Source organism: Strix uralensis, chromosome 3, assembly GCF_047716275.1.
Source record: "Strix uralensis isolate ZFMK-TIS-50842 chromosome 3, bStrUra1, whole genome shotgun sequence".
NCBI lineage: Eukaryota > Metazoa > Chordata > Aves > Strigiformes > Strigidae > Strix > Strix uralensis.
In genome coordinates, this window is record NC_133974.1 from 66,550,457 (window position 1) to 66,838,814 (window position 288,358).

A 288,358-nucleotide genomic window follows, 5' to 3' on the forward strand; every position below is an offset into this window, starting at 1 on the left:
AATTTGTACCCAGCATGGGCCAAAAGACTCCCTCCTTGTCCAGAAATGGAATCTTGTGTCTATTCTTTTAAAACTAATAGCAGGACTTTTCTGATGATGACAGGCATTTCTCTGACACAGGTTGCTTACAAAGTCCTATTTCCCTGGACATTCATCATTTCAGACTTCTGTCAGTCCAAAGGTCTCCTTGCCTGGCTTATTCCTGGGTCATGCACCTGCTTGAAGCCTGGAGCTGAGCTCCCTTTTCTATTTAGTTCTGTAATATTTTTGCTAATTTTCTTCACCATGATACCTTCACCATTAAACAAAGGCAGCAGTGTAACTCGAACACCTTCATCCCTGTTATTCAAAGTACTTGGCAGATATATCCACACTTTCATAGTAGATGAGTTTAATATTTTCTTGAGCAGTATCTTAAAGGTTAGTGGTTAGTGGCACCAGTCCCAGTCATTTTTCTGTCCCTGCTATCTTTTCTCAGTCCCAACAGTAAGCTAAAACTTATTCTTCAAGTCTCTCCAGCTTGTGGTTTAGACCTTGGGTTGTTCTGCTAGCTGGCCCCTGAGCTTTTCAGAGCTACGGAGCTCTGCATATCTACACAACTGCAAGAGTCAGCACACTAGGTTCTGCCAGCTTAGAATCTCTCAAACCCTTTCTTATTTTTCTATCTTCACACAGTTGTCTTTGGATAAAAGCCATGCTAGCAATGGTGCAATGGAATAATCAAAGCTAACTGCAGTAGGAATGACATTGTGGAGGAAGCGGTAGTTGTGATGGCCTAAGGATATGATTCAACAACACACCAACCAGGCGTAACAGCTCTTTGCCACTAAAAGAGGAGCTCTTCCACCCCTGCTTCCTTCCTTCCATTCCTGCTCACAGATGCATGGTCTGTAGTTTGCTCTGCAATCATCTGAAGTCCTCAGTGTAGAAGCAGCTCTGCTGCATGAAATGAGGCAGCTGACGTGCTGTGAAGAAATTGCAGGAAGATGTACTCTCTGCACTTCAAGACACAGCAGTATGTTGGATCATTCTCAGGGGAGCAGAACAGTGAGAGAAAAATCTAGGCTGTAAATAGAAACACATGTGAGAGATCATAGAGTCTATGACAACATGACCATAGCATTACAGCCCCCTCCCAGCTCAAAGCACATAGTGATCATCAGAGACTTTTGGTCCTTGTGTTCAGTGGACTACAGTGCAAAGAGAAGGCTGCCAGTCACCAGGGCAGTGTAGGACTGAGAGACAACATCTCAATGGATCAGTAATACTACTCCTGGAGCTGCCATACCATACCAATTTTCTTCATTTGGTTGAGGCGTTTCTGCATCTTTAACAAAGTGCATTCCTCACTTGCACTTTTTCTGTGGCAGAAAAAACTTCTGCTACATTCTTTTTCTAGTTGATAAAGTAGGTTTCTGCTTCACAAGGTCTTAAGCCATCTAAATATCATGGAATCACAGAATCACAGAATGGTTTGGGTTGGAAGGGGCTTTTAAAGTTCATCTAGTTTCAACCTCCCTGCCATGGGCAGGGACACCTTCTGCTAGATCAGGTCACTCAAAGCCCTGTCCAACCTGGCCTGGAACACTTCCAGGGAGGGGGCATCCACCACTTCTCTGAGCAACTTGTTCCACTGCCTCACCACCCTCACAGTGAAGAATTTCTTCCTTATATCAAATATAAAACTAATCTAATTATTCATTGTTACTGAGTTCCATAGCTACAGGTATGCATACAGCAAGAGACTGTAGGACAGGAATATGGGTGTCATTATTTGTGAAAGAAAACCTTCATCTGGAAAAACAAAGGTTGGAAGAATTATCAGCTGAAAATCAGACTCAACATATGGAGACTTCATAAATGCTGAGCAAAGTCTTTTGTTGCTGTCCCTAGCTTTAATGAGAACAGTTTGTGTTGAAAGCTTTTGTAAATTCCATATGAAATTTTTATTTATCTAAGACACCGACCACATTTATGTCTTCTCTAATTGTGTTATATGTGGTCTCCTTTGAAGTAATTACACAGTTTACATTTTGATTCATTAACTAAATATTGTAACAAAAAAACCCTGAAACAGTTTGAAAAACAATTCAGTTAAGACTTGAAATTGTATTCTCTTCATAAGGCTGATTATCTTCTCAAATGAATGCCTCAAGACTTGGGGCAAATAATACATCCAATGGATGGGAGCCTCTTAAATTGCTTCCCAAATGTGCAGACTGTGCTGGTCACTAAAGCAGAGCTCAGCTTCTCCCTAGGTGTTAGCTTCCCACCATCAGTCACTACAGCTACAGCAAGGTACTTGTTTAAACTGTATATGTAACACTTTTTAAAAAATATGCCACCCTGGTTTGTTTCAGTTGATGCACGCAGATGGATGGCACGCCAATCAGTCACAAATGATTTTTGATACCTTGCGGCAGCTTCTGCCTCATAATAAATAAAATACAGGCTTTGGTCACTGAAAAAACGCAGAGCGTGATAAACCATCTATCAACCAATGCAGATTTCCCCATTCTCTTCCTCGCGAGTGAGCATGGTTTGTCACTGTGATCTCCACCATGGATGAACCAGTTGCTGGTGAAATTATACAGTGGTGGTGTACAGCAATCTGCAGCTGACTCCACCACTGTCTAAACTCACCTCTCCATTTTTGTAGAGAAATTTTCAGATTTCAATAAAAGACAAAATATTTCCTAAATATATTTAGTATGCTATCTGTGTTTTGGGTATTTACAGAATGCCAGAAAAAATTCCTTTGGCTTTAAGCTGACTTAAAAATATTCATTTCGGAAAAATCTACCACTGTGGTAGGTCATTAAAGGTCTCTGGCTGCCTTGTTTATGTTCCTCTGCATAATTTCATCTACCTGATGATGTGTTGGGATGAGAACCAATGTGTTCATCCTACAAAGCTCAGTGATTGTGTTTATATACCCAGTCAGTCTCAGAGACTGGCGTATTGTTAATAAATAAAGTCTAATAAAATATTTTCAAGTTCCAAAATAACAATTTGGAAGGCTGACAGTAAGGGAAAAGCTTTTTTATGGCTATCTAGAAAGTCTGCACTACATGGAGTAACAGTTGAGGATCTATATACACCCCCAAATTAGGAAACTCAAAGCGATACCTGTGACAGCTGGCACATTTGTAGTTTCTGAGACCTGCAGTGGTGGCACCACTGCTTTACAACCAGTGTAGATGATTTGAATTACTGGTGTTGCAGAAACATCACTGTTAAAATTTCTAACTTACACAAACAAAACCTTTTATGAAATTTTAAATAAACTGAGAATGATATTAGAGAAAGTAAAGGAAATTAGGATTTTTAGCACATACTGCTCTCTGAATATTCCCAAAAGTTTGTGGGCACCAAATATGTGATTATGCAATCACTGTAATAAATGCAGCTGTGTTTATGTCATTGCATAGATCAGACAAACTGTACAAGTTAAGCATCAGCGTCTTGTTCATAAATCAGTAAAAAAAATGTAGCACAGTGTGCAAGATTTACTCAGACCTTCTTTCCGTTCCAAGTGTTTTCAGACTTGGCAGAGTACGGATTCCTTAGAGGACTATGAATATGCCGAGTTTTAAGCATTTCTAGCAAAATCAGTTTTTAGTTAGTTCAAGAAAAAAGCATATAAACATTTTGCTTAATAGCATAGGAATCAACTATTAACTACAGTGAAATACAGCTAAAAAAGTTCTGTTTAGTTTTTCTTAAAATTAGGGTGAAAGAAAGTGTAAAGAATTTCAGCCTATTTCCTATTTCAGGAAGAGCTTATTTAGAAGAAAAAAAAAGCACTAACTATATTTGAGACTCCTTATTGTCTGTTTCCAAAAGTTTGCAAATTTAATCTGCCATTGTGCATATACAGGAAAAACAAAAACAAAACACCAAGCAAAACCAAAAAACAGTCACACAGTGATGCCACTTTGCTTCTTTAATGTGTTGATTTTTCTGTGCTTTGTATTTAATGACAGTTATAACTGCAGTTTTGAATTAATATAGTTATTGTGATCCACACAAAACTTGTAAATGCATATAGTCAGTTATTTTCCACCGAAGTCTATAACTTTTTACTATGCTTTCCCTGTAGTTGCTTTTTAAATATACTTTGATAAGGGGGTCTCATTTAAACCTGTTATTCTATTAAGATTAATGTAAGAAAATCTTAAAATAGAAGTCTTCTCACTAATACCTACTGTACCAGACTATAATTAACTATTAGGTTATATACAATTGCCTTCTGTGAAACAGTGCTACTCACATGCCACTGTATTCCATCATATATTTAAGTCTTAAACATTTTGCTACAAAGGTCCTCTTTATTCTACAGGAACACGATGCACACAGTCACAGGTGTCCTGTTTGGACCTGAGACCTCTTGCTGCTATTTCTTTTTAGTATATCCAATGCAAAGGAAAATACTTCAAATATTTAACTTTTCCTTTGCTAATTAGAGTTACTAGGGTAAAATCATATTAAAAAGAAAACTCTAGTATACCGTTTAGCATATGCATTGCTTACAAACAGTTTTCTGTATATATATTTCTGTGTACGTTTATTCTCTTTAGGGAATGGATTTTTGTTTGGTTTTAGTTCTCCATTTGTATATATCTAACAAAACAGAGTCTGAAATTACAAACACGCTTTCCAATGTCTGTTTAGGAGAACAGACACGTAGTCAGTGGAACTTCTCAGCAATATATGTTCTAGCCTGGAAGAAACCAGTCACTTGATGCTTTTAAAACATCGTAGCAGTTGTATTTATACTGAGCCACCAAGCTATAGAAGGGGAAGGGAATTAAATTTCCCAAGCAACAGAAAGAAGTGACTTAAGGCCAACTACAAATGTGACCAGGAAAAATTGCAGACTGCAAATAACTCACTGTCCTATTTTGATATTAAGATAACAATATGAGTTATATTTCTAGGATATAACTATGTATTTCTATAATATAATTTTATTTCTATAACTGTAACTATCAGAGCTATATTTCATGCTCTTAGCACATTCAATAAAAGAAGTCTACCTGCTTGCCTTCACAGTTCTTTGCAGGCATAATCTTCACAAATCTTTTTACTTTAGGAAAATTACTGGATTTTCTCGAGTTGAATCAAAGTTTCCAAATGAGGCCTATAATTTTGCATATGGAGTTTGCCATTAAAAAAAATTATATTCAAGTTAGTTTTGTATTGTGTGGCTCAAGAAGAAAATTCTAAGTTTGCTTGGTTTTCTTTTAAGCCAAAGGATCCATCAACAAAATTCACCTACAGATTCTTTTCTGTAAGCTACAAATTCATGATGCCAACAGAATCTTTGACAAAAATTAGGTTGCTGCTGTGCTTAAATCATGGTTGTTCATGTAGATCCATATTGTCCAGTTATTTCCTTTGTTTCTTTTCCTCTTTTGTCTTGTATCCATCTGTTGTGTGATCTTTGTGGTAGGAATTGACTTTATTTGCTCCCTGAGTTTGTAGAGTTTTGCACCACTGGGATTCTTAACCATGACTGAAAATTCAGAGGTGTGTGCAGGTGATTATGTCCACAAGCCCATGTTTGTGCACACTAGAGGTGAGGCTGAAATTGCTTTGAAAAGTTAAACTGTATTTACTGGAACTTCCCTGGCATGCCTGGGTTACTCTGTACTAGGAATACTGTTCAGTGGCATTTCATAGAGAGAATGTGAATAGTGACATTAAGTGTAAACACTGGCAAAGAAAATAAAACAATTTTTGTAGGCATTTAGCCAAACTAGTAAAACAACTGAGCAAGTATTTTATTTCAATTGCTACCTTAAGACTTTTTTTTTTTTTTTTTGCAAGGTCTTCCTCCATTATGGTCCTCTAGTGATAAATTACTGAGCAGTTTAAAAAGCAGGCTACAGAAAACAAAAGATGCACCTTGGTTCTTTGTGACATGAGCTGCATGTTCTATCTTGTTGTACTAAATTAATCATAAACATTATTCAATATTTAAATATTTAAAAGGAGAAAAGAGCAGGTGCCTGCCAAGAACAGGTGTTACAAATTTAAGGTTAAATAAAATGCAACAATCCTTTCCACATATTATTTCCATAATATCCATCAGAAACCATACTCTGCATTAAAACATCCCCAGATGTGCAGAAGAAAAGTCTTTTGTCGTGTGATTTCTGATCTGGTCTTGTTTCTAGAATTTACTTCCCACTTTGGTTCACAAGGGTTCAGTTTTGCTGACCTTGATGGAATTCTGCAAATATCATGTTAGATATTTACAGAATTCCATCATAGAGTGATTCTTAGAGTGATTGTAAACATCGTTACATTTACAGTGAGTAGCTCAATGAGTACCTGCAAAAATAATTCAGCAGGCTTCCCAAGGATGAAGGATTTGCGCAAGGTTTATTTTGATTTATTTTAAAAGCAACATATGAAATTAATCATTGCCTACCATTGAACATGCATGTGAGCATTTGAAGGAGCAGTGCCATATGATCCAACCCTTTTCTCAAGTCTATCAATAGGTCATATGATGGTGAGAAAGGTTATTTATGATAAAATTAGTAAAACAGTTTGGTAGATGGAATAATGTTATTATAATGTATTTTATCATATGAACAAGCACTATCCAAGCAAGACAATGGTAAGAGATCGAGATTAGCAGTTGTGCTGGGTTTGTGTGGCGGGGTTTTTGGTAGCGGGGGAGGGGGGCTACAGCAGTAATTCCGTCTAAGAAGCTTCTTGAAAGCTCCTCCGGCTCCAAGTCGGACCCGCCTCTGGCCAAGGCCGAGCCAATTAGCGACGGGGTTGGGGGAACGGTGAGGAGGAGTTACGAGACGGACACTGATGCGAACACCGAGGTCAGTGGAAGGAAAGAGGAGGAAGGGTGGGAGGTGCACCAGAGCAGAGACCCCCCCGGTATCTCATGGTGAGATGGCAGGGCCGCCCTCCTGCCGCCCATGGGAGTCACCGGAGGAGCAGAGATTTGCCTGTGGCCTATGGAGGACCCCTGGGACTCTGCGGGAAGAAGCCCCCACTGTTATAGTTCAGCGCTGGGAGGAGTGCAACACGTGGGGGTGACCCACACCGGAGCATTTTGAGAAGAATGCAGAAAAAGTTTGTGCAGGGCTGTCTCCTGTGAGAGGGACGCCACGTGGAGCCAGGGGAAGAATGCAGAAGAGTGCTTCCCCCCACCCGCTACCTTGCAGGAAGAAGCTGCGGACTGACTGCACCCCCTGCTCCCCTGCCCCTGTGCCACAGGAGGAGGAGGTAGAGATATTGAAAACAAAAGCTGAGCCTGGGGAAGAAGGGAGGGGTGGGGAGAGGTGTTTTTAAGATATGGTAACGCTTCTCACTGTCGCATTCTGCCTATTAAGTGTTGTTGTTAGTGTTTGAATTAAAGTGATGTCCTTTTTCTTCCCTTAACGAGCCTGTCTTTTGCCTGTGACCGTTAATGGGTGAGCGACCCCTCCCTGGTCTTATCTCCATTCCTGAGCCTTTTGATTCATTTTTTCTCCTTCCCAGCGTGGGATGGGGGAAGGGGGGAGTGAACAGCTGCCTGGTGCTCAGTTGCCCTCTGGCCTTAAACCAGACAAATCATCCTGCGTAAAGTCTCTTCCCTCCTTGCTTTCCCTCCACAACATTTCCTTTAAGTGACGTGACTCACAGCCTTATCCTTCAGAAAACTCTGCTCTTTTTACAACATGCCAGCATCTAAAACCATGGAAAATGTTTTGAAATAATTCTGAAGGTGAATGCATTATACACTAGTGAACTACCAATGCATTTCTCGCTAATCTTAGCTTTCCATCCCTGACAGAATCTGAAAAATTCTATTAGGTTTGGGACTATACCCGAAATACTGAGTGTCCTGGCAGAGCCCATGATAGACTTTTTCCTCTTCCAGCTGGAGTATCAGGGTTATCAAAACAACTCATGTGCAGCTCCAAAGTGCTTTTTCCTTGGAGGATCTTAATGCATGTTACAAATATTTAAAACAAATATTTAGAGGAAAGCAGATGTAACTGTACAATAGCCTCTATATCTGTTGAACACATATAGAATATTAGCATGTTTTTATATAACTAAAAATTGTATAAGGAAAAACTTCATCACTAGGACTGTAATGCAGTACTGGAACAAGTTATCTGTAGGGGTGGTGGAATCTCCATTCTTGATGGTTTCAAGGCCTGGCCAGACAAAGCTACAGCTGAGCTGATGTGGCAGCAGCCCTGCTCTGAGCGGGAGGTTGTGCTATGGGACATTTGTGCTGTCTTCATCCTTGAAGGTTTTCAAGATAGGCTGGATAAAGCCCTGGGCAACCTGATCTGAGCACACAGTTGACCCTACTTCTTTCACTTGGAGACCTCATGATGCCCCTTCCAACCTGAACTATCTCATGATGCTATGACCTCAAGAGGTGCTTTCCAACCACTATTATTTCCATGATACTGTGAATATGAAATCCAGACTAACTAGTGGACATGTTAATAATATTATTTCAACAGTTTTCCAGGCATACAAAGAAATCAGGTGGCTTTTTTTTTTTCCTTGAGCCAACAGCATACATCCCAGAGGTCCATCCATGAGCTGAAGAGAGAGCTGGAGACCCTTACCTTAGGCAGGGATTGAAAGCCCAGGCTGAGCTAAAATGGGGCTCCTGCGCCTATGGGTAGCAGGGTAGTGGGGTCCCAGGTGGGACTGGTCAGGGCTATTCAGGCCCTAGAGGCCTAGTTCTTGGGGTGACTGCAACATAACATTGCTGTGTGCACAGAAACTGCATCTGAACTACAAACGTGTCCGAGACTGGAAAGTATTCAGAAGTGGCATCCCATTTGCCAGCTTCTTACAGTTTTTTTGAGGCATCTGCAATTGACTGCTTTGGAGTTAGGACACTGGGCTGTATGGATGTTCGCTCTGACCAGCAGAGATGTCTTTATAGTTGGTAGAATTCATCAAAGCTCCCATGATAGGAAGAATCAGCCTTCATCCCCAGGGATCTCCTAGGTCCTAGGGAGACCATCTCAGTCTTTCAGGGACCATAAAAGCAAGGGGCCAAAGCAGGGCTGGAGAGGAGAACCAAAGATATACTTAGACAAAGAGAAGGAACTGGGGCATGACGAGAGTAGACACCTCCAGAAGTGAGGAAGGCTGTAACAAAACTGGCCAAGAAAGTCCCAGGAGGACATTAGCAAGGAGCTAAAGAGGTTTGTGTACGGTAGGAAACTGAGGCAAACCGAAGGGAAAAGCTTTGAGCAGCCTTCCTACTTCAGAGGCAGGCTTAGGTGTAACCGAAAAGATTATGCTTTTCGGGTGATTCAGCAAGTCCCTTCTGCTCTCCTTCTTCCCCTCAATCACCATGCTGCTGGCCTGAGGAGGAAGTTTATTCAACATCCACTTTCTGGCAAAAGATTTGTTTTGGTTTTGAGCAGGTCACATATTTAATGTTTTGGTAGCTAACCAAGAATTGATCTTTTGCAGTAAGCCGACACTGGATGCACACATAATACCGGTGGAGGTTTTAAACTGCTTGCCTTCATGTGTAATAGTGCTGACTTCAATGGACTACTCATGCTAGAGACACAGAAACTGATCATTAATAATATAGAAGTTTAAATATTTATATATGCTTCTATTCCTTCACTTAGATAGCCAAATCATAGTCTGTGTATATATACAGTGAGAAATACAATCTAAGAATACATGTTGACACGTTTTCAGGGACATTTCTTGAGGGCATATCTGTCATCATTCGTAAAGCAGAATACACACGTGCCTAACCCACACAATTCTACATCCATATTAATCCAATGTTAATTAATTTTCGTTATATCATCTCAACTTTGCTGCACTGTTCTGCACATTTAGCTGGCTGATAGATACACACGCACCTTGTTATGCTGCTAGTCATAAACCAGATATAAGTACTTTACTTCATATGAACTGGTATGTCCCACACTACGCTCTTTTTCAGAAGGTGATGCTGCAGCAATGTCATGCTTCCATGAGTACAAGGTGCCACCCTGTGAAATACATGTGAGATTAATTATAGAAGCTAAAGAATAAGATGCTTTCATCACTGTCTTGGAAGCCTTTAGAATAGACTTGCCATCTCACATTAACTGAATAGGGTTTTCAGAAAGAAGAATCTGATTTTATTTGCATGCATATCTCAATACAAAGTACAGACTAGCTTCTTTGAAGTTCTTCTTCAAAGCATCTTCAAAGGTGGGCCTCTAGTTTGTAAGGAGATATACATGTAAATAAAATCAGATTGAATTAACTTTTAAATTTGCTTCTTTAATAATATTGTTACTACTAAAACACTGTTACCCTTGGAGCAACAAGTATACACAAATGCTACCACTGTCATGCTTGATGGTGTTGTCAGAAAAAAGCCTTACAAAGGAAGAAAAAAGCATTTTCTGAACTGTGAATCATTACCACAATACAAAATTATGCAAAAGCTCACTAAATGGAGATAATCCAAGACACACTTTTTTTTTTTTTTTTTCCCCTGGTGACTGTATGATAGCTTTATTTGATTATAGGCAACGGTGTTACCTGCAATAGGATTTGTAGTATCAAATCAAGATGATGCTACCTTTGATTCTTTGCTCTTAACTTACTATTATCTTTTATAAGAAATTAATTACTCACTACAAAATTACTTTCACTGTGAAAACATACAATAAAGTCTGATGCTTTCACAATTATCTGCCCTTGTAGGCACTGCTAAATCAGATATAGAAGTAATAGAGACATTTTCATAATAATTCTAATGCCATGTAGTGTACAATGATAAGAAATGTACTTGGAGCAAAACATTACCTGCATGCTAGAATTGATTGTACGACTTTTCTGGGGTGTCCCAGGGAAATCACACACTGCTTTTATGAGTAACTAAGTTAGTGTACTTGATCCCTCATACTGAGAGACCAAACTGAAGCAGGGTTGACTGTGGAATCCAACTGATTTCTGAATATAAAAGTAATTTTATTTTAAAAATGCTTATATTAATGATAGAAAGATTTCCCCTTTATTTAAAAACAGCCCATAAGACATTCTATTTCAACTGCTTTGGTAGAAACAAAGGATACCTAGCCACCTTCTGTCCTAACTGTCAAACCTCTTTGCTTTATTCTGCACGCACAGAACACCATTAATCACAGGGGAAAAAACAAACCACACCTCTATATACAAACTGCAAGGTGGGTACATTTACTTGCTTGTATAGCATGTGAGAACTGAGCAGAATGAACATGAACATTTCTGAACTTACCCTGCAGAAACAGTATTTATCTCATAAAAATCTCCTAAATATCTATCCAAATCTGTCTGTAAATCTTATCTTTCCAGTTTTTGTAGGCCCCCCCATATATATATATATATATACACATACACACATACACGTATGTATGTGTGTGAATGAGGATTCTACTTGGGCAGCCCTATGGCTGAAAATTTGTGACTGGCTTACAGCCTGTGTGAATTTTGCTAGCTCTTGTTTCCCTGGAATGCATGCCAAACTAGGTATCAGAAGTCTTTTGTATTAAAGAATCAAAAAGTTGGTAAACAACTGATTCTGCTTCTCTACCTGTCCCTTAAGTCTTGCAACACCACCTTTTTGTTTAATGTATCTCCAATGTTACAGAGTTTGCTTTCTTACTGGCGTGTTTTTGCTGTGAGACTTGTAGCTGCCCTTAGATTGTTTATTCCCCTAAGTGAACTGTCAGTGTATCACTGGTACAGATCTCTTGTAACACTACTGTTCGCAATGTATCAGAACTGATCCAGCTCCTCAGACCCAAGCTCTGTCCTGCTGCAAGGAATTACTTTCAACGCAGAGTGACCTTCAGTGGACGTTCAGTCCCTGTCCTTCACCTGGGAGTCATGCAAATGCAATCTCCCTTTGACAGCACCCCTTTTTGGACACAAAGTGGCCACCGAGTCTCACAACTGCAATGTCCCACGGAAATCTTGATGAGGTACTGTTACAGCTAACAGTCCCTTGGGTCTAATTCAAGATCCATGAGAATGTTCGGGATCATGGTACAACTGGAGAACCAGGGGTTTTGGTATCATGTAAGGTCTAGACAGAGGTAGGGGTGCATCCTAGCTGCACACCTGTTAGGACAATGCGATAGCTTTATATTAAGACATACCCTTGCAAACACCAGTAAAGCTTTTGGCTGATGTTTTTGCTCTGGGTGATGTGGATTATACTACCCTTCACAGCTGGTGTGTAAATAATGTCTGAGAGTTTTAATCAGAAAACATACAGTTATGAACATGTTTCTCAGGTAAAAACTAAGATCTCATTGCAAGTAGAAGAAATTCAAGCTGGCAGACAAATTGTACAGATAGTGCACAAGTTCATCTCTCTAGACAACAAACTACTGTCACATGGGGGAAAATCGCCTTGAGCTACCAGCCATAGCTAGGAAAGATGTGCCAAGCATTCAAGTCCACAAAGCCATCAGTGACAGGGAGCACTGAAGAGACAAGTGATGACCAGAAATGCAATTGTTTGAGTTCCTCTACAATAGCGAGGAAATAGACTGGGAGCGGGGGCTGAACTTATTAATTACTAAGATTAGGTAGGTACACCCTGCTAATATTGCCTGCCTTGAAAATTAAGTTCCTGCAAGGCTGGAATCAAGGTTGGAAAAGACAGCTGCATCAAACAACATGGCAGCAGGGTCCCCCTCATTTAACTTGGATCAATAACCCCCCCGGAAGATCTGTCACGGGGATGAAGCTGTATGACACAGAAGTGGGTCCCCCCTGTCTGCCGGACCTGTTACCCCTACTACTTCTGAATAGCGAGCCCAACGGCCGGGAAGGGAAAGATAAAGAGCTGCCGAGACTTAAAGATCTCCAGAGGGCGAAGTGATGCTGCCACCTGGAGTACACGGGCTGCCATTGGCGAGAAGCTGTCTCGCACCAAACTAAAGCTTCAAACCTGCAAAACCCGCTCACGTCCGAGCTTCTGCAGCTCTGTAGGTGACGAAGACAGAACTCCAGAAGTCCCCCTACTGACGAGGAGGCACAACGCCTTCTCTAACCATGCTGCTCTCCTTCCGTTTTCCACATTTTAGAGCTTTGGAATTCGTTGTTTCACCGGCATTTCTAGCAGGGCCAGCAACGCCTCCGTGACGAGCCTGACACGCATGCACGAACTGGAGGGCCCGCAGCAGAGGGCTCCTGCCCTGTCAGACACCGCGGCCAACGCCAGCTGCCCGCCTCGGAGGCAGCTGTGATAACAGAGGCCCCCGCCGGTCCCTCAGGGCGCCGCAGGAGGCAGCCCCGCCCCTTTCAGCCGTTAACGGCTGCTCCGGCTCCGCCCGGGAAGGCGCGCGCGGGGCGGGGCGGGGCGGAGGGCGGGAGGACGTGCGGATCTCGCGCATGCGCAGGGAAGGGCCCCGCGCGCGTTCCCAGCCGGCCGCCCTCTTGCCGCGGGGGATTCTGGGAACGGTAGTCGCCCTGCCAGTCAGGGGAGTACGGCCGCCGGCAGGGGGCGGGGCTCCCACAATGCATCTCGCAGGGCAGCCGGGCCGCTCCGCCCCAAATCGCAGTCACGTGACCCGCGCGCCGGGCCGGGCCCGCCGCTTCCCTGGGGGAGGGGTGAGAGCCGGCGAGGCCGGGGGGGTCCGCGCGCGGCTCCGGGGGCGGGGCCTCCCCACAGGTAGCGGGCGGCCGGGGGCGGGGCCGGCGGGGGCGGGGCCTGCGCGCCGCGGCCGTTTAACGTACGCCGGGGGGGAGGGGACGGCGGTTGGTGAGGGGTCGGGGGGAGGGTGGTTTGCCTTCTCCTCCTCCTCCTCCACCACCTCCTGTCCCCGGAGTGACGGGCGGCGTCCCAAGTCTCCGTGCTAATAAAATGGCGACACGTAGCAGGGGCTGCCTGTGCCCAAGGGCAGGGGTCGTTGCTCCGGGAGGTGGCGGGCAGCGGCCCTCAGTGGGTCAGCGATGGCGCCCTGGGGATTACATCCCTGTGCCCACAGGACCCTCCACCGCCGCCGCGGGGTGGTGGATTTCGGAGGAGGCGTTTCCCCAGGCGAGATTATTAGGTAGCACCCAACATCATGTATAATAGCAGCAATCTAGCGTATATATTATTGGATAGTACCCATCAACAGCATATATAATAGCAATAATAACTCGGCATTAGCTGAGTTTTGACAAGGCCGTTGCCACTCCCTTTAGAGGAGGTTGTTTGGCAAGGACGATCACAGCATCCTCATGCCACCATTGTTTCTCAGTATTTTGATTGGTGTGGACTTGAGTAGTCATGGTGTGGTGTTTTCTAGCAATAATCCATGGGATGCAAAGCTTGAGATCATTTTGAGGTACCTCTTGACTGAAACTGATGCAGATCTTAATTCCTCCTTGTTCTGCTGCTCAGGCAGGCCCAGGCAGCTTCTCCTGAAAACTGGATTCTCTTGTTTGAAGAAATGAGTGACAGCTCATCTTTGAAGAAGCTATACAGCTGTATTTCCATGCACTGTGACCTGTTTTTTCCCTTGCTTTTATTGTAAATGCCAATTTTACTGAATGTCTCTTACTTTTTCTTCTTCCCTTTGGAGGACAATTAGTCTAGATGCAGTAAATAGGAAGAAATGGAAGAAAGGAAAATCAAGAGGAGGAGCCCCAAATCATCTACCAGCCACCCTGCTCAGGTTGCTAACTCCAAGAAGAACTCTGTGCCAGTCAGTAAAAGTACAGCCTTTTCAAATCCTGCACCACAGCCTGCAGTACAGAAACCAAAGTTAAAACGGTAAGCTTGGGAGTGTCTAGCAAGCTCAATGGAAGTGAGAGCCAGAAACCTGCCAATGCTCGGAAAGTCTAAAGGTTGTTTAAACTGGTTGGGACAGAATGAAAAGAAAGGGCTTCAGTCTTGTGAAAATTCTTGATGATGTCTTATTTAGCAAAGCGGTTTGTGTTTCATGCAATATGATGGTTATTTTACAGAAAAGGGAGGTGCTCGATACTCTTTTTATAAGCTTTATAAAATGTTACACAATGCTGTAGACTCATACTGGTAACAATTTAGCTGAAGTGATGATAGTCTGATGTGACTGGTGAAGGACTAGAGTTGGGTGATATGACAAATATGGCAAATGTGGGCATCGTATGGGAGATAGCAGAGCCTTAGATGTACAGCTGTGAGGAACAAATAAAATATTCCATGACTGCAAGGTTGGAACTGATAAGTAGGGCAGGAAATGAAGGACATAAATTGCACAGGATGAGCTAGAACTGGAATTTCCGGGTGTTTTTTGTTTGGGAACCTATCAGTGGGGGCAGCAGTAGCTCCCAGGCCATACTTATGCGCAGAGAGAGGCATTCGGCTCTTCAGAAAGTACCATTTTGGAGTAGTTTGTGGTTATTGATGATACATCTATTTCAGTTTGACAATGTTAATTTTCCTGCATGTTAGAAAATATATTCCTTGGCCATGGCAGGTACAGTAGATAAATGAGTGAAGAGGGATATTAAAGTGAAATGTTAGCTAGAGAGAGGCAGCTGAGTTTATTGACGTGTAACTATTAGCTCAAGATTCAATACTGAACTGTCATCATTAGCACAGACAGTCTGTTTGAAGGATTCAGTACTGACCTGATAAATAATGAATTGCTGCTGTGTGAAGTCTATACATTATTTTTCAGGGAAAATGTGTTTTTTCTGAGGGATTTGAGATTTTGAGGGAAATAATAATAAATACTAACGTGCTAGAAATCGGTGGTTTCTGCAGCTGACTGTACAGTTTACTTCAGTCTCAACACTATTCTGGAATGTGCTAGAAATTAATTTCTTGTAGCCCACAATATTGGCTAGAGAGGAAAATGTCCTTTTTTGCTTTAAGTTTTGGAAAAGGAAATTCTTGCTCAATTGTTAAGTCAAGCTTACCAAACAGTGATAATACAGACAATTTCTCAAACTTTCCAAGCAGGAGTGGTAATTGACATGACAATGTGAGGATGAACTGCTGTTAAGGATAGTGGAGTAGGAATATTTAATTAATTTCATCACTTCATCTGCAAGAATCTAATGAAGTAAGTTTTCCAGGAGTGATAATATAGTGTATTAAACTTCAGATACAGGTAGAAAAAGTTGATGACTTTTCTGGCATATAAACCTTTCTTTAAGTCTGAAATTGAAGCAGAAATAGCTAAAAGTTAAACCTAAATTGAGACGTTTTCCTCTGAGTTGAACCAGATATGATAATTGTTGGATTGTTAGTTGTTCCAGCCTGTAGACTATGTAGTCTGTACGATGTTTATAGGCTACAGAAGCTGTTAGGCTGTAAAAATAATGATTATTTCACATACGAAAGAGAATTTATGACTTGCAGAACATGGGAGTATTCAAGGGAAGGGTGGGGCTTACTGTGCTGTAAACCTTTTATTATCTTCACTAATTAAATAAAGCCTCTTTACTAAGGCTGTGATTTTTTAAAATATCCCATAGTATGCTAAATTTTAATTTTTAGGCTCAAAATTTTTCACTGAATCAGGTTCTGAACAGACTCACCATGAGGCTGCAGAAGCAGCCATGCCAGTGTGGGAGAAAGGCTGCGTGCACGCATGGATGGGCAAATCAGGGATGAAAACAGGCCCTTAGCTGAGTTGTATTAGGTTAGGATGCAGTCTGTCTGTCTCTGGGTCAGAGATGGAATATGCTGCTTCGCACTGGTAATTGTGTGTTTAGCTTCCCTATCGATTGCATGTTCATTTGGATTTATGATTATTCATTTTCATCCATGTAGTTTCTATGGGCACATGGTGCTCTCAATAAATTTTATGTCCAGAGAAAAATGTATGGGATCCAGGAATTTTGGTGGTTTTGTTGCAGAGGGGGCTATAGAGAACTTTTAGCACATTTAACGTTTGTTTGGGCACAGACTAGTTCCATTTGGTATGTGTTAGAGTACTGGGAGATTGCTTTTGAGAGTGAATTTTACAAAATTGGGATGTTAGTTGAAGGTGGGAAGGAAGAGCTCTAGCAAAATTTACCTGGAGACAAGATCACCTTCCTGCATAGGTTATAACAAGTTCTTTTCCAGACTGGCTGCAGTCTGTCGGTGTTTGTGACAACAGGAGTGTTTGATTATTGAGGATTTTTCTTTCTGGTTTAAAGAGTTTGCAGATGCTTTTTTATGTAGATAATGCCCCATGTGTCATTGCTGGGTAATGGTCCTCTTTAGATTATGAAGATGGCCGCTACATATGTGTGCACCACTGATGTTTCCCAGTATTAGTAGGAAAACAGATTGTTGGAATCCTTCATTTTGCAGTATCAAACTGTCAAGACAGTGATGATGTTCTTTATTCTTAAGACAAATCGGTGGTCCATTTTTTAACTTAAAAAGAGCAATTGAAATTTTCCATTTAATTTTCAAAGCCCAGAGGTACATTTCTCTTACATTTCGGATTCTCAGTGAAAGTGAAAGCAAGAAGTAATCTTTTTATTTTTTTTTTTCCAGTGTAATAAAAGAGAAAGCCAAACCTCCAGGGGGTGAAGCAAAAGGGGCACAGGCAGCACCAATCCAGCATTCTTTTCTCACAGATGTATCTGACGTGCAGGAAATGGAAAGGGGACTTCTGAGTCTCCTGAATGACTTCCACTCTGGCAAACTTCAAGCATTTGGTAAGTGCATCAATTGTCTGTATACAATAGTTATTATAGCTATATGATGGTAACATTTGCCAACCAGTGCGCTGTATGGACAGACTGCCAGTTTGTCATACTGGACTCTGCCATATGAAATGAAGTTTAATGTAATTAATCCCTCTTACTGCATTTTTACATTATAGTCCTACTGTAAAGTTGTCTTTGGTGGGAGATGATTCAAGTGCCGTTTCATTGTTCCTTCCAGCATGGCTTACCAAAGGCAGTACCTTGGCTTATGGATTTAAGATACCAAGTTTAAAGCCACTTATTGATGACAGTATAGGAATAAGAAGAAGTAACTGTATTTAGCACCTGATTTTGCTTTAGTAACACTTTAGACCATTAGTAACAACTTTTATGGAATCCAATGCAAGTTGCATTTTACCCAGCTTACTGTCCTGTCTTAGCATTTTACTATTCTTCACCATTGATGGAAGTTTCAGAAAAAACATGACACTCTTCTGTTTCCTTTTTTTTCTCTGTACTAAGTAAAAAGGTGCATGTGTGCTTTTGCAAGCTTACTGTTAGGTCAGCATGTCACATTAATTCCACACTGATTTTACAAGAGAACCTGAAAAGTCTGTCCTATATAAAGCATCAGTTACGAGAAAGAAACCCACAAGATTAAATAAAATTAGAAAGAAGGTTTATTGTGATCATATTTAAAGTTAAAAACAAGGGTCATCTTCAATCGGAGAGAAATTCAGGAGTATAGAAAAAAAGAAAAAGTATATTCTAAAAACCAGTTAAGACATTCAGTAGTTATTGTAAGTTCAGCACAACATAGCACCAGATAGGATGACAGAAACTTCAGTAGTGAAACAGGGAGAAATCATTGAGAAAGCAAATTAACTTGTAAATTTGATGTTTAAATGCCTCTTCTCTGATGTAAAAAGCTGCATCTTCACACCTTTATTTGCTGGCTGGTTTCTTTATCTAGAACTGTTGCTCATCGTTTTAGGAAATGAGTGTTCCATAGAGCAGATGGAGCATGTGCGGAGCATGCAGGAGAAACTTGCTCGCCTCAATCTGGAGCTCTATGGCGAGCTGGAAGAACTCCCTGAAGATAAAAGAAAACTAGCCAGTGACTCCAACCTGGATAGGCTGCTCTCAGATGTAAGTACGGGGAAGGCAGAACACACGGAACTTTGCCCACAGCTCAGGAAAACACCACTACTGGGCAGGCAGAGATTTACAGTTGAGAACATAGTTGTGTAATGACCCGAGACGTAAGCCCTGCCCTCATCTCAGTTTTGAGAATACACAGTAGCTTGGTTTCTTTTTTTTATAGGCTGCTACTACTTGTTCGGGTGCGTGCAGCAGTCTAGCTGTAAACTGTCCAAGGATGTAGGCCTGCGGTCCATCCTCCTACATCTGGGGAAGACCACACATAACAAGGAATTTAGATCGGTGTATTCTACATTTCCAAATTTCTCCTTCCTCTAGTGTATTTCTATAAAAAAACAAAACTGTTCAAATTTCTTTAAATTTCCTGAGATCAGGAGATTTAAACTTAATTTGGGACTTAGCTCTGTTGGTGTAGAATTCAGTGCAGGTTTGCTTTGCTTTTTGTAATGACATCATACATTTCAGCCCAAACTGTTAAGTGATTTCTTCCATTGTTTTAATGGATTTATTTCATCACATCAGCACAACTGTTGCATTTATTTGACTGAAATGCCATTTCTGATACTTTCTGCATTTATATTACAGCTAGAAGAACTGAACTCATCCATGTATCCTTTTCCTTAAATGTCTATTTTGCATTATTATTAACTGTAATCAAATTACAGTGTATTTCCCCAGTAACTGGTGTCTTTACAGGAGTCAAATCGCTTCAGTAATGCCCTTCCTTTTAAATTAGTATTGTAATACAGCGTGAACTGTAAGTTCTTTAAATACATAAATGACTGGATCTCAACACTTTTAATTGCAGGCTGTTTTTTCATACAGTGATGTGTTTAGCTAGCATGTTCTGCTTCAGACAACGTGGTGACAGTCAGTGGCAAAGCCCCGCAGAAGCAGGGTCTTCCTGCATGCATCTTGCTGAGACGTTCTGGAACAAACGTACATAGGAATATTCCTTCTATAGCATTCAGAAGTGTTCTGTCCCATTGATAAGTGAATCCTATTACCTTTTAGTTTTTTCTAGAAATATGTGCAGCTGTTTATCACTGATTTTACTGTGAACAGAGGACTGACCTAATTTTTTATTTCTAGGGTCAGACTATGGTTGAGTCAAATACTTCAGCTTTGGTAACTGAACAAATGTGTGCTCTTAGTCCCCAGAAGAAGATAAAGCTGAATGTCTTAGCTTGTCTTTTACATCATTAAAAGCTAAGGACACAGTTGAGGAGTGTTGCATTCAGTTTAGACTGCAGTCTAGTTATCTCTGATGTTACACATCATTTGTGTGCATTGAGGAAGGTGGGACTGGTTTGGGACTTCAGATACCGCGCTGGTACATACATTCTCTGTGTCTGGGGAAAGCTGTTGAAGGTTCAGGCTCATAAAAAACACAAACAGAATATGGTAATAATATCACATAATAGTGATAAAAATAATCTACCATCCCCCTTGATCTGCCAGCTAGTTCTGGAGGTGTGTAATGCTTAAGTCTCATCAAGGAAGAGTAATTGACCAGTTGAGAACTAGCATAGGACTTCATAGACCTGAATTCGTCTGGCTGGGTGCGTATCCATCACTGGACTAAGCACAGGTTCATGTAACACTGCTATCTTGTGTATACTTACCTATATGTGAAAATAATATTCCTTAATCGTTTGCTTCAGTCAAAAACTACATTTAGCAGATGCTCAAGATATTCCAAATGGTGCCACAGGCTGAAAGAACAGCTTTGTCAATTTGGATTCTCCCAGAAGCTTTTCTTTTGTTTTTCCTGACAGTGGAATCTGGAACAGTTGCGGTTTTGTGGTGTTTGGTTTGTTGAGGTTTTTTTAATTTCACACAATGAAGAATCAAAGTGCAAATCCAAGTGTTTATTTTTGCACATTCCTCTTTGAGCACTGCATTATGTCAGGACTCAGTATCTAGAGTTTGAAGTAGGCTATTATGTTGCTATTCTTTTATTATTGCCTTATTTAAAAGAAAAACTGGGGAAGCTTGGAAGTACATTTCTTCCACTCAGTGTTGTTCATGTGGTTGAGAAAACGATATATGTATGTAAGGTCATTAGCACTTCTCCAGTTTTTATGAAGGTAGCAATGATGTTGCCTTTCTGATCAGTATACAGACAATCTGCACACAATATCTTCACTATTTTGTTGATCAGTGATGCCACAGACTAATTTATTGTTAATAAAGTATTTTAAATATATGTTTCATTTAGAGAAGTTGCTATCTGTTCAGCTGTGTTAAGAAGATAAGAGTTCTTGCATGGTCTGAATGTTTGCAGAGTTTACTTTTTTCCATCACCATGAATAATTATGAAATTCACTAAATTAGAACTAGCCTGCATGGTAGCATCCACATAATTTGATTAAGTATTGTGAAATTCCAAAACTGGGTAAATAGTTGTTGTTCAATAAATCCGGTATATGCAATTGTGTAGTCATCCCTATGTTATAAATAGTCTGGTATTAATTGGTATCATCTTTGTGTTCACAGTCAGAGAAAAAAAATTCTATATTAGTGTAACGTCAGGCTGGGTTTAGATCCAAAATTTCTATCCTGGTCCATCAAACTATGCCTTTGGTTCTAGATTTATTTTATATTCAGTTTTTAGGTAATACATTCAGATTCTGTATTGTGTATACTTGCTGCACAAGGAATAAAATCTTTATCCTCCTACTTGAGCATGAAGCTTTCATCTGCCCGGAGTGGGCACGTGCCTGGGGAACAGGAGCAGCCAGTTGTTCAGCAGCTTTGGAGAAGATGCTTCTCCAGCCGCAAGGCGCAGTTGTGGATTCCGTTAGCTCGGGCTCCTTTTGGAATCACACACAGCGCCAAGCCTGCACACTGCTGCTGGGGACACCAAGGTCCCTTAAACACCACCCTGTGCTCTGGCTACAAATTCCACCTCAAAACACCTTATTCCCTGCCTCACCTACAGGGCAAGTCTCAGGGATTAATGAACCAGTAGGGATCCCAGCTGGGCTTTTCCTTTAGGATGTTCTTGTTCCTTACATGATTTATCTCCTTCATCGTTGAGATTTCCTAGAAGTTTTGCAAGCTGGTAAAAGGACCTCGAGGTCCCAGTCTGGTGCTGGGTACATACCTGTCACGTTGTGAGATCCAAAGACAACTTCAGAGATCTAGAATACAACGTGCTCCTCACAAAATGAAGCCAAGGTGGTTGGGTTTTTCTCACTCTTTAGCCAATAACTGGGGAATTACCCTTTTCTGCACAGTAACCTCTCACTGTCAGCACTATGGCCTTGTTTCTGTGCACACTTGTGAACATCAAGCAAAAAAGCACGTTTCAGCTTCATGCCTCAAGGTGTCTAAAGGTGTGAGGCAAGTTATGGTGTCAAGAGTCACTAGTAGAGCTGTATTTATACAGGCAAAATGACATTCTGGCAGCTCACCGTGATTCGGGAGAGCGATACCCTCCCTGTCCCCTTACTGCCAGTGCAGTGCTGTAAAGCAACCTGCTCCCAAAACACACTTTTAACCAGTAGTTTTCACAGTTTACGTGATTCAACAATAGAATTCTTTCTTCCTTTTTGGGCTCTGTTATCTAACTGCTTAGGCTTATGACTTCAAACACAATTCAAGTAACTTACAAATGCGTGGTCTGTTGGAGGTCTTGATCTCTTACATTTCTGTAGCAATTTATGCAAGTACGTAACGCATAATTCAAGATACAGAAATACCTTTCTGAAGCAGCTGTTTAGAATTATACAAGAATTAGCACCTTTTTCTTCAACCACCTTAAGCCCACAGGCAATCACAAGTCACAAAGAATGCATTAATTGCAAATAATTAAGACATTAAAATTATATCCTTCTGGATAAATATTTGCATCTTTCACACAATCCCTTAATTGCAAATAATTAAGAAATTAAAATTATCTCCTGCTAGATAAATATTTGCATCTCTCACCTAATCCATTAATGGCATATGCTCATTATCTTTTGGATTTATACAAGAAAATTTTGTAGCAAGATCTTTGAGAGACCGAGCTTCTTTATGTGGTATTAAACTAATCACATTTCTGGGCTCTCGCAGGAAGAGAAGAAAAATCTATTGTATTTTGTAATTCTAAAAGTACGTTAAGTGGCTGCAGAAAATGAGCTCCTTCTCTGTTATCTTGTTTCCCGAAGAGTTGTTTATGGAGATAAAAGTGTATTAACATTGAATGCTTCCTGGCCTAAACTCACACTGATAAATGGATACAGGGTTTGAAAGAAGATGCTCTTTCCTGTGTCACTGATCTAGATTACCTCACTCCAAGAGGCATCTGTGGAACTGCAATGAACTAAAAAAGAAAATCAGGAACAAAAGCTAATAGGAAAGGAAAGCATCTAAGAAAAGAGGATTTGGAAGAGATGAGAATCAGTAGTATCAAACTAACTGCCCCTTTCCTCAAAAACAGCAAGACAAATTATTAAAGGCAGACATCTTTTGTTTAGAAAATATACTGAACTCTAAAAATAAGTTTCAACATAAATAGGTAAGGACTGATTTTTTTTTTCCCAGTAAGGTTATTAAAAGTGACTGATGTATACAAATACTGACAAACATGCTGAGTTGTGTCTTGAAATTCTCATTTGTGTAAAAACAGAAACATAAATTTATCAAGGCCTACTGACCTGATTCTGTTAGTGATCAGCAGGTTGTGTTTTACAACCAAAATTTGGATCATGACCTGTAAATTCAGTTCAATCTGTAAGAAACCAGGAGTGTTTGCTGTGGAGTTCAGTGGCACGTTAGAGTCTTACAAACCACATACAACATACTGAGACTTCACAACTACATCACATTCTTTGTATTTTGTAGTGGATATTGATTGTTAATGCCTATTCAGTACCCCCATTAACCCAAGTTCATCATGGTTACATTGCCATTCAAAGTATTTCACCTTTAACATGGCGTATATAGGGATTCTGAAGCATCAGTGTGTGATGCTTAGCCATTTTTCATATGCTTCAACTCTTGAAACATTAGGTATTTTTACTTTTAGTTCTAATAATTACAGAAATTTAAAAATGCTACCTCACTCTCCTCACCTTCCCAAAGCAGGTAGAGAACTGAGTGTCTGTCTTTCATTTCTTCAAACACAGGTTCATGATTTTTGCATCTTTCACATAAAAATGAATTACATATTTCCCATAAAAGGCAATAAGCCCAACAGGCAGATGTGGGAATGCTTTGTCCACATAAAGGCTGCTTATGAGAAATCAACACTCCTGTTTTCATGTGGATAATCTCCCCAACTATTCCCTTGTGTTAATACCAACTACTGTAACAGGTGCTTTGAGGGTATGTTCTTCTAGAAAGGAGTTCGTTTATCACAGGAAAGCTGGGCACAGAGCTCACTTCTTAAAAATGAAGATGGCAGCCAAATTTGGCCTAGACTACACCAAAGCACATGAGGATACCAGCAGGCTTACTGTGTGTTAGGGTTGTTCTAACTGTACTTGCATTTCATCACTCCTCATGCGATCGAATCTGGCGCTTCATGTCAGATGTCACATACACAAATCAGTTCTTTCTGTATGCAGACACCAAGTTCTGAGTTAAGAGGCTGTTCAGGATTACTAACACAGAAAAGGAATACATTCCTTTTTAATTACAAATAATTGAAGTCACTGTCAGTGATCTATGCCTTGGGCATCTCACTATTGTCATCACAAAACATGGGCTTTATCACAGCCCTCTCCACTCACTATAAAAACCATATATTTAATATGGAGTACATACCAAATCCTTGATTGACTGCCCAGAAGCACCAACCAGCATGCAGCATAAAACATCCAATAGCAGGAACAAGACATCAGAGCAGGCCCCACGTAACAACTGCACTGTAAATGGAGAGAAGATGTTTTTGTTAGACCAGTATCAATAAAGCAGAACAATCTAAACACAGTTATAGGCTTCAGCAGGCTCACAGCGAGTTGTGACAGGCTACTGATTGTTACAGTGGATGCGAACAAGCTGCATCAGCTGGCATGTTTAAATTTGTAGGTGCCAACCTAGAAAGACTTCACACTGGTTGCATGTTTGCTTCTTTGCTCTTAAGAATGTGCTGCTATTGCTATACCTTATAATTTCTTTAAAACTGTTGAAAGTTTGCAGGAAAAAAATACTACTGTAAATCACACCCTTTCAGCTTTGCTTTTGAAAAAGCAGGATTTTTTTTTTTTTAACTTGGCAGCAGAAAAACTGATTGTGTAACTCTTTAAAGAACAATGCTCTAGACGTTCAAACTACTGGAGATAATTTCAACACAAAATATAAATCAACTCTCAGAATGCAATGATTGATAAGGGTTACAGAGTATATGGCACATAAGAAACAGCATCAAAAATGCAAATATATGTGCTCACATGATTTGAATTTTGGTGCACAAACACCTTGGTAGAGGAGCTCAACTTCTCTCTTTATTCTAATTAACCAGCTGAAACATCTTTGCCTTCTGATGCAGCAGTGATTGTTGCCTCCTGCACCAGAAGCACTTGCAGCAGATGCACTGTAAATTCAATGTCTTTAATTTAGCGGGAACCATGAGGGTTTTATCCTAAGAATGTGACTAAAATTTAAAATTGGCAGGAGACTTGGTTTCTAAGGCAAGGCAATGCCTTTTAAGTTCCAGATTGTCCTGAAAAAATTGTTCTCAGAAGCTCATGAAACCACCTCAGCAGATGTAATTTAAACCTACAGCCATGGATTCAAAAAGGCATACAAACAAAAGACAGTGGTCCCCTCGAAGCAGCCTAGCACTCAAGAGGTTGCTAGTCTGAAATGGAAAACTTGATAGCCATTTCTTAATTTTTGTCACACACATTTCAAAGTTGTAGCCCCTTGGGCTAAATCTACCTTGAGAGAAGATAAAAGTATGCCAAGCGTGGATTTGCAAGAAAAATGATTACCAGTAATTTGTACTCTACAAACATCAAAAGTGTGGTTTTAAACTCCCTGCTCCCCATATGACAACAGCACTTGGAAAAGGCTTTCTCTGCCATCAAGCCCACTAAAACATGGTATAAAAATAAACAGAGTGGCTGAACTGCCTAAATTCATAAATCTGCAATCCCACATTATTAGGTAATGAAGTTAGGTTTTCTGCCAGAAAAGCTGGGTCTTCAATAGCAAATGAAAAACATGTTAGAACAGAACACATTATTACTTCTGTAAATGTATTTAGCCAAAGAACCACTGGTGAGCTGGATCAGGAGTAGAACCAACACTCCATAAGCTCTCTTTGGGTAGGGTTTCAGAAATATTTTCAAGCCTCCAAAATTGTGCGTGCTGGAAAAAAATCCAGCCTGGCAGAGCTGTAACCCTGCACATTAGGGCGCTACTGACTCTTCACTCACTCTTCCTAGTGGAAAAGTCTAACAAATAGCAGCAGGCTGTGACATTAGAAGACTTTTAAAGCATGAAATATGTGGTGTCTTGGAACTATCCAACACTTCAACATGATCATCACATCTCTTTTGCATGGATATATGTTTAGGCTGGCAGGCACTGTCTACACAGAGTTTGAAAAATACTGAAAAGATGCAACTAACACAGCTCCCTCTCTAGCAGGACAGTATCAGGGAAATAATTTTTTGTCTCTAATCTCCAGCTCACTTCAGATTTAACTCCATAAAATAAATGCTTTTGCAACAACATGAGTATGCCAGAAGGAAGGAACCCAACAATGCCATCACTAGAGTCCCTTGCAGAGCCTGTACATGCTATGGTGTCACCCACTCTAGATTTTGCATTGCATTGCTGTAGTGGCACCACTTCACATCACTGGTGTAGAGTCACCACGTCCTTGTAAATGTGCACATGGTTTCTGCATCTGCAGTAGTGAAGTGATGCCACTACAGCAATGCAACGGAAAATCTAGAGGTGACAGAGACTCCCCCCAATCCGAGTAGGCTGGGGTTGGGCAAAAGGCTGGGAGAGGACACAGCCAGGAGAGCTGACCCGAACCGACCAAAGGGATATTCCCAAGCTGAGCAATAAAAGCTTACAGAAAGGAGGAGAGGGGGATGTTTGTGGTTATGGCATTCGTCTTCTCAAGCAACTGCTATATAGTGTGCCGAGTCCTCACTTCCCTGGAAATGGCTGAACACCTGCCTGCTGATGGGAAGTCATGAATGACACCAAACAAGAGGTGGAACAGATTTTAGGTGAGGGGTCAGTTGAACTTGGTCCAATAAAACTGATGCAAGTAAAACAGTATTTCTTAATACCTAGAGGAAAAAATAGCTTAGTTATTTCAGTATCTGGTCTCACTTTAACAACTTTGTTGTGCTATATGTATTTACACAATGTTTAGTTAGATGGTTGTCCCTGGCTCTGATATCAAGGCATTCCTCTCTTCTCCCTAGACTGGAACCCTTATTAGCAGTGTCTTATGATAAGTAACTGCTGAATACAGAAATTGCAGAGACTGCCTGCTACTGCTTACAAAGTTTTTTCTTCTGGTCAGTAGTAAAGCGATCAACATTCCAACCAGAGTAGCTCTAGAACTTATATTGCCAAGCTGGGAGACAAGAAGAGAGCAAGGGATTCTCAACTGGCAATTCTCACCATTTTTCTCTGTACAAAAGGCCTTAAGTAAAACTGAGCCTGAATTCCTGTGCCAGCTAACTCGTATTTTTCCTTTTAAAGCTACCAACATGATTAAATATTCAAAAAGGCATCTGCCTGCTCCCCAATGAATGGCATACTCCAGGTGTATCCTGTGACTGATGGTCTTGTTCTCAGACTAAGTACATGATGTCAGGATCCTGAAGAACAATAAAAATGAAAGCTGCACTTCATTACCTACAGCCAAGAAAATCAGTTTTAAATTAATACTTCTCCTAATGATCCTTCTCAGCTAGGTTTTGAAAAACAGTGACACACTTTGCTAACACTTACTAAGGGATTAAGGCCAACCATATTTAATGCAATAAATATTAGTTTTCTGTAATAACACTGTACTTTACAATTTGTTTAAGCAGGTCTCGGATTCTGGAATAACTGCAGATCTCTCTAATGCTATATCTGGTTTGCTAGAGTCAGTTACGATAATTTCTAGCTTGATTTTTAATTTTCTCCTAAAACAACGTTTATAAAACAGTTCTCACATTGTCTGTTTTTGACTAGTCAAACAATTGCTTGAAAAGCTTTAGTTTTCCAATTCCTGAAATAAACAGTTTGACTATAAATATGGAACATTTTTTGAAAAGAATAGTGTTACTAGCTTAGCTCTTACAATTTAGCTCATTTCCTTTTAGTTTTGACTAGGAATCTGCAAGTTGTTAAAGCCTCATCAACCACTTTTAACACATGCAAATAGATACAGTGGATAAGCACAGCTGTTTTATGAATTCTTCAACATAAACAACGTGTAGGAGTCACTATGTACAGTGCTGGGATAAGGACTACATTAATTCAAATATGTATCACATTGACTCATTCATAGATAAAGCAGTCACCTTATTGTTGGTTAATAAACAAAACCAATTGGTATTTGTTTTTTTTCCCCACTACACAAATTATATACACAGAGCTCAGAAATGATTCCTTCATGGAGTGTGACTTGGTTCATGCTTTCAAGTGTACCGCTCTCTCTGTAGAGGCTAGCGGGTCAGTTAATCCACTTACCTGCCAGTTATTGGGGTTTAGCTTCAATGTCTGTTTTGGGTCAAATTGATGTTTCATGGCTCACCATACCCTCTTAACGGACATTCAAACCTCTGTCAGAAAAACACTGCTCAGACCGCAGCAGTGCTGCAAAGAAACACAGATTGCCATTGGGCTCTTACAAGAAAAGGAGGCATGAAGACAGATGAGCCAAGTTTGCTTCTCGTAACTAAAGTCTGTCACGCAGGATGAATTCACACTTACAGCTCAGGATGCAGAGCCTTTAAAAGCATTTTCGCAGGAGTTTGTTACTGCAGTAAGTTTGGTTGCATTGCTAACGCTAACTTTAAAAGCTTTTAACAGAATAGTTATAACCATTGTAACACATATATAATTAAGACTTCTGCCAGTCAAAGAAGTTGAAACTATAGTAGCTAGATCAGTGAATAATTTTAAAAGCTTAATGCAAGTAAATAAACAATATATTTCCTACTCAAATGCAAAAAGGTTTCTATTTAATTCTCAAACATATCACAGAAAAGGTATCTGTGAATCACAGGATGAGTGAGAACAACATGTAAATCACTAGATATAGTCTACAAGCAGTGAAATTATTTTACATTGTTTTCTGTATATTTTTAAGCTACAGTTTACTAAATAAATGCTAGAAGATGGGAATGACCAGGAAAATAGATGTACAAATGCACATACCAGTATTTCTGTAGCAAGTGCTACTTTTTGCTAAGCAGGTGCCTAGAGATCATTTTTATTTTGGCATTTGTGAGCAGAATTCAGAGCTGAATGCCTCAAGGAATGCATAATTTTGATTTGTGTAATTTTAACAACAAATAATCCTTGCCATGAATTCAATTATCTGTTGTTCTTGTCCTCTGATCAAAATAATCTACAGATATTACAGAGCAGAAAAAATGTTTTAAAAATAATTTTGTTGTTTAAACCATCATCATCAGAACTAAGTGAAACTTGAGGTGGTGCTGCATTTCAGATGTTAGTCCCTAACACTACAGAAATTTAATACTACTCAGTTAACAGCACCAAAATTTTTTTCTGCCTTACAGTGAAAAGTCCTGCTCCATGCAGGAATACAGAAAATACATTTTTCTTCAAACAACATTAACATGACATTTTCACTACAACTTCTGATCTATCCTAGAATAAAAGTTAAAATGTTTTAATAAAAATCACTGAAGGCCAGGGCTGCTGATACAGCTTTAAACTCAAGTTTAGGTTGTTGATTTGACACTGTAATAACTTAGTAAAGAACACAAGCTTTTTTCAGGATCTCTGAATTGAAAGGGTTAATTGTATCTGAATAAGTGCAGGACAACTTTTCAATTATGAGGCCATCACCCTTCTGTTTTACAATTATGCAAGTGTTAAAAAAAAATCTGTTTCTTCTCAAAGCATGTAAAGAAATTATGTTTTATCACCTTAGTGTATTGTTCTAAACCTCCACCAATCACAGATCTTCTATTTTAAAAGTTCTTCTATTTCAAAAGTCAGAAACAACTAATTTGGATTTTAGGGTGAAGACACAGCAGACACATGAACCAAGATTGCCAGGGAGCTGCTCACAAGTAAGAAGATCTATGTACAAACACTGGAAATTGTGAAGAAGGTTTATTTTATTTCATGGAAAGCAGCAACCCAAGTCCTCTTAATGTTCAAGCGATCTTCTCTGACACCGCGATCTTACAACTGACTAAGTGTGCCCTACCAACTAAGACAGGCAAGCAAGAATCTGCTCAAAGAGCTGCTGAGATGGCATCCATTATGTCAAGTGTCTGGAAGCTACAATGCTCCCTGGGTTACTGGACTGAGAGGGAAGCTGTTACTCCAATTTTGCTCATACTGCTGGCTTTTCACAGCCCTTTCCCTGGAAGATGGTTGTTTTTCTTTTCTTCAATGATAATCTGTAGCAGCAAAAGATAACACAAGTCAAGAGCTCCAATATACCAGAAATGACTGCAGCTCTGATTCTGCAATGAGACCTGACATAGTAGATTTCCATATTAGCACTGAACTTTGCTGAAGTAAGGCTTTATACAGAGACTTGTGGCACATTTCCATGAAAGCTGTAAATCTCTGTAGTCTAAGTTAAAAAAAAAAAAATCCACGTGATATTTCTAATGGCTGATGTTAGATAGAAGTTCTGAATCTTAAAAAGTGAATCACTGTAATAGATCATAATTTCTTATCACCTATTTGGAAATACTAAGTTTAGTATGAAACCTCCAACATTAAAACAAAAAACCCAGAACATGAAACAACTGAGAACAACTAAGTTTTCACAAACTGGAAGACTGAGACCAGAGCGAATGAAAGAAAAAAAAGAGTAGTTTGCAAATAATCTGACCACCCTGATCAGTGCAATATTGCAGCACTAAGTCAAAGGCCAAAATAATGAAAAGACTGTTCTAGTATTTTGAAATTTTCAGTTGAACAGTGAAGCATGTGCAGATACAGGAAACATTTGTAGGGAACTCTAAAAATTGCAATGCATCTGTGAAAGAAAACAGGGGTATGTTAGAAGGAAATGAAAATCAGCGTTCCAGGTTAAAACCATTCAGACTACCATTGCAACAAATAAAAATGGTTTCCATTTCTGTGTCAGGATTTTCAATTTAATTTAATGTAAAGTAAAACCCAGAGAAACTACAAGTACGCATTTCTTAAGTTTTGAAAGTTGGCAATTCAGCTGGTTCAACACGTAACCTTGGCAGACCTACTTTAACATTTACTGGTTTTACAATAAAGCATATGCAACCTAGTTGAGAAAAAGTCTACAGGCTAAAGTTATAAGCATCTTAATACTTTCAGAGCAATAGTAAGGGGCTGAATAGGCTACCAAATCAAACAAGGTCTGAGATCAAAGCTGTACTTTTATAAGGTGTCTTGAATTCACAGAGATCCTGATGATCTTAAGAGCAAAACCAGAAACCTCTCACTGAGTTACCTCCTAACTCAAGAATGAAAGAGAGTAAGTCTTAATACTACAAACATATGCTAAGCACCAGTCTAGAAAAAAAAAGTAGGCTGGAAATGTTTTTAAATTAGTAAAATTAGTTTTGAAAAGCCCAACTGACTTGGCTTATATTTTACAGGACAACAATTTCTTTTGTTCTCATTTGAAACCTAGGCAGATCTTAAGATATTCTGACAGAAACATTTTCAGAGTAAAGTCAGCCCAGACCTTAAGCAAATTAAGTTCAGTCTACCCCTTCAAACATGTACAAACTTCTTCAGCAGCATGCTTTATCCTGCAGACTCAGCAGTTTGCAGGGTAAAGTTGAGATCAACAACAGAAGTCCACATTTCTTGTGCTGGAAATTAAAAGGAACTTCTCCCAGCTTGTTTGATATGAGTTAGTTTGAACGAAGGTTTGATTCCACAGGATCCCAAGTCAGGACTGAAATTTTCTGAAGACAACTATGAGCAGATTGTAAAACCACATGAAACAAGAATGAATTTTGTATTAAGACTGTTAATTTTATGCAACTTCACTGCAATGAGATGTACTGTACTACTACAAGTTTGCATCAGGCTGTACTTTCACCTTAAGGTTTCAGGAACGCACTTAAAATACAGACTTGCTTGGAAAGAAAGCTGCATTCATGCACAATTTCACATGTCTATTGGTAAATCTATATGCCCAAGTGAGGAGTACACAGAAATTCACATAATTCACTGAAAGTCTCACTCAGTAAATTCATTTCAAAGTTACCAGCTTGATCATCCAAACATGGATGCAGCATAAAAACTGCAAATCTCAATCCTATTCCTACCTAATTTAAACAGACTAGGCAAATGTGTATTCAGGTTTACAATTAAGCATATGGTATCAAGTACTCCAGGTGGACAATAGCACTATGTCTACAGATACCGCTACACAGAGTTGCACAAGCTTCCTTAGGATCCAGCATTCAACCTGTTTTCCCCCCATTTTTCTCTTATCCTTACTGATAGTTATTTAAAGTGTGAGGACATGAATATAAAACAATACATTATAATGTCATCTTCATCAAAGTTTTAAACCCAAAATTCTAGCTTGGAATCAACATCATATCTATTTTCAGTTCAGTTTTTGGCAGTACTCACTTTGTATTAATTCAGATCAGGACAGCCTTGAGTTGTGACAGTTGAAATGCAACCCTACTTAAATCAATAGATAAAATTGTTTTCCACAGCAGAACAAAAATTTTCCTACTATTCTACATGCACAGCTATTTGCAAAAAGGGAGTTTTAAAACTTCAAAGGATTCCATTGTTTGAAAAAGCTACAGGAAAAAAGGATAAAAAATCATTCACAAAACATTTGATACTTTCAGCATGACAAGTTCTAAGAGATTATAAACTCTAGTGTTTCTTAGTGCACCTATGGAAGCAATTTGGCAGAAACCATAAAATCCATCAAAATGACAAGCCTCTTAATTTTGATAAAATTACATGTGAATTAATACCGCTTTTCCACAGGAATTGTCTTACTTCAACACTACTTTATCTCCAAAGTGCAGACCAAACCAAGGAATATATTCAAGTGCCCTTCTACAGCAAAAGGACCTCTTGATTATTCTATAACCTCTTGGTTCCTTCAGAAGAGAAAGCAGGTGACCAAGGTCCTTCATGAGGGCAGTGAAAGACAATGGGATTGAAGCTCTAGGAGAAAGGTTTGTTGTAAATCGCAGCACTTTTTCCAAAGGCAGATATACATAACAGAAATTAAATTTGGAGGCACATGACTTCTGCATTTTCTGATAGAATACATTGGATTACAACTTCCTATAAATTCCTTTCATAATCTTTTTCTTGAAATACACACTGTATTTTCATACTTAGACTGAACTCAAGCTCCGTATCAGTTCAAGAAAATCTGCAAAATAAGGCATCACTTCGTACAGGGTGCTGTGTTTCACAGCAGTTTAATGAAACACACTCCTAAGATACCATAAGGGTTCCCAAAGTATTTCCTTCAACTTCTGCTGAAAAATCATGTGTTGCTGAAGCTACCTACTATCCATACCTTTCTACTAAGTCTGACACAGTCAGTCATGTACATTACACCTTCACAAGTGTTCCCATACACAAGTGTTTACAGCAACTGCAGTAATGCTTATTCCACTCCCCACTCCCCCAGCTGCATGTCAGGGCAAATAATTAATTTTAGCGCCTCCTTTCTCAATACGCAACTGTTCTTTTGAACGCTAGTCTTTCATATTTGCCTTTTGAATGGATACTAAAGACAACAGGCTCCATGCCGAAGACATTCCCAATTCAAAGTGCTGTTTCTTACATTTAACTTGTTCCACCCCATGGGCCATACCCTCTTCTGTCAGTTTAAATGCAGAGTCTTATTTGAGCTCAAGAGAGAAATACAGTTAGACCTCCGAAGTTAGATGACAGAAAGCAAAACCCACCATTGCTGCTATAGGGGATATATCAGTTTACATACATTGTAGAGCAGGAGATACCTCTCTCTGTGAGCTCCTCAGTAGAGTGGGAAACAAATACTCCAGTCATGTAAGGTTCAACAGCAGTATTGCTAGAATTTGGGTTTTCATCAATATACCACTTAATGTCAGTTTAAATTGATTTCACTATTTATGATGTTTTGTTCACTTTCTAGGTTGCTCATAATTAAGACCAGTCAAAACAACAGAGTAATTCCAACTGCTTCCAGATAAGATGCATTTGTAGCATCTGCAAGAGTGAAAGTGTCAAGAGCATATTCCACCAGAGATGGAAAAGATTTCATGTAGCTTTCTGTTCTACAGTATGCTGTTGAAGTGTGATAAATAGTACTAATAGTCACCTTAAAACTTTGGATATAAGCTGTGAGATGACAAATTTAGTATTTTGTAGTTACAACTCTAAATCTTTGAGTATTATAAGGAAACAATGTTGTTTCTGACAATAACTTAAATGCAAGGCGCTGAATACCTATGTATCAGTAAGCTGGAAAAAAGCTACTGTAAAATCACTTTGGAATACACTAGCAGTGTACAACCAGGTACAATTAGTGTGCAAACAGCCCCGTACAGTTTAGGTAGAATTAGTGCACAACCTAACCTTAAAGCAGGAATTGCAACTTTAAAACCCATGTTGCCAATTTAAAGAAATATTACTGAAAGGAAATTACAGAGTATTAAACCCTCCCCCCAAACACATAACTGAATTGTGAAAAGCAATCAATTCAAGGACTTGGGTACTAATTATCAGGACAACACTGTATAGTCTCATTTGGTTATTAGTATATAGACATTTTTAACATTGTTCTTATGCAACTGCTAGTTAGTTGTTTTCAAAGACTATTACGAGAACATAACATTTAATTTTTTTGGTTATTTAAGAATGAAGTCCTCAGTTTTCATGCGTTTTATTCTAGAGAGCTGTATTATAAATGGTTAATACATCAATATGCATGGCAAAACAAGCTGTAATTCTGCTTATGAAATTAAGTTGTATGTCTCAAAAAATGGAACTTTGGGGAGTTCCATGAATACTCAACTGCACACGAACTACTTTGTAAAACATTTAAGCAACTTAAGCATGCAAATATGTTTAAAATACATAAGTTATTTTTTAATCTTCCACGCAGAGTAAAATTGAATTGTTATTACTCACTTGGGAGTAACATGTTTTTGTAACATATTACCATTTCATGAAACTACATTCTATTAGAAACTAAGACTAGAAGGAGTCAGGAGACAGTGATTTTTTATTTTATTTTTTTCTTTTAGGAAAAAGTCATTCAGACTAGGTCATCCATAAAGTTGCATTTAGAGACAAACTCTATGCACAGCTAAACCCAGGGGAGAAACTCAACTTTGCCCTAAATGCAGAGTGGAAACACAGCACACCCCATCCATAAGGGACAGAGACACCTCACACAAGAAACAATGCTGCAAATTTATTTTCTTTAGTTTTAAGTTTTTATAACCTCAACTTTGTTTATCCCACATAAGACATTTTCAGTAATAAGAGATCCTCTAGTTCATGTACTATACAATTGCAAGTAAAATGAGGGGCATGTGAAGTACAAAAAAAATTGAAAATACTAGCTTACATTGGGTAGACTTAAATACTGCTCAAAAAAAGTAGCTTTTCAGCTTTTTTAACTTTGCATTTTGGAAATCTTATCTACAGTCCAAAGATAGGCAATGAATGGAGAAAAAAGCAACTCCAAAGCAGGTGGAATGAAGAAAGAGGTACTAGTAGGAGAAACAAAGGAAATGTAAATCAAACGAGAAAAGAGACACTCCTCGAATCACAAAGTCCAAAGAAAAACATTTTGCAGGTGTTTCAGAAATGCATGCTGCTGTCTATCCATCCTAGCTTTAGTAGTCTACGTTTATACTTGCACATAGAGAGCACACCTCTTGTACGGTACATAATTCCTTGCCCCAAAGAGCTTACAATCTAAGTTCATATAAAAGAATGCATCAAGTAGCTGGATGAAGATCAAACAGATGGAGAGGGAAATAATTTTATAAGGGATTAAAGTTGGGTTACATTACTAAGTGAGGTAACTTCTGAACATCATTGGCAGTGATGTTCTTAAGACATAAGTAATTTTTCAGTTAGAAGCTCTTCCGATCATGAAAAACTGGTTTAAAATGCACTGAATGATGCATTAAAAGTAATTCACAAAAATTCTGAAAAATAGACTTTTTGGCAAGACACAAAAATGTTCAGATTGCCTAAATTCTTCATGAGACACTATCATTCTACTAGAAAGATATGGATGTTACAGAAATTCATATGTACATGTCACATTTGAATGTAAAAGGCTTTTTACATTTAAGCTTAAAATGTTAAATTCTGATTTAAGATTCCTGCTGCTATAAATATGGGCTTAACGCTTAAATATTAATATGAAAATAGTATATTTTAAAAATGTATTTTTACCTTTAAAATAAACTATGGACAAGATACAGCTGGTTTGAAATCAACTTTAACTACAGTAAGTGATCCACTTTTTCCACTTTTTCAAACACTGTTTTTGTTACTTGACAGCTATAATAAAGTGATTAGTTCATCAACTTCAAAGGTTTTTTTTTTTTTAAATTTCCCTAGTTATATCTTATTTTTTGAAGTCGAAGTCTTGGACTTTATCTACTAATTGGCAAGACATAGTTGAAATGTAATTTGTATGTAACCTTTGTGCCCATTTAGCTATCATTTCTTAATCCCTTTACATGCAAATAGAAAGTACCATCTTTCATGCAACTATGACACCCGTTTCTTTCATTCCAGGAAATCTTGCTTTGGATTATATATGTAAGCCACCTGCAACACTACCATAACATTTGAAAAAATGTTGAAATAGTTATAGTAATAAAAATTAACCATAATTACCCAGTCTGTATACGTTAACCAAAAAGAGAAATACTTTTTCACTGTAACAAACAGCATATCCAGCAGAAAAATCTGACTTGAGCTGTCCGTTTGAAAGGGAAGCAGATGTTAAGAGAATTTCATTTAAGCACCGAAGAGAAACAGTGAGGATAAGGACTGCTAACAGGAGAACCATTTAGTTTTAATTTTGAAAGGTACTCTGAAGAAAATCAAACCAGAAATGAAAACTAAAGAACTATACATTTGTTTGACCCAAGTCAGTACTAGCATTTACTATTTAGAAGTTACAACTGTATTAAATTTGCTTATAGGAAGATATAAAAGGAGTATAGCCACAGATTACCAAGAGAATTTGATCATTTCTGACCAACAGCTAAAAAATGAGGCAAGAAAATGGTCAAGGGATTATGATCAACTGTTTCCCATACATGCCACAAAATCACAAAAAATTCCCTGCAGACCTGTAATAAAACCCTCCCCCCTATTTGAATGAGTTTCAATTCCCAGGTAAAGATGAATCAACAAAATTAAAATATTGTGCTGTTTTATTGGTGTAAAAATCACACAATTGCTAGTTCTGATTCTGCAGAGATACATCCATGCAGTTAAACATCTATGATCCCACAGCCAGAAGAAGCCATTAAATAGAATATCTGCTGTTAGTCAGCAATTAATGCAAATTTACATATGAGATCAAAAGGTGTGTATCGTACAATATACAACAAATCCTAATACAGTACATCAACCTGAATAGCAGGATACACTCAGGGAACTCTGTTAATAGTGAAGCCTGTCTAAATGCCAGAGAAATAAGGCCTGGAAACAAGATGACAGAAGGTACCCCAGAATTCCTAAGAAGCAAACTCTTCATTTTTTGTTTTATTTTTTTTTTTTTTGCTGGGAATTAGAAGTTCGTAGAGGTATTGACACATTACTTGACAATACAATTTGTTATAGTGAAGACTGGTGGATGTGATCTGTTATTAAAAGGTAATGTGTGAAACATGCAATTACAGGTGGTGCTTAGGTAACGTGTAATTAATATGTTGGGGATTTACACCCAACTCTTTTCACAAAAGGAAGGACTGAAAAAGGTCTGTTTGATAGACTACCAATTATACCATAAATCTTTATACGCATGCGGCTGAATCAGGATCATGAATGGATAAAATGTGAACACCTGGCAATCTGTGGTTACATACTCTATAATGTATGCAACAAAAACACAAAACCAAATCCAGTTGATATGGCAAACAGCCTGCAAGAACTCTGTCAACCTGATTAGGTTGGTTTATTGCAAAAAGGCAGGCTTTCCAGAATTGTGAACAACTTTCCAATTGTGAAAGGCAGCTTAGGCAGTAACATCGGCTGATGACAGATTACTAGTTTTTCCTCTTTTCTGGCACAATAAAATAAATGCCATAGTGAAAGAAGAGTTTATGTGCTTAAAGTTTAAAGTCAACTGATTAGCAATCCTCTTCTGCAAAGATGTTTCAACGGGAAAAAAGAAACCACTAAAGAATTCCAGTTGGAAATTTTGGCGACAAACTCTGCAAACTCAAGTCCAACAAAGATCACGGATGCCCACAGAAAGGTATGTGAGAGGCAGTGTCACATTCAAGAAAAAAGTTTTTTTTTCTCTGTACTGAAATTAAAATACTTAAATACAAAAGTGGACAAATTGACAAAACAGAACCACAACATTTAATGTAGAATAGAGTGCACTGAGCTAGATGAATGGATCTTTAAATAGGCTTTGAAACCAATACCCCTTTCAAAATTAGTAAATTCACAGTTAACGGCAGTAGGCTTAGAGGTGAGAGAAAGGTCGAAGTTGTTCCAGTTGGACTTCCAGGGAGATTCTCTCTTCAAGAACATCCTACAAAAGAAAGATTTTCTACTGACTTTCCGCAGAGAATGAATATTAAAAACTTCCTCATGCAATCAAAACTGGTAAATGTCAGCTTCAGTTTTGAGAACTAATGTCTTTTGTAGAATCTGGAGAGCTCTTTCCATAATCTGAATAGAAGACTGGCTAGCTAGTAATTATTCATAAATGAAAAATCAATACTTCCCTCAAAGGTGAAGCCATCTAGTATTTTTTTCATTTCTTTCAAATCACCCAAAACCACAAAGCTGTAACAGCTGCAAACCCAACTATATTTTCAAATGAAATCTAAAATGTTAAGGGGGTAAGCTCTGATCTCAGTTAAAGGATCGGAAACTCACAATTTCCACCCCCACCCCCTAAGTTTTTCCTCTTTCCTGTTATGTGAATTTTACCATTTATGAGAGTCAAGGTGTGTAGTAAGTGAAATTCAGGCTTGACAGTTGTTAAAATGGCCTATCTTCCAGTCTAGAGAGTATCACATTAATTCATGTTTACATTTGAGATTTTTTTAACTTGATAATTAAAATTAGATATCTTAGGGTAAGAAAGATGTCAAGGGAAAGATGTTAAAATGGTGCCTACAGATAAATCCAAAACGATAATAGCTGACCTAGATAAACAGATGACTACTAAGTTGTTCTTAAACTGCAAGTGTTGTATTGCAGATTATTGTATTTGTTTAAAAATATTCATAATTTTATTAAGAATTTAAGGTTTGCCTTTTCCTTCATAAGAAAGCAAGCCACTTCAGCTGCTCTTCTCTATACTGCTTTTAAAAAAAGTATCTGATGACCACAACAGTTACCTCGAATTATTAATACTGAGTTGAGATCTCTGCTTTTTTATTTTTAGTGTAGCTGAAAGCAAATCAATAACTGAAAAATGCGTTTTGTAGTAGTAAAAGTGCCCTTGTAATTTCATGAAGCTTGTCACAATTAGGTATATTCTATGATCTACAAAACCAGCTAAATATTTTATATCAATATCCTCTACTATGTGTATCATTGCTTTGCAGAGATGCCTGTTACTGTGCGTCACTAACAGCTTGCCCTCTCAGGCTCTTCACAAATAGACAAAGACTATGGAATTACCTTTAGTTGCTGCTGTAGTTCACTATTCAATCTGGCCAGAACAGTGTTGGTTTCCTTGTTACGTCTGATTGATGCCTGAATTGCCTTCTTGTCTTTCCCCACTGATCTGAGAATATATTAGAAGTATTGTAGTAAGTCATTTCATCACTTAGCTGTATATCTCATTTACAGTCCCTCTTTTTTAAATGAGCAGAAGCCTATTTTCAATTTTTTTTTAACTTGTTACACTGCTAATTTTCCCTCTTCTGCCTGTCTCAACCTTGTTTGTTTGCATACTTGGATTCAATGAAACAGCAAGCAGCACATTTTAAAAACTTGTTATAATCAATTTTCTGAAGTCCAAACACACCATACCACATTCCTTTACCTCAAGGCAACTAATGTAATAGTCTACTTTCACACTAGGACAAGACAACTGCACATTTTGGACTGTTCATAGCAACCATTATTTAAAATTAAATACTACCATGTTAATACTTCCACCACTTATTTCCAACATACTTGCAGAAGTTAAAAAGAGAAAAAGTCAAGATCTGTAAAAGGTCTTCCAGTAGTAAGAGGCTTCGGGATGATCTTGTTTAAAAAACAAAAACCTTTAAACTGTTAAATTAATCTAATTCAAACACACTGAAATTGTTTGCAACTCCTGGAACAGAAAGCGTGTATGCTGTTTACATCAAAACTTTCCAGTAACAGATGTATTTATACACTTCTTGGGTTACCTAGGAATAGATGGCTGTGAAGCAAGAACAGCAGCTATGACACCTGTTTTCTGTGTATGTTCCTCAGCTTCAGGTCTTAGCTCATCTTCTGATTTTAATCTTCTGCGAATAGGCTTTGGTGGTGGAGCAAGTGGGGTAGTGCCTTTACTCTGAAGAGGAAAACAGAGCCTGTTAATTCTCTTGGATTATAAACTGGTAACTTGTTTGTGTTACATCTTAAAACCAGTTACTGAGCTAACTGAATTTACAACCCATCATGTATTTTCTGATGGACGTCTAGCTGCATTCTCATATGGTCTAGAAAAAAACTTAAGTGCTAAATCCTACCTCCTAGTGAAAGGGCAGTAAATTGCTGCACACTGACAACTGTGCAAGCAGAAACACCACGGTACAACTGACAATTGCAAATATGCAACATCTCAGAGCCTGCTTCCCCCCCAGTAATTATATGTCTGTAACAAAAAAAAAAGCTACTGTTAACCAAGTTCTGCACTAAAAGTTTTGCTCTGTTTCAAAAATTTGAAAACTTACAAGTATCTTAATTTTCTGCTACCTTGAGAATAAAGCTAATCGTGATTATCTTCTGATGCAAAAATTCACCATACACATGCCTATTTCAAGGACATATTGGACCTAAGAAAGCTGGGTTCAAGTGGAAGCATATGAAGTTGCTGTTGCAAATCAAAACAGACATATAATTTCATATACATCAGACAACTGCGCTCTCCTTCCAAGTGTACTTTGCATACCACACTAGTGGGGACATTAGCAGGTGCTTTGTCTTCAACTCTTCCATCTGCTTTGGCAACTCTAAGAGAACTTGCAGAATCAGAGGGCTTTTCAACCTAAAGGGATATAAACTATATTTAGAAAACTACTTCTTAACAAATATTTCATTCAGCGACAGTTGGAATAAATACAAATATGTTGTGTTTCTGACACATAAATACAGTTAACACCTAAAATCCCAGTTCAAGTCTTCTTTAGAAGCACAAGCTGGAATACAACAATACCTGCTTCGGAGCAAAACCATCTAAAACTATTTTGGTCACAAACACTGTTTTGGTGTGGGAATGGCTTACAGAAGAGGCACAGCTTACAGAAGAGGCATACATAAAAAGCTGTACTTCCAGAATCAACAGTCAGACCTGTCTTTTGATACAGAAATTAAGATATAGAATCTGAAATCACTATGAAAAGAAAGACAAAATAGTTACTTCAAAGTACTCTGTTCTCAAGCACTGTACTCCGGATGTTAGAAGAGCTCTGAATACAGTCAAATCCCCAATGTTATGAGGCACTGTATAGTACAAAAGAGGCTGTGGCCTGATGATAAAATGCTACAGCTGTTTCTGCTATTACATTACCACCATTATCTATGTGTTGCTGCCAAAGGTTAATCCCTCCAATGGAACACACTGTAACTGTTCCCCATGCACCTCAGTGCAAAACAAAGCTTAATTTAAGCAGTTTTCAGTAGCAGATTAAGCTAACACAGCTGATTTTGCAATGAGGTATGCAGGGAATGCTCAAATGGTTCTACGTCATTGAACCTCCTAATTAAGGGAAGCAAGAACATGCTGCTGATAGTTGGGAGAACTTTAAAGCACCACAGGTACTTTTACTACTGAGGATGCAGAAGGGCCCCAGAGAACTTACCGCCTGGATGAAGGCTACGAATTATGAAAGGAAAACATGAAGTAATTCATGCAATAGCAGTAAACTATTATGACATTAATAGGAATAAACCCTGAGGCTTCCAAACTTTTAAGTCCTGTATCTGTAGTAGGAAACAAGGTTTTGCAAACATCTCCAACAATCTGTTATAGAAGGATGCCAGAGCTCTGTTCACTTCAGCTGTTTGACCAACGGCTTTGAACAAAACCAATTTAATGGGATTTTAGCAGATGTTTATGATACTTGACAGTCATCTCATTTATTAAGACAGACTGCTTTAAAACTTACCAGTAAGTCATTTGGAAGGCTGGCAAGAGTGAGCAGAAGAAAAGTTTTGCCTGTGCTAAGTCTTAAATGCATCAACACAATTACGTTTGTGTACATATATGCTAGTAAGTACAAAATCTTTTGAATTACAAACAAGAACTGAGAGGAAAAGAACTTCTGCCTAGGTGTTTGGCAATTATCAAGTAAGTGTGTAATGTAATTGTTTTCTAACAATGGATTGGAACACCATGAAAAAACCCCATTGAGTTCAAACAGCAGAAGTAGGTTTTAACAAAGTCTCATTACTATTGGTGGTATTAAGCAGTTGACCAAGATCTTAACTTCTGCTCACCTGCAAGACTTCTGAGTGTGTTTCAATTTCATCTTCTTCGTCTTTGTTTACACCTGAAACAGCAAACGCCTCAAACTGGCTGAAGTCTGCAAAATTTGGCTGTTCTGGTATTTGTTGAGGTGAGGTACTGGTGTGAGCTATTAGACCTTCAGCATCTACTGGGCGATGCACATGAGGACCTGCACCCTGCAATTAAAAAAAAAAGTTTAGTGACATTGTTCTTAACATGGTTATCTAATGCAAAGAATTTTGCCAAACAACAGTTCGTGACAGAATGTTAAAGATTATTTGCCTTTGTAGTTTTTTGTAGTAGACAAACTTATGTTCTGTCAGTAGGACAAAGTGCATCTCATCTAAGACACAACCAAACCACTCTGTGTTTATAACAATAAATATTTAAGAGAAAAGGAAGTTCAAAATCAGATTGCTATTATCCAGAGAATGAGACCAAAGATGGATTCACTGTAGGACTAGCTAGACTCATTGGACAGTAGACGTTTTTACTGTAACACAGTCCAGCTTGGCTCTGTCAGGCTTGATACAGATTTTTAGTCAGTTCCATAGGGAAACATATGATCACACTGTATGGAATATGTCTGTCACTGTACCCTCTCTCCTTGCATATGATTTCTGAATCCATTGGCTGACTTCAATTGCTGGTAATTCAGATTCTAACAAGTAGCTGCTGCTGAAAAACAACTGACAACAACTGATGACCAAGTCTATGACAAAGGAAGAAGTGGGATCACTCCTTTTTGGGAGCAGGCATGTTATGTTAAAGTACACCCTGTGCCAGACAGATAGAAGACAAACACTTATTTTTCAAAACTTGAAAAGACTGCTGTCACAGTCTGTGTTATGGCCTATTAGCTACACAAGGACGGGTGAAGAAATTTGAAAAGTGTAACATTCCTCCCTTTCCTACAACTCGGAGCTCCAGAACCACTCATTCTTCCTCAATTTCTACTTTAATCCCTTCCCATGGTTCCACCAGAAGCAATTTTTTATTCAGGAAAGGCTAACATTCGGCTATTATCTAGGTTTTACCATCATTCACATCCTGGTGGTTTCAAAAAATACCAAGCAATGCTACTCATTTTAGAGATAAATTAAAACTCAGAGTTAGATAAAAATGATGCACCAAGTTAGAGTATGATTTTTCAAAAGTGACAACATCACCTGTGAAGGCTGTGGTCTTGGAGGCACTGCAGGGGGATAGGCAACAACTCCAGCCTGTTGCTGTCCTGTAAAAGAGGGATCGTGTTTGCCAAGATTGTTACTCTTCACATTACAGTGCTATCTAATTTTTTGACTTGTCAACATGAAGAAATCCTGCATTCTGCCTACATACTAACCTGTCATATTGAGGACTATAACTGTACTGTCATCTCCTTTCAAATTTGCACACAGACAAAACAAGGAATCAGAACATGGATCTTGTCCTTTGTCACAGCTCAAAGTACAGACACGGTCACACTTTTCTGATCTTAAGTCTTTTCTTTCTTTTACCCTCATTCTACACTCTTAATATTTCCTCAATGTCATCCTGAATTGAAAAGTACTGACAAGTCAGAAGTACAATAAAAACCCTTAAGCAGAGCATCAGAAGTGAACTTTAATAATTTCCCCTGAAGTGAAATACTTAACACCCATTTCTAATACATCTGATATGAAAAGAACTCTTGAAAATTTACTGGCAGATCCAGCACATGGCCTGTGGGTGCACTACCAAAATGTTATTTCCTGTCTTTGGTTCCCACATTCATCCAAAGGACTATAATGACACAGCATCCAGAATTTCCTTCTAAATTCTCTGTTTAAGCAAAGTGGAGTACAAATTTTAATACAAACAGGAAGAGCGACAACATTTTCAGCGTTTTCATCAGAAGCAGTGTGTTAAAACACACTCTAAATCTTTCTTCAGAAGAAAAAAACCTGTCTGCTTCAGGAATATATGGGCTGAAAAATAATATACACTAGGAACACAGTATACCTACCCGGGGTAACTGAAAAGGATCTGTTCATATCTAAAGATGATGATCGAGAATGAGAAGGATGAGGTCTTGGAGGGGGTGGCGGTGGTGCAGCGTTATCTGGAGATGTTCCTGAATGAGATCTGCAAAACATACAAGCTTCTGTACTGATTTTAGGCAGCTACAACAGAACTAAAATTCAAAAGTTCTTCAAAGTACCCAATTAAAAAATACAGTTTAACAGATAGAAAAGAGCCCGATTGCCACTGATTCTGAACATTGCCAAATCAGTTTTAAACTTCTGGTATTCTTTGATTTCACAATTTTTTTTATATTTCTATTTACTCAAATCTCATTATAGTAGTCACTATAATTTGCAAAGTATGTAAGATATAGTCAACGTCCTGATTAGGTTTTAAACAGGTTAATTTCAATGTCATTGAAGGAGAATATTAAGTTTCTGTTGGATCTGCCTCCATGTATATCGAGCTTATAGAGTATCTCAGTGTACAAGATAGCTATTTAATTCTCTGCCTGAAATTTTTCAAAACTATATACTTGGTAGTATCTTCAGAAATTTTAACTCATTCTTAGGCAGGATCACCATCTAGCGGATACCAGTTGTAAGTTCATCGAGCACACATGCAGAAAAGATAGGATGAAGTACTGCACTAAGTGCCACTTAAGTGGGATTTACTGTATACAGAATTTCCATACAGCTTCCATTTAAAAACAGCCTGCAGAAACCTCCTAGACCAATTTGAGGAAGACAGGTTTACTGAATTCCCGACATGAATACAGCTACTCTTTCATTCAACTCATAAATAAGCGATAAAATATTTTCTACGACTGTTTCTCTAACATTCTTCTGTAACTATCTTAAGATATAAAACTAAGAGAGGTAAAAGGTACCTAAGTTTCACGCAAAACCTGAAATTCCTGAATGTTTAAGTCCAGAATGAAAACTGAGTTATAGCAATAGAAAAATCTGCTTTCTTAATATACTCTCCAGGACAACGCTTCTGTAACACTGCATAACCCTCCAGCTGATGAAATGCAAATCTAATTACACTGACTCCTAGAGTCATCCCTCTAGCTAGTCTAGTATACAAGGCACAAGTAGGATTAAAAAAAGAGAAAGTGGTTTAAGGACATTCCTGAAGTATCATTATCTGACATAGCCTTGTCAGTTTTTGCTTCTTGAAAATATAAAAAGTAGTCTGGACTAATGGTAAGGTTAAGAACAACATCATCTCTATAAAGTCACAATTGGTAGAAGAGATATCAGTGGAAGTAAAAGAGGAAGTGGGAGAAAAATTTCCTGGGTGGACACTGCCAGAACTGTCAGATCTGGACAGAAGCTACATGTGCCATAAAGTGGCAACTCATCAGAAAGCTTCACTCATCTACACAAGTTCATTAAGAAAACCCAACCCAAAATCTGAGATGAAAAGAACACGCTGAAACCATCGTGTTGACAGTGCAAAAACATACACAGAAGCAGGACAGACAATCAAACTTGCCATTAAGTAAAAATGGAGGAAAGAAGTTTTGAAGCTGCAGTACTGAGAGGCAACTGCAAATCTTTCTTTGCTATTGAAGTCACCCTAATTATTTTTGGTTTGAAACTTACCTCCGAAACCAATTGTAAGACGGTTAATGGCGTAGCTGGTTTTTAATCCTATTCAGGCAGATTTAATGGGAACAATTAGCACCAGCTAGTACAGCACACTCTCTTATGTCAAGCTATGTAGTTGTTGGTTATGTGCGTGCATAGCTTTCTCCAATCCCTTAATTTATGTTGGGCCTAAGACTGCCCTTCATTTTATAAAAGCTCATTATTAAAAGAGTTACTTCCGTGATATTTCTAATTTAAGTTTTATCCTTCTTTCATGCTATAAAGTCACAAGGTCATCTCCATTAATGCCTAATGGATATTTTAAAAAGTCAAAAAATTGGTTTCAAGTAACGTCACGATCTCCTGTGCTTACATACCCTTGTGTTTAAGGAGAAAATCTTTATCAAGATTTCTGACTGAAAGTAGTTTCCTTTGATTGGCCAATCCCAAACAACTTTTCAGACTACATTTTTTCTGAATTTTCACTTTGCATGTTAACAGGAACAGCATACACTGTTAATGCATTAGAAAACAGACTGCCTCTTGATTCCTGAGTGTTAAAGCTATGAATCTATTTAGCCGTCATTTTACAAGCTAGTTGTCAACCAACCAGAGGCTCAGAACAGGCTTCTTTAAACACCTTCCATTTATTTTTTTCAGTTGCTACTCTACTGACCGTTGCCGTGTTACAGTGCTTCCAATTTGCTCTGGATCTGAAGTATAGGAGTCCGAACTGCTGTAACCATCTGCTGGTAGAAGAAAGTACAAAGTTTCATATTTGTTTTACATCATTAATATACCCTAACAGATATAGGTAATATATAATTTCAAATATCCAATTTTTATTTTTGAAAAGTTTATGTCCTTGTATTACTTTCCTGAAAGGTATCATCTGGGCAGGATTCAAAATTCTTGAGTCTGAATAATTGAAGGATCCAAGACAAACCAACTCCCCTTGCCCAATACTATGAGTTGATTGGTTACTACTGGGATGTACTGAAGAATAAACAATGACAATAATGTTGTATTTAAAATACAAGAAGTTTCATAAGCATAAGTTTTAAACGCTTGACATTCTATCACTTCAACAATATAACCAGCAAGATTAAGGCATATCCAAGGAAAAAAAAAGAAAAAAAAAAAGGAGTAGGACATGCTTGATTTTAGAAGTGCTCAAGGATTGTCACAAACCTTAGAAGTCAGAGAAAGGAAAAGATATGTACAGCACACAGATTAACTCAGCAGCTTTGCTACTACTGTAACTTCTGTACCTCCAAGGGTGATAGTCAACTCTGTTTTGGACTAAATCTTTTTAAAAGCTTTCAGCTTCTGGTTAAGGCAACCTATGAAAATGAAAGATGCTATTACAGCATCACATAGACAGCTTCCTTAAGGACACCCTCACCCTTAAAAGCTGTGCAAAGCTTGAGAATTTTTCCCCAGAAACGAGGAGTCTCACCAAAAACCACATGATTTGTATGGAATGAATGTAGACAGAAAAATTGATCTCAGAACAATTTATCACAAGGGATGATTCCAGGCACCTGGTAAAGCACAATTCAAGGTGGAAAGTCAATGAGACTCACGTGACTAGTTATCAGTAAAGAGGAAAATTCTACTCAAGAATATCAAGGTTCTTCTGAATTACCCAGTCTCAAAGGATTACTTTAACCTCCTAGGACACTAAAGTTTACAAAAGCTTTAAGACACATCAAACAGGACTCAGAGACAAGAATCCTGCAGAGATGACTTTCCTGTTCAGGAAGGCACATTCTTACCCATTACTTTTTTTTTTTCCCCTTAAAACTGCAGGTACATTAATCTAGTGAAGTTGGCTTGAGACCTTTACCATGCACAGCCAGCTGAGGAATACCTTATTTCAAGTTCATTTCAGATTATAAGTTATTTTGCAGGTTTACACATGTGTCCTTATACAATGACAGCTACAGAGAATTAAGAAATGAGATCTATATACACTTCTTTAAAAAAAAGAAATAGAAATGCCTATCATGAGATGACATTTAAATTTTTGATGATCAAGTGAGAAAATTAAGTTTTAAGCAGAAACTGGTTATGTGGTAAATGACATTATCTCTCTCCAAACCAAACATCTCTAATACTGCATATATTTCTCAAGGCATTCAGAATGTAATATAACCTAGTCAAACAAGAATTAATGTAATTAGACTTCTAAAGAAGAAAAAGTAAGCCTTTCTGGATCAAGAAGTTTTACACCATTTCAGTACAAAACTACTGGGTTTACACTGATAATAGAAGGATTTCTAAACTAATTTCAAAGACATTTTGACAGTAAACAATTTTAATGGTTACATAAGGCAAATCATGGTCACTTAGCAAATGTAATCTTCATACTGCAGCAATATTGGCTAATCCAATCTCATGAGTTTAAACACAATCTTAAATCTAATAGAATCCTTTTCCAGTATTGCCAGTAATGTAAGCATGATAGTCAGGTAAAGTTCCTGTTATGAAGGATATAGAGACTTCTGCAATTTATTTTTGTCCTCAAGGGAAGTTTCTACTTTTTAATGTCAGTAATACAAGTTAGTTCCCAGCTTTGTTTGTATTTCATTATGAAGGAAGGTGATTCAGATTATCCTTCCCTTCTGATTGTAGTATTCACGATCTTGTTTATATCATTTAGCAGAAGTTTAAAATAACATATTCACAAAATTGTCTTTCATGACATACTGAAGTAGCATGTTGCTTTAAAGTTAATACAATTTGGGAAAACAGCAGTAGTTTTTACTGATTTTTACTTGTATAATAACAGTTTCAACACTTTGGGTGTCCAGCAATCAGAAGAATTATTGACAAACCTCTCTAGTTATCACTTTCTGAGGTTACAGATCCTCTCTCCTTTGTTCCAAATCACACAGTTTACACAGAAAGACAACTGTGCAGTGCCTATGCCTAGTGACTTCTTTCTTATCTCATGCAATGGAAAAGTTTGTCCCTGCTTCCTGGCTTAGGTCTGAGCTGCTATTTACAAATTCTGAACTTCCAAGCTGAATTACAGTTGATGTAACGCATGGAAAATAAGGACAAAATGCTAGTTTCTCAAGATCAAGATGATGCTTATAAATCTCCACTGGTTCTCAGTTCAAATACTATTTTAATATATTGAACCATGAACAGTAGACTATGAGAAGTAAAATAATTAACCTGCACCTGAATTTTGATCAATAAAACACTAAGAAATCTGTACTCTTCTGTATAATGCAGGAAAAAAGCATATGAACCTATGAACAGAATATCCTAGAATAAACGTTCTGAAGAATAACCGTTTATGAAACACTTCCAAAACAGCTATGTATTTAAAAAAAACAAAACTAATTTAGAAAAGTACTTGCTTAAATAAAGATTGAGACTCCCTATTCTCAAATGAATTCTGGTACAGATAAACAAAATCAAGCAACTAAAGCAAACACTGAAAATGAGCCCAGCTCAAGGAAGTGTACTACAGACATTGTCACTGATTTAGCATAGAAGGTGCTCAGATATACTATAAAGTATTACACCAAAGAACGTTAAGTAACGTAATTACCAAAGACAGCAAGTCTGCACAAAAAAAATCCTGTTAGATTTACAGTGTTAAGCATCAGAAATTCATTTTCTAGAGTTAGCTTGTATTGAATGATTTCTTCAGGATTCACCTGAAAGGTGTTAACCATCCAATTTCTTACAATATTGACAAGACCCATTTCTTCAGATAAAGGATGGGCATCCCATGATAACTGCAGTCTGAGGTACTGCAGGGTAACATAAAGCTGCCTTGTAATGCGGTTTGTTTTATTTCACTACATTCTTCCTCTGAGGGAAGAATACTTCTTGGTATAATTACAGGCCCTTTATCAAAGTTTAAGCTATATTCAGATAAGGAAAAGGGAGTACAGAAGGGCTCTCAGAACTTAGATCCTGCATATAGTAGTAGTTTCCCCACTAAAAGATCATTTTTGCTCATTGTTTCTTTTGCATCAGAAGACTACCTAGTGAAAACAGAACTCTGCTTGAAAAGAAAAAGACAGACAGGCTCAAGACATCGCTCAGAACAAAGACTGCCACTGAAACAGAGTTCATGAGGAAAGCAAAACATATTGCAAAAAGGCACTTTCTGAATTACTCCTGTATTACAAACCAATCAAAATATTTCTGTCTTAATAATGCAAAGGACTCAAAGTAATGAGTTCTTCAGACCTTATTCTTACTGAACAGAAGTTCACAGCTCAAAGAAAACAAATCTCAGAAACAGACTACAGAGATTCGTTCAGGCTATGTATAATTTGGGATCTCCCTCAATATTAGAGAAGTGGACTAATCAAATTGAAGTAATGCAAAGTGTTTTGGACACAAGAGATACTAAAAATCAAAAAGGCAAATAAACAGTTGAAAAGCTGTACCTAAAAAAGAAATCTAGAAGTCTATCACATTTTCTTAGTAGCTAAACCAGATGAGAATCGCCTGAAAATTTTGTGGTCAACAGATTTTCGCTCTTCAGAAACCATGTTGTTAGATGGTTCTGAGTGAAGTAGAATCAAATGCTACTTAGTCTATTTCACTTTCTATACATTTCAATTTCTCATCCTAAAATTAAGAGAAAACAGAAAGATGGAAAAGAGCTGATGAAAATGAACTTTTTTGAACACATACAGCAGGAAAACATCTCCAGTAACATCAGTAGAACATTCTTAATTACTACTTCTAATACATACTTTGTATGAGAAATGTCTCTATTCTTAGGATTAGTTTATCTCATTTTACAGCTTCTGCTATCTAGCAAGTTTTCATTCACTGAAGAATATATCAGATCTACATTTTGTGTAATGTAAAAAATGAGATCAGAAAGTACTTTGATACTTACTAACTGTATTTCCAGCTGTAAATTTTACAGATGAACTAATTTTGTTTTCTTCTGGGAGATCAGGTGGTTTCACAAGTAGTGGGCTAGTAGGGTTAGCATGATCTAGATGGAAAAACAAGTCTAAATAAACAAATGTATTCAAACTAGCCTTTACTTCTCATGCCAAACCTTTACATTAGTTTTCTGCCCGTATCTGAAGTGCTGCACTCAAGACTAAAATTTCTGTATTTTAACACTTTTGGTGTATGAATTATTTTAACTTTAAAGTTTTACATTGTAATAGCTTTACTTCTATTTCTCAGTGTTAAGAATCATAAGGAATCTTTTACCTTTTTACAAGGTTAAGCTAAGGAAATTTTAAAAGAAATGTGTTGTGGATATCTGTTTATGCTCATATGCTGAAGATTGTGCATGAGTTACATGGCTTTAGGAAATACTGGCATATTGGGACACAACTATAAATGGAGACTCCACTGTTCCTCAAGGAAAATTATCAACACCCATCTTGCTGCTTATTGACAGGAGTATTAAAAAGAAGCCTGCCAATACTCCCAAATGTTGTCAGGTTTCAAAATAAACTTGGTATTTCTGACCACAGTAGAACAAGCTTTATCAATGCAGGCTATGTTCTTCATCTTCACAGTCTCCTTCAGTATTTCATAAGGGAACCTAGACAAACTGCTGGAGGCCCAAATCAAACCTACATCATGATGCTCCTGAACTATTCCAAGAAAGGCTCTCCTATAGATGGTGAAATCCCCACTGTAGCAATTGGCCAATTCAAACCCTGCACCTATTTGAACAGTACTCTTAATTCTTAACTCAGAGAATCTGATTATGCTGGTTATAACTCCAGATATATTCATCTAAGGAGAACAAAAAAAGTCATTGTGTTTAAGGAAGCAAAGCCAACTCTTAATTGTACAAAACTTTCCTCATTAGCAAGAGAAAATATCCTACCACTTCCAGTTCTTTTAAGCTCCATTTCCTGCATGTGGATTTTGCTTGGAGTCATTCTTATGGGAACTGGGTGCACAATTGCAGTGTCCTGCGGAGATCAGAGTCAATGATGTTAATCTAGTTTTAAATTGTTCTGTTTATCTGACACCATGCGAAATGTCATTTCTAAACAAAATTTCATAAATTTTATTTTTTACACAGGTCCAGGGAATTGAATATACCCATAAAACTAAAGCTCTATAAGCTAAAGTTTCTCTAACATTTTATAAGGTGTAACCTAGCATACTACTTTAACAGGGCACTAGAAATGTTTCTATAGATAACCACATTGTAAACAGGACCTGAATTTTACCAGCTTTCCACTATTTTTGGCATCCCAGATATGTTACTCCAAGTACATATTCCAAAAAGCCTCAAAACAATCAAAACCCAGAATTTCAAACCTCCACTCTTCTGCTTTACTTACGATACCTTAGAAACTTATGGGCTCTTTAAACAGTATGAGTAATTCTTGACAAAATAGGTACTTCGTAGTATTTTAAGACAAATAGTTTCAGGAGTCTATATAGTAAATAGTATATTATATATACTTGGTATATTATACTATACTATATATATTATATACTACACTATATAGTAAAATCTTCTAAACTTTAGGATGATAAACCCTATGGAATATAACTCTAGGTAGGCATTGACATTACATTTAGGCACCTTCTTTGTAGTTCAGACAAGGACTCCATTTTAATGTACTTTATAGACAGCCCTTTCCATTTGGTTTGGAGACTGACTGTAGATAGCTTAAAAAAATCTCAAAACTTTTCATGTTTGTTCACAAGTAACCTAAAAATATGGACATAGCTGTCTGAGGTGTTTTTTTACTGTCATCTATATTCAGAATGTATGAGTGGGACAATGACAGCACAAAAAAAATCCCAGATTAAGTCTGTCCCTAGAAGTAACAAGAAGTTTCAAAACTACCCTTGCATCAGAAACTTAGTATGTTCTGACTATTCAAGTTGATCATTTTCACCAAGCATAATACATTTACATTAATAATTTCTAAAACTGTTTACATTTACATTAATAATTTCTAAAACTGTTTAAACTGACTTGCACTACTCTTGTTGCAAATACAAACTTTTAAAACCACTTTCTAGTCACAGCTAGAACACTCTTGTTGCACCAGTTTTTTAGGAATAGTTATCACTTTAAAATATATTGCCTTCCCCCCCCTCCCCGTAATGGGATTATCATGCAAAGATCACTCTTGCTGTAACTACTTCAATCCTCTTCTGTAATCTAATGTGCAGCTACTACAAAAATCATGTCTCAAATAATTAAATGGATTTTTATATAATGTATTAATTCGGATCATTAATCTCATTCTACACAGAATAACTTAACATGTTACCAACTTTCATTTACAACTGGCAAATTAGGTTCCCATACCAGGGGATGAATGTACCGTTTTACTCTTTCCACTTATCTTTTACCTTCAAAGTAGCTGCTTCTCCAACAAAGAGAGAAAACAACAAGTTTGTGAATTTACTCTTTAGTTAGTTATTAACTGCTTGAGAAAGCCAGTTCTCTCCTTTGGGAAAGCAGGAGTTGTTCAGTAAATCAGTCCCATCCATCCCTGTTGAGACTGCTAAAATAAGAGGTCTGCACACTACTACTGAAAATTTCCTTGTTCTTATTTTCATATGAAGATAAAGACTCTAAAGTTCTATTCCCAAAGTCTGTTACCTTAGCAAGCATCGAAGATGCTTACCGTTCTTTAAAATTCTTCTCACTACAAGCATTGCATGAAAACAACTCAAGAATGTGATCTCCCAGTGTATTTTTTGTATTTCTACTGGATTTCTGTTTATACACACACACACAAACATATATATGGCTATATATGAGTTTTCCATGTGTCATCACTCTTCTACTTTTTAAATTATCAATGTATGGGAAAAAATTCCAATATCAGATTTGTCATTTATTTACATGTAAAAATAAATTACTATCTCATTGTGGAAATGAGACAGTGATAGGTTTTTACTGTGAAGTAATTGTACAGAGTAAGAAACAACCACGAACTGATTCCCATCATGCTCACTTCATTGACACATAAAAATACAGTACATTTAAGCCAAAAAAGTGTGTGTCAGATGAAAAAGAGGTGTGTTTCGCTTTAAGGATGACATTTTCATTTGTTTTGAATGTTTACTAAGGGCAATTCTGAGCACAAGGAACAGTGCAGTTTGAATTCTAGCTTCCAGCATCCAGAAATACTATTTCCATATAAATATCAGTGTTAACAGAGTGAAGCACTGATGTATTTAAAATATATGTATGTTTATGTATTACATCTTTTCAGAAGTGACCTGTTTAATACTAAAAGCAGTTAAATGTGTATTATGTACATCTATTCTATTTTGTCAAATGGACACTAACACCATAATTAAATTAAAATGGACACTAACAATGGTAATTAAATCTGTAAGAAAAGCAGGATGAAAGCAGCAGCCAAATATTGAAGTAGTTTTAATGCATTTCAGTACTGTTTCAAGGTCACAGGCTGTGAAGTTTAAAACCAGCAGAACTTGAAACACTGTAGCGAGTATCTGGAACCCAAACTTGGCAAGATATTTAACTACATAATCCTTCAGAGCACTCCTCACTGAGTAAAGCATTAGAACAGCGCAGGTTTAGCTGGAGAAATACTAATTAATAAGTAACTTGGTGAAAACATTAGGAATATGAAATACCACACCCATTAAGCCCAGTAGTTTTTTCAGTGAAGTTGGCATGGTCAACTCCTAAGAGTTTGTGCAAATCAAGCTCTGCAACTTGAAAAAAATAGAACACTGAAGACAATCTAAAACAGGACTGGTTTCTCACCGAGTGGCCTTTGCATTGACTTATAAACATTTTCAAAAAAACATTATGTTTAAATACTTTGTGTAATACAGGTTTTGATAGCAGTGTTGTATTACATCAAAATCAAGGGGAAAAAAGCATTCTTTGCACTCAGATATTAAACATGAGCAGTACTAGAAAATTTATATTTCTAAAATAAGCAAAAAAATTAAGAAGCCTGCCACCATTCCCCAAAAAGCAGTCTATGAAATCATGCATAACAGCTAAATACAATGAATGGAAATTCAGTGTTAATAAAATTAATTTCAAACAAGCAAGCTAAGTGATTGACTTACAGGATCAGCTGGTGCAATGTTAGAATCAAATTGGGTCAGAGTTTGTGAGCTTGAAGAGCGTTCGCTAAATGTCTCCCACTGCTGAACAGACAGAGGAGAGAAGTCAGCATGATAAGAAAGATGGGAGTAAAAGATCACTGAGGAGATTTAGCACAGTAGTTTGGAGGTTGCACTGGAAAGTCCTTGACTTGGAAAGCACACTAATACACATTAAGTATTTCTATTTCAGTCTGAGGTTGTTGTGCAACCAAGTTTGTTATCTGTCAGTATATTGATCTTTACATTCACATTTCATAATGAAGATACAGGTGCACAGTCAACACAGAAGTACCTTCAGAGTTCATGTTTGCCAATGAAAATCACTCAAGTAAAAAACTAGTTAAGCCATTCAAATACCGTAAAGATAAAATCAGTGACATATGTATATTTGTAATTATAAAATCGAGAGAAAGGTTCCTCAGCTTTGTAGCTGCCAAGTTTCAACTGTATTTCATAAATGCTGATTTTCTTACAAAATCCCAGACAGAAGAACACTGAGCAGAGTACTCCAATTACACCAGTTCGGCTTGCCAGTGCAACCCCGAGAAGTGATTCTATGGCGTAAAAGAGCATTTTTACAAGTCTAAATCACTGACAAGGCAAAGAAATAAATTTAAACATATTGTTGATTGCTAAAAACAAATAAGTCAACCTCTGAACAATTTTATAAAATATAGGCATGCTGAATCAACACATGGTTGTCAAAATTCCTCATGCTTACTAAGTCAAGCTACAGCCACAACTGGACCAACAAAGTACTAAAGTACATAAAATTAGTCTGTGATCCAGAAACCAGATTACAAAACACAACAGGAATGCTAAACTTGTTCTATTTTGGTAAAATAACATGTAAATATTAACCAAGTTTCAAACGCTACAAGAAAAAAACCAAAAAATTTTTAGTGCTCAGAAAATCTGACAAAAATGTTAGTATAGTTGTGAAAACAAATCAATATTCTTGTCCCATCTCTACACACAAATCAATGTAAATGATTCCAAAAGATACAGGACAAACTATATGGTGTTAGTCAACCTAATCTCATGTGCTCCTCTACACTGAACTATATTTGGTGAATGGCCTGCACGTGAACCTAGCCTAACCCAGTTATTTTAGAAATAATTCTTTATGGAAATTCCTAAATAATTGTTTTCAAGCAGCTGAAATTAAATTCAGAAGAAGATTAACTAAAGTTGTAAGTGCTTTCATATATGGCGCCATTTTGTTGTAGGGACAGCCTTATCTCCTCATTTCAAACTTTAAACTGAGGCAAAAATTATGGGATACTGTTCATACGGTGTTTTTTGGGGGGGTGGGGGTATGTGTTTCCTTCCTTGTTTTGTTGTTGTTGTTTTTATTTGATTTGTTTTTGTGGGGGTTTAAACACAAAACTATGCCCTTCATAGACAGAATCTAACAAAACCTTTTTAGCAAGGACATAAGGTTTTCCTTCCTAACTGTTCTCACTCCCCATATTAAACAGTTCATCCGTGTGTCACTCCACCCCTTCATGAAAAGGCAGCATTGCAAGTAGTTTGGAGCTATACAAACCTGTTGAGTGAGACAGTATTTACTAAGTCAGAAACTCAATGGCCAAGTTCTGCAAGCCTTTCCCCTGGTTTGGCCTCTTGTGTTTACACAGCTGCTCATTTTCATGAAACATGCATTAATACTTCCTTCAGGACCACCACCCTTTTAAACTTGACTTGACCAGTGGCTTCAAAGTTACCAGTGAGACTGGCAAACAGATCACGTGAATACAGAAATACTGTTTCTTAATTTTTCAAAACTTCCATGAAGGCATACAGCATCTATGCTATATTCTACTCCTCTGAAGCCAAACTGCAGGACACTCATTACTTGTCCTCAGGCTCCCTAGCTGGGCACAAATGAACACCAACACCTCCTGACTGCTCTGGGGAATATGGTATTGTGCTCCATGCTGAAATACTACCAGAAGCTAGTTACTGCTAATTCCCTCGTTAATAGAAAGCTACATATATTAAGAATCTACTGGACTGCATCTCAAACTCCATGCAAGGTTTAAGAGTGTTGACAATACAACTGATTTGCTAGGATAAAACTCCTACTAGCTTAAACTAACTTATCCTCTAAATTGGCAAAAATGTTTCAAAAATACTTTGAAAAGGTTAACTATTAGAAACTAAAACTCACACCCTGAACTGTTACTAGTAGAACACCAAGATATTTGAAACAAGGTGTAACAGTTGTGGACTCAAAAGCAAATCTCTGTATCTGTGTCAAAGTTAATATGGCCATATGACACTAGACTCTTTTCAACAAAAATTTATTAGACTTTTCAAGTTTTTTTAAGCTCTCAGAACTAGCACATAGACTTCAAACTGGATGGAAAAGATGTCTGAAGCGAGAAAAGTGATGAGTGAAGAGATGAGAACATGAAGCATGTAGTATCCAGACTTAGGTGGATTTTCATAGTGCTCTTTATTTCAAAGTTTGAGATTGATGCCTTGGTCCACATGTGTAAGCTTACACTAACTGAGCCTGGCAACTGGAGTCTAAAAATCAACTATGAACTAAAAAGAACAGGGTAACCGACAGTTTTGAAACTAATGGGGATGAAACTGCCTGGAAAGGCACACGATCTAAAGATGCATAGGTTTTTCAAGCAATTCATTTGTTGATGACAGTTATAAGAGGTTCAAAGAGGAAACAGAGTGGTGCCTGCAGTAATACCAGAAATTTTTTCATGGCATTAAAACCTCGAGGACTTTGACCTGAGTCATGCTGAAAAGAAAATGCTGAGGAGCAAGAAGCATGCACAGCAATATAGCTGAAAAATCAGAAGTTCCTTTGTGTTAGAACAAAAAACTCTTAAGTTTTCAACTCTTATTTTAGTACAGTTAGTATTTGGTAATATATTTAGTGTGAGAACTTTCTCATGCTTCTTAAAGTTTTAGTAGACTTTCAGAAAGAAAATATCACATTATCTATCTGAATGGACAAAGTCAGTTTTGTAAGACAAAATTTTGACTGATGGAGAATCATCATTAACTTTGTTCCACTAGTGCAATTATGCTATTTAATTGGTTTGAGTTGCATGGGACACTGAAGGAGTCTGTTCAATTACAATGCATCTTACCAAATGATTAGCTTATTAAATCTTTATTGCAAACATGAGGGAATGTATCAATGCAAGTTTTAATACAGTTGCAGACATTTACAGCCTTTTAGCAACAACTGAGTATCTGCTCACCTCCCTCCTAAAACACTGCTTCCTATCAGCAGTCTAAGAGTCATGCTCTCAAATAGAACAACTAAGAATCACTAAATGATTTCCTACATTTTTTATTTAGTAAGGACATCACTGTGAGGCTAGCATTTGCCCTTAAGAGGAACAGCAGACTTTACAAAGTCCTTGCTTCCTGAGAGAGGAAGAAAATCTCTGCTCCTAACTGTAATCATAAAAAATGTACTTATGTTCTGTTTCATACTAACTCTGATTTGTCTTTTACTACCACTTGAAGTCTAAAGAAGACAGACAAAAAGCTCTTTCAATAAGAGAAGCAGGTAAGATAATGCTCAGCTACTGACAGAACTATCTTGAATGTTAAAACAAGCTGAGAGTCTCAGATTCTTAAAAAGTTTTCAAAAAATCATTTCAGTACTTTTCCCTCCCCCCCCCCAAACGAAAAATAAGCCTCCATCATCCTTGTAGTATGGTTGCAGTCAGGAACTCATTTGAGTTGCTGAAGTAGCTCTTAGAACAGAACAGTGGTTTATTCTAAGTCGAAGGCAAAAATGTTAAAACAGAGCAACAAGAAAAACTCTAGGAATCAATCCCTTAAAGGCTTTTCAGAAAATGGACATTGGGGGAGGGGAGATTAAAAAAATCCTTTTTGGTAACTTCAGTTTCAAATTCTGACAAAATACAGCTTTACTACGTAAGACTGCTTATAGAGCAAATATGTATGGTAAAGGATGATAAAGCAGCAGCACGTAACAGTAAAAATTTAAAATTTAAATGCTATGACTTCTCTAGATTACTGGTGAGAATCACCTCCAGAAATAAGTCTCGATGTCTGGATCTGTCAGAAATTTATTTTAATGCTTTGCAAAAGTGTTGGCTGTAAAAGCCCTTCTGAGGTAACAAAAAAACCCAACCAAAACCCCTAAATTAAAAAATCAGGAATTAACTTTTCCAATAAATCCTATGACAAAATTCTGTGATTAATATAAAGCTTAATTAACATTAATGACATTTTAAATAGTAGCTTATCTCACAATGAGACAGAAAAATCAGAAGGAAACATTACCTTTTTTACAATTTAACACGTGTAGAACAACTTCCTATGTCTATTGTCCTGCTAACTTTTTCAGTTTGTAATCAACAATCCTCTTATGATGAATTATGGATGCAGACGCAGTTTAGTTATTGACTGGCAATGAAATAACTCTTAAATAAAAGTGCTAACCTCACTGCTCTGATTCAATTCTGGCCAGGTCTGGTTTAGGGATGGCATTGATGGAGACTTGCTTGGAGGTGCTTCTGCTGGAGAGCTGGAGTAACCTACCTCACCAGTCTGTTCTCCAACTTCTGAAATGACAGGAATCACTATAAACCAAAATCATGAATTGCATTCAGTTTATTCTCAGAAGACCTGCTCACATCTCATGGAAAGTGCAAAGTGCTTTTGGTTTAATCTTTTCTGAGTAAATACTTAGCAGCAGACAAAAAACCCATTCATTCAAGTCAAATATACTATTTATCAGGTGCTATTCTTATTTTGAGGATCTTTCTGAAAACTGAAGATTACTCTGTACCATACTATCTTCCTGTACTTTGACTTTTAAATAGCAATTTTAGATTTTTACTCCATGTAGAAATAAATATAATTCTTTCCTACATTGTAAGAAAATAACTTCACATTAATGTTTATTACAACAAATCCACCACTGAGAAGTTTATCTTACAGTAAAATACTTCCTTATATGAAAGGTTAAAGCAAAACTGGTTTATCAATGCACCACAAACCAAAAACATGAAAACTGAGAGGAAGAAAACCATTCCCTTAGATTATTCCCTCAAAAATATTTTAAGTTTTAAGCCTCCTTACTAAAACAATGGTGTTTCCATTCACTACATTTTGCAAATTGAGGAAGTCTAGTAGCTGTCACAGTGCAACTGTACATTCTTACTGTTATTTCAGTTTTCTCTGAGCTTTCAGCAAGTACAGTCCCTTGCAGAAACACTCCTTCAGAGTTGTACAAATTTTCATGATGCAGCATGCTTATTTTTGCTCTGTTCAAGCTATAAGAGAATTGGGTAAGGTAAATCTGAGCAGCAGATTAAGCATTCTGCAAAATACAGTAAAATCCTGCTTCTACAGCTTCTATTTTGCTAGATACCACAATACAAGCTAATGCAATGCATTGAAAGCCTCACAAAACTGAAACTCAGGCTATAACTGTATAACTGGATAAAGTAACGGGAACAGTTGAAAGAGTGACTGGTAAGTAGCTAGACATATTAAGATGTTTGAGGCCCAAAGAATTAAAACTGCACAAGAGAAAGATGGCTTAATTAAATTACCATTTTAAAGGACTGCTCGATAGATAGGTGATTGAAGACAACTGCCACAAGACTGTGTGATGCACTGTACCAAAAACTAAGATTTATAAAAGGGACTGGTTTCAGGCTCCTGAAGAGCTGAACTCTGCAGCCTGCTATTCTGCTATGACAGCTCAATATTCTGTCTGCTGTATTCCATTCAGAAGAAACTCATAACAAATCCAGTGTCAAATTGAACTGGAAACAGTGGAACAGTCAATAGTGATCAACTGCACCTTTGAAAACTAGCAACAACCCACTATCGTCTCCAAAGTGCTGCTGGAGTCAGCAAGAGGCACAGCCTGAAAAACCAGACAAAACACTGAAGTCCAGAAAGAAATTAATTGTCCCATCTTGAGGCCAGGGGAGACTGAGGTGCTACTGACATGAAAAAAAACCACACACAGAAACCAGTAACTCACCAAAATTTCAAAGGGCTTGTAAACTTCTGTAAATAGCCAAACATCAGGTTGTGCCCAGCACCTAGTAGTATCTTGTACTACTGTCCTTTAGGGAAAATGGCTTTACAAATTATTCCAGATAGAAACTGCATCTAATACCTGCTTCAGGCAAAAAGCATCTGGCAATAAAAAATAGGCTACATCAAGCTAGTATTTACAGGTGCAATGATGTCACATGATACGCTGTGGTTACTGCACACAAAACAATATGCCAGTGGTAATGTTTTGGGAATGCATACTGCATGTCAATTGCTCTGAAATGTAATATAAATAAAATTTTTCTAATGAGTTAACACTTAAAATTCTCATTTCAACAGTGATGCACTAGATAACTAACTACTAGTGTAAAAGACAAGGTCAAAAGGCTGAAAACTGCTGTGGATAGGCTACACAGCCACCTGTAATTCAAGGAATTTTGCAAATATCCAAACAAAACATGCATAAGACACCTACGGAAAACTTCAGGCATTAAAGTAATTAAATCGTGTAAGACACAAAGCATGGCAGATTTCTTTCGTACAAAGAAATGTCATTGTTACAGCAGCCCAAACAAAAAAATAATCACAGAAAAGCAAAACTTGCTTTGAGTTTTGTAAAGGGTGGTTTTTACTAACCAAGATAAAACTGAGTTTAAGGGAAACTATTCACATTTATTTACATAACAGGAAGTGAGACTAGTACTTTTTTCAGCCGCAGATCATAAATTCTGCCAAGACAGATGCAGATGCTATCAACAGTATTCAATTCATAAAACAAACGTATAAACACTTAGAGAAGTATTTGTACAACTGCCTAACTTCATGCTCCAATTTTCATTCACTGCATTTTTCTTCGAAAGGCTGTTCTTACACAGAGATATCTTGCTCATTCTGAAGAGCTGACATTATCTACAGATACCACAACACAATGTTAAATCTTAAGCAGAGCTGCTGCAATCCAAATAATTCTTTGAAGTATACGATCCAGTTCAAAATACGAAAACCATTCAAATGTATTGTAGAATTACCACATTATTCTAAGAACTTAAAACACCTAATTTCTCTCTCTAGTCAGCAGGAAGATACCAGCACTTCATTTAACATTTTTTTTTCTGTTAAAATTCTATACAGGTGCAGTGCTACACCAGAAAAATGACTAACTATATAAATGCTTTATTATACAATAGCTCTGTGTCTTGTGAGAGAAATACATATCCCCGGTCATGAAATCAGATGTAAGACAAGACCAATACATTAATGGGTGTGAGACATCTGCAGTTTGTCACATAATAGATTCACAGGGGCTGATGAGGGAGAGTCTGTCAGAGCAGACCACAAGAGTTCTTCCCTCCCTCTGTCTGAACAGAGACATAGGGTGCAGGGAGTCCTCTGTGACTTTTCTTTCTGCTGGCCACTGATTCAAAAGTCAAAATGGAAAGAGACAGCAAGTTTCAAGTGCAGAAGCATGGAAGATCAAGGGGAAAGTTTCCAATAAAAGGACAGAATTAATAACGGTACTGTTAACACTTTTGAAATAAAGTTTACCATCTTGCACATTCGTTTAAAAAGACATTCAAGCAATTCACCTTCTTGAACAGTTTGAAAGCAGTTATTCACACTGAGGCTTCAGTCAGTCAAACTGAACAATTTCTTTGAGAAAGTTGTATCCTATGAAAAAAAGAGCCCTCAAAGACACTCTAGTGCCATACTTTATAGTTTCTATTTCTGAGAAGGATGTTGAAAGCAAGCTTTATTGAAATACAGCTTTTATGGGAACTAAAAAGAAAAAATCATGACAGAAATTTAAGTGGTTGATCTTTCTAGGCTGATTTACAACTCTTAAGTTGAAGCCTTGTAATTTAACATGCATACTAGGCTGCACATAGACCTCTGAGTAACTTCTAATTTATATTAAAATAGTAAATGTATACTGGAGATTTGGACTGTTGTAACTACAAATAAAACTACAGCCATATCAGTAACTTCTCCTAAAGTCTTTATTCAACATACAAGTTCTGGTGATAAATCATGTTAGGTGCTAGAAAATATTAGCTATTTCCAATAGTGGTGGCCCACATTTAAAAAAATTAAATCTAGTTAATTGAATAAAATTCAACAGGTTTGGAAGATCACTTTTCATTGTAGCTATTAATAACAGCAGAATGAAGTACCAATCAGAACTTTTTTTTTTAAGCACAGCTTAGACAGCAATGGTAGCCTTTTAATATTCACTAGAACACGACAACTTTCCTTTAATACCAGTGGGAAAAACATTTTTTTTTCTACTTTTAAAAGTAGCTTTTCCTCAAATTTAAAGACCGCTTTGTACCTCATGAAAATAAGTCAAAGTTTTATATTAACAAAGTTGCCTGTAAAGTAAGACCAATAAACATACAACACTTTCTGGTTTAATGTCCAACTTACAAAGTTTCCAGACAACTTCAGTTAAATGATAGAAGCCCTGAGATCTATAACCAATAAAGGCAGTAGAAGATCAGGTATAGTTTGGTTTTGTTGTTTTTTTAAAAAAACAACAATGGTTTATACAAGTAAGTGTTACTCTATTTCTTATCAAGATTTTTGCTTTGCCATCACCTTAACTCAAAAGTAGACAGAATGGGTAGGTTTCACACTTGCTAGGTATTCAGCCAATTAATTATATGTATTTTTCATGAACGTCTTTCAACATAGCAAAATATTTACTCATATGAAAACACTTGAGTTGCAGCTGACTGCTGCTGGAAAGGTTTTTTGAGGTGCCAAACTACTCCCACAAAAAATGGTTTAATTATTAAAGCAGAGGTGGTAAGAGCCACTGTATCTAGTTTAAGAACTCATCAATAATTGTCAGATGAAAGTCTTTGACATGCTACAAACACAGTATGAAGAGACTCCCTTTGAAGTATTCATAAAAAGAAATAAAATTCTAGGAAATCATAGTACCTGTGCACCCACAGTATAACCTGGCTTCCCAAGCAAAGACCGCTGTTAAAAAGTAATCTAAAGCAGTTTTGAAATATTCAGTTTCCTTTATCTGTTCTAAAATAAAAAAAGGAAGATGGCCAAAACCATCTTGTTTTTAAACACCACTTTTACATAGAACAGTAGTCTGCTTTTCAGTTATGGGACTGAGTTTTTGGCACATATTAACAAGCAGAACTCACACTAATGCATTATGCTCATACAAACCTATCAATATCTGCTGATATGCTGTAACAACTATACCATCATTTGAAAACATTGAAATTGTGTTGATGCATGTCTTACCCGTCGAGTCTTCCAAATCAATCAGTTTAGGCATTAAACTTTCAGGTAACTTTTCTGGCAAATCATACCCATTCTTCCTAGCAACTACCAGATGAAATGCAGCACAGAACTCGTCCAATGTCAGTGCACCATCTTTATCAAAATCTGACAGTTCCCTAAAAAGAAAAACTTAGTATGAATAAAATTTCTTAAGGTTATTTTATTTCTAAGTCATACTTCTGTTGTGCTACTTGGAAAGTCAAAGAATGCAGTCTATAGTTAATTTTACCATATTAAACACTTCATATTAGCACTACATGCTTTACTCTTCAAAGAAAATGAGCCTTCATTAATAACATTTCTTAAAGCTTAAAAATCATTTAACCCATTTTTATCTCTCTGGGTTTTTAACTCATTTAAGACAGTACTACACAATATTATTGGCCTCAGATTTTTGGCAAACTATATTAAAGAAATCATAGTGCTGAGGCAACATGATTTATTTTAAATGGGAAAATACCTGAATTAGAAATCATTACCTTGAAAGAAACATCAAATCTGTCAAGGTAAGCCATTTAATTATAGCATGTAATGATACAGTACAAATACAATGAAATACAAGCTTTGCACCAAGTCAAAGCTGAATTTGTCATCAAGTCCCACTAAGTGCATTTAAAAATATTTTCATCTGTACATTTCATTTAAATTTACTTAGCCTTGAATAAATATAGATAAGGAATTATTTAATTTTAAATGCATCCTTAATAAAAACCTCAAATAAATTACTTCTTACTCTGAATGCTTGAAATTTCTTCAAAAGCTCAAAATGCCTTGTAAATAGTGACAGCCTAGACCCATTAAAGCTCACTAAAGTAATATAATATGTAACATAAACGTGAGTAGGACTGAACATACTATAGTAGTAGTGAAGTTTCACTTAATACCTTCTAGTAAGTAGATTATTAAATGACTGCCAGATAGCTATCACCTTTCTCAATAATTATCCTGAATAAAGACACATCACACTTACCAAATATGAGAAAGTTCAAGAATAGGTAGTTTTGACTTAGTGAAAAATTCTTTAGCTGCAGATCCTGAAAAATTACAACAAACATTTTTAATATTTGAAGGAAGTTGAATCATTAGAAGACTTAGTTATGGTAAAGGAGATGAGTTCTTTTAGCAAAGGTTTTTGGAAAACTGGCACTAATTACTAGGGTTAAACAAAGGAAAAAGGCAAGTCCCTTCTTGAATTACACTGGAGTTTACTAGAACATTATCAGTAAAATGCAGAACTTTCTTCAAAATGGTATGCAAACCTAAGTACACAACAAAGTCTTTGTAACAGAACTGCTGCACCCACAATTACATTTTTTAAAGAGTAACTTACCTGGTATAAATCCATTCAGATCAGGTTGAATGGTTTTAAACTGATTAACATAATACTGCCTTTGTTCATCAGTTATTTTCCAGGGGTCATCATAACTACTTGATTGCCTACGAATTTCATTTGTTGTTGTAGCTGATGCTACAGTTCGTACTGTTGTCTGGTCCTGAAATGAAATATTTTTCCTCAGTATTATCTACCTAAAATGCGTCTATGAATTCTCAACTTCTTGCCTTCAAGAAATAAAGCATAGTTAAATCTCACAGTAGTTTAAAAACTGCAGGAAGCCATCAGATTGCATCTACAGGGTGACAGGGTATTTTTGCACACTGATACATATGGATAGGAATGACTGCAGGTATGTAAGCAGAAAAAAAAAGTATGGCACATATGCAAAAAAGCTAAACAAATGTTTTGAAGTCATAATTCTTGACATATTTTAAATTAGTAGCTTCCAGTTAATCATTCCAAATGAAGTCTACTCAATGAAACAAGTATCTGCTGGGTAAATAGCACTGAACAGACTACAGCACAGATACACAGTAAACATCTACAATGAAAATTATAAAAAAAAAAAAAGAAAAAGATTGCAACATCAATCTGAATGAAGCAAATCAAATACCAATAAAGTGTCACACCTGGACAGAAGCAGGATGCATGGCTAAAAGAGCACTGGTTGGTGGGGTATCTGCAAAACTGACCCAATTTTCTTGATGGGGTGGTGGTGAATGGCCAGACCATATGGGATCACTAGAAGTAGATGAGCCTGAAAGTAGAAGAAACATTTCCTTTTCAAAAGACAACCTTGAAAACTGAGTAAGAACTATGGAAATGGAAAGCAGTCAAAAAAAAAAAATCCTGAAACACATATTCCTGCCAGGAAGATAGCAGTTGTAGAATGGTGAAGAAAATGAAAATCAAATTCTACCAAGGTGACTAAAGTTCACCTCCTGATAACTCACTCCTGTAGATATTTACATCAGGTCAGCTTAAATCTGCACTAAAAAGACAGAAGCGAGGAACAAGTTTATTGCAACATGTGTAAAATGTAAATTGGGTTTTATCCATTTAATGGATTTTGAATGAGTTAATACTCCAAATTTCCACTTAACTGAAATGAGCAACACTTGTATGGACAAGCAGCTATTTAAAAGTGACATACAATATTAGCATGCAACTTTGTTATTATAAACTTTTTTAGGTTTTATTTTGCCATTCAAAGAACACAGCCTTAGAAATTCCTCTTAGGAATCAGTCTTTTTGGCACAGATACTTTTTTTTCCTAAATTATTTCTAGACTAACTTAACTCAGTTGCTTAAAAACAGGCCAAGAATAATAAAAGGCATCCATATAGAGTGCTGACATCTGCTATGTATTAACTATCTGGAACACAATAATTGAGATTCACCCAGTGCCTTGTTATAATCTACTTCTGAAGTACTGCTGATTGTCAATGTCTTAATATTAAAATAACAATAAAGCAAGTATAGAAAGATTTGACCACCCACTGCTCTATGTACAAAACCCTCCAAATTCTTTTAAATTGCAGTTACAAATTAAAATTTAAGGAACTCCAATCAGAGGGAAAACAAACCATCTAGAACAAATCTGGAAGAAACCAAGGACTCCATTCTACTCCCTGATTCCTAAAAGAAATGCTGAACTCCTTAAATCTGAACAGCAGTGGTGAAACTGATTAACCTACTCTTCTTGCACAACTAAATGCTTTCTCTTGGAAGATGTTAAATGAAGTCATACTTCAATAGGAACTTCTGCCTCATATGTAGAAGCAGATTTCCTTCTACAAGGCAGATCAATTTCTTGAGAGTTTCTGTAAGCCCTCCACACAACCCATAAACAAGAAACATGACATTAATGTAATAATTTTAATCTTGCCAATTTAATCTATATTGAAGCAATAAACCCCAAGAATTTATTGCCAAGATGCTGACTAAAAAATATTGCTACAAGAAGTCCATTTATATATGAAGTAATCTGTTCATGAAGCTGACAAATATCAACAATTTCAGGTTCTTGGAGACTCATGAGACTACTAGCACACAATCTGCAGTAAAGAGAGTAAAGGAAATCCAAGAAACAGTGAGGCACAGAGGGCTAACATCTAAAGTGACAGTAACATTGTTAGCATACAAAATTGCTACTTAATATCTGGAAGTATGCAATTACTCTTTCATTCCATAAATGGTCTTTTTCCTAGGAGAAAGGTCATGACAAATGCTTTGTTTATGGTTTATCTTTGCTCTTCCCCTACATACAATAGCCATAATTGTGCACAATGTATTTAATCTTGCATTACATAGAGTAAAGATTGAGATTTCCAGGGGGAGAAAGATTTTTTGGAGGAGATAAGTCAAATATACAAAATTGAGAGGTTACATTATTTCTGAATTTCATCAAAATATGAGAATACCACCAACTTTTTTTGTGTGTGTTTGTTTGTTTTTTTAAAGTTAGCTTTACTAGGATAAAAAGCCACTATTAACTATTCCTTTTGTTCCCAGATTTGTTCTCCACTTCTAGAAGCTCCTGATGTAGCCTGGAGCTTTTAGTGACTTTATCCAGAATTGCTGAGAATAAAGACAATGAGTTTGAAAATGCTTTTGGCCTTGGGATTCTTCAGTAGCTGTGAAACACTAGAAAGAAACGTGCAGAAAAGCTCAGTCTCTTTCAGCACTGGGCTAGCAGACAGTAAGATTCAGACAAGTCCTTCCTGTCTTTCCTATGGATATGCCACACTCAAATTTTACTTCTGATACAATGGCTCTCTGGCTCTCAGACACTGACATTGTTACCACTAACCTCATATATTTTTACTCCACCTTTACTTCTCCCAACAACTTGTCTTAGTACAGTTCAATTTGTACCCACTTAGCACAGCCCCTCTTCCAAAGCAGTGCTTTGACAGCAATGGAGATGCCAGTAGCCCACACTGTCATCCCTTCTGAGTACTCTCCAAGTATTATAAGAACTGTTGCCTTTCTCCTCTATTCAAATAATCCCAACAAGAATACTCTTGCTTCACTGTTCCTGTTACTCACTCTGCAATGCAATGTTTTAGGACGCAGGATGGGAAGGCTGGAGAACACTGAAGAAAGATTACTAGTAACTGTGAACACCTGGATCTACACACATACTCATGGACTGCCACCAGTCATTAACTCAATTCTCAATCATTAAAACTACATCCCTTTGACATTTGAATTGGAGATAGTCACTCCTCACTTTATTCTCAAACTACAAAACCAGACTGGAAACACTGATGTAGAAGGGAAGGTGGAAGAAAACCGGGTTACAGAGAAGAGTCAGAACAATCACTGGACTTTTATTTTATGATTTGTAACCCAATGAAGAAACAACCTTTAACGGTCTCTGTGCATTTTCATCAGTGAGAATGCCATTAACAGCACTATGAATGGAGAGTAGACCTAAGACCAATTATTAGATTTGAACTAGCTGGTGAAGTCTAATGCACTATATATAGTATGAAGACCTAACTTGAATTCCTGTGGCTGCTCTATACTCTTCTCTAGCTTGAATATCTTACCAACATATTGATAACTTAGGAAAAATGATCCCATTTCCTGTGGGAGAAAAGTTACCCCCTCACTTTAAGCTACAAATGTTGGTGTAAGAAATGGTCTATCTAGATAACATCTGAGTAGCTTGTAGTTTTCAGTAACTATACAAATGTGGGTTTACTCACAGAGAACTAGATTTTCAACTTCGTAAACTAGCAAGAACTCTCCTTACCACCAATCTGTGATGAAACAAAACCAGAAGGCTGGTTTTGTCCATAAAGTAAACAGGAACAATTTTGGCAATAAGCCAAAATGCTATAGAGCTCTTCCCTCCCTGAATCACATACAGGTAAGAATAATCCTTAACTTGTAACAAGGCCAATTATCAACAATTATTGAAGCAGTAACCAGGAAACAAAGAAGTATTGTCCCCTGTAAGCACAGCAAATAACTTAGGACTCAAGTTGCAAGTGAACTGTTCACACAGCAGACATATTCCACTTCTGTTCATGAAGTTTTCCAGTTCTTGATTTCATGAACTGCAGCAAAATCTCTCCCAACAAGAAAGAAGCGTGGCTTAGGGCTGCAAGTTCTCATACATATTCAGACATCAGAACAGAACTTTGATGTAATGCCAAAGAAAGCTAACAGAGGGTCCTATGACTGAATAGAAGACCTCAGATTTATTTTTTTTTTTTACTAATTTGAAATAATTATTTGGATAGTACAAACATAAATGCCCTGTTTTGCTTCCAGTCCAAACAGACTATAAGGTAATGAAAAATAATTTCTAGTCCCTATTCTGACTAACATTTGAAGTGAGGAAGGGGCTCTTTCTCATAAGTTTGTCACCGTCAGCATTCTTCTAGCAGCTGACGCTGTAGTGCAAAGTGAGCTGAAAAGGTAAAAGTAAGAAATTTGGTGCTGTCGTCCCCCCCCCCCGCCCCCCCCTTTTAGCTACAGGAACAGAAAGCTCTCATCTCATATACAATTCTATCTCCTACAAGGGGTTCAGTCATCCACTGTATTATTCTCTGAAGACTGATCCAGATCAGAGATGCAAGCCAGAACTGGGACATAACAACATGATTTTTGAACAGCTTTATCTTAAACTGTTAAATCAAAGACACCTGGAAGACTTGAGAGACTCAGGTTTGAACAGAATTGACTCCAGCATTTAAGGATGAGACCTGAACTAACTATAAACCTAATTCTACGCAGGTGATCAACGTCTATCATTGAAGTTTTAATTCCTGATATTAAAGTAAAATACATGCATCCTTTGGGGCACTCTGCAAAAAGGCTTGAAGAAAGATGGTAACAAGCCTTGGCTTCTGATTTCATATGTGAGCTATTCATGACAGTGCCTCAGAGTCCAGCTACTTATAAAGCATCACTAATACTATCCTAACTGAATTACTGGACAACACAATGACAATGTTTTGCTCTGTTGAGATGAGAACACTACAGCTGTAAGTTATACTTAAGACTTCCGATACAAGGTAAGGTGTAAGGTTTTTTTAAAAACAATTGAGTCATTATCTAATAATTATTCTACAGCCCAATTTGATACAGAAAGCACTATTTAATTTTGTTCGTGGTGGGAGTATGATGACGCAGTGGAGTGTCTTTACTATGCATAAGTCAGAATCTTCCTGTTTAAACACATCTTTCTCCAAACAAAAAAAAAAGTTTTGATTTTTGTCCTTCTGGTTTAAGGCAGCATGCTGCTTATTATTAGACCCATCAAACATTTTCACACTTTAGGTTCCATGTTTTCAGTTGACAACCCCATTACCTTCAATGTTTCACATAATGTGAAATACAAGCAGAGAGACCTGGGTTCTTATTTTTCTTGGATCACAAGTGAAATGGCATAGTCATGCCTTAAATCCTACTGAAATAGTATCATGCACTTGCAAATTACCTGATTTCTCAAGAACATCTTGCATTGGAATCAAGATGAGCTTGCAGTGCTGATTTTAAGAAAAGTAACCAACAGTCTATCTGGTTCTACCTAGATGCCAGCAGAACATCATTTTTCTACAAAATATTGTCCTTCAAAATGATGAACTCTCTACAACAGCTGAAATTCAAAGGAATAATTAATCATCTGCAGTGCAAAAGAATTACCCACAGTCAATCAGGTTAACAATTTTTGTTGACCTAATATATGAAAATCCACTCTATATGTAGCACTGGCAGAACAGACAATCCTTCCATAACAGTATCTCTGAAATACTTTAAACACACTACGTGTTTCAGTATGGAATATGAAAATGGTGAATATTAAGCTAGTTCAGAAATATTTTCAGATTGCTACTGAAAAATTTATCCATTAGACATCACAGGGAAAGCATTGTCAAACTGAAATATTAACATGGTATTACAACTTTATTTTTAAGAGGACAAGATTGAACTCTTTAACAGTAGGACTAGTTTGCATACTTCCCTGGAGTCCTTGACTTCATAAGTTGGAAAAACTTCGCAAGTTAGAAATCAGCTACCAGACAAACTTGTATTTCAGCTTGCAAGAAATGCAAATCAACTAAACTATGCAAGAAAAAAAGTCAAGAAACTTAATGCTGAAAAAAATCACAATGCCTGGATTGAACCCCTTAGAAGTGATTATATATGCAATGAGCAGACTAATAATGTTGGGGTTTTTTTTTTAATTCTAAATTGACTGACACTATCAAAGAACATTCATTCAGGACACTGGCATAAACCTCTACATACAATCCATTTCACTTCTAAAATAAGTTTTATTTCCTTATCCAACCAATTCTAAAAACAGAACCCCTGGTCCTCCACGGATGCTTATAACTACAGAATAACAATAAATTGAAAGGTAATAGATCAATTTTGGAATATCACAACTGAAATAAACCAACCAACCACAGTTCCATCTGAAACTACAGCCTACAAAATGCAACATATTAGAACCTGAATTTGAATTGCTCCATGGTTCCCAAGTTTAAGTCTATCAGACATCAGAAAACAGAACTTTTTGAAATATGAGATATTAAGAGGGAAAGCTTTTTAAACCTTGAGCACAGCAATACAACAACAGGGAGGGTCTTCATGTTAAATGAAGAACAATAAAGGATGAAAAGCTTCATTGAAACAAGAGGTTCTACCTTGACAGATTGGAGATACAGCAGCTTCAGTTATGTTTACATAAACTTTAAAGAAAGCAAAAAAAAAAGGTAAAAGAATTAGTTGTTCTGACAATTCATCTAATCTACCAAAAACACAATTCAAACAAACAATACGTTATCTGCTGCTTTCCCTTGAGATCCCCATGTTTTTGGGTATACTGACAGTTCCTGCACAATTTCAACAGGATGTCAGTTTTGTATTGGAAAACTTTCCACTGGGAAACTTCCATACTTTCTTTCCCTCCCTCCAAACTCTAAGCATTTCCCATACCACCCTAAGGAATGGATCCACCATATGCAAGACCACAGATTCCACAGTGTTGCCATCAACATGAACGTTTGAATCTGCAAGAAAGTTTCCAGGATTGGAAAATACAAAGATATACTGCCCTGAACTCATTTAAGATACTTATTTAAGAATTCCACAACTTTGGGTTACAGCTGAAGCATAACAGAAGACATTTATACCTGGTTGTGCTTCACTAAATGGAGCCCAAAAAGGCCCAGGTCCAGCAAGAGGTCGTTCATTATTCCCTCCGCTGGGATGGCGGTTGTGCTTCCTCCATGTATGTGGAGAGGTTGGTGGGGATTGCTGTGGTGAAACAACTGGAGATGTGGACTCCTAATAAAACAAAGGAACCTTTTAAGTTTTTTACTAAATACATAAAAGCCTATCTAAAACCATTATTTCTAGGAACAACCATCACTGCAGTTAAAGTCTCATTTTAGAGTGAAAACTTTAGTACTTATTAAAATGAGGGAACAGGAGAAGTACAGTATGACTGGGACTGGACGCGTTCACTTCAAGCAATGTTTCCTAATGTATTTTTAACTTGGCATTCTTAAGACAACAGCAATGCCGAGTTAATGACCTAGCTACAAAGGAAACTAGATTACAAGATTCACTTTCACTTGTGATAAAAGTTGCATTTGAACCCAGGTCTCAAAAGAAAAGATTACTTACTGTACAACTTACCATACCTAATTTTCATCCAGTGATTCACAATCAGTTACTTTCATTTAAAAAACAAACCAGAATTAAACATTGAAAAAAGTCACCAGACAGGCCACATTGGTTTTTTTAATATGCAAAAACATAGATATAATTTTTTCAAAGAATGATGCCATCTAGGATATACTTCTCTGCTGTACAAATTACAAGGTAGTTTTGCCCTCATGTTAAGGCTTCTCTTTAATCACATATTGTACTATATTCTCCCTGAACAGGTAGGAAAAAAAGAGAATCATATGTGGAATTTCTACCTGGAATCAGTTCTCATGAGACATTCAGATTACCAGTTATTCCATTTCAAGTAAAATACAAAGGAAAAATAATTTATATTGTACCATGTGAAGTATTTATATAGTAGAAAGTAATCTCCTCCCTACATCTAGATCTTTTGAAATTCCTGTTTGCCAGATCTCCCAATTTGAACTAAACTGTATTAGTGAAAACAAGTACGACAAGAAAGCAAAGCTTGAACTCCGAGTTTCCTGAAAAGTAAAAACAAAGCTAAAAATCTGTTTCAGTAGTAGGCAAAAAAAAGCATTCGGTAGTCTGTCAAAAACTGTTAATATACTATCAAGTACCAACAGCCAGACTGGCTGTAGGCTTCCAAATGATTCTTAAAACTGAACTGGTTTACTCTGCTGAATATTCAAAGGTCATTATGCTTTTTAATCAGTATTACGCCTGCAAAAGTCTAAAAGTCAGTGAGAAAGTGCCATAAACATGCTTTTCTCCAAGTGAGGTACTACTAAAACTACAAGCATCCTAGCAAGAAAGTTTGAGGGCCACGATGACTGGTTACTTTCTAATGATCTCAACTGTCACCATTTTTTGCGTCTGATTTTCCTATTTCCTGGGATACAGGGCCAGCCTGGTTGATTCTGCAACTGAGGTATGTCCTAAAGTTCTGACCATTGAGTCAGATTTTCTTAAATAAATTCCTAGGCCACGTGATTTTGAACTTTCCATTCAAAGCATTTAAATGATGCCCATATGTATTGGCAAAGAACATCACAAAGTGGCTGGTAGCAGTACTAATTCACTTCAACTTTTAATTCAGGGACCAGCTGACTGCACAAAGTCACTGTTTTTCCACAGTACCTCCACCAGTTCAAGATTTTGTTGCAGTTACATGCCTGTCTGAAATTTGCCTGAAAATTCCTTCTCTTAGCATCTTACTTGACAAGAAATTTAGTTTAGATGGCAGTACATTCTCACCCTTACAGGTACATGAGGGCAAGAGGAGGAGTCAGGGCATCCAGAGAGACGCTTGCAGGCTGGAAGCTAGACTGGGGTTGAATGGCGAGTCTGCTTAGCACAGTGCAAGAGGTGCTAGGAGAATCATGATGATGCATCACTGAAATCAATTAAAAGCTTCCTCTTCCATTGGCTTTTATACAAGCCATCCTTTATCAAACAAGATTTGAATGATATTTGATTTTTTAGACAAAATACCATGAGTAAACCTAAGGAAAGCTATGCTTGTTCACAGACACTATTCATCTACTTCAGTACTCTTACTCTGGTACGTCAGACGGTCCAGAAAGATACAGAAGAAAACCCGAGGCAGACAAACGTATGATAGTCTACCTAAAAGGAAACCACTCACTACTTCTAGTAACTCCATGTAAACACTGGAACTCTTGACACATAACCCTCATGAAGCAGCCTGCCCTAGTGAAGCCGACAACTGCGACTATTCAGTAAGCCTCCATCTAACATTTGGCCTTATACTCAAGGCCAAATAGAAAGATATTGTAAATATGATTCTCAACTTCAATTCTTCTAAATGTGGTTCAAGTGGTTCTGTAAATCATATAATAATGGTTATCAGATCATCAGAAGTACAAGCATAATAAATAATTAACTTTGTTCTCAACGTTCCACTCAACATTATATCAGAATTCTGAACATTTACAAATTTCCCACAATTGATTTGGAGCTTCAGCTTGCACTCCAAAATTATTAAACAGCAAAAGCATGTCACCAACTCTGAAGTCAAAAAGGTTCTGGAAGAAGGACAAGCCACATCTTCAGCTTTACCGTCATTACAAGACACATTCCCAAAACAGTTTAAACCAAATTTAGATGGCATTACTGTGGCACCATCCTTCCCTTGTGCAATCCCAGTCACTCACATATACCACTCATGGCATTCATTGATCTAGTTTACTAGAAGCTTAGGAGAGCTAACCCCCTTTTTTTTAAAAAAAAAAAAATGTGTGTATATATATATTTATATATACACAAATATAAGTGTTTGTCTGTGTGTTTGTGTGTGTGTGTGTATATATATATATAAAAATAAAATATGGCTTAGACAAAATACTGATGGCTCAATGCAAGTGTAAAGGAAGATGCAAGCCAGAAAAGACTGGGGAGGAGGCAGGACTGTAGAAACATTGACTCTCATTCAAAAGCAGCCATGGCAAAACACAGTGAGTAGGGATTTATTGAAACTGCAATTACATACAGGTTCATTCACCCCTTATATAGAGGTTAACATCAACTTTGTATGTTTTTGCAGTGGGTAAGAAGTCATTTTCATATACTCATGCCCAGAAAACATCGTTTATTGTACAGTTTCCACTTCAATTTTGTACTGGGCTTCACACTTCAGTATGTTCATTAGAACCACCTCTGTTCAACTGCAAGATACACTCTCAAACTCTCAAAACACTCTCAGTTTATGAGTGTATGTTGCAGCTGAGGAAGTAGGGTTGTTCACTTTGATCTGTCTAATCTATTACTAAAAGAAACTAATTTTGAAAGCCTGAAATATCCAGGATCAGATTTTTCTGAGAGTTTTAGTGTACAGAACCTAACTTCATTGCTCTTCAAAATCCTAACATGTCACAGCTACACCAGTTTGCCTAATGTGGGTTACTGATAACGCAGTGATTTTTTTTCACCAATTTTAACAGAAGTTACCCACCTAATCTCTTTGGGAACTTTGACAATTTTGCTTACCATCTGCATACTGTAGTTGATGTATCATTTATGAGATCAGCTACTACTAAAATCTTATTTTGATAAACTGTTTTAGCACTTTCAATGCAATTATATTTAAACATTTAAAACACTAACTTTTAATTTCTCTCCAAACAACCCTCAGTAAAAAAATCAAAGCAATTACAACATTCTGGTTTTTACTATCTTAAGACATTTATTTTTTCTCTTTACATTATTACAGAAAACAGATGTAAATGAAAGCATGCTGACATAAATAGTTAACTATTTCGCATTTTCATGTGAAATCAAATTGCTAAAAACATTCTTCTCGATTAATCAAAAAATAAGGTTATAGCTAGGAGGCAAAAATTAAGTAATCCATCTTGATTTAAAAAAAATCACATTAAAGTTGTAAAAAAGCATGATTTTTGTCAAAATGGAATTATGAAACCAAGACACTATGAAGGACTCAGAACTTGGACTTTTTTTGACTGACAAGCAGTTACTAAAATTAACATGTTAATTAAAAAAAGGTGATATAATATATATGGCTCTAAAAAAAGAACCTTAGTGAAGATAAGTCAAACAAACTGGCATTAGGCAACACAATACTGTGCTAAAGCAACTCTGGAGGGATCTCAACCTCAAAAGGGCATTGCAAGCATACATGAGTCAAATGAGATTATAAACCTTTTCCTGGATCTCACACCTCAGGCCAGAAGAAAGCCTCCTAAGGAGAATTCCAGAGACAATGAAGCCAGACATGGTATCCGAAGGGTAGCTCTAAGGGTGTTGTGATCCAGGTCCTGATACCACACAGCCTGCATAAGAGTCAGGGAACAGATCCATCATGAAGAAAGATTATGCTAGAGATGGTAATTGCATTGCAGAACCCATGTTTTTGTAATCAACTAGCATTCATACTGAAGAACAAAGTAGTCCAAGGTTCAATGTGAACTTCTCCACATGCATCATGACACAATTTTAGAGAGGGGGTGTGTGGTTCAGCCAATTACAAACTTGTTAGTCTGATCTCAACGGTTTGAAAGGTTTTAGACTAGGTTTTAAAGAAAGTAATAATTAAAAACACAGAGACAAATGGAAAAGAGATCAACTGCAGCATGGGAAATTTTACTTAAGTTGGCTGATACTATTTTTGTGATTTTCTGGACAACGGAATGGCACTACATTTAACCTGAACCTCAGCATACTTCAGTGGGGTGCTAAACAAGATAATTCCAACAATGTGGAGATTAATACAAGAATCTAAGGTGCAAAAGAAACGGCTACAGAAGGAGCAAAGGTGGATTGTATTAGAATGGGAACTATGAGATTGAAGGGAACTTTCTAATAATGCTCCTGAATGACTGATTTGGGTCTTAACACTTTAAGTAACTGATTATGCACACTAAACAGCATGCTGGTGAATTCTGACAACAAATGTAAGGAGACACATGGAGGATTCCTTTCAAGACACAGGTCACAGTAAACTATTACGTTTTAAAATATAAAATAGAGTTTCTTGCATAGTGTAAATTAATACAATAGTGCATAACGAGAAACAATCAGCTGAAAACAGAAGACTGGAAGCACAGGTCAACTATCAGACCATTACAATACGTCAAATTTATAGATTTGCTTTATTCACAGCTGCTAAAGTATATGAGATGAGATATATCAAGAAGAAGTAGGAAAATACCCTAGAAAATAGTATTAATACTGGTGAGATCTTATTTGGAACAAGAAATACAAATCTAGTAAAATATTTTCAATAAGAACAAATTCAAATTGGATCAAAGGCAGAGGAGTATTATGAGGATTACTGGTAACTACTTTATGAGATGAAACTGAGACTATGGATTGCTTTGTCAAGCAAAACAAAGCTAAGGGGGAATACAGTGGTTTTCTAGTAAATACTGGTGGTGTTCTGCAGCAAATACTAAGGACAAAGCTGTTAAAAGAACAGGTATTACCTGATCTGCACAAATTTAAGTGAGAATTCCGATCATATCCCCACAAATATTCCGCTATATTCCTACTAAGGCTCTGGACTAGTTTTCCCCAACGTAACCATTGTGGATAAAAGGTTACAAGATTTCAAGAGAGAACCCTGATTATTTTTAAAAAAACTCATTATCACAGAACCGTCTAGGTTGGAAAAGACCTTGAAGATCATCTAGTCCAACCATTAGCCTAATACTGACAGTTCTCAACTACACCATATCCCTAAACGCTATGTCAACACGACTCTTAAATACCTCCAGGGATGGGGACTCCACCACCTCCCTGGGCAGCCTATTCCAACGCCTGACTACCTGTTCTGTAAAGAAATGCTTCCTAATATCCAGTCTAAACCTTCCCTGGTGCAGCTTGAGGCCGTTACCTCTTGTCCTATCACTTATTACTTGGTTAAAGAGACTCATCCCCAGTTCTCTGCAGCCTCCTTTCAGGATTATCTAACACAAATTCTCATGATAATAGAGGGTTATACTCAATGACATGAGGTTTTTTCCAGTTTTGTGCTCCTAAACAATTTACTTAATACCAGATATATTTTACCTGGAATTACCTGTTCAATCTACAAAATGGAAGTGAACAGAAATGGACTACTGGCAAAACCCTAAAAGAAAGTCACACAACCTCTTACATAGTTAAAAAAGTTGAAATTATCAAATTTTGACTGCTACAGGTGCCAAATTTGAGCTGTCCCCTCCTAAGGCTGCACTGATATAGCAATAAATCAATATATAATCTAGAGTGCCAGTATTATACTTAATGCACTCATAGGTAGACAAGCACCATCAGCTTTACCTTTCATGTGAACCAGGATATAGCAAGGTTCAGCCTATGAGCATTTGCCAGATACATGTTCTTTAGCTGTTAGAGCCTCAACATCTATTGAAACTAGCTACCCCCCCTTTCCTTGAAAAGGTGGCAAGCCTAAAGTAGTACCTGATCAATACCTGGATCACACTTAAAGACACTGGAAAAAGCATTTGCTTTTTGACTTTAACCACAAGATACAAAACATCCAAAGACAGTATCTAACAGACTGATAGTGAGAACATTTATTCACTTGTAAGCTACTTTCAGAAGACAGAAACTACTTCCTAATCTCTAAATGGCTGCTTCTTCTAAGAAACTGTTTTCAATACATTTGTCTTATTCCTTTTAAAAAAACAAACAAAAAAAAGCTTCCGTCTACAATGACAACTCCTAACTCTACTAAGAGAATTTATTTTAAAAAAAGCACAAGAACTCAACAGAATCTAGATTCTCAAGACTGTCCTAAATTAACATTTTTAGTCGTACAGTTACTACTACTGCCAAGGTATAAAGGTATGTATATACACCATGGTTAATGTACCTATGTCAACAAAAGCGCTCATATAGATGTCACACACTGTCAGAAGTGTTCAAATCTACTTAGCCTCTGTTATGTAGGAAGAAGAAATTATGCCAGCAGAAAAAAAAAAAAGATTTTCCTCCAATATCTTATCTACACTAAGATGTGCAATCAACATGCTGTCTAATGAGTAAAGGCATCTTTCTTTATTTGGCTTGACTCCTAGAATCAGTTCTGCAGCTTCCATGACAGCCAGGCATGACTTCAGTCATTTTCTATTAACACTAACAATATTAAAAAGATACAAACTTCTGGCCAGTGCTGTATTTACATAATACTTAGCCATTATAAACTAAAAATACCGCCACAAAAATGGCTCGAGATAAAAAAAGGATGTTATGGAACTTAGCTCACACTTACTTTAAAAGATGACCTCATTTATAGCTATTCTTTGGAAACACACACTGACTGTCATTTCCTGATGCCCTGTCCCACAAGTGAAGCTCATTGAGGGAAACTGCCAAAATAATGCATTGATAAAGAAATAGCTTTAGCTAGGACATTTCAGTAGCCAATACTCTAAGTGAAATTCTTCTACATAAATTATTTGTAATTATATAATATTAACTTACGCATGACAAATCTCTCCAATATAGAAAGCTACACATGAATGAATCCAGTTTTTAAAGGTGAAGATTAAGATATTTTATGATTTCATACAAAAAATGTTTCAGCCAGAGTATTTTATGAAATCAATCTATTTTGAAATGCCAGGCATATTAAAGCCAGTAAACAATAAGAAAAAAAAACCAACAAACCCAAATTCACTAATGGAGTACCTGATAGCTACATGACAAACTCTGAGTGAAGTATCCAAGCTTAACTTTGACACTTAAAATTCCTCCTGAAAGAACAATGATCCCTAGGAAAATGACATGCTGTAATTTACTTCTCAGACTTCAGCTCTTCTCATCCTCATCACTGAAAGAGGTGGCACATAATGAGAACTCACAGTCTGAACGTCTTTCTAGATTTTATAAATCTGAGTGGTATCTCCAGGTGAAGACAACTGGATCAGCAATTTCTACAAAAACATGGATAAAAGTTGTAACCATCTTTTGGAAAATAACCCAATTAGAGTATTTATATGGTTAAGTAAGAAATCTAGGCTCAAGCCCCTTTCTCAGCTTGTTTCTAACATGCTGTCCAAATCAATAAATATTAGACTGGGACAAGAAGTCTGCTTGAATGAATTCATTGTACAGTCAGAAATGTAGAATCAGCCACAGAAAATGCAGTTTTACAATAGGATGCAAAATCAGACAATACTTTCCTGATGTTCTAAACCATGAATGCAATTTAAAACTGCTGGACTCAATGCTGTGTTGTCCATTACATTTGCTCCACGTTTGTTTTCTGGGCCAGCCCTCTCAAAGGACTTGCACACAGAGTTTCCTTATTCTGATGATCCCATACAGACTTGTGCAAAAGAAAGATACCCAGCTGCTTCTATCAGCCAAGATGAAGAAATTAAATTTGGATGCTTATACACCTTTTTGAATATGTGACTTCTTTATCTGGAACCTGAAGACCTCAAACACCAGATTATTTTTTTTCATTTTCAATTTACACCAGTACAGATTCCTGTAACAAATTACAGCTGTTCACTAAAACTCAAAACCATGATGGAAGCATACAAAACAGTATTTCAACCAAACCAAAACCCCATCATCAGATCAAGAAGATCTGTGACTGTTGATTTCTTCATGAAGTGCTTGGAAGTTCTCAAACACAACTACCCAAAACTAGACAACAAGAAGCTATCTTCAATCTACTGCCAGACTTTCTTTCATTACCATCCCCATCTCCAGTTTGGGAGAGAGGAGGAAGTGATAGCCAAACATTGACTATAGATGGCCTCTGCTAATTTGATTTTTCTTTACATCGATCAGTCTGGGCTATATGTTCATGAGTGATTTCTTGATTCCCAGAAAGATTAAGGGATGTTTGCAAGTTCCTCGATTCTTTACAAAACATGTCCAGAAAAAGAGCGTACCATGGGGAAGAAAACAGGTCATTCAACAGTTATGCACAGACACACATACACCCAGCAAAATTTAGTATTTGTACTCAGTGTTCTTGCTTGTAGAAGAGACAATCAGAAAATATTTCCCCATGCAAAGAAAGTGTAAAGACTATCAAATCTAAGGAATTATGAGGAGGCACAGAATTGCGAGCGTTTACAATTTTCATTTATTCAGATATCCCGTAGCTGAAGATGAAAGAACCAGTGAGCAAAACGAGATCAGTTTTCTCATTATTAGAACACAATAAAAATCTATGTGAAAACTTCTAGCTTATTTCTGGTTCTCATTGCGTCTACTTAACAATTAAATAGATAAACAACAAAATGTAAGGCAGAGAAAAGTAACTAATATTTTAAAAAAAATTTTAAATAAAGTATTTCAGATTTAAAGGTACTGAAGCATGTTGAAGGACTAGAATCCAGTCTTCCATGGCATTCAGCACCACTGTTCCAATAAGCAAGAAGCCAATATAATCTAACAAACACGGTATTAATATCATGATGATTACCAACTTGATATTTACTATTGTATCTAACACATTGATTTTCTTTTCTGTCTTAATTCTGTCCATTACCACCAATATTTTAAACACAGATTATAAGACTTCATTAAAAAAAGTCTCCTATGTGCAACTATTTCAGAAGCGTATGTGGTCTTCACGTGTAATACAAATCAGTAGGATTTATTTTTTTTGAAAGAAACTATATTGAAAGCAACAAAGCTTAGAAGCCCTATCAAACTGACATCTATGCAGCAAAGTAGTGGTTAAGAGTCCCATTTAATCTTTTAAGTTAACTTACCTGTTGCTCAGTTGATGTACGTTGCTGAACTGCATCATGGCTCACAGAGCCTTTTTTGACTTGTATCCTGCCAGGTGGAGGAGGAATCACACCTGAATATGAAGCTGGGTTATCAGCATCTGAAGAATACAAGGCTGTGTGTCTTGATTCTTGTTCATTCTTTGACACAACAAATCTGGGAAGAGGGAGGTCCTTTACTGTTAAAAAAAACAGAGCAGGCCATTTACCATACAGAAGTATGATGCTTAAAAATAAAAATGCAGTTCTATTTTGTAGGTAAAATTTCACATGTGCCTCAATTATTTAAACACCAACACTGCTGCTACAGTCAAGCCAACATCTGCCAGTGGGAAAAAAGCAAATACCCTTTCTGCATTATACTTAACAATTCAGCTACCCAAGTCTCGGTATACAAAGAGGACTTCATATAGCTCCATAACAGTTTTGCACTACAACTTTGCATTAAATGCAGTAGCAATCAGATAATCTGGATTTAGCTCATTTTTTTCTTAGTTTTGCCAACATTTCATTATTGAAGTGTGATTTTCAAAATTTATCTACCATTTCTAGCACATATATAAAATGATAAAGCCTTCATACAAAATGGTTCATCAGGAAAACAAATGCTAAAATACTGCAGTATATTCAACATCCTCTTTCAGCGAGGTCGTGTCATGTTTATGTTTACAATGGATCATATAATCTAGTTTTACTGCAAAAATTGCAACTATTGCTTAAACACATCTGTGCACACCTTTCAAAAATAGAAGCTAAATTAGCTGTTTTACTGGGATACAACTGGGAAAATTCCAGTATCACCTCACTTTGTTATGAACACATATAAAGCGAAGTTTCTACAAAATGCTAGGTCCTTCACTTTACATACCACGGTTCAGAGTAGTTTGATATAAAAATGCAAGATTTCTACCATTCTTCTGAATCCCAACCACAACTTTCTTACTGGTCCACTGTGGATGAAAATAAACTGCGAATTTGCTATACAGCTTACTTGGAAACTATTTTTCCAACACAAAACAAACTTACAGGCATGGCTCAAGTTTAATTTCTCTTGCTGACTGCTTACATCAATTACTTTTGGTATTGAGAATGAGTCAGTAGTACCACCAACTGTATTAAAATATGAGATGAAATTGCATACAGTTTATTACATAAAAATTAAACATTAAACTGATTTGTATTTGAAGAGTGTCATTCGAATCCATAGTATTCAACAACTATGTATCCATAGAAATCTTTATTTACCCAGTGTTAAAGAACAATGCTCCTGTAAGAACATAAATTCTTGATTTAAGTCTCTGTCACTAAGCACAAGTCAACAAGCCAAACAGCTTTCATCACAGGGAAGGGGCATGCAAGGGTCTCTTAGCTAAATTTGTGGTTACCTATCATGTGGAAACACTGTTAAAGCAATTCCTGATGCCTTCCTCATTCCTCGATGCCAGTTTTCACATTAGCATTGTACCCCATGCTGCACTAGGAAAGTTACTGACACAGCTAAACAGTGAACTATAGCCAGTCAAAAACTGAAAAGCTCATTGCATACAAGTGAAAATTCATATGCTTGCAAAATGGGACAATACAGACACTAGAACATCCAACTGACAGAGGGAAAGTCTATGCAATCAGTTGTTCCAACACGAGGCTTTGACATGAGATATCTAGCACTATTTCACAAATTAATATAGAGGGCTCAGAAGGAAAATCCTCTATTGTCTGCTTTAAAAAAATGTAGGTTTGTTTTGCTGTACTAAGTTTTTACATGGCGAATTAACATCTGCCATTTTTACCTTTCTCCTGTCTTTTCCCCGTAACAGCTGAAAAACCTCACTTCAACACTACAACATGTTACCTTTAAGAAATCCCTCAATTATAAATGCAATAGCTATTATGAATGGAATTAAAACTTGAATAAATTAGAAAGTTCTCTGTACTTTTTATACCCACATCCTTGTTAACATCTTTTTCCACACTTTGAAAATAAACATTACTTTGAAATAGACACTGCTCAATTTCTCAATTTTTACCTTCCTAGAAGGAAAATTTTCTAGAACAGCAAAGGAACAACAGATTTAGAGGCTTGTAGTATAATAACTAAAGCCAGTATTTTTACTACACTGCAGATGTGAGTAATCAAAGAAGCACTTAGTTAACTGAGAATCAATTGGATGACATTTGTGTAGGATGGACTTAATACTCAAAATTTGACTGTAGTCTCCACTCAGCAACTCACATAAAGCAAGCTTCCTGTTTACTGAAGAGACACATAGTGAACAAAAGAAAAAAGAGGAGAGAAAATACCAAGAGTGAATAACCTTAAGAAAATAATTGAATAGAACATGCATAGAAAGCAGAGCTAAAAAGTAGATGTCCTAAAAACACTTAACCAGTTTTAAATGTTTTACTTTGAAGAGAGAAAGAGTTATATGGTTTAGTTTGGGATGGCTCTAACAGTTCCTCTTCAAGACCTCTTGGAGATGGACTGCGGGCAGAACCCAGCTGGCAAGGCTGCTGGACCCCAGTTTTCAAAGGCAGGCAACCCTAGCTCAGAATCATTTTATAAGTCTTCAGCCTTCTGTATTTTAGCTGTTTAGTAGCTGCTACAACACTTGAATCATCCTACGAGCAGGAACTTCATAGACAGGACTGGAACCACTGCAACCAAGGCAACAGACAACCAAAGCTAAAAACAGTTAGGGTAAAAATAAATGTTCCGTCAATTGTACTTGTATTTAGTAAGTTTGGAACCAGTTACAGAAAATTATTCCTAGAAGTCCAGAAATTATTACAAGTATTTCTAGTATTGTCATGAATCAAGGAAATGTATTCCATTATAAAAGTTCCAATGGCTGCTAATTTTACAGCAATATGTTTTATATTTTGAAATTAATTCTGTACCTTCACTTCAATTTCTTCCTTCAAATTTATTCTGATTTTTTTTTTTTTTAAATAGAAAAGCTCCTTCCAATTAAGGTATCTTGCATTAAAATAAAACCAAGCACATAAAAACTCCGGAGAAAGCTAGAAACACAGATTTTAGTCTTTGCCTTCTTCAATGGGCATGTGATGAGAAATCCCAAAATTGTTGTATCAAGTCTCAGTTCCATCAGATATTAAGAGTCCAAGGTCCCTTTTCCAACTTTCTGATTCTAGGGCATTCTGCTATAACTTGCCGAAGCTTTAGATTTGGAAACACTCACCAGGAAAACTGTTTATAAACACAGGATGGCTTATGAAGTGGCATATGAAGTGACTCGAATAGTAGCAAAATGTTGACTGAAACCATGCACTTTTCCAAAAAACTACACAAAACCATGAAAGCAGTACATACTGTTTGTACAAGCCTAGAATAAACATAACTAAAAACATACACAATGATTCCTTTCTTTTTTTATAGCTTTGTCAAATACTTCAGCCCTATCAGATTGTTTTTAACATAGTCTCCTTAACTACTCTGTTTAATCTATATCCTTTAGACACAAAAAACTCCTAAGCTTTCTTTTAATTATTGGCATATATAAATTATACCATAACATGTATTCTACAGACATAAAATCTACTAGGGAAGTCACCTTAATGCAAAGCTGTGCTCCAAAAGATATTTTTAAGTTGTGAGCCGTGTACTATGCTGCCAAGGGCTACAGTGGCTTAAAACTCATTATTTCATCTTCCTAAGTCTCTTTTCATCTTACAGAGCAACACTGATGTGGACTCACTTATGTCACTCAGAAGGCTACAGTAGAGCCTTGTATGAAAGCTCTTTCTGGTGTTCTGAACCATCTTTCTAGAGCGAGTCTTTCTCCTGTTCCTATTTCACTACCCACACCGCAGCTGACCTTTGAAAAGTAGGATAACGTGTTCTGGCTGATAACCAACTTCAAAGATCTTTTACAGGTCAGGTTTTTTCACTGAAATCTTAAACCACTAATCTTCATATTTGCACTAAGAAAGGAGAAAACTGTCAAGCCAAGTGCGAAGGAATGTGACTTTAAAAAAGGTGACCTTTCATTTGTTGCAATCAAGGCTTCATAAAACTCAGCAACTACAAAAGCCTGCAAATGTTGCATTCTTCTTTTCCTTCCAATTCACACTAGTCCTATTAGTACTTTATTTAGAGCATACAGCACACAAGTTCTCACATTAGTAATCTATAGAATGAACTTGTGCCTACACAAGTCAGTAGTAGTTGTTCATTTACCCCATGAAGAACACAATACTTGTTCAACAGAGTAAGGTATTTCACCTCATATTTATTGCATAGTAAGAATACACTCATAGCCTCTCCACAACTTTTTTTAAAGTTAGCAACATGTATAAAAAGACATATCACACTAATTTATACAAGGTTACTCTACAAGAATCCGTGAGCCAAGTACAATAATTCTGCTTAGCAACTCAATTCTGCCCGAATCCTGTGATTTACCTGTATTTAAGCTTTCCACTCTTAGAGGGAGACCAGATTGGGCAACAGCAACAAGTTTCAAAGCAATGTAAAATTGACTTCTTCCAAAATAGCCAAGTCTCGTTGCACCACAGAGCTCCATAATCTGAAACAAAACACAGTTACTTGTACAAAGAAACTTAAAACACGAACTGCTCTACAGAGGCAATTTCATACATTTAAGAGCGGCATGGCTTGCACTCAATGCTCGTAACAATTTCCTATATACAATCTTTCAGTAACAACTTCACTGCAATCTCTAAATGTGACATGAGTCAGAGTATGTGATTTCTCACAACCAGAATAAACACCAAGTCAAAAATTTAAGTTTTTCCCAATTATCCACCTATTCTTTCACCTAGGTGTTAGAGGCTCTACAGAGTTGATATGAGATAGACTAAGAGAGAGTAAGTGGGGTCACATTCCTTTTTTTAAGAAAAAAGAAACAAACAAAACAACCCTCCACAAAAACCCCCAAAAAGCAAAAACACCAAGAAAGCACATAATAAACATCCTGTGTCACTATTAGCCATTCCATTAGCAGCTATATGCTATATCTGTCTTCAGTAACTGCAACAGAAAAGGACCAGCATTCAACATTCTTAGTATTATAGTCATATGTAAAACAGAAACACAAAATGAAGACTTTCAAATAATTCTCAGACAAGACTGAACAATGTTACTGATCAAGTTAGAGAAATGGTTGCCCCTCAAACTTCTCCATGAAGAATTTCAATAACAAGGTTAGAATTTATAAAAAGTGAAAAAGCTAGACAACTGTAAATGATACCTTCCAGACTTTTCTGATATGTTTGCTATAGCTCAATTTTTAACTTATAAAGCAAACACAAAGTGTTCATTCAGAACACAAAGAAGTATCCACACATATGCATGGATTTCAGCATTGCAAGAGAATGCAGAACTTCAGGTTCTCCAAAAACGCCACAGATGCTGTTTCATTTAAGAAATACAACAAAGAAGTGGGGTTATCTTACTTCCTTTTCTTCCCCTGGTGTTCTAGATAAGGGAAAGGTGGTTTTGCCTTTCATTATGAATTTTGAGAAATTTTGGTCCCTCCAGACAACAGCCATATATACAAACATACTGACTGCACACCCCTCCACATCGAAGACCTGCAAACTTGCTGAGGGTGCATTCCTGCTTATGCCAAGTCACTGATAAGATACTAAGCATGACACGTCCCAAATCAGACTCTCCGAGCTCTATGACCCAGACCGCCTTTTTACCTACTAGCAGTCTCATTTAGACTGTAGTGTTCCAAGGAAGACACAAGGATGCTCTTGGACACGATAGTGAAAGCCTTGTTGAAGTGAAGGTAGATGACATCACTGCTCTTCTCTCCTCAACCACAGTTCAGTCTTTCCATGACAGCAGACAATCTGGTTGACAAGTACCCTTGGTAAACCCACGCTTGGTAATCCTAATTACTGTTTTCACCTTCATATGCCTAGAAATGGCTTCCAAGCAGACTTGCTCCACAATTTCTCAGGGACTGAAGTGCAGCTGACCAACCTGCAGTTCCCCATATCAACCTTCCTGGCCTTCCTGAAGATGGCTGCAACATGTCTTTCTCCACTTGTTGAGGCCCACCCCTGAACTCCACAACTATTCAAAGAGAAAGCTGGCTTGCAATGACCTTAGCTAGCTCTCTCAGCACCCTCAGAAGCATTTAACCTAATACCATCAACTTTAGATTTCTTGAGAGATCCACCAATCTTCTTGTAGTACTACTAGTTTCTCTCCTCCTACAATCTCATCTCCAGGCACAAAGGCATATGAGACCTCATCTGTGAAGATCAATGCAGAGAAGCACAGAGAATCTCAGTCTCATCTACATCCATGGATGCTAATTTCTGTCCTCACCCTTCCCACCAGAGCTCAATTTTAAGTTCCCTGTTTGGCAAATCTGGTCTCTTGAAACATCTGCTCATTTTCCTAACTAATGGGATGGACTCTTACTGAACTTAGAGCAAGCTGTCCTGAAAGATTTCCCAGCTTTCAGAGGGCACAGTTCTGAAGGGCAGAGGAGCCCTGCTCGCAGGCAAGTTCTAACTGAAAAAAGTCAACTACATTTTCACCTAGCAGCAACTGAACCACATGATCCATGTATGGTAACTCCATAGAATCAGATAAACAGATGGGTTTATTAACTACAGCTGAGCTAGATATGGCTCAACAAAAACCTGCTCAGGTATTTCCTTACTGTGCACCAGGATTCTAGGACCTCATGAAAATAAGCTGTCGTAAAACCTGCCACAGGAAGGTGTGGGAAGTTGACAAACACTTAGTTCAAAAGAAGTCCCAAGAGGATCAGCAGGTCTAGGGCTGTGCATGCAGCTCAAATCCTGCTGGACAGAAGCTAGCTGCATTAAATCATTTGGTTATATCTGCATTACACTTCCCACATTGTGCTACAGCACCTGTGTTATCTGCATTTTCCCATTACAATATTTCTGCAGCATGATGTCTGGACAGAAGTCGGGATAACAGGGCATTTTCTAAAGTTCAGTAACTACAAGAAGAGAATTAAATACAGCCAAATACAATACATTTGTTTCAATAGGTTAGTTGGACTACAAGAAGTGCCATGAGGAAAAAAGTGACAATGTACACTGGCAGGTGACAATTCAAACAATAAAAACTTTGCTACATCAACATCTAAAATAACTTGCCTGTACCCAACTTAATGCCAAAAATAACTACACTAAGTTTAAATAATAGGCAGAACTAAAGCAGTGAAAATTTAAGAGACAGCTAGCGATCAAAACCAGTGCAACAGCAAGAGCAATTCCTTTTTTTAAAGCATTGTATCCTGGAAGACTGATGAACATCCACATACTTGACTACACCCAACACAGAAAAAGCTTGTAGAGCTAGTGGCCTAGCACTGACAGATGAATAACTGAGGAGACTCTGGAAAAGTTTCTTATGAAAGGAAGCAATGACGCAGGCATTTGAAGCCTATGGAATCATTAGGCAGTAATGGCTTTGAGCAATTTCAAAGCCAGTGCTGGACTAGAAATTACCTTGTTTGGAACTAGTCAGTACTGCCAGACTGAAAAAAACAAACAGTTAAAAACAAAATTAATAATTAAGCTACCATGGTAGATAAGTATTAGAAAGGAAAGACAAACATGGATTCAAAGTAAATAAATATAAATGTAGAAAATACACTAATGTAAGTATCAAGAAAAGGAAAAAACTAAGGATAAAAAAAAACCACAACAAAAAAGAATGCCCTTATGCTACTGAACAAGTAGCTGTGAAGCTACAGAACACAGAACATAACCCAATCAGAAACATGACGGAAGGTTGAGTAAAATGATTAAATGCAGATATCTAGTGAAGACTCATCTGCTGACTGACAGCATGCTTAAACATACTTAAAACAGCCTACCTATAATCTCCTTGAAGGAGGATTTAAACATTCAACAGATAATAAGCTATAGTGATGGGGGGCAGGGGGGAAAATAATAACAACAAAATAATCAAGGGATTGCTTCTCTGAGATTTAAGTTTAGGGCTTTCAACTTCTTAGGAAGAGAGAGGATAAGGAATTTCCTTAAACTCTTCAAGGAATGCAGAGCCATCTTCAAGACAAAATGCTCCATGACTGTCCTCATATCCTCAGATACGAAGATCCTGAAGTCACACTACTGCAGTTAACTGGATTAAGGTCAACAACTCTGAAGCTTCAGAATTACTGGAAGTTGTTGATACAAAAGAAGAACAACTCAGTGCAGTAGCTGTAAATTATGAAATTGCACATTCAGTCATCATACTGCAAAGAAGCAAAGCAGCATCAACAGTATCAGGAGTTGGCACAGATCGGATATGCACAGGAAGCAGTATGTTGACAAAGGGCACCGTTTGAAGCACATACCTTCTAGAACTCTTACAGGTTTCAAATAAGAGGTCCTTGAACTTAGAAAGGTTTGTGAACCAAAAAAACCTAAGACTTGAGAACCTTTAAAATTCCAGGTGAAGGGGAACAAATTGCAGCTCTATCAAAAGTGCTGAAACTCACTTTCCAGAACTCAGAAAACCTCTCTGGGAGAGTCTTCCAGAATATCACAGTTCCCCTACCCCTAGGTTCTTCTACAAGGCAAATCAAGCCCATTATCTGTAAACATTACCCATGCAAAAGTACAACAACGTATTTAGGCAGGGATGACTTCAATGGTAAAACAGTAAATGAAGCAACATGCATGCCACCTACATAGTAAAGATAAAATATATCATCTGCTTAGAGTTACTAAAGTACCTGCTGTTCCATACCAGAGGGTGGTAAGAGGCAAGACTTTAAAGGCAACTTTTGAAGGCTGGAAGTTACAACACGCATGGTGACTGCTGGCAGGAATGGGGAGTGAAGAAACTCAAAGAAGGACCTTTTGTATCACCTCATCCAAACTAGGACAGTAACACAAGTTTATTCACTAACACAACCACCACCCCACCACTCCTCCAAATCACATATTGATATGAAGCCAGAAAGAAGAACTGGGATTCAGAATACACATTTTGGTCCTGATTTTATTAACACATCCTTAACTTGAGGTATCCTAGTAGTCCTACTGTGACTTGGCAGGAATTTTCCTGTTTGTATTGTCAGTGTAAGACTTTAATTAATAAACGCAAAGAAACCCTATGTACAATCACAGAATAGTTGACCTGGTAAAGGTCCTCTGGAGATCATCATGTCCAGTTGGATTTCAAGTATATCCAATGAGGGAAATGCTACAACCTCTCTGAGCAACCTCTTCCAGTGTTTGATCACCCTCACAGTAAGAAGGTTTTCTCTTATGTTTAAATGAAACAATCACCATGAACAATATCATATAAACCATGCACTAGAGGTACAAAACAAGTTTTCACATTCATTTTACAATATTTGATACAAACTTGATTTAAACCAGGCCATATGAATATACTTGTGCTTCAGAATTTAGTACATGACTTTTGAGTTTTACTGTGCATACTGAAAATAACCTTTTAATGAAAAGCAAGCAATACATTTTTTAAAAAGCTAATGGTTTACTTCAGATAAAAAAAAGCTAAAAAATTAAAAAGAATAGCCTGCATTCAGTCTTAGGTTATTTAATAAAAATGTAACTGATTACAGATTGATTTTGTTTCACAGTTTAAAATGAAAAACATTATAATGTCAATGACATTATTTCTGTATCCCATATGCAGCAATTCATTGATGATAATTCTAAAGCTCTTTGCAAACTTAAGCACTAAACAGATATGACAGGATGTTTTCAAAATCAAAAGTTTATTGGAATACAGCCTCAAATTGGGTACTAGAAAATGCTGTCCTACAGAAGTCCTCTCCTGAAGTCATGTAATCCACTCACCTCAGTTACAACAAAAATTAACCATATCTCTACAGTGTAATGTAATCTGGGGATGTATAAGAGAAATTGAAAAAATCTTTGCTATTGTAGCAGAAAAAAAACCCCTGACCATCACTACACACTGAAGACCTATGAAGAACTCCTTCGTGCTTTTTTTCTAGATTGAATACATTTCTTTCCTCACAATTTGTTACCTTCTAATCTTGTTATTCCACAACCACTGTTCATTCAATAGATCATTCCCGTCACTTCATTTATCTCAATCTGCCTCACTAATTGCAGACCACAGCCTGACACAGTTTAGTAACTGCAGTCTCTCACTTATCATCAAGTGGACAAAGCAATACTGATTAGTTATTAAAAAATAATTTTTAACTTTTCTTCAGAAAAATCTCACTTGACAGGTAGCTTCTCAGATGCAACAGTTGTTGACAACACTGTGTAGCAGGAACAAGACAGAAAACTGACAAAGATCCTTCCTTTGATGAGTTATTTTTAACCAAGTCATGTCTCTGACCCAGTTCTCCGCAAAGCTCCACAAACCTTGGCACATGGTGGCACACAAGAAAAAATAATTGGAGACAGGACAAAAAAACACCACTAAAAGAAGCAGTCCAAGTATTGCTCTGATTTCTATGTTTCAGTAGTAATAGCAGTATATGACAAACATTTAAAAGTCTTACACCTATGCAAAGATCATTTGCAAAACGCATTTGTGAAGGGTATCAAGAACTGCTGTATTTAATCCAGTAAGTGTGAAGTAGAAGTTCATGTGCTAAACAGCAAGTCTAACATTACCTCTAACACATACATTTATCTTATTAGATATTTAAGCACAGTAGTAAATGTAGTTAATACTAAAATTTCCCAGGCACAGGGTATATTTGGGACTTTGTTGTACTTTATTGCATAATGAATAGTAAGGTCTTCCTTTTAAGTCTTACTGACTGTTCCATGAAGATGGATCTCAGTCAATGCCACAAACCTGGCTTCAGAACACAGGCCTTTAAAGAAATAAAACCAATAGTACTGGAGGACTTCCAAGATGACACACGCTCTCTGGCAATGAACTATTTAGAGTCTCCTACTGTTTGAGTCTCTCCTAATACTTCTCCACCCTCCTGATTTTCACACTGCGTGTATCCACAGTGGAAGCAGACTGCTAAAATACCAACAGGAAGAAAAAGCTTCTCATCAGCTCTGATCATTAATTCCCTATAGATACTTAAAACTAAACTTTCCCATTCCACAGGTCATTTCAGGTTCAAACATAAGTTTCAATCAAATGAAATTTCAGAATTAATCACATCAGATAAAGCATTAGCTGTTCCAAAAATGACCCAGTATTTTAAGCCTCAGAGGAATGATTCTGCCCCTGTACTTTGGGATCTGTTTTACAAGGTTGTTCACTCCCTGAGTAAGGGTTGGCAGATTTGGAGTCATGCTTTCATTCTGTTTATAGAAAAGCAGCAGATAAACACCAAAAATTTAAAACTCTGATTTATGACAGATGCACATAATAAATACATAGCTTAACAAGTGAGTATGTTGAACACCACACACAGAGAAAACAGGATTTTCACCTACTGTAGTACTTTTTGAACCAGTTACATTTTAGGTCACTCCTGACCTCAAACCATTCCGAAAGTGGTCTGCAGCACCTCCTGTTGTTCCTGGTGGCACATATGTTCACAGTGGATTAGTTTCACGTATCAAAGACACTTCCTAATGCAGTAGCTTCGAGTTTTCCATTTGCAGTCAAAGTTCACAGTCTTGCTAACAGCTCCTGCAAAAGCTGTTACAAGCCATACACGTGAATCTTACCTGCAGAGCCTCTTATGCAGAGCTCCACAGCTCTCTAGAGGTCAGTGGTTCCCTTCTTGAGTTGGTAGTACATGGTAACCACCATCAATCAATCCACAAAGATGAGGCAGATGCAGCCTACATGCAACTACAAAAAAGTTCAAGATACTGATTTAGAGGGGCCATTTCTCCAAAGATGCACCACCACAGACTGTCCTACTTGACTATAACTCATCAATAAATTATTGCCAAATACCCTCAAAAGAGAGGACAGAATAAAGAAGCATGTTCCTTTCTGACATGCTCAATAGCACCAACAAAGGAAAATCCAGACAGCCGGATGGACAGTCACTTAGAAAGCAACTACTATCTTCCCAAGTAAAAAGTCATACCTGGAAGACCTCAAGGCAGAGTTGCTCTTTGCTTGCATTAAGATTCTCTCTACTGCTGTTCTTCTGGCAGAGTAGGTGCTCATGAGAAAGGTATCTTACAAGCAGTAATGGTAATAAAGCAGCAAGAAGAACTGGAAATAAAAAAAAATCTGAAACAGCATAAGACAGCCTGGGGACCTACACAAACTATTTCTAATTCTTGATGCATAAAGAGATGTTCTTTTAAAAGGAGATATTCCACATACCTGTCTTCTCTTCCGAGGCAATTTTACATTATTGCTTAACCTAAATAGCTCCTCCCTCCTCTGCTCTCAGCTGTACAGTTCCCCATTCCCGAGCACTAACTGTTGCTCATCTATCTGATCACACAGTAAGATTACGCCACTCAGCCAGCAGAAAGTTACTGTGTTAGTTATCTGCTCATTTATTAAACTGAATCTGACTACTGTACAACCAACAAACACCTCAGCAGCTACAAGGCACATGGGAACACACGGCTGGTAGCCATAGTTTGTTCATTTGACTGTAAACTTCTTGTAAGGCTGCAGCCTCAAGAAAGCTGTGTGCTTTGCATTTAAGAGGGGCAGAAAAGGTACAAGGTAACTGAACAGAATGTCACATCAAGAGCACTTCCAACTCCAACTTCTTTGCCTTGCCCAAAGAATCCCTCCTTAGAAAGGAAAGATATATTCACGTATCAGGCTGCTAAGAACTGCCCTCAGAACAAGGGTGTCTCCTTTTTACTGGTCGTAGCATGAAGAGTTCAAGCAATAGGAGATGAAGAAGCACACTTCAGCAAGAACTCTCAATGCCTGAGCCAGTGTGATGATTTGAGACTCCAGCATGATTCTGTAACACGCAAGTGATTGTATCTTCTGGAACAAATAGTACCAGCCAAAGTGTCCATATAAGCACCAAGAAAGCATCTAGCTTCAGCAGGCACCAGAGAGAGATTTTACAGCAGTAATGTATGTAGCATTTCAAATTATTACGCCAGTAACAAATAGTACAAGGGACGTCACATGGATGTTCTAATTGTGGATGCTCTTGCCATGCAGCATTAAATTGAGTATTTTTCCTGCAAAATTTCTACTTCAGTGCTAAATGCTAAAGAGAGCTGCATTTATATAGACATTTTGATTCCTTTCAGACCTCCTTTGTAATTGAAGCATTCCAGTGATTGATATGCCTTGCTAATAATTATTTTCTTACTTTTTTGATTTTAATATTTCTCCACACATTGCCTTCCATCACTGTGCGAGAACAAACCTAAGACAGAAAAGCCTCAAAGAATGAACAGAAGCTTCTGGCTTTTTGCTAATGTAAAATTAAGATTAAGGCATTCTCTGATCCCAGAATTAGTGGTTGTGCTGTGGCCTAGCCAAATAGGACTGCTCAGATCTGGTCTTGTTATTCCTGAGCTACTTCCATACAAGTTTACCTGAAGCTACTGTGCCCACTACTTTAAGCTGCTTTCCCATCTCATTCTGTTTTCATCTGAGCATCAATCTGACCAGTGTTAATAAGTTACTTAGCTTTGCACTGCTCTCCTCCTCCCAATAAGGTCCAGAAGTCTTAACAATGTCTATCAAAGTTTAAACAAACCTCAGTTAAAGTTCTAAAAACTGCATGTTTAAAGAGTTACATTTGAGACTCAGAATAGAGCTGCTAACACCAGGTCTTAAATGATTTAAGAGATTTTAATTCAGAAAAAACAAGTCATACACCCTCTTGCAGTAAGAACAGACTTTTCTACAAAATTCATGACTAACAGTCTCAAGCAGGAGTAAGTTATCACCTAATGCTAAATTTTACACAGCTCAGTCTTGGTCACCCTTTTCTGGGATTACTGATGTTGAAAGATGTATTTGAAATTGAGTCTACTCATTGCTCTGTTACCATACTTCAGTAGCATTTTAGATGTCAGAAGTCAATCATTCTAGAAATTCAGGTCAGACTGTCACCTTTTCCAAGTCCTTTAACCTATCAAAACACAGTTCCTATACACAGACAGGCATGCCTAAGTTAAAATGTATTTTTGTATAACAAGTGCAGGGGATAATTTAACTCTTTAGACATCAACTCCAGTTGGAAAAATAAGCAAGTCACAAACATGCTCACCAGCTCAGTACGTTAGCTTAGAAAGAATAACACCACTGGCTTAATAATATGCCTGTGGTCAAAAGAAATGATAAAGGAAAAAGAACAAGTGGGAAATACATTCTTACACTAATCGTTACTGGAACTCCAATGAGAAAAATCTTAAGTCAACATATTGCTCCCACACTCACTTCTGACTCATTTAAACGAACAGCAGAACTCCAATTTGAAGTCTAGGAATTCTACAAGGACTAATCTAAACATCAAATATTTTATGACCTAATAGGTGTGAAACTCGTCTGTAAGAACTAATATTTTGAAAGCTAGCAAATATAATTGAAAAGTCATAGAGGCAGCCAGCAAAGTTCTATAATTTCACAGTATCTGCAGCAATATTTATTGAAGATTAGACTAAGATGAAGGCACATTTGCTATTTTTCACAGACAGTGGGTGAAGTGCTCAAAACTTCTAATACAAAAGAATCATCTTTACAGGAAAAAGATCAAGTTTACAATCCACAATTTTATACAGCTAATGTGATTCTAAGACAGCTGCATTTGCCAAGGACCCTGGTATTTCCAAAAAGATTTCAGAAGTCTATCCAGTCATGTCAGAATGGGTATTAATCATCCCTGCTGTCATCTGACAGCACATTTAAAAAGAAAAAAATTAACTGTTTTCAAACAAAGCTGAGCTGTGATACTTGAAATTAGCTGAGTGCTGCACTGGCATACAAAATTATGAAGGAATTATTTACTATATAAGTGACTATACAGTATGAATGCCAGTCAATTTCAAAGGCTCAAAAACAATTGAACTGAGAAATCTGCTGAAAACAAATATAAGTCTAATAGACCTAATCTACGCTCCTAAAGTTTTTCCATTAACTTCCTGCCTTCTGTTTCAAAAACAATGATTATTCTCTGACTAAATGCTGTTGAGATATGAGACTATTCAAACTAATTAACTGTAAAGAAAAAACAATTTGCAGCCCACTACAGTCTCTGTGAAGGTAACATCATTAAAGTAAACATTTTTACCAGAATTCTGCAGAAAACTCAAAAGCACAGTACATAGGATAAAAACCAGACTAAGAGCCATTTCTGGCACTAACAGAAAGTAGACTGCTTATATATCTCATAATTGCAGAGAAACAAAACTAACCTACTGCTCAGCTGAGAGGAAAGAAAAATACTCTATTACAGTAACATTTGAGGGAGAAAAAAAGAACAACCTATTTGTCAAGTACATACTAACTATGGATCCAGGCACTGTTTGTATTTACAACAGATTTCTAATAACTCTTATTTCCTAAATGAGAACTGATATACAGCATAATGTATGCACAAACATCCTTTAAATATATAAACATTACATATAAATTATGCATTATTACAATCATAAAAGGCTACAGACTAACCAACTTCATGACACTCAGGCTAACAAAGTATTATGAATAAGTAAGAAAAATGCTATAGTTATACATTTCTACACTGGAAGAATGCCTTAATAATGACCTGTTACGAATACTGCCTCAGAAAAAATCTAAACTAATTTTATTTTTAAATGTTATGTAGAAAAGCTGTAAGCTTTAAAATAAAAAATTCAATTTATTTTTAAAATTTGGGCTTATTTGCAGATTAGGTAAAGGTCAGTATTAGGAGAGGAAGGCTTTTTACACAGCATACTTTTTTTTTAAAGATCTGAAAGTGCTATGGTTTTTTAAACATACTCCAAATCGCTGAAAGGAAGGCATGGGATTTGCTGTGTATAAGGAATTCTAACTTCTTGTCCCATCAGTTCTGAAAAGATAAAAAATTCAGCAAATTAACCAGAAAGAGATTGAGTCTTCTGCATGTCTCTACCACGCAGATAATCAATCCTAAGCATGACCTGGCTCAGCTTCCATTTGCAGTTGGCATTTAGTAAATTCTACTGATTCAATAAAGTTAGTCTTGAGTAGGAAACTTCCCTGAAACACTAACTGCAGCAATAAAATCACTGTGAACAAGTTTTTATTTTCTTAGATCCCTTTCTCTCTACATCCCTTCAACAAAGAGACCAACATTTTAAATCAAGAAGCTGCATTTCATTTTGCCATGTTCTGCCTATGGATTATAATTCCAATTATAACGGCACCGCATGCCAGCAGATGAATTCTAGCACCTGAGAAAACCACCTTTCCATGTTCTCTGTTCCCTATGTTTGCCAAAACCTATCACCCCAACAACAGAAGGCAGCATATGCCTGCACCTTAGTTTTTTTTTCTGCACAGTGCAGAAATTGTAGCCGATGAATGAGGCTTTACACCAGAGTCTGGACTTCACAATGAAGCAGTTGCATCACAGGTATGCACTTTCTTATAACTTCTGATGTGAAGGCAGCAAACTCTAACAGAGAGTTGAGGTAGACAACCACAGACAGTAATTTTTTCCATCAAGGACACAAAAAAACAATCAAAACTAATCTGTAAAGACTCCTTCAAAATGAAAAAAAAAAAGCTGGAAATTGGCTAAAAGCAGCGAAAAGCAGGCTTTACACCAGGTTTTTAATGGACTGATGCAAGCATATTGTAATTGAAGAAACTGGGCATAATTGTACAATTCATCTGTCACTTCAAAGACTTTCTAACACTAAATTAGAAGTCAGGTGATGCTGCTGTACAGTGCCAACACTGAAAATGACAATTCATTCATTTTAGAGAAAGTACATGTAAATACTCATATTTTTGTTGTTTTATAATAACGTTGCATTTTAAAGCAAGATGCCTTGACTCATTCCTTTCAGATGAGTACCATACGCACAACTGATTTGCTTCTTGTCTTGTGAAGTTTGTATGATTCATAATCAAAGAGTGCAAGTTCATAAAACATTCTGTGATTAAATCACCTAAATAAGAATTCTACAAATTGAACAAATGGGGCAGCTATTATATTAATCCAATGCACAAGTAATGAACTTCACAATACTTTTTTTTGGCTGTCTGTATGTACCTTTTACAAGCAACTTCACCATCAGTACATGGGTACCAAGAACTGACTTTAACAGCATACACACATTAGCATTTTAGGTCAGACATGAAATGTGTTTTTGAAGCCAATTTCCAGATCGCCCTTACTGCTCTCGTTCATACTGTGCAGCCACTCCAGAACAGGCAACTTCTTTTGTATGAAACTAACCTAGAAGATACACTCCAGAAGCGCACCTAATGAATCGCAGGTAACATTCAGTCCACAGGACCAGGCCAGAACTTTACCAAAGGAAATCTTCTGAAATACATATACAAGGTGGATGGCAGCTCCTCAGCATCGCTTGTGTTGTGTCATACTACTTGCTAATACAAACACCAATGCACGTGCAACTGAGCCATGAGCTCATGCAGCTGAGTCAGGTGAAAAATAACTTGACAAAACCCCCTAACTTTTGGCTGAACAAGCTCCCTGGAACCAGCTCGCTGTCTGTTCAAATGAATGTCAGTGCCAGCATAAGGCAGCTCCAGCTTCTAGTGGTTTAAGCTACCATGAAACCATGCTGGATCACAATGGGCATACCCAATCACTCTAGGAAAAGGAAAGCTCTTCTCTTCCCCTCCATCAGCAAACGGTTTTCCTGCCTCCTTCTCTGTGCCAGCACTGACATTCATTCAACCCCACTGTTAGCTGATACAGAGTTAAAATCAACAAAAACTTGTGATTAATCTTCTGCCTGCATAGCCCCCAGTGCCAGTGTACAAGAGCATCGGAGAGGCACTAGCTTCTTTGCAAGAAGCAGCAGCGGGAGCACATGGCTGGGGGAAGGGGGAAGACTGAACCACCTCCTTCAGCGGCAACTCACAATTAGATTGGTTTAGCCGCAACGTGAAACCACACCCTCAAAGCAATTTGAAGACTCATGCAACTGTTGTCAAGTAGCTGGACTTGTTACCCCAATACACACACTTTTATTCACTGTTTTATGCAAATCTTCTACCTTAACGCTAATTTTTAAAATGTGCACAAAGAAGGCAGAAATATGGATTAATAAAGACTGGTGTTCTCACACACACAGTTAAGACTGTAACACCTCTGGTGAGATATTTTTGTTCTGGTAATAAGGCTGTCCTTTTGCAGATGTGTACTAAGTGAACATACAGCTTTTCTTTTCCAGGGTTTTACCTGATGCAAGACTGGTATCTCACACAAACATAACACTTTGCAGGAAAGGCTGCATGTATATCCAGCCTTTAAACAACAGATTTGCAAGCAAAACAAGTTACGAGTCTAAAAATGCATCTGTCACACATTTTTATTTCCAACAGAATCAATTCTGAATTATTGAAAAGTATCTACAGACCTGTACTACTGAAGAGGAAAAACTTCAAGGTAGTTCCTCAGGACTACTTGGTCCCCATGAGTTTGAAAAGCGGTAATTTTGTACTACATTTTGCACACCTACAAAGGTACTTAGCATTCACATGACTAGTGCTACGCTTGCATGCCAGGATTATGTAAGAATTGGGTAACTGAATCAAGCTCCTTTCCCCACAAGCATCAGGTGCTTCAAATGAACAGGTAAGAACACAGCACCATGTGGTCAAAAGAAAATTCCCTTCACAGGGTTCCCTTATTTCTTAAGCTGTATCATCCTTGAGGTTTCAGTTACATAGGTACAGCTTCCGAAGCATCACATGCATTTTCCCTTCAAAGAATCCCCATCCAATGCCTGTGTTAACCTGAGGTACAGCATACTCCCAAGGAGAACATAAAATAACTAGACAACTGGATTCTCTCCCTCAGAAGTACAACATACTTTACAGGTAACCAAAAGTGATTGCACAAGATATTCGTAATGGTCAAACTGCTAAGGGCATTTTGACTTTCTTTGTATTATTTACAGTCTCATTCCTCAGGCAATCTAATACCTTGTTTGCCATTTTAACTGCAAGGTTTTCCTTGAGATCACTACAGTGATAAGCCAGATCTGCTTCTTGAGTTAATTTATTTAGAACCCATGGAATGATGCCCGAGTAGTTTTTCTTCTTGATGCGATCTACTTTGCAAGAAAATAGCTGACCTCCTCTGCAACAGATAAGGATATAATCTGTGGCCACTTGTTTTCAAAATTCCAAGTACTTCCAAGTCTTTCCAGGTTCTTGCACTAAATCCCTGCACAAAAAAAACCTCTAGCACTAGCCTGTTTTGCCTATACAGTGATCCAGACAAGTTTTATGGAAAAGAAATTTTAAATGCAAACAAACATGTAAATATTCACTTTCCTGGGATGATTCTTCTGAAATTGGTTGGCCACACACAAAAAGAAGCAGTGGGTGGCCCTTGAGAAACCTCACTCATAATACTGAGCATGCAGACTCTCTTACCATTAAGTCCAGTCTAGCAAGTCATCAAATAAGAGATTACTAGTTTTACCAGTAAGAAGCACTTCTTATTCAGCTCTCCTCCACTTTTTTGCTTCTTTAACTAACCAAGTTGCTCTTAGGAGCCCAAAACACATGAACAGTAACCCTAGTCAAGCGTAAGTACTCCAAAATCTGGTACTAAATTGCAGAACACTGAAATTTGTGTACTGTGTTTCCGGCTACAGTAACTTTAATGCTTTGTTAAAAGGCCTGCTTATCTCACTAGGCTGAGGATGAAACTGCATAAAAGGCAGCATGCCCTTTTAGATACAGTTTTACCCACAGCAGCTCAAAACACTAAAACTTTAAAGCATTGAACAACGACAGAGGGAACTGCAGAAGCAGCAAATTATTACAAATAGCTGTTCATAACAACGGTTCACTGGAAATACTTTCCTCAAATAGTTACACAATGCACATTAGAGCAGATTTTCCCTTTTTGTATGTCACTAGCTCTGCAATACTGCTACACCTTTTAGACATAACCTGGCCAAGGAAGTAAGTGCTAAAAACTGTGCACATACATATTGCAAGTATGGACCCATGTCGTTCTTAACGCTGCATTTTTCATTGTTGGAAATGTTTTGATGACTACAGGTAAGTTAATACCTGCTGGGAACCGATGTCCAAAAAAGCCTGCATGGCTTAGGTGAAGCGGACCACTGTCAGTAGCACTCAACGACACAAACCCCAGGTTTCCTTCTGTGTTGCTCTTCGTCAGCAGACTGTGGGATGAATCTCCCCCGCATCCCCAAAATGCTTTGGGGTTCTCATGTTTTGGATGGCCTCTGCCGACACGAAGCAAACAAGGCACTTTCCTACCAGTTGCTGGACACCGCCAGCACAGATTAGCCACAGCCCCTTCCCAGCCGCGTAGTCAGAGGCCCCACAAGTACACGGCGGGGGGGGCCTGCTGCAGGCGTGCTCAGCGCAGCAACTCCTGCACCCCCCGCCCTTCCCTCTCCGCTGGAGAGGCTCAGCCTTCCCCGCCTGCCCGGGCTCAGGTGGCCGGTTCCCGGACCGGACAATAGCTCCCGGCGGGTCCCACTCCGGCCTGGCCCGCCACCGCCGGCAGGACGACCCCCGCCACAGGGCTACCGGGCGGGCAAGGGGGCGAGGGCCGGGCCGAGCGCGGCGGAGGTGAGGGGAGGGGCGGCAGCCCGGGACGGGGCCGTCCCCCCCTTGGGCGGCAGCGGCGGGGCGGTGCCGGGGCCCGCCGCCCCCCCGGGGGCCCCGCGACGGCTACCTGCATGACCACGTCGTTGGGCAGCTGCGCGGCGCGGAAGAGCTCCAGGACGCGCCCGTTGGACGCCACCTTCTTGGTGCTCTCGGTGTCGCAGTAGGAGAAGAGGTCGCAGTAGTAGCGCTGCTCCGCCTCGCTCAGCGTCAGGCCCTCCATCTTACACCCCGGCTCCGCGCGGCGCTGCTGTTGCCGCCGCCACTCCGCATCCAACGGCGGCGGCCCGGCCGGCGGGCGGGAGGGGGGGGCGGGGAGCGCGCGGGGCTGCCTCGCGCCGCCCGGTCCGTCGCGGTTGGTGGGGACACGGGAACGACACGGGACGACGACGCCGCCGCCGCCGCCGCGCGCCTCAGCCGGCCGCCGCGCGCGAGCAGCTGTTCGCACCTTCCCCCACCAACCGCCCGCCCGCACGGCGGCGCGCCTGCGCGCCTTCCCGCGCGCCTGCGCCCGCCGAGCGCGCGCCCCGGAAAGGGCGGCGGGGGAGAGCGCCCGAGCGCCACCGTCCCCTCCGCGCGAGCGGCGGCGGAAGCGCCAGGCTCTGGGGGAGGGAGGGGGGCGGGGTTTAGCAGGGAAAAGGGCCAACAGCGTTCCCCGCCGCCTGCGGGCCCGCCCCCTCCCCTCCCCGCGTCGCGATGCCGACGCCATCGGCGGCGCCTCCGAGGTGGGGGGTGACGGTCTGGGCACACCGCCCGTTTCCTGGGGCCCGGATGTGCAGCGCGGCCGTGCGCGGCAGCGCCCCCTATGGGAGCGGCGGGCCGAGCCGCGGCGGAGGCGTCTCCGCGTGGGGAGCTCCCCTCAGGGAGCCCTTGAGCTGCCGGCGGGGCGCCAGCCCTCGGCTCCCAGCGGGGGACCCCCCGCTGGCCTTGAGACAGCGGCGTTGGCGGCTCGCTCGCTCGCTGGCCTGGCCGTGGCTGCCGCCAGATGGTCGGTGCCCCGAGGGGGAGCTCCACAGTCACTGACGCGGGGGTGCGCGGTCGCGCTGCTCAGGCAGCCCATCCCGGTCCCGCGAGGCGCTGCGGGTCGCCCGCCCCCTGCCCTGCAAGCTCCACAGCGTTCACCTGTGGCGGCCCAGCCTGGAAAGCAGGCGAGAGGTAACCCCTCGCCGCGGCGGCACCAGCGTGAGGGGCTGGGGCAGGGCTGCGCGGCTTCCTGCGCCTGCACTGCAAGGGGCTTGGGGCAGGGCCGCCACTAGTGCAGGTGATCCTGGTAACTGGTGAAGAATTACCCGTTCTCTGTAAATTGCTACTTTCCTCAGTATGCTGTCTGCACCATCAATACCTCGTGCAGCAACACCACATAACACACAACAGTAAGTGTCCTAGATAATAACTCAGTACGTAAGTCTTCCGAGAAAGAACAGGCAAGAGCTCACTCACCTCTTCAGTCAGCTCTTGCTCTGCATCTCTTGGCTGTGTTTTCCTGGATTTTGCGTGTTTCTCCGGGTAAATCCATGCTCTTGCTGCAGTACGCTGACGGAGTTAGTTCCCTCGAAGCCACTTTGCTTTCTGGAGGGAATCTAACATCCCTGAAAGAGTAAAGGCTCTATGCAGGATGCGGTGGTCTCCTGCTAGACCCTTTTGACTAACTGATCTGATTTAAATCTCGCTAAGGTACCAGTCCAGTACTTCATACTCAGAGGCATCCTCTCAGCTTTATCCTTCTTCCCTTTTTGCACTTCACCTTCCTTTACAGCTCCTCCAATTTTTCTCTTTCCAGGTTGCTGTTGCCAACCGCTCTACTTCTCTTAAGCACCTCTTCCTTTCTGCCTCTTAAGATGGGTATGTTCGGAACTTAAAGCAGAGATTCATCTTCCTTGACATTTGAAATACATGGTATATCCTTTTGCTGCTAACTAAAGTTTCAGAAAACCTCTGATACATTAGCTTATAATTAAAATGACAGAACGATCTTCACAGAAATCTACCACCATTATCAAGCTTTTGCAACCCCAAAGGGTATTAATGATGAAACCATATAGATTGATCGCATTTCTTCGTTGGTTAAAATTCGTTAAAATAGGCTATACTGAAGAAATAATTAACTTTTTTATATTATATCTAATTATTATGATTTTATAGGCTTTGATAAGGCCAACTTAGGGCACTTAATTGGAGCTATTGTCACATCGTATCTCTGCAAGTAAAACGAATGTAATCTTTCCTCTACAGCTAAATCCCATACTGCAATTCTATTAGTTATACAGAGTCATTTGTAGAGAGGTTTTTAAATCATTTATTAGCAGATGATGGGGTTCAAGTGCCTTTGCTTCTTATAGGTTCAGTGACTGTATGCTAGTCTGGGCACTGGAGTTTGAAAGATTAATATATGTGTGTAGCTATAAAGTTCTTCATAAGTTAGTGTAAGGACCCCAAAATACTTTTATTGTCAAAATAATGTTGAGGCTCATATCTAAAAGTAATCTGAACATCTTATTATTTTAACTGAGTTGCTATTTTATTATTTGCGTTTTTGCAGAGGGTGCACTCTTTTGACATTAATGGGGATCACTTGGCTGCAACAGTTCATACAAGACACAAAGAACAATACAGGGAAGAGGTTCCCTAGAATGGACTATTCCCACATGTCCAAATGCCAAAGAATTCTGAAGTATGTTTAACAGCTGTATATTTCACTAAAACCATGATGTGTCATGTGAAAATGTCACGTCATTGCTTACTGGAGAATTGTATGCTTTGGGGGAATATGCCAGGCTTTTCACTGTGTACAGCACTACTCTGAAGCCGCCTAGGTAGCTATTTTGGAAAACAGGTGGTTGAGTCTCATTTCCAACTCCTGTACCATAAACTTACCTTCTTGCTTTGTGCTAGTTCGAAGACTGAGCAGAAAGAATAGGAATGACATGACGTGTACCAAGTTCATTTCTAATTCCCAAAATCTACATGTGGGGGAAGCATCTTTGCCTCAGAGAGTCCCAGTACAATGTTTCTGTGTTTGGCTCTGGGATCTCCCTTCCCCCTAACAGGCCCCTTGCAAACCTCCAGGCTGAGGAGGGATCTGCTGTTCAGAACATTACCTGTTCCCATCAGGCCAGACTTAGCATCTACTGAGATTAAAAAAAATAAATCTTTTCAGTGGTTGCTCAATGAAGATTTGTTTCATTTGGCTGGAGAATGTGCTGTTTGCTACAGGATGAACTGAGGAAAAGAGTATTCCTGCATGTTTGTAAGATGTATTAACTTCTCCATATTTGTACTTTTCAGTGTGACTGACCCAAACAATGAAACCATATTTCTATTTTTAGTTCTTCTGGTTTGGAAAGATCTGTATCACAGCATTTCCCAGAACTCATATCAAATAGGCAAAGGAGAAGATTTATGGCAAAATACCCACTAAAATATATCATTAGTGATACATTTTCGATACAGTAGCTTCAGCCTTTGGTACATGAAAAACTTAACTGCCTTGAATTATGGTTTAAACAGAGCAAGAAGAGGAACCTTTCTTGGATTTTTAGGTATTGTACCTTTTATTCTCTTTTTAATGTATCTTCTTAGAATTCAGAGCTCTGAATAGCTAAGAGTTAAGTTATTCTCCACATGGTGCCTACTTTTACTGTATTTTATTTTCTGTGAAGCAACTCTTAGATGACATATATTGATATCAAAGCAGTTATCCTTTTAAGAGATCAAAGTCAGAGAAAATCATCATTGTCATAGGAAGGCCGAGTCTAATGACCCAGATGGAAGGAAGTGCAAGGTTGTTTTGCTGCCATAACAACTCTTAGAATCAGTGCTAAATTATGCATCAATAAAACATTATATTTTTTAGAGAAGGAATACTTTTACAACTTGATATATGACCAGAAATATGTATGTCTATTGCTACTAAAAAAAAAAAAAAAAAGTAATGGTTTATTCATTTAAGGGAAATGCCAGTTAAAACACTGCTCAGGTTTCAGTGTCTTTTATCAGCTGTGAAATTAATGTTGGTTTCTAAAAACTAGTTACACATGCTGAGACTCAATTCTAAATATAAACATAACTCATATACATATGCAGGGTCTAGTCTTCATCAAGTCTAGTGGGAGTGCCATGTCTAGGGTCTACCTGATTTCGATGGGTCTCCGAACCTCTGAGTTCTTATTATAGTTAGGGGGTCTCATGTATGACCTTATTTACACTGAAGTAAGCTATATGCTCCGTTTCTTATTTTTTTTACATTAGAACACCTTCAAATCACTTTGAACCTTACTAAGTATGTATTTGGGTCCACTTTCCATCTTGCACCTGGTTCCCCAAGTTTAGAAAAATGGCCCGAGGTTATTTGCCATTGTCTTTCTAAATTCTTCCGCATACATAATGCTGTGGAGCAGGTTTTACAATCTCTGTCAATATACTCCTTTACCTGCAGCTCATCAGGAGTTACGGGAACTTGTTCTATCCTGATTCTTTAGTGGAAAGACAAGTAGATTAAGGGTAGAAATGAATGGGAGAGGTTTTAAAAAAACCTGCTGTCTCAGATTTTAGAGATGTTTTATTGTTACTGCCTGATCTTTTCAAAAAAGATACCTCTGGAGGTAGGGTACTCTATTCCCAGACAGAAGAATATTTTGAGAATTGTGTTAACACAAATGAAAGAAGTCCCTGTTCTGCTTTCCTATAAAGCATCCTTATTTCGTTTGTACGGAAGCAACATTTTAATGCAAATATAGCCACTGTACAGGTGTTTGTACCCATATTTTTGTAAATTTCTGCATGTATGTTCTGTGTGTTACAGTTTAGAACCTCCTTCCAACCTTGATGTTTACATTTTTGCAATTTTGAAAAACATCAGTTTTGTCATGTGGTCAGGTTTCACCTGCTGCTGATTTTACCTTCTACGAAGTGGCATCCATGTTTCAGAGAACCTACCCTCTGTTCTACCAGTCCTGCTGGGATTGTTTCACCATCAAAAAGGGCATCCCACATTTAAGGCTATGACATTTTCCATGGTGGGTGAAAAAATCCTTTCCACACAGCCATGTAGCCAATGGTAAGAACAAGGAGGGTGTCGTTTTTTCCTTCTGTACCAGGAGAGTGTCTTTGCAAGGAGCATTCAGCAAGCAAGCAGTGGATCTAAAGCGATGTTGTTACTCACCACAATGTGGTCATTCTGGTCCCTCCTGCACCTCAGTGCAGGCACGTCCCGGAAGGGAAAATAATAACTTCTTTCTCAGCAGCCTCCCTAGCGTGTTGTGTCACTGCTGAAATATGTATGGGAACCTGGCTGGAGACATCGACTATCTATGGAGTATTTAACAATATTTCTCTGTGTAAATTTCCTCAATGGAGGATGAATAATACCTTTTCCATATCATTCACCATTGCACCTCCTCAGTTTTCCTCAGTCTCTCCATTAAGCTTTTAATTTGTATATATCTGTCATGGTCCTTGTAAAAGTTGCACATATTTCAAAAATGGCCCCCTTTTCTCTTTCATCCAAATACATCAATTGGTTGAAAGGAGTAAGCTGTCAAATGAAAGCCTCTAAAGGAAAACTTTTTTGATTAAAAAAATCAAAGTGGAAGATACTGGAAAGGAGAAACCTTTACTCCTTTATGATTTTGGCAGATTTCTACATGAGATTTCATCTCTGCACCAAAAAAGGTGGGGGGCACCTACCCTTACCCCAGCACAGCTATATGTGTTTGGTAGGTTCCAGAGAGGAAGTCCTTTAGAGAATGAGTTGAAGGGAGAGTGACTTTTCATATTTACCTCAGCACCTCAAAAGCCTGAGCAGCTGGTCAAATCCCACCTCTCTTTAGAGTTTAAAACTATCCTTGTTTCTTCCAAAAGGCAAGGATGTCTCCTGCTTGCGTGATGCTATCAAATAAGTCTCTGCTTATAGAAATTAGAACTTCATTTAGAGACTTTCAATATTTAACTATAAATCCATCTGGTCTTGCTGCCGTATTTACAGCAGATTATTCATGACAGTGTCTACATCCTCTTTATAAATATATTCTCTATAATTCACAGAGTCAGGAGGGGTAAGAGAAAAGTTAAACTATCTAACATACATAATTCTTCATAAAATTATTTATATATTGATAACAGCTGCCTTGAAGCATGATGAGGTTGTATTCAAATTACTTTTTCTTAATGATTTGGGTTACCTGTGTAGTCCAATATCTTTCTTTGTTCTGAAGCTCTAAAATGTACATTACTGAAGCCCCAGCTAGTCTGAGAACAGTCTTACACCTCCTTCACGGCCTTTATTTACTTAGCTTCCATCTCCCTGGATTCTTGAGCGGTTCTCATTGTTGTTGTACTTCTTACTCTTTCCTCTTGCTCCCTGAATGTGGAAGTGCACTGTAACTTGCTGATGGAAGAGGATGTTATCCCTTCCTAATGGATATGGATTCCACTGAATAATGATCTCCATCTGGGAGGGTTGTTAATGGCTACTTCAGGAAACTGAATTTGTCAGAAATTGGTTACGAGGTGGGAAGAAGTCCTGAAAGCAAAATGTCACATCTCTGTTTCCCATATTACACACATACTCGCCCCCCTTCCTTTTCCTCCTCTCCTCTTTTGGCTGTATGTATAAATGCATCTTTCCTTTTCCATTTCACTTATAATTAGTTTCCATCTTGCTATTTTTTCCTTAAGAGTTTTCAGTTATAATCAGTTACTCAAGGATTTTAATTCTGTCCTTTAACCTTTCTTTCTACATATTTCTTCCTCACACTAGCAATACAATCCTCACAATATTGATAGTCTTGAGATTTGTTCTCCAATTTGCCTTTTCCTTGGGCTTTGATACTTTCTCTATCCTGGATTCACCAGTTTGTTATTTCACAGTGTGATTCTGCCTCTTGGTCAGAATTTGACTCAGCCTGTTCTTGTAGCTGTTTTCCATTAAGATCAGTTTCCTAAGGATTTTAATCACTTCCTTTTTCTCTGTGGTGATGTGGGCTGCTCTTGATGTGTTAAGATAAATAAAATGTAAAACTCCCTCTGTGTCTTATATTTGTTTAAGATAGCAATAATCTAGTTTATTTCTTTTTCTTAAAGTCCTCTAGATCAAAAACACCCCAGTGTGTTTTCAAATCTGCTGTTTTTGTTAAAAACAACACTGTTATGACATTTCTCTGATGTTTGAGTCAGGTATAGCAGGGATATTAAGAATGCTGTATGCTCCATCTGTGGTGGCTATAGGAAGGAGTCTAATAATTAAAGCTCTCTCTATATATAGCTTTGCTTTAATATGTTTTACAGACTCTCATTTCTTCACGCTTTCTAATTTTTACATTATTTTTTTTCTGCCCCTGTCTTTTTTTCTTTTTTTTTTCTTCCGAACATCTTCACTTATTTTGAAGATCTATATCCAATTACATCTCTTTACCCACAGGTATTGTCAGGGATTAGCAAGGGAAGCCGGCAGCCGAGCATGATGACAAGACGGGCAGTGGCCATCTTTGCTGACAAAAGTCCCACCCCGCCACCCCCAGCCAGGGCACCGGGCAGGGCCGGGAGGTCTGGACTGGCGGCCCATGGCCAGGGACAGGCAGGGCTGTGCTGCGGTGGGGCTGCTGCTCTGGCCAGGCCCCATGGCAGAGCCTCAGATGAAGGCAGCTCCCATGGGACGAGGTCAGCCCTGGCTATGGCTGCCCTTCCAGCAGCTGGCTCACAGCTGGCCCTGACCCCCACAGCCAAATCCCCGCTTACCTTTAGGTCATTGACCTCAGCTCCACGTCCCTAACTTACATGTATTGTTGTGAAAGCTAGAATAATTCCATCACGTTGAAGAGTCTAGCTTTGCATTTACATTAGTGTACTTGGGAGCAGAAACTGATTTTGAAATATGGTAGCATTTTCATTGCACTACCATTCATATTTACAGAAACCCCATTTTTTGAGTTCAACAGTAAGATATATACAACATACACAGAACTGAAACTTCTTCTGTTTGCATTAAGAGACTCAAGATGTCAAAGAAGAAAGATGTAGTTTTCCTGTTAGTGTATAAATAATTCCTGAAGCAAGGCTCTTACCATCATAACTTCCTGCTAAACTTGACTCAGTTAGCAAATGCTAATGACAGTCCTGCAATGTAAAATCAATAAATGTTATTTGAACTAAATCTATTATTTGAACAGAGTGGAAATATATTTAATTAACACACATTCAGATGTTCTAAAGAAATTACATTTCTTTTTTTTTGAAACATCATGTTCTATTCCAGTCATTTTAGAGGGACTATATTTGGTAGAATTGGGGCTAAGCCTACATAGTGCTACAGTTCTCTGAAATTAAGTGGAATCGTTGCCAAGTACTTTATTTCTCCCTGTTCCTTCTAGAAAAAGGTTCAGAACTTACAGTTCTTCTAATTAATCATCAATGAGCATATTAGAAACTGGCAGGATGGAATGAATATATGTGCAGACAGAGAGACAATTGCATCTTTTGCTATCCACGTGTTTTTTCATGTAACTGTTAACTTGTGTGTGCCCTTGTATGTGCTTCCCATGAAAGTTGTTTGCTAGGATTTGTGTCTGTGACAGGAGAGAGAATACTCTGAGCACATGAAGCACATATCTCTCTTTTACTGGAGGGTGAAATAAAAGGTGAAGAAAAGCAGCTCTTTACATCATTACTCTTCTCATGCACCTTTTTTTCCAGGCTAAGAGCAGTTTGGCTCTCTTAATTTCATTAGGAAGGGATTAGAATGTATAGTCACCCCTCTGAGTGAAAGGTTGTGTCCCAAATTGGTATCACCTCTGTACTCCTGATAGATCAAATAATGGTGGTGATAAAAGGCAACGCTGATTCTTTGCAGGAATCCAAGCACTGCTGTTATTTGGCTAACGCAGCAGCCTAGATCTCCTAGCTTGAACAGGTGCTAGAACGTAGCAGACCATCTCATCCTCCTCTGCCTCTCCCAACCCAGAGAGAGAGCTACTAGTAGGTTTCTTCATGGCCAGCTTTGGGAGATATCTGAGTAGTGCTTGTTTTTATAGGTGTCTTACAAATACCTGAGAGACAGAAAGGACAAGCCTCGGGCACGAGCTCTGCAATTCCTTTGCGGAGGATCTAGTACAGATGGAAGAAACAGCACCGGACAGCAAAGCGAAGCTTGCTGGGAGTATACAGTGGGCTCATGCTTGCTTCCCCACATTTCTAGTTGCAGGTTGTCACTGAATGAGAGCAGAAACTTATTGTACCACTTCCCAGTTCATTCCAGTGAGAATTGTTGCAACCCTGGCAAGTAGCCTGGGACTTGGGTAGCCAAGGGTGGGCCAAATGTACTTCATAACTCAAACCTTTCTCTTGTTTATATTTGATCGTCATACTCCAGCCATTCAAATGACTTAAGACTTAGGAAAAACAGCTGAGAAAAAGAAACCCAGAAATGGTTTATTGAGATTTTGTGGGCAGGTTATTTATTTGTATAGTTTGATCTTATTACCTGGGAAGAGAGAGAACAATTTGAATGAAGAGCTACTATATTTTATATGAAAGAAAAACAGAGGCAGGAGCTACCTTTGACATACAACCTTTTTATCAGTAAAGGCTTTTCTGCTATTGTCTGTGTAATACAGGAGCCATTTATATATTATTAGATATCCAAATACACTAAATAGAGATGATGCACTCAAAGTGGCAGACCCTTGCTTTTTTGAATGAGGCATAGTGAAAAAGGAGGCAGGAAACTGTAAGAACAATAGGTCTGGTTCCATTTTCCTCTTCTCTTTATACAGAGATTTTGAAGGAAGTGAAATGGCTCTGTTTCCTCACATCTGACCTGTGAGAAAAATAGCCTGTGCAGTCAGATTTTAGCTTGGGAACACATACAAGCTCTATTTCCCAGTAATGAAATAAAGGATGTGTATTCCTTAGAAAGTAAGTGAACGAAAAAACGCCTGCATTTCTTCTGGTGTGAAATACTAGTCTGTCCACCTTCTGTTTGCCTCTGCGATAGAAACATTCTGATCTGTAGTAACCAGTTAACTGACATACTAAGTCTTTATTGGTGACTATTTGCTATTGGGAGAAACTGTTAATACTGAGGATAATTTGTGTGTTTGCTTAGAGAACCTTTGGTAATTGGTGTCAACAATACAGTCTTGGTACTTTATATGTCTCTTAGCCTACAGCTGTGACCAAAGAACTATTATTTGTTCCATGTGTCTTTAGCTATCTAAAAGTTAGTAGTGATCTCTGATCTACATATTAAGAGCTGTCTCTGTAGTGGTGCTTTTTGGAAGGTGAGGTATTCATCTCCTCTACTATAGAGACATAACTATGTGTATATGCAGAGACTTAGTCAAGTAACTAACTTAAAATAGACACCTTACTTTCAGGTAGCTAAAGTCTGGTGAGATGAATACTGATGTAAGGTGTATGCATAGGTAATACAATTTAAAAGCCTGGCTGAAAATTAGGGATCTTTCAACTCCTAACCCAAAATCTTAGCCACTGCACTTTACCCAATGATTTCTTAAATGCCTGCTGACTTTTCAGGGAGATTGTTAATTGTTCTCTGTGCAGTTCATGGCAGTCCTACTTTGCTAGCATCTGCAGATAGAGAGTTCCCCGTGGCTGATGTACATCCTAGTGCAACACCAGCTATTTTAAACAGTGAGCATCATGGGCAGCCTTTCTTCTGAAAAGTGCACTGAGAAAACCAGCTGAGGTCAAGGGAATTCTTCTAAAGGATTACAGCATGAAAGGTCACAACCCACCCTTTTAAGAAACAACAAGAGCTTAGGCTCTCACTACATTTTCCCATCAGATCTCCTCCTTTACTTCCACTGGCAAGTGAAATAATTCAATAAGAGGAAAGTGGGAAAGTTGGCTGGCTGGAGTCTTTGGCTTTGCATGCATCCCCAGAACTAGACAGAACTGATCCACTGAATGACCTTATGATCAGTTGTCTGTGTTTTAGAGACTTTCTCCAGTTTCCCTCCACCCAGAGGACTTCCATCAACTGTCCTCTTAGGGCGCCAGCTATGTGACTCTGGAAAATAACTTAGAGTAATTCCCTGTTCTGCTTTTTATTTCCATTTTAACACCCCACCTCTCCTGAATGTACTCCTGAGGAAGATGGCTAGTATTTCTTCTGTACCTTATCCTACATACTGGACCCGGGCCCACATGTACCTTGTCCCTCTGATGGACAGGCATACCTTGTTTATGTAGCTGGGAAGCTCCTCATCCTACACTGCTTAGTCTATGATGCAACTGATTGTCTAAAGAAAAAATAAAACCATCCTCCCCCCCCCCCCCCCTTCTGTTTCCTGTTAGCACTGTAATTACAGTTATTTATGTTTTCTAGAGCAGAAATACATATATAAATTCTGGAATCATCAGAGCCCCCCCCCATTGTTTCTGCCAAATCTGCAGATCATCAGAAGCATAGTTTCATCTCACCTGATATTATTTTGTAAGCTTCCATTAAATTCAAAATGGAGATGAACTTTTTAAAATGGAGTAATATGCTGGTTCCTAATAGCAGAAGGAAGTTGAAGCTGGTCTAAACTTACGTAAGGAAGACTTGGATTCAGAGGAAGTGCATTGGGAAGTTTCTGTAACACTTCACAAAGAAAACACTTGTCTGTGTGCAAGACAGCTTTTGTGCTTCCTTCAGCAAACGTAAGGGAAGTGAGATTCATTTGTGCTATTCGTGTGACAGAGAACAAATAATGTTTGCTTCAAAATATAACATCACAACACCTTGAGAAGCAAGTATTATTTATATACATGTAAGATAATTATATAGGATAACTATGAACCAAACAAGAAGATGGTTATACTTAATTTTCTTAACTATGGTTTTAAATCTAAGCTTCTCCAACACGTCAGAGATGATGCTTGGACAAAATTTCCTCAGGGAAAAATAAAAAAAGGTAAGACTTATCCCAGAAGCTCAGGATTCACAATTACAATTAACTTTGCAGATGAAAAATTCATGAAAATTCATAAAACTTAGGTGTTAGGTGAACGAGAAAACTGGCACATCATTTGTAATCAAACTGTATGGTGTGTTTAAAAGCGTAAATTAATTTTGTGTTCTCATAGTACTTCCCTGGTAGATATTTGTCTACTATTTGAAATCAGCATACAGTTTGACCTTCTACATGGTGACAGAAATTCCTCCAAGGCTATTAGGTCAATAGGTGAGACCATTAGCAGTGCTCTATGGGAAGCTGCGATGGGAATCTGGTTGTTCTGTGTTGCAGTTTCAAACACCATGAAATCAAATTATTTAGGATCAAAAGACTTGTGGCTTCAGTGCCAGTGAAATTAGTAAAGTTTTATCAGTTAGTAATTTGAACCTCATTTAGATTTCAGAGCTGGCATTGTATCTTGAAACCAGAAAAGAATTCTTAAAAGGCAGTTTATATATAAATTTTACCCTAAAAATACGCTTCCCCATATGCAGGAACCAAAAAAGTGCTCCTGTACTTGACTTAAAAATATAGCATAAATTCAGCGTAATTGCAAAGATTATCAGATTCAGATGATCCAATGTGCACCTTAAGCACAGTTTTTGAACTAAGAATCTGGAATCTAGGCTAGCAAAATTACAGGTTTATCCCTAAAAGTGCTTATAAACAGATTTTTGCATTAAATTATTATTAACTGTCATTAACCCAGTGATAAAGAAGGTTTTCTTATGTTTTTTAGCCAACTCTAACTTCTGTGAACCATGCTTGCATGGCCAGCAGGAGGTCTTGACATTTCACTAAAAAAAAAATTTAATGTAATGACTTCTGCCATGACAAGATTTCATATGTTAAGTAAATGCATTCTGACAAATGTCAATCCACAGTTCCATTTCAGTAAGATTTCCTTCAGGAAAAGATTTTATGTACTTCTGTTGTGAGTCATTATAAATGCCTGAGCTTTTGGAAGGAAATTTATATGAAACTAATAAATGAAGATATTACACCTAGAGCTGTATTTGATGTGGATGTGAACAGTAATTCTATATTAATGTATCTGTCATCTCTGCTACCATTATTTGACATCTTTATGCAAAGCCAGTATTTTTGGTTTTCTGGAAAAGTCCCCAGAATGTCAGTATGTGTATATATGTCTGTGAAGGGAAAGGGAGAAGGGGAGATGATGTTTTTTCGTGATGCATACCAAATAAGAGGACAGAGGGGCTGGGTGATTCAGCTGTGACCATGCTGTCTGGAGATCAGGAGATGCACTGCTGTTTCCTTGCTAGAAGAGATTTTTTGATACCAGGAATCTGAGAAAGTAGTTAGTTTTCATGTTCCTCTCTCTCAAATATTCATCTGTTATAGCAAAGAACACCATAAAACACATTAAATACAATCAGCTATTTATATATTTCTTTTTCCTCTTTATAAACTGTCTCCAAACACTTTTTGATACTCTGCCCCCTCAAGACATTACTGCATATCCTCTTTACTTCCCATCCTCTTGTGCAGAAAAGCATCACCCAAGCTCAAAATAAACCCCCTACGAATTCTGACTTTGTGCATATTTAGGGAGGTTTTGAGTTCAGTCTTACAGTTTTCAAGTAACTCCTCTCAGACTCATGATTAGGGTCATCCCATAGTTCTTTTTACAGTGTGTGCTGTAGGACTAACATCATGGGCCCAGGCTTTTAGCCTGTACTGATACAGCATCTTTCTGTCATTCCATATAGAGGTTTTATTCTTGGGTTAGGTGTAGAGCAAGTAATTGTGGTGATTTATGCCAAGGTTTTAAATACTCCTTCTCTTTTCTATTCAACTGTATTAAAGATTTACATGCTTAATTTAGGAGGAAGCAGCATTACATTGTTTGAAGCACCTAGTGCATAACAAGAAGGTATGGTGTCCTGAGGCCCTTTCTGAAGTAAGTCCTCTCTCCTGGACAGACACAAGTGAGTAACAGCGTCAGTGAATCACTCATGTACCTCAGTGGAAGTGCTCATCGAGTGCCAAGACTGTCAGCAGTCACTATGTCTGTATTTGGAGTCTCTTGTTCTGAGGCTGGTCTGTTGTGTTTGCTTTTACATTAAAAGAAATGCTTATGTTTTGCTAGGTTACTTCTGGAACTCACTGAGAGAGAAAAAGGGGAAAGTGGGTTTTTTTGTTCTGTTTTGGTTTTGGTGTGGGCTTTTTTGGCTGTTATAGGAAAAGTGAAGCTAAGAGCCCATACAATTAATATTTTAAAACATGGCTTTACAGAAAAAATCTTGGAAAGTTTTCCAGAGCATCACTATGCTTTTCATTTTGGTAAAATAATTTTCTCCTTGAAACAACTGCTGACTTAAGACAGAGAGAATAGCCAAGTAAGACTAATGATTGGAGCAAAAATGATGGAGATGCTTTGTGTGTGGAGTTCATAAGAAAACAGTGCTACTTTCCTGGTTGATTGGTTTGTCTCAAACAATATAGTTGTTCTTCTGATTATCTCTAACAACCATACTTTCTGAATATTGCTTATTCCCCTCAGATTTCTATAACAGCATTGACTTGCTGTGGTTTTTAATTTCACATTGTAGCCAAAGGCACTCTCTTGTTCTAAGAAAAACTACCTTACTTTTTCTGTGGTGTTACAAAGCCCACAGGAATAAGGAATGTAGTAGATCCTCTACCACTTGAAATCTTCACATCAGGTGAAGACATATATTTTAAGGACCTGTTTTAGCCTGGGCTGAAGTGGCTTTACAGCTTCATGTTGAGTCATAACCCTACAGTGGGTTGCATAATACGGCACACCCATGTTGAGAAGTGACTCATGGCTCATACGTGATGGGGCTGGGCTAAGACAAGACACATACACACATTCCTGGTTGAATCACCGTACTGTAGTTTCTGTCCAGCTTTGGAGACAGTAAGGAGAATCTCTGGCACTTTGGACAGGTGTAAGTTGCTGGCGTTAAAGCAAAGGGATGGGACACAGGCACATGTGGCAGGAACTCATGTCTCTACCAAATCAACAAGTCAAACAAAAATGTGTTGAAAGAACAAAGTAACACCCAGACTATGTAAGAAGACAAATAAGATAATCTCTTCCAGCAGTGAAATCTGCAAATCATGGTGGCAGTTCTAATGGTTTTTAGCTGGGGAGGATCTCAACCGCAAACTGTGTGTATGTATGTGTGGTGCGTAAGTCTGCCTATTCACGAGCACATATAATGCAACAAAAATTCAAGAGAACAGTATTGTACAAAACAAGAACAGCATGAGTTATCAAGAAATGCTAGTTAAGTGAGAATATTTAGTTAATATATGCTGGAAAACAGAAAAAATGGCCATTACCTAGCAAATGACCATGTAAGTTTCTCCTACATTTTTCAGTCTTGGCACATGCTGCTACTCACCTGTCTCTGGAGAAACCTGTTGCAACAGATACGTTTACAACATGTATACTGTAAACATTAAAATCTTTTATAAAACTGATTTCTATTGGGGTAGGAAGACAAGGTCCATTCAGAAGCAATAAACAGCTGAAAGGTGGGACGAGACAAAGAGGTAGAGCTGATGGTCAAATTTCATGAGGGAGAGAGGTTACTAGTGCGCACTTAGTACCATCTCTGTCTGGACCTGTGTTATTCAAAGCTGTCATTGATGACATGGGAAAAGAAGTGACAAAGTTTGTGTGATCCTATTTCAAATCACAAAGTAAAACAGCCAATGGTACTGAAAAATGCAAAATAATATACTGGAGGGAAATATTCCTAATTATCTGTAACAGAACAACTAATTACTAGCACTTTGGAAACAGTTTTTGAAACCAGTGTGGATAGGGCTCAGCACTGTTCAAAAAGGCAAGTAAAACGTTGGGAATTATTAGGAGTAAGAACAAAATCATTATGTTGTCATATATACTATACCCATGTGCTGAATAATGCTGACAGTTCTACTAATTCAATCCCCATAAAGGACGTGGAATTATTTGAAAAATTATAAAGAACAACAAGAAGGATCAGCAACATGAAAAGACATTCATTTCACATGAATTTAAATAAAGCTAGGGCTCTTCAGCTTGAAAGTAAGATGAGCCATGGGAGAGCTATAGGCATGAATGTGGTGGAGAAAGGAGAAGATGGAATAATTACTTGCTCCAATAAGTGCCAGAAGCCAGGAGAGAAACCAGGGGATCAACTGATAGTTTTCATTGATTATACTGTTTTCCAAATGCCTGCTCTTGGTCACTGCTGGAGGCAAAATGCTGGGTTAAATTGATTGTTTGATCAGATCCAGTATGTCTACTGTGGTGTTCTCAACCTACGTTTTCTAAATTTTGTGTTGCATAATTCCTCTGGCTGCCTTGATGTAAAACTGTGCCTCTGGGGGGACAGTAACAGTACAGTGAGATGCCAAGGAAGGTCAAATTAGAATAGTATTTTTGAAGGCAGAATCGCATGACTTTTGGGGAGCACTCTTAATAAATGCAGAAAGGGGGATATGAATTATGAGTCCGACCATGAGCTTAACCAGTGATATGAAATATGTACGAGCAATATTTCCATGTCCATCCTGTGTGCTTGTAAAGGACTATTTTGCACTTTTTTTTTTTTAAAGTATCATTTTGTGGAAGCAGAATGACAAAAAATCACCATCTCCATAATTCTCATGTTTCTTGCTCTCTGCTGCTGCCCCTGTAAAGGACATAATCAGTCACTTAGTCCTGATGCTGCTCGGTTCATTTTCATACTTTGGCAGCATCACTGTTCCCTTAATTGTCATGGTAACAGATGGTTTTGAGTACTGATTTACCTAGAAGTATTTTAACATTACATGACAAGGAAGGGCCACAAAAGAAATAGTAATGAAAGCATACTGTGTTTTGATAATCTCCTGATGTGTTCCTGGGGACCAGTACTTGGGTACATGACACTTTCTTCTCAAATGACAGAATTAAAAAAAATAATAATTTGTAGTTCCTCAAAAAAAAAGGATTAAAAGAAAATAAGATAAGGAATTACAGGTTTTTGTTCATCTTTCTCAGATGTATAGTTGATCTCTTCTTATAAATTAGGGGCTACGATTCAAAGCAGACCTAGAAAAGAATTCCTAATATAGGTTTCATCATCATCATAATACTTTTGGTCTGAAAAGTCCCAAACTGTTACTCAATCAAACATAAATTATCCAATTATCCATAATAACCATCAGATTATGCAAAGGCCTACATTATTTGTGCAAATGTAATGGTGTTCTGATGATTAAGAAATCTAGAGTACTTGTGTGATAGAATTGAAAGCATGTTCTTAACAATAAAAACAGAAAATAAGCACTTTTATTCTATACTGCTAAATCACTGGAATATTTGCCATGTTTGCTAACATACTAATTAGATTCTCTTTTGAAAGGTTTATCTCAGATTTTCCTTAAAAGTCTATCCTTTTTGCTATTGTGTTGGCCAACAAAATGGAAGATCTTAGGAAAAGTAGTATGCCTTAGTATAAACACATATGCCAACATATCCACAGAGCATCAGTGCTTTTCAGATACTACATTTTTCTGAGAATTCTCCAGTGTCTTTTGATTCAGTTGAGTCAGATTTAAATTTCATTAATTTCATTATCAATTTAGGAATCTAGCCCTTTCCATCTTAACTTGTTTTCCTAACTATCAGGGTTTGTTTTGAAAAGAGCACCCCTTACTGATGTTAAATACCGCTAATCTGTTTGGGAAAATGTTTTGACGTGCTATCATCCGCTGAATATATAGCTCCTTGAGCAGAAAGCAGTACGGGGTTTTTTTTGACTAACCAAAGATTCTGTACTAATAAATAGTGATTATTCTAAGGAAAAGTTAACCTTTTAATAACACCAACATCCCTTGGAAAAGCAAAGGGCTTGGACTGCAGTTACCTGTTCCAGATAAAAATGTGATCTCTTGGTGTAATTTCCACTGTGCAAACCAATTTATCTAGCTGCAGGTTCCACCAAACGAGCCCTAGCAGAGCTTGCTGTAGTGGTTTAAGGTGCTGTTAGCTATTTATTCATCCTTACACCAGGGATGGGGGAATGTGGTGAGGGACCAGACCTCACTGGTACAGCCCACAGTCTGAGAAAGTATCTCAGCCTCACCCTCAGAAGCTAATGGATGAAAATGTGAATTGCAAGGGCTAGAAATAGCTTCTCATACCAACGCTGCTTCAGGGGCAGTCATGCCTGCTAAGGAGGTGGGAGAGACAGCCAGGAATGGCAATGCCTTGAGCTGTGCCGGTGAGAATTTTCTGGAGACATTTGGTGTGAGCCTTGCCTCTGACTAGCGGGTTGGCAGCAGCCTCGTTGCTTTGTGGGAGTTAATGCAGCTGTCGGGTTTAGTGCCTGTGTCCTTGAGAGAAGATGTAAACATTTCTGTGAGGTGAGGAGGAAGCAAGAGAGACAAGAGCAGTAGCTAATACTAAGATACAAGACGGAAGAAATTAAGTTGCCTTCTCTCCACAGTGTAGAGTGCAAAGACCTGGCGGTGAATGAAAAAGTAGATAAACTGCAACATAACTTTATTGAAGTTAAATAATACTGATGTAGCACATTCACTTTCTCTGGAGAGAGAGCTGTTTTTCTAGGAGAAAACCAATGTGGGGGGCATAAGAAAAGAATGTGGCATAACGTCACCCCGGGGAAGCCAGTGGAGATGGAGAGTACGAGGCAGGGGATGGGGACAGTGACAGTGACCGAAGCAACACAGTGTACTGCGTTGCGAGCAGGCCTGGAAGAGAGGGAGTTACTGGAGGCCTTGGGAGGCATTTTACCACGCGCACTTTGTCACGAAAAGAACGACGTGCGCTGATCAAATCCGCAGATGGCACGAAGTCGGGAGCCGCTGACGCGGAAAGGGGCGAGGTTGCGGACGGGGGCAGAACGACACGGTCCTTCCACTGGGAAGGCAGGGCCAGGCCCTCGCCCTCGCCCGCGGCCTGGCGGCAGAGGGGGGGCACTGCCGCCCGCAGCCCTCGCACGCCCCGGGGAGCGGGACCCCGGTAGGGCCAGCAACGGCAGAGCCCAACGTGGCCGAGGGCGCCGCACCCGGTCGGCGGGGAGCTCAGCGCCGGGAGGGGGCGCGAGGGGGCGCGGCCCCCCGGGCGCCGGGCGGGGCGGGGCGAGGCGAGGCCCCGGCGGAGGCCGCGTAACCGCCGCCCGCCCCTCGCCCTGCCCCCGCCTTCCGCCACCCCCGCGGTGCCTCACGCGGCTCCCGCCGGCGGCGGCCCCTCGCGGTGAGAGCGGCGACGGCAGCGGGTGAGTGGCGGCGGCGGCGGGAGCGGGTCGGGGGTGCCTCGCCGGGGGGAGCCGCCCTGCTCTGTCCTGCCCTGCCCTGCCCTGCCCTTCCAGCCGCTCCGGGGAGAGGGAGGCGCTGCCCGCGCAGCCGCCGGCAGCGGCGGGCGGCTGCCCCTCGCCCGGGCGGGGCCCGTTTCTCGGTGCGCCCCGCGCAGGCGGCGGCAGAGCCCGGGGAGGCGAGGGAGGGGGGATGGGGATGTGTGTCCTGGCGGGGGGTGCCTCGGTGGGAAGGGGACCGCGCGCTGCCTCCAAACGCGGGCCCGCCGAGGAGCCATCTTCTGCGGTGACTGCAGGTTCTGCAACGGGAGGGGCCGGTGCGGTGGGTCACAAGGATGTGTTTGTGATAATAACCGTTAGGAGAATTTCCAGCAAATAAAGAGAAGTTTAGTTTTCGTACTACGTACTGAGAAATCATGCTGGCTTCCAGCAGTGTGTTGGCATCAGAAACAGTAGAGTTTAACAGTTGGCGTGCGCTTCTGATAGTTGGTGTGTCAAGTATATGACAATATAAATTACCTTAAAATACCTAGAATCCCCTCTTCCTTACACAGCCTCGGTTCTCTGATCTCAAAAGTGTGGGGCAGTAATGTAGAATATATGTTTTTCTTTTAATTCTAAATGTTGCTACTTAAATTGTCAGTGTATGTGTATGAGGGAGAAGAATTTTAAATTAACGTGAATTTAAAGAGTTAAAAGTTAAAGTAAAAAGGCCTTTAAGGTTAAAAGAACTTTAAAGAGAAGCTAATTATGCCATTGTAATGACCAATATTAAAATTGGCAGTTTGATAAATTAGTAGTGATAGTGTGAGCTTCTTGGTAGATGGGTCATATTTTCCTCGGTGAGTTGTGGCAGTGTATTTAGTGCGCAGTTGAACAAAATCTGAAAGTTTGTAGAATTCATCTGAGGCAGTGCCACTCCCGCAGCCCTGCTGCCGCGCCCTTTTAAGGCAGCTTTGCAGAGCGAGTACCACGGCGGCGCATCCTGCTGCGATGTTCCTGTTAGTATGTTCATGTCCACTTGAGCGTTTGTTCTCATCATGCGTGAGGGATGGAACTGGGGTTTGGATGGGGCTTTGCCTGAAACCCACGCTGATGCTCAGCTTGCTCAATTTTGCATGTTAAAAAGACAGGGGTTTGGGATCTGAAAATCAGACTCTGTTACAAAAGTTCTTTTGCTTCTCGGATGAAACATGAGGGGTCAGGAGGTGAAACTATGTCACTCTTACCTATTTTAACTCAATAAAAAAAGAAGGAAGGGGACGCTTTTCTCTTAGGAAGAGTTTGTGATGCATCCAGATGTCAATTTTTTTAAGCCCGATTACTCACCAGATCTGTGCAGAAATCCTGTTTTCCTGAACAATAGAGGGTCTCAGTGCTCAGTAAGCCCCTTTCGGACAGCGCTCAGCTCCAGAAGCTCGCTCTGTAGCCTTTGTTCCAGACTGCATTGTTAGCACCTGTGGAGGCTGCATTTGAGGCTTTGCTTTGTCTGTGGGGCCCAGTTTCTTGTGCTTACCTTGATGCCAGTTTTTTTCTTAAGGAGTTCCACATCTAACAGTTTCATTGTGTTGACGCCACTTTGTGCAGCATAGATCCCAAAACACCTTTCAGGTGCCCTCAGTTATTAATCGTGGACACTTTGTAGCCAAATAGTGTTTTGTGTGACTATAGCGTTGCCATCTACTAAGTTGCATTCGGCAAGGCATTGATGCACATTGGTGAAAATTGCCCCGTTTTACAGCAGAGAGGTGCACAGGATATGTTTGGCGATACGTTCCTTGGGATCACTATGAATGGAAATAAATTTTGGCTGCCTTAGGATGTGCCTTGCATAGTTTGTCTCTGGCTCAGTTCTGCTCTCAGTAGCCATTGTGCGGTAGCTGCTGTCCATTCAGGCACTGTGTGCACGCGTAGGTCTGCTGTAATCAGCTGGATGTCTTTGATACCATGCCAGGGTAAGTGGAAAGCTGTGGTGTGGTTTAAAAAAACAAATCTATTGTATATTCCATATGCCAGAGAGGAATTCAAAGGAAGATGTTCCATTTTTATCAATGCCCTCAATAGAAAGTTGCAAAGCCCCTGAAGGCCTGTGACATTGCCAGGATGCTCTGATTCTGTGGCAGCCTATGCTCATTCTTTAAAACAAACACCCCCACCCCCCCTGCCCGCCCCGACCTTCCCACATTTTTCATATTTTGAGATTAGCTTCTTATATTTGTGTTTAGAATGTACCAAGGTTCCAGTTTCTGTTCACTTCCGCTCAGATGTGGAGGTGTGGAGGCTCTTTATCCGTTCAAGACTGAAATCTCAGATTATCCTGTAGCCATGTGTCTCCAGGCTACTGGGATTTACAAAGTGCTGTGACATTCCTGACGAACTGAGAACAGGCCAGGATGGCGCAAAGGATTTGCAGGTCTCCTAATAACTTTGTCAAAATTTATTTTACTTTTTAGACCACAATGAATGTGGAACATGAAATTAGCCTCTTGGTTGAGGAGATTCGGCGGTTGGGAACCAAAAGTAAGTACTGTAGTATCTCTGACCGTACAGATATAGTCATGTTATGCCTGTGTGTATGTATATGACGTGTCATACAGATGTAGTCATGGTATATCAAACTATGAACTTGGCAAATTTAATTAACCTGAAAACTTGCATATATACTTAATGTTGGACTGTATGGTATTTCCTACGTTCCATCCTTTGAAGTAGTTCTTAATTAAATTAAGTTAAATGTTGAGCCTCTGCAGCACAGAGGATGTAGGCCTGAAATCCTGCTCCCACTAAAATCCACTGCAAAATTACCCTTTTCTTTAGACTTCCAATACTTGCTGTGGCCATCAAAGAAGAAAGTTACACCTTTTCCTTCCATTTCCTTCCTTGGTAGCTTCTGAACTTCAGAATTCATACACTTCAATTCTGTTCATCATAGTATTATTTGGAAGAAATTGGTGTGTATGCCTAAAACTAATCCAGAAGTTACAGGTGTAGTCCCAACCTTCCTACAACTTGCTTAGAAGGTAGCCTTTTCTCTTAAGATTGTTTTTTCATTGTTAAAACTTCCTTTTCTTTACAAATATTTGTACAATTTGTGGTTGTGCTACCTGCTCATATATTTTGGTTTTAATGCAATTTCGTTCAGTTTCCTTTGTTTTTCAAAACCTAAGTGGATATGTATGTCTTGCATTTGGATTGACTGCATCTGCCCTTTAGGAATAACCTAGCTAATCTTAACTTTTATTTTAAAATTCATTCTTTCTTTGTTGAGAAATGAATTCACACCGTAGCTTTTTCAATGTGAACCTTAAACATTAATAAATTTTTAAAAAATTTTGAAAAATTAACATTTTTATTATTTAAAACCAATTTCCTCCTTATGCTTTGAAGAGGTTCAATAGCCTGTGCAGTAAAAATAAACATAGCAGATATGTGGGTTTTGATATGAGTCTCTGGAAAAAAGGGAAAGTCATGCCAGGCAGGAGTTCTGCCTACTATATATTGTCAGCATTCATAACATGTTCCCCAATAAATCGGGAAACACCATGGGGTTTATTTTCAATATTCTGACTGTGTGTCACTTTGTTTCCCCAGTAATCTCCTAAATGAAAGAAAATCTGCATGTGTTTTCACGTTATATCTTTGGTTTAGATGCCGATGGACAAGTGAGCGTGAAATTTGGTGTCCTCTTCGCTGATGAAAAGTGTGCCAACCTCTTTGAAGCTCTAGTGGGAACTCTTAAGGCTGCAAAGCGACGGAAGATTGTCACTTACCAAGGGGAGCTACTTTTACAAGGTGTTCATGACAACGTTGATATCATGCTGCTGCAGGACTGATGCAATGTTTCAGCTATGCATTAGTGGAATTGTTTGAGACGGTGACTTTCAACATCCTCTCAATAAGGCTGATCATTCTAAGGAGTTTTGATGTATTTTCTATATCTTTATAGTCAAAAGGAAACTGTCCTATTTTGGAAAACATTCCCTTTTGTAATTCTCCCTAAAATGGTACTGTATGTGAGTAAGATAAAAGATGCCAGATATCTCTTTTTTTAAAAAAAAAAAAAATCTCAGGTAATGCTCTCAAATTCTGGTGGTTATTTTCAACATATGAAGAAGGGGACTGGTAATTTAATGTTTACAAATCAAAATGTGCCATGAAAGTATAAAATAAAAGCACATACTTAAATTTATGTAATTCTTATTGCTGTTGTTTCTCTTTTTTATTTGCAATCTGAAATGAAAGCAAACTGAATTCCTATAAGGAACGTAGTTAAGTAACTCTACAGAAAGCATGAGTGACAGTGAGATAGAAATAATTTTGCAGCATGATTCAATTGAAGAATGACCATCCTTCAGAGGGACTAGATTGTGCACAAAAAGCCATGAATGATAGATGTACCTCATTCATCTCTGGCAGTGTAATATGCTTTCATTTTTTTGGCCTCTAGACTTTTGAAGGCAGTGAATGAGGAGCTCCCTGAACACTTTCATGCAGTGTTAACCAAATAATGGTACAGCAGTTTCAGGTTGTGATTATTTTCCTCACAGAAATCATACTTTCTCTAAACCACTCCAGGTAGAAAGTGGGAAGGGAGGGGGTAAAAAGGCCTTTCGATATTTTTCTAGCTTACTGCTAATTCTTCTTAGTAGGTAAAAATTCTCCCTCCAGCAGGGAGAAAGAGGTGCTACATGAAGAAGGCAGCAGTGGGTAAGCAAACTGCTTACTGCTCTATGCTTCTACTCTGCAGCCGCAGCTCTTAAAGTTGCAGGATGGGTGAATTTCCCTTTACTTAGCAGCCTTTTACAAGTGCAAAATGCTTGGAAAGTGTCTCCTTATTTCCAGATACAGGAAATGCATGCGTGATTATGGAATCCCTACAAAGCTGTGTAATTCCAGCTGCTGCGCCTTTCATCTTTGTTTGCTCTGGTTCACACAACAGGAAAACAACTTAAATCCTGTGTGCAAACAGATCTGGGCTGCTTCTGCCTGTGCGGGCCCCAGAATCTGGAGAGCAGGGAAGTGATACACAGAGAAACTTGAGCTGTCTGGGTCCAAGCCAGCTGGAGCGGACAAGCAGAGCAGGAGCTCATCACTGCTTACTGGCTCCAGTGCCCTGGCACTCCAGTGCAGCTCTTCCGCTTCCAGACCTGAGCTGACAAGTGCCTGCACCCCTGTGCTCCTCAGGTGGAAAGACAGGGGACTGAGACCCAGGCCTTCTGCATTAGGGGTGAGACCAGGCAGCTCTGCATTACCAGATAACCACAGCTGTTTTTTCCTCTGCCTCTATGTTGTTGAAAGCCTGAGTCAGTGTCTGGGTTCACAGGATAGCCTGAGTGCGCTGACAGATTGCGAGTGCTTTGTGATTGAGATGCCAGTTTTGGTACAGGAGGGCACCAGCCTGCCTCAGCCAGGATGCAGTTCTCCGTGCATGTTCACGACAGCTCTTTAAGCACTGAAGGGGCCTCAGCTTTGCACATTTAATCAAAAAAACCCCAGGAAACAGTAAATTTAAGGCTCAAGGCTGAGTTGGAGCTGAGATGGGACTATGAAGAGACCTTTATGTCTCTCATTTTGTTTATCCTCTTAACAATGCAAATAAATGTATCCAGGGCTTCTGGGAACACCATGTAGAAAGAGACAGCAAAACTTGGCACTAAAACAAATGTGTAACAACCAGAGGAGAATGTGACTGTGTACTGCCCCGGGGGAGTTGAGATTCGTTTTCCCTCTGTTTCTGAAAGCAGAGGAGGAACAACGTGAACAAGGATGTATATCCAGGAACTTGCACTCAGCACAACGCTTAATGTCTGCTGGCCCCAGAATTGCGTAAACTGCTTCACTTCAGGTTATATATGACCACTGTTGACTTAGTTTCTAAATTTTTTTTTGCAGAGAAAATCAAATACTAACATTGCTTCACATGCATGGGACCACACCTCTGTTAAGGAAATAATTACCACAGCAAATGACCTGGACACAAGATGTAGTTCCTGGAGCACTTGACACAATAATAGAAAAGCTAACTGTGGGGAAGGCATGACCAGTTTTTGTAAACAGTAGGACAATCAGCATTCCCCTGTGATGGATTCATGACCTTGCCAGCCATGGGTCTGAAGGAAGTTTGTAGGTCAGCCAGGAGCACCAGTGATTCCAAAATAGCAAGTGATTCTCCTGAATGCTGGGAAGTAGGAAGATACAGAGATCTTTGACAACAGCATAAAAGAGTTGTCAGTAGGGCTGTTACCTGCCTGTGATAATGCTGGGATATTAGCGAAAAAGTAGCTTAGCTAATTCAGTCTCCATCTGTGTAAGATCTGAAAGCATGGCAGAACCTTAAAGGGAGGTTAGATGAGGTCCAGGCAAATCTAGCTGGTACAGTTTAAGATGTTACCAGTGTATGTCTTCAGGAGGGACTGTTAGAGTAACTGATGGAGTCGAGTGTATGCACTCACCTCAGTTTTTTCCATGCAAAAGTCCAGTGACTGGAGAGAAATGTGCTTTCCAAAGCAGTTTTGACTAAGCTGTGGAGGCACAGAGGTGCAGTTTTGTGTAACCTCTGGCAAGGGGTGGTATCATCTTAAAGTTTTCAGCTCTTTCTCTTGTGAGCATAGGTTTTTGCTGGGAAGTTGAGCAAAGGAAGGGTCAAAATAGATACAATCTTATCTTTTACGTGCCCCTTTCATGTTGGAATGAATTTTGAAAATGCAAGTTGTGTTTTGCTCGTTTCTCTTCTCCCCTCCAAAGCTTTGCTGTAGGTGTTCTTTCCACTTCAAGGAATTTCTCTCAGTGACAGCAATGTTACTTTTGCCATTCATATCAGTGTAAATTTGGTTATTTTACTTACTTTCTTTGCCACAAAAAACACTTGAAGGAAAGAACAAGAGTAGCAGGAAGTTCTTACACACTGAAAACTGGTTATATTGCCACTGATACTTAGCAGTTTTATTTAAAAATAGTTGGATGTTTCAGAAATAGGCTGAGATTCTTTACTCCAGCAGCACAAAGTGACTATTAAGCATGTTTAAACAGTTGCAGGGCCTTTGCTAAGATGACACAGTACGCACTAATGAATGCCAGAGGACTGGCCTTGGGGCTCCATATCAAAACACTAACCGTTAATGATATCTTTGTATCACCTCCACTTGGTATAAAAGAACAGTTCTAAATGTTTGGTCTACACCCTGCAGCGTAATTCATGTTTGGTATTGCCTGAAAATCCTCTGTCTAATAATTGTATGATGGGAATCGTGGTTTCAAGGACTTAAAAAAAGCAAAAAAGCCCAACATGCATTTCTTCTGGAAGCTGGCAAAGTCAGTATTTTTTCAAAATTCATGTTCATGTCCTTTTCAAGGAAATATGGAACATTTGGTCTGTAATGGGTCTTTTTTTCTGATTTTTAAGAAAGTGATTCATTCCAAAGCCAGCCACAAAGGGTAGAACGAAATATGAACAAAGCAGTTTCAAGGAAAATGAATCCCTAGACCAAAAACTATGTTGCAGTGCTCTGACAGCTATTTGGGACAGGTGATCTGGCTAGGTTGAAGAATATGAGTTTGTTGGTTGACTCAGTGACATATTTAAGCCTGAATACCTTTCAGGACAAAAGGCAGTATGACATACTTTGTTTTGCAAACCAAAAGTTGATGATATATGCCAGAATACTCTTGTTTTTTTCTGCTTTCCTACAGACCAGTCCATTTTTTACTTTAGAAACTGTCCATTAGGCTTATGAAAAAGACCCAAACTATCCCATTTGGTGCATTTATTGCATACCAGAGAAAAAGACAAAGACAAGAGAACTGCTTAGTGCTCTCCAATACCTGCAGACAGGATCCAGGTCAAGACTGTTAATGTTACATGTGACGCTAAAAACCAATGGTCTGCCTTTGCTCAAAGGTCTAGCACCCATATGAACCTAGATCTCCTAAGGATTTGATTTTCAGGGCAAGATATCTTCAGCATTCTGTTCTGAAATGGCATTCTCAAAGAAAATCAATAGTAGGTTGAAGAATTGCTCCAGTGCAGTGATTTCAAGGAATCTGTATGGTCTATATTTCCAGGTACTCCTCTAAAAAAAAAGCTGACCAGGTTAGTTAAGGATAAGTGCTTGACAGTGTTTTTAGAAAACTGGTGTATTTAAGATCTAGTTACGTAAACTGCTTAAAGTGAAATTGTTCTAATAAAGTTTTCCTGAGGGTGGCAGTTCAGTTTAGTTCTGCCACTCTTGAGTACAGCTTTAGCCACAAATATATTGTAGATGCATATCTAAGCAGCTGAAGCCAGTCTCCTGGCAAGTATTTTGAATTAATGCACCAGAAGAAGCATAATCTTGTGGTGTAGCCTAGATGTCATCACAAATTATGCTTATCTCCACCAGAGCACCTGAGCGACTCGAGGAGGTTAAATACCAGCCTGGTACCTGGGGAGGGAGTAGTGCAATCTACAAGCACCCTCCAGAGCCTTGTCAGATCAGATCCAGATCAAACTTCCTTTCAGAGAAATGCTTGCAGTCAGACCTGAGCATTTTCCCATACGGCATTTTCACACATATAGCAGCATTGTCCATGACCTTGCTCCTTTTTGGAGCTTATTCCTGCATAACCACTGCAAGCTGAGTGACACTAAAGTCTTACGGCCCTCTTGCCATGCTTAAAGCTGTTGTCCAGGGAGGATGATAGTATGTACCTATGCGTGTTATGCATATGTATTGGTACAACATGTACTTAAAACCTGACTATTTTTCCTCAGTGGGGAAACACTCAATAAATGACAGTTATGTTTGAATGGGAATATAGTGTTCTGCATTTTCTCGTCTTTGCTAAGTCTGCTAAATGCCACGAAAGATCACATTAGAATAATTGGAGTTTGTATCTTGCAGAATTAGGTCTTTTGTGAAGCTTTGGTGATAAAAGACATATTATTGCTGGGTCTTTATTAGTCTAGAGGCCTTGGTCTGTCTCTGCAGCTAATGTTCTAAAAAGCTTCTTTTATACAGTTGTATTTTGGAGCACAGTATGATTTTCTTGGAAATCTGCTTTCATTTTTCTTAAGAAAAAAAGAGACATAAAGGCAACAGCAGTCGAAGACACCACCATTCAGCAGGAGTTCATCACTATGCAGCAGTTGACACAGAAGTCAAGATCCAAACATGGAAATAATTGCATTATAGGTACCTTCAATGGCATTGGAGTACTTAAATTCAAGTATGTGACATCTGCAAGGTACTCTGGTAGCTCCAAGTCCACAGGCATCTAAGGTTTGACTGGAGAGCTGCTGGGAACCTAAAATCATGCAAGCCTCCATACACCCAGAGGCATTGCCACCTTGTCTGTGCTGAACACCAAAGTGCCTGTCTCAGATTTATGTCCGCAGTGGATCAGCACACACTCATGCCTAAATTCCCCCAGGATCTGTGCTGGGAAGCATGAACACCAAGTAGTCCTCAGCCCTGTACAGAAATGTCTGTAATTTTCTTCTTAAGAGTCCACTAAGAGACCTTTCATTACCTTGGCAAATGGTTCTGGCTTGAATGGGGGTGGGAGCACCTGCAGCGGGTGGGCATAGGCTGCTGCTAGGCCCTGTGTGCTTACCCCCTGCGTGGAACATGGTGCGCTAAAAAACATATCAGCAGGTGAAGAGAAATTGCTGTGTAAAAAACTGTGCCTCAGGTTCCTTGGGAAGTTGGTCTGTGCTGCTGTGTTAGCAACACGGAGGTTGAACGGTCTGCTCAGAGCCAAGAGTGGGATTCCCTAACCTGTGTTGTGGAAGACAATGCTGCTCTGTGTGCTTACATTCATATTGTATGACACTCAAGCAAGCCAGCCAGCTGGCCTGATAGCAGGGAACTGCTGTAGTGGGACTTCTCAGGATTATTTTCTTCTCTATAAACACATTGGGCAGTTTATAGAATCACAGAATATCTCACGTTGGAAGGGACCCATAAGTTTGTAGCACACATCAGCTTGATTCCCTCTCAAATGTGTTGCACAGTGAGAAAAAGAGCTCCCAATCATGCTTGGGACCCCATTTGTAGATATGTGCCATAGTAAGGGTCTCAACAGCTATGTTGACATTACTGAACACATCTCGTCTTAAAAGTATAACAGTATGCGGCCCAGAAAACTAAGGGTTAAAAAATAGCAATACCACAGTCCCACTGTCATCACTAAGTTTAGGCCTGTACCCAATATGCTTCCCTTACATTTTTAAAACAGCCAAAGACAGCAGGCTTTGCATTTGAATGTAAAAGTCCAACCTTCCCCTCTGCGGTCTGCAGCCTGAGCGCTGGCAGGATGTGGCGGTGGGTGACAGCCAGGGGTGAAATGTGCCCCAGGCTTCTGCAAAAGGGAAAACGAAACCAGTTCACTTCAGCAGAAGCAAGAGGAAGTAAATGGTATAAACAGTGCAAAGTAAATGATACTGCAAATTTTTGTTTTATTGCAATCCAGACTGCTAGTGATCATGCAAGCACGTATTCTAAATTGCTATGTTGATAATCTCCATTTTAAACCAAAAAAAATCACTGATTTGAGCCATACCTTGCAAGCTGCACGTATTGCTGTCAAGTCTTATGACACTTTCCTTTAAATTTAAGAAACAAAACTAATCATCTTTACATTATTAGTTATAGATGATGGCAATAATCTTGGCCAATTAATGATGTCTCAAGGGTAAAATGCAGACAGTTGGCATTTTATCTATTTATAATAGTTTTTAAAATGGCAGTGCCATCCCTTCACTCCCACTCAACCTCTCCCACACACACTCAGCATTTTATGAGTCAGCCTGCGAAAATATCGAGAGGCTGATGTAAAGATGAGGTTTTGGAAAGTTCTTTTGTAAAGAATGCTTGAGGTGCTTTTTCTTTGCCTTCCTTTTTTCTGGCTGTGAATGGGTCATATTTCCAAGCCACTGCCTGCAGCCTGCAGTACAAGGGCAAGGTTTGCCCTAAATCTAAAATCTGAGCGTATTCTATGGTTAAGGTGAGGCTACAACAGAAATATTTTTTTGCATCAAATTTCTAAGAATGTTTCTGGATTTCATAGGACCTTTATTTTTGTAAATGTTTAGGAGTCAATAGGACAGTTCACACACAATCAAGGCATGTACGTGGCTGTGGCTATAGAAGCAAGGGGGCAATCAGTGCGAAAATCACAGGTCTCATCACTGCACTCACTATTTATGCACTTTCCCATCCCCAACAGAGGTAGTCTGTGAGCCATTCAAGCATAAAGGTCATGGTCTTGTGGCTTCATGATCACAGTAGTGATTCCATACCATTGACCAGATGGTACCAAGGCTACAGCTTGGACATGCAATCATAGTCTACATACATTTGTCTCATGAGAGAGGTTTATATTACCATTTTAACTCATTAACATTACTGTTTAAAAAAAAATACGCTTGACATGAGATGTGTTTCTGGTTTAAAGGTTTACTGGGGTAGTACAGGTGGGAAGGCTGATGGGCGACATGGTCTCCCGGCTGCAGGAAGGCAGCAATCATGACAAGCCCTGAGTGAGCCTCAGGTCCTGCTGGGTGCTCAGCCCAGTCCTGCCCATGGTTGTGAGATGGGGTTCCACTCCGGGGACACTGCTGACTCTACCTGGGAAACAACCGCCTAGATCCTCCTCACTCAGCGGTCCATGGTATGGGGGCTGGGCATGCTGCCTCCACCTCCCACCACTCTCAGATGTGGCTCTTTGGGTGACTATCCAAAAAGGTAACTATCTCTGCCCTCGTTGGAGAAAGTAAAGTGTGAGTTTGTGTCTCTGTAACAACAGCAGTCCATTTAACAGGTCTCTATTTTTTTGGTTTAGTTTATATCTCCAGGGTATATCTAGGGTACATCCCTCCTTGCTCTCTTCCACCCCCTAAAGCCCAAGCAGCATAACTCTACCTGTTATGCTGCAAAATACCTCCATCTTTGCATAACGAGTAGACAAAATAACCTTCTGAGAGATCTTAGCCCATAAATCTTAGAAGAAGCTCTTGTAAAGGCATCTGATCACAGACGCCATCCATGTGGCTTTCCAGGTAGCACCAGGGCTTTTTGGTGGAAATTTTGCAGAGGAAGTATTGTTTCTCTGAATTTGTTCATGCATGTTACGCACCACTAACCTAGTCCTGACTGGAACTTCTCCTTCACTGATATAATGGTGCAAATGACAGTATCATCTACAATTACATTTAGTAGCTTTCCAAATATTTTTTTTCTTGTCAGAGTTTGTTTCCTACAAACACAGCAAAAAGTTTTAAAAAAAATCCATATAAGACATGGTTTTGCACTGGGAGTGGTGGTGAGGTGAGAGAGAGAGAGAGATGGAGAGAGAGAAAGGTCCTGCAGGGCTCTTTCTGGGTCTCAGTAAGAAAGGCCCAACAACAAATGTATTAATAAAATAGCCATTTTAATAAGACAGAATAAAGAGAGAAACATAGATGGTGAGTAATTCTTATGTCCCTTCTGGGGAGCTGGGCACTCTGCTTTTGCACAGCATCGGACAGGCCCCAGATAAATTTTCCTATGTCAGATCCCTCCAAAGAGAGGTTCCTTCTTTTTGGTCCTACAAGCTATTAAATTTCCTTACAAGAAAACAACTCTATTCCTAAAGGATGTTTGCATGAGAACTTCTTGCTGCACTTTTAAATAAGGGCAAGACCAGGCAGGTGGCGTAATCACTGGTACCAAGTGGGAGCTGCCCGCAGGCTCCTCTGTTATAACGAGGTGGCTGCATTTCTCCCGTGGCCAAGGGATCCTGTGGCCAACGCAGGCAGAAGGCCACACTGGACGTGCGTCACGGCACAGCACAGGCCTGGGACTGCTCAGGTTCACTGTGATGTGGATGACCTATTCCTCAATGTACAGCGGTCTTCTGGTCAGAATTACTACACAGATGCTCTCAAATCTTCAGCTTATTCCTTCTAACAAGCTGCTAAACTACTTCTTGGCTCATCTCTGAAATGAAGTCATTTAATGGTGGTAACGGGAAAAAAAATGGGGAAGTACCTTCTGTTGTTGTTTTCAAGTAGAGTAACTGGTCTTTTGGAAGACTTGGGTGTTTCACATGTTGGAGCGGAGCCTAAAAACTGTCCCAAGGGGAATTTTGCTAAATGCAAATTTTCTGTTATGGAAGAACTATATCATATCACATAGAGTTAGGATATTAATAGGTACCTAATCCTACTGGGTGTCATGTCCTGTTTCTGTGCCTTCCTATTCTTACAAAGACATAGTCATTTTCCAATTTTCAAAGCTGCCAGGCACTCTAATGTCGGCCCACGTTATACTGACTTGTGCACTTCTTTTCCACCCTGTCAAGTCTAAACTGTTGATTCACTGTCCGTGAAGCAGACTGAAGAAACTGTGGTTACTGTCGGGGAGGAAGTCTCTAGCAGTGGCAGGGACACAACTGAGTTTTATTTTGTAATATTCACTTGCTTTAGTCCAAAAGAAGACATGCTCTCTCCTACAGTGTCCTGCCTTTGCTCTGCAGAAATTTCATTTCCTACATGGTAGAGCAAATGAAGCAAAGAGTCTAATTCCCAATCTTGCTTCTTTTTCTTATCACTGTTCTCACCATATGACAAGATCCTTGTGAAAAAAACCCAAAGAACATTTAATTAAAGGTTATCTTCCACTTCACATACATACACAAGGAACCAAATTAAGGCTGCATGGAAGGTGTCATTTATAATTCTAGAGTGTTTAACATCAGTCTAGAGCATGTTATGTAAGTGCTGTATGTACGAGCTTTTACACATATTGATAAGCATTATCTCCATATCAATAAGCATTTATACATACAAGTCCTCTGTGAGGAAGATGGATAAGGAGAGTCTCACTCCGGATCCATGTATGAGTTGTTCCTGGTAGCACACTCCATCCTCCCTCTTTGAAATGGCTTGTGCTCAGTTATTTTGGCAGGATCTTGGTGGTGCAAATGCAGATGGCAGAAGGACAGCAGCAACCTGAAAAACACTGTTGTCCAAGCTTGTATAGAGCTCCATGGAAGGCAGGCAGAGCACTTGTCACCACTCCTCTCCAGACTTGCAAAGGCTTGCTACAAGACAGAGGTAGCAACTGAGCTCCTCCAAAAAAAGTAAGATATCTTTTGCAATAGCAAATATTTATCAAGCTAAATATGTAACTCCTCACAACCTGCACATACAAGTCCAGTTTGATTCATATCATCCTTATAGCTGAACTAAGTCATGGCAAAAGGCAGGGAAAATTCTTCAGAAGAAGAATGATTTTGGTATGCTTAGAAAACTGGTAAACTTAGAAATGCATTTAATTCTTTTCTCTGTGGATACACAACGGCTTTTAGAAGCAAGTGTAATGTTTAAACACATCCCGTCTGATCCAGTGTCACTAATTGCATCTTACTGAGCATCACCAATTGACAGCTGTTTGCTCCTAAATCCTTTTTAGAGCTTTCCATTCTTAACATTTTCTTTTAGCACAGTACTTAGGCCTCAGACAGTGCAGGTCCAGCATAAATAATATGTAAACTGGATGCAAGCTGTGTTTTCCTTCCAGTCCTCAAGGTTTAGAGGACAAGATGATAAAGAGGATAATGTTTTCCTACTTTCCAGTTGAAGTTGCTCGTAGGGATAAAGCTGCTGCACTTCGATTATTTTTCTACTTCCATTTTATGTAACTTCCACAATTTTGTAGGTGTCCTTCATCTTTCTATCTTTTTCTGCTTATTATAGCCTGGTAATCTTGTGGAAGCAAGAAAACGGTCTCTCCAACTTCTTTCTCCTTGCAGAACAAAGCATTTGTTCACCGTGGCTTTGCACCTCACAAAGATGGCAAAATGATGTACAATTATTGCTAGATCAGAAAAGGTGTTTGTGCTTGATTTGCACAATAACAGGTGATTACACCAAGTGCAAACTGCTGTACAATTAAGCCCAGTGTTCCTAAATATATGCAGAGCTAGAAAGGGTAAGTTTTACTGGAAGTTTTCCAGCAGAAAGTTTGTTGAATGTCTCAATCAGAGCTGTAGGATTGGGCTCAGCATATTCAAAGCAGTTTGAATCTTTCAAGATCACATCTTTTTTCCATTTCCAAACCCGATGGTTTCAAATCATCACATTCCACCATAGCTGAAGTGATTTATATGTCTTAGCAGTGCTGCAAACTGCAGTCTTCTAACCTGGAACTTTCCCTGCAAGGTATTAATGCTCCCCAATGATTTCAAATCACTTCACACACTGTAAAAAGGGCTATGTGATCAACACCCTTAAAAGCTTCTTATGTTTGGCAAAGATTTACATTTAAATCCTAGGCATGTAGAAAGCTAGGCTGATACAAACCACAAGTTGTATTATTTTGTAAATTCGAATGTGAAAGGTATTTCCCAAGCTTTTTGCTCTATCATTCGGCTAAACGTGTCAGAGTCTGTAAAATTACTCTCTGCTGCTTCACTTCAGCAAGTTCTAGTAAAAAAGTCAAGAAAACTAGTGGGATTTTTTTGGCATAAAATGCAAATTCTTCCACTATTATATTACACTTCCCTAAACTATATACTGTCTCTGTTTCTCACCTCTGCTTTTTCATCTCCATGGGCTGTACGGAATTGCCTGTTCAGCACAAGGTATTGTTTATATAGACAAAGGGGTGGCTCTGAGACCATACAAAGCAGATCCAAAGCTGCATTCAGGGATTAGAGTAAATCCGCTGTATTTCTGCCTCCTCCTCCCTTTCTATGATCTGGTAAAATGAGGGGACATAGACTAAAAGCATGTAAGGTTGAAACAGTGGGTGTTGGTTTGTTGGTTGGAAGCAGATGGACCCTCCAGATTTGTTGCCAATGGATACAAAGGCATTTGCACAGGTGGAGTTAGAACAGTCCAGTGTGGAAATTCTCCTGTTCTGCTTTTGTTTTGAAATGCAGAACAGGCTATCCTTTTACTTTCTGGAAAGAAAAGGGCAGAGCTTATTGCCTTCCCTAACCAGTTGCAAGCACAAAACCTGTCCTCTCTATCCTTGTGCACATGAACACCACCTTCACTCATGTTGGGTCTGTCTGGAGATGGACTCCTTCAGCCACCATCAAATCCTTGTCTCTTCCTCATATTCCTTCTGGTCTACCACACTTTTGTTTCCCCATACAGCTGGAGTCCCCACTGGTATATGTAACCTTAGAACTATGGTAAGCTCTAATTGCTGGACCAGCGACTTCAGCCTCTGAACCCTTCTTTCCTTTTCTCCCAGCATCCTAATACAATGTCCTCCTTGAGACTATGTCTTGATTTCGACCAGGATGGATTGGAGTATTTCATACCATGTGATGTCATGCCCAGGGATTTAGACGGGCGGGCTCTCCTCTCTCGAGCACGCGGTCTGCTCGTCGGGTCTTGTTGTTGCTGTGGGGGGGCAGTCGCCGCGCTCGGTAAGGCACTGCTGCATTTTACCCATTTTCTTTTTGGACTCACTATTGTTACTGTTGTTCTCTTGTTATATTTAGTAAATTCTTTCTTTTTATTCAACCTACGAATTCTCTTCTTTTGTCCCTCCCCTATTTTCACCAGAGGGGAGAGGGGGAGGTGAATGGCTGGCCACGTGGTGTCTGGCTGCCGGCTGAGCTCAAACCTCCACAGACTAGTATCTTGAATTTGGATCAGCAGAGTTTTGCCTCTGAGCTAGTAATGTCCGCAGGGACCTACTCCTTGGTATTAGCCCTCCTTAATGTAATGCCAAATCTGTGTGTTTGCCTTGTCCCATCAAACTGGGGCTGAATTCTGCTGTCAGCACATCACTGCCACATCACTATCAATCCCTTTCAAGGGTATAATGGAACGGCAATATCAGCTACGTACAATATTTGTGGTGCAAAGAGCAAAGCTTTTTTGTTAAAAGGATCCCTTCCTGAGTATGTGGCTAGGGGATTTCAGCGCCATCCCTGAGAGCAAACAAGCTGAACCACTCTTTCGTAGCACAGAGAATTACTGCTGTGTTAGTAGGATAAATCAACTGTCAGCCCCCCCAGAGAGCTAGGTTTGGCCAAGCATCTTGTTTTCTCTGCTAAGTTTTATGCTGGGGGTTATTTATTTATTATATTTCCTTTCTTTGTTCTGTTGAGAGAGGAAAGGGCTGCAGGCTGAACAATACCTGTGTGCTTATTTCAAGACTGGCAGTCTCATGGGCCTACAAGCTGTGAGTCTATAGGATGAACTGAGTTACAACAAGAGGAGCAAGAAGTTTGTGTTGGTCTGCCTTTGAAAAGGACAGTCAGCTATGGGACCTGTGAGGCATCTATTGTGATGCCTCTGACTTTAAGGAAAGTCCAGGCTATTGGTTTTATTTTTTAATGAGAAGCTTTTAATCTGCACCTGTGTTTCTATGCACACATATGAAATGTGGAACACTAAATGGAAATGAACCACTGGCTGATCTTCAAAGCTTGTCACTGTTGTTTTTAGTGCCTGCTATTTTGCTACTATAGAAGCAACCAGAAGTCCCTAGAACTACCGCATGGGGATCCTTGAGACCCCAAATCCTCTCAACAAACAAAGAATAAGTTACAAGAAGCCAAAAGTTAGGAAATGCAACGTGCTCCTGGCAAAGAGCAGGGTCCTGCTGCCCATGGTGGTCCATGGGACATCAGAACAGGTTGGCTGCTGCTTTCCCCTGTTCCAGAGGAGCCAGCTTGAGCGGGAAATAAGTTTTGTTGCCCGAGAGAAGCAGGGTGAAAGTAAAGTGGAGTGTTTGGATACCTGTTTCCTGGTCTGTGCACTGGCCTCAGCTCTTTCTGTGATAGCTTGATGACTCGTTTTTCCTGTAAGTAAGATAAGGGTAGTAGTATTTACTTTCTTGGCAAGGTGAAATGATGATTAATTGGTCTTTGTTTTTACAGTCTGATGTACAAAGTGTGATTAGTTGCAGTGTGTGCACGCATCCGCTGGGGCAGGCCATCTTCGGGCTGCTCTCAGCAGAAGCAGCTGCTTTCAACCCTTCCTGAACCAGGGAGGGAGGTGCCTGGATTTTTCCTTCTTCAGTCCCACACAAAGGTGGTTGGTTGTCTTTTACCTGGAGACTTAGTGCAGATGTGGGTGTTTTGAAACCACCTTGTTAACTGTTGCCCAGATTCTGGGCTGGCTCTGTGCATCGTGATGAAGATCCAGTGGACGTGAGCTGGCAGGTGTAGGTGGCAAATTGTATTACAGGTTGCCCAGGAACATCATGCTTGTCCTTCAGTGAGGACAATGCTTCCTATGAAGGCAAATTTCAATCTAACTGTAACAATATTCTTTGAATATAATGAAACATATTACAAAAAGATTGCAATGACAACAAAATAAATCAGCACAGCAGTTAATGAGAAAACCCTACAGGCCGTTCATGCATACACTCCCATTAACTGGTCTTCATTTTGTAAGTTCATTTTTTTTCCTGTTTCACTGCAAAGGATTTACAGGACTAGACATTAAATCTGTTTGACTTTTGTAACAGAGTAGTGAACAACACTGCAGTCTAAATCTAAACTCAATACCTGACAGAAGTACTCTTGCTCATTAGAGATGAGGGAACTTAGGAAAAGAAAAAGCTCAGTTCTTCCAAGAAACTTCAGCTATTCTCAGTGTTTCCAAAGACTGAACATCACCTTCACTCTCTCTGCTCTTTTGATCATGTGCCTGGGGCTATCCTCCATAAATTCTCTATGGATTTGCTAGAATTGCTAGAGTTCATGACATCCTTACAGGTTCCAATGGCAGCTTCTCTTTTCTGTAGTGCAGAGTTCTGTACTATAGAAAAGAGGGAAGGAGCCTTAATGATCTACCCCAGAGCCCACAGCCTCACTGGAGAAATCAAGGAATGATGGTAAATTAGATAATGAAAAAGACCTCTCAATTTTTTTTCTAGTTCCTCCTTCCTGAATGGTAGCAGATTTTTTGCTGCTAGAAATTACATATATACTACAGTTTCATTATTATTGTTTACACAGAGTTCATGCATGTTTCCTGGTGTGAGAGTTTGTGATACACGATCCACTTTTTGTTTGGGAGTTGAAAAAAATACTTCTACTTCTTACAGCAAGAGAGACCTTTTAGCCTGTGACAGGAATGGCGAGGGGGTCGAGTCTGGCAGTAATGGCTGTGCCAAGCAGAGATGCTGTTGGCATCTGTGTACCACCTTTGTGTTAAGCTATTTATCACCTCTACTCATCCCCATCTTGCCCACATCATCCTGAATGTTTCTTGTGGCAGAAGTGTACTGAATTGTTGCCTAATGGAGTCTGCTCCTGAAAATCACCAACCTCAGATGCTCAAAGCAGCAGCCAGGCTCAGAGTAACAAATGCCCTCATGTTAATGGTATTTTTTTACGGTGAAGAAAGTACATTGGGGGTTGTATTATCTTCTCCTTTTTGAGCTTTCAGATTGCCCTGAGAGGTTTTTTTTCAACTTTTCTCTGAAATTATCCGAGGCGGACTCTGTTAATTTGATGTTGTGCCCGGCAGTGGAGACTTTGAGAGAGACCTCAAGGTGCAACACTCATTGCCTGGAGGGTGCCTCTGTGCAAGCAGCCCAGGAGGACCAGCGTATCTGAGAGGGTGGAGATAAAGCCAAGCATAAGTTACAGTGTGAATAAGCACAGGGAAGGTGGTGCTGGGAAAATCTCCTGGGATCCTGATGAGCTGAGCGCTGGCAGCTGGCCATGCCAGACCCCCTTCTGAGAAGCTGTCTCCAACTTGCTGGTTTCTGCCTTGTTCAAGGAAACAAGATTTTGTACATTATTTGTAAACAAGTGGAGCTGTGTCAAAGACACCCACCTCTCTTATAATTAATTTCTCTTTCTAACAGAAAATTACTACAGAAACTTGAATTTTGCCTAAGCATTAGGGTTAAAATACAAAAAGAAGAGGAACAGTAATTTAAATACACAAGGTGTGACTGGTTCTCTTCAGGCATCCTGCAAGACTAATTTTCTTTTCCTCCTTACCCCCTACCTGAGGCACCCATTGTCTATAATGCAGGATTCACTCAGGAAATTAATTTCTTTTGGAAGTCATCCTTCCTTGGTATTTCTAATTATTTTAATTTTTTCCCTTGGAACTTTCCATTTGCAGGAAATATTAATAATTTCTGAGTTTGGTATGATTAGAGTCAAAACTGAATTAAAAAAAAGGCTACTTGTCCATGAAGTGGGAATATGGCCTTTTCAGACAAGTTTATCTAACTAGAGTACTCCTGAATTACTGCATGCATTTTTGTATAATTTCAGGATAGCATTCTGAGGCTCTTAGAAGTTACTCTGTAATGCATACTGCTGGTGATTTTTCAGTGTAAAGCTTGACTTCATCCATGGATTTCAAAGCATTTTACAAAGGAGACAGCCATATCATGGTCCTTCTTCTAATGAATGGGAAATTTTAAACTAGAGAGAGAGGATGATTTGCTCAACATCACACTGTAAGCATGTGCTATGGCTGGGAAGAGAAGGCGGATCACCTGGAGGGAAAGTCAATATTCACAAAAAATAGGCATCAGTCTCCATCTCTGTATCTCAGCATGAACTATCAGTTAATTGGCTGTGTACATGATTTCGAGTCACTAATACAGGGTCTATTGGAATTGAAGCTATTTCTGAGTGACCTCTCTCAAAGTTTCATTTATTCGGGGGTTTTATGACTGTATTTACAGCATCCCATTTGTCTTGTTTTGTTGGTCTGTAGAAGAACAGAATGTACTATTCTGCAGACACCTGAGTCTATACAAAGAATGACAATCGGCAGATAAAACTAGAAAAATATGAAATAACTAAGCTACCTTTGGCATCTACTGACTCAAGTTAGATTAGTAGAGAGAGAAAGGTCAAAGTACTGGCAAATTCCTCCTCTTAGCTGGAGGGAAGTGAGCAGAAATCTCAGAGGCAGAAGTACATTCTTCAGTGGGGAATTTTGACTGACAATATAATAGACTGAGCTGGGAGAAGAAAGAGGGGAAGGACAATCTCCATTGATGCAAGCTAAATGTAACTGCCATAGCTATAAGAAGTCAGTTTTGTCTCTGTTTAATATTATTGAAAAAGGTTTGGAAGTAAACCAGTTGGTTGAAAAATTAATTTAGAAACAAATAGTTGAAAGAGATCTGTGAATGACATCATAGAGGCTAAGAAAATATTTTCCGAGTTTAATTTCTCATTTTTTTGCATTGCTTTCATACAGCTGCAAATGAAATACTCCTGAAAGCAAATGACTAAGGCCTTGATCCTCAGTCTTGGCTTCAAAGGCCTAGTGACATTTAGTAAGCAAATTTTCTGTTCTTTCCTGTGCCATCAATTCATTATGAACTCAACAGCAACACCCTCTCCTCTCCTCTCCTCTCCTCTCCTCTCCTCTCCTCTCCTCTCCTCTCCTCTCCTCTCCTCTCCTCTCCTCTCCTCTCCTCTCCTCTCCTCTCCTCTCCTCTCCTCTCCTCTCCTCTCCTCTCCTCTCCTCTCCTCTCCTCTCCTCTCCTCTCCTCTCCTCTCCTCTCCTCTCCTCTCCTCTCCTCTCCTCTCCTCTCCTCTCCTCTCCTCTCCTCTCCTCTCCTCTCCCTTCCCCTCCCCTCCCCTCCCCTCCCCTCCCCTCCCCTGTGGTCACAGCAAAGCCAAGGAACAGGCTCTGCTGGCTTCAGTGTCTTTGTGGGGCTGAGATGTACAGCAGGCTCTTCTTTGGCATCCACTCGTTTTTATCAGGCATATCTGACCCATATGCTAAAGCACAAAATTCAGTGGGTGTCAATAGCACGGTAGCAATTCACTACCTGGTGTTATCTAATCATACCAGTCCACATCTCCTGTGAGTCTGCAGAAAAAAACCCCAAAAGCTCACACAGACCTATAAGCTATTCTGTAAGAAATTTAAAGCCTGGAATATGCTTTTCTGTAAAATATACTTACCCCTTGCCATAGTTATACATGCTCTCAGAATGATCAGTGTGGATTAGCTCTTAAAATTAAACTCGCAGCAGCAGCAGCCATAACAGGGCTGTCATCAGCAGGACCCAGACTTGGTGCATGCTGAGGGGAACAGCTGGTGCAGAGAAATGAATAGCCAGCTATTGTCCTTGCACCTGGCCGGTACCGGCTCCTGCCGCCGGAGATGATAAACAGGGCGACCATGGAGATGACTGGTGTATTTTTCTGGAGAGGCATAAATTAAATGATAATTGTGGAAGAAGTATATGATGTATAAGAATTATGTATAAAGGAGATGTGTTGAACATCATTTTACCCCCACCCATCAATGAAAGCTTTTTAGCTCTCTTGTCTTAGGGACAGAAAGATGTATGGGGAGGTCCTTTCACAAAGTGGAAAGATGGGGAATAGCCAGATGAGGGAATGCAAATGAGTCTCCCAGCACACTGGACGAGACTCTAATCCTCATTATGCTTTGTGGACACAGCAGTGATTTTGATTGTTGCTTTTGTTAGCTAAATGCAACTGAGACATGACTTGTACATGAGGCCCATCTGTTTGTAAGAGCAAGGACGGTGGGAGAACAGCAAGTGCTGAACTCAGCCTGCCCTGCTACTACAGCGGAGAGCATATGCAATTAATACAAACATCAGCGATGTCTTCAGACATGAAATATGGAATAACCAACCATTATCACCATGCATGGCTTTACCTTGTGACTGGGAAGGGGCAGGTAAGCCTGCTGCACTGGCTGTGCTCAGGAGGCTGGAGAAACCCTGTGCCTGTGCTACAGCCGCAACTGCCCTGGTCCCAGTACTGGTCTGGGGTGGCGGGAATGGTTTTCAGCACAAGCTGAGCATCATGCTCATGCTTTGCTGGAGTCAGGGCCTTCATTTTTGATCATTAGTGCTCAAACTCACTTGAAAACAAGGGATTGCACACACCACTTTCCTTAATTTTGTGTACAGCTCTGCAGTGCTTTGCAGTTTCACTATCACAGATGTCTAAACCAATCTTCCCATTCAAATGAGTAATAGCAATTAGTAATAGCAAAACCTGTCTCCTGAGATCTCATTATAAATTCCCAGACCCAGGCGTTTACACTTAGTGATAACGGGAGACCGATCGCTCCCCTCAACGAAGGAGACAGATCCCAGGGACGGAAAATGCTTCCCCACTGGATGTTTGGAAACTCAATCCAGTTTTTCAAAAGTAAACACCACAAAAGTGATATGAAGACTTCTGCATGCCTTCTCCTTCGACAACTGTTGCTATACCACCTTCCTACAGGCGCCGAGAAAACTTGCCCGTGTGTTGCTTGGGGCCTTTGCAAAAAATAGCATCCATTATTCAAAGAGTGAGTAACAGCTCACAGATTACATGTTGTGTTTCCTTTTTTTGTTAGGAAATGCCTGGAAGAAATGCTAACAACTTCTTTGCAGTAAACACTCATAGAGAACTGAAAAAATTTCCAGGTTGTGGATAATTTTGTGTTTTGCAACTTCCCACAAAACAGAAATTTTTCACAAACGCATGATATTTCCTTTGAAAATCTGTGTACTGCCTGTCATCTCAGCAATAACTATGTGCAATTGATATAACTTCCTTTAACTTCATCACCTACTCACTTCTGAACAGCAGCAGTGAAGGTAACAAATGCCACCAATTTTCTCTCAGTAGCTGCAAAAGCTTCGAATGTGCTGCTCGGGAACCAAAGCTCCCAGGACTTGAAAAATCCTTGGGGCTTTGCAAGGATCTGCATTCAGCCAGTTGCCACAAATAATTTCTGTGCTGAGGTGCTCACGTTTTCTGATTAAACCACTTTTCCCTGGCAAACTTCACTGACCAACTGTGACAAGAACAGCCTGCTTGCCATTATTCCACATTAAGGACAGAGAAAGATGCGTCGGGAAACCCAGCTTTTATTGCCTTAAGAATGGGAAGGATTCATGTAACACTACTTAGGAAAAATTATAAAAGTGACTTGTAGGACCAAAACTACTTAGAGTGAGTGCGCTGAAGAACCAAAGTCCCTTCATCTCCTGCTTTCTGAGTTTCAGCCAAAGCCATTGAGGAGAGGGGAGCTGTGGCGCAGATGTTCTCGGGCACTCAGCTAGGGGCTTTAATAACAGGGAATAGGAGTCGAAAGACCACTGTGGCACCAGTGGAAACCACAGATGGGGACCACAGAGGGAGAGGACAAGGGACTCATCTCTCTTCTGAGAGAGGATTTTTGAAAGATAACTGGAGCCCAGAGGTGAGTTTAATCATCTTAAGTAGCTGAGTGAGCAGCAACCTGTTATCTGGGTGACAGTAATAACTAGCAATAAAATAAACCACTCAAAGTAGTCTATTTTGTCTCCCACAAAATATATATTATTTCTCGGTTATGGGTAGTTTTATTTGATCAGCTTGAACTTGGATTTGAATAACATTTTAAAGTTGTGCAGGAGAACTGCAGAGGTCTGAGTTTGAGTTTTCACTGTTTTAATCTCATTCTTTCTTTTTAACCCTATGCTTCCATAAAAGTACCTAAATAGAAAGTTTATAATATAGGATATTTTTATTAGGTATTTCAGATGGGAAGATCCCAAAAGGATTCACAACCTCTTCCCATTAGCTCGCTCTCATGCTTTTTGACAGCCATGGAGTGGAACATGGCGCACTCTCTCTCTGCCAGCAATTTAAGTAAAATGGCACTGTTTTATCTACTCCCATTTCTTCCCAATTGAGTCTCTTTTCAGAGTATGACCCTGATTTCAAGTGTCTAGTCTGTATCCATTGAGAAAATGTTGTTTGCTCCTATACCATCATACTGATTAGGTGCAGTCATTTATTTCTCTTATTGATGCTTTCAGCTCATTTTTTAACATCAAAGGAGATTACACCAAGAATGAAATACTGGCCAATACCCATAAAACCAAAATATAGTGCTTATGGGAATTTTTCTTCTCTGTAGAAAACGGTCTTAGTACATTTTCTCAAAGTCTCTTGATGCTTCCCACATGTATCTCTTTTGAAGTATACAAATGAGGTGTCTTTTATGTTTGAAATAAAAATTTAGTGAGACTGATCAATTTGTGAACATCTGCAAATTAAGTAAGCTAAGGTCAGCTTACTGGCACCAGTGCTAGCCCTTTGTATAGGGAAAGAAATAAAATATATATATAAAAAAAGAAAACATAATAATAAAAAGCTGAGAAAGGTGGCTTGTTTTGCTAAAACCTTCCTTGTTTATTTATTAAAGGAGGAGATCATCTATTCTTATAAAGGAGCTCCTGAGAAAGTATGGTCAATGGAAAAGATCTAGGTGTGAACAGAAATCTGATGAAGTTTTTCAAAATTTGTGTGAATAATGTAACTACTCACCTGGCTTTTAAAATAACTCATTTCAGAGAGGAATGGTCACAACTACTCTGTGAGCAATACCTAGAAAGAAAAAGAGATGCTTATTTCTGAGTTACAAAAAACAAGGCTTCTACAAAGGACTGGACCATGGAGAGAGAAATTGCAGTACTGGTTGGCGTGGACTAATCGCACTTGTCAGAAAGATGCATCTCCAGGACAAGTCCTGGCTGATGATGTGCAGTAAGGACCTTGCAGACCCAAGCAGAGCCATCTTGCTTCCATGGGACAGGGAATGAGAGGGCCTTCGTGGAGAGGCTGGTGGAGGCCCCTCACCCTCACGTGGAGGGATCCTCATGACCCCACAATCGACCAGGAAAGTGCTTGCACCAGGGGACTGTGGCAGTCTTGTTCCCCTGCCAGATCAGGCAAGGGAAATTAGGCAGCATACATGGTAGCATCAAGACAGTTGAGATGAGTTTCCCCTGTCCAAAACTAGTATCTACCTTGAGACTTCTTCTGCCCAACATGCCTGCTCCTAATCACTACTCTGCCAGAAGCTTGTCCTAGGTCACCAACCTGGCTCATGGATGGCTCACAGGTGTGGGAATCCCTGCATTGCCTAGACATAGGCCACTGTCTGTGCTACTCCCTTTCTGAGGCCATAGGGGTTTTTGTGGTGCTGACCACAGACACACCCTTAATGATGCCCAGTTTGTCTTTACCAAGTCAGCTTAGAGACATCATAGCACTTCAGAGAGGAAATTTCACCTAGGACCTCTCTTCAGTCCTCCTGCTCCTACCTTGGCAATGTTAACAAGAGGCCTTTCGTTTGGATATACATTTAGTAACGGTGCTTTGTACCCATAGAAGGCTTGCCACTACTTCTTTAAGTAGATCTGAACAAGGAAAGCCCGAGAGGCAGACTACTCCTCTGTGTGAGCCAGTAGGCAGTTGTCACACTTGTGGAAGATTTTTTTCCCCCCCAGAACATTATGGCAGATCTCCATGACTACTGAAACTGCCATTAATTACTTGATCTCTGCATGTATTTCTATGATTTCACCGTGAGAAGGTCTCACTTAAACATGGCACAACCCTCGCAGAGAGTAAAGGCTGACTGGACATCACCAAGACTTGACCTTGCAAACCAGGAAGCTTAAATTTTGCAAAACTGATGTTTGAGATGTTACACTTTTGTACCCAGCCACGGTAATAAGCAGTTACTCCTCCAACTCCTCTGATGCATGGTAAGCATCTACTTTCTTGCTCATCTGGACCAACACTCCACACCTACTCCAGACATAAGAATCAGGCAGCCATGGGGTTTTCACTATTTTATAGGAACATGAAGACTTGAAAATATTTCCTCTGGAGGTCTGACCCCATGTTACTGCAGGCAAGCACATTTATGAGCCTGTAAGCATGGTAGTGGAAGGGATCTTTTTTTTTTTTTTGTCTTGGAAACCTAAAGAACTGGGGATGAAATCTGATCTTGTCAAAATAAATGGAAATTCTGGGATCAGGATTTGCCCAAACTTGTGGCCTCAGAAATTGGCCCCACTTTCTCTGTTCCTCTGGTTTCTAGACAGAAATGTGATTTTGAAGATTCAAAGCTCTGAAATAAGGTAGGCAGGACATTTAGCTACGGGAATGCTGACGTACTAAAAAGTACATAATTTCAGAAGGTTTCCACCAACACGAGAAACTGTTTTAAAATCTCTCTACAATGTCGATGTCTGCAGACAAAGAAACTAGGCCATGTGACCCCAAACTTCTTGTGATAGCTGCTTCATGAGTATTTGAAAATACAGTGGCTAATTTTCCTGGAAAACTAAGGCCCCAGCTACAGGTACAAGACAATACAGGATGTATGTTGTTTCTAATAGGAAGAAATTTGGGAACTGTTCCAGGCAAACAATTTGGCCAGTCACTGTAGATAAATTGTAACTTACAAAATGTGGCACCTTCCCCTCAGACAGGCCTCACTTACTGCAGGTTTTCAGCTATCCACTTTGACTTGATCTCTAGAACCCAGACAGCTCATACAACCTCTTGTCCTCCCAGCCTGGCTCAGCCACAGAGCGCTGTAACCGCTCTATGAAGGCACATTCTTGCACGCCTGTGTGCTTCTTCTGTAAGGAAATCACGGAAACCTAATCTGCAGGATCTGGGTCAGAAGGATAAAAAGTTAATTTACGTGCAAGGAAAAGCTTGACAGACTCAGAGTAACTGCTCAGCCCGGGAGTTGGCACGCCGTTCTTTCAGCAGGTTGTACTTTTTATTCTCAAGTTGGATAAAGTTGTAGGTACCATCCTGAGTGCACCGGCAGGCGACACTTTGGAGCCGGGACCCGCTGCTCGTCGGCCAGGCGAAGGCATGTCGCGAGTGCTACTGTGCTGCAGCTGACTGGCAGCATCTCTCCTCCCCGGCTGCGGGAATCCCGGGAATATTCGTTCCCTGTTTTCCGCAGTGCCTCCCGCCGAGGCCGGACTCCTGCAGAAGCCCAGGCAGCTGCCCCTCCACAACGCCTCTGTCGAGGCGCGGCGGCTTCCAGCTCAGCCCCAGGCGGGCGCCAAGGTCTGACAGCGTTCACCTAACTCCTGTCCTGAAGGTTCACCCCCGCTACCGCTCACCCACGGAGCCACCCCTACCAGGAACCACACGAGATGAAAAAAACTCACGTCCGGGCTGTAACGTTGTAAGGCTTTTCGCTCCTTAACCCGCCCCCCCAAACACGAGAATGCATTATTTTTATTTCCTCCCCCCCCTCCCCTTTTATTTCTGCACCTTCAGGTGACATTTTCCAGCCGTTCCCCGCTGTTTGGACATTCACACCGCCTGGGATGCCGAGGGGGGAGCCCAGCCCCGACCGCTCCGTCCGGGGCTCCGGCGAGAAGGGGGCTCCCGCCGGGCCCCCCGCTGCCGCCCGCCTCCCCCCCTCGCCCCCGTCCCACCTCCCCGCCGCTGCGCTGTCCCCGGGGCGCGGTACGGCCCACGGCGGCAGCTCCCCGGCGCGGCCGCTCGCCCCGCCCCGGCTGCGGGGGGGCCGGCTCCGGTTCCCGCTCCGGCTCCTGACGGCGGGGCGCGCTCTGTCCCCTCCCGGGAGGCGCTGCCGCCCTCCCGCCCCCGTGCCACCGGCGGGAGCGGGGCTTTCCCTTTCCCGATAAGCCCCTCCCGCTTCCCCCGCCTGGCTCAGCCTCAGCCCCAGCCCCCCCCGCTCCAACGCGCTCCGCTTCCCGCTGCCGCCCGCGCCTGCTCCGGGAGGAAGCGGGGCGGCGGCGGCGGCCGAGCGGGACACGCCTCTCGCCCTCCCCGTCCCGGCCCTCCCGGGCCCCGCCGCCCACCGCGGGCGCGGCGCAGCGCAGCGCGGCCCCGCCATGAGCCGGAGGTAGCGGCGGCGGCGCCTTCCGCAGCCGCCGCCGCCCGCCCGCCCCGCCGCGGCGGCGGCCGGGCCCGCGATGCCGAACCAGAAGGGCGGCAAGGGCAAGAAGAACAAGCGCGCCAACAGCAGCGGCGACGAGCAGGAGAACGGGGCGGCGGCGGGCGGCGGAGCCGCGGCAGCGGCGGGCGGCGGCGCCGCGGCGGGCGGCGGAGCCGGAGCGGCGGCGGCGGGCGGCGGCGGCGGGGCGGGCGGCGGAGCGGGCGGCGCGGCGGCAGCGGGCGGCGCGGCGCCCGGAGACGTCAAGAGCGGTGAGCGGCGGGGCCGGGCCCGCGGCCTCCCGCGGCCCGCGGTGGCGCAGGCGGCAGCGGGGGGGCCCGGCGGGGCAGGGGGGCCCCGGCGGGCGGGGATGTGCGGGCGTGTGCCCGGGGGCGGCGGCGGGACCGGGGGGGGGGCGGTGGGGGGGCGCGGGCGCCGCCCCGGGGCCCTGCGCGGCGGCGGTGGCTGCTGCCGCCGGCGGGATCTCCCCGAAATGCGCGGCGGGGCGGGGGGCTGCTCGCCGGGGTGTCCCCGGCCGGTGACCCGCCGGAGGGCGGCGGCGGAGGGCTGCCGGCCTGCCCCGCCGCGCCGCGCAGCGCCCGCCGGCCGTGGCCGCGGGCAGGCGGGGGAGCGGCCCGGCCGGCCGGCCCGCGGGGCAGAGCGCATCCCCGGCAGCGGCTCCGGCCGCGTCCCGGCTCGTTCAGCCCTTCCTTGAAAAATCCCGACTTTTATTTCGGTACAATTAAAAATGGAGTCCTACTTTTCGGTCCGTTTTATTTGTCGCTTTACAGCAGTTGGGTTCGCCAGGGTGATACACTCACTTTTCATCATCCATTTTATGCTGCCTTTGGTTGGTGGGTTGGTTTTTGGTTCGGAGCAGTTTTGGTAAGGTGTTTTCTTGCAGAAACTTGCATTGCTGTCCGTGTTTGGAAATAGTCTTGCTGCAAAATGATACTTCATGCTAAAACTAAAGGTGGGCTAGGATTTTATTACACTTTTTGCTAAGCCAAAAAACTCCCACATCTCAGGTCTGCTGCTAGATTTACAAACTGCGGCACAGAGTCCCTACTGTTGACTTTCCTCCCCTCCCGAGTTGGACTTCAGCTTTTTACTCTCGATGCTTTGGAAAAAGTGGGAGGGTAGCTACAACTGGTTTTATACTTTGTGGCGGTAGTTTTGCCTGGCTGCTGTTAGACAAAGGTAGTTCCAAGAATCTTACTTCGGTTTTCAAGATGTCTGATTCCCGTGGATTATTTAATGGAAACTTTTCCTTAGAAATATTAGCAATTAATTACTAATCACTGTAGTGCACAAGGAATTTGCCAGACTGCTTTTATAAGAGTATTACTTACTCCAGAGAATCATGGAGAATGCTTAGAATTTCCTTTTTGGGTTTGGGGTTTTTTTTTGGGTTGTTTTTGACTATTTGTTCTGAGTGAATAAGGCGTGGGGGGGGGGGGGGGGGGAGAAAGATTAGCAGGAGTTAGAGAATTTCTCGAGCATTTTTATCATGACTTCAGGCCGGTGATGTAATATGTGCGACACCCGCTTTGCAGGTGGTGTGTCTCATATGCGACACTGTTGGCTTTTATTTAGTTTTTCAGGTGGGGAGAAACAGTGTTTCCAAATTTTTTTGCTGAAGCACAAGGGAAAGCAGAGTTGCATTTCTGGTGCGGCTGTTTTGCATGGGGATAATGAAGAGGTGTTCCTTGTGCAGATGCCACTGAAGGTGATGTCAGTGAACACTGGTAGCGGCACAGCTTGTTGGGTGGACAGGTTGTCAGTCTTCTTCAGCTGTAAGACTGAGTGTCCCAGGTTACCTCACGTATCCTTCCCCTGTGCTGGCCAGCTTCCTCCGAAGTTGAGGCTGCCTTTCTGAGAGCTAACCTGAGATGTTCCTTTATTCTCTCTCTCCCTGTTTCCATATGACTTCAGTGGTCAGAAACATCCTTGTCTCTTTTGTCAAATTCCCCCCCTCCCCCTTTTTTTTTCCCCCCTCACAACAGAGACACGACACTGGCTTTGGCATTTGCTGTAAGTGCCTGGTCAGCACACCTCATCTTTGCCTTGACAGGATCATTGCATCTAGTCATATCTTTCATCTCAGGTAATCGTAAAGGCTGGAGGAGTAGATGTGGTTGCTGGCTTTATTTTACATCGGCTACTGCCCATCAGATAATCCTGAGCTGAAATTTCGTAAATTGTGTTCTCACTGATAAGTCCAAAGCTTTCAACAGTTTTGGTTCAGGAGATGAAAGGAGAAACTGCTCCTGTCATGCTACAGAAGTGGGAATCTGACTCTCATGTGCAAGGAAAAAATTAGATGATGATAACAGATTCCCGCAAGTCTTCAAAACCGATGAATCTGAAATGAAGCTATGTAGTATAGCCAGGGCCTTGGAGTCTAGCTAGACTGAAGATGTTTGTAAGAGGCCATGCACTTACAGTTACTTGATCACTAAGCAGTTTATGGAGGACGCAGCCTGCTGCAGTGAGTTGTGAGGTTAATAGGGTTCTGCTGTACACAGTCAACTCTCGATTATTCATGGGAGACTATCTGGGCTGCGGATTAAGCATGCTGGGTGCAGGGAAGCTCTTCGCTGTGCTGCTTTTGGACCATGCAGCTGCATGCTGTGACTCGTGCTGCCCAGGCTGCCCACCGGTCCGGTGGGTCCCTCGTCCCTGGGCTCGCTCTTCTCTCCTGCATTGTCACCATATGTTGTTCTAGAGTAATTTGCATGTGTCTGGTATTATCGCTCTCCTACTCTTATCTTTACCCTGGAAAAGCGGTAGATGATCATAATAACATAACCTGTTTTCTTTCATTAACGTGACAGGACAGAAGTATGCAGAGATGAAAGCGGCAGATTTAATAATTGCAAAATTAAGATCGTCTGTGCAAACCTTGGCTTGGCATCATGATGTCAGTATGACAGTCTAATTACACAGTCCCATCAGGACCCTGCTTCACTCAGGGAAGGGATAGTGGTTCGGATGGGTTTTTTTAAGTCGTTGCAGTTCATTATGTGGTCCATGTATTTTTTCTGCCCCCCATCCACGTGTCGTAATGAAACAGAATTTTTGATTTCCTCTGGGCTTCTCCATGCAGCTCTGACTAGCAGTGCCGTGTAATACGGAACTGCCATTATAGCACCCCTTTACAGTGGAAAGGTGTTCCCGTTTTCATTTTGGCAAATTTAGCCTTCAATCCCTGCACCATTTTCCCTCTAAGTGTCAGTCAATTTTTGACACGATGATTGAGAAATGTAGGCTGATTTTTCCCATGCCCCAAGAGGGCATCTGTTTAGGCTTTCTTTTGGTCGTGGTTTAATTTTTGCATGTTCAGAGCTCAGACTGTGATTGAAGGGTTCTAGACTCCCACATGGGAATCGGGAAGGTGGAGAGCGTAACTACTGACCAGATGGGATGGCTTTTCTCCATCTTGCACTGTAACTTCTCAGCAGGTATTGGGATGATGTCTACAAGGAGGATTCACGTTCTGTAGCTGTGCCTTCCATTCCTATCTCTTCCATCAGACCAAGCAGGAATTCTGTATATGATTGATAGATTAATCTTTCTTGACCAAAGTGCATCCATTTTCTGCATTGAATGAGGCACAGGTCATGGGTGGGAGGAATAGACTAATTTAACAGTATCACAGTGCACAGGGAAACTGAAGTGCGATGTCAGAGAGAGCCCAATTTCTTAGATTCCTGGTCTTCAGAGTGGTTGAATGATTGCCTTATACATTTTTAGTTTCCTAGCTAATTTTCTGGGTTACTTTTCTTAACCAAACTGGAAAATCTGAGCTATAATCTTGTAAAATTATACCAGCAGCTTCATGGGATTGTGCACTTACCCCACTGACTCCAGCCTGGTGGGTTATCAGTGTTCCCAATGGCAATAGTTGGTTACTTTCATCTGCAGACATTAGTGAGTGTGAGGGGGCAAGACATTTTGTGGATACTTTGCCCTGGGCAGCAGAAGAGGAAAATCCAAAGGGTTTACATCAGATCTGAGGGCTCTGAGTGGCAAATTCCTTCTCTGTTTCTGCCTCGCTGAGCCTGGGCACTTTTACACTGTCAGCTCAAAACGTTTTATCCCTTTATCCTATAAACTTCTTGCTCTGGTCTCCACATATAGTTGCATCTGACCCTAAAATTCTTTCTTCCATCCATTTTCTTTGTCTTATTTCCATTCTTGGTCTTGTTGTCCAGTAGACCCGAGTCTTCTTCCTCCTCTTGATGGTCAATATCTTAGCATCTTGCTGCTTTATCCCCTTGTCCTTGTCACTCCTAGTCTCTCCAGCATTGGTGCTATGAGAAGATGAGAGAAAAGGAAAAGCTGGCTCTTCTTATCTGTGCTTTTCCTCTTAAATATGTGGTTCATTATAACCAGTTAAATTAAACCAAAAAAATATGGCAGCTGTCTCTAAATCACTGTCTTACAGTGTATTTGCCACCTGTTTTAAGACTGTAGTTTCCCCCCTCTGGCACAGGTGAGCTCTTTGTGCTGGTTTTGGCTGGGATAGAGTTAATTTTCTTCACAGTAGCTAGTATTGGGGCTATCTCTTAGATTTGTGCTGAAAACAGTGTTGATAATGCAGAGATGTTTTCGTTATGGCTGAGCAGTGCTTACACAGAGTCAAGGCCTTTTCTGCTTCTCACCCCACCCCACCAGCAAGTGGGCTGGGGGTGCACAAGAAGCTGGGAGGGAACACAGCTGGGACAGCTGACCCCAACTGACCAAAGGGATATTCCATACCATATGACGTCATGCTCAGCGTATAGAGCTGGGGGAAGACGAAGGAAGGGGGGGACATTTGGGTGATGGTGTTTGTCTTCCCAAGTAACTGTTACGTGTGATGTAGCCCTGCTTTCCTGGGGATGGCTGAGCACCTGCATACCGATGAGGAGTGGTGACTGAATTCCTTGTTTTGCTTTGCTTGTGTGTGCGGCTTTTGCTTTACCTATTAAACTGTCTTTATCTCAACCCACATGTTTTCTCACTTTTACTCTTCCGATTCTTAACCCTATCCCATGAGGGGGGAGTGAGCGAGTGGCTTTGGGGGGCTTAGGTGCTGGCTGGGTTAAACCACGACACCCTTAAACTGCAAAAGTGTCAGAGCTGGTGAGTCGGTGGGTTGTCAGGCAGAGTTGCCAGCAGTCAGATCTGTACAGGATCCCCGGGCATGAGAGTCCTTCAGGGGAAAAAAGACTGTGAGGGAGCTGGTGTAGGTGGTGGTTGCTGGAGGTCTCACTGGAGCATGGTTTCCCAGGGGTGGAGTTCCTCTGTGGCAGCAGAGGGGTCGTGTGAGCAGTGCCCACTGCACAGGCCAGGCTCTGGACTTTTCTGTAGTTACCTGGGTTTGAAATGGCCAGCTGTGCTTTCGCCCATTCTTCACCTGGGTTTCACAAATCTGTAAGACTGGTTTACTTTCGAATAAAAATGCTAATGCAGGACAAGGGTATGAAGAAGAAAATCAGTCAGCACAACAGTGACTAATGTATTGAAAGCTGGCCAACAATTAAAATTTACAAAAAAAAAAAAGATTATATCCTGGAGGTGGGATAGTTAAAGAGGGCCAGAAAATTTGTCGGTGCAATATTTAAATTAAAAATGCATTTTTAGAACATGAATTGCCGTAGTATTTAAGCATGGATTAATATTTGCTGTCAAATGTTCCCTGCTGCATGTAATATCCAGTTCCAGTTTGGCACTCTAGCGATGCTCAGTACTGGCACCTTCTTATACACCCACTTAGCTTGAGGGAGTCCCATTGACGTTGGTGAGACCACCTAGAAAATTAAGTTTCTGTTCTGTTGCAGTGACTACAAAATTTAATACCTATTAATTTTCTAAAGGAAAACCATTTTGCTTTGTAATTCCATTAAGTTCTTCTAACTACAGAAATCAATTGAATGCAAATTTCACTGTCTCTCAAAGCAAATTGGGTTTGAAAGGACTTTCATGTTAGTTTTAGGATTTTTAGAATTATGCATTTACATGCTTTTGTAGCAAATGCATTTCATGTTCTTCAAATCTTTGCAAATCGAATCATGTCTATGGTATTACTGAATAAAATAAATACTATCCTTTCATGCAATCAAGTACACACCCATTTATTTTTTTTTAACAGTTATTTGCTATCAAAATGGTTATTGGTGCCCTGACAGCATTCTGTGTTCATGTGATTAGTCATTTGCTCAAGTGTAGCGCTTGCATGAGTAAGGGTTAGGCTAGATGTTTGTTAGGTTTCATATGAGGAAATACAGTTTTTGAACTGTTTGCTTTACTTTGTACTTGTCCTGTATCTTCCTCCCAGTGATCTAACAAGTAGTGACAAAACAATTTCTAGTCCTTGGAGACATTTGTAAGTTTTTTTCAGCCTTTCTTACAGCAGTGCGTATCAAGACATCCTTTGATATTAAGTACCATGATGACTGGCAGACATCCATCCTTCTCTGCTTTTCTTCCTGCAGCATATGCAAGGGGGAAAAAAATAGAGGTTAACCTTGCATCCAGCTTGGGGTAAAATACTCCAGCTAATCTTCAAGGTGTCAAAATTACAATAGCGTTAGTAGATCATGGGCTTTCTCTTAAACAGTTTTGATAGAAATTCAAATGATTTCAATGAGGCCTCTTGAAGCAGTAATCTAGTCACTGGAGTGGGTAATTCCGTTTTGAAAGCTTGTGGGATTTTGAGTGGAGCACTGGCATTTCCCAGTAGACTTCAGTGACATTTATCTTGAGAGCATTCCCTTTAACCTTTATCTCTTTCTCTCTGCTTCTCCTACTATGTAGAGTCTATCAGTCCTCCTTCCAGGGCTTGAGAGGGATATTGCTGTTGTTCCTGTCCTGAATGCCTGCTGGGAGAGGAGGTAGCTTCAATCAGAGCCTGGCTATTGAGTGTGCCTGGCACTCCCTGTCTCCACTCCTGTTCTACCGATACCCATGTTGGGAGCCATGTACAGTCGAGGTCTCTGTGTACCGCACAGATGCCAGAGATGGCACATGGGCAGGGCTGGGAGCCAGCCCAGCATCGTGAAGGAGAGGGCTATTGGAACTGACAGCTCCAAACTCAGGAGCTGCTGTCTTGCAGAGATGCTGGGTACTGCAGCTAGGGTGACTGTGTCTCCTGTTTCCCACTGAGTTTCTAACAGCTTCTTTAGCCTTTAGCATGGGAAATAAAAATACTTGTCTGTCATATTGAAACTTGGGAAGGATAGACCAATGACACAAACATCCCTAGACCAATGACACAAATATCCCTAGACTTGAAACTAAAAGAGGTGCTGATACCACTTGATTCAACCTTTTCTCCTTTTTATCTTCCCTTCTTGTGCTTTTGGACTGGGTCTAGTAGCTGGTTGACTCTGAATCTGGGCAAGTCCAGCCTGTGGTGTTTACATCTGTGCTTAGTATTAGGGCATCTCCTGCTTGCCAGAGTTACCTCTTTATTCCCAGCGTGAGTTGGAATTTGTTGCTGAAAACTGGCAAGGGCAGGTGCATTAGTCTGCTTTACTTATTAGGATGTCTGTTTCTTGAGGCACCAGGGTTAGTTTTCTGTAACATTTCAAGGTATTAAAATCTATTGGAAGGCTACAGTAAGAGAATTTTAATGATGGAAATGCTTTTCTGTGAGGATGATTCATGTGCAGACAAAGCAACAGCCAGTGTTCAAAACATCTTTGCATTCACCATGATAGAGGTCACCAGAAAAATCCACCCTAAACTGAGGAGCGCAAGGAGTCTTCCTGGCCCGGGCATGATTGCTTGTGACATGTAGGACCAATTGTCACCTGACCTGGTTAAGCCAACTCAGAATTCACATAGGAGTATCAGGACTGCATTGGCATTAGTTGTCTCAGTGCTGATACAGGTAGAGGCTCAGGCTTGTTCTCTTCGATATATTGAACTGGTGATATTTTCAGTTGGATTGAAGGTATGACAGCCCAAGCCAGAGCAAGATTTCTTCTATGCAGAGAGAGTCTGCATATCCTAGGCAAAAGGCAAAGCTGGTGACTTGAATTGTTCTCTGTGTTTGGATAATAACAGGTATTAAATGGAAATAAGTTGGCTAAGTTGTCTAGATGATAACTGTACAGATTATGGTGATTTCTACCAGACCATGTGAATTCTCATGATGGGTTTCAGCAGTGTAGGCAGTTAGTTGGTCCAGCTTGGAGCACAGATGGTTGTGTAAGCAAACTGCAAAACTATTGTGCACACGTTAAGTGCCTATCCTCCTTAGTTTGTACAGTTTTGCTCTTGACTTTCTGACTGACTTTGGTGAGGTGATGGCTGAGCTGGGAGTGGGTGGTTGAATAAGAGCCACAGATAACTGACTTTGTATCATGTGCTAATTGCTGATTTCATAAACAGGCACTAGCTCTGACTGTGCTGTGTGTTAGAAGGTGTTAAAGTAGCAGACATGAGTTAAGCTTTCATGATTTCCATGGCATCTTCCCACTGCTGTGTAGTTGCTAGGCCTTTCTCAGTTTTGATTTATTTATTTTTTGTGAATAGACTCCCTTGGAGGCCAAGCATGGAGTCAGCGTAGAGTGAAGTGCATGGAGATGGTTCTAGCACCTACTGAGCCCTCCAGGAGTACTGTCATTTGAATTCCCAGGTGAACTAGGGTTTAGCAGCTCCAAATTACCTGAAATCTTTTCTAGGGGAATGTAATCACTTCACGTGGCTCCTCACCTAATACAACTAGTGACATCTTGCACAAGTTGTAAGTGTGCCAAGGAATGCCAGGCTGCTTACAGCTTTGTTCTCTTTAAGTCCCTCTGAGCATAAATATTGACTGCAGCTACTTGGCCCTTGAGGGTAGGACTGACCTCCAGATTGTAAGTGTCAATATGTAGGTGCTTACATGTGGAAAGCTATCAGCCAGTCTCCCATTGTGATGAGGGGTTGTCTGGAGTCAGTGGCGCTCAGAGGGTGATTCAGAGGGGGTCTGTGCGGGTGTCAGGCCAGCCTGAGCTCTGTCTATTGCTCACTGAAGATGCACTGCTGGTGTTGACTTCTCTTTCCAAGAACCTAAGAGGGAATCTCATGACACAGACAAAAGCCTGTATTTTAGGAGGCTTACCAGGTATCGCTGTCTTGTTTTTGCCTCCTCCCCCCTGGAGAATGACTGGAAACTTTCATCTTGATCAGTCTGCAAAGATTGCTTAAGAAGTTCTAGAGAGACATCGGTCATCATCAGTGAGTGTTATCAATATAAGCCACGAGCTGAGCTGTTCTGAAAGACTTCTCTTACTGTTTGACGGCTGTTACTTCTTGTTGCTGCACTGAAGATCCAAACTTGCCTTTTGTATCCACTTGTGAAACATTTTTTCCCATTGCATTCTTCCTGCTGCATTCAGGCTCTGAGGAAGATGGCTAACTATTTCTGTATTCCCATACTATTTGCAGTGTTTAACCAGTTATGCCTATGGCAATACCATTTTGTCACATCTTGGTAATCGTTTGAATATTAAATGGTATTCCAAGGTTCACCAGAGCAAACACATTGGACAATTAATACAAGTTTTCTGTTCAGTCTGTTTTGTTGTTGTGGTGGTTTATTTTCTACAGCTGCAGTATAGTATTAGCACAATAATATTGTATGACTTCAATTAAAATAAAGCTATGCTGATGGCAGAGGAAATTCAGAAGATTCATGCAAATGGTTGGTAGGGAGTAGCCTTCCACAGAAATGACTCAGCTCTGGTTCAAGCTGTCAGAGTGAACAATTCCTAGCTGTGTAGGGTTGTGAAGAGAGCACTGTTCATGGGAAGGTGCTGGTAGAGGTTAAAGTGCTTGATTCGCAAAGTGTGTGTCCCACAGGTACCCTTCTGGCCTAAGTAATGTGCTGGCAAGTAAAGTGTCCTTGGCATAGATGGTGAGATGCTAGAGTAACAGTGGACCAAAAGCAAGCCATAGTAATCTAGATCTTGCAGCCGATCCAGTGCCAAGACCTTAGCTTTTTTTTTTTTTTTGATAATTTCTTTTTCCAGATCCATAACAACTTACTGTTGCCTGACAGTTGTTTTAAGATGACAGTAGGGCTGCCTCTTCCAACAGCCGCTGTGCTTCTCTCTCCTCTGCCCCCAGCCTCACATGTTTAACACCTCCCTTGAGTTTTACCAGCGATTGCAAGTCTGCGGTGAGCTGAAACCTACGCTGACGAGTACAGGAAATAATTATCTGTTTCTGTCCACTGACTGAAGAACTCTGGTGCTTAACACAATGGATAATGTGGGAATGTGGCAGGGGAAGAGCAAATTTTGCTTGAGGCGTCCGCACTGAGGACTTGGAACAAATGAGAGCAGTCATGAAACTGAAGCTGTGGAGTCATTGCATTTGGCTTGCTGGGTGCATCTCTGGTTTTATGATGGGTGTGTAAACAGAAGTAAACAACATTCTCCTCCATTTACTTCACCAGAGGGAAGTTCCTCAGGCAGCTGTTGTTCTGCTGCTTTCGTTTGGGTCATAAAACAGGAAGGGTCGTCTTCATATACCCTATTTCTTTTCTATTAAAAGGTAGAAACCAGTTAATGTGGTTTTTTTTGTTGAAGATTTATCTGAACTGTCTTTTTCTATTCCTGACTTTTATTGATATTTATAAACCTGAACAGAAAAACAGAAAAAGGCAAACACCCAAGCCATCTTCCTTGTAGTCTTCTGTCATGTACTCATTTTTGAAAGAAAAGTTAATTTTATGGTAGTTCTGTCAAACATAAAACACAACCTTGTTTAAACAATGAACTATCTTTGCTCCAGTGTATGTTTGTTTGGCATATTGTATGCTATTTCTGTTTTAGAGGACATTTATGTGCTGCCCCTTGCACTATTTTAAGAATTACTGATCAAATTCACTACAGTGGAATATGAGAAATCATTTCCTTTTTTTAATGTGGAAACTTAATTTCTTGAAAGAAGCAGCATGCAATTGTAGTTGCAACTTGGCAGCCTGTCTGTTACAAGTAAACCTTGAAGCCGTTCTGCTACACGAAACTTCACGCTGTCTTGTTTTGTTCTCTTGTGCTGTGAAAACCGTCTTGAAACTGAGAGGAAAAATAGAGGTACTTTTATGGCCATTTAGAAGTTCTTTCAAAGGGTCTGCTGGGAGGATGGATGCTGCCCTGATACCTGTTAATCTTTAATTTTTCTTGAAGTTCAATTTCACAACTTTGGAAACCAGAAATCTGTGGAGCTATTAGATACTTGAAAGCAAATTTTATTTAGGTGACAAGCCAGCTTGGGCCTGCAGGTGTGCATGGGCAGCTTGGCCATGTGAATTTCTATTTACTCATCTTTACTGTCTCTCTTGACAGCAATCGTTGCGCTGTTATCATAAAACATTAAGACGATGATTCTAGCTCTGACTTTTTGAAGAATAACCTCAAAATGCATTTCTAATTAATGGGAAATAGAAGGGCTTGATAACAAGAATTTTTAAAGGTTTGTAATTCTGTAATAAGTGCTTTGTCTCGTTTATAAAATGATGATTAAATAACCCAGAACACTTTCAAGGGTGTGAAGTGATGGGAAGAGCTCTTCACATTTGCTAATGTGGCTCCCATACTAAGTGATCTGAATGTTGTCTCTTTCGCTCCTAAGGCATATCTGTTGCTGTGATCTGGGAAAGTTGCACAAAAAATTGCTTTGTTTTCTATTTCTTATTTATTCTTTATGTAGGAACATGTGGCATGATTATGTTTGGCAGGAGACATGAATGGAGAGAAGTCCGCAAGGGATGTTCAGTCCTGCGCAGTCTGTTTTGTACAGATAGACCTGCTGGAATTTGAAATATTAGGCAGAACCAAATGCTGGCTTGAGGTTTCTGTACGCTTTTCAGGTAGTGGAGTTTTCTGCTTTCTTAAATAGGGAGCTACTACAGAAGTGGTAGAACTTTCCACTGAGACAACTTTAATTAGCTGTGCTAAATTTCTATGTGGAAATACTGCAGCGGTTTTATCAAGGCCATCTCCAGATCAGCAGACTTCGTAATAACAAACAGTAAAAGCAGGTGCTTTGACTAGCATGGCATTAACCGTGCTGTGGAGCATGGCAACATGGCAGAGAGACCCGTTGATTTCTTATGCTGCTACAGTGACAGTAGTGAAATGTCAGGTGAGTCCCCAGAAGGGGTGAGTAGGCACCAGCTTCTCCTCTTAGCAATGATGTTTTCCAAAGTGATCTCAGTGCCACCATTTAACAATTCAGTGGTGTCTTTTGCGTGGGGAAAGGCTCTTGTTCACTCCGTTGCTTTCTTCCAGCTGCTCTAGATCTGCTTTTGCGTTGGTGATTGTCTGACCAGCTAATTCACACTGAGTAGATAGAAGATCAGATGAGGGAATGTCTGAAAACTTAGTCATCTAGTTAACTTAAATGTTGAAAAAGACATTACTGTCCAAGACCTGAAGCTTTTTCTTGCTCATAGTTATGCTGTGTGGGAAGTTCCTCACATAATCTGGCATCTGTAAATTCTCAAGGAGAAGCTGGAGAAAGTCCCACAGTCCTTCCATTGACCAACCAGGGAAAAGGGGAAAATAAACTGTTGAAAGTCACCTTTACAATAGCCTCTAGACACCCAGTACATGATCATAATCAAATAATTGTGGACATGTTCTGTGGAATACACAGGCTGTAGTGGTTTTTTCTGTATTTCCAGGCACTTATTTTATTAATTTCATTTTTTTGTTCAAATAGTGAAGAGGCTCTAAACTTCTTAGGGGGCTAGAGATCGTATGTTTTTGCATCCAAAACCAAAAACATGTTCAAAGGCTAGTCAAGGAAACACTTTTTCAGTCAGTTAACTATGCCAGTATGGATGAACAAGTATAAGGTCTTGTGGAGATCTCTAGACTTGTCTGTATAGTAACTTTCTCGGCTGTCAGCTATAATTATACCTGCGACTGTTAGAACATTTACACTTCGAAACACAGGGGGAGCATAAGTGGATTTTTGGCATGTTCTTTCTTCCTGCCTACTGGCAGTGGTGGAAAGGAATATGTACCAAAATAGATGAATACAGGAAATGCATAAGTGAGAACTCTTCTTATTGGTACCTCCGGTATCTTGCTACACATCTGACTTCTGACGATTTGCCTTTAATGGTTTCAGTTTAACTGGCTTCTCTGAGAGAAGCTGCATAAGGATGCTGTCATTGCAAACTATACTTTCAGACCCTAAATATGATGAAAGAATGACTGACAATGAAGAAAAGCTTTGCAGAGATGCTGCCATAGTGTAACTTGAATCGAAGTCTGGGGGAATGGGTGGGAGAACTCTGTGAACTGGTAAACAGATTTTATTTCAGAGCAGATAAGTTATCGTTCATTTTTGCTCTTGGTCGCAATGTTATACTCAATAATACACAGTAAAAAACGTGGAGAAAAATTAGACATTGGTAGCTGATAAAATTCATACTTCTCAATGACATCTCAAAACCTGCATGTTTTTAGTGAGCTTTTCAGAGACCTGAGACAACTAGTAAGAACATAGGTGTCACATGTATAGAAGGAACTTCCAAAGAGTCCCTAGGGAAAGCTGCTCTTATCTCTGTTCTCTCCAATTTGGTAATTTGTTTTTAAGTCATATTTTGAAATGAAATAGGCTTTTTTTGCTCTAAGAGAATGTTTTGGGAATGTGCGTTGCTTGCAGTTTATAGGCCAGTCCCTGAAGGAAAGGTATTGCAGAAAATTCTCTTTGCAACTGTGCTGCTTCTGGCATTAGCAATGGAGGCAGAGAAATGAGGTGAAGGATGTGGCATCTTCCAGGCAATGGCTCAGGAAGATTTTCTCGTGCTCTTTGTACCCGTCTCTTCTGAGTAAATGAGTCTTCAGAGCTACTGTAATTTTGAATTTACTGAAGGTAACTTTGAAGATTTTGTTTGTTTGTTTATAGCCTTTTAACGAAAACTTGTTGGGAAGGGGCGAAACCACTAGAGCGGCAAAAATCTGTTGTTGTAAAGCATCTGGTTTGTGTATTGCTGCTGTAGGACACGTGATGATGGGTAGTGTGTGTATTCCTGAGAGCCTGAGTAAAATCAAATGGAGCAGCATAAAACCTATCATCCCACTGCAAATTATTTATATTATTTGTGCTAGCAGTGAGAAGAACAGGATTAAAAGCAATGCAACCGAGTGGTGGGTTTTTTTCCTGCTTATCAGCTAGAAATTTGAAGTCCTGAGGAAAAAAACCCTGGATCACAGCAGCCTCTCTTTCGCAAGGCTCGGTGTACCTCTTTTTGAGTTCCGGAGCTCTGGCTGAGACTGGGGAACTGCAGGGAGCTGGTTTGCTCTGTTTCACATAGGGTGAGACAGCACTTGACCATGGAAGACCCTGAAGAAGCCTGCTAGTATTTGAATGCAGCAATACAGAGGTTAAAAGGCAGCCAGCCAGCCCTGTTGGAGCAGTATTTTTTGGTGAAGTGGAGGAAGTAGGAAGTCAGAAATACAGAGGAGAAATATTTGTAATACTTGAGTAAGCATCTAAAAACTTCATAATTAGAAACTCTTAAGATCCAACAGAAACTCCAGCTGAAAATTTCCTGTCCTTTCTGTGCCTCCCAGCTGCAATGGAGCAGCCAGAAATGGGACTCATATGTAGTCCGTGGTACTTTAGTGAAGGAGGGGAAAACATCATTGGTCCATAAATGCAGAACATTTTAGTAGAGCATTTTTGTGTAGAAGCTGATAGTGTTGCAGGGAGAGAATTGAAATAAACTCTTCTTTGCTCAAGCATATAGCAAAGGCTGCTGCTTTGCTGATAAAAGACCAAGTGGCATTTCGTTCTTTTAAACTGTCGGTGTTGCAGAACTATTTGGTTTGTGAAATTTAGCTATCCAGGAGGTCAGTGATGGCAGTATGATCTATATTTGCCTGAGCAATGTAATGAAGGCTCTCCTTTCTGTACTAGGAACATAAGCGGTTTGTCTTGCTTTTCAGAGTCCTCTGTTTCCTCCTTCTCTCCCTAGCTGTTGTCTCTTGCTTAGTCCCAAAGAAAAGATCAATTTCTGCCTCTCCCTGTGATTGCAAAGCCAGACTGTATTGCCTACTTGTTTTTCAAACAAACATCTCTGTGTGTTCTCCCCCTGTTGCCTCTCAGGCTTCAAAGCAACCCTCCAGAAACATCCACAAAGCTTTCTCCTTACTTCTTAAGGCCTTGCAACGGTATCTACAAACCCTTGCGGTGGGCTGATTCTTCTGAGATGCTTTGGCTTTGAATATTAAACAAAACTGTAATGTCATTTTGTCCTTTATTCCCTCACTTTTGTATTTTCTTTCACATACTTAATTTTTTTTTGGCAAAGACTGCTTTTTGCCCTGACCCAGAGCTAGTGCTTGTGGGCCCTTCGGTAATACGGATCATGAGTAAGAGCTCATGTGTGTATTTGGCATGGTGTTTAAAGAAGTATTGCGATAAGCAGGCCATTAAGTTATTAATGTATCTGTTTTATCTTCCACAGAAGCCCCTTGTGCTACTCCACTGATCTGTAGCTTTGGAAGGCCGGTGGACCTGGAGAAGGATGACTACCAGAAGGTTATATGCAACAATGAGCATTGTCCGTACAGCACTTGGATGCACCTTCAGTGCTTCTACGAGTGGGAAAGCAGCATTCTTGTCCAGTTCAATTGCATTGGCAGAGCCAGGAGCTGGAATGAAAAGCAGTGTCGCCAAAACATGTGGACAAAGAAGGGATATGACCTGGCTTTTCGCTTTTGTTCCTGTCGGTGTGGGCAAGGTCATTTGAAGAAGGACACTGACTGGTACCAGGTGAAGCGAATGCAGGATGATAAGAAGAAAAAATCAGTGTTGGAGAAGAGTACGGGAAGGTCAATGGCAGAGTCAGCAGAGGAGGCCAAAAAGGGCAGGCCGACCAACAAGCCGCAGAAGGGCTTGAGCAATGACCTCCAGCGAAGGCACTCGATGGACAGGCAGAACTCCCAGGAGAAGGGCGTCATTGGCAGCAGCTACGCCGTCCGTTCGCCTTGTGTCTCCCCTGGCCAGTCTCCACCCACCGGCTACTCTATTCTTGCCCCCACACATTTCAGTGGCCCTCGTTCTTCGCGATACTTAGGAGAGTTTTTGAAGAATGCCATTCACCTGGAGCCCCATAAGAAGAGCATGGCGGGTGGGGGCATGTTCAGGAACGCGCATTTTGATTACGGGGCAGCTGGCTTGCAAGCACATAGATCAGGACACTTCGATGCCCCTGTGCAGTTTTTGAGAAGGCTTGATCTATCTGAGCTGCTTACTCACATCCCCAGGCATAAATTGAATACTTTCCATGTGCGGATGGAAGACGATGCCCAGGTGGGCCAAGGGGAGGACCTTCGGAAGTTCATCCTTGCTGCTCTTAGTGCCAGCCACAGGAACGTTGTAAACTGTGCGCTGTGCCACAGGGCGCTGCCAGTGTTTGAACAGTTTCCGCTGGTGGACGGGACCCTGTTCCTTAGCCCATCGAGACACGATGAGATTGAATATGATGTTCCCTGTCACCTTCAAGGTACAGGTTGTCTGTCAGTCATGCTAGGTTTTATTAAATGATGGAACTACCTTTTGTGCCTTGTACCCCCCATTATAGATTTTCATCCTGATTCTGCATTTTTAAGCAGTTCTGTAGAGCTTGAAGTTGTGTCCAAATTAATCACATGGATCAGATTGAAACACTTAGAAGGAATTACGAAAAGGAAATGCTGTGTAGAAAGGTCCATGTCTTGTGTTTGGGTTTACAACTAAGAGATTTCTCATCTGCTTTCTAGGTAGACCACGGAAAGGTTTTCCAGCCAATCTGTTCTGCAGTGTGTGCCTGCTGATTTATCTGTTGTGAGCTTTACTTCCAAGATATACATCAACCTTTTAAACAACCTTTTAAATTTAAGCATGCTGTGCTGCAGCATGGGTGAAAGTTGTATTTGTACCACCAGTGAGATGAGATGCTTCTCATCTGCTTTCAGACTAGAGAATATCAGTTTTGGTTTATAGCAAACTACTATTTTTCTTTTATGTGGAAAGGACTGTAGTCTGGCCTATGTTAACACCAGCCTGGAGAGGCTGGATGTAGTAGAAGTAAGCTTTTATATGGTGGGTTGAAGCAGCAATGGTGTAGTGAGGGTTTTAGACTTATTTCCAAACTTCTGCCTGTTTGGACTCTATCCTGATCACGTCCCAGCTCCGAGCTGAGTTGAGACCAAGGCATGTATTACTTTTCTCCTCCTAGAGAAATAAATGGATGTGGGCTAGGATGAGCTTCAGCTCATCCTGAAAGCTGTGCCCCAGACCAAGTGATCGGGGTGGTACATGGCAAAACATGCCTGTTCTGCAGCCTGCTGGCAGCCAACATGGCTAAAATAAATCAGAAAATATTTGTAGTTTGGTGTTCAAAACCACAGAATTATATGTTGAAAAGTGTGTTGAGAAGACATTAATGAGGGGTATTTTTAATATTTAAGTTTCTCTCCTTTCAATAAAATTTGTTATATCCCATGCATGATCATAATATGTGTTATGTAACATTCCTTTGCTCAACAAACTTTGTATTTTTTTTTTCTTTCCTTAAATCACTGTGCACTAAGTCACTAAACTGTATTCATGCTAACATTATTGTTTTGTCTTGCCTAATGTACTTTAAGGAGGAAAAGTGGTAGGCAAATATACAAGCTAAAAAAGCTACAGGATAAACAGAATATATGTATGTGAGATAACAATGCTTATTTGCTTTGGTGGGGAGGCATGCACAACGTGCTTGTGATTTTATCAATGCTAATAGCTGGTTTAGTAATAGTGAAACTCATCACTTGTTAACATTTGCCACTAAGAATGAAACTCTGCAAATTAATTTCTTTAATTAATTGCTCCATACCCATTGGATGATATGTCTGAAAAACTTGCTTGGACAAGATACTGTGAATAATTAATTGTTAAAATTTCTACCTCCTTGTCCTGGGTAAAATGGTTTATTATCAGAAGTACACTTTGAAATGAAATTAAGCTGGCAAGGTGCTGTTCCAGGGTGTTACTTTCTCTTCAGTAAAGAAAATAACAAATTTTATTTCAGGCATGTTTAAGGTATCAGGTGCCTCGTTTCCTACATAACAAGGATCCTGAAAATTAAGCAGTGGGGCCGTACAGTATTTTAATGTGCGGGAGCAGTGCAGACTTCAGATGAGGAAAAATATTATTTTCCTGCACAGAACACAAAACTTCTGCGCATGGAGTTATTTGAAAGCCTCCAATCTCGAGTGTTCACTTTAGGAATGGAGTTTATTATATTTGCACATCATGTTTTCTACAGCTGAACACTCCAGTGTGGAATAACTCAATTTCTATCAGCTCATACTAGCAAGTTTATTTTGTATATATATTTCAAGAAGAATCTGATTTGTCTTCTAATTTTTCTAAGAGTTGGCTTAAAAAACAGAACAAGTTAAAAAATCAAACCATTAGCTTTAAAGTATCTGGTATGGACTAGTCACAAATGGTTAATATTTTACTCCCTTTTATCTAGAATGAGTACAAAATGTCTATGTTCTTTAAATTACAGATTGTGATGTGTTCAATACTTTCATGCTAAAGAGCACAAATTGCAATCCAAAATAAATGCATATTATATGCAGGCCTATTTTTGTAGCTGATCTGTAACTGCATTACTTTTTAACTTTGTCTTGTATAGCAGTGCAAAATGTGGTATATTACAGAATCAGTACTCTCTGTCAGCCCATTTTTAATAACCAACTATTAAACTACAAATCGATTCAATCACTACAAGTCAGGCTTAATGTAGATGCCAGATCTTTGTGATTTGTAATTAGGGCTTTTTGTTTTGTGTGAAATTCGCATCTTGGATTTTGCATTGGTGAGTTTAGTCACCTTTATGTAAAGAAAATATTTAATTTTCAAATCTGAAATGCTTGATTTTTATGGAAGTCAATATAACTCTGTTTTTGAAAGTCATTGTGTGTACAGAGCCTAAGGTCATGATAGAGTTCCATAGATTTGAAGTTCTGAATGACTGAATGTTAAAGTCTGTGTATGTGTAATGTATAATGCTTTTAAATATACTTACTGTAAATGAATGGTCAGGAAAAAGTATATGAAAGAAAATTGCTCTGCTGGCTGTTGCTTTTTTCCATGAGGAATATTAGGTCCTTAGTTCCCTCTTTGCTGGAATATTTTGGCAAGTTGTTAAATGAATCTGTACCCAGCTTGCTAATAAGCTTCAACACTTCTCCACTTGTTCTGTCAGGTGGGGATGAAGCTAGGGCACAATCCTGGTTTTGGAAACACTGCAGCTGATCATGTAGCTTAACCTTGCATCTGTTCATGGAGCTTAAGCATCTCCTTTTATAAAATATTTTGCTAAGGTCTACCAGCAAATGGAGGAAGGGAGGGTGGGAAGGGTGATGACTAATTCCTGAGTTTTGCATTCATGGAAAGTAGCTTCAGTCAAGCCCTATGTGTTTCCCATAGAGAAACATTTTTTACTTTATAATTCACCCTTTTTAAAAAAAAAATAATAAGGTTGTGATTTGTATCACTGAAGAGCAGATAATACATTGCGGGAAATGTCTGTTTTAATCTTCTGTTCTCATCTCCTTAAGAAGTGTCTTTCCTGTCCACAGGAAGGCTTATGCACCTCTATGCTGTTTGTGTAGACTGCTTAGAAGGGGTTCACAAAATTATCTGCATTAAGTGCAAGTCCCGATGGGATGGAAGCTGGCATCAGCTGGGAACTATGTATACCTACGATATTCTGGCAGCATCTCCCTGTTGTCAGGTTAGTACCGTACATAAATAAGACTCCTAAGGTGAAATTCCAACAGATGATAAGTAAAGCCAAGGTTTGTGTTGCTCTTCTCCCTTCCCTTCTTTCATCCTTCTTTTCTAGCCTATAAGTGCAATACAAGAAAGCTGACCATGTCCCTGTCCCTTTGTCTTATGAGGCACAAAGGCCGATAGCTAGACAAAAACCAGTGCAATGGTCAGTGGTTATTACTTAAGTTTTTTAATAAAGCCCCTTTAAATGCATCCACAATTCAGTCTAATGCTTAGGATGATCCCTAGCAAGTATCTTTGGCATCATATGTAATTTCAGTAGTATTTTAATAACAATTGCGCATTTTTAGCTGATGTTTCATGTGTTCAAGTTTCTTTTAGTTGCTTGAATTGTGTTTTATCATAAGATACTTGTAGCAAAAAAGCCGAGGGAATGGAAAGGTCTAAAGAATCTCTGTGCTCGTGCTTTCCTTAATCTTTTCTACGACTGAGTCTGGTGATGGTACTCCACCACAGCTTGAAGCAGCTTAGTTTTCATTAAATGTTCACCTCATCTGTACCTTGGGTGAGAAAGATCCAAGACCTGAGGTTACTCCAGAGTGGACATCGGCCTGAGGCAGTAGGGTTGTCAGCGTCCAAGAGAATTGTCCATGTGATGGGCAGAGCACTTTTATTGTGTAGGTAGGGGTAGACAGACATGGAAAAAGCATTTATCTGGGAATGGCTCAGTGATCTGCTTGGGATGCTCAGGAGTGGGCCGTTGCCTTTGGACACACAGGTTTTGTTACTGGGTGAGAACAGAAGCCTTGGCAGAGATGCATTCATTCAAAGTACAATCACTTCATGGTATTGTGTGTGCTTAAAAGCACTATGAAATACAGTTTTGTCAATATGTGAAATGCCATTTTATTTTAAATTTAACATATTTACCAAAATGGGTTGCTGAAAAGACAAGTGGAGTTGCTGCTACTGGATAAAATGATACTGATAACAATTATAACTAAAGACAGATATTACCTCCAAATTTAGTGCCTCTTGAGGTTGTAACTTTTTTTTTTTAACATAGGGAGTTTTAAAGGTAAAACACTGATGCTGACTTGCTACCTCTGTAAAAGCCAGGAAATTTAAATCTGAATTGCTTCTGTTGAATGTACAAGACAAGAATTAAGGTCTCGTTATACAAGAGCCTTAATTATATGATTAATGGACAGTGTGACAGTACATGCTAAGTAATAGAACTGACTGTGAAATCATTAGCTGCAGTGACTGTGATTGCCAGATAATACGCTTTATTGTTTCACTGTGATTGTTATAGCTGATTCTGTGCATACAGAGGGATGACATTTAAATATGGTATATAATTTAACTCTGAATTGCCTTGCTAATTTCTATTTTGAATAATTCCATACCTTATTTCAAAATATTTAATTATACATCACAAATGTGCATGTAGGATAATGAACTGCAGCCGCTGTCAGGTTACTAGCAGGTAGCTGATGTGCTGGACAGTAGCAAGGGGGAAAACAACACTGGTTAAGAAAATCACACAAATTCACATCCTACTAAATTGTACTACTTAAAATTTCTGCTTTTCAAGCAGAGCAGATGGCTGTGGAGCTGATGGCTTGTTTCTTTTTGAGTCTTGTCTCAACAGTAATAGTACTTAAATAATTTCTTCCTTTCCTCATCCCAGGAAACTTCCTTAAATCAAGGTTGCTATAGAAAAGTTTTTGTTCTTTTCAGTGAGGAGCTGAAGCTTTCATTAGCGTATTGGGCTGCGAGGTTAAGCTATGATACAGCTCATGCCCTTGCTGCTTATTTGCCACCTTTACTCTTAAACTTCTTTACGGTCTCAAATCCCTTCTGCTTCTCTTGAGTATTTCAAATGGCCTGCTGAGCTTTCACACCACCTGTTGCTTTCTTTGCATCAAATGGGCCAGGTTTCTCAGCTAGATCTCTTCAGAAGACTTACTTTTTGTTATTGCTGAACATTAATAGCTCTGTCTGCCCTCACCCTTGACCTTTAATTATTTCTCATATCCACCCAGTTAATATTGGTCCTTTCTCAGTTGAATTTTCTAGAATGGTTTGTGTGCTTGAAGTGATGTTTAGTTTGTATAAACTGATACGTATTATAAATGTTTAAATAGATACTTAAAGTGATACAATACCATGCCATGCTGATAGATTGAGTTATAAATTTGTTAAGCCAAAAGATTAAAACGCTGATATATTTCATAGACAGATCATGTTCAAACGTCAACCTAAACGGTTCAGCTGCATGGCACAAATGTAAGGTTTCTCTCTTTGCTTTGGGGCTTCATTAATGATGTATTGAGACTGCACTACTTGTGCTGGGGATTGAGGAATTGGTTCAGAGATTAAGCAACACAATGCAATTGTTTGCATATATAAACTTTGAAGTTCTCTACCTCCTGTCAGTCAGAGTGGGAGGTAACCTACTCTCCAGAATTTGGTGGCAGTATTTCATGTGAAAAGCATTGTGTATGCCTGTGAGTTATCAGTCCAGGTGAGGAACGTCCTTACTAGCAGATCCCATTACTGCCAGTTTCCTGACTTACCCCTTCTCCTGCCAGGGAGGGCAGGGCAAGGGGCTGTGTGTGATGCGCTCTCTTTCAGAGGCAAGGAGCGGAGGTGAGTTTGATTATTTCAAAAGGGTTTGTTTCTTTGTTTCTTTGTTTTTTTACAGGCTCGACTGAACTGTAAGCACTGTGGGAAGCCAGTAATAGATGTACGGATTGGCATGCAGTATTTCTCTGAATACAGCAACGTCCAGCAGTGTCCTCACTGTGGAAATCTAGACTACCATTTCGTGAAGCCATTTTCTTCATTTAAAGTTTTGGAGGCTTATTGACGAAAGCTTTGCTTTAGTAATAGCTATTTTATGGGTATTTCAACTTTATTACATATCTTTTTATAGGATTCATTCTGTGATGAAATTTAATTTCTTTTCTAACTGAAAGAGCAGCTTCTTTGTCTGTGTACATATTAATATGTATATATACATGTTGTTAAAACCAGAATCCTCCTGACAAGGTCTCTGTGAAGATTGAAGGCAAGCCAATTTAATGGCCTTTGAATATATCCCAAGTATGGGGTAAAGTTCAGCTAAAAATGATTTGTTTTTATTTTTTTGTATAATTGTAATACAGTTTATAGGAAGGATATGGAGAGACATACAGGACAGAAATATGTTCAGTTGGAAAGTGGATAATTGTGTAGGGTTGTTGTCCCTTCAGCTTGGTGTAAATGGGAAATCCTTGAAAAGAAACTGTCCTGTTACTGTTGAATTCATTCAGCCTTTTGCATCGGTTCCCACGGGTGCAGGAGCTGGCCCTGCACTGCCAGTCACCTCAGCAGGCTTTCTTTCAGATTTCCTGAGTCGGGGTAAACTAAGGTATCGTGACAAGTGAATGTAAGTGTATGCCAGAAAATGCAATCTTGAAATGAATTTTTTTTTTTGGCATAGTGTCTTCCTGCCATGTGCGTTTGATGTGCGTTGCCCTCACTGATGGACCATACGACAATAGTGCTGCTTCCACCGGGGCTGTCATGTGCCCAGCTGGGTCATCTGTTCATACCAAAACAAGCTGGAAATCTTAAAATGCTTTATTTAAAGGTGTTTCTTCATAGACATTTTTGGGAAGGAACAGGCTGAGCTGAAAGGGGATGTGTTTGTATGTGTCTGCTGTGGCTGAGGCTTTGCTGCCTACTGCGAACTGGTGTGACTGGTGTGGCAGGAGGACCATGGAGTGGGATCTGGGCCGTCAGACCTGTAAGAGCTGAGAGATACTGAGTACAAAATATGGCATCACTTTTTAAAACAATTAATTGCTGCACCTTTGTCTTTCAAAATTACATTAAGTCCAGGATCTAAAAACTTGGAGATGTTTTAAGAAAGCAAACTTAGAATATTTACTTTCTACATGCCTCTGTGCTGTACATAATAGACTATGCATTAGGCAGTGAATTTGTATCAGAGGCCTTGGCCCTGTAGTCTCTGCAGTTGTTTCTTTGTTCCCATTTTTCCCTTCCTTAAATAAAATTTTAAAAATAGGTCATTAATCTTTTGCTTGGTTTCTCAAGCCAGTTGAGATTTAGGGAAGTTTGGGTTTTTTTGCTTTTCTCCATAGTGTATTTATGGAGTGTTTGTCCACTCAAGAGGTGTGGGTTTTGTTTCTGTTTACAAGGTTTCTTCTGAAGTTTTTTTGTTTTTCCAAATTAGAATCTTTTTAAAGAGTGTATCTGTTGAAATCATGATCTTGAAAATGACCCTGATACTCTGCCGCCCTGGGAAAGAAAATAAAAATGTTAGAAGACAAAAAGGTGTTTCATTTGCTGGACTGAGAATTATGCTTTCTGCTAAGTTAAAAAATTAATGTGCACATAAAACTCGAACTGAATATCCATGTTTCTTTGTGCATAAAAATGCCAAGTTCACAGTTTTGTTTCCTGGCTCTCTTCACTGCAGAATTAGCTCCTTTTAGCATTAGCCACTTTTCAAGTAATACTCAAGCTGCACAGAGGGCTTTGTTGGCACAGATGACTTGCTGCTAACTTGAGTGGTAATGTCCTTAGAAGCCAGCCAGCTCACTTCAATGGTTTTCACATCTGGACTATCTCATACAGTTACACTGGTGATCTGCTGCTGGTCTGAACAACGATGTTAGAAGGCTGTGGTAGCCTTTATCACTGGTGTTCCCCTCTTTCTGTCCTCACTCCTGGGCTTGGTTTTGGGTCTGGAGCACACCCTTGGGGTTTTGTGCAGATGATCCCTTTTTGTGACAGTTCTGGGAAAATTTGTTTACTTTTTAAGGAGAACTATGGAAGGGACTTTGAGAGACTCCTAGCACTGTCCCGGTGTGGCTACCACAAACCAAGTTAGACCAAGCCCAGTTGCAGTGGGACCAGCACTGTAACCATTGCCCATAGGAGCAGGAGCTGGACTAGGCATACCTGGGCTGGAAGAAGGTGTCTAGCAGATAAAACCTGGTTAGCTGTGCAGTGTGGACTTCCCTTATGGGTGACAATCAAATTATAATTTGAATTAAGTCCTCAGGGAGGATGAGCCCTTCAGCTTTGATGGTGCATTGAACAACCTGATGGTGTTAGGGTGGCTAACAAGGTTGGAGTTGCGTTGCCTGGCAGTACTGCGAGAACCAGAGCAGATAGACAGTGGCTAGACTGTTCCAGCAGTCTGAAATCACACAGCAAAGACAAAGCTCCTGTAATGAGAAAAATTAAAGGATACATCTGTTATTGTAGTGTTGTCTTGAGTGCCAGTCCCTCATGCTGTGAGTCTAGGGTGTTAATTCCCACATAGGCTACATGGCATTGTGTACCCACTTTTTCATGCACTTGGCGAGGGGAGGTGTCACTGTACAACGCACATGGTAGGGGAGAAGTGGGATCCAGAATCCTTCTAAATACTCGTTTATTTGCGTTCCTTAGAGTAGCTTAATTTATAATTCTGTTCTTAAGTACTTAGGTGCCTCTCCAGACATGTACATATGACAATCGAGAATGAGTAAACATGGAAAAAGGGAATTTGGCCAGCTTTAAAAACACAAGTGTATGAAAGGTTGTACAGTATATTCAAGTCAAAACCAAGAATGCAGCAGACAAAGAAAATGGGAAGGGAAAAGCATATTTAAAGTCTTAACAGTGACAAGGAGTTATGTACAAAACTATCCAAGAAAACAATTTAGTTTTCCATCAGCTTTTTCTTTTAATTCTGCTGTTAAGTGAGTCTTATCTACTGTTTGAAGAAATACCTATTTTCTTTCAAAACACATCTCTCAACTGGAGGCTAGCAGCACTTGTAGCACTGTAAAAATGATCCTCAATGGAAACCAGCTGAGATACAGAAGGATTCCTCTGAACTTTAACTCCAAAGTAAATTGTCCCTAATTTGTAAAGAATGCTTTACCTGTTTCTTGCTGGTACTGAAAACTGGTCTTGGTTTACTGTAAGATATGTATTTTCTGTAACATGCATCAGATTCCAGTCAAGCAGTCAGGCCCACCCTTCAGCCTTGAGAGTTTCAGCTGGGCTTTGCATAAGTAGGAAGGCAGAAGTAACTTCTTCGGGACCTAATGGCTACTTCAGAGGTTAAACTAGACCACAGTTGGTTTGCTTTCTGTCTTGACAAGCACTGGAAGTAGTCATGAGCTTTTAAATGTGTCAAAAGGGAAATTATTTCCCTAGCTAGGGAGCTGCTTGCTTTGCTTGTTTGGCTAAAGTTTATTCTTCATTACCTTTCGTTTTTCTGATGCTGTGTGTTGTTTTTAATCTGGCCTGTGTTCAGATTAAATTGTGCCTGAAATATGTTTTGTAAACGAGAATACAGTCCTCTGGATTTGGAAGTTCATTCTATTCCTCTGAAGTGCACGATACTCCTTGTGATAGTAATGGGAGTTGCATGTGCAAATGCTTTTCCTTCCAGTAGTTAACTCCATTTTCCATAGCAGAGGCTTGCATTTAGATAGACTTTGTATTTTGGATGTGTAAAAATGAATTCATCCATCAGTAGGATGTTTAAAACTAAATTTTGATAACTGTAACTAACACAATGGACATCTCTTACGTGCTGATGTGTAGTTTGGCATCTATTAAGGTGAACAACCTGAAATTCTTGTTCTGTCTAATGCTGCAGAGTCATTAAAACTACAGTGTTCTATAGCCAGCCCATAGACTATCCTATAGTCTATTTGCTTTAACATCTCCAGTAGTTAGCTGTGTATTCATAATGAATTTAGTTGGGAAAATAGGGAATATTTGTACAACGGAGGCATCTAACTCAATTTCTTTCTTTTTTCTTTTTTCTTTTTTTCTTTCTTTCTTTCTCATATACTCTTCGTTTTGCTGTACCAGGTAACCAAGGACAAATGTTGTTGTAAGGCCACTGGTGAGAGAACCCCTCAAAAATATACTTGTCCGTAAAGGTTTCTTGAGGCATTCTTGGATTGCACTTTTGCAGATGGAAGAATATGTACATAGCAAATGAATGTTGATGAAATTAAAATAATTAGTTATGATATCATTTGCGTGTGTTGTTAGAGAATATTTTGTTGTGACTTCTCTGTATTAAAAAGTAATAAATACCAGACAGCTAACAGCGTGGGTTCTTCTTTCCCCCTTCTCTTGACTAGTTTCTTACACCTGCTCTTTATAGAGAGACTTAGCCTGGTTGCCTTAAATATTAAAGGACACAGTGAAAACAGATTTTCAGTGCCAATTAAAATGTAGTCATTTTGAAGACCTCTGTACTAAAAGAAGGAGGGGGGTCTGACATGTCCCCTTGCAAAACAGAAGTCCTGTTCACTTTGTTGACATTGGAAATGCGCCTCCTGTAGCATAGCATGTCCTGCGGGAGCTGCTTTGGGAACGCCTGTGTGCTGCACTGGCTCTTGCCAGTGGGGATGAATAGAGGACGGAGTGCTGAATCCTTCACTTCTTGTTGAGTCTGTTAATAGAAATATGCCCTCTGGGGCCTGAGAAATATCAGAAGGGCTTCTGTAGGGACGGATGCAACACAGTAGCACCAGGCAAAAGGATTTCCCACTTTAGGACAGAACACTTCACCTCTGAAACACTGTTGCAAGGGAGGGAGCCTCAAATCCCTGCTTCTTGTGTAAGGCTTTCAGCAGTCCGACTAATCATCTAATCATGCATTTTAGCAAGCCTTGCTCCACATGCTTACAGCATGATTTTTTTTCAGCCTTTTTGTGTTACCACAGAGAAGTTCAGGAAGGATGTAAATGATCATGACAGTCCAGCCTTTCAAAAGGTAAAGCAAATACTGCTGTGGGGGAAGGAGGTCCGTGGCTCAAGAGAGATGAGATGTGATTTGGAGATTGGAAACACTCTCTAAAGAGCCAGCCGTAGCTGTTCGGGTTTAATTTTGGAAGCAGATACTGTGGCTGGCTTGAATAACCTTGAAGCTGAAAAACTGTGTGTTGATTGTGAAAAGCACTCTGGATAGCTGCCTCTTAAAATATGAAGATCTGTTTATGAGGTGGAAATGTAAATAAGCTATCATCAAGTAATTGCAAGTGAATGCAATGATTCCATATTGATATTTTGCTGAAGGGATCTTAGGTCATGATTTAAACCTTAAGCCTATGTGGGGAAAATGAGAAACTAAATGAGAAAACTAAATTGGTTCTGAGCACTAAACTGCAGAACTTCAGGTTTGGTCTGCTGTGGTAATTACTGTGTTGCTAAAAAGAACTGAATAGCATTGTGAGGATGTGGAGGAAAGAAAAAGTCACTGAAAAGAAGCTTTTCAAGCTGTTACATGATACAGTATATAGTTAAAATAGGGGTGGCACAGGCAAATTGGGTTAGGAGCATGCCTGGGCTCGTGTTCCTGCTGGAGGCATCCATGATTGTATTAGAGAAAGGGAATGAACTATTCAGGCTGCATATGTGTGTGGGTGTGTGCACCTAAAAATACATGTCCAGGTTTCACACAGCTATATTCGTATTTGATTTCTATTCTGACAGTATTCTGTGAAACAACTTCTGTTCATTCTGATGCAAGTAAAACCTGGCCATATAAAACAAAACCTGCTTTCCTGTTAAGGCTGCAGCTGCTGTGCTTTGTCATTGACTTGGTACATTAGTAGTTTTTGGCCTTAAATGCGTGTATTAGTCACTGGGTTTCCTGCACATTTGCTTTTCATTCAGTGATGTCCAACATCAGTGGGATGTGCAGAGAAACTACAGTGACTAGTATAGCCCCTTAACCCACAGGTCCCCTGATGTGATGCTCACATGAGCAAAGCTTGCAGGACTGAACAAGCCGTGATGGCATCTAGGAGTAGCTCTCAAGACATGTTCCAAGAAGAAATCTGCTCCTTCCTTCCATGAAGAAAAAGGTTTCCTTTTTGTAATGTACCTGCCCAGAGTGCTGTATATTCAAGAGTTGACATCTGGCTCCATTATATAATGTAACCCTGAAGTTACTCCCTTTTGTAAACATGCATTTGTTTTCTTGTGAGAAAAAACACGTGTGCAGATCACATCCATCTTACTGCTTCTGTGTCCCATTTTCTTGGCTACATGCTCCTTTAACAAGCAGTTGAAAAAAATAAAAAGCCCCAGCAGAATCTTTTCAAAATAAAAATCTCCCTGGTTAACCAGATAGAGTTACAGAATAACAAATCAATGCTGCCTTTGTGTGATGCCTGCGTGACTCTTACTAATACAAGAGTCATAACTCTGAAATGGAGTCTTTGGAGATAGAAGGTAATCCAGCCATAAAATCAAGGAGACTTAAACAATATAAATTGCAATTGCCAAATTCTTACACCTTTTATTTTTTATTCTTCTTTTTTTTTTTTTTTTTCCTAGTGCCTGAGCTTTTAAATGAGTTTGGCTCAAACCTAAGTAATACCTTGTGTTTGGAATGTGATTAATAGTAGGCTCAGGTTAATTGCTTGGGACTTGTTCTAAGAAACATCTCTGCTAGCTGATTACTTGTATAATGTTCATAAACCTCCCAATCCCCACGTGACAAACTGATCCTTTCGTATTCATATGTTTAGGAAGCATAATTCTATTGGCACAAGACACAAATACTAGTTAAGGCTCTGAGCTGAGCTTTTCCTTTAATGTGTCTTCTATAAGACCTGGAGGCAAACAGCACCTTGGAGTTAAGAGACAAGAAGATCAAGAAACTGAATCAGAATTTTAATAATGAGAGAATATTTTCTTTAAAGCTTTGTTTAAATGATTGCTATGGTTACAAGCTCTGTAACCAGGATACTCCAGTTACACAAATAGTAGTTGAGTTTAGCCTGCATTTTATTCTCAATTTTCTGCCAAAGAATATATTGAACTGCGTGGGTGTCTTTCCTCACCATCAGGCAGCCTTTCCCTTCGGTGCAGTCAGTGCTAGATTGGCTGGCCGGGCCGATGGTGGAACAGGAGCTGGCTGCAGACCTTGGCGGACAGCCGGGGAGGACAAGGGAACCGAATGGTCGGTAGCAAAATACTGCGTAGGCTACAATTCACTGCTGAAGGCGGTGCAGCAGCCAGGTTGGTTGGAGTAGAAGTCAAGTGCGGAGTAAGGGGCGTTTCCTCTCAAAGTTTTATTGAAGTTTTTCCTGATGTTTTTGTAAGCAGTCCTCGCTTAAAAATTGGCAGTGCTTGTACCTTGTTGAAATTAACTTCCTGTGGCTCTGACTGGAAGAGTCCCTGTTCCGCTTCTTCACCTCTTCCCTTCCCCAGCACTGGGGCTGAAGAGTTACTTGCAGCGGGGGGGGCGGGCATGAACCTGGCTCCTTCCAGACCCACCAAGCTGACTCCACACCTCTGCTTGCAGGTACAAGATGCAATGCAGAGAGGCTGAAGCCAGCCCTGGAGAGGGCCAGCATGGGTATGACTAAGCTGAATTATTTTGCCTCTGTGTTCTGCCTCCTTCATCTGTAATATGCTTGTGACCTGCTTCAGAGGACTATTTTGCATGGAAAAGGAAGCAAAAAAGGAACAATGCTTAACTGCCCCTGCTGCTGCATGTCAATGGCATAATATCTGTTGCCCAAGGGGAACATAAAACATTGTGAGCTGGCTCAAGTTCCCTGCACCACACAGATGTCTCATGCGGGTCCTTACTCCATTACTTGTGCGCTGGAAGATCGGCAGGGGCATACTGTTACTCCTGTGATGTGACTGCTTAATGCAAGGCATCATGCCTGTGGAGGTGGAGCAGCTATGCAGCAGGTGGAGCAGGATCACCCAGCCATCTTTCTGCTCTTTGGGAAGAATAAAAGTAATAGAAGTAGCTTTCAGGAGCTGCCTGTCTGTGTCTGGAACAAATGAGAAGGGAGTAGCTTGCAGGAGAGCTGGGAAGCCAAGCCAGGATTTTGGCAATGTAGCTGTCCTCTGTCTCCTGAAGTCTATGGAGATGGTGGTGTGCCTGTTTATGCCAGAAGAGGGTTTGTACTAGTGCTTCAGATAATTGCTGGACATCAGAAATTCAGTGTACAGGTACTGCTGAGAACAAGTACTGTATAAATTAGTCTAGTCATGTGTTTGGCGATCTCTCATTAACAAGGAATTCTTAATAAGAATTATAATATTCCTATTAATGAGGATTATCCTCTAAATCCCTTTCACAGGAAGAAAAGAATCAGAAATCTGACTTGTACAGTAAGGTGAGGACATTTTTCTGAAGGCTGAAGGCATGAGAGAGGTGATGCGAGAATTAACATTTTACTTCCTCTCTGGAGAGTGTACAGCAGGGCATTGTTGGAGGGAGGGATGTCCTGACACAACAGGCTGGGAGAAGGACGGAATTAGCATTTTGGTGAAGACGGGGAGAGCTTCCATCAAGGTGTTTGATGACTAGTTTAGTTGACTTGCAATATAAATTTTGGCTTGGGAGAAACTCTTGTCAAGTACAAAGGGCTTTGTTTGGTGTGTCTTGTCATTACCGTTGCTAGGGCCAGTAGGAGTTAGTGCCCGTAGCACTGGGCACAGCCCAATGCAAGAACGCCTTGAGAGGGGAGTCTGTGGGTTGCACTCAGCTTTTGCTGAGGATCGTGTCTGTGTGCTGGCACTCTTCTCCGCAGGGACGGCAGTGTTGTGGCGGCCGCACTGGAGGTTTGTATTTGTCTGGATTTTGGCATGCTCCATGTCTGACCTTCTCTGATGAAAATGTGCTGGCAGGAGAGGAGCGCTGGAGAGCCCAGCCCCGTTCTGCTCCTGGGCTGAGAGCACGGCTGCCTGGTTGTCCCTTCGCTGCTCAGCTGCTACCTCTGTGCAAACACACACCTACACCTAAAGCAGCTGGACTTTCCATGACAGATTATTATTGAATCCTCTCTCCCCTCTGTGCTCAGTTTCTGATTAGTGGGAATGTTGTTTTGTGAGCCAAGCCAGAGAGAGTGGGCCAAATTTTAAAGTGGATGTGTATAATCTTCAGAAAAAATACAGTAAAACTGTGAACTCTCATTTTCTTCTGATTGTTTGGATGGAGGTCAGGGCACGACAAAAGTGCATGAGAGAACTTTCAGTGGTTTAACTGCATCAATTTGAAAATGGAAAGGCATGAACAAGACCCAGAAACAGAATCACACAGAATCACAGAATCGTCTAGGTTGGAAAAGACCTTGAAGATCATCCAGTCCAACTATTAGCCTAACACTGACAGTTCCCAACTACACCATATCCCTCAGCGCTATGTCGACCCTACTCTTAAACACCTCCAGGGATGGGGACTCCACCACCTCCCTGGGCAGCCCATTCCAACGCCTAACAACCCGTTCTATAAAGAAATGCTTCCTAATATCCAGTTTAAACCTTCCCTGGTGCAACTTGAGGCCATTATCTCTTGTCCTGTCGGTTATTACTTGGTTAAAGAGACTCATCCCCAGTTCTCTGCAACCATCTGTATTGCACTTTTGAAAACCTGTGGTGTGGTAGTGAGGACCCCAAAATAAGCCTGACTTTCCTCCATAGTACTGTTGCTCCCTCTGACTGCCATAGCTGGACACTGCACCAGCACAGTGGAAGACACTTCAGACAGACTTTTGAGTCCTGGAGTTAATAGTATGAGGGCACAAACCATGTGAACTTCATCATAGTGTCTTAACCTTGCCCCTGGCTTTTGGGACCAAGTAGTAGGCACCTCACAACTCTTAGCAGTTAAGTAGTTAACCATCAGCTGTGACTGTGACTCTTTGCTGAGTTGTTTTGGCAGAAGTTTTTAAAACAAAAATACATATCCAACAGGCTTCAAAATAGTAGTCACACATTTATTGGTCAGACTTTGCTGGTTGGAGTACCCCTGGGAGATGCCCTGTAGGGTATGTTTCTGTTCAATATATTTATCAATGATCTGAATGCAGGAGTTGAATGCACCTGTAGCAAGTTTGTTGATAATACCAAACTGGGAGGTGCTGTTGACTCTATTGAGGGATGAGAGGCCTTGCAGAGGGATCTAGATAGATTGGAGCACTGGGCAATGATTAATGGGGTAAAATTCAACAAGTCCTAATGCTGGATCCTGCACCTAGGATGGAGTAATGCTGGGCACAAGTATAAACTGGGAGAGGAGCGGCTGGAGAGCAGCCCTGCAGAAAGGGATCTGGGGGTGCTGGTTGGCAGCAGGCTCAATGTGAGTCAGCAGTGAGCCCTGGCAGCCAAGAGGGCAAACCTCTGCATCCTGGGGTGCATCCAACACAGCATAACCAGTCAGTCAAGTAAGGTCATTATCCAGCTGTATTCAGCGTTGGTGTGGCCTCACCTTGAGTACTCTGTGCAGTTCTGGGTCCCACAATTTAAGGATGTGAAGGTCCTTGAATGCCTCCAGAGGAGGGCAATAGAGCTGGTGAAGGGGCTGGAAGGAATGTCCTGTGAGGAGTGGTTGAGGACTCTGGGCTTGTCTAGTTTGGAGAGAAGGAGGCTGAGGGGTGACCTCATTGCTCTCTACAGCTTCCTGAAGAGGGGACGTGAAGAGGGAGATGCTGATCTCTTCTCCCTGGCATCCAGTGATAGGACATGTGGGAATGGCTCAAAGCTGTGTCCGTCAGGGGAGGTTTAGACTGGACATTGGGAAGCATTTCTTTACCGAGAGGGTGGTTGAACACTGAAATAGACTTCTAAAGAGGTGGTTGATGCCCCAAGCCTGTCGGTGTTTAAGAGGCATTTGGACAATGCCCTTAGTAACAATGCCCTTTAACTTTTGATCAGCCCTGAATTGGTCAGGCAGTTGATCGTTGTAGGTCCCTTCCAACTGAAATAGTGCTTCACTGCTATTCTATTCTATTCTATTCTATTCTATTCTATTCTATTCTATTCTATTCTATTCTATTCTATTCTATTCTATTCTATTCTATTCTATTCTATTCTATTCTATAGCAGCTTCTCAGTGGTAGGCTGGTATGACAAGACAAAATGTCTTTACAAGACTGACTTAAGCTTCTTAACCTTTAAGGATTAGAAAAGACTTGCTTTCATTTTCTGTGGTTGAATGTAACACACACAGGTGTGCTTTAACCAAGTTCTTATGGTGCTGTATTTTTCTTATTATTAATCCTTGTAACATTTTGCCTGGCAAGTAGGAACAGCACATGTGGAAAGTTCATACACCTGTGTAAATGTTATTGTTAACAGTTACTACTCTGCTGAGGACTTGGAAAGATTTGCCAAAGCCTGAGGAGAAGAACTTTATCAAGCATGGGAACCTGAGCTTATGGGAGGTAGGGCCCAAGTAGCTGATGCTGTGTCACACATCCCATTGGAGCTGCAGCTGCAGGGGGGGAGGATTTTGCATTCTCAGCAGACCTGGGTTAACCCACCTGTTTGCCAGCTATTGCTCCTCTACTCAGCTGGCACAGCTGCCTACATAGTCATCCCCCAAGCAAAGTCAGGTCAAAATGATTTGGTTTGCTTGAGCATTTTCCTAACTAAATCTGAAGCTGCCTGATGCATTTGCGCCAGGCTGTGTTAGGAAATGATCACACAAGCTGGTACGCTGACAAAACTGGTGAGGGGTTAAGCTGTGGTGGAGTTCATGGTGAGATACTGGGAAGACTGGGGGGGTGAATGGGAAGTGGTGGCTGCTTTGCTTGGATAGCAGCAGTTTGAGCAGGCAGGGAAGTCACTGCTGCAGTTAAGCATGTATGTGGGCTGTTTTGTCATGAAATGAGGGTGTCCCATGTAATCTCAACAGAACTGGGTTTGTTCAGCCTGGAGAAGGCTCAGAGGTAATGAACTGTTTTCTTCAACTCATGATGGGAGGCTCTGGAGAAGACAGTGGTGCACAGTGGCAAGGGCATGGACTGCACCAAGGAAAATTAGATAGAAGGAAAAAAATTTCACTGTGAAGGTAATCAAATACAGGAATGAGTACCCAGAGATGTGCAATCTCTGTCCTTGGAAATACTCAAAACTGACAGGACCTGAGCAACCTGATGTAAGTTCAGTATTGGTCCTGCTTCCCTTAGGAACGGGAGGTGACCTCTAGAGGTCCCTACCAACATAAAATATTCTATGATTATAATTTTTTATGGCATTTTAAATTAGGTTAAAGCAATTAATCTTACTGAGAAGTAAATGTTGCTTACACTCAAAATAACTCACAACCATGTTCACTACTCAAATTTTACATGCAGGAAGATGAGGCAGAAAGATCATTCGTCTGAGACAGAGGGTCCCAAGAGCAGGGATTATAATGCAACAGTTGCAGGGGTTTCAGGTGCACAGCCTGATGTCTGCATTGTATGTCTCCCCCTGTTATCTACTACTGCCTATGGGATTCTCCAGGGTGCAGGAAGGATCCCAGCTCCTCCCTGGGGGAGAAGGGCACCAAGCAGAGCAGCGATGTTGCAGTGTGTCCCTGCAGCTGTGGTGTTACAAAGCTTACACCATTAAAATGCCTTACTACAGCTCTGTATGTCTATGTGCTTCATAGCTATAATAGAACATGCTTCATCATATGATATGCTACATTAATATATAATTAAGATGTTAATATGGTATATGTTAATTCACTGGTAACTGCAGAGGACACTGTGTTCCATCAAGAATCTTTATTGGTATGTGTATAATAGAGACATAGAAATAGATAATAGCAAACATAATAAACTGAAGATGTAGAAGGCCTGGGTGGGTTAATGGCAGCCACTGTTCTGCACACACAAGGTAAATGTGATCTTTTATAGAAGGAGAAGTTCAATCTCATTTCAGGGGAGCTAGCTGAACATATCATGCTGTTGTGTACCATGCTTGTAAATTGCAGTGATTTTAATCTATATTTTAAAGTGTTGTGGGTGTATTTAATGATGCAGAAAATGAGAGAGAAATGGGTTGACCGAGGCAGGTGCAGAGAACTGCTGCTGAGTAAGCCATCCCTCGCGCAGACAGGTCCATCTCTTCCTGATCCTATGTCAAGCTGCTATTTCTGTTGTCAAGAGATTTCTGAACAGACTTTCTAGCTGTACAGAATAGCACCAGTCAAAAGTGTGTTTTTGTGCAGTGGTCTGGTCTAGAAGCACATATTTAAAACCAAAACTGTCTCCAGCTGACGTAATTCAGATGTGATCCTGAATTTCAGGAGGTAACACTGCATTATCAACCCACAAAAAAAGGCTGCTTCTAATAAAAATGGCACAGATGACACTGTTTTTTTCCCTTCTTTGAAACAAATGCCTCATTTTCTTTACATTACATTCAGCCTCTGGTGTAACAGAAAAATGAGTTTTCTGTGTTCTGGGATGCTGTGGTCTATACACATTGATTTAATAATATTTTGTAGTACAATAAGCAAAGAAAGAAAGAAACTCACTATATTCATATTGCTGAGGGAAGCTGAAAATTAGGATCTACCAGAATGACTGGGAGCAGAGAAATGACCCTTGGAGTCTGAGCAATCACGTTGCTGCTGGCACATGACCTGTTCTCATGTGTGAGAACCCAGGGTGTCCACATGGAAGACGAGAGCTTTCATTTTCTTTGTGAGCAGAAGATGTAATGCACAGTTTGAAATGCTGGAGCTGGTCATTATCATAGTGTGTTGGGTATTGTGTCTTCTCTGTCTTTTGTGTAGAGGGATACAACTTTTCAAATTCGGTTTTCAGTCCAGGAGACGTCTGCTAAAATAGTTAATGGAAAGGCTACCATTAACTCTGAGAACAGCATTATGCTCCAGAGTTAACATCCAAATGTGTGGATTCCTTCCCAAGCAAAGAATGGGTGAAGTTCAATGAGCAGTTATTGTGACCAGAATTCAGGTCATAGTTTCATGAGATACTGTCACAAAAACACCCAACTGGATCACTGCAATGATCTGAGTTAAAATTAGCTCTTTCTGGAGTTGGTGGTGGGGTATTTTTAACCTGAATTATTTGAGTGACCCAGTTCAAGTGCAGCCGTGCAGCAGAACGTTGGCAAGGGCAGTGGGTGCAGTGTGTAGGTGGGAGCGATGCCTTGAATGGGGGGACGGGGGAGAAACTGTAAGTCATGTTACTGCTCGAGCCAGCATTTTATTTTTGATTCTGTGGAAACACCCAGGAAGAGATAGCTGAGTAACATGATGACTAGCACAACTTGACTCTCCCCTTGGGACTTGTTTAAGGCTTTTTCTGTGTATGATTACTGTGACACTGGAGGTGTTCAGCTTGTGACATTGTTTTTCAGAAACTGAACGATCTGGCAGTTTGTAGGCTGAAGCTTTCTGGTGTTAGCTGTGGGGCACCAGGACCACCTAAACTGAGAAAACAGAAATTCCAGAAAACTGACGAACGCCAGCAAATGCTGATTTTTAAAAAGCTATTGCTTTTTTGTTGTTGTTTTGAGTAATACCCTCCAAAGGGATGCATTGAAAAGGGGACTGAGTATCACAGTGCCCGACTTTAATGTTGCTGACACCTGGCAAATCATGGAACGATAAAGCTAGGAGATACTTTGAAATGTTCCCTGCCTGGGTGAGGCCTGGTGTGGTCTATGTGCCTGAGTCGCACAAGCCAGCTCTCCCAGCCCAGTAATCATTTTGGTAAGGTGCCCAGCCCTGTGTCCACAGCCCACCTCACTGAGCTGACACCTGATGATGGGACCTCAGAGATCTCTCCAGTCCCCTTGTGCCTAGACCATAACCCTTTCTTTAAGGGGTCCATGGTGTCATATAAAGCACCTTTTCCCTCTGGGCTGCAAAGGTAGATGCTGCCACAGCCTGCCATTCAAGGTAGCTTTTTGGTCTAGAAAACTGCCCAGCTTTGCAAACTGGAAGTGAGTGTTCATGGCCCGACTGTTACTGATGTGTGGGGGCATGTGGATGCTCAAAAGCCCTCGGTTCCTCTCAGCTTCTTCACTGAGTGAAGAACTAGCACCCCAACCTTGTCCCTGTAGTAAGCCAGTTCTGGGAGTCACACTAGCAAAAAAATATTTTTTTTCTTTTGCAAAGTTGGTTTTCTGCCAGGTTAAACCCCAAACCATCCCACAGCTTGGTCAGAGGGGTGCCAGCACTCAAACAGGAGAGGAGGCTGTGATACCCAGCAGAAGTGGGGGGAAGGAGGACTCCTTCAGTGGTAGCTTTAAGAAATAACAAATACCCTGCTGCTCACAACAGTCATCCATCTGGTCCTGTATTCTGTCTCCAGCTGCGGCAACATGAAGATCACACTTTAGGTAGCACTGCAATTAAGTAGTAAGTGAGCAGGATTTCAGTACACCTGAGCTGACCTGGTAGCTTGCTGCTGCCAGAAGGACTATATCCCACTTTATCCATCAGCACTCTGCTAGAAAATAGTCCCTTTTTCCTCAGTTGGACTACCTTTCTGTTGGGCTAGTGAGTCAGATTTGTTCATCGGAGAGCCTGACAAGTGCCTGAGCTGGTGCATAGGAGGGTCTGCAGAGCCGTAAGCTGGTGAGAGGAGCAGGACCTCCCCCACTGTGGAGACAGAGCTGTTGCAGCAGCTCAAACGGTATTGTCAGTCCTGACCTAGATCTCGTGTGAAATGAAACCTGAATCTAATCATATTTTGTTCTATTTTTAACAAGGACTATCCAGCAAACTGCAGCAAGCAGAATAGGTTTAGACCCGTCATTGGGTGGGAGAAGTGTGAGAAAGAGCGAAGAGATGCAGGAAGTGGGTGAAGCGGTTGAGGAAATGGTGCTCTGCCTTTTATCCTTTCTGAGGAGAGAATGTGAGCTGGAGCACTGCAGCACTTGGTGTTTTGGATGAGCTGCAAAGTGAAGGCTGTGGCCACTTGTGGTCAATAAAGATTGCTTTTTTGGCACTTTTCCTAAAATTGTAGCTTCATTAAATGCAGCGTGTTGGCCAAATTCTAATTGAGTAAATCCATTCTGTCTCTCTCAGGGCCCCTGAAGTATTGGCTGGGTAAAATGTTTGCTTCATAGGAACAGAGGACTTGCTAATGGCCCAGTTATTCAGCCCCTTGGATGGGATTCTCATTGGACTTCGATGTGTGGAGTTCAGCTGCTTCCCAAGGAGCTACTCTGATTTACACCTGTAAAGAGCTGGATCTTTATTTTTCTGCGGATGGCAGTGCCAGAATTATCAGGGCAAGGTACAAAAAAATATGAGCAATTAGGGAATAAACTGGTCATTGAAAAGGTTTCTTTCTATTACCAGGCAGTTGTGGTTGGATTCTGCTCTGATGGTTTATACCTAGTGAAAGCCTCTGGCCTAACTCTGTATTTCTGAAGTGTATTGCTGTTGCATTACAACCCAGAGCGGGTGGCCCTCAGCCCAAAATGAAGTCATAAGTCATTCCTTAACATTTAGAGCTTGAAAAGCATTTTGGGATCCTCTGAAGGCAGTCTCTGTGGTATATTTTGATAATCAGGGCATACAATGATTCATGCAAATAAGAGGGCTTCCTGAACATTCTTTTTCCCCCCTTCTTTTCTTTCTTCTTTTTTTTTTTTTTTTTTTTTTTCCAGACAAAAGGTATTCTACTAATACAGAACTTCAGAACTTATATTCTCGATCAGTGAACATTAAATATTTTCTTAATTTCTTCTTTGTCTCATGGCTCGTGGCCACAAGGTGCAACATCTTTGCCCAACTTCAGAATCCTTATTTGTGCTGAGCGTAGAGTGCTTTGCTAAGGCTGCCTTTCTCTCAGGCTGGATTGCAAGTACTTCATCTGCACCTCAAAGCTGAAGTCTACTAACTTTGTCAGAGGTAGACTTGCACTTAAGCCTCTCCCTTTTTTTCTTTCAAGCATAAAAATATTTTCAATGGGATAAACAAAGAAATTAACCTCAAATCAGGGATGCATTAAAAAAAAAAAAAAAAAGCGCCAGGATCCAAATACAGGGAAATGTAAAGTTTTTCCCCAGTCTTGCAGTCAGGGCTGCAAGCAGCTGTGACAGGGAGGGAGGATGATGTAGTTGTTCCCTCCTTATGGGACACAGAGCAGATGACTCATTAGCCAACATGAATGGGTGTATGTGCATGCCTTCCTCACATCCTCAGGGTAAGTCCAGGACTGCCCTAGACTGGATGCATGACTTCAGTTGCTCTGTCATTATGTGACTCCCTTGAGTAGGGGCAAAGAGCAAAGAGCATTCCTTTTAGACCCTTGTCTATACATGTGTGATGTAGATATTGTAAAATACACTATTCTGGGTTTATTTCTGAACCATTAGCTCTTTTGGCTTTTCATTTACCCTTTCTTTCAGACCATCTCCAAATTTAATATGAGGAGTGTGGAAGCCACTTTGTTGATGCAGAAAATTGCTCACAAATGGCATACACCCCGTCATCTTCTTTTGCCATCTATCTCCCAAGGTCAGGACCAAAGCATAAGAACATCTGCTGCTCCCCACCATGCCTGTGGAGGGGGACCTGGCCCATGGTTTGTTCGGCCGTCTGCAGCCCATGAAAAACTACCACTTGATTCACTGTGTTGGGTCAAGTGTGATCAGCGGCCGGGGCTGCAGGGCAACCTGAGCTGTCAGGCATGTGAAGCTGTGAGCCAGTGGGGACTGTGGATGTTGACATTTCTGGGTTTCCCTGGGATTTGAGCACTGGCCCAGCACTGTCTTGCCACAGCCACAACCGTCGTCTCCTCCTGCATCTTTGAAAGGGGTGTGATAGGTCTTTTCTAAGTAGAAAAAACATCATTGCACAGTAGAGAACAATGTTAGTGCAAAAAATTCAGGGGAGGAGGAGCCCACCAGCACAACAAACACCCCTTCTCCATGTCTGCCCTTCCCTGTTCTCCTGAATTCCTCATCCAGGTGGCACATCCCACATTGCTGGGCATGCTGACTCGAGGGCAGGGTTATCTCCATTCCTTATGCTTGCCCCTTGGCTCAGCAAAGGTCATGGGTGAAAGTTAGCATGAACAGCAATGCAGGGGTAGTGTGTGGGCCTAGGAGAGGAACGAGTCCTGCTGCCATTTCCTAATAAAGTAAAAAGAAAAGTCTAAATTCAATACCGATGAGCACAATGATGTTCATTGCAAAGAGAGAGGGGTGGTGTGAATTCGGAGATGACTGCATATGTGATAGATTGCAATCAGATTGACAAAGTGAATTTAAAGATGACATTACTAGTGAAGCCTAGAATGAAAGTTTTACTGTATTTTACCAAGTCCCTGCTCTGGGTCACTTGCACTATTGCTGCAGTTCTGTCATCTGGATTGTATATTCCATGCCTGCATCTACTTCTGTTCAGTTTTGTGGGAAAAGTTAAGCTGAAACAGATGAGCTGTTTCTTACTAATCTCTCATCAACAAGATTTATCATTACTGTGGTCTGCCAAAGGGATCAGAAATTAGGTGAGAGGGTCATGTTAGCATCATGGACGTGATTTTAGCTGTCATCATGAAAATCCCCTCACATTTGGATAAACTCTGGGTTATTGAAAAATGTTGTGTTTTACATGTTCAGCAGGGAAGCTGTGAAATTTTTGAGGTGACAAAGATCAGCCATGCAGAAAGGGAAAATATTTTTGTTCTTTCCTTGCAACTTTTGCAAATAAAGGCTGTTGCTGGTGCAGAAGCAGCGCAGCAATGGATGGTTTTAGTAAGGAGGATATAACTACCATCACCACATTTCCTCACCCCCAAATCTGTGCCTGGTGGTATGGGAATAACTGTGTGAAATAAAAGCAAGACTGAAGGAGGCAACCACACACTACAGCACACACCAGGAGTGATGAGACTGGCAGTATCAGTAGGAGAGTGATGATAAGGATGAACAGCAGGGAAGACGCACGTCTCACTGCTACTTACTGCCTCTGAATGATCACAGAAGTGTGGCGGGTTTCTCAGTCTTGGGTGCGGAGGTACCCGAGGGAAGTGCAGCAGAGCTGATGTGCAGACTGCAATCCCAAAGGCTTTTCACAAGGATGGTCCTACCATGCAGAGGCAGTTTTATATGGGGTACCAGTATAAGCAGAGAGCAAGAGGAGGTCAGCAATTAATGTTGAAGAAGAATGAGAGAAAGTAGGTTAACCCACAAAAATCTGTGATGGTGATGGTGGTTTAAACTGCCAGCCTGATGCAATGGATGATGAACAGGTACATGGTTAAATTCTACAGATTTTCTGCCTCTCCTGAGGGTACTCTAGCCTCCCACAGCTCTATAGGCCATGAGATGACACATAAACAATCCCCATAGTTTGATTCTAAATGCTCTATTCAGCCTGGGATCAGCCAGAATTTTCCCTACATTTTTTTTCTCCCATCTCTTGCAAACACATGAGGCCAAATACTGGAACTAAAAGGTGGGAGGGTCACTCTCCTGTGCTTTCGGTGTTGTATGTATGCACTGAGAATGAGGAGGAAACTGCTAGGATAAAATGCAGTTGGTAAATGGTATGGAAGAAGAGAAGCAACAGGTATGTGGGTAGAAACTCAACAGAGTAATAGGGATTACAAGTATGTGAGTGCAGTTTTAGATGCAAGAATTAAAAGGGCAAAAATGAGGAAGGCGGAATAGAGTGGGAGTGATTTTCCCAGAAGGCTGTGTAATTATTCATGAGGGATGATGCTGTAAGAATCAATCATGACTATGTAGGAAGTTTTTATCTGTAGAATCCTTGTCTCCCTGCTTGCTGAAGTTGGAAGGTATGAGGCAACAATTATGTAATTAAAGATGTGACCATAATGATTATGCAAAATTGAAGTTGCAAGGCCATGTCAATCATTATTATTATATAATTGAATATTTGAATGTATAAGAAAACTTCAACAGTTAAAGGCATTCTAAGGGCCTACTTGAAGAAAAAGAAGTTGGTTTCATGCAGGTAATTACTAAAATGGCAACAGAATCAAACAAGACCAAGAAAGGAAAAAAAACATTAATGGGTATATAAATTGCATTAATTCTAAAAGTCATCCTAACAACAAACAAAACTTATAATGGAAACTATATTTCTGCAGACTTAAGTCAATGGGAACTAAGAAAAAGTAAATCAGGTGAGTATAACTTTTTATCTTTGGATAAGGATTTGTTATAAGTTAACATTTTCACAGGCATATAACTTGTTGCTTGTTACAGCTTGTTTTTCAGAGATGGCCATTTGCTTGGGGCTTTGAATCTGAACAGTTGATGGGATTCATCTTGCCTAATTTAGACACCTAATAATAGACATTTTAAATTTAAGCTAGTTGTATTAGGCTGGCTTTAGAATCAGTGAAGAGAAATGGCATCTTCAGAGAGAAAGTAATTTCTTCTGTCTTGGATGCCAGTCTTACTGTGAGATGACTTGTCCTCGAAAGATGCCTATTATTCTCTACTGCTTATAAAAGGAGCTTAAGGTGACTAAGACTTGAATGATCTACTTTCAGGTGATTAAAGATGTGAAATAAATCCTGTTGGTCTTGGTGTCTAACATAAGGCATCCACATTTGAAAACTGTAGCCATAATAGCTGCTTGTAAGGCCATATCAAAACAAACTGTTGCAAATCACGCTGTATACTCCAACAGTTAGCTCTCAAAAAGGTTGGACCAAGCAGTGCAGACACAGACATAGTTAACCAGGGTGTGGACCATATTCAAGATTCAAAGGGGCAAAGATTCAAACCCCACTTTCGGAGGGTGGTATGCTGGAAGGACTCTGTGACCACAGTCTCCCACGGTCTGCCAAAGATGAAATCTTTTCTCTTTGTTCACCTGTATCTCAACTCTGACTTGAATGAGTCACTTTGTCTTCAGGGGCTTCTTGGGATTTGTCTATAAACATGGATTTGTTTGATTGTAACATTTCCCTTTCCAGCCTCTGGACATCTTGTTTAATTGCCCTTTTCAAATTCTTAAGCTATCCAGCTCAGACTCCAAAAGGCCTAGACTGAATTTGGAGGAAGGGGATGAGAAACAAAAAATGTGTCAACAGGATTTTTTTAACCTTCTTCCAAACAGTCTTCTTACTCTCCTTGCTTGAGACAGTAGATCTGTCTGGGTAGGTACCCTCTCTTGCCCCCTTCCTTCTTCATCTTTGTTTTTGATGCCAGAATCAACCAGTTTCTGACAAGGTGGCTACATTATTAAGCCATGGTGTGTTGGCAGAGGGGAAGAGCCAGTTAGACAAGAGAGGGGATGAGAATGTAACCAGTTCCTAAAGGTGTCTGTGAGAGGGATTCCTGCTTTCCTGGTACTTGTGCTCCACTCCAATGAATGAGGTGACAGGTGAGTGTGCTCACCCTTCTCCTGGGAGCATCAGCACATGCAGCAGGGCCAGGAGGAAGACGTGGTGAGGAGGTTCATGTGGCTGTGGCTAAGGAGAAATGGCACCGTCCATGATCTATGGGGTATCTTCTGGAATGAATACATCCTGGTACCTTCTAGTGTAGCCCCACTCTGCTTTGTGCTTCCGGTCTAGAAGTTGGGATCTGGCAACCAGCTTCTGAACTTCCGACCTCATTTGTGAGCTGGAAACAGCCATGAGCCCCTCTGTTAGGCTCATGATCCCAAATAGTATGACAAAGTAGCAGGTTTCTGTTGGATTCAGAAAGAGGGTTGTGACCCCTACGTTGGGCATTGCCATCAATTTGGAAATTGCTGTTGTTTTCAGTCATTTTATGAGGAATTTAGTAAAGATCTTCTCCCCTCCCTTGTAGTTCTGTTGAAAGTGAAACCTCTTTTAGAACACTAAGCAGAAAAGACCAATTCAAGGTAAGGTTAATAGCTTGTGGGTGTTCAGGCCACACTGCTGAGTGGTAGTTTACTCGTACAAAGATTAATCTTTTGTTATTGCACCTCTCCTTGGATATGCTGACCACATTGATAGTTTCACCATTTTACTTTGTAATTACAGATTCCTTTTGCCTCATTTATTAAAATCACTCTGTGTCCAGGTAGGCCATCTTTTATGCAACATCATAACAAATAGATATAATTAATTATGAGTCTTTAAATATATGTATGTGAATTACAATAATTTTTGAAAGGTGAAACTTCAACACTTTAAGATTATTTTGCTGAATTAGATGACTCATTATGCCTGGGAAAAAAAGATCCTGTAATTTCATTGTATTTTCCTGTCATTAAGAAAATATTATGCTTCAAGCAGATGAAGGACAGCAAAATTTGCAGACACATTATTACCAGATAGTGGTAGCAAAGAGAAGTGCATTACATTTGCCTACAGATATGTGAGTGTGTTTTAGCACCCACTTTTTGTTTCTTAAAAAAAAAAAAAGGGTATCAATTTAGAGGACAAAATAGGGCTGTGGCTTGTGGCTTGCCCAGACAAGCCTGGACACACCAGTTTCTTCAATCCACTGCTTCCATGTCTGTGTCCCCTGTTTGCTCTGAGGACTGACCTTGGACAGATTGCTCTGCTGGGTCATCCACACATTCTGCAGCTTTTGGTGGACTTTTCGTGGGTACTGGCATATTCCCAAGGGGAGTGGACATGCTTTGTGTGGGTGTTGGCACGTTTTCGGGGGTTGCTGGCATGCTTTCAATGGGTTTTGGCACATTCCCCGTGGGTACTGGCACGCTCTCAGGAGGTATTGGCGCACGTTCTGTGGGTGTTGGCACCCTTTCTGGAAGCATGGGCATGCTTTTGGTGGGGTTTGGCACGTTCTCAGTGGGTGTTGTCATATTTTCAGTGGGTGCTGGCGTGCTCCCAGTGGGTGCTGGCATGTGTTCTGTGGGCGTTGGGGTGCTCGTGCTGGGCTGCTCACAGCAATTCCCACCCTCTGACTGTGGGGCAAGAGGGGAGGCGACCTCTGGTACCAGGACAGCATTACACGTTTGAGCGTCACAGGTCTCTGGATTGCTGCTGTTGTTTGGGAGGGACTCCTCTGCCTTGTGGGACACCCTGAAAGCTTCAGCCAGCTCCTTCAGCATGCTCTCGTCAGTAGCGTGCAGCTCAATGCTAGCCTGCTCAGAGGAGGGAGGGCTTATATCAGTGTCGTCTTCTTCTTCTAAGATGCCATTTCCATTCACCTCTTCAGGGAACTGTGCTTGCTTTATTTTTTTGTACAATTCATTCCTCTCTTCCTGCAAAGCCCGGCAAAGGTTCTCTAGCCTCTGGATTTTCAGCACAAAGCACTCATATTCCTTGGACCTCATGGCTTTCTGTGGTCAAAGACATCAGACAAAGGTGCAGACTGTGTTTAGGTGCATGCAATTCATTGGTGGAACTGGCAATTATGAAACAATTTGAGATCTAGGCAGCCCTCACAGGACTCTGCCAGGTAGCTGGCTTTCCCCAACCGCTCTACAGTAACTACGGTCTTTTGTACTGAAGCTTCAAGAGGTAATTCACCCCTGTTACTGCAGTGTATTAGCATTCTCCATACAGATTCAGATCAATTTCACTCAAAAGTATTTGCAGGAATACCTGTTGATGATCTGTAGAGATGGAAAAACATAGTGGATATCCATATAGATATCCATATAGATGAGCATCCAAAAGCCTACCTGGATTTCTGGCGGGTGTGGGTGTGAATGTGTGGGAAAACAAGCTGTATTATATTTTTTGTTTATTTTGCTTCTAGGTTCTGTGAGAGCAGCCTTAACTGGAACATTTTTTTGCTTCTACACCCAGTGAGGAAACACGAGATACAGAAGCCCGTAGAAATAGCAATAGCACAGAGCTACAAAGCTAACCAAAAAGGCCTGGTTCAGTGTAAGTTTGGGGTGAAACTTCAGGCAGCCTCTTATCTTATTTGAACAAGTTCCCATGTGCTTATGAATTTCCTTTGCAATGCCCCTGTGACAGTATGTTTAAAACTATGGTGAGCTACAGTACTTGGTTTTGGCTCTTAGAGTTTGCCTACACAGGAAGTTAACAAAAAACATGAATTTAAAGTTCATTAGCTAGAGCACATTAATTCCCTGGGTGGATGCTCTTATGCAGAAAGAAAGTAGCGTGAAGTGAACTAATGCCAATTTGCTTCTATGTGAGAGCATTAACAATCATACATTTTTAGAGCACTTAAAATTCACAGTTACATAATTCAGTTTCTTGTGGACGTCATGAATGTCTCTGCACAATTTAAGAGCCCTAGCAGCTGAGATTGTCTTTTTCTTTAAAGACATCTAATTAGCAAGGTAGCTTGAAAAAAGGACCCTTAGATTCAAGAACGAATTTTTCATTGACTTCTAGTGATTTTAGGTTGTCTCGTCTCCTAGCTAAAGCTTTATGTGGGGAAAGAGGTGCATCCTGAGAAGAAAAAGACTGCTCACCTCTTCAATCATGTCCAGTAACGCTCTGTTACAGTTCTCAAACCTGGATTTCCATGTAGCAGTATCCTTTTCCAACTTCTTCATTTTCTTTGTCATCTGCAGAAGCAGGAGGAAAAGCTGAATCACAACAGAAATTCCATGCTGCCGATGAAATTAGCACAACCCTTTTATTCAGGCCTTTGGCTGTACTCATAACTCTGCTACCAGCAGCTGTAGTGGCTGTGCTAAGTAATAATTTATGTTAAGGTATGGATTTAGTTTTAAGTAGCTGCCATATAACTTTCAGCCTCCAGTCTGTAGTCCTAAAGTAGGACCAGTTGATTATGTGGTTAAAAGCATAGCCAACTCCCAGAGTACAAACCGTCACAAAACCAGAAGGCAAAGAAAAGGTGGAATTATTCTGTTTGTCTCTTTATCAGACCACAGTGCTAGATTCCTGGGAAGTTAAAGAAGGGGTTGTATCTTCTGAGCCAGCACTGCCAAGGAAGTTCCCTCTGGATTAGTGACCTCTATACTGCCTCCAAAACACGGCACTAGCTAAATAGCAACATCTTTCCCTTTGGTTTTCTGTAGACTGAACTCTCTGTGAAGACCATTAGAGGTTGTCTGGATTAGGGCATCAGGATTTTGGGCCCTGGTGGCACAGCAGAATGCTGTTTATTATGAAAGTGGGTACGACACGTGGGTGTGTTTGGTTTTTTTGACTCCCGTTCATTACAGGAAATAAGTATACCAGCTGCAAGGAAACAGTCACTTGGGCTTAATAGTGGGAAGGTGTTGGTGGGCTTCAGCTCTGCCTATACGCTCCAGTGGGAAGACATGTAGACTGTGTCAACCTCTCTGCACCAGTGTCAGTCACTCAGGAGGCTCTGGACACTCCTGGAGACATGGGCTGACCAGCGCAGCACCAGACTCCCCCTTTGGTGTCTCTGGAGGGTCTGTACCCAACCACCACATTAGGTTTTAGGTAAAATGTTTATTCTTCCAGGCAATTTCAGTTTTAGCTGGAAAGGAAAGTGAAATATTCAGCTTGCAGTGCTGAGGTCTAAGCTGCTGTCAGTCATGTCTGAGTGTGCCCCAGATCTTATTTGGATGTTGATGAGATTGTTCTCCAAAATATGCAGAAACAGTTCCATACCAGATAAAATTATTGTGGTGAGAAATACCAAAATCTAAAAGGAAAGTCTCAAGCACAGAGTTCAGGTATGAGCTGCTACTCACTTTCTCCATCTCCTGTTTGAATGTGGCAAACACTTCATTGCTTTTGGTCAATGTTTTCTGAAATTCTTCAAACCTTTCAGAGTAGAGAGTGATCTGCATTAACAGAGAAAAAAACCCACAGTAATTTCAGAGTCTCCAGGATGGTGAACTTCTACTTTGGTAGAAGATAATAAGTATTGTGTTTGGACATGGAAATTAGCTTCTGTTTGGAGACCATGAAGCACAGACATTAGGGAACTGAAACTCTCTGCATCTTTTTAAGGTAGCAAACTATTATGATTCTTCTGTTGCAGAAAGGTAAACTGAGGAAGAATAAAAAGACCCAGGCCAGTGATTTTAAAAAGACCTGGGAATTATGCGTGCCCTATACTCCTGAATGTTGCAGCTATGGTGTCTCTACATAGGGTGTCCAGAAGCAAAAGAATTCCCTAGAAGTGGAGACTTCTGAAAACATTTCCCTTGGTAACTCTTTGAAGACTTCAGGAGGACAGCATTAAAGTCTACAAAGTTTTCCAATCCCTGCCTTTCCTCACAAGACCTGTATACTTCTTTTCTGTGTACAGCTGTGGCTCACATCTACAGGAAAGGACTCCTAGGATGACCTATGGAATGGAAAATGATAATGTGATCCCTGGGCCACCCCCATGGGCAGGGACTAACCTGAGCTGGTCTGATCACTGATGCTGTGCAGGACCAGGCAGTGGGATTAACTCAAGGTGAGAGCCAACGTGGTCAGAGCTGTGCCTGAGCTCTAAGCCTTGCTTCACCATGCAGACATCACCAAACTTCAACTTTAACCTGAGGACATAAGCTCTGGCAGGCTTTAGTGGAGGAGCTCAGTACAGCCTGGCTGCCTAGATGTTTACCTGCCTTCCTGATTACCCAACGAGCCAGGCTTGGAGCTGGGTGCTGCCCTGGCTATGCTGCTTCTGATGTCCAAGCAAGCTGGGTGAGAGGCATCTCCACATCATGCTGCAGTCACAGTTTCTCCTCTTCCATCTTTCCAATCCCCATGTGGTGGCTCGGACTGTGGTCAGGAGCTGCACCAGGCAGCACTTGTGTTTCACTGGACTCCACCGTTGAAGAAGAGTGTCACTGCTCTCTTTCTATGTGATCTGGCACGTAGGGTAGCCCCACCACTGAGCAAAGCCCACCCTTTGTTTCACACTGCCATGATCCTGTACTGGATTCCTTCAAGCTGTGTCCCTGCAGCATGGCTTGAGTGAGCTGAGAGGGCACCTTGTCAGCTCTGTTTTGTAGCCTGCCTGTGAACTGCAGCTGTGGGCAAGGCCGGCAAAGGCAGAGAAAATAATCTCCAGCCAGCCTCTTTTGCCAGTTTCACTTTGCTTCATGAAGCAGAGCAGAAGAAAGATCTGTTGCAATGTGCCAGTGTTTAAGACTATTAGGGTTCCATATTTTGCTATCAGTTTATACCTGGTAGCCACTTGAAAGTTCATCTGTGGATGTATTTTGTCAGTAATTCATATTTTTATATCTAAATTCTGTGGATGTTTTGGGGAAAAAAGTGTTCTAAAGATCTGAGGTTAGTTTTTCTGTAAGATTTTCTTGTTTTCTGCTTTTTTTCTGTTTTTTTTTTTTTTTTTTTTTTTGTTTCTTTGTTGTTTTTGTTTTTTTTTTTTTTCTGGGTGGGAAAAGCACTTTCAAAGCTCCAAAATCATGCAGGATGCTATGGAGATAAAGCACAGTTATCTGCTCTTTGGAAAAGAAGACCAACTCCAACTCATCCCCTTTGTTCTGGTGCCAGAGCACTCCCAGCAGTGTTTAGGTGATTGGACATTTCATCTGTCCAGCCTGACAGCTCTTGTTAGAAAAAGAGTGATTGGTGATGAGCCTCTTTAACCAAGTAATAAGCGATAGGACAAGAGGTAACGGCCTCAAGTTGCACCAGGGAAGGTTTAGACTAATTATTAGGAAGTATTTCTTTACAGAACAGGTTGTTAGGCATTGGAATGGGCTGCCCAGGGAGGTGGTGGAGTCCCCATCCCTGGAGGTGTTCAAGAGGTGGGTTGACATGGCGCTTGGGGATATGGTGTAGTTGGGATCTGTCAGTGTTAGGTTAACGGTTGGACTAGGTGATCTTCAAGGTCCTTTCCAACCTAGATGATTCTGCGCAGCGGCTGAGGCTGGGTGGGTGCAGAGCAGTGGGAGGTTCAAGAGCAGCCTGCAGTATCCAGGCATCTGGCTGGAGGCTAACTGCCCTCTCCGCACCCGCACGGAGCTGACTAAATGTTTAGTTGGGAGCTTTTATTTTGTGTGGTGCCAGTCAACACACACCCTCCCCCGATACTGCTCTTCAGTTACCAAGGAACAGAAGATTTAGAAAATGTTGCTAATAGTGAGGTGGGTTTAATTCTGATTTTGAAATCAGATATGGTTATATTATGTTTCATGTTCATTCTGACTAGTTGTTATGATGCCCCTTGTCATGGCCATAACTGCAGTGTACTGTGGATATGCCCAAACTAAGTTTAAACTAGGTAGTTAGGGTCTTGGCGGCTGTGAATATGGCACTGGCCACAGCCCTTCCCTGCCAAGCTGGGTGAGGGCATGGGAGGTTAATCCACGCAGAGCTCTGTGGTGCCAATGTCAGAGCTAGCTGTTGTGAAGCTTGCATGTCTGTATTTATACTACGCTGTAGCCAGAACTGTGACCTATGCACAAACAGAAAGTCAGAGGGATTTGTTTTAGCAGTCCAAGTGCCACAGCATAAGCGGGACACTGATACCAAGTGAGACACTTGGGATAGACGTCATGGCTCTAAGGAGAAACGCTTGAGCATCCCAAAGCCAAGTGAGGGAGCAGGGGTGGGAGCCAGCAAACCAGGGCTCCTAGCTCAGAGCTGTTGTCTTAAAAAAAACTCACCTCAATTCTCTATCTCTGCTTTTCCCTTCCAACATTTGCCTATTGTTTAATTAGATTAAAAACCTTCCAGGTTTGAACAGGGCAAGCTCAGATCTCAGCTGGGGCCCTAGGCAGTACCATAGCACCAAGAATAGCTTCTGCAATTTAAATTTGAATAATAAATTAATGTTGTCATAGTGGCTGGTAACAGGCTGTGAGAGCTGTCTCTCACTAGGAGCATGCACCCATGTTCCTCAGTTAGGGAGACAAGGACCCCCTCACTGCTGCCCACTGCCCATCCAGCCCCTCTGACAGTGAGGGCAGGGAGAGTGGAGGCAGAGCTGCTGCCAAGTGAGAACGTGAAAGTGCAAGGCTTTGGGAAGCAGGGGCATCTCAGCATCGCCATACTGTGAGTGAGGGTGTTACAGCGAGGACGTCCCTTTGTACCTGTCACGTTCTTCTCAGTTGCCATAGCCCAGTGGTTGCACTACACCACGTAACAAAAATTAAAGGCCTCAGCTGACTTTTATCTTCTCACTTTGTTTCAAAGCATGAAGCTAAAAAAGTCTGCCTAAGCAACATGCCTGGGGAGGCCTGCAGCATCCTGGGAAGCAGAACCACTGTTTGGGTGTATTCCTTCAGCTGGTGCCAGATCCCTGTCACCATCTGGAGGGTGAGATTTGGCCATCTCAGGCACATTGTGCTGCCCAGAGACAGGCTGGCATGGAGCTGATGTCCCCTCATTCTTTACAGCTCAAGGAAGCGGTGAGCGTTCATCACCTCCTTTAAAATGGAGTGGTATCTCACTCACTATAGCAGGCGGTGAGGGCTGTGCTATGGCTTCTCCTTATCTCGTTGACCAATGTCTTCTCATAATTTCCATGCAGTTGTTCCTCTGTTAATATCTATTTGTTGTTTTGTGCTGTTTGCATCAAGGAGCTCTTTATGCTTTTTCTGTTCTGCGCTAGCCCAATGCCTTGCATGACAGCACCTGGTCCATGAGGGAGGCCCTTCAGTGCTACCATACTGGAAATAATAATAATGTTATTATTCCCAGTAATTCTGAATGGAGGCTGCTGTGTAAGTGACAGAGCTCTCACACTTGAGTAGAACACCTAACTTCATGTTTCATTTCAGCAAGTGAATCACTTAATTTTTGTCTACACAAGTCTGAAAGGGGCACATGTATTATCAATGCCTTTGCAGGCTTGTTTGACTGGAATTTTCTAAAAACAATTTTACTGTTTCAGACGTATGCTTAATATATTCTAGCTTTTATCAATACCTTCAGTTTCATTAAACGGGCTACAGAGGTCTGCCTGCATACAAAGCTCATTCTGGCTGAACATAAAAGTTTAATTAAAACCACTCTGAGAAAATTGGAAGCAGGTTTGCAGTTGGGACAGACTCAGCTGGAGGCCTTTGAGGTTTGGTTGCAGAACCTGTCAAACTGGTGTCAGCAGCAGTTTATGTGATATTCTTTGGTGCGCTTATCTTAGCCTTTGAAAAAACACTTAAAGGACCAAACCCCTTTTAGCAGGTTTCCAGGTTATCAGTTTAATGCTAGCCTTTCTTGAGTGCTCAACAGGTAGGAATTAGACCATCTACAAGAGCAGAGCTGGAACAACTTACCAGTACAATTAACTGTGATCAAGGGCTAAGAGGTGGCTTCCTGGTGGGTGAGGAGATGGGCAGCTGCAGAGGGGCTGAAGGACTGACACCAAATCCCCCACCACACTCCCTGATAAGCTCTGCTTGTGGGGACCTTTCTCACGGGCAGGTCAAAGAAGATAAATCTACATGACTGTTTCTGTAAGTCTAGGAAAATCTACCAATGCTGTCTCTTTTTGATGTGGAAGTCCAGCATGTCATCTTGTGTTCTCACTGATATTCAAGGGCAATTATTACATTGCTCTCAAAGTGTAGTATATACTGCCTGTTTCTTGGTTTTACTGCCTTTCACTCCAGCCTGACTCTTAGTGTAATTTTATTTTATTGAATGTTTCAAATTCCAACTAAACACTGAAATCCTAGAGGCCCCTTTGTATAATCTCTTAGTAGGCAGAATTCCTGCTAAAGTTAATGAAAACACTACCTTCGCACCCCACTCCAGAAAAGCACATGAGCACATCAGCTCCAGTTTGGTAAACATGTTTCATGATATGTATGTACTCCAGTGTTTTGCTGTATTAGAAACCTGCCTGAAGGGTAGTTATAGTGAATAATCAAGCCAAAGCACACACATTGTTGTGTGGTTGAGTACTGTAAACACTCATAAATCACAGCACCATAGAATGGTTTGGGTCAGAAGGAACCTTTAAAGATCATTTAGTCCAACGCCCCTGCCATGGGCAGGGACACCTTCCACTAGACCAGGCTGCTCAAAGCCCCGAACAACCTGGCCTGGAACACTTCCAGGGAGGGGGCATCCACAGCTTCTCTGGGCAACCTATTCCAACGCCCCACCACCCTCACGGTAAAGAATTTCTTCCTTACATCTAATCTAAATCTACTCTCTTCTAATTTAAAACCGTTACCCCTCGTCCTATCACTACATGCCCTAGTAAAAAAATCTGTCTCCATCTTTATTATAAGCACCCTTTAAATACTGAAAGGCTGCAATAAGGTCTCCCCAAGCCTTCTCTTCTCCAGACTAAACAACCTACATGCCACAGTATGATTTGCAGTATGGGCATTACCTTACAGTTGGCTTGAAAATAACCTGTTTCCTTTGCAATAGTCTATGTGATGTAGAATGAGGCTAGAAGGAATACATAGGAAATAGTTTGGATACTTTACCTGGAACATGCCTCACAGGTTAAAAACTGGGAAACAAAGGCACACCATGCAATCACCTCTCCTACTTCACCTGTGCCTGCAGGACAGTCTCTTGCTCTTTTAACATTTTGGCCTGGAGCTTCCATTCTGCAGCTTGATTCAGGAGCTGTGTTTTGGGCAACAGAGAGAAAATTGTTAGGTCTCTAGTTTATCAGTTGGAAATCCTCGTCCTCCAGCTACCTATGCTTCTGCCACTGATAAGGAGTGATCTAATTTTCAGAGGAATGTAGTTAGAGGAGTTAGGCAAGACAGAGTATTTAGTGCTATCCTGAGATGTGGGACAAGGCATTTGGTTTCCAAAGGCATATCTGAATAGGATTTCAAAACCTACTTGGAATGAAGTGTACAGTGGACTCTAAAAAGTGTGTATTTAACCATATCTTCACCAGACTTCTAGAAAGTGAATATGATACTTTCTGGCACATTCATTTCAGCACAGCTCTGGCCAAATTCCTGCTCTCCAGTGAATGGCAAACTCCCTTTTGCATTAATGATCAGAACTTAGCATACATGTACCGTCACAGTCAGATGTGCCTCAAAAAATCTTCGAGCTTTCAGAAAGGGAATTCATACTAAATGTCATACATTTACTGGTGCCTGTTATCTTTGGGCTCCATTTGCATTGACATGCCATCAGCAGAGAATCCCAGCTCAGGGTGATAAATGTCTCACTTAAATCAAGGAGGCAGCCCAGGAAGAGCTTGACTGCAGTTTCATCCCTGGCTGCTCCTGGTAAAGTGTGATTCCCTGCTACAAGGTATTTGGCAAAATGACATTCTGATGCACAGGCTGCAGATGGGAGGGTCGGTCGAGGGTGAATGAATTGTAGGAATGAGGTGTACAAGACTTTTTCAGGCTGCAGTTCTGAGTCAGCACTTCCAAAGTGTGCAGTAATACTCTAGCAATTGGTTTAATCTGAAAGCAGGAAACATTTACTGAAGTGTTAAAGAAATGTGCTTATTGCCTACCAGACATTTATAAAGCGTTTTACTGGTTAGGCCAAATGTATTTTAGAAAAAAAATGCTAATGATAGCTTGAGAAATGAGATATAAACAAGTTAGTTTACCACAGGACTTTCTTCTGTTGGATTAAATTGTACTGTTTAAAATAGCACAGTTGGGGCCTGAAAAGATGTTTAAAATGAAAGTGCTATGTAAGTCAACAGATCCTATTCTCATATTGGAAGTGAAAGGTGAGTAGAGCCACATGCAGCAAATGTATCTGACCCCTAATAAAAATTTTTATTCTAACCATTTTTTTGGAAATAACACATGTAAACTACTTGAATACCACCTGGCGAAAGAGCTGAGGATGTACTCTACAAATGCTGACTGAACAACATGATGAATTCTTTCCCTGTCTAGCTATTTGTGGCACAAAGACTGTATGAATTAAACTTGGGGCTTATATATATATATAAGCTCTAGAAAAATCTTTCTTCCATCAATTTGGCCTTTTTATATGGATCCACTGAATATTCGCCATCTACAATTTCCTAGACAAGAATGTTTTACAGCTCAAGTATGCATTCTATGAAGAAATACCACGTTCTGTTTATTTTATACCTGCCTCTTAATATTTATTTTGAGAATTTAATTTGATGATTGGTTCAATGGAGATAAGTCAAATTCTTGAGTTTAGATCTTGTTGACTAAAATTTCAAATAGGTTGTGTCATAGCAAGTAAAAAGAGATGGTATGAGTAAGCCTAGGATAAATGAGCCTCAGTTCATGCATTTGTCTTCTTGGAAGAGGGTATGTTTTACACACATGAAAATAATTTTTTTAAAGTTTGGATGAAATCTGGATTTCTAAGTTTCACGTTTCTTTGATATATACTTGTTTGAGTTTTGGGTTTGGGTTTTTTTTAGGAATTACAGGGTGTCTGGTTTGAATGATCTAATGAAAAGTGCTTTGAAAACTTTCAGAGCTACCCAGTCTCTAGGCCAGTCATTATTTCCAAGAACTGGGCTTTTATCTGCATTGCTTCAATCTCAGCTAGGGTTACCTTCATACCCAGTGTGCCTGGGATAATGAAAGGTCCCACCTTCCACGCCATGTGTTCTGCCACAACGCGAGAGATGGACAGAGAAGGCAAAGAAAAGTTGTTTCTTTTGCTTGTTAATGAAATCCTTCTTCTCTCCTATTGACCCACATAGCTTCTGCAGCCAGTCAAAATCCAAGAGTTAATAAACTCTTCTGTAATGGAAGCAAGCCAGACAGAGGTTTGCTCAAATTAGCACGCACTCTTATGCAGCCTGAGGTCACCTGCAAACACCAAGCTGGGAGAAAATGAATCAAGAGAACTAATGTATTTATTAATAGGCTATGAAGTGGTAACAAGGAAGCTGAAGTATAAAGAAATGAATAAATATTGCATATGGTGTTTACAAAGCAGCACTTCAGTGAAATGTGGTGATGTTATACTATATTATTAGAGCTGTGATAGTGCTGGAGGCCCAGACAGTCACATCATTCTCAGGACTAAAAAAAGCCAGTCTCCAAGAACATACATTCCAATTTAATGACATGGATCTAGGGACTGGCTTAACGAAAATTAAGATTCCCTTTTTGCTGCCAGACTCTGCAAATTCCAATTGTGTAGAAATCTGATCAATACCTTCCAGTCATATACTTGAAAGCCACAGAGGCTTTAAACTGCAATTAATTGCACATCAGAGTTTGTATTACAAATGTTAAAAATGTATGCTATAGTGAGGAAGTCCACATAACATTGATTATGGGTTGATAGCAAAATTGCATCCTTAGGTAAAGTTGACCCTTTGGGAAGGCCACACAGTATAAACCATTGCTCCTTATACAGGGAATCACATTCTTAGCTGGATGTGTAGGTGAATTGTGTGAGCAATGAGATAACCTGCCTATTGAGATGTGATGTACAGAGGCTGCAGGATGGGACATCTCTCCTTGTCTGAGGTAAAGAAGTTTTCTATAGGGGCAAAGATTTCTACATGGAAGAACTGCCTAGGAAGACATCAAAGTGAGCCTTTAAGGAGTAATCAAACAGATAAAAGAATACAAAAATTTTCATTTAAGGACATTTGCAAAAACCTGAAGCAAAAGTCAGGCACAGGGAAGTAATAAATGGTATGGAAAGGTTCTGAAAGCTGTTCCCTCAAATGAAAGGATGTTGAAATGCAGTAAGGCTCTGAGCTGGAGAGAGATACAACTAAATTAGAAGACTCCATCAAAAACACCTTGATTTCATACATATATACATTACTCCCACAGACACTAGCACAATAGCTGGGTGGGCGGGACTAAGAGCTCAGCAATAGGATCGAGGTGGGAGACAAGTGTAGGCTAGCTCTCTGGGTGCTGGGCTACCTGTGATGAATCATGACATGCTAATTGTGCCTTGACTCATTGCATGGCTTTTGGCCAGTCACTTCAGTTCTTCAGCTAAATCTACCTTGCTCTGAGGTGATACAGCCATACATCGCCAGCCTACCTCAAACGCAGGGTTTTTAAGCATGAGTTTGGACAGTGTGAAAAATATTCTTTGTACATGGTGCATATCATTATACACCCACTGCTTAAAGGCTTTGTAGCTTTTTTCCGAACCTGTTATTTCATAGGTGCTAATCATACACACAGCAAAGCCACAAAGAAAATCTCCCACTCCCAAATGTAGATGGTGATGACTTTCACTGCTTTAAAAGAAATTAAAGTATCAAAACTGTGTATATCAGTTCTGGATAAAATACACAAAGAAGGTTTGGCTAGAAACAGGGCCGGTTATAGGCTACAGGTAGCCCCAAAACTCATATTGTGTGAGGCACAGCAAGAAAGGTCATTGATAGAAGGCTGTATGTGTCAGTTTTCCACAGAGATAATGCCCTGTCTTTTCCATCTTCTGTTTTTTTTCCCAGTATCTGAAATCTGGTACGCAGTAGCAGAACTCCCAGTGACAGCAGTAAAGTAAGCCCAAATTTGCTTTATCATTGTAAGGGATTTCTTGGAAATGTTTCCTTGGGTTTGAATCTGACAAGAATCAATGGTCATGAATAAAATTTTGGGATTTGGCTTTACATAGGCCTCACAGTGACAGGGAATAACTCAGCTGGGACACAAATTGTCATGCAGTGACATGCAGATGTGCACACGGAGAAGCTCCAGCTCGTCTTCCTCCTCAGTCTTTAACTAGGAGTAAAGCCGAGCAGGAGTGGGTATCCCAGCTGCAAGATCAGTGCAGAGACAGAGGATAAGTGCTTTTATAGGCAATTTTTGGTAAGAGGTGTTTTCTGTGTTTCCCTTGTGCTCTAGCTACAAGGCTTAGACCCCCACATTTTCATCCATATTTTATGATACCTTGTCCATGCTTGTGCTAATTAATCTGTTTCCAGATATGGGGAGGGGATAACTATCCTCTCTTTAGAGCGCTCTCATGCTGCTCCTGAGTTAGCTGAAGGACTGGTGAAAACTAAAGCTCTCTTCCAGCCGATGAGAGCTCGTTGCTCCCCCTGAGTAGTCTCAGCTGCTGCCACCACCCAGGAGAGGGACTAGGTGTCAGTGTGGAACTCTGATCCTTTGTAGGTGTGAGGATTGCTGTGAAAATACCAGGCAGTCTGAGAAAATTAATTTTGGTCTGATTGAGTCGCAAGATGTGTGAGACCAGAGAGGAGTGCTCTCCTCCTGTCCCAGCTGTGCCTTCAGGGAATATCCCACCTGGAGCTGCTCCTCCCTGTCCCCCTCCTAGAGATGTCCCCTCTGCCAGGTAGGGAGGAATGGCAGACGGGGCTGTTAAATGAACCCAGACCCTTCCTGCCCGAAAGAGGCACTGACAGACCAACGTGGGGAAGGGGAACCTCTGCAAAAGAGAAGGGGAGGCTCTGTCACAGCAAGCAGCTCCTGTAGCCTCTTCTGCTGGCAAAACGGGACCCACAGAGGACATCTGGGGAGGCTCAGAGCCTGGGAGGATACCAGCCTTCAGCCATCTCACTTTAAACTCATGTTTTTGTTCTCCTCTCTGATTGTTTAAATGTGCTCATTTATCATGTGGGGAGATGGAGTATCAAATATCAGAGCTGTTTGAAAACTAATGGCATCACCTGACTCAACGTCACGATGAATCAACTGTATAGTAACGGTGAGTTAGCTAGAGCAGTCTGTGCTCTAACTTACTGCTCTGCAGTTTGCTTCAAAAACTGTAAATGCCAATGAAAGCAGCCTTTCAGGGGCTGTTTCTTTACATCGAGCATTGACAGTAACAATAAAAACATCTCTGCTAATATATCCCAGCTTGGACCTGAAGGACCAATATATTAGTGAAATAGCATGCAGGGCTCATTTTGGCCTAAAGTCAGATAAAAGACAGACAGATTAGAAGGATAGGTACGTATTCCTTTTCTTTCTGATGTCGCTCCTCGGCTTCCTTCATCATTTCCTGAGACTGCTCCAACTTGGCATCCACCAGTTTCTGTTGAAGTTCTCTGTGCTTAAATATTTTATCAAGGTGCTGCAAGAAAATAAATTCCGCTGAATGTGCAAGTTCAATTATGTACACAGATCTTCATGCTCATGCATGTACAGGTATCTACTGGAACATTCATGAAACAAAAATATTGCAAAACAGGAAGACTCCCAATCTATTGCAATTACTGAAAAACTACAGCACTGATAAGAAGAAACTGTGCCATAATTTGCATGGAAAGGGAAACCTGTTTACATTATCTATTTTGATTTATTGTAGGAAAAAAAAGAAAAAGCCTTAGCGTCTTTGCCAGTTCTATGGTCTACATATGAAGTCAACAGTATAATCCAATATAAGTGAACATCAAATAACCGCTCGTCAGTAACAAATATGCAGGGGAAACACTTCTTTTGAGCTGTTAAGTGTCCAGCAGATCTAAGCCACTGTGTGGATAAATGTGTAAAGACACATTTCACCTGCAGTGCTTGGGAGCTTGTGCACAGCTCATGCCATCCTTTCTGTGAACACAAGCCCTGTACATCCCCTTTGCTCTGGCCACACGTGTGCAACGTGGGCTTGGAGGGCCTGGGTGAAGGTACATGAGTGGGGATGTGGAGGAGGTCAGACCATATGAACCAGAGGCCTCCCCTGGCCTGTAAAAATGTCTGGCTCCATGGTGACCTTCAGGAGGTGACTGTTGCTGATAGCCCTCTTCAGTCTTGCTTCATTTAGATAAAACTTGCAGGAGCAAACATTCTGAGTGCATCCCTCTGCTTTACAATTTCTTCTCATAGAAACCACAAGACAGGAATGTACATTGCCTTTGTTCAGCATAAGACTTCATACATGATGCAACAGATTTGGAAATGTATGTATTGTATTGGGCATTCCAGATTGTAAGGGAAGATTACTTATGTTTTATTTAGCATGATAATGTTGTCTGGTTGCACTGAGGCTGACAGTAAATGTATTTAGAAACAATAAAAAGACCCACTGTGATATTTGTTAGCATTTGTCATAAAATAAGATAAAAATGGTAGTTTGGGATTTTACTGGAAAGTTTTTTTTGTGTCAAAATTTTCTGACCGACTCTAATGTTTACAGAAAGAATAATTTCCCATCTGCCTATTATCTGCTAGATCTTATGGTAAGCATTGTGCCTGCAAAGAAGAATCTATTCCAATGGAAAGGGCCTCCTTTATCCGTCTTCTTGATTTTCTGCTTCTGGGGAAGGGTCAAAGCATTTACATCAGAGCCCTTCCAGCAACCTGTATCTGGAGGGAGCAAAAGTATATTTGGCATCACCAGCAGAGCAGGCTGTCCAAAAAGATGGGATATGGGACATGCTTGGTGGGGACTTGGGGGGAAGCAGGAAAGTGGTGCTGGGGGAGGTCCCTGGGGATTTAGGGGAGCTGTGAGGGGGCCAGGGGGCAGCTTAGCAGGCAGCTGGCACACCTTGCTGCTTGGGCACCTCAGCCCCTCTCCCCGCAGCAGCAAGGGTGCTGTTAGGCAGGGTGCTGGCCCGCACAACTCCTTGACCACAGAGTTTGCCATGTGGAGTCCGGCAGGCTTGCTGCATGCATAGTCCAGCTCAGATGGCAAGGTGTGGGGGGGCTACTCCCATTACCTCCACAAGACACCCAAGCTATAGCCAGCGAGGAGGGTTCTTTCTGCTTTCTGCTTTCCCCTGGGGAATCTGGGTTTGCTGCCTGTCCCCACGGGCAGACAGGGCATTGCTCTCACCTCTTCCCGCAGCTCGTACTGGTCAATGATGCTTTTCAGCTTCTCTGCCAGCTCCGTGTTCTCCTGGCAGAGCTTCATGTTCCTCTCGCTTTGCTGCTCGATCTGAGCCTGGATTTCACTTAGCGTGCCCTGGAAATGATTAGTTATTTCTTTCCTCTTCTCATCTTCCTCCCGTGCCCGCTGAATTGTTTCCTCCTGTTGTTAAATGGGAGAGAGCGCAGTCATGTAAGTAAGATGCATAATAAGCAGTTCCAGAAAGATACTGTTTCAGAGTAGCATAAGGCTTCCCTTTGAAGGATTATACATGTTTGCATTCCTCTTTGGAGATTTTCTTGCTTTCATCTGCTCCAGCATTAGGCATGATTCTAAATTTACAGAGCAAATTACATAGTGGCCTTGAAAAAATTAGGGAACTAAGAATTTGCATTTATAAAGATGGATGTAGAGCAGAGTTTCAGATCAAAGCAAGCCTGCAAAAGGGAACATACGCGCATGTCTTGATTCATGATACTGCAGCACAGCTTTTGCTTTGGAAGAAGATATTTAGTGGAAGTAGTCAAAAGCTCTTTTATCAAAATGCTTTTTGATTCCATTAAAAAAATCACCCTTTAAAATGCCTCCTTTTAACTAAGAAACCTCATATCAAATTTATGGTCTCTGGGATTTTCATTTTTAAGAGAAATCCATCACTTTCTGTAGAATCGTTCCCAACTCCTCAATTTTCCTTCCCTAACTTTTTAACTGATGCCAATATTTGCACTAATTTATTAGGTAGTGGAATCAAGGAAAGCTTGTGGGCTGTTTCTTACAGAATCAAAACAGATAATCAGAATTTTGTCTGGAGAAATATTGATGGATTATTATTTTTTTTTTACTAATTATTGAAATTCTGGTTTGGATTTGTTTATATTAAAGACAATGAAGAAAGAATCTGGATTCATTGCTTTGGATCCAGAACTATGGACTATTTTTATTCCCTGTTCATTTGCTTCCAGGGCAGTCTGCCCTTCTGAGGAATGTAATCCTGATATACAGTGGCTAGGACCATATCTGCTGTAGTTACAAATCATGCCAGAACCACATTAAGAACCCACTCCACAGCATGCAAATGGCATACTCTAATAAGGTTTCAACTAGCATAGTCATTTACATTGAAATCTCTGATAACACTGCATATGGATATTTTCTATAAATATACTTGAATAAAGCCTTAGCTGACTCTAATGAGGTATAATTTATATCATAAATGTGACATAAAAGGTGTTGATTCAGGCCCTAGTCTTAAAGTAAGATGAATACCAAATAACCTGATTTCTACTTAGCATGCACAACACAAGCCTGACCTTGGACAACTGCTGTTCAAGGTAGGGGCCATTTTGTCCTTTTGCTGACCGTGGAGTGATAGAGATGACAATGCCTTGGATGAGGAGGAAGGTATTGGAGCCATTAGTGCACAGAAATCACCATGAAGCCCTGCTGTGCTCTGCAGTTTACACAAGAACATGTGTGTACTCACAGAGTAAAGCAAAGTGTGAGCCCAGAAGGACTCCCACTTTTAAGAGGAAGAAAGAATTTCAGATGGAGCTGAGAAAGCTACCTGGGGGGGTTCCTGATTCAGTACCTGGGTTGGAAATTGGACACATGAAAAATTTGCAGCAAGATGTAAGAGAAGCTCTCCAATTATTTTTTTTTTAATTAGTGAGAATTATATTGAGTTAGCCCGAAACATTTTGCCTGACCAGAAACTGAGCTGTCTTCTGTTCATAGTTACTTTTTGTTTAACTCTTTTCAGTACAATATTGAAACGGAAATGCTGTTCCAAAGTAGAGTTAAGAATGCTACTCAGAAGATGTTTTAGATCAACTGCTTTAGCATTCCCAAAACAAAACATTTAATTTTCTTTTGAAAGGGGATGTTTACAAACAATGTCGTCCTTTTAAATTTTGTTTGAAACATCGACAAATTTAACTTGAATTCCTAGATAGTTTCAGTCAAGTCAGAACTCCATTTTACTGCTTATATACTGTTTAAAAGACTGCTCATACCTCTTAGTTTTCCACCGTATAGGTGCAGCCCTGAGCCGGTAGAAGAGTGAACAGGTGCTTTCACTTCAATAAGTCAGAGCGAGAAATTGAACTTGCATGTCTGGAGTCCTATTTCTAGGGCTTCAAAACATCCTTCCTCAGAAATACTTTATTGTTTCAGTGGACCAAATGGTGTTATAACACGTCACTGCTGTGATTTAAAGCTCTCTGGAGTAATAAATCCAGCTGAATATAAAACAAAAAATTGGTGGATTGTGCGTTTGTCACACCAAATAGTTCTGTTACAAGGTGAAATGAGACATCTTGAGAGTAGCAATCATGCAAATGTAAAAAAAACCCTGTGCATGTGTTACTCAGAGGATCTTATTTCCTGCTCATCCTCTCTTCTGAGGTAGAATAATTATACAGAACACAGAGACAATACAAAGATTCATGGTTAAAGACACTGAGCCAGGAAGTATTTAGTTGCAGGGCACAGTATTTCTCTTGATCTCTTCTGCTTCAGACATAAAGATATTTGAGGAGGATATTTGCTTCGGTGGGGGCTGGGGTGTGTCCCAGAGAGCTCCTCAGAGTTCCTCATAAAATGGCAGGGATTTGTTAAATCCTTGAGATCCCAGTTACAGATTAAGGGCGGGTGTCGAGAGGAACTGGCCGAGCAGAAAGGCGACTGCGTGGCTACGGCACTGTGTGGAGACCAGCAGGCATTGCCTCTTCCCTGCACCAAGGAGCAAATCCCTCTGTGCCTCAGTGCTCTGCCGTGCCCCAGAGCTGGCTGCGATGCTGCCAGCGCCCCGCTGATGGTGGGCTGGTACCCAGTCCCTACGCTAATGCAGTTTCAATCCCAAAGGCTTTGAGGTGCTACTGATAATACCATGGGAATAGTGATGGGTCTTTGGAGGTGTCTGCTTTAAACCTGAGCCTTTACTAGCTGTAAAAGCCTGTGGCTGAGGCTGCATCTGCACTGGAGCCAGGGAGGAGGCTGGATGCCCATGGTGCCACCCTGTGTTCCTGCCAGTTCTGCTCCGGGGCTGTGGGGCCAGCTCCCCTTCACCCACCTCACCTGGCCAGGCACAGTCTGGCAAACCCCAAATCATCAGTATCACCCAGGTTTTGTTATCACAAGGCTACAGCCCCAACCCTTTGCTTATACCTGTTGCTGGAACCTGAGAAAATGCACTTTTTTCCAATAGGTTCCTTAGTCCTTTCCATTTCAAGATGCCATAGTGTAAAGTAATATCCTTAAGTTTTCCCCCAAATTGGAGGTTTGAAGATTGACTTCTGGTTTGTGCTACTGCTGTTGCAGCTGAAGTGGTTGTGTGGACTCCAGAGCTCCTGGCTTGCTCAGTTGTAGGGAGCAGAGCAGATGGTGTTCGGGCTGGTGACTTCTCAGCATCATCATGGTGAATTCATAATATGCAAACCATCCTTGGTCTTGTCAGCTGCTCCACTCTGCTTGTTCTTTTAAAAGTTTTAAATTAAGTATTCAGTTTTAGTGAGAAGAATAAAGCATTGTAAATTCTTTTAAGATTTCCAGTTCTGGAAGACTAAAGTCCAGCCATAAACTATTGTTCCCTTTCCTCCTGCCCTTTCTTAATCTTTTGCTCCATGCCTACCCTATCAAAGATATGTTCTTGTGTCCTACTGCAATACTGCTATCACTTGCACGTTTTATTGCTAAAATGTAAGAATGCATTGAATAAAACCTTGTAAAATTAAGACAAGGATATCTTGCAGTTTGGGGTTTATCACTGGAATGTGAGATAATTTGCCAACAGAAGGTCAGGATTGTGTCTGGCCCTCATACATCCCTGGGGCAACTCAAGACTGTTGGTCTGCTGAAGTCATATCAGCCAAGAGAACATGAGCATGGACTCCTCATTTTAAGTGAACTGTTCTCTCCATTCCCAGGCACCACAGTCTGAGCCAGTTTGGAGCTGACCCCATAATCAAAGCTGTTGACTTCTGTGACATTTGTATGAAAGTCATTGTTTCATGCTTGGTAGCAAGAAAGACAAGGTACCTGAGATGCTTATGTCACCACAAGATGCTAAACAGACACCAAACTGTCAGATAATTGGCAGAACACAAACACCATGCAGAGAAACAAGTTGCTGTCAGTCTTAGCAGAGCTGCTCTCTATTGCAGTGGGAACGCATTCTGCTATTTCATGAACATTTATTCTGCCTGTCTTGGAGGGAGAATTAAACATCTGTTTTCTGCTGTGAAGTGTAACTGCGAGGAAATAATCTGAATAGCTGGACTGTAAGTAAGTCAGATTTTGAGGCCAGTATCCAATACTAACCAGAAATTTTTCTTCTCTGATCTGCCCTGTGGATTTTCAGTGCAGCTCCACATTGCATATTCATCACCACTTGGCTGCACCGATCTCCACTTAATGGGAATTCCACACACCAGATGAGTGAAGATGACATTTACATGACGTGATGTGCATATACTGTACCACATGGCAAGTCAGAGGAGGTTCGTGATCTGGACAGGCCAGGTTTCTCCTTTGCTATTGAAATGACACAATCTCCTACAGTTTTTATTTTCCACGCTTTGGAATGTAATCAGAAGTGCTAATCCCAAGTGCTAAAAAATTATGAATCAGCTTCTCTGTCCTGCCAAAACCAAAATAAAAATTACTTAAGCAAGAGATGTTAAAAATAACATTTAATGGATTCTCCTGTTTTGGGCCCTCTCAGTACAGTCATAAGTGAAAGCAAATTGGGCTCATTTAAATAAACAGAAGATGAGATTCTGGAGATTCACAGATCTCCAGGAGCTAAAGCTTAAAGTCAAATATTCCAAGAATTATGTTAAAATTCTTAGAGAGATAAAACTGGATAAAGATATTGAATGCTTTTGTTTATTAATTTAATCCTCATTCATTCTGCAAGTGTATTTTGTCTTACTGTCTTATTTAACTTTGGGGTTTTTTTACACTGAAAGCACAGGAGCCAGAGGAAAGCTAGTATCTGGGTTTCTTAAAAGGTCTCCAAATCCTTAGAAAGAAGTGGCCAAAACTTGCACACTTCTTCCTACTACAAGATCAGCTCAGGTACCATTTCAGGCTCACCTGGCATAGGTACAGAATAAAAATCAGAACTGAGTCTGAAATGGATAGGTTTATTTAAACCTAATCCCAAAGTAAAACAGTCCAACAAGTGGAAAGATATTGGAAAGAGACTTTCCTAAACGTAAAGATGAAACGTGTAATGAAGTATTTATATGCAAAGAGAAAGGAAAAATCATGCTCTCTAGTAGTGAGATTAATAAGCGTGTGGTAGATGGGAAATCATGTGAGGAATTCAACAAAACCTGTTCCAAATATGTTTTCCAAATATAATGAGTTTTTCTCTAAACCCTGTTTCCACTGATTTGTTCAACTGATTTCTTTGGTTTAGAAATCTCAGTTAGGTCTATGCAAAGCACTGTACACTGTATTCTTAAATCACTTTAAAATTGGTTTGTATTTCTGTTGAAAGATTTTGCCCAAAGACACTCTGGTAAATCAGTGTGGATCAAAATCGAGGTATAGCTCAGGTTTGGTACAAATGACAGGCACAAATTTAATTGGCACTACCAGTTTTGCACTACTATAACTGAACACACAGAGATTTGCTTCTAGTTTTCCTAACTACCTGTTAAACTGCCTTTGTCCTTCTATTAATGCACAGTTTGAGTGTATATGTGGCCATTTCCCCTCTCAGCTATATTCTTACCAATGTACAATGAAAGTCAGAGCTAGACCCTGAAGGCCCCCTCCTGGGCTGGCGGAAATGAATGAAAATCTCTTACAGTTAACAGAGGTTATATCAGGTGAAATTCTTGCTGCTGACAATTCATATGTGTAACTCTATACATAACTATATCCCCATAAAGAAGGATTTTGAATAGATCAAAGCAGAGGCTTTTTGTATAACACCACCATCACTAATGTGTACTTGGAAAAAAAAGATCACAACAGAAATATATTCTTGAACCTAAAATTTTTCAAGAAGCATAATCATATAAATTTCACATTTAAAGGGCGTGATGCACCACGCAATAGGCAGACACGGCATATGGATCCCAGCCTTTTGACACTCCTGTAAATTTCCTTTTTGAACCAATTCTTGTAATCCAAACAACTTCCACACACAGTGTTGGCATTCTTCCTGTGTTGAGGTTTGATGTCTTGAGGCGAATGTCCTGATTGATTAACCCTCACAGATCACTTGAAAATGCCCAAGTGCTCAAATTACATGAAAACACCCACTAGCCTTCTGTGAGTCCCCTGGAGTAAAGCTGGTGTTCCTGTTGTTCTGTCCACACACCAGCATTACCATCTGTGGTCTCAGGGACCTGGTCTGCTAGCACCTCTGGTTTTCCCTACACTGAGCTCCCTGACAAGGCAAGGAGGGCTTACAGCTAATGTGGGCAAACGCGATGTCCAAAAGTGCTTGGATATTTCCAAACGAGGCATAAAGGAGTCTTGGTGTAAACAGGCCTCAGGACTAGAGTGTATCTATAATTATGTATTGCACGTGCAGATGCAAACATCTCTTTGATTTGGTACTAGAGCAAGATGGGATGGCTTCAGCATCTTCTTCCCCCCCAACTGCCGGGTACCTTGATAAGGCCACCACTCACCTTGAGGTTTTTGTTGTGCCTCTGGAGCTCCCGGCACAGGCTCTCAAGCTTGCTGCGGGCAAGGATGGCTCGGCTGTGCTCGCTCTGCAGCTGGTCCTTCTCCTTGGTGATCTGGGCCTGCCTCTTCTGCAGGTACTTGAGCTTTTTCTGTTCTGCACGATGTTCTTCGAGCTGGGCAGGGAAGAGGGATTAAAATGAAACAACGAGGGTGTGGTGGTGCAATTCTTACTCCCCCCCCCCCCGCCCCTCTTTGTTGGGCTGCTTGGTGCTAGGTGCGATTCCACCCACATCCCCCGAGCTATACACCAATCTGTGGAGATAAGGACTGACAATGTTAAGGAGCCTGGCTCCTGCCCCTCCCGATTGCTCGAAATGGTTAAAATGGCCCATCAACTCCTAAGGGCCTGGCACACCTGTGCCTGGGATGTGGTCAAAGGGGAACAATAACAGAGTCACACATTAATCAAATTCTTGTGTAACTGCTGGAAGGCACCAGAAAGTATTTGACAAAAGTCAATTATCTTGGACCCTGTAAATGGCGACCCCCAGGGAGACCCTTTGAGCTCTCCTGGATCGCAGGGGGCCTGTGACCAGCACCTCCCCTGAGCTGGGATGCCTCTCAGGTACCAAACCCTTAAGGTGTGTGTGTGTGTGTGTGGTTATGTACCCTTGTTTCTGTGTGTGTATGTTCGTTCTGCGTTCATTCTACTGAATCCAAACACCTTTGTTTCTGTATGTTTGTCTGTTTTGTTATGTGCATGCATGTATATATATAGGTACCGTTAAGTAAGTCAGTGTGAATCTTGTCATTTTAGAATCTGAATAAGTTGCTTTTCTTTCTTTTAGTATTTCTGAATTATTTTATAATAATAAATTGCTGTTAGTTATTAATAAACCTAAATTTCTTACTAAATATTACCGTGTCAATACTTTCATCTGCGACAGAGGGACAGGAAAGAAAAGAAAATGAGCTCTTTTCATTTTGGGAAAGTCTTCACACTTTCTTAAATTCTTAGGAAACGTTTTGTATTTATCAGTGCTAATGGAAGAGGAATGAGTGACCTGGAGGGAGTCCCAAGCCTACTTGCTCCAACAGTCCCAAGTGTGCTGTAGTGTGAGTGGGTGAACATAATTTTTAAAACTCTCATCGCACCATTTCAGTCCTTCCTTCTTTGGTTTGAATTTCTTTGAAGGACAGCTGTGAGGTTTTTATTTTTGTTTCAACGTTAGGAACTGGAGCAGCCAGTTACATGGTGAGATTTCATTGGATCATGAGATAACGCAATAGCTGCTCATTCTGAAGTTCCTGAAAAAGAGTGGCTTCCTAGATACCTAGGAATCTGCTGGAAAAAACAACTGAAAAAGAGGTGCTGAAGACCAGGGATGTCATCTGTGTGGGGGCTTTGCTGCTGATGGAGGAGAATGCTCTTCAGGGAAGAGTTCCCCAAAACAACACGTGGGCACCTCCTCTTGCCAGGCTCCTCTTACTTGCAGGAGCATGTGGGAGCATCCGTCAGTTGTGTTTCTGGAGGTCCTGTCATCAATGGGGGTGGGTTATGGTGAATCAAACCTCTTCGGGGCTCTTTGACTCCATGTAATTACTGAAGAAAACATGGACAGTCCCTGACGTTCACTTGGGAACCTGCTGTTCCTGTGGATGCGTGGCTTCTGCCTTCCCTAGAGGGCTGGCAGAGAGGAGGCTGAATTTCGAGCGGGATGAGGGGCAGCAACAGAATTGCTAATAGCAGTCCCCACGCAGACTGGTCACAGAATCACAGAATCATCTAGGTTGGAAGGGACCTTGAAGATCATCTAGTCCAACCATTTCTTCTGACACGTGCCTATTACTAGCTGTTTTGAAAAAATGTCCTGCACTTCAAATTAACACCATAACAGTCATGTCAAAGAAGCATTTCACCTCCGAAGCTTTTAAAGATTTCATCTCCTGTTCCAACACACAGCAGCCCTCCTTGCTGTATTACAGGCTGTATTACATTGTGAGATATTTCTGAAGTCCAGATGTTTTCTGATTGAAAAACAGAGGCACATGAGCTGCAATGTGCAAAGCTTAATAATAACCTTTTCTTATTAAGATCACCTTATCTAATAATATGGTACCACTAGTATTATTAACCCCAGTATCACTGGGAAAGTCTGTGAGTGCAGGGGAATAATGTGCAGCTCAAACAAGACAGTCAACAGGCATCATATTTTACACGTTCTCTGCCCGAGGATCTGTTTTCTGCAGATGTTCTGTAATTTATGCTTACAGTACAGAGCTCTGTGTATTATCAATCAAATCACAGCTAGGCATACACAAAACAATGCAATCACCAGCTTGGATATATTTACAGTTTATGCCCAACTTTCAGCATGCGTATTGAGTGTTTTTACCCCTGTAGATCAGAATAGGGGCTTTTGCATCTAATCAAGCTGCACTAGCTGAAATAATTTTTCCAGCATTGTAGGGAAAAAAATAGCCTCTATGTAATTAAGGCTGAGATTTGTTTTCCTTTATAAGCTTGATTTTGGCCCCTTCCCCTTCCCTTTTAAAAACATAAAAAAGGTTCTTTTTGCTTCACATTTTGCATGTGCAGCCTGTGCTGAGCGGATAATGATTTATCCAAATTTTAGATGATTCACTCAAGCTGTGCTTGAGATAGGGGGCTTAGAATAAAATAGGTCTTAATCGTGATATGAGAAGTCTTCCAGGCATTTTTTTCTCTTTTTTTCAATAAAAATTACTTGCACTAGAAACTTGTATTTCAAAGTTCTCAGGAATGTCTAAGACGTGGTGTCACTTTTGCACTAAAGAAGGGAATTCACTGGTAAATCGGAATGACAAAAGGGCTGTCAATGATAAAATTTTAGGAATAGTTAATGAAATATTAGCTAAAATTAGCTACAGATAGAAGGAATTCTAATTTTGGAAGGCTGACCTAGAGAGAGATAAACTCTCAATCTAGGAAAAAAGTTTTATCTTGACCCCAATGCAGACAATGACAACACTCATATTTATTTATTCGTGTATAGTTCTTGCACTCAGCAATTGTAAGACCCTCAGAACCTCTGAAAATAAACTGTTCACAAGCAATTCTGCAACAGCTGTTTGTAGGCAAAAGCTGAAGTAAAGCACAGTCTGTTTTACTAACCCCAGCCACTCTGCCTACGCCAGCATTAGTGAATAAAATGTTCTCTGATGGTGAGTAGTGTGTCACAGCTTGTGCCCAAATGGCTACACTGTCTTGCTTCCCCATCCTCACAGGCACAGCTTCCTTCACACCAGTCCGTGCTCTTCCCTGGTGCCTTCCATTTGCTGTACCCATCACTACAGATTGTGCCAGGGCATGTGCTAACAGTTAAATAGCATGTAGCTGGGTGGCTGTGGGGAAGGGCTGGTGCTGCAGAGGGTACCCAAGTACAGACAGCCCCTTAAGCACAGTCAGCAGCAGCACTACCTAATGCAGCTGAAGCTATTGCCAGCACCCAGCTCAGCCTGGCGCATGGCTGCACCTTCCCCTGGGCCGTGCTGCAACAAGTGCTTCTGTCACCATGTTGTTCACCAGACCAGGGAGCTGATCTGGCTGGAAAACAACTCAGCAAAAACAAAAAGCAACCTGAAGTGTGTGATGGGGATCGACAAGAGGGAGCATAGAGAGTGGTAACTACTACAGCCGACAGCTGACAGGTTATTAATCACACTACACCCCTCAGTCATGCTGAGTGAGCAGTGTAAGGCTTTCTCCAACAAGCTTTTAGTTGTATTTATTAAATTATTTATTTTAGTGACATTGCATATCAAAACTGAATGCTCTGAATTTATGTTTTAGCACCTTTCTCCTGCATGGGTTACTAGCAATATGACCCCTGTTTTATACAGGGCTCTGATGATGTTTGAATGCAGTGGAGAGTATATAATAGAGGGAGAAGAAGACCTATTTCAGTTAATTTGTGGGTATGAAGTCTCTTTAAGCACAAGCTAAACCATAAACAGCCTGAGCACAATTTATGAAATCAGAGAATTCTACATGAAAAAAAGAGCTGAACTTCACATTATGATGAGACATGGACACATCTGTGCATAAAACCAATTATAAAGTCAATGTTCTGCTCGGCACATTTTTCAGTACGCCACAAACTGTAAAATGCTGCAGCCTTTTCATTTGTAAGATTTCCACAGCTTATGGCCATAGAGTCCTTTAACTACTTAGAAGAAAATACTTGATCTGAAAATAACCCATCACTTAAGTGTGGAGAGAACAGAGGCAGGTAGGTGGCATTGTTACAGGGGTGACATTATGGTGGCAGAGGCTTTGACTCTTCATTTCACTGTGTTGCGGTTTATCTCATGACTAGCATCAGTTCTCTATTCTCTGATTTTCTGCTTCCTAACATTTTATACTAAGCCCTGTATTATTTTTATTTTGATTAAATCACCGATATGTAAATTAAAGCAATACCTGCTTACAGAGGTATACAAAACTCCTCACAGAAGGTGAAGGCAGGAGTCTAGACAGTAGTCTCCAATGTGGGTCGGTTTGGTAGATTCACACTTAAGTACAAATATTCTGCCTCATCAACTTTTCAACCCAAAGTCCAGCTTGTTTTCCTCACTTTTTACTTCTTTTCTCCTTCTCACCCATAATTGATTATTTGACCCTTACAATTATTTTGGGATTCACTTAACAGGACAGACGCTACTACTACATGAGGCTTGCCCGTGCTGCATGGCATATGTTTTTTATACCTTCCTGTATAGACAGTTTGCACAGAAAAGAACCAATGCTGTACTAACCAGCTCAGCATACTTCTTAAATAAGAGATCCAGCTTCTCCTCTGGAGTATTCAGCTTGTTCAAGTTTTGCATCAGTAGGGTGGCTTCCTTCCCTTAAAAAAAAAAAAAAAGAAGCATAGATTTGATGGTAGCGGTCATTTGTAGTTGATATACTGTTATGAAATTGATCGTTTGATGCATGAATCTGTAAAAACTCAGGGAGAAATGAGGCATTTTGGAAGGAAGGGACTAATTTTTGCTATGAATTTCTGTGTTTTATTTCTTCCCGTAAGAACAAACACGCTTGAATTTTCCTCCATTTCAGACCTCAGTAATGTGCTGTCTTCTAGCAAAAAGCATTGGCTGAGCAATGCTTTTGTCCTGTATAATCTGAATTTCATTTAATGTTTTTGCAACATGAATGAGTCACATATATGGCACATTTGACTAAAATAGGATGGAAAAGGTCTGGACCCTGAAGGCTCAGAAACCAGATCTCTTTGCAGGCGAAAACTGATCAAAGCTGGTGTACTCAGCTTCTGTGCTGCTCAACCTGTACAAGAGATAAGAAAGATTAAATTAAGTACGGAGACTATGGTGTGGATGGAAACAATCAGAGAGCAGCGGGTACTACCAGCCTGGTCTAGGCTACATGATAGTGGTGTAAATCAGTTCCTTGAATTGGTGAAGAAAGTATGGATACCAGAGACAGTCTAATAACTATCTGAGCATGCATGGCTAAATCACGGCATAGCCATTTATGTACTGGTTCTCTTCTGATACCTCTTGGTATTCATTTCAGCCCTGAGTATGAGCTGGAGCTTGAACACCACTTGTTCATCAAATACAAAATGTCCCTGGCGTCCCTGGAGATAAGGCTGGCTGTGGTGCCAGGGGCTTGGCCGTGCTTTTCCAAATGCTCCTCTTTCCTGAGGCAGTGAGAGCAAATTTGCTTTCTGCTTTAGGCTGGACTTTTTCTCCTTCGAGTCTAGTGCAGTCCAGGAGTACTGCCTGGGGAGAAAATCCACTATTTCACACTAAGATCTCTCTATGGCACCAGTATAAATAAGTTGAAGAGAGCTAAAACCAAATCCTGCAGTTGCAAGTGCAGCTGGAGAACTGTGCTTTTGGTAGTGTTTACACTGATCTTGGAGAGGTACCAATAACTGCACCAAATCCAAGGCAATAGAAACCAAGCTACTTCATTTCTCCTGGATGTTCAAAGAATTGGGGGGAAAAAATCTGTTCTCTGTGCTATGCATAGTCCCTTGTCCGTAAGAACGTCTGGCAGTGATTTTTCTATAGGCTTAGTCTGTGGTTGGGTTTGGGCTCTCACGCAAAGGAGAGGCTTGAAGATTGGCTGGAGTTAAATGTAGGAAGGGAAATAAATTGCATGTTTGCTAGATTGGGATGTAACTACATTGCTCTCTAGTGGCTGCCCAGCAGACAGGACATACTTTACAAAAACTAGCTGAGACTTATTTCTAGCTCAGCTAACAGAGCCCTGCCATGGCCGAGGTGCTCTCTAAGCACTGTGCTTAGAGAGAATAAGCGTATTGGCTTATTTCCTATAGTCTGTGATGAGTCCAGAGCTCTGCTAGATGAAAAATAACCTGGGCATGACAGTGAATTTGTTGCGCAGAGTCCCACGCCACACAGTAGCACCATTATGACTGGTGAGAGGTCATACCTGAGGTATCAGGGGAAGAAAAAATTTACTGAGGCACAAATGAGAGACCATGTTTTCCTTTGTCTAAGAAGCAGCTTTCTGCAGTGTGTCGTCAGACTCACAGCTTTGGCTAACTAGTTTGGGTGGCCCAGTAGCACATCAGAATTCTGTGATATAATCCTAACCTTTTGTCTTTTTGAAAGGACTAATATCTGATACAGCCTACATGTATCTGTCAGGTAATTGATGAAAATAATTATCAATTAGAGAAAAGTTATATTGTAATTTTCAGTGGCAACTAGAGGTCCCTATCATCCACCGCAGAGGCTCAACATGGGAAAGAGCAAGGACCAGGGATTTACATCTGTTCGCAGAAGGACTGCATAAGTGCATAAGTACATATGTACTTGCCTAGTCCTTTCAGGATTTTCTTCTCTAGCTTTTGCTCCTTGCTGCCGCTGGGCTCTTTTGCTCTGGAAGCATCTCCAGGAGCCAGCTTTTCTTTCTCACTCTCCTCATTTGCATCTTCATACTCCACGTCCTCCATGCTGCCTGGGTCTCCCTTTTCAGGCCTGTCGGTTCCTGTAGCAGCACTTTCCTTCTCCATCAGGCTTGCGGCAGACCCGTAGGTTTTAATAATGTCCTCCAGTTGCCGGCTCAGCTCCTCCGAGATGTCGCACACGGCTAATTCGGGCTGGGTGCTTGGCAATTCCACGGGGGCTGGAGCTGGGGGCTGTGAGCTGGCAGCAGATTTGTCCCCACTCTGCCCCTGGATGTCCTGCCCGGGCGAGGTGGGACACTGGTCATTCTCCATGCTTGGTGCAGTTCCTGACAGCAAACAAATGGAGGGTTAATTTTAAAGTACATTAAATTAGTCTTCTAACTGTTCCCAAAGCTCAGCCAGCATGAGTGATTTTGTGTGGAATTTGGGATGGCAGCTCGTCGGTTGCCTCTGGCTTGATAAATATGTCACACTTAAATGAACAACCAAGGTGATTTGCCTGCAGGGAGAAAAGCAAATTATATACTTTCCAAGAGGAAAAACCTGCCCAAACCTAATACTTAAAAATCAAACCCTTTTATTCCTGTTGCCATCAATAATGCACAAAATGACACCTGAGTCATTTATATAATTTCCCTCCCTGAACTATTTGCCACATGTTTACTTTTCTTGATCTGTTTACCTGCACACTAGCTACTGATATGGGCAGCTTCACTTCAGCGCTGCATCAGTTTCATTTCCTATTTCTCCCCCATCAGCACATCTTAACTCAATAATCACAAAAAAGGAATATTTTAAATTAAGCCAGTGTACGAAAAACTGCTGTGCTCTTGGAGAAGCCAGCCTGGTGTTTGATCTATGAGTGGCCTGGCTTGGTACTGTCACAATAACAGCAAAGGGTAAGATAAACAACTATAAACTGTTCTTCCCTTGTACTTGCTGCGTGCTGCTAACAGTTTGTTTGACAAAGTACAAATACAGAATAAATTAGTGAAGTAAAACCGACCAGGTGTAACACGGGTTGATAGTCTATGGTGTTTTCTGGGGTGAATTTCACACAATTTGTTCCTGATTTGCAAAGGGAAGCTTTTGTTTTCCCATGTCTTTGAGCGACTGCACTCAGCCAGGTGAATCCAGAGCTCCTGACATGTCTGTGTTCCTCCGGAGGCTGCTCCAGCTTACCCAGAACCTGGCGATGAGGGTGTCAGTGAAAGCGCCCTGGGTGCCTGCACATAGCTACTGCAAGGCGTGCGCCAGCAGACACAGTATCTTTGACTGTGTGCAGCTGGAAAACTCAGTGTAGAGAAGGCTCCTTCCTTCTCAGAGTGCTGGCAGAGCTGCTGTCATCACTGCACTGCTTGCATGTGGGGTGCAAGCTGGGTCTCGCACTGCAGCTGGCCCCCACTTTTGCTTGACTACAGTACTCTCTACTCTTTATAGCCATGAGTCTTTTCTCTCTTTTTTTCCAGCTGATTTCTGTTCCTCCCTTTAATGATATGATTTACGATGGTGCCAGTGGGGAACGACAAGAGGAAGAAGATTGCTTTCTTCGTTCTGTTCCAGTGTCTGAGGTTGCTGCTTTCTTATTTTTTAAAAGACAACTTGCTTTGAAAACATAGAGCTAACTGGGAAGCATTTTGTTCCCCGTTCAGTTGGCCATAACGTATATCTTCTATGGTGTCTACATTTTTATAGCTTTCAAAATTATAAACTAACTTGGCCAAAGGCAGTATATGATAAGAGAGATGTAACTTACTGTAATACATGAGTCAGTGTTTGTCATTAAACTATCCCCAGTCAAAGTGATGTTTGGAAGTGCAGTGATGGCCATTGCTAAGGCAACGTTTTTCAAGATGTGATTGTCTAGCTATTTGACTGGGCTTACAGATAAGATAGTCAAATATTATGGTTTATCATCTCTCAAGCAAATAATTGAAAGCTTTGAGTGGGGCTCAGGATGTGCTTGAAAACTGTTAGCTATAAATCCATGCCCCTGCAGTCCTCCCACAGGTACAACTCACTAGCAGGAATGGCTTGGGAAGGCGACTGGACCTGGTCTCACAGACCCCGTCAGACAGATGCATCCCATTCTTTCCTTCTTGCTTGTGGCATGGTCATTATATCACTCCAAAGTGATTGTAAAATTATATCCGTCTGATTTGTTGTCACACTGAGTTTAATTTACATCGAAAGATTAGAGCCTACATGTGCAATTTAGGTAAAAAATTCCAGATAGCATGAATGTTAGACTACAGTTTGTGATCTTGTTTTAACTAGAGTTAATTGACTGCCAATTAATTCAAGGTCAGTAAGATTATTGTAAATGTTAAGCTAGATGCTCCACAAAATACGTGTTTATCTCTGACATGTTCAGACTAGTGTTTACAGTTGTATTCATTAATTTGAGCTAATTGGCAATTGGTGATCAATCAACAAGAAAACCCAGGATCACCAGCTCTTGTCTAGACAGAACAAAAGTCTCACAAAGTATATGCCCAATCTAAACTAGCTATTTTTGTAATACGTTCATCACAGAAGGAGAACAGGATTGCTAAATGCTCCATTTCCAAATATGAATTTATCTTCTGACTATCTCCCCCTCTTTTTAAGAAGGCACAAGTCGATGCAGTTCTCACTGCACCCCAGATCTCTCCCTTGACTGCCTCCCAACTCCCAAGTGCATCGCTCATAGAGCAGCACCATACAGCTAAAGGTTTCCTCCTACATGAATCATGAAGCATGCCTGCAAACACAGTAGGCTTTAAATCAACAGCGGCTATCGATTTATGCATGGTGTTTCTCAGCAATAAGGGAAAAACATGGGTGAATGAAAGAGAAACTGAATGTTTAGAATCAAGGATACAAGATGTTTAAAAGCTGGCCTCACAGGAAATCTTCCCTAACATACATTCCTGGCTAGAAAGGGATTAGTTATAATCAGTCTTTGAAACCATGACAATTCACATCCGCTGAGGTTCAGGCCTCCAGCCTGGAACAGTGAGCAGGCAGGAACCACAGAAATACCCAGTGATGAACCTTTAACCCAAGGGTCCCCACCTGCCAGATCATACTGGGGAACTGTATTTACATACACAAATAAAGGTTTTACTGTTTTATTTCATTCTTCTTCAGGCTAAACCAGAGGTCTAATAACTACTTTCAAGCACAAACACAATGCTTGTTAAGATTTCTGTACCTTGTTTTGCATAATGGCTTTCACAGCATCACAGAGTTTATATTTAAGGAGACAGGGCAGCTCTCATCTGCTGAGAGCAGCCCACTTACAGCCATTGACACTGGGAGATTTTATTGCAGCTGGCCCCAGTCCTCCTTGTGCTCCAGCCTGTTTAACCTTGATGTGCATCTTCCTTATCAGGCCATAAAAGACTTTTGGTGCCAATCTCAGTAAGACCCGAAGTGTTTACATTATACACTATCTCAGACACAGTAATGCCTAAAAATTAGGTGACTGAGCCCAGAAGAGGAATTCCTTGGTTCCTCAAGGAATTTTAGACTTGCCCAATTTTAGACTATTCACCTCTTCAGTTTTGCAACTCCTACTACCGTTACGGTTGTCTCCAGGCACCTGAATTTCCAACACGGCCTTATCTTGCTTTATGGTGTGGGGGAGGACCGACCAGTTATCTAACTGAGTCTGAGTGTTGCATCTTTCTTACTCTTTTCCTCCTGCATTCCCAAATCCTGGACCTGTTCCACAGCCCCGAGATCAGTATCTTTCATGGCCCTGCTGTTTGGGAGGGAAGCTTGATCCCAGACACTTGTGGTTGCTGCCTACAGATAGTCACTCTGTTTTTACTTTCTTCCAGTGGGAAACACCCCCGAGAGCCAGAGGGTGCTGCTGCCTCCCCTGTGGGAGAGGATCTTCTCCATTCTTCTCCTTCCTCCATTAAAAACTTGGGATAACCCAGGAGAGCAATGGAGCCCCCTGGGGCATGGGTGACCTCCATTCTCAGGTGGGAGGTGACAGACACCGGTCCCAGACTGATGCCTTTCTGTAGGAGGGCTCATGGCCATGCCTACCTTCCCACAATGAGGCTAGTGCTTGGGGCAGCAGCAGTCTGTGGTCGGCCCCAAAGGCACAAAACTGGACTGAACAGCGTAGCCACAGCTGCACTCAGAGGCAACAGGAAAAGGTGTGCCAAGCTCAGTCTGCTAACGTCCTGAATTTGTTTGTCTCTGACCATATCCCTTAACATTTCACATTTACGGCACCATTTGCTTTCGCTGTGCTTTGAAATCAGCCAGTACCTCCAATGCAAAAGGTCAGTCGGCAAGAGCCAGTGCCTGATTTAGCAGAGCTGCCATAGGCATCCCTCTGCCGCTGGGAAAAACGCCTCCCATGCTGGGCTGCGTCAGCCCACCTCTCGCACTGCCGGAGTGGCCATGGCCGCTGAGGCACCGTCAGGGAATGAACAAAGCACAAATCAAACATCCTCTTCTTAGTTTCTCTGGCAGACTGTCTTGCATAGGGTTGTAGAGTTTTGTTTACCTTTTTTAAACAGAGCAGTTCCCCTTCCTTCTCACGGGAATTGCTTCCTCCTTCCCTTCTTGTGACTTGAACTTCTGGAGGGTTTACAAACCGGTCTATATTTATCATGCCTCCCCATGTATCCCACAGAAGGACACACGGCACCTGTTCTGCAGCCAGGAGTTATTTTAAGGACTTCTAAAATAAGTAACGGTATTTAGCACTTTATGCTCAAAATTCATATACGCATACACAATTCTCTAAACCGAAGTGTTCCATGTATTTACACCAGACAGCATAAGCTGATAAAAATCTGAATTTTTACCTCGACATAACACCAGATTGAACCACACTAACACCTCAAAGCAGCACATATTAAACTGTGGAATGGCCCACACTACTGTAGCTCCAATGACCCTCCAGAAAAATACAAGTGTCTTGTTATAGCCTAGACACTGTCCTATGTATTACTTCAGAAAGTGTTGATAAAATCAGCTTTATCAACTATGTGCTACATTTGAATAGCTTTATGATTTATGCACAATTTTCTAGAACAAAACTAAACAAAAGTTTGGATGCTTCGTGGCAGGTTTCCATACAAGCATGGAAAGAATCAGACTCAGGGACTTTCTCATGCAGCACCCAAGTCTTGATCATGTATTGTTGTAGCAAACCAGCCATGGCCCCTAGTCTCACTTAAAGGCAAGCTCTACCAAAGTCAGCTTAAATTTTTTTGATGACTCTTTAGAGAAGCATTTCTTACTTTTACCAACAGCCTTAGATACTTGCCTGTTTTCCTCACACATCATACGGTGCCCAAGCTTTTAAGGCTATTCCTAGAAAACGTGGGCTGACAGTCCCGAAGGGAAGTACTTAGATTAAAGCCCTTGCACTGTGCCACAAAGCAGTGAAGGCAAGGAAGTTGTTCATCAGACTTACCGGAGCAAAGAGAAGAGCTGAGCAGAGAAAAAGTCAGGCAGAAAGCTCAGGCAAGGGCACGTCAGCAACAGGACACTGGTACTGTAATCCTGCCACCAAGGAAGAGGGACGGGAAGACCAAGCGAGGGGGGAAGGACAGAATGACACAGCAGGAGCAAACACTGTGGAGACTGAATGTGTGCTTTGCAGGGGACCAGCTCTGATAGGCGAGCAGGGAGGCTGCCTGCTAGCTGGCAGCATAAGCCAGCTATGTTGGCTATTCCCTGCTCTGACGAGACAGCACAAGAGATTAGAGACTCGGGCCCTCAAGAAGAGAAAATAAAGGAAGGATTCATACACAGCTGCTACCCTTGAAAACTAAGTCTTAATCCTTCAGTGACTTGACATGTTGTGCTGTGTGAAATTTGTCTGTATTGACTATAGATTGGTCAAACTTGGTCTAATTTTTCTGTCTGCACCAGAAAGACTGGGATGGCTTTCCATAATGTGAGCTCGCAGCTGTCGCCCTTTGCAACCTGGGATTTGGGCAGGATTTGTTAAAAAACAGACTGATTCTTAATCATAGACTCACTGGCTGGAAGGGACCACAAGAGGTCTTTAGTTCAACCTCTTGCTCAAAGCAAGCTCAGCTGTGAGCTTAGACCAGGTCTCTCAGGGCTTTATATTAGTCTTAAAAACCTCTGAGGACGGAGACTGCTGACCTCCCTAGGAAGCGTGTTGTTCTGCCTGACTGTCCTCATGGTGAAAAAGTTTCTTCTTATACCTAGCCTGAACTTCCCTTGTTTCAGCTTGTGCTCATTGCCCCTTGTCCTCCCACCTTACACCCCTATGAAAAGCTTGTCTCTGTCTTCTTGATAATCTCCTCGCAGGTACTGTGGGGCTGCAGTTAGGGGCCCTCAAAGCTGTCTTTTCTCCAGGCTGAACATCCCACATCCCTCAGTGTCTCCTCATGGGACAAGTGCTCCATCATCAGTCACCATGGTGCCCCTCCAGTGAATTGACCAGCTTCTCCCATTGGGGCAGCAATGCTAATGGAGATGGCTGGTGTAGCTGTCCCCCTAATCCCAGTAGCTCCCAAACAAATGTTCTTATTGCTGCCAAGGTAACCTGTCTGACCTACTTTCTGCATGTTACTGTGCTGGCTCACACTGACCCAAAGTCATTTATACAGACAAGCAGAGCACTCCCCAGGGAGCTCAGCTGCACGCTGTTTAGCCAGCAAGCCAGCAACCAGCATCTCCCACTTCTGCGACCCACAAGCCACTCAGGCAACATCTTAAGGTACCAGATGGCCTAAAGACCATCTGCTGCCACTCCCTAGAGAGAGATGTAGGTCAGTTTAATGCACAAATATGCAAACAACTGAGAAACCATAGGCTGGTACTGGAACTGGCAGCCAGGACTATGAGAAGAGAAATGGGACTTTGGCTCCAGTGAAAAATAATAAGGCTCAGAACAACAATAGGAAGAAAACCACATCGATGCTACAATGATTTGGAATAAACCTTCACACTGAAGCATTGCTGCATGGCACTAGAGGAACCAGAAATGTTTTGCACCTGATTTATGAGGGATATAAGAGAAAACAGTACTGGGCAGCTCAGTATCCAGAAGTACTGGCTCAGAAATAGTCCGTATGTTAGCAGCATCTCAGACCTTCACCGGAGAGGACTAAAGGTCCTGCTATATTTGTGGAGACAGTGTCTATGGGGCGGAAGGAACATACTTGGGGTGGTTTCTCATTAGTCTTATTTATCTACTTGGAAAAGACAGCTCATATTATCTGGGGATGCGTGGGCATCATGGCTTAAGGAAAAATCAGTTCTTCAAATCTTCTTCAGGCACTGGCAGTGGCTTGGTAGTGCTCCTAAGGAAGTCACAGATCTAAGGATAATGAAAGGGAGCTTGCAAGGTCAGGGGCTTCTGCTGTGAATCTTTTGGAGGGGTTGGAAACTGTCTGGACGTGTTTTGAAAGAAGATAAAGCTCTGGGGTTGTTTGTGACAGGGCAGTGTGAGCAAGCAGAATACCAGTGAAGATAAGAGTGTTTGCGCAGGCTCCTTGTGCTCCTCCTGTTTCAACTAGAGAATTCTCCTGGTCCAGTCCCCTGTTCATTTTTCTTTTGAAATAAAATCAGCTCCAGGGTTTCTGAGATCAAAATGCCCAACTGAGCTACCAAGGAGCTGAGCAACAGCTGAGCTGCAGAAAGTTACTCCAGCGTATCCTCACTCCTTGGCAAACAGAAGGCAACACGTTCAGCTTTGCTCTCTTTCACTGGGGGTAAAGCTATTATGTGTTAGCTCATCTTTGCAACAGCCTGACAGCATGCACACAGGCCCTTATCGCAGCTCAAATGACATGAAAGGATTCACTGGGGGTGGTGGGAACTTGGTCATGTCCTTGAGACATCAGAGCATACTGATAACAGGAAATTAGTTGGGGTCATCATCATAAAAATTAGCTACAAGAAATACAAAGCTACATGTTCTGAGTTGTTCCTAAATATGCAAGAAAACAGTCTCTGGTATAGCCAGGGAATGGAAAGGGGCAGATAAAATCAGTGTTTCTGAGTATGTGGAGAGTACGTGTGTGCAGCACCAGAAGATTAAAAGGGATCTGCTGGATTTTGGCCTGTAAATTGAAACAACCACCTTAAGAATGGAAAGGGAAGCTCAGACTGAGAAATCTAGAGGAGTGTATTGAAACTGCTATGCAGGCAATTCACATGCTGAGGACAACTGACCCACCGACTGGCATTTGGACTCTGCATGCTGGGATGGTTGCATCTGGCAAGCTGTGGAGTGAGCTGGCTGAAAACGCTCACTGTGAAACCTGCACTGTTTCCGAGGTTTCTGCTTTTGCAATGCTTTGGGCATTTCATGTCCCTATTTAGGGGAAGAGAAAGAAAAGCCTTCTCTAACCCATGAGAAAGAGGAGAAAGGTACCTTCCCATATTAAAACTGGACCACTCCTTGAGAATTTGCTGTAACGAGGTTGAATTTATTTTTCAGCGGTGTTCAGTTGTGAGCTGGATTGCATATCTAAAACCGTACACTCTCTTTGTTGTGCAGTGGCATTTCCACTGAGGTCATTGGTAATGTTACACAGAAATTGTTTCTGGATTAAACATAATCATCATCATCATCTACTGAAGACACAGGCTTCCCAAGGGACAAAAAACCTAATAAGTAGACTTCTACCTGTATTTGTAATTTGCTCTGTATGATATTCAATGCATTCAGCCTTACCAAAAGGAAGGACAAGTTCATTAAATCAGTGCTATTGAAGCTTTTGGGTTTTCTTCCTATCTTTTTCTGATGTATTTTTCCCTTTCTTTCCCCAGGCCATTTTCTTTAACTGTAACATTCAGCTCTCACCTGCTGAAGCTGTCCTCACTCCCTCCAGTGCTAATGTCATTGGCATTGTAACAGTTACTTTTGGCATTTTTGTGTATTCTCTGTGTACGCCATGGGAAGGTTTAGGTGAAAGACTGACGGTTCAAGTTTAGAGTCTCTCTCTCAAAAATTCAAGAGCTTTAAAAAATGCAGACTCTGTCTGAAGGCAGTACTGTGTTGGTTAAAACCACTGTAAAAAGTTTTGAGGGTTTTCTTTTCACCACAAGTAATGGCAAGCCTTAATTCTTCTTCCAGAAGCCCTAATATACCCTGGAAGTCATACAGACTGATTTGGCCTGCAGGCCAATCTCTTGACAGAAGATGAAGAGTCTGGGGAGGGTCTCCTGCCTTCTGCACTGGCCTGAAAAAAGCCGTCCACACCCCTCTGCTGCTCTGCTCCACAACACCCTGCTTGCCAGCAGCACAAGAAAATTTGGAGACAATCATTCCCAGTTCCATCGTACAGGGGGATGCAGACTGCAGTGGACTGCCGTGGTCTGCCACTTCAGTGCCAGATCTATATCAATGAGAGCATCAATTCTGGATTCTAGCACAGAAACCCCCCTAAGAACCTGGAGGAGTTCTTCACGGCTTTCCTGCTGAACAGTTTTTGCTTTATTTTTGGAAAGATACAAGTGTTTCAAATTATATTGTACCTGGGCAGAACCAATCCCTGTAATACCGCTATTTCCGTCAATTATATTGGAAATAAAATTGATCCATTCTGTTTAAATATGTACCATAATATACATATGCCATTACATAATTATATAATATAACATGATCGTATATAGTAACAAGCAAGCATGTAAGTTATATAATGGAAGTACAGAGTGTATGAAGAGTCTGGAGATGCCTATAATGTAAAACGTGTAATTAGAGTTTAGAAAGAGCCCTCATAAAGGTCTTGAGACACAGAAGCACGGTGATGTGTGAGCAGTGGTCTAGAAGTCAGAAGCTTGCTGAGCCTGGCAGTGTTTCCCTGATGTGGGCACCTACAGCTGAACCAGTGTTGGGAGAGTCCTCTAAGGTCCCAATGTAAAGTCTGTCAAGACTGATCTCCGCTGGGTTTAATTTACTTCTATAGAAATGTCATAAACATCTGGACCAATCAGACATTTTGCATGGTGACCTCTTGGGAATCATTTCTCTGTTGCTTAGGCCTGTGTTAATGAAAAAAAAAAAAAAAAAGGAAAAACCCCCGTATTTGCATTTATTTGCATACACAAAGCAGGTGTTCCACACTGCATCAATTTTCTACAGATTTTCTAGCTCCAAATCAATCTCAAAAGTGTTTGGAGGTTATGATTTGTCTTCTAATAAGATTTTATGGCCTGAAGGGTTTGTCATATACCTAAGGTTTGCCAGGTTTTTTTTCTTCTACAGCTCAAAGATTCCGGCTACCAACGGCAGTTAATAACGCAGCCAAATTAGCTGACACAGAAAATCCCAATAGGCAACAGACTTAACTATTTTAAGCAAATAATTTAATTCTTAATCTACATCAGTAAGAATATAATTTCTGAATTTTAGCAAGGAAACCACTCTAAGAATCTGGAGTAATTCCCCACGGTTTGCTACTGAACAGTTTTTGATTTATTCTTGGAAAGATTCAAGTCTTTTGAAACCTTAAGAGCAAGCAAAATCAATTATCAGGGTTTCAATTTTCTCCAGGCAATTTCCACTGCTTCAGCTTGCCCAAGAGATAGACTTTCCATAAATACATTATGCTATGTGCTATTTGAAGAATTTGGCAAAGTGGAGAATAGCTTCACTTGAAAAATCACACATAAGGTAAAGGAATCCCTCAGGTGAGGCATGCAGTCACACCTGAATGCATCTCTGCGGTTTGGAACCAACTCTTCTCCATTATATACAGGTAATTTATTGGGAAGGAAAAGAGCAGTATTAGTTGTTTCCAGTTATTCTAGTACTGCAGCCAAGTTACTGCTGATTTACACCATTATAAGCTAATATAAAATCTAGCATGAAACTTCAAAAAGGTACTGAATCCTGAAACACTCTATTTTTAATCTAATTTAATTTTAAAATGATGCTCCTCTAGCTAGAAACCAACAGACTGTGGGAACAGGGTTGGGCCAAGTCAACCTGGACACTTTTGTGAACCTGTCAGGGGAAATCTCTGGGCCCAATTCAGATGTGATCATGCTATAAATCACGTATCAGGCGTAATTTGGAAGTCTTTTAAATGCCAATGGTACATTGGTCAAGGGTGAGTTGTAGAGAAGAAATTATCTATTCCAGTAAAATAATGTAAACGGACTTGCTTTGTATGAGGTAGCGTTTTGTCTTTCCCTCCCTTTTCTAGCCCCTTCCGTTTGCTAGTAATGTTCACTTGCATCAGTTTCATTATCAATATGCAACTTTTTTTTTTGATTGCTGCTAGAGCTGGCTTGTAAAAATTAGAAATGGAAAAGACTTATTAAGGGCTCAGTCCTGCAGCTGCTCCATGTGTGGAACTGCCATTGATTTCCCAAGCAGCACCTGCTGGTGAGCAGCACAGAGAATAAAGCAAATTAGAAATTGAAGGCCAGCTCTCTCAGCTGTACGGGCTGTACATGGGCGGTAAAGCATCTCGTAATTGGAGCCAAACATCTTTCTCTGGAAAGGACAAGGTCCAAATTCTGCTGACAATCATAAGTAAGCTGAGGGGGGCGGGGGGCTGAGTAACACTGAGGTTATGACTAACCTGTCTAAGACTACAGGAGGGAAGAACAGGGACTGACATGATGTGAATGACACAGATTGAGATAACACTTAAACAGTGCTTGGAAATGAGGGGAACATTTGTGGTGAAAGATGAAGTCCTGTAGAAAGAAGGAGGGCAAATAACAGTGATGGTAAAATAAGTCCTAATGAGAATCTTATTTTACAGAATAATAGCAGGGTCGCTGATGAACTGTTAGTTCTGAGGGAACCACGCAGTGATCTGCAGAGCTGGCAGCACTACTGTGTGATGTCTAAAACTGCTGCTGATATAAACACCAATGACTCATTTTAAGACATGCGTGGAAAGAGAATCACTATATGGAAAACGCAAAAGGATGCAAAAGGTATATTGGCATTCACAGATCAAAACTGTGAAATGGTGTTAATTGGATTTTTTTATAAGGGTTTTCTAGCTGTCTAGGTAGAATCACTTTATTAAACGTAACAACATTTAGGGGACCAAATGAGTTAAGAAGAAAATAAAACCCAAGAGACGAAAGGATGAATAAAGAAAAGATCAGCTGAGAGTGACTTTCGTATTTTACTAAGCTGAAAGACAAATACGAGAGGTGGTGCCAATGTCACCAATTTGTTAGAATATAGTAAATCTTCACTGTACATAAAAAGCCTATGCAAGTCCTATTTATTGTGAAAGGCAAATTGGTCTCTATTTTAGATCCTGGACTTGAATAGGAGTATGAATATGGACAGATATATGCATAATATTTAGTCTTAGGTATCTTCAGATGTGTCTCCAGAACTCTACTACTACTACTACTATGAATTTAAAAAGTGTTTTTCCTCTAATGGCACTCTAAGAGAGAGGATGGGTTAGAATACAGTGCTTCGCAATAGCCTCAGAGCGGTTATGTAATTTGGAGATTCCCAAACCAGTTGAAGTATGGGGAATTGCTGAACCAGGGAAAGATCAACTGTTTAGGACCCCCCTTGGAATCCGAGAGAACAATTCTAGTTCACTTGGATACTCTGAAATCATCATTAGCCAATTTGTAATATTGTCTGTGTTCCTATAGTATTGCAAGACACATCACTAGTTGCTCTTTACCTTATTAATTATTTTTTCTTTGGCTATTAGTTCTGTTTTCTGAGCCCAAAGTGTATTTTACTACAAATCACAGTTATCTGTGGTTAAAATATTTAAATCAAACTTTTAGAATTAAAGGTGTAGGAACAAACTTCTGTGGCAGTGATTTTCCAGTTGTGTAGTAGCTTGCATGCAAGGATCCAATATAATCTGTTAAACAAGGTCAACATCAAGCAGCAATGAACTGCAAAAAGCACATCGTACTCATTATTTGAAAGGGTAAACTGAGACGTGAAGTGTTACATGTTAATATACAATAAATAATGACTTGCCTAAGGTCATGTAGATGGGAACAAGATGTGCTCAGATTCTTTTCTACTTTAATTGTGGCATGTTTGCTTTATACATGAGGACCAGAGTTGTATGCTTAGAGTGAAGGGGAGGTCCACCTCACAAAAATGTTCAGTGTCTTTATGTGCTTTATGTGCCTTCACTTTCTGCAAAGGGTTTGCCTTGATTGTGAAATTCATAGGACCTGTCTAGTCAGCTTGAATAAAGATGGTCTAAAAACTGCACTGCTTTGCACAAAGGAGGGATAAATTAGGCAAATTATAGGACTAGAGGGCCTAAATGTTAGCCAGTATAAAGTAATCTTCCCTATACAAAGGAACTGTACTTCACATGACTCTGGAAAATTGAAATTCTGATTTTCATTAAATTCATAAGGCATCTGTGACATCTCTGAGCCATTTCAGGGGTTGTAACTACGACAACCCACACAGGACAATGTAAATAAAATCCCAGGGCTGTCATATTGTTATTCACATGACTAACAAATACTACTTTTTCTGTTTGTTTTCTTTTTTTCTCATCATTTGGTCTCCCGACTGCCTTCCCTGTCTTGTAAGACAGCCAGTGAGTAAGTCCCTCAGAGCCACCTTTCTCTTGCATGCTTGTACTCTCCTGGCACAGCAGGCTCCTGTGCTCTGGTTGCTCCTACAGGCTCTTTAGTGTTCACTTCTGTGCTGTAATCTTTTCTCACTAGGAGATCAGCTAGCAGAGCAGGCAGCAAGGATAGACACTATTCATAAGACTGTGTACTGTTCCACCAACCAAAAAGTGGAAAAAATAAAATCTGTCTTTAGTCCTATTCTTTCTCACTTATTTGCCAGTCACAAAAAGGAAAAGCCATTGGAGGGCACATGGGGCAGTAAGTCCCCCAGAAATCTCCTATGTGTCAGTCAACAGCAAACAAGGAGAAGATACAGTTCCTTTATGTCTAGCTTGATCTGTCTTCTCCTTCCTTTTATGTAACCAACTAATATTTTACTAAATGGGCCCTTGTGAGGCTTTATTAATGTCAAAGTCCTGTTCTGTCATCCTATCACTTCCTAGACTGTCAGGTGTCAAGGATACCCACAGGTCATCAATCTTCCAGGTAACCTTCATCAAAAAGTGGAGGAAGAGAGAAATGCAGCATTTCAGCATGATCACCTATCTCAAGCAACAAATGCAGAGGAATCATGAACCCAGTAATGCACCAGCAGGTTTAAGCTGGCATCTTGCCTTTCTAAAGGGAAGTATGAAACCCCCCTGATAACAATGGATCCTTTACTGGCAACCTGAGTTGATTGGGCTATTAAATACTATATACATCTATTTCTTCATTGTTTTAGCAGAACAACCAGAAAGACAAAAGTGTCTATACCCCTAAGATGTGACATATCTGAAAGTGAAACATGCATGTACTTAAGCTTCCTTAAAAAGTAACATGCAATTTCCTCACAATGAAAGAGGCTGGCAAAAGCCACTGACCAAAACCAGTTTGGAGCTGCTAATTTTTGTGGAGGAGGAAAAAAAATTAGGAAAATGTTAGTCAATCAGATTTAGTAGAAAACATCTAAGTCAACTCTCCATCTACCTTCCTTTCCTTTTCAGTAGTTAAAGGCCACCTGCTACCAGGTGATACAAAAAAACCCCAAAACGAAGAAGCTATTTCACCTTATGCTGAGGAAAAAAAGTAATCAGAAGGTCCACTAAATCATTATCAGAATTATTTCAGAGGTAATAAAAACCAGTAAGTTAATGTTAGAGGAAATTAAGGACCAGAAAATACTCTAATCCATTTCTGACCCAAATGTGACTTTAAAAATATACTCAAATAGGTGATGTTATATTTGAATTAAGTTAATAAGGACCTCGGGTAGGCTCTTGGTCATCATATTGATTGTGAATCCTGACTTAATCCAATTTGAAATTATCATTGTAACACGAGGTGCTGGAGTTACAGAAGATGGTTCATGTCTGCACCTACAGTGCTGTGCTCATGTAATGCTTTAACTTGGTCAAGCAGGGACTCTAGCAACACCACTCCAGACTCTCATGAAGGACTTACAGGACCCGAGACTGATTTACACCACTATGGTGTACCCTGGACAAGCAATGTATAGTCCTCCTAAAATGAATAACATGTTCAGAGCACTTTTAGGCCCACTGACGCTGGTGGGGTGACTTAGGGGAAACTGAAATAACTGTGTTAGACTTAGAATAGGCAATGTAGTTTTGACATAAAGTACTGCCTGCTCTCTAAAAGGGATCCCAAGGGTAAGTCATCAGTCAGGCCTTGATTTTTGACTTGGACATGACTGGCCAAGCAGTTACCTAGGTTAGAACTAGACCCAGAGTATCACTGATCTAGATTTTGGTGATGAAGCTTACCTGGGAAAACCAAAGGTGAATAATAATCTTAATTTCTGTTAATCTTCACAATTCATAAATCAAGATCACTGCCTTTTGAAAGCTAACCATAAAAAATACCCAACCAAACAAGAAGTGGAGAATGGACCTCCAGCACTTGGCTTACGCACCAGGTCTTCTCTTGTTTTGCCTTATCTTCAATCAAAGTTATGAGGATACCATTCAGGGCAAAGCTGTTACGTACTGAAAGAGCTACAGAGATCTGAAGGAGAGGCAAGGAAGCAAAGTCCCCTCCCTTCCTTCCTTCCTTCCTTCCTTCCTTCCTTCCTTCCTTCCTTCCTTCCTTCCTTCCTTCCTTCCTTCCTTCCTTCCTTCCTTCCTTCCTTCCTTCCTTCCTTCCTTCCTTCCTTCCTTCCTTCCTTCCTTCCTTCCTTCCTTCCTTCCTTCCTTCCTTCCTTCCTTCCTTCCTTCCTTCCTTCCTTCCTTCCTTCCTTCCTTCCTTCCACCAAAATACTAACTGATAGTTCAGCTTTGGAATTTAGAAGTGCTCTGCTTCACTGGTTTCTGTGGAACCAACCTCCTCTTTTAAACACTGCCCTCGGTAATAGTTCTTGGGGAAAAAACACACAACTAAAGCTAGCTCCTCTAATAGCTTACTTCATTGCTTGCAATATTTACATGTAAAATGAACCACATCAAAAAGGCTCCTGGACTAGAAGCTCTGGACTAGAAGGTCTGGTCTAGAGGAACCAGAGCAGAGTCCTTGTGCATATTAACCTAAATTTTGTGATGGCATTGTGGAATTGCTGAGATGTAATTTTTGCATCAGGCAAAGGCTCTGCTCCAAAAGCATCCATCACTATTCACTCTGACTACCCTTCATTCGGTTAAAACGTATACGATAAATCAAATTAAAAGGCTGCTCTTTTGAAGACTTAATCGATAAGAAACGCAGGGTTTCAGCTACACCTAGTGGACAAGCTCTGAGTACTGCAGCCACTCTGATAACGCGGGTCTATTTAGCATGTTAAATCACTCCTCCTCTGTTTCAACATATAAACTGTGAATTGAAACTAAGTACCTCCAAGTAATTATCAACAATTTAAACAGCTCCTTTCAAAAATCTGTGTGATTACCTGTGCATTGCTGTCTTTCACATAAAGTGTTTGTTTAAAACGTCAGGCAAGAGGACCCCGTCTCGAAAGGCGAGAGCTGAGAAAAAGAAGCCACACGATGGGATGTCAGGCCTGTCCTGCAGTAGGTTCCCCATCTGCGAAGCTGTCAGAGGTTGCTCTTATCCTTATAGGGCAAGGTCACACACAAGGTGACTTGTGACAGACCAGCTGTCGTCCTCCCCTGCCACCCTGGGGCACGGCTGCAATGAATCACCGCATCCCAAAGCAAACACACACCACCTCAAAACGCTTTCAACGGCTTATTTTCACCCTGATTAAACTAAAGCGAGGACAAGAGAAAGCATGGGGCCTTTGGTGCTTCCTGGCCACCAAAAAGAAACCCGCCAGGCGAGGCTGAGGTACTGGACTACAGGGAATTTAAAAGGAGAGAAGGTGGTTTTTAAAAGCAGGACTGAACACAGGCTTCAAGTCCACGTCTTGTCTACAATGGTGGCTGACTAGGACTGGGACTTCCTACTCATCTTCCAGGAGCAAGGACACGGATCTGCGTCCATCCCCAAGAGCAGAGCAGCCAGAGCACAGGACTACAGGCTGTGTCGGCTCCATCCACTCACTTTGCTCACTTATCTCTGCCAGGGTAAATCCAGGTTTATGTTGTAAACAACGTTCTGTGAAGAAGGTTAACACATCACATTTTTCTCGAATTCTCTACTTCTCCAGTGTACAGTGTTGTGCCCCATCAGACACGACAAGCAAAACCAAGCTGTCCCCACCACTCCACAGACAGGCACGTGTTTATAGTTTGTGGGTTAAGGCTGACTGGTTTTCAGACCTACCCTCTAAAATCTTCTCAGTGACAATCATAACTAATTCTCTTTTGCCTACTACTTAGAAAGGCTTTATATTCATCTCGGTACCTGTGTTCACACCTTGCCCTTCACCTCCCTGTCGGATTACACGCTAGCCTTAGTGCAGCCTGCTGATAAGCAACTCAGAAGCAACCCCAAATATAACTATAGAACACTTATAATCCCATAAGCAACCTAAAATATAACTATTTAGCTTCTGTACAAAGCAGACGTGTGCAGAGGCTTGGTGTCATTTCCTATTGTTGGAGAATCTCAGAAATACATTCCTGACTTCAAATACATACTTTACTTCATACCAAGTTGATGATGTATAGCTGTACAAGGTTTGTAGAGAAAAATAATATGCATTATAAGACCCAATAACGTAGCTGGAAGAAAACAAAGTGTTTTGAGTAATAAACCTTTAAATACTTATCCTGGCAGAGAGACTGACATCTGAAATTCTCTGCGTTACTTCTGTTTGAATTGCAGCAGGTAAAACATTTTACAGACTTCCAGAAACTTCACCCTCTCTTGCACAGTGCACTGTTAGCTAAGCAGGCTACAGTAGAAAACTCACAGTGCAACTGTTGGGAGGCTCTTGGTCAAAACTGCACATAAGTAGGTGTGCCTTCAGCATCTTATTGGGACAAGTGTCTGCTAAGTATTAACTTTTGATCTTAAGAAATGCTGTGTACTCATACTAGTAAATTCAGCCATGGTTTTAGGAGCTTGACAATTCTGAAAATTTATTTTACTTTATTGCCCATAGAATAGGGAATAATATTGCCAAACGAACATGCCAATAGAGATAACAAAATGGCCTGGTGAAAGAAAAAGGTGAAAAAAGTGTTCAGCATTTTACGAAGCCTGATAAGCTGGAAAATCTTTAGCTTATTTTTAATATGGTAAATATGTGTCTTTCAAAATCTGTTTCAGACTTGTGACCAAATTGCCCCACTTTAATTTTTCAAGAGGAGGAAGGGCACAGCAGATGGAGAGGGACTGCAATACCTGATCCATCTCTATTAAAAGCCTGGTGTTGCAAATTTCTTTCCAAAATGAGGTGAAGAGAATAAGAGAACCTACCATAACAGCGGCTCATCTGTTCAGTCATTTGATGTATCTCGTTATTGTTGTAGTTACTGAGACTCAGCTTTATCTTCTGCGCAAGCACAATAGTGGCACCATATTGAAATGTGTAAATATATTTTCAGAAATTATGTAAAATACCTCCTCTGTACTGACAAAATGATGCACTTAGAATACATGAAACCCTGAGAAAATGCTGCTGCCTTGGGTTCCAAATTCCTTTGATTCCTCATCTTACTTTTATTGCACATGCAGTGTTATGTGACAAATATATTTGCCTATTTAAAACAAATATTTTGTCTTATCATCTAAACAGCTCCTGTCGATGTTACTTAGTCCTTGTTCGTACTATCCCTATAAGTGATGTACAGATCAGGTTAAGGTCGGTGTGTGTAGCCCAGATATGTAACACTGGCATTTCTTATTCCTGCCAGTGGTAGCCCCGCAGTGAGCATTTTGGAAGAAATGAAGCCTTCAAAAAGGGTAGCTGTAGGGGCAGGGACAAGACCTGCTTTTTCTGACTTCATTTCCCCTCCCTCCATGCCCGTACCGGCCCTGATTTTGCTAAGGTTTCCAACACGAGGGGGTATCGGTCCCTTGGGTACCAGCTCACAGGTTAAGCCCTGCTGTGCCACACAGCCCGGAGGGCGCGAGGCAGAGGGCAGGAGGGACAGGGCAGGGACAGGAGGGCTCCTATAGCAAGACGTTGCCGCAGAAGCTACCCACGCCCTGAAGAAGTACAATGTGGCTCCACAGACACATGCCATAGCTTTTGGCCAAACACCAGCGGCTTCATATCCAACTTAGCTTGCGGATCTGGAGTGTGGAAAACATCTCCTGGGGGAAAAAGAGAAAAAAAAAAAAGTAAGTAAAAAAAGCAACAAATGAAAGGAACTCTGCAAATCCAGATGTTGGAATTTTCCAATCCCCCCTGCAAGACAAGATAAGCAGGGGATAATCCTCGTTTATATAACTTTGAAAAATAAATAAAAAAAAAAAACCCGTGAGACCAACAGGCATGTTTCCACAAGGTTTGTTTGCTTCTTCCCTAAACCCACGCCGAGAAATTTCGGGAGGCCGCGCACCCCCTGGGGCCGTCGTGCCGCGCCGTGGGCCCGCCGGGGCGCCTCGCCCAGGGCTGTGACGGGCACCGGCGCCAAACGGGCGCATGGCGGCTCCCCTCGCTGCGGGCCGTGCCCTTCCTCTCCCTCCCTCCCTCCGTGGCCGAAGCTCCCGTGCTCGGGGAGCAGCTCCGGCCCGCCGCGGGCCCCCTTCGGCTCCCCTCCCCCCCCGCGCCCGGCGGCGGCTGCGCGGGGCCCGGCAGCGCCCGCGGGAGGGCGGCGCAGGGAGGGCGGCGGAGGAAGGGCGGCCGCCACACGGGGGCGCTGTGGCGCCGCCGGCCGCCGCGCGCAGGTGCCTGCGGCCGCCGCGCGCCGGCCGGGCCTAGCCGGGCCGGGCCTAGCCGTGCTGGGCCGGACCTAGCAGGGCCGCGCCGGGCCGGGCCGGGTCTCCCGCAGCGCCCTGTCCCCGCCGTGCAGCGGGGGAGCCTCGTCGTGTGGGTGTGTGTGTGTGTGGGGTGTGTGGCAGCTGCCCCCCAGCGCCCACCCGTGAATTCTTTATTCCCGGGGAAAAAAGGCAGAGGACCGCGTTAATCGGCACCTGATTTTCCAGCGAGCGTGCCTTGCGTGGTGGGGCGGCTTAGGGCTGATCTCCCGTCCGAATAAAGCAGCGCGTCTATTTATGGACGTGGCTTAGAGAGGAGCAGATCTCATGTACCATGTTGGAAGCTCTTGAAAAACAGCCAAAGTACAGAGGTCAAGTTTCCTGCACTGAAAGTGTAAGCCAAAACGTAACAAAAGCAACTTCATGGGACGCAAGACGGCAACGTCCTTCATGAGGATCTGGCAGTAGCTGGAAAACTGGGTCACTCAGCATTTTTCACTTAATCGCTGGGTTCAAATAATAAATTACTTCAGTGCATTTCTAAACATTGTGGAGGCTAGAGAGGATCTACTTGAAGGCCTGTTACTGTTTCAGCCCATGGGAGCGTTGCCAAGGGGTTCACGTCAGGAAGATGAGTGTCAGGCCCGATGAGTGTCAGGCCCCAAATAATGCTCAGTGGATGATACTAGGATAAAAGAAAATACGTAGTCGTGCTATCCACTGGGATCTGACTCTTCATTAGAAATTAAGGGACAAGGTAGGCAACATGATTATTTTGCAAATTTCCCTGGGGGCTGCTTTTAAGAGATCGTAAAACTCCTTGGCAATGGCTTGCCCAAAGCCACTGCTTTCAGTAGCTGCTGTTGTTGAGAGGCAACAGCTCTCAGAAGTTTTACAAGGAGTAGTACACAAATAGACTCTACCAGTGTGCCCGTGAAACTGCCTATTCTTGGAAAAGCTTATATGGAAAGATTTAGTGTTGACAGACGTAAGTAGTGATGTCTCAACCATGGAGGATCTGTTGTTTAACCAACTTTATGAAGCAAAAGTGTTTATCAATAAAGCAAGAGTATTCCCTTTTGGTCTAGGAGATTGTAGAGGCTTTACATATCTATGCAATTTGTTATGCACAATAATTTGATAGTCTGTTTGATAAGAAGTTGATTAGAATCAGAAAAATCACCCTCCCAAACTCCAGCAGAAGAGGGCAATGCAACGTGTGCAGATCAAACAGCCTTGAAATGAAAAAAGGGTTTATATAGTTGCAAGTTGGGCAATGGCTCTTAAAACTACAGCTGTATTCTTCTAAACACTCTTTCACGTTACTGGTGAGCTGATAAGCTATGATTCACTGCCATTTGATGTTAAATTTACTGTCTCAAAACATTAGAGATCACTGGCTGACACCAGAAGGTTGTTTTTTTAAATTCTTGGGTACTGAGAGTTGTCCAAGAACGGGCTGTTACTGCCTGCAGAGAGCATTTTGTCGCCAGGTTTTCCCAGAAGTGTACACTTTCCTCTTTCTACTTTTGCTAATACTTTAATACAAGCATTTTTTTTTTTTTTTTTTTTACATTCATAAAACAGAGTAGCTGCTTGATGTCTGTAAGGCAAAGAAGGCCGAGTATCACTTTTCTCACCAGCTGGGACATTTTTAGCAATAGTAATCAGTTTAATTTCCCAGCTTGATTCAAAACACTGCTGTTTACACTCCCATTGTGTGGTGATATCTTCCCCTGTTTACGGGCCCAGGTTTAAAATTTAACTACATCCACCATGCTGTTTTTCTTCCTAATAAATTCAGAAGACGTGGCTGAAGAAGTAAGCAAAAAGAAAGCACGGTGGTATGGCTCCTGTATCGAACTTGGGCAGCGTGGCTCAACGGGATTACATGTGTTATTAGGGTCCTGATCCCACAGTCGTGTCATAACTTGTGCGGGAGCTTTGCCAAAGGCTGAGTGGGGTCAGAAGGCTGCAACAGTTGGCACTAAAGGAGCAAGATGTCAGTAGCCTTATTATAATGGGCAATTTTCTCCCAGATATTTAAAGTAAACCAGTATGGATTTGTCTGTGGCTTTAGTTGGTAGCAACATCTGGGAGGGGTCAGAGCCGTCCCAAGGTGGAGTATTTTAAGGATCTATGCCCCCTCTCCTAAGTCACTGGAAATGAAACACAATCATTTCTGGTGTGATGCAGATCTGGGTTGATGCAGCAATCGTCTCCTGTGTTAACCCTGGTAGGTGAGAGGGTCGGGAAGACACACCCCCCCCCTCCCCCCCCCCCCCCTTCCCAAGTTACCAACACTTGCACGTTAAGCACTTGGTCTTTTTACACAGCTCTTCCAGGTGAGATGAATATACAAAAGAACAAAGTCTACTATATAAATGAAAGCAGATTTATAAAATTACAAGTTTAATAGATAAATATAATAAATACTTTATGCATCATAACTCTGGACAACTACATTTAAAGCAAGTATGTTGGCAAGTCACAAGAAAGTTGCGCCTCGGCAACTTCATTTTTCATAAAACCACACTGACAGGCATATTACAATGTTACGTATGAGGCTTTATGCTGTAAGTATGTTCAAATCCCGCTCACCTACCAAGTTCACCATGACATATATATGGGTGTAGTGTACCTTCTATTTTGGAATGTCTTTTTGCACACCAACACGGTTGTACAGATAGATGTTCTACTTACCAGGGACAGTGGGGAAGAGTTTTGAAGAAAAATACTGGTAAATGACTTCTAGAAAAACTAAAGCATTTCTTAACTTTTTATTGACATTGGCAAATTAAAATAGAATAAATTAACAATATTTTCTCAAAAAAATGTTTTGTACAAAAATACTGTCAAAATTTCCTGAAAAGCTTTCAACACAGTAGTATCTTTTCATGTACTGAATAAACTATATTAGCACAGTGTCAAAATGCTGAAGACAGAAACAAAATAAAAAAAAATAATCTGTGAAATGTTTGCCACTAGTCAACATTCCATCCACACCATATTATTGTCTGTACATATGGGGGAGGGGGAATGGGTAGCAGACTTTTCTAAGTAACAGTATTACTTTTCCTGATCTGGAAAGGTTTGGCCCACATCTGTTAAGCTTCCAGTTTAGCGTATTGAAGAAAAAAAAAATTATTAGTCTGCACTGCAATGCATAGTTAAAAATTAAGCAAGATGGCAGCATTTGTGCAGTAGTATCTGCCCTTCAAAGTTCATGCAACCAACTAATGCAATTTTTTTCCCTGTTCACTCAGAATTTGAATGCAGTTCAAGTCATTGTAAATCATCGTTTACAAAATCCACAAGATTAAGCAATTTGCCAAGATTAATATCTAACAGTTCAGCACTGTGGGAATTATGGGCACGTTACTGCGAGGAAATGGAAGAGAGTGAGGAGGGAAGGGGAGCGACCAACATAAAAAGGCAGAGTTCGCTAGAAATTATTACTACGGGAGGGGACGTGAATGTCAAGGCTACAGAAAAAGTGGCAGCGATTTAAGGGGAGGGGGGAAAACAAAAAAGAAAAAAAAAAAAAAAGGATTTATACAAGCGCATAGTTGACTCTGCTTTCCAGATTCTCACCTTTTCAAGCCCTGAAAAGTGAGACACCGCGTCTAGGGGAATGTTTTCATTCGCACCGATAGAAAGTCCTTTGTTTGTTTGAAATGAATCAGCAGCTCACCCTGCTGGGCTGCTGTTTGCAAACGAAGTCTGTCATGAAGTCAAACTCGTTCTGTCCCAACCACAGCTCGGGAAGCTCCTTGATGCGATCCAGCCCCATTTCGATGACTAAGGACATGAGGACCTCCTCGTCGATGAAGTCAGTGTCTATGACATTGGGCGGCAGCATTGCCGCGGGGACGTGGGGGACGGCGGGCGGCAACCCGCTGCCGCTGCCGCCGCCGCCGTGCTTGGGGTTGCAGTCCCTGAAATGCTGCTGCTGGCTGCCGCTGCCGCCGTTCAGCTGGTGGGTGCCGGGGTGCAAGTCCGGCATGTAGTGGCCGTGGGGGTAGGGGTGGTGGCTGAAGTACTGGTTGTTCAGCTTCTGGAGCTGCATGCTGGCGCTCAGCTGCCCTCCCGGGCTGGCGACGGGGGGGGCCATGAACTGGGAGCCGCCGAAGCGGGCGGGGGGCGGCATGTTGCCGGCCGGGTGCCCTCCGCTCACGCTGCCCGGCCCCATGGCGTGCCTCACCCCGCCGCTCGCGTTCATGTTCCCGGCTCCGTAATGTATATGGTCGCCCATCAGGGCGCTGAAGGCGTGCTGCTGCGGCGGCGGCGGCGGCTGCTGCTGCTGGTGGTGGTGATGGGGGGTGGGAAACTGCCCCATGCCCAGCCGGTGCGCGGGGTGGTGGTGGAGCCCGCCGGAGCCGTCGGGGAATCGCCCGTGGTTCATGGCCATCATGTGGTCTGCCATTGCCCACCTGGAAAGTTACCGTGTGGAGACATTAAGAAAAGACACCCTCGGACAAGCCAGCCGCCCTGCATCTGCCCGGCCCCGCGAGAAACGACTTCGCTGGTCCCGCCGTCCTCTCCTTCTCGGGGGCGGACGGAGAAGCGGGAGGGGGGAAAAAAAAAATAATATCCTACCGCGGCTCTACCGTGGAGTACAAAGGGAAAAATAAAAGGGGAGCCTGCGGTACGAAAATCCCGGTCCCCTCCGCTAATCCGGCGAGCAGCACGCCTTCCCACTCCAAGTTGTGCATACCTATCAGCGGAGGAGAGGGTTGCGTACGGCAACAGCCGCCGCCTCCCCGCCCGCTCCGAAGGCGGCCGAGCCCCCCGGCTCCGCCAGGGAAGGCGGCGGGTTTCCACGGCACTCCCGCTAACTTGCGGGGAACAAGCAAAGCACGGGGAAGTCCCACCTAGCCGCTGTCAGCAACTTTTGGAATAAAGTCCTAATTATTTCGGTAAAAATACAGCAACGCACGGATAAGGAGGTGAAGCCAGGCAGCTGAGAAACACCTTTCCTCGCGTGTTTAAACAGTCCCGTTTTTCCTGTTGCACACAAAAGCGACACCCGGCACCAGCTACGAGAACCGCCGCACTCACCTCCCGGCTCCTTTCTTCTTGTGCTTCAAAGGTGGCGGTGAAATCAGTCACGAAGAGTCACCCAGCATAGAGAGAGAGGGCTTCCCCGCCCCGCTCTCCTCGGCGCTCCCGTGACGGCGCTGCGATCGCTGCCGCAGCCCCGGAGCCGTTTCTCACTCCTCTGCGAGGCGCATCGGCACTTGCCAACAATGAGCTGTTCCTTACCCGGCTCTGGCCACGGCTGATATAGGATTTCAGAAGGGAGGAGCAAAACCCTTACAGGCAACCAGAAGTAAAACCTGGAGCAAGCGAGGGGAAAAAAAAAAAAAAAAAGAAAAAAAAAAAAAGAAAAAACCCCCACCACCAAAACCCAATACCCAGCGCGCACACGCACGCACACAGGCGCGCACACGCACAGGGGCACACGCGCGCAAGGCGACACGCGAGAAGGGGCCAGGCGGCTCTGGAAGGCATCCAAGCACCCCGCTCCCCGCGGCTGGCCCACGCGTGTGGCCGTGGGTTGCTTGCGCCGCGCTGCGCGCCCCGCGCCGCGCCTCCCCCGGGAACAAAGCGGGACTCCGCGTCCTCCGCCGGCTCCCCGCGCCCCGTCCGCTCGTGTCGCCGCAGCGCGGCGGCCGCGGACACGCGTGGGGCTGGGCGCTCCGGCAGCGCTGCCCGGGCAGGGCGAGGTCCGTCTCTCCGCCGCCGCGGTGCAGGTGCCCGGCCCCACCGGCGTGAGTCTTCTGGTCCCGCGTGGGCGCCCCCGGGACCGGCCCCTCTCCCGCAGGCGAGATCCCAGATCCACCTTTTTCCACAGACACGGGTGCCACATGCGGGAGGTGTGTGGGGGGGTGACACCCCCCCCCACCCCCCCCACCCCCATCCTTCGTGTTTGCCCCACAGCCACCCGCGGTGTGCAGGATGAGTGCCCACCCACTCTTGCCCTTGGTTGGTTTGGTGGGGTTTATTAGCATTATTTATGACTGTTTTTCTTGGACTGGCAAAGAAAAACAACATGCGGAGCGCGGGTGGGTGCACACTGCGCAAAGGCGATCGCCCTGGCCCGGCACGTCCTCTGTCACTGCCCCGTGTCCGGCAGCGCCCTGCCTCTCAGCACTGCCCCGGCAGGGCCACACGTGTACACCCTCCCGGCTCCGGCGACCAGCGCTCCTGCCTCTTGCTCCACATCCACCAGCTCCTCTCTAAAGGGCGGCCGTGATGAAGTGGCAGGGAAGCGCAGAGGGCCCGGGGGAGGCCTGCCGCAGGGAAGCGCGGGATGGTGGCCTATTTTCCACAGGGCCTTCGCCTGGCTTTCCGCTCCCCCTCTCCGCTTTCCCCCTTCCAGCTGCCCTCAGGCACGCCGAGGGGGCAGCAGCAAGCAGGACACCCTCCCCGGACAGACGGAATTGTATGCTCCAATTTTGAGGTCAGAGTGGCCATCGTGCAGGCCGAGATCGGGTTTCTGCTCCTCCACACGCTCCAGAAGGATGCAGCGGTGCAGGAGGTCCTCCCTGGGCAGGCACGGGCGAGGGCAGATGGGATGCTTCAAGACACTGTCTGTGTGGCAGCCCTCTTGCCCCCTTTTGGGGGGGCTAGGCCCCTACCTGGCTGCAGTGAACTACGAAGGTGAAACCAAATGGAGGGTTCGCTCCACCTCGTCTGCCCCCTGGGATGGAGGCAGAGCGGGGTTCCTGGGTGCAGCGAGGTGTGGATGGTGAGAGGAGAAGGGCCATTCCCTGCATGGCTGGTGCAATCCTTAGCAAAGCCATGCGAGCAGGCGGCAGTGGGTGGGAACATATGAGATGCCAGAAAAACACCCGGCTGACACCCCAGCAGTGAGGGACAGCAGGGATGGAACCAAAGCCCTGGGAGGACAGGAAGCTTTACAAGTGTCAGAGTTACCTCGAGGAAGTGGCCTCATCCTGCAGCTCCCTTTCCTGCGGCGATTAAGTAGGGTGCCCACCACGATTTGACCTTTTGGTCTTCAAATGCGTGTGAGTAGGTGGAAGGGAGTTGCCGTTGAACCAGGACCTCCAGCATGGCCAGGGATTGTCAGAAAAGTGACAGTACCTTTCTGGAGATTTTTCCTTCTCGTGGTTGTGCAGGTTTTACAGGGCAAAACAATGAATAATAAGAAGATCCTGTTCCATTTGGCAAGTAGTCAGCTGTGTATCATGACAAGTGGTTTGTTTAATGTCACATATCCATGGTGATACTGGTATGCCTTTTTGCTCTCCACTGCCTTAAGTTTGCGATCCTTTTCAAAGCCAAGCACACATCATATCACCACCCTGCAAATGCCCTTTCCTATTTTCAGCTTTCAGATGCTGGAAGCTGCCAGCTTGCCAAAGTGAGTTATGGAGAACTGGCATGAGACTGCCAGAAGCAATAGTAGGGAAGTCACAGCCTCCATGACACCTCTCTCATACAAAACATATCTTCAGGTATTTACAGCCCACATACAAAGGATCGGCCAGGACAGAGCTTTCTTCATTGGGGGTTGCAATGGGGTCCAGATCAGGCTCAGCAAAGCGGTGCCGGGCAAGCCAAGTTTGTCATTGTTTATGGCCATAGCAAAGTGGGAACACAATCAGTTGGTTGCTTTCCAGGAACTGGCTGGAAGATGGGTGACAGGCAGCCGGGGGAATGCAGGATGAAGCATGAGCCCATCACCACTGAGCTAGCAGGAAGCCCCGAATCTTCTCGGTTTGCCTCTCCTGATCTAAGCCACAGTTATTTAAACAAATATTTTCACTCACATTCTTCAAAGTCTTCTGCATACCTGAGTTGGTTCTTCAGTCAAACAGCAAGCAAGCAGGGCACTGCGTATCAGGAGAATGCCAGAGATGGCCAGGGGCTGGAAGGAAAGCAGCAGGGTTCACAGAGTCACTCCTCAGTGAAGAATCCAAGTAGAGCTGAAAGCAGAACGTGACTGCTGTACCCATCTAGGAAAGATCACTGGGAAATATCAAACACAACAACAGAAAAGAAGAGAAAAAATGGATCCTCAGTTGGGTGCTAATATTTTGTATCAGAAGGTCAGGGAGGCACTGAGGCTGGGTTGCGAATGCGGCCCTGCTCGCTCCTTCCAGACTGGAACATCTGTGGAGTGCGGTGAAAGAAAGGAAAGGAAAATCCAAAAGGAGAATCCCAGATGGTGTTTTTCCAGGTATTTACTGGAAATGTTCAGGCCAGCTAAATACTTGTAGTTCCAGGGATATATCACTGAAACAAGATACACAGGGCAATGGATTTCAGGGGGACTTGGATCTCTAAATCCTTTTTTTTTGCAACTCTGAAAATATAATCCCTAACTCTCTGTGACTTGTCTGTCCCAGATCACTGTGGAGGTGAGTTTCTATATGTTCCCTCCCACGCTGGCACAAAGCAGTCAGGAAAACCCAGTTCAGGACATCTGCTAGGGTTATCTGATAGGAAATTTTATATTAGAATGATATCCTGGAAGAAATGCCCTTTCTGTAGAAATGATTAAGCTTTGCTGTTGAGAAGAAGAGCCATGATTTTCAGGCTGCTCTCGCTTTTAACTTCCTCACAGCTTCCTTCAATCCCACCCTTCCCCGGGGCACCTGGCACTTGGGAGGGAAGAGGGAGATGTGGCGCAAGAGGTCCCCAGCTCTTTGCTTTACTAGTGCTGAGCTGGACGGCTGCCACTGGTTTCATTGCCCACCCCAAGGAAAAACAATGAACATGACAAGTTTGTTCCAGATGGGGACCCAGAAAGCAGAGAAATCTGTTTTGGTCTCTCAACATGACTTTTTTTTTTTCCCCTGGAATTGCCTTTGTGAGAAGAACAGTGGGCTTTTTTTGTCTGTGGGGTGAAAACACATGGGTTTCGACTAGAAGGGGGTTCCATTTTTGGACATGCTTTACTGAGAGACCTGTTATTCTTACATGACTGTGGGGGAAGAGTGGACACAAGATTAGCCGTGGGTCTGGGTATGAGATCTTCCAAGTATCCAGGTGGGAAGAAATTATCTTGGCAAATTCAGCTGTTTGAACAGCACCAAAATCCAGACTATGGCAGAAAACATAGGATTAATTCTGTTCACTTAGTTCGATACCAGGCACAAACTTCCTAAAGCCATCACAGCTCCCCTCTGCCAGTCCAGACACCAGCCAGGCATTCCCCAGAGCTGAGCAACTGCCCTCCTGTTTCAAGTCTGGTCTCCCAGGGAAGGTCACTGATCACTGAGGTAGGGCTCCTGACATCCAGGTAGGCAGCCCAAGTGTGGAAGAGATGACCCACTGGGGATTTCTTTCAGTGGTGGGCGTATGTTACAAGGAGTTACTGGAGTGATGTCAAAGCAAATCTGTACTGCACTCCTTGCAGCTGGCTAGTGTGGGAGAGTCGGTGGAAGTGCAGAGAGAAACAGAGCATGCACTATCTCCAGTAGTCAGCATGGGACTCACTTTTTCTTCACCAGGTTTTACAAGGTAATCCGCCTCTGTGCTGATTGGAAGTGCTTACTCTGCTGAGAATGGGGGTTACCAGTGTATTTGTTAGCAACAAATCTCTGTGAAAAGCAAAGAGTTACCCAGAGCAAGGAAATGCCTGAAGCATTTGGGGGTATGTTAGAGGGTTTCATGTGCTTGCATCCCTTGTTTGTGTGCCAGGAACCAAAGATGTATGCATCAAAGTGCTGTTCTAAAGTAAGGAACACAGGCTATGCAAATTCTGCTACTCTCTCCCCACCCACCTTTTCCTGTTTGTTTAGATGGCTCAAGATAGTAACATGCTGGTATATTTTATTTTGGTAATAATGAATGTGGCTTCGCACCCTTCATCTGCATGGTCTTATTCGTGTGAGAATGTCTTGGGAAATGTGACAAGCTCCATTGTTTTACCGTTACGCCTCTCAGCACAATGCTTCAAGACTGTGATCGCAACTGAGGTTCTTCCTTAAGTGTAATTAATTTCACTGCAAGGATTTTCTTTGAAAAAGTAACTCTGTAAAAATGGGAAAACTTATTAAGAACATCCTTTCTTGAAGAGGCTCAAGAGGATGTAAATATACAAAAATAAACACACATATAAGTAAATAATTGATCACGTATCATACCATTTGCATACTGTCACATAGAACCCCAGCATGAACCCTTTCGCTACTCCACTTTTGGGTATCAGTGGGAACCAGCAATAATAAAAGGAAAACGTTCAGGTGCCTTTGAGAAAGTGGTAGTAGCTTCTGTAGCAAACCAAATGACATCGGGTTCAAATAGAGCAGAGAGGTGGGAAGTGATCACCAACTAGACTGTATGAACAAAATTTTATTCCATTTGGAGACCAAGCCAAGTAATAATACTACTGTTTTGGGTCAACAAAGACTGTTAACATTTCTTCAGGTAGAATTGAAATGTTTTATTTAATTAAAAATTATTAGAAAGCAGAGTACATACTTCTAAGTATGTATTAGACCTGGATGATTACACCTAAAGTGTTCATTGCATACATTCTGTAATTAATTGAACTGGTAGTTGACAAGTAATTTATTTGAGTCCACCAAATAATTGAAGCTTATTATTAGAATGAATTGGAATGCTCCAAAAAAAGAAAGATTTATGATAATAAATATAGGCCCCAATCTAGGACACATTTATACACACGATTAACAGTCACATTTTTTAGGCAGATCGTTTCACACAGTAACCTACTCTCTCATATCTGCATACAAATATTCTATTTTAAATCAGTGGGGCTGTGCAGGAAGTAAGATACTTCTCAGTATGAGTAAGGCTGACAAAATCTTAACTTCTCAAGCCTCCAACTGATCAAATTAACACAACTTAAATCCAACAATGGTCTGTACTTGGGACTGGATTTCCAGGTGGTCACATCATTATGGCACAGCAGTCCACTTGAGACACTGATCTGTGTGAGTGTCTGGCCTGGAATTTAATAATACCCAATCTAAAATGTAATTGTATTATTTCATTGATTAAGTTCACATTTTCCCTTTGCAGTTCCAATATTTCTGACATGAAGAAAATGTTAGTAAAATTACCATAATGGTTATATAAGAGAAATGTTTTGTTGCTGTACTGGATATCAATTTATATTTGGGACTTTGGACATGCTTATTGGACCTAATGGTATCATATGCAGCAGAATATTTCTACATCCCATGAGGAATATTGACTTCCATAGGACCCTACAAGGGTTCAGTGTACAGCAAACAAGTGTGTGCAGAAACAGTGTTGCAGCATATAGGAAAGTAGTTTTTTAGTATAATCACTGTGGTCACTAAGGCTTCTCCAGCACCTTTGCCACTTTGAATTTTGTTTAAATAAATAGGGAAGTAGTTTAATCCTCCTCATGATGATAAAGGGTTACAAGCGCTGTGGTGTTGGTCACATGTCACACATTGTCAGCAGACAGTTGCCGTTTCAGTTACATTTTCTCCTTTGATTATGCTTTTCTCCTAAATTAAATAATTATAATGTGTGTACTGTGTGGTAATAGCAGCAGCATTCATTTCAGGCCTTTATGAATATGCTGTGGGTTCAGGAGAATTTGTAAGTAATAAACCTTGTCTTGTTCAGCATTTTAGGGAACTTATTTCGCATGCACCTTCTCCAGTGTGGTTTCCTTTTACAAGTATGAAGGATTTGGGAATCATTCCAGTCTGACCTGTCTTTTCAGTGGATTTTCACTGCAGTTCTTTAATTGAGAACCTGTAACTCTTTTTACTGCAAACCTCTATTTTGAGGCTTTGTATTTCAAGTTGGGTCTCATCTCAATCCAGTACTTCACATCGTCTTTCTCTGGAACACAAGATACCTTATCTTTGTTTTCTGTGGCAAGGGTTAATCTCTCTCAGACAGGCCATTCTCAGTGTAGAAGATGCCTATCTGTGCTTCTCCCTTCCTGAATGCTTGCTGCAGATGAGGCTTGCTGCTATCCCTCTCAAGATTAGTTACACACTTTCTATGTGGATTACTTCCTGTTTTCCCTTAGCCTTTCATTTTGGTTGGCACCAGCAAGTGTTGTTTCCACTTGTGTAAGTACCTGTTTTGTGGGCCATAGGATTCGGAAGCAACAGACTCGATTTCAGTACGTTTCAAGTTTTGCTCTGAAATACTAGTCAGTCTGTCGGACCCCTGAAAAATAATGACACGCAAACAAAGAAAATGTAAATAGTTCAAAATAGTTTATATTTCCTAAAGCTAGTTAAACCTCAAGTTTTGTAGCCCCTTATTTGGAAACATAGAGATAAACCCTGTTTTCTTATCAGACCTATCTTTGTGAATGCTGCAAAATTATGATACACTGATTTTTTCGATTGATTAATTTCGGTTTAAGCTGGTTTTAGGAAGGCACTGCAGATATATGTGATTTTTCACACTTTGCTCTTCTGCGTCAGCCTGATGATGTCATACTCAAGCACTAATAATACTAGTACTTGCCTTTTACATAAATTAGCACTTTAGAGCTTCAGAGCATAATACCAACATTACCTAATTACTCTAGAATTGAGCATGCACTCTTCTCCTTTTAAAGTAGAGGTTGATGGATTTAAATGGTGATATGTAATCAGAAAAGAAAACAAGTCCTTTAACAGCCTGTGTAGCTGTCTCATCAACAGGCCAGGAGCCAGGGTATTTGCTCTCCCTCCTCTCCCAATTCCAGCAATGTAATGAAACTCAGACTTAAGCACCCAAATTCCTTTCTCCTTGTGAAGGTCTCACACAGACCTACGTTTCTATAAAATGGAAAACTGATACCTTTCTTCTAGAAAATGCCTAGCAGAGATCTTTTTGGGTGAACACCTAAGTATCACTACTGTGGCCACAGATATTTGATGTCAAAAAGATTTTAAAGCTATCCTAGTTTTCTGCTTTTATTTCAGATCATGAGTGGGACGCTGGCCACCTTAATGTCAGCAGAAATAGTCATTATCATCACTGACTCCGGTAGAGGCAAGGTCTACCCTGTCATTTTTAATCTCACACAAAAGGTAACCCTTCCAATAACCTCTTGGCAGCAGCTCCTTGCAGCACTCACTCCCACCCAAGCAACAGGACAAAATGCTCCCCTCTCTTCTCTGCCTTCCTTGTGTCCTAAATATTCCACTCCCAGTGCCTCTTACCAATTACCTCTGCAAGACTCTTTGGAGGCTCTTGCTTCCTTTCTGCTCCAGGATGAATTATCCCTGCAAACTTTCAATCCTCATAGCTCTTGTCCAGGAAGATCATTGCAATTTTACTTCCAAATAGCCCATTTCCTGCAGCTACATGCAACACCCCCCACCAAATCTCTCACACGGTGAATGGCAGCAGTCCAACAACATATCATCCATCACAGTGCAGTCATGTTCTTCGATGACTTCTTTGCATAACAGCATCCACAGCCTCTTTCTTCCCTCCAGACTCTGCCACCCCAGTAACCAATTTCCATTCATGCAGAAAATGTTAAATCCAGCAACTTCCCTCACTATAATGCCCATGCACGATAAAACCTATAACACCCTATAGTTTGCTGTCATATGGAAGGTGTTCAGCAATAGCAAGAATGGTGTGTTAGGGCTCTTACATCCATCTGAAGTTGTCTTCAAGATCTTTGTAAAATATTTCCTCCAAGTGTGAGGCTGGCCTACCCCTCTACCTCCTGAGGTTGCCTGCTCTTCCAATCCCCCCCACCAGTCCCATGCCAGGGCTGGAAGAGGATTATTACTACTAATAAACATGTACATATAGCTTTTACTCCTCCAAGAGTTTGAGAAATATCCACTCCTCTGTATTTTCATTTACAGATTTTCTAAAAGTCTTCACAGTTAAGGACAAAACTCCTGCCAGTTTGCAATGTTTTATGAACATTTCGTTCATTGTCTTTTGTGTATAAATTCTCAAGGCTAGTTGATTGCTCAAGAATATTTATGTTGCTTGTGGAATAAAACAAACAGCTCTGTGACTAATACTGGCTTAAATTCAGTGTATAGCTCTGATTAATGCTATTTTTAACTGTAATATAAGGTTCATTGCTGCTCATGTATTATGGCTAGCTCCCTGGCTCAATTTTTGTTAGCACAGCACAAGGAAACTTGATTTCGGAAAGAACAAATAGCTAAAAGGATATCTGCAATTCAGTCACACGTATTTTTCCTGAAGATAGGTATTCATAGCACAGAACAAGCTGCTGGTACACTTAAGTTCAGTATCTGCCTACTAGCAGTGCCAACACTAATGTCTTCTAAAGAACTCATAATGCATCAGGCATGCAACAACACTGTACCTGGGGAAGGATTTCCTCGTGGCTGTACAACTGAGAAGACAAACCTCTAAGATAAAGCAACTCGCCAGTTATATCATCACTGATGGAGACATAAATCTTTGGGATTTCTATCTTAACCCTGCCAAGTCCTGAACATTGGAAGTTGAAGGCTCTTGTCATTTTTATTTTCTGTACAACAGCTGATGAAATGGTACCTCCCTGGCTTGTATAATCAGTTCTACTGATTACAGCAGTTAATGGACTGACTAAATTTACATGAGCTGAAAGACCCGGTTTCCTTTTTTTTGTTTTTACATGTATGTTTAAGTCTCCTCTGTTTTGGTGGTAAATCAAGCTATTTACCATAGTAACAGTTTAGGACCAGTTTTCTACAGATAAGTTATACACTGCATTGATAAGCTATGTCCTTTCGCATGGTTCCTTATTACTGAACAAGGTACATAAGCATGCCACATGCCACATCTGATCTATCCTTCGTTATACAAACTTACTGTACTCTTTCTTTAGAAGCCATCACTCTGCTCAGTTAAGGTGCCGAGAGCCTAGGATGCACTGTAGTCAGAGGAGATAACTTGGCACTTGTAATGACTGACTTCTACAAGGTCATTCAGTTTATTCAGCAGGCAGGTTTCTCTTCCGCATCCCTCTAAGGGTGGCTAAATGAAACTTTCTATCAATTTTTTATATAATCATATTACAATATTTTCTGTCATCCATTTTTTTATTACAGCTTATTTTCTGTGTTTGACCACTGCAGCACACTGAGCAGACATCTTCATTAAGCTGTCCACACTGATGCCTCAATCTTTTTGTTGAAAGGTTACAATTAATTCAGAACCCATCTGTGTATATGAGTAGTTTAAATCATGCCTTCCAAGGCGCATTACTCTGCACTTATCCACACTGCATTCCCTCTGCCGACGCATTACTCGCTTACTTAGTGTTGTCAAGGCTTACTGAGGTGCCTCACGATCCACCAGCCTTGTCTTGCCCGCCACTCTTTTGCATCCAGCCTTTCTAGTAGGTCCTCAGTAAGTACATTAAACAATGCTGCTGTTTGTATTGATCATTGAGGCAACTCACTACTTAAATGCTGTGAAGAGAACTGAGCAATTATTCCTACTCTGCCCCTGCCTGCTATCCCCTAACTGGATTTGCATCCACGACTGGATTTGCATCCACGACTGGCAGGATGTTACCACCTCTTCTCCTCCTGGCAACTGGCTTTCCTTAGTAGCCCTTTGTGAATGGTCTTTATTCAAAGCCTTTTGACTGTTTAAATAACATCCTCTGGTTCCCCATTACCCTGCATTTTGCTGTGGCTTCACAAAATTGCTCAAAATCCAAAGATCTGACATCAAAGCCTTCTTTCTTTTCACAAACTTTTGTGTGTTGACCCAGAAGTTTTAGTTGCTGTGGGTTGCTGTTTTGGTGTCCCGTACAGGCAGGTGAGTTTCAGGCCTGTTTTACTGCAATGCTGGTGCGACGGGGAGCTACTTTATAAATTAAATCCATCCAGCGGGCTGATGGCTTTTGTACCAGTAGCAATCTCTTCAGAAGCAATTCTGTCAGCCACTTGAGAGCTTCAAAAATAAAATAAAATTGAGAAATCACACTTCCTCACCAGGGATGCATCCAAGTACCCACATCCCAGTTTGGGGCTGACTGAGGGTTCGCTTTTAAGCCCAGGGTCCTGTGCTTGTGTGACTTTGACACAGGCTGGCGAGCAGCTATCACGTTCTCCCTCATGAGGGTTTCTCACGTTTTGGTTTTGCCCAAAGGAGAGGCTCCTCTCAGCCACCAGGCTTGCCAGCCAACTGAGTCAGTGCCTCCCTTCCCCTCGAGGGCTCCTCTCTCTCTGCCACCCCACAGACGCCTGATCCCCGCTGCCTCTTCTCCTCAGGCCTCACACCTGAGCCTCCACTGCTCCTCGGCCCTCAAGCGGCCCGCCCTCGCCTCCCGCGCTATCGCCTCAGCAGTCGGCGCCCGGCCCGAGCGTCCCTCGCCGCGGTGGCCGTTGGGGCCGGCGGCGCCGCCCGGCTCCCGCCCCTCGCCCCTCAGCGTCCCGGTGCCCCTCAGCGGCCCGGTGCCCCTCGCCGGGCAGCGACGGCCCGGCGGGCAGGACAGAGGGGCTGCGCCGTCCCGCCCCGCGGGGTGCCTCCTCAGCCGCCCTCCCTGCCGCCGCCGCAGGTGGGCCGCTGCAGCGGCCGGGGCGCCGCGGGGGGCGGCGGGGGCCGACACGAAGGGCAGGGCACGGCGGGGACCGGCGGGTGCCCGCCCTGTGCGTGGAGCCGGGAAGGGGCCGGGTGGGCCGCCTTCTGGCTTTGGGGGTTTGGGGCGGGCTTCGCTCTCATAGCGGCTTCTTGCTGTCCCTGTGAGCAGGGAACTACCGACTTGGAGGAGGCGAGTTGTGGTCCCGTGTGGTCAGTCCCTGGCCGGGCCCTGCGAACGGCCCAAAACTGTGTGCAGAAATCACCTGGCTTGCGGTTTGGCTTTCAAACTCTTCTTCATAGGTATAAGGAACGGAAAATTACTTGGAAGAAAGAAAGGAGTTCAGATCACCTGGTGCCGAAAAATAATGGCAGGAAGTGCTAGAGACTTGTTACAGTGTGTGGGAAGTGGCGCAGCACTGGAGAGCAAAGCTGCTCGGAAACTGGGACCTTTCACAGGAGGGGACAAGCTTTCTTCCCTGAGGGTTTTGATATTTTTTGGTTGTTGTTGTTGATTTACTTCTTTTTTAAAGGCTGTTAAGCACTGGTAATGAATGGGTGGGGGCACAGCTCCTGTTAAAACTTTGGGAGTGCTGATGGAGATGAAACAGTTCCTGGCAAAGTTAGCACTGCAGTGTCAGGCCATGAAGTCTCAATGGCAGCGTTTGAAATACGCACAGCTAGGGAGCTCCATCAGCAGCCCTGCGCCAAGCATCGCTGATACGGATGGGGTTAGACTGGCCTTGTCAGCCCCGAGAGACTCCAGAAAAAACATTTGTACGGACAAGGCCACTGCGCCCCAAATGGCGGATGCTGCAGTTTTTGAAGGCTGCCTTGTTTATTGTTGGCTTTTGATAGCAAAAAAATAACAGGTTTAAATGTGCAAGACCAGCTGTGATTCTTGTCAGGACATGACTATCGCGCAAGCACGGAGCAGGAGGCAAAGATGGGAGTTCGGTGGCGTGGGGGGAAGGTTAGACCGCCTCTTTGGTGGCTTACACAATGCAGAGCAACTGCATGGCAGGACTGCAGATCCCCTCAAGTAACGTGCAGCTGGATACCTTTTTCATTATTCTAAGTAGCACAACGAGAAGCAGCAACTCGTACTTTAAGCATCTTGTACCCTGTTTCTGTTCCCTCAATAGAATACACCTTAGGGCACTATACATTCTCTGTGGCTGGCACTGTTGATACCAACTTGCTTTCCCAACTTTCAGTTCACAGTATTCCAGTTTGGCAAATAAAAAGCTTCAAATATTTTTACATTCACTTTCACATTAACCTCGGAGTAGACCTGCCAAATCTGACATGCTGAAAATAAGTGATACTCATTTTGGATTAATTTTAAGGCACTCTTAAAAAGCATTACCCTTCCCCCCTTTTGATAAAAGAATTTTGCAGTTGGTTTCAATGATCTATTTAAAATCTCGATCTGCTTTTGAGGTTCTTTTTGTAATCTAATTTAAATTTCTACTGCTCGGGAGACCTGCTAAGAATTCTTAATTGGTATATAGAACAGTAAATATGAAAACAAATGGCAAAGAATAGTGGAAGAGAACAAAGCACTTTGAATACAATAGAAACAAGGAGTGACTTTGTTGCCACTATACCAGCAATGTAAACTTCTTCATTTAACAGCACGCTGAATGTCAGTTCTCTTCTATAAGCTTTTACCCTCTTTTTACACATACAGGATTTTTCTTTTCTGAATTATTTTTGGAATCATGGTTCTGCAAAATTTGATTTCCTCTTTTCACCCCTCTATTCCTCTCCTGCTTTCCTTGAAACCAAGGAATTAATTTCTTTAATAATTGCAGTGTGGAATGGAGATTATATCATAGAAATTAAGAGATGCAAATGGGCAAGTTAGGTCATTCAGCAGTGCATCTGCACTGCGTATGCATGATGACTCCCCACACTGTAACATGTTCTCTAGTGTTTTGTCCAATCCAATTTTATAAATTGGGTTGACTTCTATTTAAATTGGGAGGCTGTTCCATAATACAGAGAGATCACCAAGAGAAATGTCCTACATATGGCCCAGTTTAGGGATTTTTTTTTTTAATCAAGCTTTTGCCATATAAGTTTTAAAAACTTCTTGCTAACACCATACGGGCAAATGTACAGAAACCACCTAAGAACACTGGAATGGTGATGCAGCTTGTAATCACTTTGAAGGAAAACTGAGGATTAATCTTGTCAATAAGTGCATTATGGGGACTGCTTCCACAGCAGTTCTTCCCACACAAGCGCCCATTGCCCCAAATAGGAGCTGCTCAAGTGCAATAGCTGCAAAATCAATCCCACTTTATGTAGCATCCATTGAATAACAAAGTAGAAGTGCAGTGTATTATTAGTTTATCTACAGTCTGAAAGTCTCTCAGTTGTTTTTGCATTTGAAGTGATGAAGTGCAAAATTATTATATAACTGCCTAAGCAGAGATCCATTAATCTAACCCCAGAAATTTTAAAATGGTTTGCCCTAGTTTATTTGGTGGAGGAGACAGGAGGCACGGTGTTATTTAGGCACCTCACTGGGCTTGAGGGATTTCAGTGTGAGCTGGCCATCTACACAGCTGCTCGGTGCCTTAGACCTTTGTAGCTTTTGGCCTGAATATTTGGCCTCCAGTTCCCTGCTCTAAACACTGCTCTGCTTAGAATTTCTAATTCAGTAATTGTCATATGAGACATTAGAAAGAATAGATGAAGTTTCAATATTTCTTTTTGTGTGTGTGTGTGTTTTCTTAATTAATTGCCCATTGTTATATAGCTTAATGTTACATTTTTGTTTCCAAAGATAAACAGTCAGTGGGTACTGTTGGCACTTGGCTGCTTTGGAAATCAAGATTCTTTTTTTCAGGTGCCTGAGGCTGTGCGCAGTGTTCCAGGCTGGAGCAGCAATGCAGTTTTGAAGTTAATTCCCTAATTGTCTCCACTTACCCAGCTCTGGTTTAATTTGCAAAGTGTTTTTGGTATGTGCTAACTAAATTTTGTTTCCTTTCAGAGAAACTAAACCAGAAGCTTTGCTCTGCTTGTACACCAAAACCACTTTGACAGCTGGTGGTCATCCAAGCCTGTAATGGGTCCCTTGAACAACTTTGAATCAGCTGCGGGAACACACACTTAGTTCAGGGGATTGGACTAAGCCTAGTCAGAACCAAAGTTCCCCAGACTGCTTGAATTGCAGATATAGGGGCCTCGGTACCAACAACTTCGATTGATTTATCTGCGCCTATAATATCAAATTACTGGCTAATGATAATCTTAGCCTGAGATTTGAGGAATATAAATTTTGGCCCCTCTGTCTGGCAGTTTGGACCCTTGTGTGCATTAGGGACTCCCTACATGCCTCTTCCAATTCCACTGGAAGAATAAGTCATCTTTCTCTCTGGCTTAATCACTTGGAAACTACATCATCTTGAATTAAATTGCTTTTTCCTATTTACAAAACTAGGAATGGTTTCTAAGAGCTCTGCTCCTCCCACATCGCTTTCTTTGCCTCTTTTCCAGCTGGGTCCGGCATGATTCCAGTGCTCAGATAACAAAGCACCATCCGCAGGGTGATGCGGGTAGAGACACATTGAGAGGGTGTAACTGCCCACCACACATTTAGATCTCTTTTCACTGAATCAGGTGAAAAAGATAGTACTTAATGCCTTTAAGAAAGGGCTGCCTTCGTGACAAGTACAAATTATACTTCATGTTCCTGTAATTTGACCAGTCAACACCTGGTCTAAAACAAGTGATATACTGTTAAAAGAGAATTCCAAAGCCACATCTAACACACAGACATATCATTTTACCTATGAAATAAACAGGCAGTTAAACCCCCATCTGCACCCAACTCTCCCCAGAAAACCTAAACACTCAAAACTTTACAAACAAGATTTTTAAAAAATGAAGAAAATGTAGGTAATAGCACACCAGTTTATTAGACATGTTACTTTTTATTTTTTTTAATTAATGGTTGTATACATCAATTTTCATTTTTTTATCAGTATAAAAATAGAAACATTTTAAAATAAAACTTGGCAAATAAAAATTCACCAGATAGGGTCTCTATCAAAATAAGTATATTTTATCTTGGGTAGTAAATTTAAGTACTACTTTAGTATTGTGTATATAAATAAGAAAACTGGAGCGCTCAGATGACATTGGTTTAATAACTTCTGCTGAGAATTATTCTTTAAATTCTGTTCACTGCCAGAACTGAGTGTAGGTGACCAGCAGATCAAACAAAAGCAAAAACAAAACAGTAAATAATTGTTCAAGAAAGTACTTTTGAATTGTGGCACTTGGAGTAATAACAGTTTGTCTCTCTATAATACAATATATAATTGAACCAGCTTGGGGGAAAAAAAAAAAAACAAAACCCAAACCTAAACTTGCTGAGAAAGAAGGATGTCTCCATGCATCAGAATATGTGAGTAGAAAAGAACTGAAGAGAGAATGAGAGCTTAAAACCGGGGCAAGAAAGGAAGGAGTCCTCAAGATTCACTGGCTATCAAGTAAGGAGTTTGGGGGCTGGTGGTGGGAAAAGTGCACCCTAGTGTGCTTCAGAGTCAGCTGAGTGAGCTCAAACCCCCTTTCTTTGCTGCTTGACCAAAATCACCAAAGCTTGAACAAGTTTGAGTCTAACTCCTATGAGCCCCCCAGTTCTGCGAGGGCAGGGATATCTATCAGAAGAGAGAGAGCAATTAGTAGAGAATGTTTGCACACTTGTCTCCAAATTGAGCATCTGTCCCACAGCACTGGCTTTAAGAAAAGTACCTGGGAGTGTGCTTTACGTGTGGTTAGGTATATATTCTGAGGATGTCGTGTGGCTGGAGCCTTTGACTGAGGAATGTCTTACACTGTGTTACATAAGAAGTATCTGTCCCAAGAGGTGCTGGGCATGGGCTGTTCCTCCTGATCTTGTTGGAGCTCCTACTGTGAATAAGGGCTTGTCTACACATAAAGCTATTTCTGATTAATGCCACATGTGGATGCTCTGGCCACACATGACATTAATCAAGAACAATTAATCAGGAACAACTCCATGTGTAGACAAGCCCAAATTTAATGTGAGGGTGGTCACAGAATAGTGCTCTGCACTAGAGACCTCAGAGCAGATGAGTAATAGCCTGTCGTTTCCATGTGGATAATAACGCTCTTGGCAGGGAACAAATAGACATTTGAGAATGATTTAATTTTTCATTACCAGGTACACACACATACACATTGTCAACAATACTCAGTCCCATGAACATTGGAGTGCGGATCACTAAAACGAGCGTCTATCGCTGTGGCTGCTGGTATGTGCAGCATTAGGCTTTGTATGCATTACTGGACACTTGCAAGCATAACTCTGTTGGCCAAAGGTGTGAGGAAGTGCATTTATTCCTTTATTTTTGGAAAGAATAAGTGCATAGAACCTAACCCTTTGTCACTAAATGGCTTGTTTTGCTCAGGACAAGCTTGGGTTAAATTTTCTTGTTCACAACCGAATTATTGCTAGTGCAAGGCTGCTGACACGTACTTCTTGTGTGGGCAGCTTTTAAAGACTGGGATGGTTCAGTGTACCACAGGATAACCTCTTCCTGTTGCCATCATGGGAGTTTCCTGAGTTTGGGCTGATAGGAAGCAAGATAATTCTGCAGATGGGTTGGTGTGCTCAGGGAATATTTGTCCATACCTGAGCTGTCTCCCAAACTGGCTGTTACATTATTTTTATGTAAGCTCTTTTCTGTGATAGTTTTGTAAGGAGTCAATTGCCCATGCTTAGCTTGCTCTGGGTCAGACCAATACGTCTTTATCCTTTTCTTCTCCCTGCCTTTTGGTGCTTAGACCAAGAAGTTGCTGCCCTGGCTCAGTGCTTGGTTGGGCTGGTAGGACCCTGGTTCCACCTACTGGGATGATGTGCTTTTTCTACTCAGAATATTTAGTGGAGTTCACTCCAGTATATCATTTCTCATGAAGCAATATGAAATCCCTTGAAAGCCAGTGTGTCACAGGTTAGGATAGAGAAATTTAATTTAATTTAACTTAATTTAATTTAATTTAATTTAATATTATTTTATTTTATGAGGGACGATGCGAGGGCCAGTATTTAGACCATGTTTGTATTTGGTCTGATTTGGAGCCACATATGAGCACAGGTTTCCAATATCTGAGGCCATAGCATATTTTTGGGCAAGTATCTCCTATTGAAGCTGTTCTACTTCACTGGGAATTGGAGCCTGTGAGACTAACCTGCTAGTTAAAAGTGGTCATATGGGAGACCCAGATTCGTGTGTGTGTTCCAAGAAATGTACTAATGTTTATAAAAAGTAGAGCAGCTATAGTGGGACAGATTGAGACAGATTTTTTCGAAACACCGAATGACTTTGACATTTGGCCGCTTCCCAGAGAAACAGGAGATTGGGTTCAAGTTTATTCAATGAATCAGGTAGAGAGGAGGCTTCAGAATGTATTTCCCAATACACATGCATGTGCCCTAATCCTGACAGATGTGTGCCCTGACCCTGCTGCTCCCTCTTGCCTCCCCCCTAAATGTTGAATGTGAGATTTCCAGCAGGGATTAGGCATGTGAGGTAGGCCTGTGAGCCACTTCACAGTCTGGCATGTGCCTACCTGTTGATCTCCTGCTCTGCCCTCAAATTTAAGCAGCGATTGAAAAAGATCTGTGGGTTGCGGCAATGCTGAAAGGTTAACCTGAGGAACCTAAAGGTGGAGTTAGGCACCCAAGTCATTTGTAGATTTAGTTCATGAAATCTGAAGGGTGGTATAGTTTAATAATTGGTTTCTATAATAAGCACTTAATTTTAGCAATAAAAATGTGTTTCATGTATGTATAAATTGGCATTTTTAATTACCCATTTTTCTAATACTCTTGTGAGGATATAATTTAGATTGTAATGTCATGGCACTCAAATGTAATTCTAGGAATAGCATTTTTGGTATGAACAGGTTTTTTTCTTGTTACATTTTACTGAACCACTTAAAATTACAGTCAGCTGAGAGAGCGCATGCAGCTTTTATTACAGATCCCTTCTTATGCTGATTTTAGGTGTCTAAAACGCTGAAAAATAGTGGCTTGGCATTTGTAACCTTTCCTTTCAGTAGATTTATGCTTTTAAAACCTCATCATTAGCTCATGGCAACATGCTCTTCCTGGTGCCACACCTTAGAGGCCACCTAAAGTTCCGTCTGGAGCAGAAAGTACATGTTCTCTTGTGCCCCCTATGCGAGGGTGCTGCGCTCCCGTTCTCTGATCTGTGTTGCCTTTTGATATGTTTAGGGCTGCGAGATAAAGAGTTAGCTTTAAATCCCAAAGCCATAAATATGTTTTTCTTAGTTAACAGAAAGAACATCTCCTCTGCATCTGTGATAATATGGAATTGGAGGTATCTGTGAAGCTTGGGCTAACAGTCAGCTGAGGCGTTGGATTCAGGGCACATGTGAGCCAGGAATCTATTACTATGGAATTTGTTTCCTCCATTTACTGCCGGAGCATTAACCTGTTGACCTTTAGGTCATGCTGTCTCTTCTACTACATCTTCTCTGGGGAGGAGAAATGAGAGGATTGAAGACATGTTTCTTGGAAGACTTTTTTTTTTCTTTTTTTGAGGGTGGAAGTAGGAGGGTCTAAGTGGTTGGACATGAGTGCTGTTCATTAGGACTTAGTCTTTAATGGATGGAATACAGATATTTTAACTGTGCTTAAATAAATAAACAATATGATAAAGGGACACAGCCTTTAAAAATGTCAGCTATCAAAAGTTACTGCAATTTTGGCCACTTTGACTCATGGAACTGGCATTCAGATGACAGATACCCAAGGTTTTGCTGACCCTGGGAACATTACTGAGTAATCCGTCATTAAATAAGCATGAAGTGTTCTTGAACAATTTAGTCAATGTCTTCAGCACTTAACATACTTTCCTTTGAAAACACGTATCTTTTTGCTCCATCTTCTGTTCTGGGACACAAATTTGTTCTAATTTAAAGAGAACACCATTCTTCATTTTCCTTGTTTGCTTTTTCCTGTCATATCTCTTCTTAATGGGACTAACAGCCTTCTGTTCAATTTTTGATTTTGCATATGTCTCTTAATAAAAGTATAATAAAACTTGAGGTTTACATCTTTAGAGAGCAACATAATCTTGACTGTAGAAGGCTGAGTTCTGCCTTCAGATGAGAAAGCATAATTCCCATTGAAATAAATGAAACTCAAGCATATAGAGAGGGAGAATAAAATTCAGATGTCAGACTATTTCTTGCAAAATCCTGTGAAGAAGGTGAGCAAAGCATTATTATACCAATCTTTGCAGATAATCTGAGACAAAGAGGATTAATGAATTGTCGGGATCCATTGAAAGAATCATTAGTTAAAGCTATTACTGGCATTCAGGAGTTTCTGGGCTCCCAGTGGTATGTGAAATCCACTTGTCTATATTGCTGAAACCAAGGCACCTTAGGGTAGTGAGTAACTCACTCTGCCAAGAGGTTACATAGAAGGTTGTTTACATTCTCCAATATAGCATGCAGACAACCAAATTGCTACTTGGACCCACACACTTCTTTGCAGTGTATGGAAGTAAATCAGCAGTGGACAAAAGGCTCTGGAGGCCATGTCTGAAGGGTGGCATGTACTGTTTGGTGTACCAGGCTGGCGCAGTTGATGCTCAGCATGTGGAGGAGGGGACATCATGAAGAGGGAGAATAAGGTGGGAGTGGGAGGAAAAGGAAATGGGATGAGTATGAGAAAAAGCAGAATGTGATGGAAAGGGATCATAGAGCTAAATTCAACAAAAGCATATTAATTGATGTCATATCGTTTAAAAAGTGTCCATTATATATATATATCCATTTGCTTATTTTCTATGCATTGTGACAATGGTACTTTAGAATATGTATTCCAGGAATTATTGATTGCTTCTGCAACACAAATAGACATTGTTAATTTGGTTTTCTGGGTTTAACAAAGTTCGTGTTGTAGTTTGTGATAGTTTGGAATCAGAATTGCTAGCTGAAGCACAATGAATTAAACTGATTCCTGAAAAAATAAAGGTTTGCACTTACTCCCACTGATATTAATATCAGATTTCAAACTGACTTTAATTAAAGCAGGACTGTGCCCTTACATGAAAGCCACGATTTCCTAAGCATTACATTTTCTGTTAGATGCAATGGGCATCCTTTCATGGTTGGGAACGGAATATATTTGCCCACATTTCATCACCAAAACTCAAGTGTAAAATCTACCCAGGGCCACCTGACTTAATGCTTTTTTATTCTGAGCTACTTAAAGGGACCCTCCTTAAAACCTCCTGGTTAGAAATATGCACTTTCTGGTGAAGTGTACTTAACTAATATACTCCGAATTATTAAAAAAATTATGGAAGTTTTTAATTCCCTGATGAAATGCATGAGATTGTTGAGTTTGAACATGCAAAACATGCCTATACCAGCTTATTTAGGATGGGCACATAATTGAATGTCAGAGATACAGATGCATATTTCTCTGTTGTTTCTTTCAGTTGCAGTAGCCTTAAGTATTATTTTTACTGTTGTGGATACCACATTTGATAGGCGTAACAAAAACGTGGTTTTCAAACTGACCCTTTTAAGGCAGAATAGCCTGAAGGAAGTGCACCCATTCAGCTTCAAAGAAGATCTGTCAGTAGGAAGGAGGAATAATATGCATGCATAAGTAATTAATAATGATCCAAAGCTTTGATATTTTGTAAGGCCCAGAAAATTACATTTTTACAGGATGTAATAGATTGTTGGGTTAAAAACACATGGCTTAATTCTGTATCCTGTAACAAAATTTCTGTTGAGATAAATAGGAACTGAGCTTGAATAAGGACAGAAGTATCAAAAGCACTGGTTTGAGTGCTGTGTGTGTCCTTTTATTACACCAGTGAATACAGTTGTGGGTATCACTGCAATCCTTAATAGGATAATATGGATGAGAAAGATCTTCAATACAGAGTATAATGAGGTGCTCAAATAGCCTGACTTTTCACTTAATTTAAAGAATTCATTCCCCTGAAAAGCTCAATTTCTACATACCTAATAGTACAACATGAAATTCAGAGGCCAAATCTCATTGACTAGATTTTGTTTGAATATGTTTTAAAACAGCTGCTTTGACTTCATTAGATGTCTTTAATGTAGCCATTTGTAAAGTCCTTTTCTTGTATAATAGATTAACTTGCAGAGAGGAACCGGCTGATATGGTCCTATTTTTAGAAGCAGAGGGAGGTACAGTCAAATAAAACACGCTGCAATTAATAAGCTAGATATCAAGCATGGATCATTATGGGGAAACTCCCTTTGTATTTTAACAGTCTTCTGGGGCTTCCTGCCCCCCTTATAACCACAAAGAATCCTACAGGCAATTTTTACCTGGTGAGAAAGTACCTGTAAATTTTTCCATTCATCTGTAATATTTTTTTTTTTTCAGGGACAAAAGATGTGAACCTGACTATCAACTTCCACTATTCATTTATCTCTCTTCTCATGTGTTGTTTCAGCTGGACATAAGAACACTGAACTAAGAGGTAACCACCCTATTATCTGCCATGGCTCCAGCAACACCGCTCTGGTATATGACACAACAGTGACAGACCATGGTTTGAAAGCTTGGGGAATATGTTGTTATGAAGTGTTTTGGAGGGGTTAAACTACTCAGGACCCAAATGGTCAGTTATACAGAAACATGGAAAAATCCAAGAGATTTAATACTAAACTCCAAAAGTTTTAGTAAGAAGAAAATTGCAAATCAAAGGAAATGGACTAAGCACAGTTTAGCTTTTGCTGCACTATTAGCACAGGACCCTTGTGCAGGAAAAGTATCTTCCTGATGCCAGACTTGTTGGTTAGTTTAATTCTGTGCCTGAGACATGACTGTCAGAGTTTAGATGTTGCCTTAATCGAGACGTTACACATTTAGAAATTTGAGTAGCAAGCTGATGGAGTTCACAATTAAAAACATCTATGTATTTTTGTATGGATAAACTGCCTTTTTGTATGCAAATTGGACACTGGCTGATTTGATATTGCCAGAATATGGTTACTGCTATAGAACAACTTTTCACTGGACATCTCTGCCCGTTAAAGCTATCAGGAAAGAAAGCATTCAAACCTAGGCTTCCTTGACTGGAAGCTTGGATTGGCAAGGTGAAGTTAGTTAACCTAATTTAGGAATCCATCCCCTTTGGTACATTGACAGGTGTCTGGTGAGAAAGGCTGCAGATCAAATCTATAAATGTAACTTCCCTGCAGGTCAGTTACAGTCAAGTGCCTCTGTTCTTCCAGCGTCTTGTACATTCCCCTTACCTTTTCCCACAGATGCTTAGGTAAATTGGCTGTGCATTCCCACTGAGCACTGGAGAAGAATGTGCAAAGCAGCTCAGATTAATACAGGCTAATGGTGCAGGGGATGTGCTCTCCCACAAGTCCTTCTAATATATTGCATGATGGCATTACCTTTGTCAATGCAGGCACTTGAATGCTATTTTGTGCTATGGCCTATCTCTAAGTATATGAGGCATTTGTGATATTTCCAGGTACCACATATTTTTGGCCACATTCAGACAGCACCTTTCAAGGTCATTAATAAACAACAGAGAGGTAGACAGGCATCCCCAAGGAGCCCAACTTGTTACTTCTGTCTTCTGCAATCCATTGTCAGCACATTGACTTTTTGTTTACGCCTATTGGAACAGTTTGTTATCTAATCCTGTATACTTACATCCTACAAACAAGTTATCTATTCTAATGCTCTGTCTAGACAAAGACTTAAAGGTGTGATGTTGGCAAGTGCAACCAACTTTAACCCATGCTAACCTGGTAGAGCCTAGGCTCCCCATGAGGCTTTAAGACAGTCTATTTAGTGTGTGTTAAAGGTAATGTGTCTTGTCTAAAGCTTAAGAAAAATATAGTTTGACAAAAGCTTTAGGAAGACAGCAGTGTACATTGCTAGTCTCTTTGTGTAGCAGTTTGATTCCATCCCCCCCTTCAAGTTGGCATCATATATTTTTGTAAAACAATGTGTCTTTGTTTTATTTATAAACCTGCCTATCACTTTTGCCGTGGACTGACTGAGGCTCTGTTTGCAATGAGTTTTGAACTGGTGTATTTGCAGTCGCATTTAATCTGCAGTGTGGACTTCTAGTTCTGCAACAACCTAGACAGTTAACCGTCAGAGTAAACTGTACTGATAATACTTGCTTTTTCACCAAGGTAGTATGTCTACATTAGGTAATGTTGCCACATTTGTCCCGCATAATACAAGTTGTGCTGAATTATGTGGTTGAACTCAAGTATCCTATGGAATAGACGTTGAATTCAGTTTTCCCAGAGCAGCCATCATAGTAGGTATCCAGAAAAGCAGATTTGCTGAATATAGAAATTACTTGTATATAGTTTGTCTGATTCCTCATTTATTAGAACAGTTGATTGATGTGCAGAGTACTTCATTCTGAATCAAATAAAACATGTGTATAGCTTTTCTCTCTAGGACTATCTTGGATTTCCATATTTAAAATCTGACAGCTAAAAACATGAGGGATTTTTATCAGTGTGTAACCACTGTACGACTATAGTAATGAAAAAAAAAGAAAGAAAAAAAAGACTTCAATGTCTATTGACAACAGCCAAAGATTTATCTCCCCTGTGTCTCCTTAATGTTTCTCATTTTCACAGTTTCATTCTCTTTTTTTATGGGTAAGGCAAAAATAGGAGTCATTCTTTAATACTCTGATACACACCTTATGATAGTATGTGTTTCTTATTTGTGCTACCTTGTTTTCTTGATTACTGAATATTGTCAGGTGTCAACCATTTAGGACCAACAGTATTCCAAGCTCTTATTCATTTAGATTCACTTATGTCATTATTGTTTGAGTGTGATGGTGGCAGATGCTATACCAGCATCTTTATTGCTTATTCTCCGATATGCTTAAAACATATTTTAGGACATAGTCATTATCTACTTATTTTAATGCTGGCCTTCATAGAAACCTATGTCAGATCCGCAGACATTCTTATGTCCTCTGTCAAGGTCTCTGCTAGTTCAGTTTTCAGTATTCCTACAACATATTATTTTGCACTGCCATGTCCTTTACACATTCTGTCTCTGATTCTTCTTATGCATGCCCTACATAACTCACAGAGACCAGTCTTCATTTCATCCTCGCACCTCTCTTTTGCTACCCTTCCACTTTTTATAGTGAATTTTTCTTTTTTGATAACATAATTTTCATCTCTTCAGTAAATTGGTTTGTGTTCCTTCTTGCATTCTTAAAACCTGCTCTTGAGTGATACATAGAAAAAAATTCAGTATGTGCCCTCATATCTTTATTTACTTACCCTTAAAATACTGCACTGTAGTTCCAGTTAAGCATTGTGAGTGTGTAGAATAAGATCTTTGCTTTTACTTCACATCTGAGGAGTTCTGTCTGTCCTGGCCAGCAGCCAAAGAGCTACATTGTCATGAACAGTGCTGGTGCTGCCAGCAGGTCCTCAAAATTCAGCATCCACAGCAGTTGTGCAGGATCAGTTAAGGAGCCCCAGGACACCTGCAGACCTGCAAGGTAGTTCTTTTCTCACAACTCAGTCAATTGAAAACACTGTCTTTTTATCATCCATAGTTTGATAAATAGTATTCTTTATTAGTGTTGGATTTGTTCATGTATTTGATTTCATTAGGCAGCAGGATGATGAACGCTCATTCTGCCTCATAAACATAATTTGCACTAGCCTAGTGTCACAGACTGGTGTGAGTTACATGATCATTGTTCACACGTACATTCTTGGGGGAGGAGGTTGCATTTCAAATACAGACAAAAGGAATCTGACACCATTTTGATTTGATGAGAGAAGCATGCTAGTGTCCTGTCATGGACTAGATGCTATACTTTGTCTATTAGCAAAGAGATACTGTTTCATCCATAATGCACACAAGCTGTTTTGAACTATAAGGCAGAACAAGAGACTTGTTAAAGGGTGGTCTGCTTTTGCCAAGGTGGGCATGAGACTCCTGCCTCAATATGGTTTATCATTCTCCTGCCAACATATCAGCAATGACGTAAGGAAAACACTCCAGATAGTCATGTTATAAGATGCAGACATTCAAATGGTCATTACTTGAACATTCAAGAACTGGGCACTTTCTTTTGTGGCAGAGGCTTTTTCTTAGGTGGGAGGTGAGTGTGAGCCCACGTACTGGTTTTGTAGATCTTGTCCCTTGCCCATAGGACTATAGTATTCTTATGGAACAGTGGGAGTACAGAATGATCTGTGGAACAGAGCTTTATTTTCCCTTGTGCTGCTCCCCTCAGCAATGTAACAGCAAGGAATCATTTTATTTTAGAAAGAATAGATCCATTAAAAAAATTCCCCGTTCTGCACAAAATGTGGTGGTGTGATCAGCCCAGGGTTATAGGTGCTGATGGTGTCTAATTACTCTTGCTTTCTGTAAAGTTCTAAGAACAGCTTTATATTCTTTCATTATCCTGAGACAGGTGGAAACACTGTTCATTAAAAATTTAGCACTCTTCTCATTTATTCAGAATAGATTAATGTAGTGGTGCACTATGAGAGGTAGCTGCCTATGAAACCAGAAATGCTGTTACCCTTGAGCCAGACATGCGACTCTTTCTTAAAAGGATGCTGTAAATGCACACAGTTCTCTATCAATCATGGTAAAGGCACAGGATTTTTCAGAAGTGTCTATTAGTTTCAGGTGCGTCACTTCTGCGGTGCTTATCTTCATACCACTTAAGAGGAGCTTGATTTTCAAAGAGCAGGTGTCCATCATTTTGTAAAAATCCAGTTATATTAAAATGTCACTCAAGTTGAGGTATCCAGATGTACTAAGCCATTTTTTGAAGTCTTGTTCAAACCAATGTCTTCTGCATGACTTTGTAGTCTAATTCAGCCAAATACAATGTATAGAATAAAAACAAGATGAGGCTTGAGAAGAGAGAGAGACATCAAAGGGAACAGAATGAAAACACAGAATTTGTCATATCAGAGCAGACCATTGATCTGAGGAGGACTGTGTTCTGCTTCCAGCTGTGGCCAGTACCCTGTGATATAAAAAAAGGGCCAAAAAATGTGATTCATAATGTGCCATACAAAAATCCCCCCAAAGGTTCTTGCTTGTGTTGTTCACTGTAAAAAGATTGGCTAAGTAAGAATGAGGTGGAACAAGAAGCTATGCATGCCAGTTGATGGTTGATGAAGGAAGTGTATCTGTGTCTAACATACAGGCAAAGTGCTGCAAGACTAGTTCATCCTTAGGAAAATATTAACCCTGTAATGCTGCTAAATTCAGTGCCTACATGGGTTATGTCTGCCTTGAAAATAAACTGTTAGGTTTGCAAGGTGCATTTATTTGGAATGATTTATCTTAATTTTTTCTGATTGCTCAGAAAACTTTTATGATATTTCATTCATTTCTCCTTTGTGCAGGAACTGTTGCTTAGTGTTGGAAAACACAGTTCGCCAGCTAAGGCATTGCTTCCTCAAAATGCGGATGTAGAGTTGGGCACTGGAGGTCAACCTGTGTGTCATATCCTTCTTACTCTTGCATCAGTTCAAACTTGCCTCTTCCTAATTATCACATTACAAGAAGGTCTGAGCAGAATCATAAAACAGGCTATAGAATGGGCTAGGTTAGAAGGGATCTTTGGAGGTCATCTGGTCAACCCCCCACCCCCCCTCAAAGCAGTGCTAACATTTGGTCAAATTGCTCAGGCCTTGTCCAGGAAAACTTTGAATATTACCAAGGATGGAAGCTTCATGACCTCTCTGTGAGCCTGTTCCTTTGCTTGACAACCCTTCTTATAATTTTTTTCCCTTCATAGGAATTGGAATCTCCCATGCTGTAAGTTTTGAGGATTGCCTCTTGTCCTTCTGCTGTGCACTGCTGAGAAGAAGCTGTCACTGTCTTCTCTCTGGCTCTTCTACCCTCTTTCGGAAGTTGAAAATAGAAATTAGACTCTTCTATAGCCTTTTCTCTAAGTTGAACAAATGCAGTTTCCTCAACTTCTTGTCATATGTCATGTGCTCCACCAACTCAATTGGACTTTTCATTTTGTAAATGTCTGTTTTGTCCTGAGGAACACCAAACTACACACAGTGTTCCAGATGGGATCCTTCAAGTGCTAAATTGATGGTAATAATTGCTTATTTAAAAAATGGGTCACAATTGGTTTCCCCTTCATCCAAAACACAAAATAAAAAGCAAAGTGAGCAAACAAGATTATGGGCCTACAAGAAGGGAGAAAAGAGATGCTGTCATGCTGTGCTTAATTTTTCCTTCTGGTTCTTTCAGTTTTACTTTTCTTTCTGAACATTGACACAACTTGAATAGAAGGGGCAGATGGTGCTGCTACTGATCCCAGCTATCAAAGAAACATCCTCTTGGGATGGAGGAGAGGGATGGGGGCTTCAGCCATTTCCAGTTTTGTCCTGTCAGTTGTTTGGGAGGGATACACCATCCATTCAGGGATGATTGAGTATCAAGTTCAATATTCCCACAGATGTCTTTTTGCATGCAAAAATGTTACTGTTTTGGATTTTGAGGCTTTTCTGTATTTGCCCATATTGCAGACACTCCACTGCTCCTATAACAAGTACAATGTGTGTGCAATACTTTAGGCTGGACTTTTGTACCTTTGGAAATCCTGCATGTATTAATTTGTTTGGAAAATGCAATGCTTATGTGATTTAGACATAGGAGCTGCCTTTCTATTTTCTAGGTTTCACTGCAGCTTAGACTGGGGGAACGCTCTGTGCTGGAGAAGCAAGGCACTTTCAAGATGAAATGACAGCTGAGTCTGGCTGCTGTCAGGTGGGTTGTCTAGGCACATAAAGTCCCATTTAATTGTCAGAGTCCTCTTTGGAGGGAGTCTAACCTTAGGAGTAAAATTTTAGAAGTGTTGTCAAATTTTAGAAGTATTTAGGCAGCTAAGTGAAGAGATAAGAACATAATGTGATTTAAGGAACAGCCCTGCCATGCCTCAGTTTCCTGTTTGTGACATGGGCATATTCTCTTCTTGCAAGGGTGTGGTGGAGATGAAATTACATATTCAAGTCTGCAGATATCTCAGACATTATGTTGTGTGAGGGCCATAAAGTTATTTCACCAGGTGTTATGATAGAGGGGTTTAATGCTCCTCCTATCTCAGTCCAGTCAGTCCTCTGCTTTCCTTCTGCTTGTTTGCCTTTTCCCTCCTGTTTTATTGTGATATATTTCTGTTCTCAGAGAAGCATGCATTGACGAATACTGATGTCTGAGTGAGTGTTGTGGAAAAGGTACATACTTGTGGATTTCTTTTTTCCATGACACTTCTACAAAAAATAACTGGAAAGCCATTCATGAATAAAACCCAGGCACTTGGTATCACTGTGCAGAGTATAAATCAACAAAGAGGCAGCCTCATGTTTGACTTTATAATACGGAGCAGAAGTGCCTTCATATCGTCAGATGTTGATGCTATGGCTGCCATTCCTAAGTTGTCGTCCCCCGTTACCCCCCCCCCCCCAAGCTGCTGCTAATAAATTACAAACACATTTGCTCTCATTAATCATTCTTTGAAATGGCAGAATAGTCTTTGCTGATTGAAAATAATTATTAGCTTCTCAAAAGGATTAAACAGCCTGTTTAGATTTTCATTTATATCACCATTTTGATGGAGTGATGTGGGGGTATGTACACAGCCTTTGTCTTAAAAGTAATAATAATAATTAATGCTGTGTAACAAAGAGTTTCAGAAGAACTTCAGACAAAGAGAGAAAGAAAAGGCAGGCAAGGTGAGCTGTAGAATAAATGTAGGACACAGAACTGAACATAAGCTTGTGTTGGGCAGGAAGCCTCCTACTGTAGCAGAGCAGTGATAAACACAAAGGAAAATACAGCATTCCCAACATAGCAGTGGAGAGACTTGAAATTTCTGGCTAACATTACAATCTAAGCAGTGTAATTAATCTGGAATTGAAAGAATACCACAGATGTTTAAAATTATTTTTTCTACTGAGTCAGTATCCTGCACATTTACAAATTGTAGGTTGTGGATTAATAGCCCCTGAGGTTCATTACCCGATGGGCCTTGCTCCAAGCTTTGAATTTGCACTCAGCAAAGTGTATTTGGATTGAGATAACTTCCTAATGTCGGGCCCCAAGATTTTAAAATAAAGTGTGTTTGCTCTTAAAGTGTTCTATGGACACTGGGATGACAGTGCTTGCTGGAGTGCCAGAGGTATTAAAATAAACAAAGGGGAAAAAAAAGCCAGATAAAAGTTAGGACATGAACATTACAGAATGGGATGCGATGCAGAGATGCCCAGATAGTATAACCCTATTAAGTCTTATACCCAAAGTGTTACAATGCTAATATGATATTATATTTGCCTGCTGAAGGGCAGGACTTATTAACTAGATCCATGTTCTATACTAATTTGATTGCACTGTCTTGGGACCTGAGCTGATATATCCATGTAGTGCAATACAGGTCTCTGTGGAGGTACTACTAGTTTGGGTTCATTACACAATACAGGCACGCCTTCTGAGATGCTGGATGGTACAGAAAGACTATGGTTCATACTCAGATAGTGTGAAAAGTCCTCATGCTTGATATTTCCTATTGGTTCTCTGTAGGCAGCTCTCTGCCTTGAACCTCATTTCAGGCCTTTAAGTCATCCCTTAGAGTCTGCCAGATGCCCAGTTCTCTAGACATGGCACTTAGATGTAAATGGGGCTGTTAAAATATATCTCTCTGTGACGGTCCTGCTTTTTTCATCCTCAGTGTCATGCTTGAAGTGAAAGCCCAAACACTGGGAGCCCAATAATAGATTTTCTTCACCTGGGGGGATGGAAGATGTGGTATTCCAGTTTCTACTCAGAAATATTTACATATTTGTTACAAAATGGAAAAAGCCCAGCAGGAAGGGTGGAGATGTGATCTCCTTGTTTGGAAATTATGATGGTCATGTAACAGTTGAATTATATCTCTGAAGCAGAGAGGACTTCCATAGCTGTTAAAAGTAGAGGAGCATCCAGAGTTGTTCTTTATGTGCTGCTGTTTACTGATGTGGGCTCCTGAGAGGGAGATGGAAGTACAGCGCCTCTGTGAAATTTTTTGGGACCAACTAATGGTTGGTCACAATTTAGATGGTTGGGCATCTACTCAACAGCACCTTGTTGACTTCAGCAGTGGAAGAAGGGGATGTTTTAAGCACTGAATGTTCAAATGGTGCCTTAAATGTTGGGCTCAGAAACCTAAAGAGGTACACAGGTATCTGGTGAACCTAACTGGTCAGCGCCAGCATTCATTTCTTGGTGGTAATCTTTAAATATTACTTTTTTTCAATTAAGAGAGAAATTGTATGCAGATGCACTGAAGTAGTATCTTTTGTTCCCCATCACAATTTGTACTGAGAATCACAATACAAAAGTTAATCTGGATTTCTGGTTGGATAAAATGGTTTTGTGACATGGATCAAGGAACCCTTGACTTAATTATTTAACTAGCCTCTGGAGCATAAGTTCTCTGACTGACTGTACAATGGGAGTCTTAATTTCTCTCGCACTTTGCTATGCTTAATTAGCGTGCAAGGTCTCCTGACAGGTCTGATTTCTTAAAATGTATGTAAGCATTTTAAGGACCTATGCACTGAGATCCCCATTTCCACTGAGTGCTGCGGTGAAACAGATAACAAGATGGGCCATGTGACAGGGTGCATGGCACAGGGTGCTCTGCAGCCATAAAGTTAAAGACAGTGTCTACTCCAGACAGCTTGCAATCTAAATACCAGTGATTTATTTTAGCAGCTGTTTACATAATTCTTATATCAGTGTGAAAATTGTCTATGAAAATATTTAAAAGTAAATGTAATTTATTCTTCCAAAGTTCAGTATCCGGTTCCTAAACCTGGAGCTCCAGATGGAGGTTTATTTACTAGAAGTGTGTGTGTTACATTATGTGTAGCAGTATATGCTCTTCCTTCCCTTTTTACGGGGTGTTCTTAGTGCAGTGTCAGGTTCCACTCTGAACGTACTCAGTATGAAAGATTTTCTTTTTCAGTCACCTTGGAAGACATTTCTGAGAACTGTATATACTGAAACAAGGTCATGACTTTACTGTTTTTCTCACAGACCACCTTAATAAATATTGCATTGATTCTTTACCATATTAGTTGCTACCGTTGTGTCCTTAACTCAGACAATTTTCATGCACAGCTGTTGTTTAAATGGACAGAGATCAACAGGATAGAGTAGGTCAGACCTGCTTGTATTTTGCATGCATAAAGCATTTGATTTTACGAGGGGAAGGAACTGAGCTAACCTTACAACTGATAGTTACAGGTTGATTTGCATAACGAGTTGATGGCAAAGCTTTCCTTGTCAACAATGAAAAGCAATATTGGATTCAAATTAACAAAGTTGTAGATAACGATAAATCAGAATATACTGATCCTGGGAATTAAGGCAGCAAAATGTATGTCTGTCTTCCACATGTTGGCCTAATTCCTACTTTCTCTGGATTCAGATCTCCTTTGCAAGTCGCTTCATGCAGCCAGATAGGAAAGCATTTTCCTACCCCTCCCAGAATGTGTGCAGGGAAGACCCTCACTCCAGCGAAAATCATGATCCCTTCATGGCACAGCCATCTGATGTGTAGGTGAGGAGACCCTTGACTGGGTCTCTTCTGACACCATCAGCATCATGTGGCGTGGAAAGGAAGGTGTACAAGATACAGAATTGCTACTACACCCACTATGGGTCAAGAACTTCCTGAGCTTTATACCTAAAAACTTTTTAATAAGTTGAATTCATTTGCATGTTAGCACCCAGTTACATATTTCTACACACAAGTCTTAAAATTATATAGTGCATGGTATATAATTTTAACCATTGAGATCTTTGGTTATGAACAATTCTACAATTACAAAGCAGAAACACAAAGGACAAAGAAAATAAGGCAATGAAAACCAGTAACTTAGAAGGGTCATTTTTTATAAAAAAATTGGCATGATTTATTAAAAGATGGGATTTTGTAGAGCAAAATAGATTTGCGTCTGCTAGAGACATTGAGAAAGTGGGAATAGACAAGGTAGCATTGAACATTCATTCTCTTTTTATGCACTTCTTTATTAACTGGAATTATCATATCTATTTTATTATCAGCTCTGTTTTTATTTTGATACCGTTTGGGACTGATCCAGTATCTTCTTACCAGGAAAGAATTTTCTTTGAATAGGGAAAATAGGATTTTGTCCTTTTGTTTGTTGATTTTGTCTGCTCATTAGAGTTCACTTTTGTTTGAGCTGTTAACAATCTGTCACTATATCCTGAGAGTCTCCCTGGATTATTCCTTGATAATTGGGAGACTGTATAATACAACAAATTATAAAACCAAAAAAGGTATAGGGTATAACAGAAGGTTGCGCTATAATTTGTTGTAATTGTTACTTTGACTCACTTGTCTATTCTAAACAAATTTTACCATGTTATTGCAATTACTGTATGTCAAAGAATAGGAAAAGAAAAAAAAAATCATATAAGCTTCTATTTCAAGAGAGTTATTAAAAGGAGAACCTGAACTCACCTGCAGCATTAATAAACAATATCTGGTTCTGCCTTTTTAAATCCAACAAAAGTCAAATAAATTGTGTAGATGAAACTGAAGTGTATTTAGAGTTTTATTTTGCTTGGTGCTAGGATAGAATGTGAAACTAAATACGTTCATCCAAAGATAACTGAAGTTCCTGCTCCTGTTTAGATTTCATCGTCTGTTAGAAATCTCCTAGGTGATTAAACTAATGCACTGTAAAAGAATGAATCAGTCCTGCAGAGCTCTTCTCTGTACAGAGAATAACTTGCTCAGTTAAGTACTATTGGGGTTTTACTAAATTAAAATCCTAGGAATTTTTGTACATAATATATTTTATCTGTGAAAACTGAGCAAAATTTTATATATGACTCTCAAACTAAATTCCTATGGTAATTAATAAAGAAGATTTGAATACATTTCTGGTAGAGTCATCTTTGACCAATTTAATAACTTGATTTTCCTAACAGAGGAAAACCCTTATCTCTCAAGGCTTGTGGTAACATTGGGATATACCATGAAATTGTTAAGAGAATCAGAGAGTCTCTTCTTTGTTGGCAGAATATGAATTCAGACTGGAAACTTATCTTTTACTGATTCAGGTGGAACACATTCTTAGTAGTTATTGAATATTTCTATTTCAGTTCCTGTGTAGGTTCCAGTAGATCCCTGAAAGCCTTATTGGAAGCATCAGGTCTCCATTGTGTACCAGCACATGAAAATATGATCCTGCCTCAAAGCTGAACTCACTGGACCCTGGTAAGGCTGCTTACATACGCAAAGCTGTCTCATTTTAACTATTCACTTGTTTACAGATAAACATGAATATTGTTTTTTGCATGTCTGGCAAAGATAGGCAAAAAATGTAGTCAGATGTGTATTCTTCTAACATACATATACACACAATTGCCTTTTTTAGTAGATCTATTAGGTGCTACTTATCCCCACCCCCTCTTGGACTGTTTTTTGTGACTGGTATGGCGGGAATGACAAGAGCTAAAAAAGAGATAAGGAAATGATCTTATCAGTCAGCTCAGAGATGGCATTACATGAGTGGCATTTTGCGATTGTTGCATGGAATAAAATTGCAGATATATAATAAATTTATGTTTTTCAGTGGGTTTTTTTTGGAACTCCTGGTCTTCAGCTTCAACTTACTCTTGTCCACTTCACTCAATATAGTTGTGGACAAAGACTATATGAAATTCAATGTAATCCAGCAAAAGCTTCCTTTTATTATATGACATAGCATTTATTTGTGCATTCACTCTCTAATTCTAATAGTGTTTGATCTTTGACTGCAGTGAACAGAAATAATTAGGTTTTTTTCATATGGTATGTGCTTTTCCAGTTTTTAAAACTTTCTTTTAAAATTCTATGTAAACACCTTACTGTGCTGCACCCCGTAAGTACCTGCACAATATACACATTTCTGTAGATTGCTAAATCAATGTTAAATCTGACTAGAGTTGACTGAATTGTGAAAAAAAAAAAATTGTAAGCACTCATTTGAATTCAAGAGGAAATTTTAATTCGATCATGGCTGCTGCCCTGTTATACTTTGTGTTTGTGAATACTTAAGAGCTTGATTCTTGATGCTGAGAATATTCCAGGAATATTTAAGACTGAAGATTTTATGAAAACAAATGTTTAATATAGTACTAACAAGGTGAGATTCCTTTGGTCCTTTTGTAATAAAGCTTGCGATGGCATTGGGGAATAATGCTTATCTTTATAAAGAGATGGTTGATGTGGAACTTGATTTGGAAGAGGGTCTTTCTTGATTAAATTCAGTAGTCTGACACCAGTTGGGGAAGGCTACCATGCTTAGGAAGTAAAGCTGATAGTTTTCCACAGGAATGTTACAAAGTGATGTAGATCTATTTGATCTACTTGAAGTAACCAATATTTTCAGGAAAGAGTTTCTTGTGCAATAACACTTGGCAGAACGGAAAAGAGGATTGCACAGTCTGGAAGAAGTAGGACTTGACAGCAGCTCAACATATAGTGCTTTTCTTAGTTATTTTGGAACAGTACATTTAGTTGGCTTTTGACCTGGTGTCCTCCTAAATCAACAGTAAAGGTCGGACAGATAAATAAGAGAAATTTGATGCACTGGTAATTAAGAAGGTATCCTGATTCAGGGCAGTAACTTAGGGGAAATGAAGAATGCAAACAGACAGATGTAAATAGAGGGGAAAGCCTTTCCTAGGCTACTCCAATAACCTTTGAGCTCTGGTTCTGCAGAGTATAGTACTTTGTCCGCTGTGGAGGGAAGGCTGATTGAGTTCTCTCTTCTGATTTGTTTTCAGCATAGAGTCACTGCAGTAGTCTGTCTTCAAAAAATGTTAGGGACATGGCAGAGTTGCTGCAAGTGAGAAGGATTACCCACACGATTCCTATGTATGGGTTCTATTTCCATGACAAACATTGCCCGAAACAAGAAAGCAGTGGTAGCTGACAGATTAAGTAAGGCAGATCCTGAAGGAAAGATATCCTTTCAAGAGATGGCATTTTGACCAGTGGCAGGTCAAGGAATTTCATCTTTAATGAAACGGAGACTTGGAAGTTCTTTCTACCCAGATGGGAAGGTGACTGTCTAAATTGCTGAAGAGTCCAAAGGTAGCAAAGTAATGAGCTAAGGAGAGCAACAAGCTGGACAGAGCATAAACAGGCATGTTAGTGAATTTAAGAATGAAATGCTTGCTAATTAAAGCATACATTCTCTTATTTAAGTCAGCAATTACATTGGAAGATAGCAAATATCGTACTTATATTTATAAAAAGCCCCAATAATAACCTGGAGAATTACAGACCAGTAAGGCTTACTTAAGCTCTTGGTGACTTAACTGATGGGATGATTAAAATTGCAGTTATAAAAAATCCCAGAAACACTGAGTTTGATGATACAGTAGGGGCAAAAAATTGCACACATTTTGTAAAGGAATATTGCACCTTACTAATTCTTTAAATGTATAAATGATACAGTAAATGAATGAAAACCATTTGAAAAAATATATTTGTGTACATAATCACTGATGCTTCTTAAAGTGACAGCTAAGGAAACAAAAGCACGTAGATTTCCCTAAAAAAGTGTCAAGAGGAGGTGGAAGTCTGAGATTCATGTCTTTCTTCTGAATCTGTGCAGAAGACAGATTTGATCCTACATTCTCTGTATTCAAAAAAGCTGCCTGAATCAGTAGATTTCTGAGATCCCAAGGAGTGAATTTTTCATTCCCTTTGTTCTGATAGGATTTACAGTCCCTGGCAGAATGCCTGTCTCAGCTGAACTGATGCCTAAACCCCACCCATTTCCTCTGTTTCACTGCTGACTTGCTTAGCAGTGTCACATTCAGCCAGCTTTGGGAATCTCTTTAGCTGCATATTAATTGCATGCCAGTATGCCATCAGGCATCAGAGCATGTCTGAGTTAGGCATAATAACACTGTAGTATCCTTGATATCCTGAGCAAAGTAATACTCTGAGAAAGTAACATCCTGTGTGGATAAAAGAGTACAAAGCAGAAAAAAATAAATTAATTTTCCTCAGAGGAAAAAATAACTTTTGGAGTATCTCAGGTTCCCCCATATGGGTGGAAGCTGGTCTATTTAATAATAATTTGGTAAATGGAAGACCAGTGAGGTATTAAATTATAAGTATGCTCCAAAATAATTTAATTAAGGTTGAAGAATTGTGGACAAACTTCAGGAGGAACTAATAAAGCTGGCAGCAAAGTTGCCACAATGGCAAGCTAAAATCAGTGTTACTTTAAAGTGGTGATCTTTAAATCATTTTATGCCAAAAGACTACTGTCACACCTTCCAATTTTGTCATGGCTGGCTTTTAAAAATGTGAGTGCAATGAAGAGAACATCTCAAATGAGTAATGAGGTGCAGATGATATAATTGGAAGAATTCAGAATAAATTTAAGAATGAAATGACTACTAGTAAAAGCATGCACTTTCTTCTCATCAGACTTTTAATGGATGAATTATAGTACTGTTTGATATGCTCCTGTGGACTGTCCACAATCTACTTTTCATGGCTTAGCAGAACTCCATGGAAACCACAAGAATTTGGTTTGGGAACTCTTGGCCTAGGAAAAGCACTA

The 288,358-nt window shown here is 40.9% G+C and overlaps 6 protein-coding genes and 2 long non-coding RNA genes across 32 annotated transcripts; 3 read left to right on the forward strand and 5 right to left on the reverse strand.

Annotated features, from left to right (window-relative positions):
* Positions 1-658: 658 nt before the first annotated feature.
* LOC141941805 (uncharacterized) lies at positions 659-13,219 on the reverse strand. Its single transcript, XR_012628426.1, has 3 exons — positions 12,953-13,219; positions 9,879-10,010; positions 659-1,065 (listed from the first exon to the last, which is right to left on the reverse strand). It is a non-coding gene; the product is annotated as an uncharacterized LOC141941805 (long non-coding RNA).
* A 358-nt stretch (positions 13,220-13,577) lies between these two features.
* CCDC28A (coiled-coil domain containing 28A) lies at positions 13,578-21,471 on the forward strand. Its single transcript, XM_074862661.1, has 6 exons — positions 13,578-13,675; positions 14,574-14,764; positions 17,474-17,637; positions 18,623-18,777; positions 19,375-19,397; positions 20,454-21,471. The coding sequence occupies exons 2-6, from the start codon at positions 14,607-14,609 to the stop codon at positions 20,506-20,508; spliced, it is 555 nt and encodes a 184-aa protein (XP_074718762.1). The 5' UTR covers positions 13,578-13,675; positions 14,574-14,606; the 3' UTR covers positions 20,509-21,471.
* Positions 21,472-35,329: 13,858 nt separating this feature from the next.
* REPS1 (RALBP1 associated Eps domain containing 1) lies at positions 35,330-104,196 on the reverse strand. 20 transcript variants are annotated; one of them, XM_074862678.1, is made up of 24 exons: positions 103,803-103,891; positions 103,166-103,344; positions 95,061-95,191; positions 94,690-94,816; positions 87,467-87,590; positions 83,026-83,222; positions 73,300-73,453; positions 72,811-72,855; positions 66,769-66,896; positions 66,134-66,296; positions 65,774-65,837; positions 64,765-64,919; positions 59,923-60,062; positions 55,432-55,512; positions 52,226-52,313; positions 51,266-51,367; positions 47,060-47,132; positions 44,790-44,908; positions 43,972-44,036; positions 42,793-42,978; positions 41,246-41,341; positions 40,497-40,645; positions 39,775-39,880; positions 35,330-38,671 (listed from the first exon to the last, which is right to left on the reverse strand). In XM_074862678.1, exons 5-24 carry the CDS (start codon positions 87,585-87,587, stop codon positions 38,603-38,605), a joined length of 2,301 nt encoding a protein of 766 aa, XP_074718779.1. In that variant the 5' UTR covers positions 87,588-87,590; positions 94,690-94,816; positions 95,061-95,191; positions 103,166-103,344; positions 103,803-103,891; the 3' UTR covers positions 35,330-38,602. The 20 variants fall into 20 exon arrangements, 18 of the variants coding, with proteins under 18 accessions (XP_074718779.1, XP_074718780.1, XP_074718775.1 ...); XM_074862679.1 differs by lacking the exon at positions 103,166-103,344 and having other exon boundaries at positions 103,803-103,929; XM_074862674.1 differs by lacking the exons at positions 94,690-94,816; positions 95,061-95,191.
* A 549-nt stretch (positions 104,197-104,745) lies between these two features.
* On the forward strand, positions 104,746-127,190 carry ABRACL (ABRA C-terminal like). Of its 4 annotated transcripts, none has more exons than XM_074862685.1 (3): positions 104,746-105,105; positions 125,450-125,516; positions 126,645-127,190. In XM_074862685.1, exons 2-3 carry the CDS (start codon positions 125,456-125,458, stop codon positions 126,827-126,829), a joined length of 246 nt encoding a protein of 81 aa, XP_074718786.1. In that variant the 5' UTR covers positions 104,746-105,105; positions 125,450-125,455; the 3' UTR covers positions 126,830-127,190. The 4 variants fall into 4 exon arrangements, with proteins under 4 accessions (XP_074718786.1, XP_074718783.1, XP_074718784.1 ...); XM_074862682.1 differs by lacking the exon at positions 104,746-105,105 and adding an exon at positions 122,829-122,960; XM_074862683.1 differs by lacking the exon at positions 104,746-105,105 and adding an exon at positions 123,246-123,292.
* Positions 127,191-136,729: 9,539 nt separating this feature from the next.
* LOC141941806 (uncharacterized) lies at positions 136,730-151,169 on the reverse strand. Of its 2 annotated transcripts, none has more exons than XR_012628427.1 (4): positions 151,041-151,169; positions 148,275-148,334; positions 140,722-140,783; positions 136,730-136,975 (listed from the first exon to the last, which is right to left on the reverse strand). It is a non-coding gene; the product is annotated as an uncharacterized LOC141941806 (long non-coding RNA). The 2 variants fall into 2 exon arrangements; XR_012628428.1 differs by having other exon boundaries at positions 136,920-137,057.
* A 530-nt stretch (positions 151,170-151,699) lies between these two features.
* On the forward strand, positions 151,700-178,586 carry HECA (hdc homolog, cell cycle regulator). 2 transcript variants are annotated; one of them, XM_074862687.1, is made up of 5 exons: positions 151,700-151,943; positions 167,141-168,181; positions 171,297-171,451; positions 174,161-174,359; positions 174,941-178,586. In XM_074862687.1, the coding sequence occupies exons 1-4, from the start codon at positions 151,712-151,714 to the stop codon at positions 174,323-174,325; spliced, it is 1,593 nt and encodes a 530-aa protein (XP_074718788.1). In that variant the 5' UTR covers positions 151,700-151,711; the 3' UTR covers positions 174,326-174,359; positions 174,941-178,586. The 2 variants fall into 2 exon arrangements, with proteins under 2 accessions (XP_074718788.1, XP_074718787.1); XM_074862686.1 differs by having other exon boundaries at positions 174,161-178,586.
* Positions 178,587-186,998: 8,412 nt separating this feature from the next.
* TXLNB (taxilin beta) lies at positions 186,999-231,901 on the reverse strand. The gene is made up of 10 exons (XM_074862688.1): positions 231,753-231,901; positions 226,234-226,650; positions 224,175-224,266; positions 219,380-219,550; positions 212,697-212,891; positions 210,879-210,998; positions 205,551-205,625; positions 199,820-199,912; positions 198,599-198,694; positions 186,999-197,485 (listed from the first exon to the last, which is right to left on the reverse strand). Exons 2-10 carry the CDS (start codon positions 226,634-226,636, stop codon positions 196,673-196,675), a joined length of 2,058 nt encoding a protein of 685 aa, XP_074718789.1. The 5' UTR covers positions 226,637-226,650; positions 231,753-231,901; the 3' UTR covers positions 186,999-196,672.
* A 16,616-nt stretch (positions 231,902-248,517) lies between these two features.
* CITED2 (Cbp/p300 interacting transactivator with Glu/Asp rich carboxy-terminal domain 2) lies at positions 248,518-251,862 on the reverse strand. The gene is made up of 2 exons (XM_074862689.1): positions 251,198-251,862; positions 248,518-250,569 (listed from the first exon to the last, which is right to left on the reverse strand). The coding sequence occupies exon 2, from the start codon at positions 250,560-250,562 to the stop codon at positions 249,819-249,821; it is 744 nt and encodes a 247-aa protein (XP_074718790.1). The 5' UTR covers positions 250,563-250,569; positions 251,198-251,862; the 3' UTR covers positions 248,518-249,818.
* Positions 251,863-288,358: the final 36,496 nt, after the last annotated feature.

What these genes read in the sequence shown, in the direction of transcription:
- ABRACL (XM_074862685.1), top strand. Translation starts at nt 125,456, where the DNA reads ATGAATGTGGAACATGAAATTAGCCTCTTGGTTGAGGAGATTCGGCGG. An exon ending in TCGGCGGTTGGGAACCAAAA is followed by an intron (nt 125,517 to 126,644) that starts GTAAGTACTGTA and finishes TCTTTGGTTTAG; the next exon opens with ATGCCGATGGACAAGTGAGC.
- TXLNB (XM_074862688.1), bottom strand. Translation starts at nt 226,636, where the DNA reads ATGGAGAATGACCAGTGTCCCACCTCGCCCGGGCAGGACATCCAGGGG. An exon ending in TCAAACAGGAGATGGAGAAA is followed by an intron (nt 198,695 to 199,819) that starts GTGAGTAGCAGC and finishes CTGCTTCTGCAG; the next exon opens with ATGACAAAGAAAATGAAGAA. An exon ending in TACTGGACATGATTGAAGAG is followed by an intron (nt 197,486 to 198,598) that starts GTGAGCAGTCTT and finishes CTTTGACCACAG; the next exon opens with AAAGCCATGAGGTCCAAGGA.
- HECA (XM_074862686.1), top strand. Translation starts at nt 151,712, where the DNA reads ATGCCGAACCAGAAGGGCGGCAAGGGCAAGAAGAACAAGCGCGCCAAC. An exon ending in GCCCGGAGACGTCAAGAGCG is followed by an intron (nt 151,944 to 167,140) that starts GTGAGCGGCGGG and finishes TATCTTCCACAG; the next exon opens with AAGCCCCTTGTGCTACTCCA. An exon ending in CAGCATCTCCCTGTTGTCAG is followed by an intron (nt 171,452 to 174,160) that starts GTTAGTACCGTA and finishes GTTTTTTTACAG; the next exon opens with GCTCGACTGAACTGTAAGCA.
- CITED2 (XM_074862689.1), bottom strand. Translation starts at nt 250,562, where the DNA reads ATGGCAGACCACATGATGGCCATGAACCACGGGCGATTCCCCGACGGC.
- REPS1 (XM_074862663.1), bottom strand. Translation starts at nt 103,955, where the DNA reads ATGGAGGGCCTGACGCTGAGCGAGGCGGAGCAGCGCTACTACTGCGAC. An exon ending in TGCATCCTGCTTCTGTCCAG is followed by an intron (nt 66,297 to 66,768) that starts GTGTGACACTTT and finishes ATTTCATTTCAG; the next exon opens with GACCAGACAACAGTACGAAC. An exon ending in ATCCTTTTCAGTTACCCCGG is followed by an intron (nt 44,037 to 44,789) that starts GTAGGTATACTG and finishes CCTCTTTTACAG; the next exon opens with GACAGCAACAGGCTGGAGTT.
- CCDC28A (XM_074862661.1), top strand. Translation starts at nt 14,607, where the DNA reads ATGGAAGAAAGGAAAATCAAGAGGAGGAGCCCCAAATCATCTACCAGC. An exon ending in TGGATAGGCTGCTCTCAGAT is followed by an intron (nt 18,778 to 19,374) that starts GTAAGTACGGGG and finishes TTTATATTACAG; the next exon opens with CTAGAAGAACTGAACTCATC. An exon ending in GAAGAACTGAACTCATCCAT is followed by an intron (nt 19,398 to 20,453) that starts GTATCCTTTTCC and finishes CGTTTGCTTCAG; the next exon opens with TCAAAAACTACATTTAGCAG.